This window comes from Drosophila sechellia, chromosome 2R (assembly GCF_004382195.2).
Source record: "Drosophila sechellia strain sech25 chromosome 2R, ASM438219v1, whole genome shotgun sequence".
NCBI lineage: Eukaryota > Metazoa > Arthropoda > Insecta > Diptera > Drosophilidae > Drosophila > Drosophila sechellia.
Genome location: NC_045950.1, coordinates 15,611,396 through 15,884,394, shown reverse-complemented (window position 1 = coordinate 15,884,394; position 272,999 = coordinate 15,611,396). Strand labels below are relative to the sequence as shown.

The window sequence follows — 272,999 nt, the reverse complement described above, 5'->3', positions numbered from 1 at the left end:
GCTGTCATGACAACGCCCCAAAGTCCAGGTCCCAACTACGACCCCAACTCCGTTTCTTAGTTCTAAACTCCTTCGCCATCTCCAACTACGACCTTTCAATTCAAACAAGAAGCAGGGATTCTTTTTCAAATTGTCATTGCTGGGCTGGGTCCTTCAAAGAATTCTTGGCTTTCTTTTTCAGTTTCTGTTGTCTCATGTCGCTGCTGACTTGTCAACCTGCCGGTCCCGTGGTTCCTCACTCTCACACCCAGTATGGCCAAGTATCTCCCCATCTCTGATGCGCAGGAATCGAATCCACTCCGCTCCACCGGCGGACAAGTGCAACGAACCGCGTTTGTCTTCCTCCATTGCAGGCTGCTGCGGCGTTGATTTATGTAACATCTTCTATGGTTACATTGGCTCTCGATCCCATACAATCCCCGTTCGCCCCGATTTTCGCCATTAAGCGCAGCTCATATGTTACCCGAAAGGTACGTACATATGGGTATACATATATAAATGGAGGCAGAGGCGGGAGAGTCTCACACGTGAAATGATTTATTAGCGGTAATTGGTGTCACAGTGTTCCAAAGAAAAGGAAAGGATTCTCATCCCCACATCCCGCATTCCATCCGCCGTCTTCTCGGTTGCCTGGCACCCCCTTGTTTCGAAGTTCTCTTTTAATTATCTTGATTTTAAACTTATTAAAATTGACAAATGATTTTCGTAGACAACATTGCGTTGGCTCGAAGGAAACAGGTTGTCAATGACGGCTTCCCAGAATCTCGAGAGTTGATAAATCACGGAATGTGGCAGCCAAGTCAACTCTTTAACTCTACCTTTTCCTTATTTCTGGTAGTTGTTAGCTTATCATTCTGGGCTCCCCAATCGATTTCTTTTGAACTGGGTTTTGTGCTCAATGTGACGCACCTAGTCAATTATCGATTGGTATGCCGATTAGATTATGATAGGTAATGTCTTGAAATAAAGAAAACTCCTGTATGATTGTATTATTTAGCTGAATGCCTCATAAACGGCTTTAATAGGATTTTGAAATTTTAATTATGTCTAAATCGGCTTTGATAGTTATTCCTGGTATTATCCCTGCAAATAATCTTTGATTTGGTAAAACTTGAACAAGTTTATTTTACAAAATGCAACTAAGACAAAAACGATCGGGCATTAGTGATGTCCTGGAATGGCCTTGTGCTCCTTCAGGCACATGGTAACCTTGAAGGCCGTGTCGCAATCGTTGGTGCCCTTGATGTCCTTGCAGGCATTCACTCCCGAGGAAATCTCGTCCATTTTGTCCTTGAACTGGGGCACATTCTTGAGGGTGTCGAGCATAGCCTGAGCATTGAACTGGCCATTGGTGAGATGACCCTGCTTCTCCATCAGGCACTTGGTGTAGCATTTGAGGTTCTCCTTGGCAGTGCTCTGCATCCCGCTGGCCATGAACTCCTTGAGATCAGCCTCGGTCACTTGGTTGGTCTCCATGCACTGTTGCATTATTTGGCGAAAGTCCGGATTACACTACGAAAAGCAATTTATGGTTACAAACTAAATCTTGTGGACAGTGGGTGCATATTTCACCTGTCCCATGGACAAAAGAGCAGCTAGAGCAATACAGAATATGGTGAACTTCATTTTGAGGTATATATTTGTTAAAGTTGTTTCGGATTTACTCAAACACCCCGACTGTTGGTCATTTGCGTGAAACTTGCGGCTTTTATACCAGATCAGTGTGAATCAGAATCAGGGGGAATGCAATTAAGGCAATTAAACTTTTTGCGAGATGAATCCAAATTTGATTACGCACAATACGGACAATTACTGCACAACAAATTTCCCTTTTTCGATTGTAATTATATTCCATTATCAGTCCATTTGCCATATTCGATGGCGAGTCGGGCCAGAAACTTGCTACACAAATCAGCAAAGTTAGTCGCAATTAGTTGCCGGCCCCCACAACAAATCAATTATTCATTTATTGTATTTAGATGCGGTCAGAGTTTGACAATTTTTGGCCTTTGTTTGAGCCATTCACACTCGCCCAATTGATTTGCATACCATTTGTTCTGGCCATTCTGCCCATTGCCGGCCGAATCCCCAATTGATATTTCAGAAGGCATTTAATCTCACATAATCACAGCAATATATCAGAGGATTCTGCCATCGGACGAAGGTTGGCGCTGAATAATTTACCAAATTAGCACAGCTCTAGCAAACAATTTGTAGCAAAGCGGTAATCATGAACTCCACCATTTGTGATTCATTAAAGTTATTAAAAATTCAGTTACATTAGTGCTGTGCTTAAAATGTTCCCTTATCAGATAAGGTTGTCATTGTGAAATGCGTTTAACTTTCTTTGCTCTACTTCAATCGATTAAATTTACAATTATTTAAAGTGCTCGCTAGGTAAGGCTTAATGGCAATTTACGTGCAACAGATCTGTAATTATAAAGTCTCATTAGTCCAAAACGTGAATTTAGTTACACCATAAATTTAAAAAAACAACTTATGAAGTTAGTAGCGTGTTTCACTAAGTGTAATACTTTGTATAGCATTTTTTGTAGTGCCAGAAGCAATTTATTTCAATCTGACAGCTATCAATATCTAAAAAGGTGATCCCATATATCTACCTATTCATCTGCAGACGTTTTTAATCGAAGTTACAGATTGCTTAAGTCTACTGTGCATATCCATAACAATTAAACATCCATCAGTCCCCTACTCCGGGTATGATACAACAAACATTTGTTGCCCCCGAGTGGGAGCGTTGGGTATATATAGAGATATAAAATAACTTGCATAATTCCTGGGGAAATTCAAATCAATAGACAAACAATAAGCTCGAGTTCGCAGGCCAACTGCCATTTACAGGAGGGCTGTGGAAGCCATGTTGACAGCACAAATAATTTATGCCTTTGTTATGGAGAGAAGAGCACCTGCCCAAGTCGAAAAAGGAGCCTGTTCAGTTCCGTTCTATGCCTGGTCACGCCCACTTTGTCCCTGTGCTCCTCCATGTAAGTTGGATTTTTGTTTTTCGCCAAGAAACAAAAAGAGGAGACCATGGCCGAAAGGACGACGCTACCAAGTCGAAGCAAAGTGGTTGACAAAAGCCCGAGCGGTTGGAAAAGCGGAGAGGATTCGGCTACCACTGTTTGTCATTAGTCAGGCAGGATAAGCAAAAGGACATGGCCATAAAAAGGGCAATGCGATGGCGCCCGAGCAGGGACACTTGCTCAGACACAAGGTGTGTCTCTGTGTTCTCTGAATGAATTGCTGAGTAACCAGTAATGAAGTAAAACTGTTCAAGTCCTGAATGTGTCATTGTGGCACGGGCCAAGCTGGGGGAGACGACAACCGAACACAATTCACTGTCAGTTGCATTGTTTTGACCTGATTTACATGCCCCAGCCATCCAGCCAGCCAGCTCAACTGATATTAGGAATAGCCGAAGACCGTTCGGTGGACTTTTATAAATTACAAAGGCCACAGCACAAAAGGCGATAGATGCAGGATGCCAGGATGGCTCGGTTCCAGCTGTCTGTCTCCTTCCCACTATATATCCTTTCCCACTTTTCCTGGCTTTCCTCCTGTCTTTCCGGCCAGCAGACGACAACGATGACAGGACGAAACAAAGGCCAACGTTAATGAGCCAAGAGAATGGCGCTAGCCGTAGCAAACGTGGCTAAATAAAGAGCGGGGCAAATTGTAAGAAAGCAGAACTGTGTCACAATGTTTTGACAGGAGTTGGGGAAGAAGTCCAGAGGTTCTGCCCGAGCAGCTAGAGAAATGGAACAGGACAACACAGGACAACTCAGCTAGTTAACCGGCCAAAGACAAAGTTGATAAAATTAGATTTGTATGGTAAATAGTTTGTGGGATGGCTGCCGGACTGACGAGTGGCGACTGGCGGGGCAAAGTTTAATAAATGTATAAAATTAATTAGCCAGTTGAATGCTCATTAACAGACTGGAGCTCTGACAACTCTGTTTCTGGTAGTCTCCCGCTGGTTTACCGGGCTTTAAGGCCAGGCTTTAAGCCAGGTTGGGTGGAATTGGAGGGGTCTCTTTTTGGGACCGGTTAGAGGCCAGGGCAGCTGTCAAGCTGCCTCAATTAATTCCCAGCAGCAGTCAGTCAATGAAATGTGCCGCTTCTATGTCCATCTGTTTTGGCATTTTCACACCTCCCGCCCGGAAATTTCCCTTCCAGCCTCGAATTCGATCTCCCACTGAGCCGAATAATGGGGCAAAAGGAAAAGTGAAATTCCCCCAAAAATGAATGAATGTTGACCTTTCACAATTGCAAGCCGCATGAGTTCTTTGTTTGTTGCAACTTGCGTTTTACGGTTTTCGGGTTTTCGAATGCTGCACCAGCGGTTGTGCGTTGACCACAAAAGCCAAGGGCCCGAAACTGGGATGGGAATACGAAATCAAAATATATTTCGGACATTGTGGTAAAGTAATTGGATTTCGAGGCATTTATTATAATATTGGAAATTCGTAAAGGGGGAATTTTCGAGGCATGAGCATGGGTGAATGCATATAACCAGAGAGAAACCAAAGGAAATTTGGAAATAAATCCGGTAACGCGTCTGTATGCAATAACTGGAACAAAAAGACATACATCGAAATCGTAATGAAATTGTGAGCTGGGCTATGAGCTCTCTAAAATCCGGATTTATTTTAGGATAACCCTATTATATTATAAGAAAGAAATAGGATTTAATAACAAGTTTAGCTACTGATTCAGATTCTAATGTTATTCTCTTTAAACTTCTATATTCCACAAAATTTAATATAATTTCAAAAGAGAAGACTTTCGATGTGACTGCTCTATTGTATATAAAATTTGTGTAATTTGCACTCGTCTTTATTTTGGACAGCTATAATTGGAATCGGGACTCATGGCCCTTCAGTTCCATGGCCAATCAACTCCCCACACACACATACACACACTCGCATTCCAAAAGCAGATGAAGGGAAAAAATTCAAAATGCGAGAGCACTGAGTTATTGAAATTAAACATCAAATGTCACAGGCAGGCACCATCGCAGGCCAATTCGCTGTCTTCGTGAAAAGAGGACGCGACGCGACGCACAAAAGCACAAAGGTCCTTCCACATGCACCAGAATACCATCAGCAGGAGGTTTCTTTTTTCATTTTTGGAAAATATCGCTGCCTGACAAGTTGCCAAAGAGCGAGGCATTCGAATTTGTGTGGAAGTTTTAGGCAAAAATAAAGTCGAGGCAGACGCCGCCGAAGACAATTGCCCGAGCAAATGAAATCAAGCACAAGCAGCTCAAGGATGTTAGGCAAAAAGGACGCGTGTTACGGGCAAGAGGGCTTCTAAATGCGAGTGTGTCTCCCCCCACTTGCACACACACACACACAAATACAATTTACATGCGTACGTGAGCCAGAGGCGGTTGGAAGGGGGCATCACTAAGGGACAGCGGGCTGCACAGTGCGTCTCTGTGACATGTCCTTAGGATATTTGTATGCAAACAGAGGCACAATGCGCTGAAATCGATATGCGGGCGCGCGGCTCCTTTACCTCCACATCCCTCCACCACAATTTCGAAGGACTCAGTCGGAGCGGAGGAGGAGGCTGCAGCTGAACTGGCGGGCGGCTTAGACTCCGCTTCCATCTCCATCTCCATCTGCGTCTTTGCCTGGCAGTTGACAGCCATGTGCAGCGGCGCAATGAAATGAAAAATGGTGAGAAGGAGACGTCGGTGGCAACAACGCCTGCAGCTTCAAACTCGAACTGCCAAAGGAACACTGAGAAAAAGCAGGACTTCTTTAAAAACATATTTGCTCAAACATACAGCATGCAGCTTATTCCAACTAACACGCTATTTTTCCCAGTGCAGTCCTCTGTCTGAGCCCGCGGCGACAAAGATGGCCCGCTGACAAGCCCTTCGTCGCACTTATGTACATATATATGCGTGTGTTCGTCTGAATATGGACTCGGGATGGGTGAGACTGATATGTGATATTAGTTTGATCTATTGTGATTTCATGCAGGGATGCAACGTTCTCTGGAAAATGAATAAGCCCGCAAAAGGCACCAGAAAAGTGCTAAATTGAAGATTACTTAATGCAGTTTAGACCACCGTGCTCGAGAAGTCTAGAGCACACTCGAGTACTTGTGCAGCACATATTCAAAGAGTGATTTCCTTCAAGTGACCAACTATATCAATCATTTTTCCAATAAGTGAGTTAATAACAGCTGTGCAGGTTGAACCACCTAATAATGGATTTTCACCCCGAATTCCAGACGCCTGCCATCAATTTTAATAAGGAACATGAATTTGCCATTTTCCGTTGCAACACTGGGGAATTCCGGGACAGAGTCGGCAGAGTACTTGACGCATCCCTGGTTTATTCGCTGCCTGATTACATCACAGGTCCTGTTGCTTGATTTGTTTCGCACACATTACCGTCTGATTGTCTACGCCACGTACTGCTGTTCTTTTCTCCAGCACCCATAACCGAAAATCAGAGGCCCAAACCCTCCCGCATTTGTATCTCCATCGACTACTTGGTATACTGCGAGTATCTCGTTATGCTGGTGCGTCACCACAGGCTTCTTTCTCGATTGTGCAACATTGATAAGCAATGTTGAACGCCGTCTTTGTCCTCAGCCCCGGAAATTTTGGTGCGTGTGTCGCCAACACGCAGATGCCAATGCCAATTGCGTAGCCTTCCTCCCCAGCGATAGCCATCAAATTAAGGCCGCCCAAATCAATGCAGATACGGCAACAGATAGCAGATACCAGATACTGGTTCTCAAAGGGAGACTGGGCCTTCGCTTCTGCCGGTCCCATCTCATTGTTTTAAGAGCCTAATTGCCAGGCTGTTGTTTCGGGCCTCCTACTTCTTCTTCTCCATCTTCTTGGCCCCGGACAGGTGCAAATGGTTATGAAAGGTGGTCTGTATTTAACCCTTGCTACGAGTACGAAATGCAAATGAAAACTTTAAAATATGCCCAGCACACAGCGCCGTAGTTGGAGTTCAGTTACATGGCTGTAAAATATGTTTTCTTTTCGACCTGGTCCTGGTCCTTGTTTTATTGTATTTTTGGCCGTACAGTAGCAAATTGGTTACAAACACAGCTGTCGACCCTTACGTGGCCATAAAGTACAAGACAAAGGGTTTTTTCATTCGGGGCTCCAAAAGAAAATCGTTAGAAAGGGGCAGGGCCAGCACACGTGACCACCGACGAATAAAGCCAGGTCAATAATGCGGTAGCCAAAACGTAAGGAATTTCGGGTCCGCATATGTGTGGTCAAATTAGAAGGGTCCAAAGAATATCTTTCCTCATTTATCTGCATATGTATGTGAGGAGTGAACGAAAACGTTTAGCTTGGAAAAGCCGAACTATTCACATTTGCTATTCCAACTATGCTTAAACTTTTGGCTGCGCCACAAGCATCCATTCCATATCACCTTATTTGTTTTCATTAGGCGGTTATCGATTGGCGGAACAGAGCCGAATATAAATATGCAACAATAGTTGTTGAAATGCAACAGACAACTCTATTGAGAACCGCTTCAAAGGGGATCCCCCGAACATCTGTTTTGCGGCATACATATGCAGTTTTACATTCATCAACATTTCCTGAGGCCCCCAGTCTGTTCTCCAGGTCTCTGGAGCTGATTCCGATTGCGAATTGCAAATCGATATATGGGTACGGGAATGGGTCTGGCAAAACGTAAAAACCGCACGGTAGGAAATTTGAATAAAATGCAATAAGACAAACACATGTATGATAATTCAAGCCCGGCCAGCATCAACAACAATGCATTCCCCTACATCTCGACTGTCGGCACTTTGGGTCGCATGCCCTTCCCGCATCCGTGTGTATTTATCCCTACCTATATATGTTAATTTATAGGTGTGTGTATATATGGAGTGTATGCAAAAATAACCAACGCAGCTCGTGCGTGTAAGCTCCGTGATGATGATACACTAAAAACTACGCTGCTAAACAACTAAACCACAAAATACATCAAAATGATGCGGTTGCAAACTGATGCAAAAACAAGTTCTCAAGTGCCCCCAAACCCCCGCCACCGCTCTTCAAGCCCAGTAAATCAGGACAAAGGGAAGGCTCACTGAGGGGGGGGGGTTGGCTGAAAAGGGAAGGACTCATGCACGGTACAATGAACCACTGTCGAAGTGGTTGACTGTTCAAGTGGCCACCAGTGCGCTGCAAAAAGTTAGACAAATGTATCTGAGAATAGTTTGCGATAACAGGCTAAGTTGGCCCATCTATTAAGCTGAATCACCTGGCCAGGGAATGGTTTTAAAATTTTAAAAAATATAAATTTGTAAAAATACTATGCCATTTGATTAATTCTAAACACAATAAGCAATCTCTGTGAAATGACATAGAAGCATTAAGCAATCCTCGCAATATAATCTTTAATCTGCACATCCTAAAATCCTTTTTATACTTTGATATCTACAAAATCATGGGCACCTTGAGCTGCCTGGGGCTCAGATCCCCTTGTGAAATGTTTTCCGGCCACTTACGCAATTCTGGGAGTTCGAAAACCTTGGGGGGCTGGCACTGAACTGGCAAATGCAACTGTCTGACCTTACTGGCTGTAAATTATGCATAGATGCATAATTTATAACTTATGCGTGGCTCGGCCAACCCCCGAAACATTTTGCCGGGGCAAAGGAGATGCAGACGGAGACATAGACAGATGCACAGACATTGATTAGGGCCACACACAAACCTATTATTAACGTTGCCGTCCCTGTTCACCATCCACTGTCCACTGTCCACTCGGGTGGACAATTGCAATTGCTTGGCAGTAATTTTCAATTTAATTATAGTAATACACCCACACACTCACACCCACTCAGGCACTCATACACACACTCACACTCGAGGGTTGGCTAAGTGCAGATTTGAGCGCATTTGCACTTGAGCCAAGTTTTATGGCCTGACTTTGCCGAGAGCCATGGAGTTGTGAGGGATCTGCTCGCCGGGGCGTAAATCAAATGCAAATGTGCCGGGCCATAGTGCAGCGACAGAGTACTGTCCTGTCCGCTTGTCTGCGGCTTGTATTTCACCGAATTAATTATGAGAGGGGCGCGGGGATCAGCGCACTTAAGCCAATGTCTCCAGAAGCCCACTCCCCATCTACGTCCAGGAATACACCATGACTTTGGCACCAGTTTCGTGGCTGCCGCCCAACTTTTAGTTCTCGTTTTTGCACGTAGAATGCGATGGACGAACATATCGAAATCTGCAATCAAGGTGAGCAGGGTGCAAAATTATGCTCACGTAGGTAGTACGTGCTGTTGATTTGATGGTCAGTTAATTATTATTTTTTGTGTTCATAGAGTTGCGGCAAAACACGAACACCACAACATAAATGGTTATTTTAGGATAGTGTCTGATCTGGTGTGTTACCAAGTAACTGATTAAAATATATATATAATTTGATCCACTCTGTAATGTGAAATATATAGTAGGGTAGTAGGATCTTCTTAAGATCCATAATTCAAACATCCCACCCATACATAAATATGTATATGCCAAAACATGCACTCCAAATTACTGAGCATTACATCATGCTGAAACAATTTCCGTATATGATGAAGAAAGTTTTTACCACACCGTTCCAATGTTAATTATTGCTGGGCAGAACCTAATCCATTCCAGAGCCTGCGCCAATGCTATTCCCATTGAGCCGCAGATTGATGCCGCCAAATTAGTTTGATGGTCGAGGAGGCTGACTGTGGGTACTAAGGCCAATACGTCCTGCTCCAATGTCGTGTCGTAATCAGAGAGCGATGAAGTCGGCCAAATCGCTGGCGAATATCCGATGGCCACGGCCAATATTAATCAATTCTATGTGGAGCGCAATGGTCGTCCGCCGCCACTGGAGCCAGCCCAATTCCTAACTGGTTATCCTCCACGGCAACAGCAAGTCGAAACTCATTTCGTGTTGCGACTTTTGATTATGATGATTATTACGCGTAATCGCCGCTACATGTGCTACATGCAGCGCCAATGCCCCGCCCCCCCATCACCCAACCACCATCTTTTGTAACCCATCCACATCCACGTTCGCGGACCTTATTGATGAGGTACGAAGCTGGCATAGCCCCCTGGCCGAAAGTGCCCGGGACACCTGTGTGTATATTATTATTACACATCGGGCCATGGGCGGCGGAGGGGGCCAAAAAGGGGATAAAAAACAAGGGGGAAAGGGGAAAGGGCACGAGCAAGGGCAATGGGAATTGGAATTGGACTGGGAATGAGTTCGAGCCAAAGTACGGCAATGGCCAGACGAGTATAAGCGAGATACACATGATGACGCTGTAAGTGAACACTAATGTGGGTCCAGGGCTTTCTACAATCGCGGTCAAGTGAATAAAAAGTATGAGTTTATTAACTAATATAAAGTTAAGAACAAAATAATAATAATAAATCTCCATTTTATACTGTTTTCAAATTCGCACACAAAATGATTTAGAAAGAAAGAGTTCTGTAAATACCGAGCCCCAAGTTGCATTACATCTAAATAATGTTATTTCGCCTTTTGCAGCAAAGCTATTCTATAAGATTCCATCCGATGGATCGCTACTGTCCTCCTTCCTAGCTGCGACTGCTTACATGCAAGCTCGCGGGCCGGCTGACGTAACAACAAGTTAACAAGATAATGACAGTAGCGGCGGCTCACCGGACGAATCGACCGGCCTGGCCCCAGTCCGTGGAACGAAGTCATCGTCTTCGTGGTCTTGGTCTTGGCCCCCGTCGTCACCACCCTTTTTTCGGCCATGGAACGGCCGTCCCGCTCTGTTATTTAGTGGAGGTAGGTGTGGACCGACTCTGCAAGTGTGTGTGTGAGCCGGCTTTGAGTGACGGGCCGTGAGCATAAGTGACTGATGGCCGGCGACGTCCAGGGACCAGCCCCCTTCTGTCTTTCCTTCTTTCTTTCTGCCGGCCAAAGACCATAATCAAGTATGCTAAAAAGACGCGCTAACCAAAAAGGAAATTGAAATGAAATATCTGCGTACAAGCCAGTACACAAGGAAAAATGATTTGCACTTGAAATTCCATTGCAATCGATCTTAAACTTCATTAGCTATGATAATTCAGTTGTTATAGATTACACTTGTCGTGACTTTAGTGTGCAAAGCACTTGTTTTACATCGAAATTTCTTCCTGTGCACTTGTGAGTGTGTTTAATTGTATGGGTGACCGCGTTGAATCGTTCGCGCTCACTCTTTTGTGGTATTTCGCACCTGGAGCGGCGCTCGGCATGTTGAGCACACCGTCGTTAACACTTGAAACATTTTCCCCACATCCCCTGCTATAGTCGCTACTCAAACAGCGCCCACCTGCCTCCCCGCCCCCTACTGCCAACCCTTCTGCCATACCTTCGAGTTGGCCAAGTTGAACGGCTGCTGCCTGTTTTGTGCTTCTTGTTCTTGTTGCCGACGCTGTTGCATTGCCAACAAGCTCATTAGTTTCATAATTAGCTTTCGTTATGCTCTTCGTGTATTAATTAGAAGTTATTGCTGCGGCCAGGCGCCGGACACGGAACCCACTCGGCACTCAGCCCTCGGAAATGCGGGGGGGAGTGGGAGGTCAACTGCAAAAAAAGGAAAACCCTTTCCATCAAACGCTGCACCACAACGCCTCATTTTCCAGCTGCTGCGTTGCATTTTAAATCGCTTATCAAGCGGGGTTTCCTCTCGTCAGCCTGCTTTTAAAGTTCTTTTTTTGCGCGTCCTTGTTCTTCGAGCACTATTTCGCTTTTTTTTCTGCTTCTGCGGCTAATGCAGAGATAATGATGCTGTGGCTTTGATCGATTTGATAACAATTTAATTTCGAGTGCACGCTCAAGGTTTTTTCCCCATTATTAAATCTTTTTTACTGCGGGCATTAAGCGGCATTGCGATGTGTTGTGCAAGGCACGTAGGCAGATTAGTCGATTTACGATGCGGGCAGGGGGTGATTGCACTCGCGAATGCATTACATATTTGGTTAGATAATGGATAAAGGCTCACTGTGATGACACTCCGCACAATAGGAAAGTGTCCATAAAAGGCTGGCGCATAAGCCCAAGAATTATAAGTACCTGGCCGGGAAAGCGTGAGTGTGAATCAAATGAACTCGTTCGGGCCAAATATGGACTTTGTTCATCGGAACGCTTATCACACTCTTGATTTATCTGTTTTGTGTAGAAATAATAATGGAGTCATTTAGACATCACTCAAAGGAGTCAATCACCTTCGCACGACTGATATTCTTTGCTTTTTGTATTAAACTTTTTTTTAAGTTTAAAAAATCTTTAAAATATGTTCTCCAAACAGGCAACAGTAAATAGCAATTAGCTACAGAGCTTTCTGAGCCTCACCATTATTAATCTTACCGTTGATTGATGCTTGAGCCCAGGGTCGTAGCCCGTTCAATTTCTCGCAAATCTCGCATAATAAACACAACATATCTGCAATGAAAGCGGAGTGAGAGCCTGACAAACAAACAATGAAAAACGAAGCAAAAGCGGCAAAAAATGCTGAGTAAACCTTATTAAAAAGGGATAACGGCGCACGAGCAGCGCTAATGACAACGCTCATGGACACGAAGGGAGGTTGGGTATTCGGATGGGGTTGGGTTGAATAAACGGATGGATGGATGGTTGGTTGGTTGGCTGGATGGCTAGATGGGATGGGTGTGTGGGCACCATGGTTGGTGCAAACACACACGTCACTCAGCCACGACATCCTTCCGGCGCGGTCTGGTCCTGGGCTTAACGCTGTTAATGACCAAGGGCAACAACTGGGGTATAGCCCTCAACCTCGGCCGAGAAATATTGCCACCTTGCCCGACCCTGCTTCTTTCACCACGCCATCCATCCGCCCAATCTCCATCCTCAAGCGTTTTCATTGCGTGTGCTCATGAGCAATTGATGCTGCAATGTCATACGTCAGCAGAAGGTGAGCCAAATCAGTATTGTGACTACGAAAGGGTTGCGGTGATAAAAACACTGAAAGAAATTGACGTTCTTGGAAAGAACCAATGAAATGCAAAATCTAAAATTTGACATAAGGCAAACACATCAAAGTTATAGTTTCTAAAGATGATTTAAATCTTTGGTTAATGATTTGCTTTAATATGTAATTTGTTTAAAATTCTAAAAATGATTTGATGTATTTAGATTGTAATTACTTTGTCCCTGTGTACCTATCAGAGGGGCTTAAAATTTGATAAAATATTTTGCCGAACGGCAAATCATGTAATCGGAATGGATTTCCACCGTTTGACCTTTGTAAAACAGCTCATGACCCTGCGGGACGTTGTTCTTTTCAATAACGTGTAAAAACTGCTGCATAATGTTTATTTGCCCGAGCCGAGAAAATTTATGTGTTCCTGGACGTCGGCTGTCGGGGGTATTAAAAACTTTTACTCAAGAAAATCGCGTCCAAAGGGTTGAAGGCAGGACATGGGACAAGGAACTGAGTGTTCGGGATAGCATCCCTGCTGCGGATAAATCTGCGTGGCCAATGCAACTTAATTAAATTCCCAAATACTTTCGCTTCCCGGGAATTATGATGGAAAATGTTTTGCCGTTAATTACAAAATTCTAAAGCGCAAAGTTCAAACTGCAATTTGTATTCATTTGTAAACCTTCGCTGCCGTTGCCACTGCCATTGCCATTAAAATGGGTAAGCCCCCCTGGCGAAATTATAAATTAATGCGGGCAGGCGGCTGGCAGCTGTCTCTTGTCCCTCCATCACGGCGGACACCTCGCCGGAGAGCCCCGCCCACTTTGCCCACTTCCACTCCCATTCCCATTACCGCAGAGCAGTCACCCACATAATTTAAATGCATTTCCTTCTGCGCATTAATTTCCTAAGCTTTTTGCATTCGAAAATCCCACACAAAACTGCGTTCAATGTAATCCCATGAGCTTTAAAGTCACGTGTTTGCCCGCCGCCTCTGCCTTTGGCAACTCTGTCCCCTTTTCCTGTGCGAGGAGGCGTGGCACGCACAATAAAAGCTGGCTGGGATTTGTTGCTGTATTCGCATGTAATAAATGTATTTGTTTATCCCACTCTAATTTTTACTGCAAGCTGAAAATATTTCATGGTCCATGCGAAAAAAAATTATAGGAAGAGTGTAGGGGATTGCAGTAGCTTCTCTATTTGCTTTTCAGCCCGCTTTGTGTGAAGTTTTTTGTTAAATTCATAAATTGTCCTGCGGCTGGTTGAAAAGCGCCAGTTGCGAAAGGGTCCTCCATTTTAGGGCACTTTTTCAATTTTTCACACACGTTTCAATAGCTTCGGATTTATGCATGCCCGCGCTTTTGCGCTACTTCAACAATGGATTTCACTTGCAACCATCCCACAAATATTTGTCAGCCAAATCAATTTAAAAATAATTAAAAAATGGTTCAAATAATAAATTTAATATGTGCCTGTAGCTTGTTTTGATGGACGACAACCCATGTGGCAAATGTATTTTACAAAAAGATTTTCTTTGATTTGGTAAGGAACAAAAAATTAACAAAAAAGTTGTTTCGCCCAACGTGGGGCTCGAACCCACGACCCTGAGATTAAGAGTCTCATGCTCTACCGACTGAGCTAGCCGGGCACATGGCGGGTTGCCGCAATTGGCGCATAAGACCCGAGGGGCTCTGTGGTAGGGATGACTTAATAGTAGCTGTGCCCGACGTTTACATTTCTCGGCCCTACATATGTACATAAATACATATTACTATTAATTGTCATAAAAATTTTATTTCACTGAGGTCCGAAAAGTGTAAAGTCTTGTGGTATCGAAAAATAGAGATAGTTCCAGAATAATTTTTGCAATAATGAGCTATAAAATTGGATGTTAAAGTTCAGTCATAAAAAACTAACGCACATAATGTCTGTGTTTGTGTTTGATTTATATCTAATTACAAAAAACCACTTTGAATTTTAAAAAGGCCATGATAACAACACATGATAAAAAACTCGTTCTTAAAATAAATATCCACGAGGTAATATATCTTTGTTGGTAGAATATTAGACTCTTAGTCCCAAGGTCATGTGTTCGAGCCCCACTTAGGTCATTTATTATTATTAATAATATAACGAACCATAGTTTTTTTCACATCGGAAACATTTTTATCAATTTTTCCAAATAATAACTTATTCGATATGAATTCAGCGTGGTATAATATGAATGGAAATATATTCCATTCTAGAGTTATTCATACAAATATGGTTTCAGTTGCACATTCTAGCCAAAGACACTAGAATAATATAGAATAATATATTCTAGTGTCTTTGTTCTAGCAATATTGATTTCCTCAGCCAGACATTCTGTCTACTCATTTACAAGGCTATAGTATTTTCAAATTCCTGCGTTTCATTCATCAGCACAACTCGCCGGCCGGCCAAGCCCCCCGTCAAAAATATCATTAGATTTTTGTTCCGTTTCTCACAGAAGAACATACATGGCATTCCGTGCGTAGAAAAAAGGTTATTCATAATCATTTGTTACGCTTAATTGTTGTCTTTGCGGTTTACCTCATGGCTGTTTTTGTGAGCTGACCGCAAATTGATTTTAAATTCATTTCTCAGTCTCCGCGGCCTGTGGGGCGGCAAATAACAAAAGCCGGAACGGGTACTCTGGTCTGAGAATTTTTGATTATTGTCATTATTGAGGCACTTAAAATGGAAACATTTCTAAACGGATTGTGTGGAATAAGAATATTTTTCCCACCATGCGGCTCAACTCTGGCCTACAGCTTCCCCACTGTTTATTTTTGTGAAATTTAAATCTGCACGCGTTCTCTCCTTCAGCCTGGCTGGTTTATTATCCTTTTGCCGGCACTTTTTTATGAGTTAAGCCAGACGCGGCTTATCTATGTGACAATGCGGTAGGCACCGCAAGCGAAATGGTAATGGTTTTCGGGGAGTGTGTGGCAACGCCTTTAATGCCAGGCCTACCAACCCAACCACCCGGGACATACCGTCGCCCTTCGCTTCATTCATAAATAAATTAAATAAAAATATTTTTCAAGCCCGCAAGCCATGCAACAATAACAAATAAGCGGAGCGGGGATAAAGAACTCGACGAAACTCAACCGGCGGCAAGAAATCTGCATAATGAAGCGTAATACGCAAATGGTGTGGAGTTGTGATTGGACCGGATTCAGCAAATTGAGGTAGGCGGAAGGTGAAGGAGCGCAGAGTTTAATAACGCTTACGAGGCCTTTAAGGAGTCCAAATCCGCGAATCCGAGGTAGTTGATGTAAAGGAACTTAAAGACCACGGAAAACAATGCTTAAGTAAATTTAATTTGTGATCTTGCTGACTTAGTTTCTCAAGCTGATTTTTATATGCTGCCCTTAAGCTTAACTCTTTTAATAATAAGACTTTATATTTCTTTTTATATATCCGCATCGAGCGCATGTTTCAATAATGGCCACTCAAAATCTCGTCCTTAGAATCGAGCACCCCTGAAGTTATTAAAAGATTTGTGGCGCTCTGGGTAGTGGTCAAGGAGAACCACCCCATATGAATGAATCAACTCCGGAACTCCCCCGTTTGAAATCCATTGGCGTTATTGGCCAGTCGGATTCGGCACGCCTCTTTGGCAGCATTTTGTTTGGGCGTGTTAAAAGTTAAAATAAATCAAACAGCCATAAATTTGCCGCTTTTGGCAATATGTGGGGAATTCGATACGTTCATCAAATGTAAAAGGGTTCAAGCGATGCGTTTGCTATCTATCAATAAATGTCTCTATATATGTGCGGACCAGACGCCCCCTCACATATTTTATCGTCGGCAGGACAGAGCCAGGACCCAAACGATACGCATCCTTTTACCATCCTATAGATTCCAAACTCTGTCTGTCTGTCTGGGCCGGAAAAAATGGGAATCACCCAAAGTGGAGCAGCTTATGAAAAATATGGCGCAAAGGGGTTAAATGACGTATGCATTGCAACCATTTCTCTTATTCTTCGAGCAACTGACTCTTCATTTGCCTGCCGATGTCTTAGTTACCCAAAGCGGAAGCTCCAAATTTATCATTGCCCCGACAGGACTCTGTTTGCATTTTATGAGTGGCCAAAGGGTTTCGAAAATATGTATTTTTGGACACACAAAAAATGTGATCAATAACGCTTGAGGTGGAATAGGACTCTCTGTGGGAAAACAAATGTGCAGTCATTTTCGGTATTCGGGTGTGGGAAAGTTTGATCTGGCCCAAAGTGAAATAGAATGATGGGTTAAGTGGAAAGGGAATGGATAGTAAACTGTGCCTGCAAAAGCTCTGATTAAGTCTGGCTTTCACTGGGACTGAGAATGCCGAATCCCTGGACTAAACGAAAGTAATTTGCTTCACCTCTCAACTGCGAGTTATTTTCGGTTTGATAAATGCCGGCCATTGGCAGAGATATTTCATTTAAATTATACATGAACAGTAAACAGAAATACTCCCTTCGAGATAGCCTAGACAATCCCCAGAGCACTGGGAAGTCACTCCAATAGAATATATTGTACGATTGTCTGATTATCAGCACAACCGCAAAACAATTTAATACTAAAACCCAAGCCACATGTCCAGGCACGCGTTCCAGTTCCAATTTCCCAGTTCCATCCAAAACTTTTGGGGGTTGGAGGGCCACACTCATGATAAATGCGCTAAATCTGCAACAAACTGTTGAAAACACGCGCTACATCAGATCAGAGATCGGAGTCAGGGGGTAGAAACATGGTTTTATGCGGCATATAGAATTACAATCTGAATGTACGATTTACATTCTTCCCTTTGACAAATCGTCGGGAAGAGTCGAGTTACCCGCTCCGAAGATCTATATTCCCTGATTCCGATTAGCATTGTTGTAGGGCCCTGCCCACAAATTTGTGCATTTGCCCGGCCAGGTGAAAGTCAAGCAACCCCAACCAGTCGAAAACCTCAATAACAATAACTGACAATGGAAAGGCACACACATAAATCTCCCTGGCCAACAATGCGGGAAAAGGATAATGTCGAAAAACCATTAATGGGCCGCGCACATTAACATTCTGTTTTGACAGGCGGCAGTCAAATGAGCGCAGGACACATGGACACAGGATCCCTGCAGGAAATGCAAGCTGCAGGCCGAAAACCTCAGACAGAACCTCCTGCAACTGACATTTACATGAAATAAATAACCGAGATCGATACCGTGTTCCAAGAAATCGCTGTCACCAACCAGGAAGCATTTATCATTGCTCGTAACTCAAATAGGAAGTGTGGAAGGTTTGGTGGTTGAAGGTCAAGAGGGTAGTTAACTATTTCTATAAAAAAAAAAAAACATTTTAATATGCTACAAAATTTATTTTCCATCATTATTATATGATACCTTGAATATTTTTGTGCTATCGATTCGATCTCTTGTCTCAATTTTACTCCCCTTTCGAAAATGTCAAAAACAAGTGGGTTGCGTTTCCAATATTTATTTACAGGACAGAAGCTTAGCAACCTTAAACAAAACGTCTAATCAAATCAGACTCTACCAGCATCCGGGAAAACTTAATCGCTTGATGGGCTTAGGGTTGCCATCGGGCGAAATGCGCAACGCGCCTCCATGAAAATTGTCGACATCAAAGGCATTTTCCAGTTAATAAATGGGCAATAGGAAATGTTATTTATGGCATTATGCCAATAAGACGCTGCCTAATTTAGGAAGCGCGTGGCCAGAAAAAAAACCAACGGAATACAACGAAATACAGACACAGATACGCGATTGTAAAATGCGATTCATTTTTAATCCAATTTGCATATGAAATGACACAAAGCCCGCTAAATGCAACCCTTAATAAGTCACCAAGGGACCTTTTGGGCGGTGGTCGCTTGGCGAGCACTTGAAAATATTGTGTAAATCCCCTCGCAACCCACCAACTTCCACTACCGCCACCCTTCGCATTCACAATTGTCAAGGTTGGGCTTTATTTTATTTCCGGGCATTTCCTACCCAACTATAAATATGTCAAAGTTTCTGGTTACCATGGGCCATTGGTTCAACTTCCACCCCGCTTCTGGTGGCCAAAAATTTTTAAGTATTGTCAATATTAGTAAATATTAAAATGTGTAAGGGTTGCTCAGGGCTGCCAGCCACCCAACCACCATGCTTAAAATGCCAAATTTCTGTAAGCCGCAAGTATTACAGGCATTGGCATTACCCTACTGCCAATTTTTCACTTGCCTATGCAATTTGTGTAATTTTTTATTAAAGACATTAGTCAAATAAGTGCATACACACGGGGCCGATCGCTTCTCATATGACGCCGCCGGGCATTAATCTGAAATGGCAAACGCCCATTCGCCAGGGAAACCGGAGCAGGAGCAGGACCGTACAGCATCCATCCATGGAGGACAACCCAAACCACCCACCCAAAAGCCATTCATTTTCGGGCGACCCACCGTGTGCGTCATTTGTTACATTTATTATACATTTTATATTTTTTTTTTGTACTGTTGCTCTCAGTGTTTTCGATCTAAACGGATTTGGTTACCCGGCACTCACACTTTGCCCATCGCCTGGGAGAAAATTAAACTTTTCGCTTCGCTTTTGTGCGGGGCACAAAAACATTTCATGCACTTATGACACCCACCCAGCCAACCACCCCCATGAAAACCAGCCAAACTTCCCCCTTTTTGGGCAATGACTTTTCCGGACTCGGACCGAGCCCAGTTTTTATTGCGGCCCTGCTTTATATTGGCTTCATTTTTAGTTACTCAGCTGTTTCGGTTTCCTTTCTTTTTTTCATTCAATATATATTTTTCGTGGAGGGGGAGGAAGAGTTGCAGCAAAATGTTGCAGGGGTTAATGTTGCCATTGGGCTCGGTGTTATTGTTGTCACGATTTTCACATATTTCATAAATCCGACCAGATTGCTAATTTGTGCTCTAAATTTGCACAAATGCGGAAATATTTGGTTAGGGCTTTTGGTTTGGATTTTTGCCCATCCATCCGACCATCCGACTCTGTCATTATAAAATTTATTGGTTTCTATTTATCAAATTGGATTTTCGAATCGCATTTTTTGCAGCGGCTTAAAAGATTGAAAGTTGGTCAAACAAACGGCGAAATGACAATTATTTGGCAGCTGTCGAAGCTTAATTCGATTTATGCTTTCCATCAGGCGTCTATTTATTTATGTGATTACTCTGTTCCAAGCTACTGCCTCTAACTTATTAGGCTAATATCAACTCATTCTTGTCACTTTTTCTTAGTCGATTTTGATTGAGCGTCTTCGTGACTCCTACCTTGTGTGATTAACTTAATTTAACAGTTGCACGTATCACATTTATTGGTTCTGTGGACACTCACTCATGTGTGTACCTATAAAATAACGCCATAACTATATCAACAAATGCTGTCCCTTCGAGTATTCGAGTATTTACTTTTGCCTTCGACATCAAGTTGGACTATTAAACTAATTTCCAGTTGTCATTGACGAGCACGCACAAGGCAACTTGCTCCTCGTTTCCCATCATATAGGTGTGTTTTTCAGATCCAATTGAAACACGCATGGCAAATGGGTAAACTTAAATTCCCCCGAAGCCTCGAGATGTCGAGTAGTTCCGATTCCTGCTGCTAGGCTGCTGCATCCTGCTTCCCTTTCGACTTTTATGCAAATCAAGTTGACTGGTTGCAGGATGTGTCAGGTAGCTAGCTACCTCTACACCTGCCTCGTAGGCATTTCTGTGCAAATTCCATATTTACTGCCAATGTTAATTGCTCCGAATTGCACTAAAGTGTTGACTTTTGTACCGCACAGGAAACTGAAAGCTCGCTCTGAAAAGCCAGATGATGTGATTCCATCGGACACTAGACCAAGGAGTAATTGGGCTGCACATTCAATTATGCATTGGCAGGCCAGAGCTGTTGGGTAAGAAGAGTTTAAAAATTAAACTTGTTGGGAAAACGTGGCCTTCAGGGGCTTAAAAACTTGTTTTTCACACTCACACAACGCTTCTTAAAGAAAATACATAGGTTTCTATTCTGACAAACATTTTTCCAGTGAATCATTTACTGCCCCTGGCAACAACATATGCCGGATTAAGAATATCCTTCGAACTCATCTTGGGACACATGGCACACATATCCCTCCCTTTCCATTTCATTGTCATTGTCAAATGCCGCCTTAGTCTCGTCTTACGTGCTGTGTTAATTATACTAATTGCACTAAATCACTTGAAAATTTCCGAAAAAAGAGCTGGCAGAGATCCGTAAAAAATGGAAACTGAAATTAGGGCGTAGCACATTTCACCTATCTTCCATAAGGGGACTTTAAAGAATGTCAACGCAGCCTGTGGGAAATGCCTTTTGGAAGTGCTGGTGTGTAATCCTAGCCATCCTGGCATGTGGTATTCGAGAATAAATTGGAGAATCACTGCCTATGGGCGGGTTAATACTGGCAAAATACCATAATATAATAAGCCCAGTCCTTTTCATGTAAACGTAATTAATGGTTAAAGACGCTCTAATTTGGGAGTGATGTTACATAGATGTATACCAGATGAAGCCCACGATGTGAGGGAACTCAAGAAGATCTTTGCCAGATTCATTTACTTCATGATGACAGTTCTATAGCAACATGAGGACCTTTAAGAGATTGCCACCCATAATTTTACCCCTTGGAGAGGACACAATTATGCAGTACATATATAATGTTTATATTGTCTTTGAGATACTTTATCTAAAAACTAAAAATCAGCTTAAGCTTTTAAAATTCTGACAGCTATCTAACATCATTAAAGGCATTTAAAATTAAACAACTCACTCATATCATCATAGTCATTTTTCGGAAATAAGTAATCCATAAACTAAAACACATCCATTAATAAACGAAACAAACCCAAACATTTGAGAACAGTTTAATTGCACTTTAAAATTGCAATTCAATTTTTTACATCAGTGATTATTATTCTCTGTGTGCAGCGGCCATTGCAACGGCCTCCCAGTTGCATTTTTGCACCATTCAAATCTCAAACCAATTTGTGCCCAACGTTAATAACAGCACATGGACTATAACAATAACCCACATCAATATGGAGGCACGTAGCCGCTGCACGTGGTAAAGGACATGTAGGAGTTGGATGCGTGGCAGGATGAGGAGTCCTCCTCAGGATTGTGGGGGGTGGAGTAGGAGCATTTCCATGGGCAGGAGCCCATGCTGTGCGACAAACAAGGTGAGTGGGCAAGGCCGAGCAGCGGGGAATGCAATCAGCAAAGATGTGCATGCCAGAGAAACGCACTCCACCCACCTCCACATGCCAACCCCACTCGGTGCGGTACATCACTCACCCAGATCGCGCACAACCCCTTTCGTCAGTGTGCTCCCACCAAGGACGCCACCCCCTTTTTGTTGCACGCGTGTCCATAACACACGCGCGGCATCTTTGAGCGCTGTGGAAACTGGGCCTGCGCTCCCCCTGCCAAAGTCCAAAATCGCAAAGCCCTGAGTACCCCAACTCTCCTCTCTCATTATATTTGTGCATTGACTTTGCACATGCCCAAAAACTGGAGTCGTCTTTCCTATTTGCACAAGTGTTCCGTGCGCTTTGAACAACAATAAAAGAGATTAATAGACATGCGGGAAAGGGGCGAATGGGATCGGAGCGGGCGGGGTTCTATATACCGGGCTCTCGGGATCGGGAAGGGGTAAGCTGCCAAGCCACATACAATAATTGGTGCCTAAAAGGCTTGCATATTTGTCTGCGGGAGCGAAGGATGGTCTGTTCCAGCAGGACCAAAGCACACAAAGGACCTCGACTTCTGCCCGCCAGAATGATCGATCTGTAAAATATTTCAATTTAATGAATTGCGTGCGGAGTGCGTGCTGACAAAGGGTTGAGCGGCGGTGGATGCTGGCCACAATGCACAGTGGGTGGAGAGCCCATTTTGAAGTGCAACGAAATAGTTTTCAAAAACTAAAAGGCTAAAAAATTAACTGGATGTATAATTTCATATTTTCTACTATTATATATTATATACAATTAAATATATCTGTAATACAGTGGTAATGGTAATCACTATAGGTATGATTGCTACTTCAAACCACTGTGCATTTGGATTGGACGCTTAGATATCTTTCTGGTGCGCATTAACGGTAACTTTAACGCGCTTATCGCTATTAATGAGCAAATATGCAACTCAAATACAGACGACGGACTGAATGATGAGAGCGATTCGAAGGACGATGTGATGGTGATGTGGCAGCCTTTGGTGGTTGCTGCGGTCTGTCAATCAAATTGCTCCACTAAAGGGTTGCCATAAGCCAGGACCTCAAGTGGCACTCTGCAGATAAGAAATTTGAAGACGCACCAGATACCAATGAAAGGCAATATCTTCGAGCCCCCCAAATCGCACTTTTATTTCCAATACGAAAACCGAAAAGCCCGTGCCCTTCGGTTGTCAGTTATGACAGTTAAATGTTGACGCTCGAGTGGCTGCACAAAATGTGTCCCCTTCTACCTGGGAAACGCATTTTTAATTTTACAAATTTGCCGCTTTTCCACTTTCCAGTTCCCACTTTCCACCACTTTGCACATAATTTAGTCATTTCATTTGAAACGCCCCTTCGTCCCCAGTATGCGCGATCTGTCAAATGTCAAATGCATGTCAAAGGCAACATGTCAGAGCCATTTCCAACGCTTTTCTTTCGTCATTTTATTTTTTTTTTTTTTTTTTGCTCGTCGTATTATTTGGGTGCCCGCTCCAGAGTTTTCCTTTTTTCATAGTTGGGCCAGGCGTTAAATGTATTGGACAGCAGTCTGGGACTCGGAGTCACTGGCACTTTGTCTGGGCTTTGGTCCTGGCTCTAGATCCTGGTCCTGTGTTCCCGTCTCAGGGAACTGCGAACTGGGATCTGCGCTCTGGAATATGGTATCTGGCATCCTGGGGGTGGTTGATTGTCATTTTTTGCGTTGCGGCAATTTGCGGCTTTTGATTAAAAAATACACACACCAAAAATACGCCAAGGGAATAATGCGAGTCGTGTTGTTGCCATTGTTGTTATTTTCGTTGTACTCGCAAATGGGTTTTGCATTTTTGGGGTTCTGGCTTTTCAATGCTCCGCTCAGTGTTTTCATTTTCCCTCTACTTTTCCGCCCTGTGCAGCATGAATATTGGCGTAGTTTAATTTTTCCAAAGTGTCAGTTGTGGATGATGGCGTAGGGAATTGCAGCATCTCTTGTCTGGCGTCTCCTAGCACTTGAAATTTTCATTAATTATACATAGCACTAAAAATCATTTCAAACTATTATACTTTTAGTTAATTGAATTGTATTGCAAATATCAAAGCAATGTCCTCTGACTTTTTATATAATCCTCATCTTGAATTAAAATTATTGAGCAAAAATTTAATTAACTACCAACTGCATTTCTCGTTACCATCTTGCACTATAGCCCTAATAAATTTGATTTCCGAATCATGTGATCATATTTTACATACCATTTACTCCCATTTGACACACCATCGCCTGTCGGCACAGATGTTAGCATTTTCGATCCCCTTTCAGAGGAGAGCTTGTAAAGATATTTGGAGGGCTTGTCAGTGCTCTAATTGCTCCTACCACAAAGCATCCACAACATTAATCACGGGACGCGCTCAACTAGGCTCAAATGCGGCAGAAAAAATTGGAAATCACAGTCATTTGCTAAGCGATGGGTCCATCTGCAGGACGCAGGAACCAGGACTCCTGGACCCGGGGTTTGGGAATCCAACCCCCTTGGCATTTGAGTTATTGTCACTGGGCTACGAGATGCATTCGAGTGTGACGCGAACTTTTGCGCCCGGCCTTTTAGTGACGGGCGGGAAATGGATAGTGTATATGGGTGTGGGTCGTTGGGTATGGATCTGAGGGGTCTACGAGGAAATAGACAGAGGTTGGCAAGGAAAGTTGTCGCGTGCACGGCCGGAACTGACACAGGATGTGCCGTACATCAGGCGAACGCGTTGACAATGCAACTGGGTGGGTAGGTGGTTGTGGGGAATCGGAATCGAAATCGCGACAGGACATACGCAGTACATTGCCGAGGAACCCTTGCAGCTATTGCCGCATTATTAGCTGTCGGTAAACGGAATTGTCGCGTCGCGACGCGACTCAACTTTGTTCGAAACTCTCGTTTTTCTACCCGGCAACATTTTAACATAATTGGCCTTTATGTCATAAAGGCCGCTCGTCGAATCGTCGGATGGATGGCCCGCCGCCAATCACTTTTTACCACTCGCTAACCAATTTTGTATCTGCAACTTTGCGCTTGAATGCATGCAACAACTTCTGAAGACCCATTTGCCATCTCAATCCCAGTACCCCAATGCGAATCATCGCAGCCCCCACCTATCCGATCCATTTCGACCACCAGAAGCCCAGAACACAGCACCCAGAACAGGCCTGTTCGCTTGAGTTGTGTGTGCGTGGCTGCACTTCGGCAAGTTAATTTCGCAAAGGCACTAAAAAAAATAATATTAAGCGGATGTCTTAGAAATAGTCTTTTCAGTGATATCCTGGAAAATATTATTTCAATTTAGACAAATTCTTCGAGTAACCAACATTTATATTAGATGCACATGAAGTTTTTACTTCAAAATGTATGCTGAAAGCACCAAAGAATTTTGTATAATATTATGCAGTAATATACATATATCATATTTCCGCGAACATCAACTTTGTGCTCTATTTATCCCCTAGGAGTCCGCAACTACCCCTCCTGAAAACAGGGTAGCTTCGATGGTAAAACGTAAACTCGTTTGCCTTTTCTTTGGCGCACAAAATGGCTTGGAAAATATTTTTCAATCACTTTAATTGTAGCCAAGCCCAAAGGATGGGTTCCGTGGGGCTGCGAGCCAGACATCAAATTGCATTTGTATATATAGAAAGTATGCGGGGTATTGGTTGCCCTGCCATATGTTGGCTGATTCCCGCCCCCTCTCCCTCCCTCTTTTTCCATAAACAAACTCCGGCAAGAGCAATGCAAATTTAATGTTGTCAAGCTGTCGTATCATGTTGAAATATGCGCAAGTGGGGGGGTTGGGTATCCCTTCAGACAGCCCCAAAGGCTGAAGGCAAATGGAAAGGCAAAGTCGAATATAGTCACATGTCCACCGGGCCAAGACGTAATACGAAACGCTACCCGTTCCACGGGTACCACCCGATATGCATACTTATATAGCTTACTTATTTTAAGATAATGCCGCCGAGCCTCAAAGAAAAAGGGTACAAATTTCCTGTGCTTCCGCTTTCGCCTGTCACTCCGTGGGTAGGGTGGGGTGGGGTTGGTGCTGGGGTCGGATTGGGCTGGTGGGGTGTTTCCAGGATGCATGTGAAACGTGGTTATTATCGCCTGCAATGTCGCCCCATCCAGGAGCTTATTTAACTGCCGGGCATTTGTAATAAAACTCAAGCGCATAATTGTTTGCCATATTTCTGAAACCCGAAATGGCAAAAAGGAGGCACAGCCAAATCCCCAACCCCATCTATTCCCTTCCGAGTTCGTGTCCTTTCTCCCCACTGCATATCCGTTTTCTTTGGGGGGTGCAACGCCAATTTATGAGCAGGTGGAATTTTTAAGTAGTGTGTGCTGCCTCCGGGAAGTTTGTAGGTTGGCGTTGAGGTGATTTCTGAGCTGATTGCTTTCGAATTTTTGATGAGGCTGCGGCGTTCTGGGCAGCGAGATGTGCATATCACACCGAACTATGCCCAACCCAACCTTCAACTCATTCGGTTTTATTGGATAGCAAAGTGAGTATGGGGGTCACGGCACTTTGTGGGCCAATTTGATTATGGAAATTACGGTCATTGCGGATGGGCAAATCTCTCTAAAATGATAAAACTTTATTTATGATTGGCTTAGTTGAAATCAAAAATGATCCTAACCAGTTGCTTACCTTTTGGGCCTGCTCTAAAATTCACCTTGGAAACATTTCTTCGATATGAATACATAAGTAAAACATTTAAATGATAGAATTTTCTTTGCTCAGCTTATCTGCTGCTTATGCAGCGCTCATCGCGCAGCTTAATCCCTGAAAATCGCGCTTACTTACAATTATAAGCATATTTGATGCATCCCTAACTCCACCCGTATACGTAAGCAATTCCTTATCTCATTGCCGACAAACTTCAATCCACGGCCAATCAATGTCGTTACGCATACGCCGCGTAAGCCGCAACTACATCCTGCCTCCGAGCACAACAAGTGCTCGGTTCGCAAGGACTGCGTCTTGTCTACGTTTTCCTCACAAAGGCGTCGCCAAGTCTCGCCTCCAGGGCCACGCACCCCACCAGCAGGGAACACGCCCACGATGGCGACACTTTCGCGCCCTTTTGTCAAGCTCTCAGGACTGAAAGCTGCTTTATATGCACACGGCGTATTCATCAAAGTGGTTTTTATATTACGTGATATTTTCTGCTGCCTTTTCCGCTTAATTTTTTCGACGCTTCCACTTTTTTCTTAGCAAACAACAAAAATTTTGTTGACAATATTTTTCGCCTTTTTTTTCGGTATCCGTTCTTCCTGTTTTGTCTTGGCAAACTTTTGCACTGTTTTTTGTGGGTGTGGCTGGAAAATGTTTTTTAGGTTTCCTAACGAATTCATAAATATTCAAAACACATTGAAAATTCTTTCTTTTTTGCCGTATAATTAGGTTTTAATCATCATCAGCTCCTCATTTTATGGGACAGCCTGTCAATAAGGCTGAGAAAGTTGCCACTAGGATTACACCAATCAATTCTGACAAATCAGGCCAAATTGGCGGGCCCATAAGCCTGACAGAAAAGTGAGCATATACTTACATATTGCGGAATCCCCATTTCGGGCTGACTAATAAAATGCTCTGTCGCAGTGGAAGTATTCTCAAAATTGATGTTCCTCCTTGCCCCTCCGCACAGGGAAATGCAGCAGCAATGACAATCCGAAGGACCAAAAAGGAGCGCAGGAGTTCAATCCGCCTTTTCATCGACTGCTCGACGGCTTATCAACCTGGCTGGTGTGTCAGCAGCCGGCTGATGCATCGCATCAAAGGTTCCGCTCCACTCAGTTCCGCTGCGCAATGTATCAACCTTTATATTGACTTTCATTCCGAAGCAGCTTTGGGGTCTTCGCATCAGAGGCACCTGCAACTATGCACTGAGAGAAGTTAAATAGAGCATCTTTCTCTCAGAACATTACAATCGTAATGTCATGGATAGCCCTTATTCTAGCCAAAGTTCAAATCTTACAGCCAGATCCACCGGCTTCTTAAGATCTGCATTTTATTAGCTATACCTAATCTTTTTCCTGTGCACCTCCATCTGAAACTGCATCTGCAACTGAGGGCGTTTGAATCCGCCACCCGGCGGTTTTTTGATTGAAATTGGAGATTGCAATTGCCCCGGCTCTTTGCCCCTGGCTTTCCACGTGAGTGTTCGTGGGTTTTTGGGAGTGTTTGGCTGTACGGCGGAAATTTGACTACGCCGCGATATGCGACCAGACAATTTAATACCCTCCGAAACGCCCGACGGCGGCTCAAATGCGGTTGGCAGCTTTCAGCCATCGGTTTCGTCTGGGGACAAGGACATCGGAAAGTGTGTAAGGTGCCAGGCTCCATGGGCAACACGAAATTAGTTTCTGATGGTTGCTAGCCTTCTTTCTGTTGGCCCTGCCATAACACTGAAAGATGGAGATTGAATTTGGGAAAACCAGGTGGAACGCAAATGAAATTGCAGCTAAAGAAAATGTAGAGATCAACGCTAAAAATTAGGAAATAAATTATTACAGACCATAGGACATCGGGGAATATGTATATCAAAGGCGTATATAAATTTGCCAAAATCTAGATTCTAGAAATCTGGAACACAAGATGGCACTTTGCCAGATTTCATCTAGGTCGGCCACCCATAGCCAAAACCATCCTCCATTAGGCCTCAATTCTCTTTACTTTTCATTAGCCACTCCAATGCGAACACACCGTGCATTTTGTAATTTAATAACTCACGCAAGTAAATTAATTTAAAATCATATTTATAGCATTTTAGTTAATTAAATGCGCAAAACTGCGCCCCTCCCCTTTTCTGCTAGGTGAAAGTGTCAAATGCATGAATGTGGTTACTAATGTTGCTTTTGTTGTTGTAGTGTCTGTCTCACCAACACACAGATACACACGCACACACACACACACTGGCACTTGCTCACGCACACACACCTCTTTTTGCGAACCGCCTGCTTGCCGCGACATTTATGAACTTTATGAAGTCTGCTCCATAAATCATCTCTCCCATACTCTTTTCTATGGCAGGGCTAGCATTTGCTTAGGCGAATTTAATGAAAAAATTAATTTCGTATTCCCAGTGGGCTAAACAACGAGGCTAGGATACTCTAGATGAAGAACACTATTCAAAATTGTTTCTTGCCTAACCATAATATATCTTATAAAGGTGTCTAAAAATATGCTACAATATATTTTGCAAGAAAGTTAAAAGTAATCCAGGTAAATTGAGCAACACAACTACTATTATTAGATATGAAAACTCAACTGAACTAAAACCACTATTAGAATTCACTTCCCCTTTACAATAGGGTATTTCCACATTCCCCGGTCCGTGGATTCCTCGCGAAAGTTGTCTGCACGAAAGCGAAAGATGAAATCATGCGGTCTGCCGGGTGCCTCCAAAGGTGGAGCACGGATTTGGGACTGGTATGGGTGGTTCGGGTGGCATGGGTGACTCGGTGCCTGAGTGGTGGTTGAGTGGTGCAGCATGTGTGCCACATGGCGCATTGCCGTATCCACGGCTACGACGACTGTTTGTTTGTCTCCTCGTTCGGGTTTTGTTTCTCTTTTCTTTTTTTTTAGCAATTTATATTATTTTTGAGACTTTGGCGCGCTGAATGGTTTATTATTTTGCGCTTATTTCTAATTTTTTCCGCATCATCTTGGATTTTATTCATCTCCTGCCGAGATTTATACCCAATACACTACATAGTGTGAGAGCTCCTGAGGGCTGCAAGTTAATGTGGCGCATTGTGTTGCCACATAGTTTCAGTTTCGCTGGGATTATGCAAAGTTATGCGGCCCCCAGACTCCCCGTCAATCTGGACCTGGCCAATAAACTGCAGAGCAGCCAACTCGTATACTCGTATAAAACAATTTGCCTACAAAGGAGCAAAAGCAGCCTCATTTTCGGGGGCCGGCAATTTAAAATTGTTTATAAAACACAGGGCGCAGCACACACATGAGCATAAAACATGCACGGCAAGATGGCGAGGATGGGGAGCATCACTCCTGTTGCTGGGCCATTGGTCCTGGCCTGGCCGCAATAGCTCCCAGAGGTCGGCATTAAATTCTGCTGCTGGCCTATATAAGCCGGGACCGGGGTTTCGGAGTTTCGGGCCACGGGCCTAACTACACCATGGGGACAGCAATTGATGATGGTCTAAGACCCAAGATATGTAGCCGTGGCTGAGGCTGGAGCTGGATAGATGAAAACTGAGGCTGAGCCGAAAGCCTAAGCGAATGCTCCGGGATATAAAAGGACTTAGTCGCATGTTAACGCTACGCCTACGCAAATCCATAGCCGGAGCAGCGGCGGATTCAGGATCAGAAGCAGGAGCAACCACCCCGCAATGCTCCGCATATCCTTGGGGTGAGATGATGCTCCTTGCTCCCTGCTTCCTGCTCCTGCTCTAGCTGATCCCCATTTCTGGCCATTATGAAGTCATAAACGCACATGCAGTCAGGCCAAAAATTGGAAGAGCCCATTGGGGATGGGCCTGAGGGCAGCTCCATCTTCCTATGAAGATGGCCCCCCGACTTTAGTCCGTTTCTCTGTTTTTTTAGCACATGTAAAAATACTTGTTATCAAGAAGAGGAACAGAGGGTGGGTCGACGAAAAAAAAAAAATTAAACAACGAGATGTGGACAATTTTTGGACAGAGCCCCGAGCATAAACTGTTATTACCAGCGAGGAGTGGGCCGTCTGCTGTTTATGAGTTGTAAAGCCGTAGTCAGACAATAGCCCGAATAGCTGGCCATACACCAACACATGGCCGCTAAGCCGGAGGACATATTACGGGCCTGGTCTAGTTTGCTTTTTTAAACAGCAGGACAAATCGGGAAAACACCCCGACTGCCGCACCAAATTTTTCGCCCACTCTGGCTGTCAATGGTCTGTGCTGGCTTCCTTTGCCTGGCTGCATTTCATATTTATCCTGTGCCAGAATTTGTGGCTTTGGTTCAGGAGAAGCTAAGTTGGTCCTGCCAGGTGAATTATGTTATTTCGATTGCGCACTTTTTGCGTAGGCTCCTGAAATGGACGCACCAACCCTCCAGGGGAATAGAATTTTCAAGTAGAGCGAGGACAAATCTAACAAAACATGTTTTTGGGGCCCAATTTTTACACTTTCATTAAATTCATTTCAATTGTAGGTTTAACTTATATATAATTCATATATTAAAGTTGGTTGGTTCATTCTTTACTCACATTTGAACCTGTTGTTTCATATAGCACGGGATATTTTTTTGACTAATTCGAGATTTCAATTGGCTCACCATTTTTGCTGTAAGATGATTGCTAATGCCCTTGGGGCGTTAAACTAATTGAATCGCTTGCCTGCCCGCGGAGCACTTTTTTTTTTCGATGAGCCTTCGATCTCAAATTTCCTCGACTATATCACAAAGGCCACGCGTCAATTATACTGAAGTAGATGTAAAATGTATTTTAAAAGCTTGGCCAATATTATTTTACCATGCGCACTGGATTTCACCGGGGCCAATCGCGTTAGCGTTTCGTAGTCCGGACTTGGGCGCGTGTTCCTTCCGGTTTGGCAGCACGTGCCTGGAGTCCGGAGTCCGGAGAAGTGGCCCAACATTCCGTCCGGGGGCTTAAAGGGCAACTTTAAGCCGGGTTGGCCGAACTACTCGCTCGGGCGGAGGAAAATGGAAAAACGGGTCGAGTCGAGCGCTTCCAACACATTTTTGGCATACTTCACACAATCTACTGATGAAGTCAACTGGAAAACTCGCATAGCTTTGATGTTTCGACAGCAATTGCAATGTGTACACACGGATACACACCTACAAACACTCAAAGGATGCCATTTGTTCGAATGTTCTTTGGCGCAATTCAAAGCCCGCAACTTCAAAGCCCAAAAACTACGTTTTGTGGACCGCAGATGTTGTGGCCAAGTGGCCCATGCGAAAGGGGCCACTAAATAGTAATTTACTAAATTAGTTTGTTCTTCTAATTACCAACTGTGAGATGGAAAGCCGACAACTAAAGCCGGCTCCTTGCCCGCTGAGAGCTATTACATTTTTTGCAATTACTCTAAAAGGATTTCAATTAGAGTTTGAAAACGCATTAAAGTAAATGAAAATGTCCGCACCACGCGAATATTATATGAAATATATAATAATATTCATAGTGCTAATAGGTATTATAGCAACATTAGCCGCACTGCTTGTGCAAAAAAGCCAATTACCATAAAACCGTACAAATGCAATTACGAAATATCCGAGTTATCTAACAGCCATTGGGACAGTGAATCCCTTTCGTTCCAATTAAAATATGCACTAGGGTGAGCGTGAAAATTAATCAAGGTATTTTCAACGAAAATTGCAGTGCAGTAAATTGGCAAATTGTTCAGTTGACCCATACGTTAATAGCCTTTGAGCATTCTAAACAAATGCATGCCGATAATAATCACCCGAAAATGAACAATAAATTATGCATAATTAAGCAGATATCAGCCGTAATTATTAAATATCTGAACGTGTTTTGTTACCTGATATTCTAATGCCCTGCCAAGCTTGGAACCTTAACTTAATTATCTTAATTTGAATATATTAAAATGTAGGAGAAGTGAAATAATTAAGCAATACAATGTAAACAATTATTTCTTGAACACAAAACTTTCGCAGATATTTATAAAATAAGCTTGGGAACTTCTAATGATCGCAGAAACAATATTTTAAAAATCGAGGGAATGCAAATTGTAATACTTATGGTTTCTTTTCAAAATTTCCTATTTAGAATAAGCCGTGCACTTTTCAGACTCACTGTATGGATTCTTCAGAATGCATTGCTATTTAAAGCAAAAATAAAGAGTCTTTCCTAATAGTAATTATTTTGACCTTTAGGTTAGACACCTTGACAGTGGCATTAACTTTTGGAGTTAATCAGTCTGCGTGACCAATGCGTCTCTACTTTTAGTGATAATCAATATGCGGCACAATAAGAATTGACAAATTCTAAGCGTCACGCAAAGTGCTAACCGAACTATAAAAACCGATGTAATTTTAGCTAGCGATTAGTAAACGAAAAAGTGAACTAAAATGAGGGCTGCATTCGCATTGACTCTGTTGCTCGGCTGCCTTTCGGGAATTTTGGCGGTAAGTTGGGTATTTCAATGTACCAGTGAAAAAAAAATGAATATGAATACCAATTATGACGCACAGGAGCAAGCCAACATAGACAGCTCGGTGTCCAAGGAACTGGTGACGGGTTGCCTCAAGGAGAACGGCGTCACTCCCCAGGACCTGGCTGACTTGCAATCGGGCAAGGTGAAGGCCGAGGATGCCAAGGACAATGTGAAGTGCTCTTCACAGTGCATTCTGGTCAAGAGCGGGTTCATGGACTCCACAGGCAAACTGCTGACCGACAAGGTTAAGTCTTACTATGCGAACTCGAACTTTAAGGAAGTCATCGAAAGGGATTTGGACAGGTGCAGCGCGATCAAGGGGGCTAACGCATGTGACACGGCCTTCCAGATACTATCCTGCTTCCAGACAGCCAATTAGGGCCTTAACGATCCCACCAATCGGTAGAAAAGTAGAGTTTAATCCTTCCAAGAGCAATAAAGGCTTGCAGTAGAAATTAATATATCAAACACATTAATTCCAAAAGGAACAAAAGTGCATTTTATTCAACAGGCATATTTAAATGGGTTAGACCAACAATTTCATCAGATAGAACTAGTTCTGTTAATTTAAAACAGAATAGCGCCTAAAACAATTTATATGGAAGAATCTTACACTGCCTACCCCTATCATTTATATTTCCTTTTCCTAAAACTTTACCATTTCAGTTCCCGTACTTATTTATTTCCCTTTTGACCCTCTTAGCCTTTTTGGTGGCTAATTTGTGAAATATTCCCGAAGCATCTGTGAAATGCCAGCAATTTAATTATTACGAACCGCTTTGGCAAAAAGGCAAACAGAGCACTCATAAAATCATAGCCATCGGCAACAATTTCAATCGAATTGTCAGGGTCGGGACACTGTGCTATTCCCCAACTCGGCAACCCCATGTTTTTGTTATCGAAGACAAACTAAGTTTTCATATATAAATAGACGCTGCCGGCTGGATTCTCAGCGATTTTTGGGGGCAGGCTACATATTGTATTCCGAGGAATTTTTAATTTCTTCATTGTGAAAATATTTATTGAACATCGCCAAAGGCACCGAAAAGTTGACGGAGTCCTCGCACCAGGCGGCTATAAGGGGGCCAAAAGAAAAACAAGAGCCCGAAAATTTCGCAACGCGATAAGTTCAATGGTATCGGTATATCTCCAGATGGAAAGCTAAAAAGGAGAAGTTGGCTGCCCGGGTTACTGGCTTTAATGAAGCTCAGTTGCAGCTTAAAGGAAAGTTCGGGTTCGGGCCAAGGGGTTTCCTGGACAGCTCCGGTAATAGCCACTGAAAACTGGGCAAACAAATTGAATGAAATCAACTCGTTAAAAAGTAAATAACTCTGATGAATGCTGAAATGCACAAAGAGCCGGGCGAGCTGCTTCCAGGTGGGTCGGTAGGAGCAAAAGGGCTGCCAGTCAATTGAAAATGAAATACAAATAAAAATGCAAAGAACTGGGCAACGCATCGGCCACATACAAATGTTGGCTAAGCAGCAGGCTTCAGGATTTGCAGCCGAAGGATGTCTGTGTCTGGACTGTTCTGGAATGGCCGAGGAAATTAGTAGAGCCGTGCACAAAAGGAGCTAGAAATGTTGAAAATAGCAGAAGGAAATGGGCTGTAAGCCGCCGCAAGTCTTCCAGCCAACAAGCCAGGACATCGCCTGCTGCGGGGAAAAAGGAGTAGGCGATGGAACTGGAGGTAGATGTTTTCCTTTCACATTCATCGATGAACTTTCAATAACAGAACTTTAGTTTGCCGATTTTTTCTGGCCACCGGGCTTCCTTCGCTTTTTATGCACCCCTTTTTTCAAGGATGTGACATTGAATTGCACTGGTTGCCAGCTGGAAAGTTTGAGCCCTGAAATGGTTTTGGCCCGGGCCTGGAAAAGTTGTTGCTAAAAAGTTACTTTGCGGGGGATAAGAGCTCTCGAACCCAGTTGCAAACTCATCGGTTTAAGAAGAGATCTGGAAACTAAGCGTATATATCTTTCATCGCATAAAATATTTATGTATTAAGTAATATACACATTTGACTTCTTACTGGGGTTTCAAAAGGCTGAAAATTAGTGCACACAGCGCAAATTTGAACGTCATGGAACAATTATATAAACTAAATAATTATAGGTCTAATACTTAGGACACACATTTTAGAAATGGAAGCATGAATCAATTTTTCTCAGCGTATACAGCTTCCTACTTATAATCCGTCAGTTTCACACCCAAAGTCATGAGCTTAATTACATACCAAGAGGAGTTCAGTGAGCAGGATCGCTGATTTGGACGTTGCCAAGGCAACATGCCCTTCACTAGCTTCCTTGCCGCTGCTGTTGACAATTTCCAGGAAACTGCTTGGCATTCAGATTTCGCATCGACTTCACCTTCCGACCGCAGTTTATTAAAAGCTAAACAGCCAAGCTGCTGATGCTGCTGCCAATGGCAAAAGCAGGAAATATGCACAAACCGTGATAGACTAAGGGAAATGCAGAAATACCCCGAAAAACCCAACTCCACTCGAATCCAATCCCAGCTCGGCATCAGCCAAGTCAAAACCCATTCAACAACAGTTTCGCATAATTGTAAATTCAAGTGGAAATGAATGAATTTACGCTGAACTCGACAGAAAATACCAGCAAACGAATGTTGCTTTTGCTATCGCTTTTGCTGGGCTGTTGCTTTTGCTGTTGCCGAGCAGGTACCAAATGCACTGAGAGAAAATGTATGTTGAAAGGAAATTATTTTAAGATATCCATTAAATTGCTCGACAAAATAATCAGTCTAGGTCGTTCAACAACGAATTAAATTTGAATATAGTTATATTTTAGAGAAAAATTAGGGATTACAGAATAGTACCAAATTTTTAGCAATTACGTCTACAAAGCATGCTACAAACTCATTTCTTTCATTTAGCCATTCTTCGGGTGTAACAGGTAACTGCGAAGAAGGTAACGGATGCTGATGGCGATGGCTAACGGTAACGTTTCCCAATGGCGCGCAAACAATATGGCGTCCTCGTCGAGGTCGAGGTTGCAAAATGGGCGATGGGTGTTGGAAGGGCGCTGGAAGTGGGAGTGGCGCATTTGAGGGCTGGGCGCCCCGTTAGCTGTGGCGGAATCACGTTGCCTGCATATTTTCATTCATTCGGTTCAGCGTCAACGTCTGCCGACGACTGCAAAGTTATGGAATGCATAACGGGATGGCTGTGTACTCCGTGTTCTGGCGGCGCTCCCCCCTCTGTATTTGCACTTTTGTGTATCTGGCGGATCCAGCAGCGCCTGGATGTGCACACTTCTTGTTGCCCTGTTGGCTTACCCTTCAAGTATTTACGCCTTTATTTATTTAACATTTCAATTGCATATTTTCGCACAAAAGCGCGTGCCGTGTCATGCCGAAAGGATGATGGTCCGATCCAATCCCCTAGCTCTGCCATGTCAATGCCCACCTCAAAGGGTTAATTCGAATGCTTGTGGGGGCTTAGCTCACACAAATATCTGAAGGTCCTGCACGTTTTTATGGGCGTGACCCATGCTAAATTGTCCAGAGCCAGTGTCATTCACTTCGGGTTCAAAAGTTTTCAAGAGCGGCTTGAGTTCCGCAGTAAATGAGATGCAAATATTATGGTCCACAAATCTCTTTGAGCATCCGATTTGAGCACATTTTCTATATATACTTTCAATTAAATTAAAGATATTGTATTTCACTGGGAAATAGCTTAAATAGTAAACGAAATTTTGAAAATAAATTGGAAAGCATGTAACTACTTTATGAGTCGAAACACTCGATTATTGCTCGATAAAAACTACTATAAAATTTGTTTGCAACTGACAGATTGATGGGCATGTCGAACATCACACCTTGCAACAAAAGTGTTTACACAACACTTTCATTTTTCTTTAAACTGTCAACCCTTATACCATTTCGTCATCATGATTTCTATCATGAGCGATGATGCTGTTTCCATAGCGATTTCCACCGGCGCCCAAGAGTATGCAATACAATAGAGGGATTTTTCTCAAGTGTTGCCGCATTCAACTTAGTTTTTGGGGCTCTTTTGGGCTGTTTCTCGACTGCTTCTGCTGGTGACATCGATTGTTATTGTTGGGCAAACAATGGCAAACATTGCCAAATTCATTTGCCAGTGCCGCCAGCGAATATCTATGCGTACGTCTGCACTTCGCTCGAGATAAAGTCGGATTCGGAGTCGGAGAATGATGCCAAGATTGATGGTTCCTCCTAAATGATACCTGATTGAGTGTGTGGGTGTTTTTGCCTCTGCATATTCAATATTGTCAGGGGCTCAGGACTCGTACCGCTTAAGTGTCATTTTGTGTTCTCGACACGCAGTTTATGCCAGACTGGCAAAGTTTTCCACGGCCCAAAAACACGCGCGATGAAATAGGAATAAGTTTGCGTATGGGATATGGTATATGGTGTGTAGGATCTCTCCAACGTCCCAAGATGCCGCTGACACTGAGTCAGATAAATGGAGACAAGTTTGTAGGCCAATTTGCGCACTAAACCGTCTAAAAGGCGCCACACACACAGGCTCATGGGGCATAACCAATTTCATCCGTCGTCGATGGCTCACACAATTAAGTTTGCGGGGCACCAAAATAAAATGCAGCATGCTGCAATTTCGCCTGCGAGTTGCATTTCACAGATGAGTGGATCTTGGTTGGGGGGGATCTGGGATCTGGAGCTATATAGCTGCTATAGCCTACTAACGGTTGTTCTCGCTGCCTGGGCTTCTTGCTAACTTTGGCTCACAGCGCTTGTCGTAATTTTCGCGCCATCAATTTGAAATTACTTGTAGCGCTAGTTCTGGGCGAATTACATGCTTCATTGGGCCTTTGCCGCCTTTGTCGATTGAAGACGATGGCGAACTCCAGCCAGTCAGCCAACCAGCCAGGTGCTCCATGACTGCTGGCCATGGCCATGGAATGCAGCTGCGATTTTAGCATAAGTAGCGCAAATTGTATGCATTTCGAGCTAAGAGCGAACGATGGAACGCCCCGACAATCGCAGCGAACGACGCAATTACCGATAAATGGGAAGCTGGCTTTCATCCACTTAATGCTTGTTATGGCAGCTTTACAAAGTGTTGATTCTCCGGCACTGCAAATTAGACAACTGGCAGAGTGTGGAAAGGCAACTTATTATGTAAGCTGATTATCCAAAGGAAATATCTTCAGATTGCACACCAAATAGTATCGATAGCCAATGATACGGATTATGGCCTAGGGTAATCTAATTTAATCAATTGGTCAATAAGATTTTGAATTTTACGTAATGCACAGATTGGCTTATATCTCTAGAGTAAGAGGTATCAGAGAATTTATTTGTTTCTGTTTTCATAATGACCTAATCGTTAATAATACTAATAATTAATTTACGTACGTTAATAAACTTGGTTTAAAACTGATTTCTCACGATTTCGCCCTTAACCGGTAAACTGGCTTATGAAAGTTGTAAGATTTCGCAACTGACCAGTTTACCCCAACGATTAATCCACCCTTAGCCAGTATGCACAGAGTCACCAGGACCCACCTTTCAAATGAAAAATAAAAAACACCAAGCAGTACAGGCTACCAAGAAGAAACAAGCAATCCTCACGCTCATTTCTGGCCACAATTTATGCCTCGGAAGGCTCCTTAAAGCGGGACACGCAACCCAGCCCTCGCATTCCGAGCCCTTGGGCACGGTGAAATAAAACCAAAAGGATAAAAACTGAAGCAGCAAACTGCATTCATCTGCTCACAATACTCGCTACCTACACAAGTACAAACAAGCGATGGCGTGCCTCTCGGGATTCCAAATGGTGGGGTAATGGAACGGGGCCGGGATACTTGGCGTATACTTTGTGCCACGACTACTTTTTACTTTTCTTTAACATTATTTTGCACTTTTCAATTAAAAAAGTGCGCACCCCACGCAGCCAGGGATCCAGAGCACCAGTATACCCGTCAGACACAAGCCAACAAACTACGGCAAAGGGCAAAAGTAACCCCAAAAGCGGTCGAAACACACCGTTCTCCAAAGGGACGGAGAGGTGGCGACGAGGAGGTGGGGCGTGCCAGCTGCCATAATTATAATTTCTTAATGCAAATAAAAACTCGCTGTGCTGATTTCTCGCTTTTGTAGAGAGCCACAATTTAAACATTATGGACTTTTACTTGGAGGCTACGTGTTGGCTCTTTCACTTGTGGAAATGCCCTATATATTCGATAGTGGACCTTTCTCAGCATTTTATTTAATATTCCCAAAACCGATATTTATTTTAAAGTTCATCTGTAAAAATATTTTTAAAAAATTTATTTTAACGCGAAGAAATATCTAGGGTTTCCATATAGCTAACGAAAGTGTTTGAAAGTATGTATCATTATATTTTATTTGATTCCTTACTTTTGAACACCTTTTAAAGTATTTTCAATATCTGATTGATAGAGCTCTTCACTATAAATTTATCTCAACCTACGTATATACAGTATTATTTAATTCGAGTATGTACATTTTTAAAGGTAATTCGCCAGAGATCACATCAAAAATTTCCAATAACAATGGTAGCTCCAACAAAGGGTGTACCGCTTTCAACTTATCGCTCAAATATACTGCAATCTCGCGGTTGTTTTTCTTTTCCCTGCGCATTACTAAAGAAAAAGTGAAAAGGAAGGGTTAATGGGAATTTCTGCTGTTCCTGTTTCAGAATCCTGTCCCCTTCTCGTGCTCCTCGTTCTGTCCGTGCTCCTGGTTTTCCCGCCCTGGTCGCCCACCGATGTTGACCATTGTGGCCATTGCAGTGCCAACAAACGTGCATAGTTAATGAGCGAAATAAAAACCTGTGGCCCTTTTGCCGCAAACACACACATCGCACACACACACACACAACGCATATACCCATTCGCACACATTTAAGGACATGGCTTTTCAGCGCCGTGCGCAATGAGCTTACGTGGCGTATAATTAATATTAAATGTTATACTTATAAATTAAATAAAATGGCGCAACTGAAGCTGCCTGCCCGGCTGCTCCTTCTTTCAACCACACGATTGATGACCTGGCCGTCAAGCAGTCAGACCAAATATATACCCCACATATGTATGTGTATATGTTGTGGGAATATACTTATGTACTTGGGGATTTCTGTGTTTGTGGGTCCCATTACTATATCCTCGCGTTATAAATGTGTGTTTGCCAAGTTTGACTTGCTACTTGCGCCACTTCCGCTGTGCGGAAAAATGCTTTTGATTTGATTTTCACCAAATGTCAACTTGACGTCACGTCGTTCGTCTGTGAAGGGAAAGCGGGAAAGCGGACGTCGTCGTTGTCGCCGCCTTTGTTGTGCCGATTCAACTGCATGATTTATTGTTTTGATGAAATTGCGTGTAAACAATTTAGTGGCTGGTTGGCGCCAAAAACCCAAGTAAAGTCCTCCCACTCTTAAAGTCTATGGACTTTTAAAAGACTTTATTTAAGGTTAAATGTGGCTATAATTCATGGCCAACAAAGTTGCATAGTTTTAGAATTCTTCGCAAAAGATTTCATCGAAGTTTACTTAGTTGATGGATTACAATGCCAAAACGAGATGTTATTTTAGAGATGCTTTAGATGCTATGTTGGGAAAATAATAATTTTACGATACTCTAGTTCAGTCAGTGGCAAGCTTAAATGACAATTGCTGAACTTTTATCCTTGAAAATGAACCGCAATCGTTGTATATACGAAACTTCCATTCCGATATTGCAGACGCAGAACACGCAAAGATGTCAAAAGGAATAGAGTCAGACCACACGAGCTCTCCTCGATGGGAAAAGCCCTTAGTTATGGGGCAGTTAAAGCTGAAAGTTAACCACAAAACTGAACGCAGCATCGTGTGCAATTCCGACTACCAATAAATATGCCATAACAATAAGCAAGGCGGGCTAATATCCGATTACTCTGCCCCGGCAAATGTGGCGTGAAAAGCGCCAAGCCAAACCGAGTCAAGTCGGGCCAATGCAGATAGATACTCCACCGAATCCTTTCGATTTCCCATTCCATTTGGCAGCAGAGAATGAAACAAACGCATAAGTAAATACCAGAAACGAGTGACTTTCAATATCCTCACAGGCTTATTGCTTACAGCAAATTTCACGCCAGCAGACAGACAAATACGACCGAGCTGCGAATGCATTTACACATTTGCAAACACAAACATCAGAGAGACAGTTGCAAACATGCAACATACAAATATGCGTGCATTGAGTTTTCCCCCACAATAACACACATCCCATTTTCACCGAAGCTCAGAGCTTGTGGAGCATTTCCATGCTGGATTCGGGCTCGAATTGCGAGATGGACTGGGATCGGTTCGCACCCAGCCATGTCTGAGTGCGTTTCCTCCAAACGCATTTACGTTTATTGCATTTGTAAATTATTCACACAAGGATATTAAATGCAAATTGTGAAATAGACGACACACTCGTGCCGCACATGCTTCGCTCCACAGATACAATATCCGTTGATGCCCCATGTATATATTGGCGAATTACTCAGCTCCTGCATATGATTGTCACATGCAAAAACGATTCGAGATTCTCGTTTTCCGACTCTGAGTCTGAGTTGACGCCTCGGGCTCTCGGATTCTCGGATTTCTCGGCCCTCGCATTCCATCTTCCTTGAATGCCATTTGCCGGAAGGACCTTTGGTCCCATGTGAGGTTACTTGGTTCGGGTCGATAGTTGGCTACGCAATCTGACCACTTGATTGACTCTGGCCCCGCATTTGGTTCGTGCACCTGCAATTCGACCCAAAGAGGAGCAGAGATCCAAAATTAAGCACTGCACTCACATCTTATTTATTCGTTTTCCATTACCTGATTACACTCTGGCCCAGGCCGTTGGAAAAGGGACACTCTCGAAAAGTGGCCAGAACAAGTTGGGAAAAAGTTTAATTTCACTAGCAAATTTCACCCACTCGCATGCAACGCTGCCTAAACACGTTTGACATTGCCCCCGAATGTGGACAAAGTTTTGGGCGTCGCACAGTGTAACATGCAAATCGAATTTAAACTTGCCAACAAATAATTGAAGGCCATCTGGCTGGAGGGCTTACACCTAGCACATTACCAAATCGTCTATGCAGAACTGCAGCACCTGTCGGTAAGGCAGTAAACACAGACAATTATTGGACAATTATTGGCACTTAACGGGGCCCCTTGCTAATCAAACCACTTAGCACCTCAAAAAAAGTCGCTGTGAAATCCTATAAAAGACCCTTGAATATGGACAATGCTAAACAGTTACCATGTTTAAAGTTAAGGATCTGCTGCTTTCGCCGACAACTTTCGATGATCCAATTTTTGGAACCCACCTGCGATGCTTCCAATGGTACGGATATGTGGCGTCCAAGGATCAGAATAGTCCTTTTTTAAGTCTTATACGTTGCACCATTTTGACGGCATCGATTTGGCTTAGCTGTGCTTTAATGCTGGCAAGAGTGTTTCGTGGTTACGAAAACCTCAATGATGGGGCCACAAGTTACGCCACCGCAGTCCAGTATTTCGCGGTATCTATTGCCACCTTTAATGCCTACGTGCAAAGAGGCAGTAAGTTTAAATTATAAATTTAATATATTCATTAATAAAAGCAAAAAGGAAATCACATGTTCTGCATGCAAAGAGTCGTAATATTAGGCGTAGGATATTTTATTTTTTATATTTTATTTTATTTCAGAAGTAATATCCCTTTTGCGAGTTGCCCACTCGGATATCCAGAACTTGATGCTCGAAGCAGATAATCGAGAGATGGAACTTTTGGTTGCCACTCAGGCTTATACACGAACCATTACCCTGTTGATCTGGGTGCCATCGGTTTTTGCTGGCCTAATGGCCTATTCAGACTGCATCTACAGGACTCTATTTCTGCCAAAATCGGTTTTCAATGTGCCAGCGGTGCGACGTGGTGAGGAGCACCCCATTCTGCTATTTCAGCTATTTCCCTTCGGAGAACTTTGCGATAACTTCGTTGTTGGATACTTGGGACCATGGTATGCTCTGGGCCTGGGAATCACGACTATCCCATTGTGGCACACATTTATCACGTGCCTCATGAAGTACGTAAATCTCAAGCTGCAGATACTCAACAAGCGAGTGGAGGAGATGGATGTAATAATCATTTCTAACTTTGTATACTCAATATTAAAATATATAAATATTCTCGTTTGAGTAGATTACACGACTTAATTCCAAATTGGTAATTGGTCGCCTAACTGCCAGTGAGTTAACCTTCTGGCAAATGCAGCTCTTTAAGGAATTTGTAAAGGAACAGCTGAGGATTCGAAAATTTGTCCAGGAACTACAGTATCTGATTTGCATTCCCGTGATGGCAGATTTTATTATCTTCTCTGTTCTCATGTGCTTTCTCTTTTTTGCCTTGACAGTTGGCGTAAGTTTCAATGTCCACATATTTATAGTTTTTAAACTACTATTTTATGTGGTTAATATTTTATTAGGTTCCAAGCAAAATGGATTACTTCTTCATGTTCATTTACCTTTTTGTGATGGCTGGTATATTGTGGATTTATCATTGGCATGCCACGTTGATTGTTGAGTGTGTGAGTATAATGACAAGAATATCATGATATATTTTTGACAAATTTTCAGAAGATTCGTCTAAAGAAGTTAATTTATTCTCGCATTTTTTCAATTGAAATTCATTCATATTGGTTTCACATATCGAATGAAGCTCTATTATTTCGGAGAAAAAAGTCCATACCAATCAGACAATATCTCCGCATGATTTTTGTTTACTTCCTTTTAGTAGCCTTCGAAAATGTCCTTTTTTCAGCACGATGAACTGAGCCTTGCTTACTTTTCATGCGGATGGTACAACTTCGAGATGCCTTTGCAGAGAATGCTGGTTTTTATGATGATGCATGCCCAAAGGCCGATGAAGATGCGCGCCCTGCTGGTCGATTTGAATCTGAGGACCTTCATAGACGTAAGGCTGCTGGCTCGATATTGGATTCATCGAATTCAAGCCTTTCCTTTGCAGATTGGCCGAGGAGCCTACAGCTACTTCAATTTGCTGCGTAGCTCTCACTTGTATTAGAGGAAAAGCCTTTTCTTCAGGGCTAATCAAATGCCGTTGCGCCTGTCAACTCGTTTGGCTAACATGACAGTAAACAAGCCATGCAATTCATTTTGCCCGGCGCACACACTCACAAAAACCGAGGAAACGGTAGAAAGCACATATGTAGAAGCTGAAATGCTAAAACCATTTTACAGTGCAAATAAACGTGGCTCAAACTGAAGAGACGCCTGTTACTCAAAAAGGCAATGCAAGTAACGGGCGACATCATTTATCACTTGAGAAACGTCGCATGTCACTGGCGTTGTATGTGTTTTGTTATATTGTCTTTCTCAATGGATATAAAACGATTTTTGCACTTCTTACCAACCTACCCGCCCTTGGCATTATTTCCCTGCCGTGCCTCTAATTGTCTTGGGGGTTTAGACAAAGGAAATTTATGCGTCTGCCCCAGACAAAACGGTCAGATACATCAACCCACCACCGCCAGCCACCACAACCATCAGCGAAACTAAACAAACAAACCGAATCGTTGTCCCCCTGGGTGTATTTTTTAATATTATTAAGAGTATAGACAAAAAAGTAAGGAAACAAAAATAAAACCAAACCGGCACCCACACCCAAATAAACACGCATTTTGTTGCGGTTGTTGTGCTCCCTGGGATTACACAAAGTGGCTAAATGGCTGATAAAGGCACACGCCGAACCTCGGCTACTAATGAGTATTAATGGCGGGGTTACAAACGCGGCAGGTATGCCAGAACCCAGAACTCAGAAGCCCAGAACCATTCCAAAAAACTGGGCATCCACGTATGCTATTCCTCGGAGGGTGACAAAAGCGAGGGTCACAGATAGTTGGGTAACAGCGTGAAAAGGGTTGTTGGCAAACCACTCGATTGAAATCTCTCCGAGGAGAATGTTACCCTTTCGAAAAAATAGAAGAATGCGCTGAAATATGTATGTGATAGAACTCCTTTTATATTTCCGCGACATCTGTAGTTCATATTTGTTCAAACAAACAAACCACAATGAAAGGGTTAAGTATCGTTTTGAAGGACTAAACTCTTACTGAATAGGTAAATATTGTTTAAGTAAGGATCGATTTTAGAGCCTAATTGTAGAAGATGAGTTTCGATACCAAATATTTGATTTATTTTGTTTGAAAAGTTCGGATGACAAATGAAACTCAAAAATCTTTTAAAAAATACGCATTTTAAACTATTATTATAAATATGTTAATTACAATAACATTTGGAGAATGTCACATATCGAGCTCTTATTTAAACTAAAAAAAATGTTGTACTATAAGTACACAACAAAAAAAAATAATTTGGCAAAAATAGAAGCCACATGGCATTGCGGCATATTAAATTTTAGGCATCTGTTGCCGGTATTTTGAGCAATATTGGCAAATTTTTTATGGTTTTCGCTGCGCACGTTTTTTGTTGATTATTTATGACATTACATACATAATGCAAGCGTAATGGATGCGAGTGTTCATTAAGCACAATGAATGTCGTGCACTCAGAGTGCCAACCCTCGTCCCTTAAGGGGAAAATGCGTTGGGAGCACGAGTATATTGTACGGTGCTGTATGGTAAGTGTGTGAGCCACCCTCTTTGGGTTTTGCAGTTTTGCGAAAAAATTAAAATTTGCTGCACACATGTAATGAATATTTACAATACACTGCTGCCCTATCGCCACAAAAGAAATGAATTCAAAGGGAAAGCAATTCTCGGAACGGGCCCACAAAGAAAAACTCCCTTCAAGGAAGCAAAACCACCTTATAAGGGTGGTACATACGTAAGGTGAAGCCAAAGAATTGTAAGTTACCATTATGCGTAGTCATATCTTTGCAGCTGAAATTAACTTCTGTGGATATATATTTATATCTATAGTATGATAAAAGAGTTATGATTTCAGAACCACAGTTACACCCTTGATTTCGTTCGCACTTTAAAGTGTACAGTTTACAAGAAAATATATTTTTCTAGGAAAGAGGAAACCCATTCGGAAGAAACATTTTTATTCGCTTAAATAAGTGGGCTTAACGTTTGTTGCGCTACCAAACCTCTCCACTTCGGCCAACTAAGTGTTTTCCCATTAAACATTTACGATGGCACAGTTAAGGCAACACACACGCGTGACTTGGCCAGCTGTTAGGTGAAATAAATATGGTTATTAAAATTAATTAACGCACGCCGATTTGTTAGCCGGAGCCATAAAGTGAAATGAAGTAGTAGTTAAATTTTGAATGCATTAAATTAATCATAAGAAAGTCCTTTGCCCATCTGTTGGCCGGATATGAGCACTCGAGCTTGGCCAAGAGGACTGCAGTTGTCACCAGTGTACGAGCCCCGCCCAGGATATCATGCACATTTAAATGCAACTGATTAATCATGGATAAAGTTGTTTTCGCTCCTGCTACTGCTGATGCCTCAGCTGTTGGTCACGTGACTGCAAACAATTTGACTTTAAACACATTAACAGTTACGGTTGGGCATTGGAGGAGGCCAGAGCCGGATAACTCCCGGGGAGCAAATACGGGTCCTGCACGCAGAGGGTTTGTCACCAGCAACAACTTAACTTGGCTAACTAAAACTTTTCATGCATTGCCGTTGACAGTGCAATAAACATGCCAAAACAAATGCAACAAAGACAACAACTTATGAAAACAACAGCGTCAACTGGCCCGCCTCCACCACGCCCATCCCACATGACATCCTCGGGGTTTTGGGAGGGTTTTGAACTAATGGGTGGGTGGTTTCGGAATCTACCCCTTTGAAAATAGACACGTAAGTCGTAGAAAAATTAAAGAGAGGGGGAGTCGTGAATAGTTCGACGCCTTTTTTCATAGAATTTCAAAAGAAGCAAAGCTATTCGACTGATTTATGTAGTTTGCATTGGCAGTGGTATTTTTACAAGGCCTTTACGTTAACTACCGTAGAGCAGAAGCGGAAAATTAAAGTATATAAAGTAAAAGAAAATCTTCTTCGAAAATAAAAAATTTAATTTAAAGTCAGAGACTATGTTTCTAGAATCTGTATGCTTAATCTCAACCTTCAAGCTTTTATAGTTTCCGAGATCTCGACATACGTACCGACATACGGACAGGGCCAGATCGAATCCTGATATATATACTTTATATGGTCGGAAGCGCTTCCTCCTAGTATATAGTAATATAGTATATCGTATATTACTATACGAGTAAGGGGTATAAACAAACTTGAACAGTAACTTAAAACTATACATCGGTTCTCGTCCGATCACCGAAATTAAGCAGCGTCGGGCGCGGTTAGTACTTAGATGGGGGACCGCTTGGGAACACCGCGTGTTGTTGGCCTCGTCCACAACTTTTTGCTGCCTGCTGCCTTCTTAGTTTTTATTCTAGCATTATTGGCTATTGGCTACAAATCAGAATGAAAACTTTGTTCACCTAATTTCAAATTTTGTCTTCCACTCATTAATCTTTTATATCTTTATTACGATATCTAAAACCCAATGGTACAAAAACAGTCTATTTCAGTCTATGGGCATAACTGAATATCAGAGTATAAGGACACTGTTTAGCCCAGCGACTTTCGCCAACGACCATACCACGCTGAATACATCGGTTCTCGTCCGATCACCGAAATTAAGCAGCGTCGGGCGCGGTTAGTACTTAGATGGGGGACCGCTTGGGAACACCGCGTGTTGTTGGCCTCGTCCACAACTTTTTGCTGCCTGCTGCCTGCTGCCTGCTGCCTTCTTAGTTTTTATTCTAGCATTATTGGCTATTGGCTACAAATCAGAATGAAAACTTTGTTCACCTAATTTCAAATTTTGTCTTCCACTCATTAATCTTTTATATCTTTATTACGATATCTAAAACCCAATGGTACAAAAACAGTCTATTTCAGTCTATGGGCATAACTGAATATCAGAGTATAAGGACACTGTTTAGCCCAGCGACTTTCGCCAACGACCATACCACGCTGAATACATCGGTTCTCGTCCGATCACCGAAATTAAGCAGCGTCGGGCGCGGTTAGTACTTAGATGGGGGACCGCTTGGGAACACCGCGTGTTGTTGGCCTCGTCCACAACTTTTTGCTGCCTGCTGCCTGCTGCCTGCTGCCTTCTTAGTTTTTATTCTAGCATTATTGGCTATTGGCTACAAATCAGAATGAAAACTTTGTTCACCTAATTTCAAATTTTGTCTTCCACTCATTAATCTTTTATATCTTTATTACGATATCTAAAACCCAATGGTACAAAAACAGTCTATTTCAGTCTATGGGCATAACTGAATATCAGAGTATAAGGACACTGTTTAGCCCAGCGACTTTCGCCAACGACCATACCACGCTGAATACATCGGTTCGGTTAGTACTTAGATGGGGGACCGCTTGGGAACACCGCGTGTTGTTGGCCTCGTCCACAACTTTTTGCTGCCTGCTGCCTGCTGCCTGCTGCCTTCTTAGTTTTTATTCTAGCATTATTGGCTATTGGCTACAAATCAGAATGAAAACTTTGTTCACCTAATTTCAAATTTTGTCTTCCACTCATTAATCTTTTATATCTTTATTACGATATCTAAAACCCAATGGTACAAAAACAGTCTATTTCAGTCTATGGGCATAACTGAATATCAGAGTATAAGGACACTGTTTAGCCCAGCGACTTTCGCCAACGACCATACCACGCTGAATACATCGGTTCTCGTCCGATCACCGAAATTAAGCAGCGTCGGGCGCGGTTAGTACTTAGATGGGGGACCGCTTGGGAACACCGCGTGTTGTTGGCCTCGTCCACAACTTTTTGCTGCCTGCTGCCTGCTGCCTTCTTAGTTTTTATTCTAGCATTATTGGCTATTGGCTACAAATCAGAAAGAAAACTTTGTTCACCTAATTTCAAATTTTGTCTTCCACTCATTAATCTTTTATATCTTTATTACGATATCTAAAACCCAATGGTACAAAAACAGTCTATTTCAGTCTATGGGCATAACTGAATATCAGAGTATAAGGACACTGTTTAGCCCAGCGACTTTCGCCAACGACCATACCACGCTGAATACATCGGTTCTCGTCCGATCACCGAAATTAAGCAGCGTCGGGCGCGGTTAGTACTTAGATGGGGGACCGCTTGGGAACACCGCGTGTTGTTGGCCTCGTCCACAACTTTTTGCTGCCTGCTGCCTGCTGCCTTCTTAGTTTTTATTCTAGCATTATTGGCTATTGGCTACAAATCAGAAAGAAAACTTTGTTCACCTAATTTCAAATTTTGTCTTCCACTCATTAATCTTTTATATCTTTATTACGATATCTAAAACCCAATGGTACAAAAACAGTCTATTTCAGTCTATGGGCATAACTGAATATCAGAGTATAAGGACACTGTTTAGCCCAGCGACTTTCGCCAACGACCATACCACGCTGAATACATCGGTTCTCGTCCGATCACCGAAATTAAGCAGCGTCGGGCGCGGTTAGTACTTAGATGGGGGACCGCTTGGGAACACCGCGTGTTGTTGGCCTCGTCCACAACTTTTTGCTGCCTGCTGCCTGCTGCCTTCTTAGTTTTTATTCTAGCATTATTGGCTATTGGCTACAAATCAGAATGAAAACTTTGTTCACCTAATTTCAAATTTTGTCTTCCACTCATTAATCTTTTATATCTTTATTACGATATCTAAAACCCAATGGTACAAAAACAGTCTATTTCAGTCTATGGGCATAACTGAATATCAGAGTATAAGGACACTGTTTAGCCCAGCGACTTTCGCCAACGACCATACCACGCTGAATACATCGGTTCTCGTCCGATCACCGAAATTAAGCAGCGTCGGGCGCGGTTAGTACTTAGATGAGGGACCGCTTGGGAACACCGCGTGTTGTTGGCCTCGTCCACAACTTTTTGCTGCCTGCTGCCTGCTGCCTTCTTAGTTTTTATTCTAGCATTATTGGCTATTGGCTACAAATCAGAATGAAAACTTTGTTCACCTAATTTCAAATTTTGTCTTCCACTCATTAATCTTTTATATCTTTATTACGATATCTAAAACCCAATGGTACAAAAACAGTCTATTTCAGTCTATGGGCATAACTGAATATCAGAGTATAAGGACACTGTTTAGCCCAGCGACTTTCGCCAACGACCATACCACGCTGAATACATCGGTTCTCGTCCGATCACCGAAATTAAGCAGCGTCGGGCGCGGTTAGTACTTAGATGGGGGACCGCTTGGGAACACCGCGTGTTGTTGGCCTCGTCCACAACTTTTTGCTGCCTGCTGCCTGCTGCCTGCTGCCTTCTTAGTTTTTATTCTAGCATTATTGGCTATTGGCTACAAATCAGAATGAAAACTTTGTTCACCTAATTTCAAATTTTGTCTTCCACTCATTAATCTTTTATATCTTTATTACGATATCTAAAACCCAATGGTACAAAAACAGTCTATTTCAGTCTATGGGCATAACTGAATATCAGAGTATAAGGACACTGTTTAGCCCAGCGACTTTCGCCAACGACCATACCACGCTGAATACATCGGTTCTCATCCGATCACCGAAATTAAGCAGCGTCGGGCGCGGTTAGTACTTAGATGGGGGACCGCTTGGGAACACCGCGTGTTGTTGGCCTCGTCCACAACTTTTTGCTGCCTGCTGCCTGCTGCCTGCTGCCTTCTTAGTTTTTATTCTAGCATTATTGGCTATTGGCTACAAATCAGAATGAAAACTTTGTTCACCTAATTTCAAATTTTGTCTTCCACTCATTAATCTTTTATATCTTTATTACGATATCTAAAACCCAATGGTACAAAAACAGTCTATTTCAGTCTATGGGCATAACTGAATATCAGAGTATAAGGACACTGTTTAGCCCAGCGACTTTCGCCAACGACCATACCACGCTGAATACATCGGTTCTCGTCCGATCACCGAAATTAAGCAGCGTCGGGCGCGGTTAGTACTTAGATGGGGGACCGCTTGGGAACACCGCGTGTTGTTGGCCTCGTCCACAACTTTTTGCTGCCTGCTGCCTGCTGCCTTCTTAGTTTTTATTCTAGCATTATTGGCTATTGGCTACAAATCAGAATGAAAACTTTGTTCACCTAATTTCAAATTTTGTCTTCCACTCATTAATCTTTTATATCTTTATTACGATATCTAAAACCCAATGGTACAAAAACAGTCTATTTCAGTCTATGGGCATAACTGAATATCAGAGTATAAGGACACTGTTTAGCCCAGCGACTTTCGCCAACGACCATACCACGCTGAATACATCGGTTCTCGTCCGATCACCGAAATTAAGCACCGTCGGGCGCGGTTAGTGCTTAGATGGGGGACCGCTTGGGAACACCGCGTGTTGTTGGCCTCGTCCACAACTTTTTGCTGCCTGCTGCCTTCTTAGTTTTTATTCTAGCATTATTGGCTATTGGCTACAAATCAGAAAGAAAACTTTGTTCACCTAATTTCAAATTTTGTCTTCCACTCATTAATCTTTTATATCTTTATTACGATATCTAAAACCCAATGGTACAAAAACAGTCTATTTCAGTCTATGGGCATAACTGAATATCAGAGTATAAGGACACTGTTTAGCCCAGCGACTTTCGCCAACGACCATACCACGCTGAATACATCGGTTCTCGTCCGATCACCGAAATTAAGCAGCGTCGGGCGCGGTTAGTACTTAGATGAGGGACCGCTTGGGAACACCGCGTGTTGTTGGCCTCGTCCACAACTTTTTGCTGCCTGCTGCCTGCTGCCTTCTTAGTTTTTATTCTAGCATTATTGGCTATTGGCTACAAATCAGAAAGAAAACTTTGTTCACCTAATTTCAAATTTTGTCTTCCACTCATTAATCTTTTATATCTTTATTACGATATCTAAAACCCAATGGTACAAAAACAGTCTATTTCAGTCTATGGGCATAACTGAATATCAGAGTATAAGGACACTGTTTAGACCAGCGACTTTCGCCAACGACCATACCACGCTGAATACATCGGTTCTCGTCCGATCACCGAAATTAAGCGGCGTCGGGCGCGGTTAGTACTTAGATGGGGGACCGCTTGGGAACACCGCGTGTTGTTGGCCTCGTCCACAACTTTTTGCTGCCTGCTGCCTTCTTAGTTTTTATTCTAGCATTATTGGCTATTGGCTACAAATCAGAATGAAAACTTTGTTCACCTAATTTCAAATTTTGTCTTCCACTCATTAATCTTTTATATCTTTATTACGATATCTAAAACCCAATGGTACAAAAACAGTCTATTTCAGTCTATGGGCATAACTGAATATCAGAGTATAAGGACACTGTTTAGCCCAGCGACTTTCGCCAACGACCATACCACGCTGAATACATCGGTTCTCGTCCGATCACCGAAATTAAGCAGCGTCGGGCGCGGTTAGTACTTAGATGGGGACCGCTTGGGAACACCGCGTGTTGTTGGCCTCGTCCACAACTTTTTGCTGCCTGCTGCCTGCTGCCTGCTGCCTGCTGCCTTCTTAGTTTTTATTCTAGCATTATTGGCTATTGGCTACAAATCAGAATGAAAACTTTGTTCACCTAATTTCAAATTTTGTCTTCCACTCATTAATCTTTTATATCTTTATTACGATATCTAAAACCCAATGGTACAAAAACAGTCTATTTCAGTCTATGGGCATAACTGAATATCAGAGTATAAGGACACTGTTTAGCCCAGCGACTTTCGCCAACGACCATACCACGCTGAATACATCGGTTCTCGTCCGATCACCGAAATTAAGCAGCGTCGGGCGCGGTTAGTACTTAGATGGGGGACCGCTTGGGAACACCGCGTGTTGTTGGCCTCGTCCACAACTTTTTGCTGCCTGCTGCCTGCTGCCTTCTTAGTTTTTATTCTAGCATTATTGGCTATTGGCTACAAATCAGAAAGAAAACTTTGTTCACCTAATTTCAAATTTTGTCTTCCACTCATTAATCTTTTATATCTTTATTACGATATCTAAAACCCAATGGTACAAAAACAGTCTATTTCAGTCTATGGGCATAACTGAATATCAGAGTATAAGGACACTGTTTAGACCAGCGACTTTCGCCAACGACCATACCACGCTGAATACATCGGTTCTCGTCCGATCACCGAAATTAAGCAGCGTCGGGCGCGGTTAGTACTTAGATGGGGGACCGCTTGGGAACACCGCGTGTTGTTGGCCTCGTCCACAACTTTTTGCTGCCTGCTGCCTTCTTAGTTTTTATTCTAGCATTATTGGCTATTGGCTACAAATCAGAATGAAAACTTTGTTCACCTAATTTCAAATTTTGTCTTCCACTCATTAATCTTTTATATCTTTATTACGATATCTAAAACCCAATGGTACAAAAACAGTCTATTTCAGTCTATGGGCATAACTGAATATCAGAGTATAAGGACACTGTTTAGCCCAGCGACTTTCGCCAACGACCATACCACGCTGAATACATCGGTTCTCGTCCGATCACCGAAATTAAGCAGCGTCGGGCGCGGTTAGTACTTAGATGGGGGACCGCTTGGGAACACCGCGTGTTGTTGGCCTCGTCCACAACTTTTTGCTGCCTGCTGCCTGCTGCCTGCTGCCTTCTTAGTTTTTATTCTAGCATTATTGGCTATTGGCTACAAATCAGAATGAAAACTTTGTTCACCTAATTTCAAATTTTGTCTTCCACTCATTAATCTTTTATATCTTTATTACGATATCTAAAACCCAATGGTACAAAAACAGTCTATTTCAGTCTATGGGCATAACTGAATATCAGAGTATAAGGACACTGTTTAGCCCAGCAACTTTCGCCAACGACCATACCACGCTGAATACATCGGTTCTCGTCCGATCACCGAAATTAAGCAGCGTCGGGCGCGGTTAGTACTTAGATGGGGGGACCGCTTGGGAACACCGCGTGTTGTTGGCCTCGTCCACAACTTTTTGCTGCCTGCTGCCTGCTGCCTGCTGCCTTCTTAGTTTTTATTCTAGCATTATTGGCTATTGGCTACAAATCAGAATGAAAACTTTGTTCACCTAATTTCAAATTTTGTCTTCCACTCATTAATCTTTTATATCTTTATTACGATATCTAAAACCCAATGGTACAAAAACAGTCTATTTCAGTCTATGGGCATAACTGAATATCAGAGTATAAGGACACTGTTTAGCCCAGCGACTTTCGCCAACGACCATACCACGCTGAATACATCGGTTCTCGTCCGATCACCGAAATTAAGCAGCGTCGGGCGCGGTTAGTACTTAGATGGGGGACCGCTTGGGAACACCGCGTGTTGTTGGCCTCGTCCACAACTTTTTGCTGCCTGCTGCCTGCTGCCTGCTGCCTTCTTAGTTTTTATTCTAGCATTATTGGCTATTGGCTACAAATCAGAATGAAAACTTTGTTCACCTAATTTCAAATTTTGTCTTCCACTCATTAATCTTTTATATCTTTATTACGATATCTAAAACCCAATGGTACAAAAACAGTCTATTTCAGTCTATGGGCATAACTGAATATCAGAGTATAAGGACACTGTTTAGCCCAGCGACTTTCGCCAACGACCATACCACGCTGAATACATCGGTTCTCGTCCGATCACCGAAATTAAGCAGCGTCGGGCGCGGTTAGTACTTAGATGGGGGACCGCTTGGGAACACCGCGTGTTGTTGGCCTCGTCCACAACTTTTTGCTGCCTGCTGCCTGCTGCCTTCTTAGTTTTTATTCTAGCATTATTGGCTATTGGCTACAAATCAGAAAGAAAACTTTGTTCACCTAATTTCAAATTTTGTCTTCCACTCATTAATCTTTTATATCTTTATTACGATATCTAAAACCCAATGGTACAAAAACAGTCTATTTCAGTCTATGGGCATAACTGAATATCAGAGTATAAGGACACTGTTTAGACCAGCGACTTTCGCCAACGACCATACCACGCTGAATACATCGGTTCTCGTCCGATCACCGAAATTAAGCAGCGTCGGGCGCGGTTAGTACTTAGATGGGGGACCGCTTGGGAACACCGCGTGTTGTTGGCCTCGTCCACAACTTTTTGCTGCCTGCTGCCTGCTGCCTGCTGCCTTCTTAGTTTTTATTCTAGCATTATTGGCTATTGGCTACAAATCAGAATGAAAACTTTGTTCACCTAATTTCAAATTTTGTCTTCCACTCATTAATCTTTTATATCTTTATTACGATATCTAAAACCCAATGGTACAAAAACAGTCTATTTCAGTCTATGGGCATAACTGAATATCAGAGTATAAGGACACTGTTTAGCCCAGCGACTTTCGCCAACGACCATACCACGCTGAATACATCGGTTCTCGTCCGATCACCGAAATTAAGCAGCGTCGGGCGCGGTTAGTACTTAGATGGGGGACCGCTTGGGAACACCGCGTGTTGTTGGCCTCGTCCACAACTTTTTGCTGCCTGCTGCCTGCTGCCTGCTGCCTTCTTAGTTTTTATTCTAGCATTATTGGCTATTGGCTACAAATCAGAATGAAAACTTTGTTCACCTAATTTCAAATTTTGTCTTCCACTCATTAATCTTTTATATCTTTATTACGATATCTAAAACCCAATGGTACAAAAACAGTCTATTTCAGTCTATGGGCATAACTGAATATCAGAGTATAAGGACACTGTTTAGCCCAGCGACTTTCGCCAACGACCATACCACGCTGAATACATCGGTTCTCGTCCGATCACCGAAATTAAGCAGCGTCGGGCGCGGTTAGTACTTAGATGGGGGACCGCTTGGGAACACCGCGTGTTGTTGGCCTCGTCCACAACTTTTTGCTGCCTGCTGCCTGCTGCCTGCTGCCTTCTTAGTTTTTATTCTAGCATTATTGGCTATTGGCTACAAATCAGAATGAAAACTTTGTTCACCTAATTTCAAATTTTGTCTTCCACTCATTAATCTTTTATATCTTTATTACGATATCTAAAACCCAATGGTACAAAAACAGTCTATTTCAGTCTATGGGCATAACTGAATATCAGAGTATAAGGACACTGTTTAGCCCAGCAACTTTCGCCAACGACCATACCACGCTGAATACATCGGTTCTCGTCCGATCACCGAAATTAAGCAGCGTCGGGCGCGGTTAGTACTTAGATGGGGGACCGCTTGGGAACACCGCGTGTTGTTGGCCTCGTCCACAACTTTTTGCTGCCTGCTGCCTGCTGCCTGCTGCCTTCTTAGTTTTTATTCTAGCATTATTGGCTATTGGCTACAAATCAGAATGAAAACTTTGTTCACCTAATTTCAAATTTTGTCTTCCACTCATTAATCTTTTATATCTTTATTACGATATCTAAAACCCAATGGTACAAAAACAGTCTATTTCAGTCTACGGGCATAACTGAATATCAGAGTATAAGGACACTGTTTAGCCCAGCGACTTTCGCCAACGACCATACCACGCTGAATACATCGGTTCTCGTCCGATCACCGAAATTAAGCAGCGTCGGGCGCGGTTAGTACTTAGATGGGGGACCGCTTGGGAACACCGCGTGTTGTTGGCCTCGTCCACAACTTTTTGCTGCCTGCTGCCTTCTTAGTTTTTATTCTAGCATTATTGGCTATTGGCTACAAATCAGAATGAAAACTTTGTTCACCTAATTTCAAATTTTGCCTTCCACTCATTAATCTTTTATATCTTTATTACGATATCTAAAACCCAATGGTACAAAAACAGTCTATTTCAGTCTATGGGCATAACTGAATATCAGAGTATAAGGACACTGTTTAGCCCAGCGACTTTCGCCAACGATCATACCACGCTGAATACATCGGTTCTCGTCCGATCACCGAAATTAAGCAGCGTCGGGCGCGGTTAGTACTTAGATGAGGGACCGCTTGGGAACACCGCGTGTTGTTTGGCCTCGTCCACAACTTTTTGCTGCCTGCTGCCTGCTGCCTTCTTAGTTTTTATTCCAGCATTATTGGCTATTGGCTACAAATCAGAATGAAAACTTTGTTCACCTAATTTCAAATTTTGTCTTCCACTTATTAATCTTTTATATCTTTATTACGATATCTAAAACCCAATGGTACAAAAACAGTCTATTTCAGTCTATGGGCATAACTGAATATCAGAGTATAAGGACACTGTTTAGCCCAGCGACTTTCGCCAACGACCATACCACGCTGAATACATCGGTTCTCGTCCGATCACCGAAATTAAGCAGCGTCGGGCGCGGTTAGTACTTAGATGAGGGACCGCTTGGGAACACCGCGTGTTGTTGGCCTCGTCCACAACTTTTTGCTGCCTGCTGCCTGCTGCCTGCTGCCTTCTTAGTTTTTATTCTAGCATTATTGGCTATTGGCTACAAATCAGAATGAAAACTTTGTTCACCTAATTTCAAATTTTGTCTTCCACTCATTAATCTTTTATATCTTTATTACGATATCTAAAACCCAATGGTACAAAAACAGTCTATTTCAGTCTATGGGCATAACTGAATATCAGAGTATAAGGACACTGTTTAGCCCAGCGACTTTCGCCAACGACCATACCACGCTGAATACATCGGTTCTCGTCCGATCACCGAAATTAAGCAGCGTCGGGCGCGGTTAGTACTTAGATGGTGGACCGCTTGGGAACACCGCGTGTTGTTGGCCTCGTCCACAACTTTTTGCTGCCTGCTGCCTGCTGCCTTCTTAGTTTTTATTCTAGCATTATTGGCTATTGGCTACAAATCAGAAAGAAAACTTTGTTCACCTAATTTCAAATTTTGTCTTCCACTCATTAATCTTTTATATCTTTATTACGATATCTAAAACACAATGGTACAAAAACAGTCTATTTTAGTCTATGGGCATAACTGAATATCAGAGTATAAGGACACTGTTTAGCCCAGCGACTTTCGCCAACGACCATACCACGCTGAATACATCGGTTCTCGTCCGATCACCGAAATTAAGCAGCGTCGGGCGCGGTTAGTACTTAGATGGGGGACCGCTTGGGAACACCGCGTGTTGTTGGCCTCGTCCACAACTTTTTGCTGCCTGCTGCCTGCTGCCTTCTTAGTTTTTATTCTAGCATTATTGGCTATTGGCTACAAATCAGAAAGAAAACTTTGTTCACCTAATTTCAAATTTTGTCTTCCACTCATTAATCTTTTATATCTTTATTACGATATCTAAAACCCAATGGTACAAAAACAGTCTATTTCAGTCTATGGGCATAACTGAATATCAGAGTATAAGGACACTGTTTAGACCAGCGACTTTCGCCAACGACCATACCACGCTGAATACATCGGTTCTCGTCCGATCACCGAAATTAAGCAGCGTCGGGCGCGGTTAGTACTTAGATGGGGGGACCGCTTGGGAACACCGCGTGTTGTTGGCCTCGTCCACAACTTTTTGCTGCCTGCTGCCTGCTGCCTGCTGCCTTCTTAGTTTTTATTCTAGCATTATTGGCTATTGGCTACAAATCAGAATGAAAACTTTGTTCACCTAATTTCAAATTTTGTCTTCCACTCATTAATCTTTTATATCTTTATTACGATATCTAAAACCCAATGGTACAAAAACAGTCTATTTCAGTCTATGGGCATAACTGAATATCAGAGTATAAGGACACTGTTTAGCCCAGCAACTTTCGCCAACGACCATACCACGCTGAATACATCGGTTCTCGTCCGATCACCGAAATTAAGCAGCGTCGGGCGCGGTTAGTACTTAGATGGGGGACCGCTTGGGAACACCGCGTGTTGTTGGCCTCGTCCACAACTTTTTGCTGCCTGCTGCCTGCTGCCTGCTGCCTTCTTAGTTTTTATTCTAGCATTATTGGCTATTGGCTACAAATCAGAATGAAAACTTTGTTCACCTAATTTCAAATTTTGTCTTCCACTCATTAATCTTTTATATCTTTATTACGATATCTAAAACCCAATGGTACAAAAACAGTCTATTTCAGTCTATGGGCATAACTGAATATCAGAGTATAAGGACACTGTTTAGCCCAGCGACTTTCGCCAACGACCATACCACGCTGAATACATCGGTTCTCGTCCGATCACCGAAATTAAGCAGCGTCGGGCGCGGTTAGTACTTAGATGGTGGACCGCTTGGGAACACCGCGTGTTGTTGGCCTCGTCCACAACTTTTTGCTGCCTGCTGCCTGCTGCCTTCTTAGTTTTTATTCTAGCATTATTGGCTATTGGCTACAAATCAGAAAGAAAACTTTGTTCACCTAATTTCAAATTTTGTCTTCCACTCATTAATCTTTTATATCTTTATTACGATATCTAAAACACAATGGTACAAAAACAGTCTATTTTAGTCTATGGGCATAACTGAATATCAGAGTATAAGGACACTGTTTAGCCCAGCGACTTTCGCCAACGACCATACCACGCTGAATACATCGGTTCTCGTCCGATCACCGAAATTAAGCAGCGTCGGGCGCGGTTAGTACTTAGATGAGGGACCGCTTGGGAACACCGCGTGTTGTTTGGCCTCGTCCACAACTTTTTGCTGCCTGCTGCCTGCTGCCTTCTTAGTTTTTATTCCAGCATTATTGGCTATTGGCTACAAATCAGAATGAAAACTTTGTTCACCTAATTTCAAATTTTGTCTTCCACTCATTAATCTTTTATATCTTTATTACGATATCTAAAACCCAATGGTACAAAAACAGTCTATTTCAGTCTATGGGCATAACTGAATATCAGAGTATAAGGACACTGTTTAGCCCAGCGACTTTCGCCAACGACCATACCACGCTGAATACATCGGTTCTCGTCCGATCACCGAAATTAAGCAGCGTCGGGCGCGGTTAGTACTTAGATGGGGGACCGCTTGGGAACACCGCGTGTTGTTGGCCTCGTCCACAACTTTTTGCTGCCTGCTGCCTTCTTAGTTTTTATTCTAGCATTATTGGCTATTGGCTACAAATCAGAAAGAAAACTTTGTTCACCTAATTTCAAATTTTGTCTTCCACTCATTAATCTTTTATATCTTTATTACGATATCTAAAACCCAATGGTACAAAAACAGTCTATTTCAGTCTATGGGCATAACTGAATATCAGAGTATAAGGACACTGTTTAGCCCAGCGACTTTCGCCAACGACCATACCACGCTGAATACATCGGTTCTCGTCCGATCACCGAAATTAAGCAGCGTCGGGCGCGGTTAGTACTTAGATGGGGGACCGCTTGGGAACACCGCGTGTTGTTGGCCTCGTCCACAACTTTTTGCTGCCTGCTGCCTGCTGCCTGCTGCCTTCTTAGTTTTTATTCTAGCATTATTGGCTATTGGCTACAAATCAGAATGAAAACTTTGTTCACCTAATTTCAAATTTTGTCTTCCACTCATTAATCTTTTATATCTTTATTACGATATCTAAAACCCAATGGTACAAAAACAGTCTATTTCAGTCTATGGGCATAACTGAATATCAGAGTATAAGGACACTGTTTAGCCCAGCGACTTTCGCCAACGACCATACCACGCTGAATACATCGGTTCTCGTCCGATCACCGAAATTAAGCAGCGTCGGGCGCGGTTAGTACTTAGATGGGGGACCGCTTGGGAACACCGCGTGTTGTTGGCCTCGTCCACAACTTTTTGCTGCCTGCTGCCTGCTGCCTGCTGCCTTCTTAGTTTTTATTCTAGCATTATTGGCTATTGGCTACAAATCAGAATGAAAACTTTGTTCACCTAATTTCAAATTTTGTCTTCCACTCATTAATCTTTTATATCTTTATTACGATATCTAAAACCCAATGGTACAAAAACAGTCTATTTCAGTCTATGGGCATAACTGAATATCAGAGTATAAGGACACTGTTTAGCCCAGCGACTTTCGCCAACGACCATACCACGCTGAATACATCGGTTCTCGTCCGATCACCGAAATTAAGCAGCGTCGGGCGCGGTTAGTACTTAGATGGGGGACCGCTTGGGAACACCGCGTGTTGTTGGCCTCGTCCACAACTTTTTGCTGCCTGCTGCCTGCTGCCTTCTTAGTTTTTATTCTAGCATTATTGGCTATTGGCTACAAATCAGAATGAAAACTTTGTTCACCTAATTTCAAATTTTGTCTTCCACTCATTAATCTTTTATATCTTTATTACGATATCTAAAACCCAATGGTACAAAAACAGTCTATTTCAGTCTATGGGCATAACTGAATATCAGAGTATAAGGACACTGTTTAGCCCAGCGACTTTCGCCAACGACCATACCACGCTGAATACATCGGTTCTCATCCGATCACCGAAATTAAGCAGCGTCGGGCGCGGTTAGTACTTAGATGAGGGACCGCTTGGGAACACCGCGTGTTGTTGGCCTCGTCCACAACTTTTTGCTGCCTGCTGCCTGCTGCCTGCTGCCTTCTTAGTTTTTATTCTAGCATTATTGGCTATTGGCTACAAATCAGAATGAAAACTTTGTTCACCTAATTTCAAATTTTGTCTTCCACTCATTAATCTTTTATATCTTTATTACGATATCTAAAACCCAATGGTACAAAAACAGTCTATTTCAGTCTATGGGCATAACTGAATATCAGAGTATAAGGACACTGTTTAGCCCAGCGACTTTCGCCAACGACCATACCACGCTGAATACATCGGTTCTCGTCCGATCACCGAAATTAAGCACCGTCGGGCGCGGTTAGTACTTAGATGGGGGACCGCTTGGGAACACCGCGTGTTGTTGGCCTCGTCCACAACTTTTTGCTGCCTGCTGCCTGCTGCCTTCTTAGTTTTTATTCTAGCATTATTGGCTATTGGCTACAAATCAGAATGAAAACTTTGTTCACCTAATTTCAAATTTTGTCTTCCACTCATTAATCTTTTATATCTTTATTACGATATCTAAAACCCAATGGTACAAAAACAGTCTATTTCAGTCTATGGGCATAACTGAATATCAGAGTATAAGGACACTGTTTAGCCCAGCGACTTTCGCCAACGACCATACCACGCTGAATACATCGGTTCTCGTCCGATCACCGAAATTAAGCAGCGTCGGGCGCGGTTAGTACTTAGATGGGGGACCGCTTGGGAACACCGCGTGTTGTTGGCCTCGTCCACAACTTTTTGCTGCCTGCTGCCTGCTGCCTGCTGCCTTCTTAGTTTTTATTCTAGCATTATTGGCTATTGGCTACAAATCAGAATGAAAACTTTGTTCACCTAATTTCAAATTTTGTCTTCCACTCATTAATCTTTTATATCTTTATTACGATATCTAAAACCCAATGGTACAAAAACAGTCTATTTCAGTCTATGGGCATAACTGAATATCAGAGTATAAGGACACTGTTTAGCCCAGCGACTTTCGCCAACGACCATACCACGCTGAATACATCGGTTCTCGTCCGATCACCGAAATTAAGCACCGTCGGGCGCGGTTAGTACTTAGATGAGGGACCGCTTGGGAACACCGCGTGTTGTTGGCCTCGTCCACAACTTTTTGCTGCCTGCTGCCTTCTTAGTTTTTATTCTAGCATTATTGGCTATTGGCTACAAATCAGAAAGAAAACTTTGTTCACCTAATTTCAAATTTTGTCTTCCACTCATTAATCTTTTATATCTTTATTACGATATCTAAAACCCAATGGTACAAAAACAGTCTATTTCAGTCTATGGGCATAACTGAATATCAGAGTATAAGGACACTGTTTAGCCCAGCGACTTTCGCCAACGACCATACCACGCTGAATACATCGGTTCTCGTCCGATCACCGAAATTAAGCAGCGTCGGGCGCGGTTAGTACTTAGATGGGGGACCGCTTGGGAACACCGCGTGTTGTTGGCCTCGTCCACAACTTTTTGCTGCCTGCTGCCTTCTTAGTTTTTATTCTAGCATTATTGGCTATTGGCTACAAATCAGAATGAAAACTTTGTTCACCTAATTTCAAATTTTGTCTTCCACTCATTAATCTTTTATATCTTTATTACGATATCTAAAACCCAATGGTACAAAAACAGTCTATTTCAGTCTATGGGCATAACTGAATATCAGAGTATAAGGACACTGTTTAGCCCAGCGACTTTCGCCAACGACCATACCACGCTGAATACATCGGTTCTCGTCCGATCACCGAAATTAAGCAGCGTCGGGCGCGGTTAGTACTTAGATGGGGGACCGCTTGGGAACACCGCGTGTTGTTGGCCTCGTCCACAACTTTTTGCTGCCTGCTGCCTTCTTAGTTTTTATTCTAGCATTATTGGCTATTGGCTACAAATCAGAATGAAAACTTTGTTCACTTAATTTCAAATTTTGTCTTCCACTCATTAATCTTTTATATCTTTATTACGATATCTAAAACCCAATGGTACAAAAACAGTCTATTTCAGTCTATGGGCATAACTGAATATCAGAGTATAAGGACACTGTTTAGCCCAGCGACTTTCGCCAACGACCATACCACGCTGAATACATCGGTTCTCGTCCGATCACCGAAATTAAGCAGCGTCGGGCGCGGTTAGTACTTAGATGGGGGACCGCTTGGGAACACCGCGTGTTGTTGGCCTCGTCCACAACTTTTTGCTGCCTGCTGCCTGCTGCCTGCTGCCTTCTTAGTTTTTATTCTAGCATTATTGGCTATTGGCTACAAATCAGAATGAAAACTTTGTTCACCTAATTTCAAATTTTGTCTTCCACTCATTAATCTTTTATATCTTTATTACGATATCTAAAACCCAATGGTACAAAAACAGTCTATTTCAGTCTATGGGCATAACTGAATATCAGAGTATAAGGACACTGTTTAGCCCAGCGACTTTCGCCAACGACCATACCACGCTGAATACATCGGTTCTCGTCCGATCACCGAAATTAAGCAGCGTCGGGCGCGGTTAGTACTTAGATGGGGGACCGCTTGGGAACACCGCGTGTTGTTGGCCTCGTCCACAACTTTTTGCTGCCTGCTGCCTTCTTAGTTTTTATTCTAGCATTATTGGCTATTGGCTACAAATCAGAAAGAAAACTTTGTTCACCTAATTTCAAATTTTGTCTTCCACTCATTAATCTTTTATATCTTTATTACGATATCTAAAACCCAATGGTACAAAAACAGTCTATTTCAGTCTATGGGCATAACTGAATATCAGAGTATAAGGACACTGTTTAGCCCAGCGACTTTCGCCAACGACCATACCACGCTGAATACATCGGTTCTCGTCCGATCACCGAAATTAAGCAGCGTCGGGCGCGGTTAGTACTTAGATGAGGGACCGCTTGGGAACACCGCGTGTTGTTGGCCTCGTCCGCAACTTTTTGCTGCCTGCTGCCTTCTTAGTTTTTATTCTAGCATTATTGGCTATTGGCTACAAATCAGAATGAAAACTTTGTTCACCTAATTTCAAATTTTGTCTTCCACTCATTAATCTTTTATATCTTTATTACGATATCTAAAACCCAATGGTACAAAAACAGTCTATTTCAGTCTATGGGCATAACTGAATATCAGAGTATAAGGACACTGTTTAGCCCAGCGACTTTCGCCAACGACCATACCACGCTGAATACATCGGTTCTCGTCCGATCACCGAAATTAAGCAGCGTCGGGCGCGGTTAGTACTTAGATGAGGGACCGCTTGGGAACACCGCGTGTTGTTGGCCTCGTCCACAACTTTTTGCTGCCTGCTGCCTGCTGCCTTCTTAGTTTTTATTCTAGCATTATTGGCTATTGGCTACAAATCAGAATGAAAACTTTGTTCACCTAATTTCAAATTTTGTCTTCCACTCATTAATCTTTTATATCTTTATTACGATATCTAAAACCCAATGGTACAAAAACAGTCTATTTCAGTCTATGGGCATAACTGAATATCAGAGTATAAGGACACTGTTTAGCCCAGCGACTTTCGCCAACGACCATACCACGCTGAATACATCGGTTCTCGTCCGATCACCGAAATTAAGCAGCGTCGGGCGCGGTTAGTACTTAGATGGGGGACCGCTTGGGAACACCGCGTGTTGTTGGCCTCGTCCACAACTTTTTGCTGCCTGCTGCCTGCTGCCTTCTTAGTTTTTATTCTAGCATTATTGGCTATTGGCTACAAATCAGAATGAAAACTTTGTTCACCTAATTTCAAATTTTGTCTTCCACTCATTAATCTTTTATATCTTTATTACGATATCTAAAACCCAATGGTACAAAAACAGTCTATTTCAGTCTATGGGCATAACTGAATATCAGAGTATAAGGACACTGTTTAGCCCAGCGACTTTCGCCAACGACCATACCACGCTGAATACATCGGTTCTCGTCCGATCACCGAAATTAAGCAGCGTCGGGCGCGGTTAGTACTTAGATGGGGGACCGCTTGGGAACACCGCGTGTTGTTGGCCTCGTCCACAACTTTTTGCTGCCTGCTGCCTTCTTAGTTTTTATTCTAGCATTATTGGCTATTGGCTACAAATCAGAATGAAAACTTTGTTCACTTAATTTCAAATTTTGTCTTCCACTCATTAATCTTTTATATCTTTATTACGATATCTAAAACCCAATGGTACAAAAACAGTCTATTTCAGTCTATGGGCATAACTGAATATCAGAGTATAAGGACACTGTTTAGCCCAGCGACTTTCGCCAACGACCATACCACGCTGAATACATCGGTTCTCGTCCGATCACCGAAATTAAGCAGCGTCGGGCGCGGTTAGTACTTAGATGGGGGACCGCTTGGGAACACCGCGTGTTGTTGGCCTCGTCCACAACTTTTTGCTGCCTGCTGCCTGCTGCCTGCTGCCTTCTTAGTTTTTATTCTAGCATTATTGGCTATTGGCTACAAATCAGAATGAAAACTTTGTTCACCTAATTTCAAATTTTGTCTTCCACTCATTAATCTTTTATATCTTTATTACGATATCTAAAACCCAATGGTACAAAAACAGTCTATTTCAGTCTATGGGCATAACTGAATATCAGAGTATAAGGACACTGTTTAGCCCAGCGACTTTCGCCAACGACCATACCACGCTGAATACATCGGTTCTCGTCCGATCACCGAAATTAAGCAGCGTCGGGCGCGGTTAGTACTTAGATGGGGGACCGCTTGGGAACACCGCGTGTTGTTGGCCTCGTCCACAACTTTTTGCTGCCTGCTGCCTTCTTAGTTTTTATTCTAGCATTATTGGCTATTGGCTACAAATCAGAAAGAAAACTTTGTTCACCTAATTTCAAATTTTGTCTTCCACTCATTAATCTTTTATATCTTTATTACGATATCTAAAACCCAATGGTACAAAAACAGTCTATTTCAGTCTATGGGCATAACTGAATATCAGAGTATAAGGACACTGTTTAGCCCAGCGACTTTCGCCAACGACCATACCACGCTGAATACATCGGTTCTCGTCCGATCACCGAAATTAAGCAGCGTCGGGCGCGGTTAGTACTTAGATGAGGGACCGCTTGGGAACACCGCGTGTTGTTGGCCTCGTCCGCAACTTTTTGCTGCCTGCTGCCTTCTTAGTTTTTATTCTAGCATTATTGGCTATTGGCTACAAATCAGAATGAAAACTTTGTTCACCTAATTTCAAATTTTGTCTTCCACTCATTAATCTTTTATATCTTTATTACGATATCTAAAACCCAATGGTACAAAAACAGTCTATTTCAGTCTATGGGCATAACTGAATATCAGAGTATAAGGACACTGTTTAGCCCAGCGACTTTCGCCAACGACCATACCACGCTGAATACATCGGTTCTCGTCCGATCACCGAAATTAAGCAGCGTCGGGCGCGGTTAGTACTTAGATGAGGGACCGCTTGGGAACACCGCGTGTTGTTGGCCTCGTCCACAACTTTTTGCTGCCTGCTGCCTGCTGCCTTCTTAGTTTTTATTCTAGCATTATTGGCTATTGGCTACAAATCAGAATGAAAACTTTGTTCACCTAATTTCAAATTTTGTCTTCCACTCATTAATCTTTTATATCTTTATTACGATATCTAAAACCCAATGGTACAAAAACAGTCTATTTCAGTCTATGGGCATAACTGAATATCAGAGTATAAGGACACTGTTTAGCCCAGCGACTTTCGCCAACGACCATACCACGCTGAATACATCGGTTCTCGTCCGATCACCGAAATTAAGCAGCGTCGGGCGCGGTTAGTACTTAGATGAGGGACCGCTTGGGAACACCGCGTGTTGTTGGCCTCGTCCGCAACTTTTTGCTGCCTGCTGCCTTCTTAGTTTTTATTCTAGCATTATTGGCTATTGGCTACAAATCAGAATGAAAACTTTGTTCACCTAATTTCAAATTTTGTCTTCCACTCATTAATCTTTTATATCTTTATTACGATATCTAAAACCCAATGGTACAAAAACAGTCTATTTCAGTCTATGGGCATAACTGAATATCAGAGTATAAGGACACTGTTTAGCCCAGCGACTTTCGCCAACGACCATACCACGCTGAATACATCGGTTCTCGTCCGATCACCGAAATTAAGCAGCGTCGGGCGCGGTTAGTACTTAGATGGGGGACCGCTTGGGAACACCGCGTGTTGTTGGCCTCGTCCACAACTTTTTGCTGCCTGCTGCCTGCTGCCTGCTGCCTTCTTAGTTTTTATTCTAGCATTATTGGCTATTGGCTACAAATCAGAATGAAAACTTTGTTCACCTAATTTCAAATTTTGTCTTCCACTCATTAATCTTTTATATCTTTATTACGATATCTAAAACCCAATGGTACAAAAACAGTCTATTTCAGTCTATGGGCATAACTGAATATCAGAGTATAAGGACACTGTTTAGCCCAGCGACTTTCGCCAACGACCATACCACGCTGAATACATCGGTTCTCGTCCGATCACCGAAATTAAGCACCGTCGGGCGCGGTTAGTACTTAGATGAGGGACCGCTTGGGAACACCGCGTGTTGTTGGCCTCGTCCACAACTTTTTGCTGCCTGCTGCCTGCTGCCTTCTTAGTTTTTATTCTAGCATTATTGGCTATTGGCTACAAATCAGAAAGAAAACTTTGTTCACCTAATTTCAAATTTTGTCTTCCACTCATTAATCTTTTATATCTTTATTACGATATCTAAAACCCAATGGTACAAAAACAGTCTATTTCAGTCTATGGGCATAACTGAATATCAGAGTATAAGGACACTGTTTAGCCCAGCGACTTTCGCCAACGACCATACCACGCTGAATACATCGGTTCTCGTCCGATCACCGAAATTAAGCAGCGTCGGGCGCGGTTAGTACTTAGATGGGGGACCGCTTGGGAACACCGCGTGTTGTTGGCCTCGTCCACAACTTTTTGCTGCCTGCTGCCTTCTTAGTTTTTATTCTAGCATTATTGGCTATTGGCTACAAATCAGAATGAAAACTTTGTTCACCTAATTTCAAATTTTGTCTTCCACTCATTAATCTTTTATATCTTTATTACGATATCTAAAACCCAATGGTACAAAAACAGTCTATTTCAGTCTATGGGCATAACTGAATATCAGAGTATAAGGACACTGTTTAGCCCAGCGACTTTCGCCAACGACCATACCACGCTGAATACATCGGTTCTCGTCCGATCACCGAAATTAAGCAGCGTCGGGCGCGGTTAGTACTTAGATGGGGGACCGCTTGGGAACACCGCGTGTTGTTGGCCTCGTCCACAACTTTTTGCTGCCTGCTGCCTTCTTAGTTTTTATTCTAGCATTATTGGCTATTGGCTACAAATCAGAATGAAAACTTTGTTCACTTAATTTCAAATTTTGTCTTCCACTCATTAATCTTTTATATCTTTATTACGATATCTAAAACCCAATGGTACAAAAACAGTCTATTTCAGTCTATGGGCATAACTGAATATCAGAGTATAAGGACACTGTTTAGCCCAGCGACTTTCGCCAACGACCATACCACGCTGAATACATCGGTTCTCGTCCGATCACCGAAATTAAGCAGCGTCGGGCGCGGTTAGTACTTAGATGGGGGACCGCTTGGGAACACCGCGTGTTGTTGGCCTCGTCCACAACTTTTTGCTGCCTGCTGCCTGCTGCCTGCTGCCTTCTTAGTTTTTATTCTAGCATTATTGGCTATTGGCTACAAATCAGAATGAAAACTTTGTTCACCTAATTTCAAATTTTGTCTTCCACTCATTAATCTTTTATATCTTTATTACGATATCTAAAACCCAATGGTACAAAAACAGTCTATTTCAGTCTATGGGCATAACTGAATATCAGAGTATAAGGACACTGTTTAGCCCAGCGACTTTCGCCAACGACCATACCACGCTGAATACATCGGTTCTCGTCCGATCACCGAAATTAAGCAGCGTCGGGCGCGGTTAGTACTTAGATGGGGGACCGCTTGGGAACACCGCGTGTTGTTGGCCTCGTCCACAACTTTTTGCTGCCTGCTGCCTTCTTAGTTTTTATTCTAGCATTATTGGCTATTGGCTACAAATCAGAAAGAAAACTTTGTTCACCTAATTTCAAATTTTGTCTTCCACTCATTAATCTTTTATATCTTTATTACGATATCTAAAACCCAATGGTACAAAAACAGTCTATTTCAGTCTATGGGCATAACTGAATATCAGAGTATAAGGACACTGTTTAGCCCAGCGACTTTCGCCAACGACCATACCACGCTGAATACATCGGTTCTCGTCCGATCACCGAAATTAAGCAGCGTCGGGCGCGGTTAGTACTTAGATGGGGGACCGCTTGGGAACACCGCGTGTTGTTGGCCTCGTCCACAACTTTTTGCTGCCTGCTGCCTGCTGCCTTCTTAGTTTTTATTCTAGCATTATTGGCTATTGGCTACAAATCAGAATGAAAACTTTGTTCACCTAATTTCAAATTTTGTCTTCCACTCATTAATCTTTTATATCTTTATTACGATATCTAAAACCCAATGGTACAAAAACAGTCTATTTCAGTCTATGGGCATAACTGAATATCAGAGTATAAGGACACTGTTTAGCCCAGCGACTTTCGCCAACGACCATACCACGCTGAATACATCGGTTCTCGTCCGATCACCGAAATTAAGCAGCGTCGGGCGCGGTTAGTACTTAGATGAGGGACCGCTTGGGAACACCGCGTGTTGTTGGCCTCGTCCGCAACTTTTTGCTGCCTGCTGCCTTCTTAGTTTTTATTCTAGCATTATTGGCTATTGGCTACAAATCAGAATGAAAACTTTGTTCACCTAATTTCAAATTTTGTCTTCCACTCATTAATCTTTTATATCTTTATTACGATATCTAAAACCCAATGGTACAAAAACAGTCTATTTCAGTCTATGGGCATAACTGAATATCAGAGTATAAGGACACTGTTTAGCCCAGCGACTTTCGCCAACGACCATACCACGCTGAATACATCGGTTCTCGTCCGATCACCGAAATTAAGCAGCGTCGGGCGCGGTTAGTACTTAGATGGGGACCGCTTGGGAACACCGCGTGTTGTTGGCCTCGTCCACAACTTTTTGCTGCCTGCTGCCTGCTGCCTGCTGCCTTCTTAGTTTTTATTCTAGCATTATTGGCTATTGGCTACAAATCAGAATGAAAACTTTGTTCACCTAATTTCAAATTTTGTCTTCCACTCATTAATCTTTTATATCTTTATTACGATATCTAAAACCCAATGGTACAAAAACAGTCTATTTCAGTCTATGGGCATAACTGAATATCAGAGTATAAGGACACTGTTTAGCCCAGCGACTTTCGCCAACGACCATACCACGCTGAATACATCGGTTCTCGTCCGATCACCGAAATTAAGCAGCGTCGGGCGCGGTTAGTACTTAGATGGGGGACCGCTTGGGAACACCGCGTGTTGTTGGCCTCGTCCACAACTTTTTGCTGCCTGCTGCCTTCTTAGTTTTTATTCTAGCATTATTGGCTATTGGCTACAAATCAGAATGAAAACTTTGTTCACCTAATTTCAAATTTTGTCTTCCACTCATTAATCTTTTATATCTTTATTACGATATCTAAAACCCAATGGTACAAAAACAGTCTATTTCAGTCTATGGGCATAACTGAATATCAGAGTATAAGGACACTGTTTAGCCCAGCGACTTTCGCCAACGACCATACCACGCTGAATACATCGGTTCTCGTCCGATCACCGAAATTAAGCAGCGTCGGGCGCGGTTAGTACTTAGATGGGGGACCGCTTGGGAACACCGCGTGTTGTTGGCCTCGTCCACAACTTTTTGCTGCCTGCTGCCTGCTGCCTGCTGCCTTCTTAGTTTTTATTCTAGCATTATTGGCTATTGGCTACAAATCAGAATGAAAACTTTGTTCACCTAATTTCAAATTTTGTCTTCCACTCATTAATCTTTTATATCTTTATTACGATATCTAAAACCCAATGGTACAAAAACAGTCTATTTCAGTCTATGGGCATAACTGAATATCAGAGTATAAGGACACTGTTTAGCCCAGCGACTTTCGCCAACGACCATACCACGCTGAATACATCGGTTCTCGTCCGATCACCGAAATTAAGCAGCGTCGGGCGCGGTTAGTACTTAGATGGGGGACCGCTTGGGAACACCGCGTGTTGTTGGCCTCGTCCACAACTTTTTGCTGCCTGCTGCCTTCTTAGTTTTTATTCTAGCATTATTGGCTATTGGCTACAAATCAGAAAGAAAACTTTGTTCACCTAATTTCAAATTTTGTCTTCCACTCATTAATCTTTTATATCTTTATTACGATATCTAAAACCCAATGGTACAAAAACAGTCTATTTCAGTCTATGGGCATAACTGAATATCAGAGTATAAGGACACTGTTTAGCCCAGCGACTTTCGCCAACGACCATACCACGCTGAATACATCGGTTCTCGTCCGATCACCGAAATTAAGCAGCGTCGGGCGCGGTTAGTACTTAGATGGGGGACCGCTTGGGAACACCGCGTGTTGTTGGCCTCGTCCACAACTTTTTGCTGCCTGCTGCCTGCTGCCTGCTGCCTTCTTAGTTTTTATTCTAGCATTATTGGCTATTGGCTACAAATCAGAATGAAAACTTTGTTCACCTAATTTCAAATTTTGTCTTCCACTCATTAATCTTTTATATCTTTATTACGATATCTAAAACCCAATGGTACAAAAACAGTCTATTTCAGTCTATGGGCATAACTGAATATCAGAGTATAAGGACACTGTTTAGCCCAGCGACTTTCGCCAACGACCATACCACGCTGAATACATCGGTTCTCGTCCGATCACCGAAATTAAGCAGCGTCGGGCGCGGTTAGTACTTAGATGAGGGACCGCTTGGGAACACCGCGTGTTGTTGGCCTCGTCCGCAACTTTTTGCTGCCTGCTGCCTTCTTAGTTTTTATTCTAGCATTATTGGCTATTGGCTACAAATCAGAATGAAAACTTTGTTCACCTAATTTCAAATTTTGTCTTCCACTCATTAATCTTTTATATCTTTATTACGATATCTAAAACCCAATGGTACAAAAACAGTCTATTTCAGTCTATGGGCATAACTGAATATCAGAGTATAAGGACACTGTTTAGCCCAGCGACTTTCGCCAACGACCATACCACGCTGAATACATCGGTTCTCGTCCGATCACCGAAATTAAGCAGCGTCGGGCGCGGTTAGTACTTAGATGGGGACCGCTTGGGAACACCGCGTGTTGTTGGCCTCGTCCACAACTTTTTGCTGCCTGCTGCCTGCTGCCTGCTGCCTTCTTAGTTTTTATTCTAGCATTATTGGCTATTGGCTACAAATCAGAATGAAAACTTTGTTCACCTAATTTCAAATTTTGTCTTCCACTCATTAATCTTTTATATCTTTATTACGATATCTAAAACCCAATGGTACAAAAACAGTCTATTTCAGTCTATGGGCATAACTGAATATCAGAGTATAAGGACACTGTTTAGCCCAGCGACTTTCGCCAACGACCATACCACGCTGAATACATCGGTTCTCGTCCGATCACCGAAATTAAGCACCGTCGGGCGCGGTTAGTACTTAGATGAGGGACCGCTTGGGAACACCGCGTGTTGTTGGCCTCGTCCACAACTTTTTGCTGCCTGCTGCCTTCTTAGTTTTTATTCTAGCATTATTGGCTATTGGCTACAAATCAGAAAGAAAACTTTGTTCACCTAATTTCAAATTTTGTCTTCCACTCATTAATCTTTTATATCTTTATTACGATATCTAAAACCCAATGGTACAAAAACAGTCTATTTCAGTCTATGGGCATAACTGAATATCAGAGTATAAGGACACTGTTTAGCCCAGCGACTTTCGCCAACGACCATACCACGCTGAATACATCGGTTCTCGTCCGATCACCGAAATTAAGCAGCGTCGGGCGCGGTTAGTACTTAGATGGGGGACCGCTTGGGAACACCGCGTGTTGTTGGCCTCGTCCACAACTTTTTGCTGCCTGCTGCCTGCTGCCTTCTTAGTTTTTATTCTAGCATTATTGGCTATTGGCTACAAATCAGAATGAAAACTTTGTTCACCTAATTTCAAATTTTGTCTTCCACTCATTAATCTTTTATATCTTTATTACGATATCTAAAACCCAATGGTACAAAAACAGTCTATTTCAGTCTATGGGCATAACTGAATATCAGAGTATAAGGACACTGTTTAGCCCAGCGACTTTCGCCAACGACCATACCACGCTGAATACATCGGTTCTCGTCCGATCACCGAAATTAAGCAGCGTCGGGCGCGGTTAGTACTTAGATGAGGGACCGCTTGGGAACACCGCGTGTTGTTGGCCTCGTCCACAACTTTTTGCTGCCTGCTGCCTTCTTAGTTTTTATTCTAGCATTATTGGCTATTGGCTACAAATCAGAAAGAAAACTTTGTTCACCTAATTTCAAATTTTGTCTTCCACTCATTAATCTTTTATATCTTTATTACGATATCTAAAACCCAATGGTACAAAAACAGTCTATTTCAGTCTATGGGCATAACTGAATATCAGAGTATAAGGACACTGTTTAGCCCAGCCACTTTCGCCAACGACCATACCACGCTGAATACATCGGTTCTCGTCCGATCACCGAAATTAAGCAGCGTCGGGCGCGGTTAGTACTTAGATGGGGGACCGCTTGGGAACACCGCGTGTTGTTGGCCTCGTCCACAACTTTTTGCTGCCTGCTGCCTTCTTAGTTTTTATTCTAGCATTATTGGCTATTGGCTACAAATCAGAATGAAAACTTTGTTCACCTAATTTCAAATTTTGTCTTCCACTCATTAATCTTTTATATCTTTATTACGATATCTAAAACCCAATGGTACAAAAACAGTCTATTTCAGTCTATGGGCATAACTGAATATCAGAGTATAAGGACACTGTTTAGCCCAGCGACTTTCGCCAACGACCATACCACGCTGAATACATCGGTTCTCATCCGATCACCGAAATTAAGCAGCGTCGGGCGCGGTTAGTACTTAGATGAGGGACCGCTTGGGAACACCGCGTGTTGTTGGCCTCGTCCACAACTTTTTGCTGCCTGCTGCCTGCTGCCTGCTGCCTTCTTAGTTTTTATTCTAGCATTATTGGCTATTGGCTACAAATCAGAATGAAAACTTTGTTCACCTAATTTCAAATTTTGTCTTCCACTCATTAATCTTTTATATCTTTATTACGATATCTAAAACCCAATGGTACAAAAACAGTCTATTTCAGTCTATGGGCATAACTGAATATCAGAGTATAAGGACACTGTTTAGCCCAGCGACTTTCGCCAACGACCATACCACGCTGAATACATCGGTTCTCGTCCGATCACCGAAATTAAGCAGCGTCGGGCGCGGTTAGTACTTAGATGGGGGACCGCTTGGGAACACCGCGTGTTGTTGGCCTCGTCCACAACTTTTTGCTGCCTGCTGCCTGCTGCCTTCTTAGTTTTTATTCTAGCATTATTGGCTATTGGCTACAAATCAGAATGAAAACTTTGTTCACCTAATTTCAAATTTTGTCTTCCACTCATTAATCTTTTATATCTTTATTACGATATCTAAAACCCAATGGTACAAAAACAGTCTATTTCAGTCTATGGGCATAACTGAATATCAGAGTATAAGGACACTGTTTAGCCCAGCGACTTTCGCCAACGACCATACCACGCTGAATACATCGGTTCTCGTCCGATCACCGAAATTAAGCAGCGTCGGGCGCGGTTAGTACTTAGATGAGGGACCGCTTGGGAACACCGCGTGTTGTTGGCCTCGTCCACAACTTTTTGCTGCATGCTGCCTGCTGCCTTCTTAGTTTTTATTCTAGCATTATTGGCTATTGGCTACAAATCAGAATGAAAACTTTGTTCACCTAATTTCAAATTTTGTCTTCCACTCATTAATCTTTTATATCTTTATTACGATATCTAAAACCCAATGGTACAAAAACAGTCTATTTCAGTCTATGGGCATAACTGAATATCAGAGTATAAGGACACTGTTTAGCCCAGCGACTTTCGCCAACGACCATACCACGCTGAATACATCGGTTCTCGTCCGATCACCGAAATTAAGCAGCGTCGGGCGCGGTTAGTACTTAGATGGGGGACCGCTTGGGAACACCGCGTGTTGTTGGCCTCGTCCACAACTTTTTGCTGCCTGCTGCCTGCTGCCTGCTGCCTTCTTAGTTTTTATTCTAGCATTATTGGCTATTGGCTACAAATCAGAATGAAAACTTTGTTCACCTAATTTCAAATTTTGTCTTCCACTCATTAATCTTTTATATCTTTATTACGATATCTAAAACCCAATGGTACAAAAACAGTCTATTTCAGTCTATGGGCATAACTGAATATCAGAGTATAAGGACACTGTTTAGCCCAGCGACTTTCGCCAACGACCATACCACGCTGAATACATCGGTTCTCGTCCGATCACCGAAATTAAGCAGCGTCGGGCGCGGTTAGTACTTAGATGAGGAACCGCTTGGGAACACCGCGTGTTGTTGGCCTCGTCCACAACTTTTTGCTGCCTGCTGCCTTCTTAGTTTTTATTCTAGCATTATTGGCTATTGGCTACAAATCAGAATGAAAACTTTGTTCACCTAATTTCAAATTTTGTCTTCCACTCATTAATCTTTTATATCTTTATTACGATATCTAAAACCCAATGGTACAAAAACAGTCTATTTCAGTCTATGGGCATAACTGAATATCAGAGTATAAGGACACTGTTTAGCCCAGCGACTTTCGCCAACGACCATACCACGCTGAATACATCGGTTCTCGTCCGATCACCGAAATTAAGCAGCGTCGGGCGCGGTTAGTAACTTAGATGGGGGACCGCTTGGGAACACCGCGTGTTGTTGGCCTCGTCCACAACTTTTTGCTGCCTGCTGCCTTCTTAGTTTTTATTCTAGCATTATTGGCTATTGGCTACAAATCAGAATGAAAACTTTGTTCACCTAATTTCAAATTTTGTCTTCCACTCATTAATCTTTTATATCTTTATTACGATATCTAAAACCCAATGGTACAAAAACAGTCTATTTCAGTCTATGGGCATAACTGAATATCAGAGTATAAGGACACTGTTTAGCCCAGCGACTTTCGCCAACGACCATACCACGCTGAATACATCGGTTCTCGTCCGATCACCGAAATTAAGCACCGTCGGGCGCGGTTAGTACTTAGATGAGGGACCGCTTGGGAACACCGCGTGTTGTTGGCCTCGTCCACAACTTTTTGCTGCCTGCTGCCTTCTTAGTTTTTATTCTAGCATTATTGGCTATTGGCTACAAATCAGAAAGAAAACTTTGTTCACCTAATTTCAAATTTTGTCTTCCACTCATTAATCTTTTATATCTTTATTACGATATCTAAAACCCAATGGTACAAAAACAGTCTATTTCAGTCTATGGGCATAACTGAATATCAGAGTATAAGGACACTGTTTAGCCCAGCGACTTTCGCCAACGACCATACCACGCTGAATACATCGGTTCTCGTCCGATCACCGAAATTAAGCAGCGTCGGGCGCGGTTAGTACTTAGATGGGGGACCGCTTGGGAACACCGCGTGTTGTTGGCCTCGTCCACAACTTTTTGCTGCCTGCTGCCTGCTGCCTTCTTAGTTTTTATTCTAGCATTATTGGCTATTGGCTACAAATCAGAATGAAAACTTTGTTCACCTAATTTCAAATTTTGTCTTCCACTCATTAATCTTTTATATCTTTATTACGATATCTAAAACCCAATGGTACAAAAACAGTCTATTTCAGTCTATGGGCATAACTGAATATCAGAGTATAAGGACACTGTTTAGCCCAGCGACTTTCGCCAACGACCATACCACGCTGAATACATCGGTTCTCGTCCGATCACCGAAATTAAGCACCGTCGGGCGCGGTTAGTACTTAGATGAGGGACCGCTTGGGAACACCGCGTGTTGTTGGCCTCGTCCACAACTTTTTGCTGCCTGCTGCCTTCTTAGTTTTTATTCTAGCATTATTGGCTATTGGCTACAAATCAGAAAGAAAACTTTGTTCACCTAATTTCAAATTTTGTCTTCCACTCATTAATCTTTTATATCTTTATTACGATATCTAAAACCCAATGGTACAAAAACAGTCTATTTCAGTCTATGGGCATAACTGAATATCAGAGTATAAGGACACTGTTTAGCCCAGCGACTTTCGCCAACGACCATACCACGCTGAATACATCGGTTCTCGTCCGATCACCGAAATTAAGCAGCGTCGGGCGCGGTTAGTACTTAGATGGGGGACCGCTTGGGAACACCGCGTGTTGTTGGCCTCGTCCACAACTTTTTGCTGCCTGCTGCCTTCTTAGTTTTTATTCTAGCATTATTGGCTATTGGCTACAAATCAGAAAGAAAACTTTGTTCACCTAATTTCAAATTTTGTCTTCCACTCATTAATCTTTTATATCTTTATTACGATATCTAAAACCCAATGGTACAAAAACAGTCTATTTCAGTCTATGGGCATAACTGAATATCAGAGTATAAGGACACTGTTTAGCCCAGCCACTTTCGCCAACGACCATACCACGCTGAATACATCGGTTCTCGTCCGATCACCGAAATTAAGCAGCGTCGGGCGCGGTTAGTACTTAGATGAGGGACCGCTTGGGAACACCGCGTGTTGTTGGCCTCGTCCACAACTTTTTGCTGCCTGCTGCCTGCTGCCTTCTTAGTTTTTATTCTAGCATTATTGGCTATTGGCTACAAATCAGAATGAAAACTTTGTTCACCTAATTTCAAATTTTGTCTTCCACTCATTAATCTTTTATATCTTTATTACGATATCTAAAACCCAATGGTACAAAAACAGTCTATTTCAGTCTATGGGCATAACTGAATATCAGAGTATAAGGACACTGTTTAGCCCAGCGACTTTCGCCAACGACCATACCACGCTGAATACATCGGTTCTCGTCCGATCACCGAAATTAAGCAGCGTCGGGCGCGGTTAGTACTTAGATGAGGGACCGCTTGGGAACACCGCGTGTTGTTGGCCTCGTCCACAACTTTTTGCTGCCTGCTGCCTGCTGCCTTCTTAGTTTTTATTCTAGCATTATTGGCTATTGGCTACAAATCAGAATGAAAACTTTGTTCACCTAATTTCAAATTTTGTCTTCCACTCATTAATCTTTTATATCTTTATTACGATATCTAAAACCCAATGGTACAAAAACAGTCTATTTCAGTCTATGGGCATAACTGAATATCAGAGTATAAGGACACTGTTTAGCCCAGCGACTTTCGCCAACGACCATACCACGCTGAATACATCGGTTCTCGTCCGATCACCGAAATTAAGCAGCGTCGGGCGCGGTTAGTACTTAGATGAGGGACCGCTTGGGAACACCGCGTGTTGTTGGCCTCGTCCACAACTGTTTGCTGCCTGCTGCCTGCTGCCTGCTGCCTTCTTAGTTTTTATTCTAGCATTATTGGCTATTGGCTACAAATCAGAATGAAAACTTTGTTCACCTAATTTCAAATTTTGTCTTCCACTCATTAATCTTTTATATCTTTATTACGATATCTAAAACCCAATGGTACAAAAACAGTCTATTTCAGTCTATGGGCATAACTGAATATCAGAGTATAAGGACACTGTTTAGCCCAGCGACTTTCGCCAACGACCATACCACGCTGAATACATCGGTTCTCGTCCGATCACCGAAATTAAGCAGCGTCGGGCGCGGTTAGTATTTAGATGAGGGACCGCTTGGGAACACCGCGTGTTGTTGGCCTCGTCCACAACTTTTTGCTGCCTGCTGCCTGCTGCCTTCTTAGTTTTTATTCTAGCATTATTGGCTATTGGCTACAAATCAGAATGAAAACTTTGTTCACCTAATTTCAAATTTTGCCTTCCACTCATTAATCTTTTATATCTTTATTACGATATCTAAAACCCAATGGTACAAAAACAGTCTATTTCAGTCTATGGGCATAACTGAATATCAGAGTATAAGGACACTGTTTAGCCCAGCGACTTTCGCCAACGACCATACCACGCTGAATACATCGGTTCTCGTCCGATCACCGAAATTAAGCAGCGTCGGGCGCGGTTAGTACTTAGATGGGGGACCGCTTGGGAACACCGCGTGTTGTTGGCCTCGTCCACAACTTTTTGCTGCCTGCTGCCTTCTTAGTTTTTATTCTAGCATTATTGGCTATTGGCTACAAATCAGAATGAAAACTTTGTTCACCTAATTTCAAATTTTGTCTTCCACTCATTAATCTTTTATATCTTTATTACGATATCTAAAACCTAATGGTACAAAAACAGTCTATTTCAGTCTATGGGCATAACTGAATATCAGAGTATAAGGACACTGTTTAGCCCAGCGACTTTCGCCAACGACCATACCACGCTGAATACATCGGTTCTCGTCCGATCACCGAAATTAAGCAGCGTCGGGCGCGGTTAGTACTTAGATGAGGGACCGCTTGGGAACACCGCGTGTTGTTTGGCCTCGTCCACAACTTTTTGCTGCCTGCTGCCTTCTTAGTTTTTATTCCAGCATTATTGGCTATTGGCTACAAATCAGAATGAAAACTTTGTTCACCTAATTTCAAATTTTGTCTTCCACTTATTAATCTTTTATATCTTTATTACGATATCTAAAACCCAATGGTACAAAAACAGTCTATTTCAGTCTATGGGCATAACTGAATATCAGAGTATAAGGACACTGTTTAGCCCAGCGACTTTCGCCAACGACCATACCACGCTGAATACATCGGTTCTCGTCCGATCACCGAAATTAAGCAGCGTCGGGCGCGGTTAGTACTTAGATGGGGGACCGCTTGGGAACACCGCGTGTTGTTGGCCTCGTCCACAACTTTTTGCTGCCTGCTGCCTGCTGCCTTCTTAGTTTTTATTCTAGCATTATTGGCTATTGGCTACAAATCAGAAAGAAAACTTTGTTCACCTAATTTCAAATTTTGTCTTCCACTTATTAATCTTTTATATCTTTATTACGATATCTAAAACCCAATGGTACAAAAACAGTCTATTTCAGTCTATGGGCATAACTGAATATCAGAGTATAAGGACACTGTTTAGCCCAGCGACTTTCGCCAACGACCATACCACGCTGAATACATCGGTTCTCGTCCGATCACCGAAATTAAGCAGCGTCGGGCGCGGTTAGTACTTAGATGAGGGACCGCTTGGGAACACCGCGTGTTGTTGGCCTCGTCCACAACTTTTTGCTGCCTGCTGCCTGCTGCCTTCTTAGTTTTTATTCTAGCATTATTGGCTATTGGCTACAAATCAGAATGAAAACTTTGTTCACCTAATTTCAAATTTTGTCTTCCACTCATTAATCTTTTATATCTTTATTACGATATCTAAAACCCAATGGTACAAAAACAGTCTATTTCAGTCTATGGGCATAACTGAATATCAGAGTATAAGGACACTGTTTAGCCCAGCGACTTTCGCCAACGACCATACCACGCTGAATACATCGGTTCTCGTCCGATCACCGAAATTAAGCAGCGTCGGGCGCGGTTAGTACTTAGATGGTGGACCGCTTGGGAACACCGCGTGTTGTTGGCCTCGTCCACAACTTTTTGCTGCCTGCTGCCTGCTGCCTTCTTAGTTTTTATTCTAGCATTATTGGCTATTGGCTACAAATCAGAAAGAAAACTTTGTTCACCTAATTTCAAATTTTGTCTTCCACTCATTAATCTTTTATATCTTTATTACGATATCTAAAACACAATGGTACAAAAACAGTCTATTTTAGTCTATGGGCATAACTGAATATCAGAGTATAAGGACACTGTTTAGCCCAGCGACTTTCGCCAACGACCATACCACGCTGAATACATCGGTTCTCGTCCGATCACCGAAATTAAGTAGGGTTGCACTTAAGCAGCTTTTGGTGCGTAGTAATGAAGTTATTCGAATTTTTAATTCTTGATATTATTTCTTGCAAACTAAAATAATGGTTATAAAAAATGTACTTGCATCATTTCCCATACCGGGAATTGAACCCGGGCCTCCCGGGTGAGAGCCGGGTATCCTAACCACTAGACAATATGGGATATGTTATCTGATCTCACAAAATGAAACTTTTGATACCATTAATATAAAATTAAGCAAAGACAATATCATTTTTTAGAGTCAGTGAATTAAGGTATAGTGCAAAGAATCTAATCAGGTGGAAAAAGAGGATATTTAACAGTTTATACAGTCGCTACATTTTTTTCTACCATAATGCAAATCTGCATATGTATATTGGAGTTATATGCTAACAAAAAACATATATATCGCGGTCGATTTAAATAATTAAATTTAATATATGTCCAAAAATACTTCTTATTTCTTCTTGATTTTGTCATCAAAGATGAAAATTAAGTTTTTTCTGTAAAAAAGAAAAAAAATAGAAGCAAGCTTTGAAAGCTTACTAGTCGTCATATTAATTCCCATACCGGGAATTGAACCCGGGCCTCCCGGGTGAGAGCCGGGTATCCTAACCACTAGACAATATGGGAGATACCTCTTGCATTGCCAATAAACATATTAGGTTGCAAAGTTGGCACTAAAAGCGAAACATTGCTATGGTAAGCTAAAGCTATGATTAACAAGTGCTTCGATGCGATAAAAGAAGTAGTTAGCAAGCAAATATCGGGATAAGTTTGGACCAAGTCACACATCTTGTTGGAGCAGGACCTTATCATATCACATTGACTTTCTCACTAAAATGTCTCATAAAGTTTAATATACATGTATCTTATGAACCACAACCGTTTTATAGTTTCTATGAATACGTACTTTGCTTGTAAAAAAGTGTATATTTGCATATGAGTTTTCATATTGCATATGAAGAATGACATTGAGGTAATTTAAAGCAACTCTATAAGGTTTTCGTCTAAATATGTTATCTCACCCGGGAGGCCCGGGTTCAATTCCCGGTATGGGAAATAGCAACTGTAATTTTATTTTATTTTTTGTTGTGACGCGTCATGTTTAGGAAAAATTTCACAGGTGGTAACATTTACACCTGGTAGCAAAGATTTTGGAACTAAAACTAACATTGGGTTTTGACTAACATTGGGTTTCGATTAAATGTATCCCATATGGTCTAGTGGCTAGGATATCTGGCTTTCACCCAGAAGGCCCGGGTTCGATTCCCGGTATGGGAAGAAAATAACTTTTTGACATAAAATGTAATTCAATTTATGTATATATTAATACTTTATTGCAATTTTTATGATTAAGCTATTAATATTTTCTAATTCATTTATAGGGTATATATAGGCATTGTTATATACATATATTATATGTATAATTATAATAATTATTAATAATATAATATAATTTCATTGGAATTTGTATGATTATATAATGTATATGGTCAAAAGCGCGTTTTGACACACTTCTCTTGGTGTCCCATATGGTCTAGTGGCTAGGATATCTGGCTTTCACCCAGAAGGCCCGGGTTCGATTCCCGGTATGGGAATTATTAATTTTTTGCTCAGAAAAACAAAGATCACTTTATATTCATCTATGGCATTTTCGTTTTAAGCGACATCTATTGGGTTATTCGTTGCTAAGTTCTAGAGCGCCCTCTTTTAGATATTTTGTGTAAGACATTATCAGTTGTTTTTTTGTATTGTGGTCTCCAAAAATTCCCAAGCTGTTCTAGTTCTTCGTCGAATTACAGGTCGCTGTTTTCAACGGAACGATTGTCATTAGTAGTGGTAGACTGACGTTCTACCCAAATACTAAAAGGCCACTTGATGTTACGAAATTATGACTCCTGAGTGATTATAATTTAGTACCACGATTCTGACGGGGTTGCTCCTGCCTAGAGTTGTCGGTTTAACTGATGGTCTTTCAACTAATGAACTTTTTTAACGGATATATATAAAGCAAAATTTATACTTAAGAGATAGGAAGACGTATTTTCGTTACTTTAGTTCGTCGTACGGGATGGTATTGGCACTTGTCGTCTGTCTGTCCATTTTCAGGATTCGTGTGGATGGGAGTTTGAATGGGTTGTGGGTGTGACCAGTCATTTGTTGCTGTTTGTCTCGCTGTAAAGCTGGCCGTGACCGTGGCAACGAACATCGACGAACTGTTGGCTCCTCTGCCCTGCCCGTGTGCAAACATGTTTGGCTATTTTTTTCGCCAAAAATTTACATAAAAATCGCATTACACTTAACATCCACTTTGCTAAACGAAGCGCATGAAAGCGGGCGCCACGTGGTTTGGGCTCTCGACTGTGCTTTTGTAAGCCGAAGCGCCATGGTGGGGTGGGTGTTGTTCGCTTGGCTCGGTTAGTGGGCGATGGGAGTTGAGAGTTCGTTATTCATGTGCGGGCTTGTGCCAGCGGCTTGAAGTGCATGGCGGGCCTACGAAAATTAAATTAAAAAGCACACGCCGAAGGACCGAACACTTTGCGTTGTAAAAAAAATGCTAAATTGCAAATGGTCGGCGTGATCTATTTTTGGTGTGTGGATATATTTTGCCATTTTAAAGTAAGAAGTTGGACATGTGAGCTATTGCATGGTCTTCAAATAAATTTTCAACATAGTACATATCTGTATCCGCTTAGATTTTAAGAAGGTAACTAAATTATTAATTTGTATATTATCCGCTTTTTGTAAGGCAGAGATATTTAAATTTAGCAATTTATTCATAGTTCTTTGAATATCGTTGTAAAATAAAACAACCAACCAAATGCACTTTAAAGCTGATTTTTTTTTGCTTGGACTTAAAATACAGACGTAAATCAAACGGCGATAGAGTGTCCCATATGGTCTAGTGGCTAGGATATCTGGCTTTCACCCAGAAGGCCCGGGTTCGATTCCCGGTATGGGAATATTTTTTCTATGACTTCAAAAGGTTTGTAGTTTTTTGCACATATTTAACTCAAACCACCCAAACACCAAAAAGTCAATATTATACATATATAACTTTCATTAATATAAGATATAGTAAAGCAACTTATATACATAGTTCTGATTAAATAGTATATAAATATATTTTTGCAAAAGTCAAATTAAAATAATTCGCACTTGCGTAATACTCCATAGCAGAGCAAGGTTTCGATCCTCGGACCTCTGGGTTATGGGCCCAGCACGCTTCCACTGCGCCACTCTGCTTTTAATTGATAGAGCGCTATGTTGAATATGAGTAAGCGGCGTTGACTGGATGGGATGACTGGCATTATTTACTGTCTTAAGAAATTCATTTTTTTGCAATATGTTAATGGTTATGTAATAAAAATAAGACCATTCATTCGTAGTACAATATGAAAATATGAAAATCATTCTTAGCTGAGTAAATGTCTTAAAACCCAGATCAATAATCTAAATTCATATAAGAAATTCAGTGGTGCTTAAATGTTGCACGTTATCTCATATTGAACATTGTGCTCAGCATTTTACAAGCAGAGTGGCGCAGTGGAAGCGTGCTGGGCCCATAACCCAGAGGTCCGAGGATCGAAACCTTGCTCTGCTAAATAGTAGATTCTGGTGGAAGAATTTATTTTTTTACATTTTGTGATCGATCGTATTTGTAATAATGTATTTCTCTTCTAGGAAAGAAATGTCAGGCAATTTATTAATAATCTGCATTAATACCATATCGAATCCATTATTTTAAAGAGTTTGATTGTTGAAATTTATTTTTGCTCATACCTCAATGCGTGTCACCGGCTCCAGCTCACGTGGATTATGTGTTTACTTGGTACCGTGGTGGCCACGTCTCTTATCGCGCACTTGCAGCACGCTCCCACACATCTGCTGAAGCTCTGCATCACATTGAGGCATGTATTTTGCCCAGTGGCACAGATACGGCTTTAATAACCACTCGCCGAGTGCGACTCTGATGGTTTTTGCCGCTTCTGTTTGCATTGCTAAGAGATGCGATACGGCTACGAGGCAGGAGTTCGGGATTCGCGCTATAAATTTGCGGGACCTTTCCTTTAAAGGTGCTTAAATATTTTTGAAAATTAAAAAAAAAAACAGGGATGCCGACCAATTTACTATTTATGCTCAGACTCGCAGGGAGCTACCAACCCTGTATGCCAATCAAATTGACATATTTGTCAATAAATGGCAAAAATTTTAATTAATTTTCGCACCACTTAAAAGCGCGCCATGAAATTGCACAAAACCATCCAGAATTGGTGGGGCGAGGTTTGCGGGCCAATGGAAACCAACCGCAAGCACTAAATTGCAAATAAATTTGTTTAAATATGCAATGGCAGAGCGCGTCAAGTTTGGCACAGCCCCCATGGACGGCGAATGGCCAAAAGGTGCTCTACACTGCGACAGTTTCACCTGGGAAAGTGGGGAGGGGAAAATTTGGTTGGTTTGGGATGATGGTGGGTGGTTACCGGTGGTTTGTTCGTCGCCTGCTGCACGTGCAGCTGCGACAACGAGACAACATCCAACATGCATATCAAATTTTAATAGCAAAACCCCCAAAAAGTTTCAAGCCACAAAGTCCATTTCCATTGGACTGAAGGGGTTAGGTTGTTCTCCTTGCGGGTTGTTGGCTCTCTGTCGTTTTCGTTGGGTGACATGCTTGATGTACGCTTTTGGTTTTCCCCACGAAGATGTTGCAATGACATTGAATATTGATGAAAATAAATCGAATTTCCGTCAGCCTGGCATCCGGCGTATTCGATAGACGGTAAAAGAAAATACAAAAAAAAAAAAAAAAAAATGAACTGGACACATTTTCGCCTGGACGTAGAGTCCCCGGCTTTTCTATTGAGACAGAAAAAGGGTTCCGCCTGAATTGAGCTCAACGCAGTCAGTTGGCGAGTGTTAAAATCCCACGTTGTCAGTGTTTTGGAGGGTATTTGTGGTTTCCATGAGTTCCGATTCTTAGCAATTAAAGGGGAGTCATTGAAAACTAAATGTTTAAATATTTTGGATATATAACAGTCTTAAATTTACCTTTTCATTTAAAATTGGAACATTCCTAAACATTAGTTTACGTAAAAAAAAACCCGTGTTTGTTAAAATTCAACAAAAACCACAAAATCAAATTAACTTGTATTTTTTCTTTTTTTTTACATTTTCTCAAATAAAAACGGTGCACGAAGTGGGCGTGCTTTTTATTGCCTGATCGGTGGCCAACCCACAATTAAGCCCCCAGTTAACACTTGATTTGTATTTAAAAATTATTGACCAATCCATGGGTACTGATTAAGTTTGTGTTTGTGCTTGTCAAACGACGGACGACTGCTGTTCGTGGGAGGGGCAACGATTGATTTTTGCCGCCACAAGGCAACGGTGGGCAACGGAAATTGCATAAGCTCCATCCGAAAGCGATGCGGATGAATGGTGAGGCAGGCTGAGAGAGAGAGGGAGAGATAGAGTGCAGCACATATGAAAATCCAATTTTCCAGTGATTGATCAGGGCGATGAGGGGCAGTGAAAAGCTGAGCGCCACACACGTGAAGTGGGTAAAGTTTGTTTGCCGGGCGTATACGCAAAAATAATGTAATTAAAGCAATGTTTGCATAATAAAAATGAATATATGTTGCAGTTTGTGTCGCCATTTCCACGCACTGTGAAACTAAGGGGTGAAGTGTCCAGGAGGTAGTGCATTTAGCTGGCCCATTCTACAAGTGTTTACCTAGGCAGCGAGGACCGTGGTCCTTTGCTCGCTTTATGCGGGCTGTCAAAATCAGACAGTGTGCACACATGCACCCACACCTCGTCGACATCCCGGAGATTTTATGTCCTGGTGTTGTCCACGCTGAAGAGCATCCTTTCGCCATCCCCTCGAATCTCGACTGTGTTTGTCCAAGTTTCGTTTCACCAAATTATGCTCGAGCATATGAGGGATTTATATACGCACGAGGACTCAACTGGACTGCATACCACTCGACTCGACTCAACTCGATTCAACTCTCACCAGTCTGCTGGCTGTCTGCTGTATTTATGCAAATATTGAAATAAGTCTTAATTGAATACAAATACTCAATTACATTGCGGCAAATCTATTTTGTGGATCCGGCAGTCCGGCACAAACAAAATTTACTGCGGACTGTACATACCCAAGACTTTTACTGAACAATTTTAATTGCGGCATGTGATTTCGTTTGGAAACTGATATATTTATTATAATAGACAATATAAAAAAAAATCATGGCCCATGAGGGGATCGAACCCGCGACCTTCGCGTTATTAGCACGACGCTCTAACCAACTGAGCTAATGGGCCTTGGTGACGATGGGGCTTTTCAGATTCGTGAGGTTCGTTTTCTAGCTCTTGAAATCGGTGTTTATTTAAAGATCAGCTTGTGATAACTTCTATTTACAATATGTATGCTTATTCATTTTGATTAATACTATATTAATAATTAGATATTTATAATTAGATACTATAATATTTAGATTTTAAAGTCTGTGGAATCGTTTATATCTTTTTTTCCTCATGTAGCCATGTTGTTTTGCGTCTATAATTAATTTACCACCGCCAGTAGACGGCATTAATTGTGTTTCTTTTGGGTTCCTGAGGGAGCTAAATGCTGCTCGACACCACATGCATCATCGCAAGCAGCACATTTGTGACACTTCATTAAAAAGCAACATTACCAAAATCAATTAGACATTCCCCCATGCATTCACATCGCCTAGACAGCAGGGATATACACAACAAAAGTATACAGACACATGGAGAGCGAGTAAGCTTGTTGTTTTTGGCAAACAAATATACAAACAATTGATATACGTTTTGTATTTGTTCCTGCCAGTGTGCTTCTCCTCCCATCACCGATCCGCAAATTGTTTGAACACGAGACGAGACTTTGTTTGCATTTTGAATTGCCGCCACTGGGCGCCCAGAGCTGAAGCTATTTGAACAGTAGTACACTGAGCGGAATTCCCAAAAAGGCACTTGGGTATCTAAGTATTTATTCTTTTAACAATTTTAAAGCTTTACTTTTTTATATATTCGAAATTTAAATAGTGCTAGTTATTCACAACATTTGGTGGGTAGTTATAATCCACATAGTTGGTTCTTTATTTCTTCGAGTGCAAACACCTAAGGAACTTGTTAAATCGAAAATTAATTAAAAACGTTTTGCTGAGAACGTGGTTTAATAAAACTGAAAGCTAGCCTACAATGAACGTGTTATCACTCCCTAGTGACATGCTGATTTAGTTTTCCGTATCCTCAGGTGGTGGGTGTGGCACCGCCTTAAGGAGCCACTTGCGTAGGTATTCGCTGGTCTGCAGGCCAACCATTCGATTTACCACCTTGCCGTTGCTGATGACCACCAATGAAGGAACGGACCCCACGTTGTAGTCAAGGGCCAGTTCCCCATGCTCATCAATATCGACCCGGGCCAATCTCACTCGACCTTCCTGCTCGGACACAACGTTTTCCAGTCGAGGGGCCAGAGCCTTGCATGGACAGCACCAGCTGTTCAGGATGGTCGGAACAATGTCTTTACATGGTTCCATTTAACTGAAAGCTAAGCTCACCTGGCATGAAAGTCCACAACCACCGGCCGATCGCTGTTGATCACACGTTGCTCAAAGTCTTTTCTAGTCTCCACATCGAAAATCGGTTGCTTGCCAGTACTGGTCATTCCGCGATTAGCCTTCATCAAATTCATTAGGCGCTTTGCCCGAAATAATCTTCTATAGCTGGACATAATAAAGCTTACGGATAAAATTTTAGCCTAGATAAATAGCGAGAAAATTTTGATCCAAAAATTGTTGGGACTACAGTGTGATGCCGACTAGAGCCTTTATTCTACTGAAAGTTCTACGGTAAAATCCCATTTGGCATAGAGTTCCATAAATTCAAAGGCTGCTTGATCCAGAAATTATATTCTTTAGTTTTTCGTTTTACACTTTATTATGTACGCGTGTGAAGTTTCTCAAAAATTAATGTTAAAAAGTGTCATGCAAATTAATTGTTTAGTAGTCTAATGCTTGGTAATGGACTGGTAGCATTTAAAGATTTTGTACCCCAATTCACATTTTCCGGTAGCCTTGACGGCGGAATGGCACTTTTCTTCAGCTTTTTCCAATTCATCTGTGTCAGTAATACCATACTTTTTTACAAGTTCTTTCCTCGGTTGCTCGGAACTGATCGCATCATTTGCAATAACACCTTTCACTTCCAGTAAGCAGTGATAAAAACACTTGCTTTGAAGAGAGTCTTCTTTATCATCTAATTTGTTATTTGCTGTAATTGTATTATACCCCAGCTGCCGTTTCAAGCAGGCTTTTACTTTTTCATAAGGTTTCTAAAACTTGTACATTTTAGAGTAAGGAATTTCCACATTATTTCGATTGCTTACCATAGAAAATGCTTGGAGCCAGATAGCAGAGAGGAAAATGAACAACAGGAATACTTTCATATTGATAATTTGTGCGCAAGAACATGAATTAGCTATCTTCCCCGGCTTTTATAGTTCGTATATTAGCCATGCTTATTTACACATTATCCTCAACTCGAAAAAATCAATCATATTATCAACGGTTGGTTTCGCTTTTCAGGGACTGTTACCCACTTGTTATTTAACCTGGCAGAATACCGTTCAATTGTACTTATTTTTTAAGATGGCTGCATTTTTAAGTAAAACATTAGTATATAGTAAGCATTTAGTTTCGTATGCTATTATTACAACTACAAATATTTTTTAAAGCAGCACTCAATTCGTTTAAAGCCCTCCTCGCATTTATCGTCACTTGCGATCGAACTGCAGTCATCTGTTGCGTTTTCTTTATTCAATTCTTGAAGGGCATAATTCATCGCGGGCGATAAAGCACACATCATTTTGTGTTCTATAGTATTTCGGTTTAGTAATTATTCTTTTGTAGATCAAAATAGTTTTTCTTAGATTTGGGCGCGGTTTTCGTAGTAGCACTTGTACAGCAGGTAGCTAGTGTCGCACTTGTCGGCTCCCTTGGTCGAGTCACACTTGGCCTGCACCTCCTTGACATTGGCTTCGCCGGCGATGGGACCCAGTTTGGCCAAAACCACGTCAGGTTTTATCTGTCCATTGGCCACCAGGCCGCTCTGCTCCAGGAAACAGTTGGCGAAGCACTTTACCTTTGGATCGGAGTCCGCAAAGTTTCCAGAACGCAGGCTTGCTCCTTCGTGATTCCCTCCTGTTTGGCGCAGGCCTTGGCTCTCTGCTTAGCCTCAGCCTTTTGGGAATCAGTTAGGCCCTGTTGAGAGAAAAAAATCTTTAAAAGACTCCTGGAGATCAAGCAAAAGGACCTACCGCGGCAGATGCCACAGATAGAGCTGCAAGGGCGGCAAACACAATGAATACTTTCATGATGCTGATCGTGAGCTGTTTAGAATCTTTTAGAACTGAAACTGTTGGCTAAATGTCTCGGTGAGTCAGCATTTATACAATTTGCGATGATGGACTTTGGACTTCGTTTAGTGATTCCCTTTCAATCTACTTGGTTGCGCTGAGAAACAACCTAGCCATGCTGACTTGCTGGTTCTTTCTTGGTGTCAGGTTTTTACATATATGTACATATATAACTTCAGCTTTCATTTGGATAAAACTAAGCTTCAGTTGGCATTAAAGTCTATTTTTAATAAGCGTAAGCTGTCATAGTTTTAAAGGAATAACTAGGATCTGCGAATTTATTGGCCTCTGATAAAAGTTCTTAGATACGTTTAAAAAACTCTGAAGTTCGAACTACAGCTCGCCATCTGATTATCAAATAAAACTTTTCATAAACATCGAATTCTGACTTGCACTTTATAATTCATAGTTACAAAGTAGGTAGTTTGTATAAAGTAGTGTGAGAAGAGTAGGAGCATTCCATGGCGTGTGGTTTCAATTGGCCAAGATTAATTTTCCGAACGCTGTGCAGTTTGTTAATAATTTTCGTTGTGCTTTAAACTTTCCTAAGTCAGCAGGGATTTTGATATCCGAGCTTCTGGCTATGACCCACCACACATTTGGGTCACAGCAGATTCCAAAATACTGATAACATTCACTCGTTCGTTGGCCAGGCCATATTTACTTGGGCCAAATGAATGATGACCCGCCCAGCCTCAGTTTGTTGTCTAAACATTTTTATGATTCAGGGTTAGAGATAGGATTCTTCTTTCCTGCCAGTGTCTTTACATAATCCCCACTGCTTACACAGGCATCAAGGCGTTTTAGCAATTAGTTTCAGTTTCTGCGAGCATTCAATGTGAAGATAAGTAGCCCCGAGTTTCATACTCCCGATGGGGTTTTGTGTGGCTTTGATGGATGATTGACAAGCAAGTGACAAGAGGACGAGCGTGTGAGTGGGTCGAGAATGTGAGGCTAATGCTGAATATGGGTTAATGATTATGTAAGAAAAACGTTCTGCATGTCATCAGTTAATGATCATAGCGAAATATAAAAACAGAGACCCTAAGTTTCAGTAATTAATACAATTTCGCACATGCTAATTACAATGTTCAGTCTTGCAGTCTTGTTAGCCAAAGCTAACTTCCTTTTTCTTTTTCTACCATTATCATAAACACAATTACATAAACGACGCTCCTTAAATTGTGACTAAAAACCACACTCCATTAGTGTCAAAATAGGTGCCAAAACAAGTGTAGAAGAGGAGGAATATCGTTTCTAAACACAAAAGCAACTTCTCTCTTGTGTGTGTTATCGTTTCTAATTTGTTTCAAATTAAATGAGTTTTAAACATTTTCCCCACACAAAATACAATCATAAAGCGTTAAATATACCGAATGAGTGACGCGAGTGTGGATGTGTTTTTGGGATGGGTGGACGAAAGGATCTGGCTGTTGTCGTCGTTTTTTTGGTGGGTGGATCGGGGTCCCCTGCAAATGTAATTAAAAAACTTTTAAACCGCATCAACATAAATGTATGGCGCTTGAAATTCAGTGCATTTGACAATTTTCGGTTGGCAAAAAGTTGACATTTTGTGCTCCTGTGTTTGTGGGCAAAAAAGAGCCGCCAAAACATGTCAGACTCGCCCCACCATGCATCCCACCATCTAGCTTTGGTGGTGGCCATTTGTATTTGAGTTAAATGAAAAGCTTTAAAAGTTATTAGCATTCATAAATAAATGTCTGCGATAGGCATTTATTGATGACGGCCTGTATCCATTTAATGCGTTAATCATTTTTACGAGCCACTCTTCTCGGCAATTTCATTTATTTTAATTGAAGCCCATGCCTACCTTTTTTTGCAGCCATTAAGAATTGAAAGACTGTCCATTTAATTGCATTTAAATCGCCGGCCCAACACCTTAATAGACCATTACGTTTTGGCATTGAACCCAAAATATTTCTCTAAAAAGGTTTAGTTTTTAGTAATATGTTCAGGTAATAGGAATTTACAGCCGTAATGTCATTCCGGGCATTCCAAGTGATAACGCTAAATGGCTGTGCCATAAATTTCACACTTCAAATAACATTCTGGTGTGAAATTTAATGATTTCGATGTTGATGAGTCAAAATAATCAAATCGCAACCCATTAATTTTTCGTTGTTTTATATTTATGCTTGTGCTATTATATATGTTTCACCCTAAAAATAAACTTTTTCGATGCTAGCCCCCAGGCCCCATTATTTTCCATTAGCTTTATTATATACTCATTTTCGGCAATGTCTTATATCATTGTTATTAGTAAATCTTATGTCCCAGTTTATTGCAAGCCCCATGATATGTGGGTGGACTCGATACAGAATCATCAGTGAGACAATTCCTTGGGGTCTCGCGCCTCTGGGAGCAAGTTCGTTGAACTCTCCCCAAAATGTTTGGGGATAGTTTTTTTGGGGTAAGAATAATACATTCGGAAACATTGGGAAGAACTAAGGGTTGTTCTTAACTTTGGATAACCATTTAAGATTATTTTTACGCCTGTAATAATTGGCCAAAGGGCAAGATTCTATATATTTCTAAGTTCTCCATATATATTGCTGATTTTCATTGAATGGTAATTATCATGTTGGCTTGCAGGTTCATTGCTATCTGGTTTTCTAATTCAGATAATATCAATGTAGAATGTTTGCTTTCTCGTTGTCTTAACAATATTTTGACTGGAAGTGCATTAATCACGCATAAAGTGTTTAAATTTAATGGCAGCTGCTGAAATTGTTCAGAAAACACCTGAACAAAATGCTGTGCTCATCGGAGCCAGTTGCAAATGAAAGTTTTTGCACAGTCATTTCACGGAAAGAGCTCTTTTTAATTAATTTAATGACTGGCTGATGTATTTGCATATGGAAGTGCACGTGAGGAAAACTTTGTGCACGTGGGTAAATAATCAACTCTTTTGTTGCAGTTCCAAATTTGGTAGAGTCGCTCTTGGCCAAGCTAACTGGGGATTGTGGGTGGTGGTGCCTGCTGTTTCCCACTAATTATTTTAACAGCATGCTAGTGGTATCCGTTATCTGACTGCTAAAATATTTTCTGCCCCCCCCCAAAAGAAACCCACCCAGCCACCTTGACAGGCAAGTTCCGGAAAAGAAAGCTCAGTTTCCTTGGTATTTTCAGTCCGTAATCCGCATAGCTTATCACAAATTCCGGGCATAACTCAAAACAGAAACGCTGCCCAACCAGTTGGGAAGCAAATTAATGGCTCGATGCGAATTGTTTTGGCCCATCTGCCCCAAGGCGTTGCAACACTTTCTGATTGCATTAGATGCTTACAATAATTTTCGGGGCAGCTCCACTCGGAATGGGAACGTAAATGGAATATTTTATGCAATTTATTTTGATCAATTTGCACGTCGCAATGTCAGTTTCCTCTTAGGGCGCCTAAATATTCTCCGGATATTCTGGATGCAATCGTGCGTGCCATGGAATGGAAATTTCGCAAAAGAAGCCACAGGCTCCACTCTATTATTCGAATATTTTTTGGCCAACGAAAATTAAAAACAATTATTGTGCGAAACATTTCATGGCTTTGTTTTCAGTTGGCAGAATATGCAAAATGTAGTTGCACAAATAAGAATTTTATATTGTAAATTCTGATTTTTCCATCTGAATAATAATTATATGTATAAAATAAACTAAACATAATATAGTTCTATTTTCCATCTTTTTTTGTTATAAAACTCATTAAAAGGCAAAAAACTAAACGTTGAAATGGAAAAGGGACCAACCATGCGTGGGATAAGTTTTTTTTCAACTCTGTCTTCTGGCGCCAGCTGAATGTGTGTATTAAACCCATTTGTAGCCCACCTCATTACACACTAAAAAAAGCAATCGAGCATCAAATTACAAAGAAAATAAAATGCAAATAGGTTTTGTCCTTTATATTTAGGTTGTTCCTTTTTTTCCCAGAACAGAGTCTCCTTTTTTTCCATCAAGTTTATCCCTCGGACGAAGTTCCAATTTCATGCAGCTGACCACGGACCCTGTAATTGTAATTGCCGGGCTGGATTGGAGTGGATTAAACAATTTCCACATTTAACATGGCGCCCGTCTTTAACCTTTGCCACAATAAATTTTTCCGGTCTTTTCCTCGCCGTTTTTCGGTATTCTGGCTACCCGGTTTGGAGCTTAATTTTGGTGCCAGCGATAAGAATTTTTAGCGACGCTGTCATTTGGGGGCTTTGGCTTTTACGAGGCGGCACAAAGGACGCATGTCCTTGTTGTGCGTCTAATTAGATGCTTTGCCTAATTAGTTGGTTTTATGTGAGACTCTTTATGCCCCTGGATTACCTTTTCGGCTGAAGTTCGCCAAGTTAAGAAGTCTTGCTTTTCGCCAGCTGCAGGATAAGCCGACTCGTCGATATGTGGCATAAAGATTACACAGAGGTGCGATACCAAGCTGAGAATGTTATAAACTTAAACGTTTATTAAAAATTCCGAGCGCACAGGAAAATATCCACAGCATCATGACAATAATGCGAACGAAAGCAGCGCGTTTGCTGCTGATTTTCGCAGCTTGAGATTTTCCATTTTTCCCATCATCGGGCTGGGTGCTTCGACGGCTTTCCCCCCGTTTGGGTTTTTCAATTTCTTACAGAACGAGCACTGCATTCCTTCACCTGGCCCGTCTTTGATGCGTTATATGACAGGGTGATAGGGGGAGAATTGGAGGTTTCGACGTCTCGAGGAGCAGCAGCAACAGTTCGGGCGGAGTTCCATATGAACTCCGCATCCCAGCCACTGACTGGCCCCTCAACCGAATTGAACTTGTCACAAAAGAATTCATTTTGCAGAGCTCGGAATTTTCCGGCAGTTTCGGGATGCGGCGACGGGTTCGGAAAATGTGCGTTGAAAAGCTTTGTAAGCTTTGCTTGACTGTTGGCCCGTCCCTATGCTTTTCCCCCTTCCTTTTGTGTTTCGCACATTGTCCCTTATCCAACGCTCCATCGGTTCTGGGTTCGTTAACTGGAATTCAATAAATATTACTAAAACACTCGCATACGCATTCGCAATCGCCTTTTTCTTTGCGTTTTTATTGGGATGTCGAAGGGAGACAAGAGCGGATTCCAAGAAAAAAGGCCAGTGCAGACATTTTCACATAATTTCCCCCACTTGTGATCCATTTTTAGGGCCTCCACTCGTATTCCCGCCGGCCGAGTACATTTTGGCTTATTTTATGACGCGTTTTGTTACCAAAACGAAAATTTTTGGTAATACCAAGACATTTAATTGCCTAATTGTTTTGTTTTTGGCATTTTATTGCAGACGGGTCGCTTTTTATGGAGCAAACACAGCACGCCACTTTTTTATGACTTAATTACTTAAATGCGTTTTATTTTGCATGCGGCCATAATCGTAAACAAATTAAAGAAGTGGAAATTATGATATCTTTCCCCGTTTTAATGCGTGCCTTGGGAAAAAAAGATTATCCATCGGATTGTAGCATACTTTTTATACAAATACAGCAATTAAAAAAAGAGACATTATAAAATGTAAACCCAACGTAAATAGTTTAAAACCTACCCATCTTTACCAAATAGGCCACTATATTTGCACAAGTTTTTAGCTTACGTTTCATCTTTTCATCAGCAAATAGTATTCTATGTTTCGCTGGTGCTGGGCCCTCATTATAATTTAAATTAACTGAATTTGCTTTATTTGATTTAACTGGCTTAGTGTTCCACTGCCTTTTTGGTCCATTGAGGATGTTCTCCTCCAGTTGTGGAAGAGCCAAGAACGCTGGAAGGGGCCTTTCCGTATTTATTAGCCACGCTGGGTTTTGACCCTAAAGGGTGCCTATCTTATCCCATCTGGTGGTGGCTCTGGTTTCCTTTCGGCCATCTCTTTTTATTTTCTGAAATTAATGCGGCAAACACTAATTAATTGCGCAGGTGTTGCAGCTGTTCCGTAGCTCTCTTGTTGTTGCTTCCGGTGTTGTTATTGCATGGGATAAGCCTAATTGAATTTCTGTAGCTTTTTGCTAGGCTTGCGGAATCGGGAGCTGGAGGTCCTATCTCGCCATTTGTTATAATTAATTACACATCTGCCATTATAGGATACCGCCTGCATTTATTAACTTTAAATTATTGATTTTTAACGGATGTGTAGAAGAACTGCCACAATTACCGATTTCCAGTTATTAACTTTTAGTGAGAGCTGAAAATATTTTATTATAAACTTTAACCTTGCATTCAATTACTAATCTGTTGGTCCAAATAAAACTTCTGATTCTAGTCCAAATGATTTATGAAAATTGAAACTTTAGTAGCTCGCATAAGCGCTGACCGTAATCAAATTCACGCTTTGCACTTATTTAATTGTTTTTCTTTTTAATTTCCCATAGCTAATAAATTGACTTTTATGAGCGGTCATGAGAAGCTCGTAAAATTTGCATATGACTCCTAGCCGAGCTTTTGGCTTTAAGTCGGGGTCCTTCAACGCTTGACAGCATTATTATTATGTCAACGTAATGTTGTCGTCAAATAGTTTTTCGCGTGACATTTGCATTTCAGTTCAGCTGAGCTGAGTTGAGTTGAGCCCTCGGGTCCGATGACATTTCATTAGCCGTTACCAGTTCTTCGGGCACACATATTTAATAACGTGTGCCATTGTTTTTCATTGTCGTTTTATGTGCTGTTTATATTTTTATGGCATGCCATATAGTATTTAATATTTATATTATATATGAGTCGCATGCGACATTCCCTCCCGTTCTATCATGTCTGCGATAAAATAGTTTTATTCCTTTCCACTAAAGGAAACTTTTGGGCACAGCGAACTTCTTCACCAGGTGGAAAAGCTGGAAAAGCTGAATAGGCGCCCCATCCACCTCCTTGAACTGAAATCAAACTACTTGAGGAGTCAGCCACCGCTTCGTGTTTGCAGTTATTATTGTCTATAAATCGTTGGAAGGTCTCCGGTAGGAGCTGTGGGGCATTATACACGATGACATTATGAATTTATTACTATTTAAATATTTTACTTTTGTTATGGCCCTGGCAGGCGACGATGCGCCGCAATAATCGTTCTGACATTTGTTTTCCCTGGCGTGCGTAACTATTTACGAGTTTGCTCCGGTAACTTCGTCTCCGAAAGTAGAGGGGGTGGTGACCCAGGCACCGGGATATAGTTTGAGTAGGTCATGAATTATCGATGCTGTCAGCAGTAAATATTGATAAAATATATGAGGAAAAGTTCTGGCACGTAGGCATCAACTTTGTCTACTGCGCCTCTATTACCATAATTAAATAATTCGGGCAGTTAGCCGACTTAAACGGTTCCGCTCAAAACTCATGCATAAATGTACATACATCAGCAAATCACCCGAATGTCACTTTAATTGTTAATCAGCTAGACATATCTGTGCCACAAATTAATTAGCAAACCAGTTTAGGTTGATCGCACGGACTTGAGAATTTGAGAGTCATCTGAATATTTGGACTTTGATACCGGCACTTGACTTCAAACTTTGGACAAAACCAACAAAACAATAAAAATAGGTAGGAGAACAACTGGCAAACTTAAAACGGGTCAGGCGATCGTCATTAATTTTATCATGTAATAGCAGACTTATTTCAGAGTTAATTTTAAAAATCCGGCCTATTAACAAAATTATTTAATTATTATTAATGGCAATAGAATGACCAGGAAATAATTTGTTGCTGTACCTTATTACCTTATAAATATGAGAAAAATGTAATAATAACGAGAAATTATCTATATTAGAATTAGAATTATATTTATATTTTTTTAGGGCTTACAAATAATTCAAGCATCTCATGGCCCCCGTTGACTTATATCAAATTTAAAGTGTCACTAAAAATTTTTCTAAGTAAAATAAAATGTTGCTTTTATATTCTATTCTTTGAAAATCCGCTATCATGCTTTGCATGCACTTTGGTTTAACACCTCCATAAAAATCAACGTTAGATTGTTTTTCAAGTTTAAGGTTTGGGAGTTACGAGTATTGTTAAATCAAATTAGTTGACGTTGACGCTTCGCTGGGCACTCTGACCCTTGGGAAGTACAACACACTTTTAATCGGTGGAAAATCTGAAACTACAATTAGCACTTACATTATGGCTTTGAAATGATTTTAGCCTTATAATAAGCTCGAGTCTGGGGCATTAAGGCCAATTATAGGTACAATGGGAGCCGCAGTGAACTTGCTTCATTAACTGATTCGAGTATCGGTTGAACTTTAAACCGAAATGGCAAACAAAAAGTGAGTCAGTTTCGGGTTATCAGATAAATCGAAGAGGGCTTGAAGCAGACAAAACAAAACATCGAGAATCATTAAAACGGCGATTTAAATAAACTAACCGGTGTATTGCTGTGTGTATGTGTAATAATACAGTGTGATCAGCGGAGTAGAGCGAAAACAAAAAGCTATAATCAAAACAAAACTCTAGCGAAGCTGCATTCAAAATCGTATAAAAGCCAGATGCTAACCGAATAAAGTCAACAGTTTCGATACCGAAGGGTTTTCAACAACATCTCTACCGAAAATGAAGTTCCTGATTGTCCTCTCCGCCATTTTGGCCATTTCGGCTGCCGTGAGTTATATATTTTCTGATCAAAAGTGGTAGTATTGCTAAGGTTATCTTTTGAATGTATCTTATAGGAACTGCAGCTATCCGAAGAGCAGAAGGCAGTGGCCCATGCCAATGGCGCCCTTTGTGCCCAGCAGGAGGGAATCACCAAGGATCAGGCGATCGCCTTGCGAAACGGCAATTTCGATGACACAGATCCCAAGGTGAAATGCTTCGCCAATTGTTTCCTGGAGAAGACCGGATTCCTGATCAATGGTGAGATCCAGCCCGATGTCGTTCTGGCCAAGTTGGGACCCCTGGCCGGCGAGGATGCCGTGAAGGCCGTTCAGGCCAAGTGTGATGCCACCAAGGGAGCGGATAAGTGCGATACTGCCTATCAGCTATTCGAGTGCTACTACAAGAATCGTGCCCACATCTAAGCGCCCAAGCTCCGATATTGTATTGTGTGATAATCTAACTGTGACTTGTTACTTATATTGTTTTAATTCAGTATATCAATTCGTAAACAAAAAAATTAGATATATAAATGTTTTGAATAAAAAATTCAATAATATATTTCCCTCTTAACAAAAACTTGACCAGAAACCTTTGTTTCAAATAGAAGATTATGGTGAAACCTTTTACATAACGCTAATAGAATTTCACTTGGCATTTGTTAATATATTAAATATTAATGTTAAACTTTTGATAAAATAACTTTTTAAGTGTCCAACAAAAATTTCAACCTTTCAGGGAAATAACCCCTCACAGAGCACGACTTTTATTGTGTCTCAAAGGAAATTAAGGCGAAATTCTTATACATAATTACTTATGCATATTCGACTAGTCAATGGATGCTCCACTGTATGACCCATTTGCGTTTTGGCCACGCACCCATTTGCATAACAGTGGGCCGTCATTAAGGACCAACCACTGTCAGACCGTCGTCAGGGGCTTAAGTCCCTGGTACAGAGCGGCGATCCCAGAGGCATTTGGCCGCTCATGTTTGGCATAAATATTGATGAGCGACGGCAAACTTATTGGCACAAAGACCTGGGATCCCCGGGATACAGGATGCGTTTGGGGGTCGAGCAAATGAATTGGACACGGGGAGCCGTGTTTTTAAAAGCCCAAATCCAATTAACAAATCATTAAACATTCATTGAGCACGTGTCGCAATTGCATTTACTGGGTGAACATGGATCAGGTGGCATAGGAGGGAACAATTGCTCCGACTTTGGCTTTGACTTTGGCTTTTGGGGAGTTTGGATCGCAGCCAGGGTCCATAATTCATTTTGTCACTTCCTGGGGTCGGTCTGGCTGTCATGTCACTTCCATTTAGCATCCGTTTCAGTTGCAGTTGTCTGCACAAGAGCTGATGGCCGATGGCCTTCCCGGCCAACCGAACAAACAATCACTGATGCGTTTACTAATGTCTATTAAAAAGGCAGCCCAATCGAAGGATTCCACCCCCCGAGCTAATGCATATAAGTAGACAGCCATGGCGGCTTGTCAAAGGAGCCAACACGCGTGAGATGGTAGCACATTGATGCTCGACATCAGCCTTTGTCTTGGCCGCCTTGTTTGACTTGTCTTGCTCCCGTTAGTTGGCTTTCAATGGCCAAGGACCAAGGATATCGCTGGAGTTGGGGCTGGGGTTGAGTGCTGATGTTTTGAGGGGGAGGCCTTCCCTGCGGTTCTCACATTAATGTAATTTAATTTTATAAAAACTTCGCTGCAGGGTGGCTGCCACTGTCTTGTTTCATGCTCCGATGTCTCTCGCTTTTTGTCCGTCCATGTGGAGTTTCTTTGATCTTAAAGACCAATATGTGATGTGGCTGGGGATGCTGCGGTTGTGTTTCCGATTATCAGCAGGAGTCTGTTATTAAGTCCGTCAATTAGAGTGGTCCATAGAAAGAAGGAGTTCAAGAAAACCAGTTGCTGTGGCTTGAACTAATGTGATTGAATTTGTTTGCAATACAACTAGACTAGTAAGGAATATAATAACTCTATCTAAGACGGGTTCCTGTTCCTTGTACTATCATTATTCCGCATCCAGCTTGTAACCATTTCCATAATCTAATTTAAACTTCAGGTTGTATTTTTTTATGTTTCCACACTTATGAAAAGAAGAACTCACTTTGCTTGCAAAAACAAATTAGTCAATAATTACTATGATTATTTTAATTGAAATTGCAAATATTGGTTGTACCGTTTTTAAAACACCTTTATAGTGCAGTACTTAAATGTTTTGTAGATTCATCTACCAAATTGAACCCACAACTTTTTGCAAACCATTTTGTATTTGTGCAATTATAGAGGCCATTAAATAAGTCAGATGAGTGTTTTTGGCGAATGCTAATTTGAGTTCTCACCCAAAAATGCTATTGGCAATCCACTGATGCATGACACATTATATGCGATGTATCTGAATATGATTACCTGATGGGCCTAGCAAGTGAGGCATGAATATGATTTGGTAATCGATTTGAACAATAATTAAATAGCAATTCAAAACGATTTCTGATCCATAAAGACGACTCTATAAAAGGCTTTTGTTAAGTCGCGACAGGCTAGTTGAAAAGTTTTTATAGTAAATCGTCAACAAAATTGGAAAAAAATATTTCTTAGATGTATTTTCGAGCCAGTTTGATGGCATTGCTTTGCCTCACTCTTAGTGAATTCGTTCCTAAAGCATGGGTAATGTTTTTCATATTTTATATATCTTTTGTAAATTCTTTTTTTTTGTAATTCAACTTATGTAGAACTTGGAATTATATGTTTTATATTTACAAGGTAAATATTAAAATAAGGGAAGTGAATCAAAATTTCTAAAAACTAAAAGAATCTCCAAATGACATATTGGAATACAAGGAGACAATATTAAATTTTCATAAAAATACATTTCATCCACAGACCCGATCGCTTACCGTCTCGCTGAACATGTCCATGACCCGAACCCTGGTTCCAGATCCGCCAAATGGAACAGAAACCAAGCTCAGCCAGGAGATTCTTAGGGCTTGTATGCGTAGGACCGAGATCTCAATGTCGCAACTGAAACTCTTTCACATGAGCCTGATGAACAGCGACTACAAAAATGACAACGATATAGCCCCTACTCCAGTTCAATCCATTGGCGATGTGAATAACCTGGGTGATCTGGACTTCAATGGCAACTCGCAGATGCCCTATCTCGATCTGAAGCATAATGAGCCGCTGCAGTGCTTTGTGAGCTGTCTGTATGAGACCCTGTATTTGGATAGGTACAATGTCCTGCTGGAGGAGGCCTTCATGAATCAGGTGCAAACAATCATACAGCATGAGAAGGCGGAGATCAAGGAGTGCAGTGATCTTCAGGGCAAAACACGATGCGAGGCAGCCTACAAGCTGCACCTGTGCTACAATCACCTGAAAACTCTGGAGGCGGAGCAGCGTATCCGTGAGATACTCGAGCGGACCGAGGCGGAGAACGAGTTATTCGGTCCGGAGGGCAGCGACTTTATCTACGGCATCAAGCATTCCGGAGAAGCAATGACCACCACTAAGTCGGAATAGATAGCTGTGTACTTGTGGGTCTTATTTCTTATCGATGTTTGCTATATAGAAAATCCACTTATTATTTAAATGTATGCATGAATAAGTACTTAAAGTACTTATTTAACTTTTGAGAGTTTTAAAGCTATAAAATAAAAACAAGAGTTTGCATTTCAGCGTAATTAGTTTAAAGAATTCTAACTACATCATAAGTTGCTTATTAATTAAAATCTTTAATATTTTCCTGATGTGTTTGAAAAACTGAATACCATATAATAAGGCTCAACTTTGGGCTCAACTTTTTTCTAAAGGTTTTTAACGGTTGTATAGTATAGTTTTGGGCTGATTGTTAAGTAAACTAATCGATTTGAATGTAAAAAGAGAAAAGGAATGTACGCAATTTTATAATACATAAAATAAGTAAATAACCATTTCCCAATCATTAATACACTAATAAGAAGACCCATATTATGTTGTTATCGCATAAAGAATTTTTTGTAGAAATTTAGATAGACAAAAACCATTTCACTTAAAACATTAGAATCTATTTTAAAACAAGAAAATCTATTCCACGCACAATAAGTAAATAAATCCAAAGTCCAAACAAAGCTCACTGACCCGAATGATCATTTAGGCAGCGATGATTTAACGCCTACTGGGTGAAATGGGAAAATTGGTTCTGAATTAAAAATAACCCAGTTTAAAATTATTCAATTTAATTAATTGAATTTTAATAATATAATAACTTGATTGTCGAAATTATGTCTGCACCTTATACATGTTACGAGTATTTAAGCCATATTATTGTGAACGAAATTCAGTTCGACTGTGAATTTAGCTTTGTAAAGATGAAACTTATCTACTTGTTGGTTGTATTCCTAATTTTCGCTCTAAGCGAATTAGTAGTGGTAAGTTGGATGAAACGCTGCTTTAGGTATATCCTTTGCATCCATTTATTCACATTTTTTAATCAGGGCCAGTCATCTGCGGAATTAGCAGCCTACAAGCAAATTCAACAGGCCTGCATCAAGGAGCTGAATATTGCTGCCAGTGATGCTAATTTGCTGACCACCGACAAGGAGGTGGCGAATCCCTCGGAATCGGTGAAGTGCTATCACAGCTGCGTCTACAAGAAGCTGGGTCTCCTGGGTGACGATGGAAAGCCCAATACCGATAAGATCGTCAAGTTTGCCCAGATCCGTTTCAGCAGTCTGCCGGTCGATAAGCTAAAGAGTTTGCTTACCAGCTGCGGAGCCACAAAGTCAGCCACCACCTGTGACTTTGTCTATAACTATGAAAAGTGTGTAGTTAAGGGTATTAGTGCCTAAAATTAAATCAATAAAGCAGTTTAAGTGTTCAATGCACTCATACATTTAATTATGCAAATTGAAAACGCCGAATGACCTGACTTACACACGAATATGGATTATAATCAGCTTACGCGAAACAGGGCTTGAGAGCCTCAATTAAGCTGTAACAAATTCGCCACTCACCCCTCTGTTGCAGAATGCTGCACTTGTTCCATGATTGCATTGAATAACATTAAACAGGCTGATTTAATAATAACAAGGATTTAGTGTATTGTTGCGTTTCTATTAACCCAAACTCAAACAAACATAGAAGGCATATTACCATCTAATATAGAAAACAAAGCAAAGTTTCATTTGACAAAGAATTTATTTAAATTTTGTTACAATTTTTCCCGAATCACAATTTGCCAAGCATTAAGTTCCTAACTTCTTTAGGCCTTAGCCTCGGGGGCGGGCTTGAAGCTCTCGAAGCATTCGTGCAACTTGGAGGCGGTATCACACTTGTTCTCGCCCTTGATATACCTGCACTTCTCCAGAGCCGCCTTGGTCTTCTCCTCGCCAATGAGAGCGCCGAGCTTCTCCAGGACCACGGACTCCTGCAGCTCACCGTCCTTCAGGGTTCCGACCTTCTCGAAGAAGCAGTTGGCAAAGCACTTGATGTTCTCGGTGGGGTTCTTGAAGTCCTTGGCATTGACCTTGGCCCTTTCCTCCTCGGTAAGGTTCACTTCGTCGGAGCACTGCTCACGATGCTGCTTGGCCAGCTCCTTCTGCTCATCGCTCAGATTAAGGGACTAAGAAAATGATAATTAAAGGTTTTAATAACAAAAACTTTTAGCAAAGTCTTTTACTTTATATATCTTGAACGCACACCAAAGGATCGAAGATTCAGTCAGGATCTTCGTCGTTGATATATGCTTATAAATATTAAATCTTATAGGGTCTAATAAAATATTCCCCTATAATTCTAGTGTTTAGTTTTCTTAACTTAAATTCAAACTCACCGATCCGACAGCCAGAGCCACAAACAGAGCACTCAAAGCGATCACGAAGTAGGAGTTCATGTTGAGAAATACTTTGACTTGGTAGAACGTTGGGGAAGTTCTGATTCCGATATAGGATGGGATCGCGGCTTTTATACCCGGCTTGGTTGCCAATAAAAGCCGGTTTCTCTTTATGGCCGCGGGCAGTGATCCAACTAAGCCCAGCTGATGTCTTTGCTTTTTGATTTTTGTTTTGGTTTTAGATTTCTGTTTGCTATCTCTCCCATTTCCTTTGGTCTAGCTGAGTTCTTTTTTTTGCAATCTTGGCCAGTACTTTCGTCTATTTGTGGCCCGCGGCCAGGTAGACAATCTGAAGTTATGGTCGCTACGAAAGCATGGTTCATTAAACCGCCTTCTACCTCGCCAACCTGGTGAATCGAATCAATTATACAGATAGAACGCAGACGTGGTACAGACAGGGACGCCTCAAGTGGTCTCCAGATCGTAGGTAGCTCAAGTTACTCCGTCTGGAGTTGGAGCTGAAATTGTGGCTGCTCACTCATTATCGCTGCACTCTATCAAAAACTTTCCACTGCTGCCCCATACCAGGTTTCAGATCCCAAGCTAAAGGCACAATAACCATCCGACAACGCCCCGGTCGGATTCTGATTCAGATATATATCTATGTATCTGGGCGGAGAGGTGTGGCCAGGCGCGTATTGAAAGTTGAGAAGCAAGCGCAAGGAGACAGACGACGACGGCAAAGTTTTTTCATTTGAATCCTATTATTTCAGCGTAGTTGTAATCTTATTATCCACGAGATGACAGCAAAATGACATTTAGAAAATTTCACGCTGTGTGAAATGTACAAAAAGAAAATGCGGGAATGCAGGAAAGTCAGTGCGTGTGGGTGGTAATGCTGATGCTGAGACTCAGACCGAGGCTGATGGAATCGAGCCGGAGTCGGAGTCGGATCCAAAGTCGTGGCCGGGATCCGGAGTTTCTGATTGGGACTGCGTACTGTGGCCAAGCCACCCATCCCTTCTCCCTCGCAAAAACCTTCGTCTACTTCTTTGAGTCGGGCGTGTTTTTCACAAGTTTTCCACTGACTTCTTCTGCTGTCGCTGCCTTCCTTTTAATTTCAATTCTGACATTTGTTTGTCTGCTGTCAAAATAAAGTAGCTTTGGCGCTAAAGAAATAAACCATAAGATTGCGATTGAAAATTTTCCAACGCACACGCAGACACCACACCCCCTCCACCGCCCAACCACCACCCCCTGACTAACCAGTGGCTGAAAACTTTTCGCTCTGACGCAATAATAATAATAATAAACTAAAGCTTGTTTGACTTCTCCGCAAATGCTTTGAAATCCTTGTGTGGTAATCTTAATTCAATTTGCTTGTGGTGGGGACAGTCGACTTGAGTGATAAACTCTGGCGTTACACATGCAAAGATTGCTTGTTGGAAGTAAGAAAAAACCTGGCAATTTAATCTGAAAACTTTATAAAAATAATGATTTCGCAGGAGAGTAAAAGCATTTTAGGAATGTTAACAGGTGGGAATTAGTATTTTGTTGACTTTCTTTTGGACGTAAGCTTTGTATTAAGTTAGGAATATTATAAAGGTTCGTTGAATATCAGTCAGATGGTTAGTTAAAAGAAATTACATTCGAACGAATTAATTAAAATGCAAATAAAAGTCATGATTTTCTGAAAAAGGTTAAAGGTGCTTCCTTATGTGACCATTTAAATATCTAGACAAACAAGATTAATTCCTCAAAATTTGTACATTCTTTTTCAACTTTCGAATCATTAACAAGGCAAAAATTTAATATTTGTTCAAGCTTTTTTCTAATGAACCAGAGCTGAGCTAGGGATGGCTATCCCTATAGAGCACAAGGCAAAACCATGAAGAGCATAATCAGTCTACAAGCCCCCCGTCCAATGCCGCCAAACTTCAGCTAGAAATTAAGTACAATTTTCATTTTAAATTAAGCTGCCACGGCATCCCCGCAGAGCAGATCCTGCTCAGCTTTCGACGTCATTAATCACTACAGAACACAGACGCAAAAACAACATGCTGGCCAAGGAGCATTTGTCAGAGACTTTTGGGTTACTTTCTTCGGTGGGGTGAAGCATTTTCTAATCGCCCCCATGCAAAGTAAAAAAAGAAAGAGAGTTGGGAAAAGTTACGCCCAAGAATCAGCCCGTGTACACATGTCAGGGGGTTGGCTTAATACCCCCAACTATGAAAACTCCGGCCTGACGACGACCCACCTGTCTGAGTTCTATTTCTGTGAGAAAAATGGTCGCTAAATTTGCGTGAAAAGGCAAATAATTTGAAATTCCCAGGGGTTCTAAATAAGTAAATTTAAATTGCATTTGTATGCGTTCAAAAATTTTTTGCCTTTCCCTTCTTTATTTTTGAGGGTCTGGGCGCTTGTGTGTTTTGGCCATAGCAAGTTTTTGTTTGCCACTGTTGCCGTTATAAATTTGCGTGTCAAAAGCGACGAGGTGAAGGTTTTCCGCTTAATTTTTTTTTTTGATGTTTCGCATATGCGGAAGGAAGTTTTCCCCCCAAAACCCCCATGCCAGGCTTTCCGCCATGTCTATGTGTTTGGCCAAATGTTAATGTCCTTATCAGCGCTTCAGCATTTTTACATGTGTCCGCATTTGAAATATGCGGCAATGGTAAATGTTTTTCTGGCACTTTGCATGCACCCATATGAAGGAAATGCAGAACGGGGTGGGGATTTTCTTTTTGCCGCTCCTGTTGCCGCTTCCGCTGCAGCTGATGTCAAGTGTCAAGTGTCGGACAGTTGAAGTTATTTATTATAACGACAATTACACCAAAACCTACCAACAGCTGGCCAACAGCTCACGTCAGAGGGTTCTGCGGGTTCTTCTATGGCCATAATTACATTTCCCACGACTCTGGTGCGAATGGAAATTAGAAAATGCCGAAAAACGGAAACGGAAGTGAGCGAACTTCGCGTTCGTGTGTGCCAAGTGTGCTTTCTTATTGCCCCTGCCACGCCCGTCCCGCCTCTCACGCACACACACATATGAACACAAGACCTTTTATCGAGTTTCCGCATCCATCGTCTCAATCGAAGCCATCCTATACCCCGAAATCGGTGAAATTTGCTAATGTAATGATGCTTAAAAGTGTTTCGAAGTATTCCTTTGCCTTGTTTATTTTTATTTAAATGCCAGCCAGCATGTGTGGGGGCGTTTGATTGAATTGAAAATGCTTTGCCAAAAAATTTCCATTCAACTTCGATGGCTGTCTGCTCTCGTCTCAGCTCCGCAGCTTTCCTTCTCTTCTAGTCTTGCATTCAAGGGTTGAGGCACGTTGCGAATAATTTCCTAAATTGCTTAAAGCAAGTAACGGGACGAATTGAAATGCTCAAAAGCCGCAAGAACATTAATAGCCATCACACTGGACGTGGAGTTTGATGTTGCCAAAATCTCTGTCTAGAGCTACTGGGGAAGTTTAGCCGCTTTTATTGTGTATCAATAAAATTAAACTTAAATTAACAACACAAATGAGTAAGACGCTTTCGGATGGGAATCGCAATTTAAATTGATTGGGTTGTCGTGACAAACAAATTTATCTATATATGGTACTCGATGCCCTCAATTATGGGTTATTATAATTGCCTCAAGTACAAGTTCAACCTAATATTTGGAAAAACCCCTTGTTAATTGTATAGCTGATAAAGTTTAAGCGAAATTAGCAAACACTAACAAGGTAAAAATATCTTATCGCAATGGAAATATGTACATACATATACAGTTAAGGTGAAAGTTCTTATAAACTTAGTAAAAGAATACTTTTCTTACATATTTCTATTAAAATTTTCGACTGTTTTAAGAGATGCCAGCGTTATTAAAGGTCTCTGGAATTCTATGACACCACAATTAGTTAGTTGAAATTATCACTATAAAATGCCATCTGCAGCCAGCGGCATTTCAGCAGCTTTAGCACCAACCACTCCAACCATTCATTTTGAGCCACTCGAGCATGTCGATACACACACTTGTGGCCAAGAATCTCTGCTCCCAAGGACCCTTTCCTTTGGCTAAGTTCAATGCCATAAGTCGCCGTCGCTGACGGTGGTTCCTTTTTTTACGTAGCTTTTTTGGCTCTAATTCCATGTGTTCTGTGGGCATATTTAACGAGCGCCTGCTGTGCCACTCCAGCCACTATAATATGCCAAATTAAAACTTTAACTAGCGCGCCGAGAGTCCTACAGAGTCAGCATAAAGAGCAAGTGCAGCACAGCCAGCGACAGACTGTCATCATTATCATTAAGAGACACAAACACACACCCGACTCGTTTTCGCACCTTATCCGGCGCTTATGACACTGGGAAAAATGCATTAAGCTAAAAATTGTTAAAATCAAAGTTTTAATGATATAATAATAAATCACACAGACGCAGAAAAGCCCTTTACTATCGAATCAAAGATTAAAGTAAAATTACCATATGTACACACTTAAACGAGACTTTATTTTGGGTCATTTTAATTATGAAATTAAAAAATCAAATTAAAAGTTTTCAGAAGTGGAATGTTTTTTTGTGAATGACCGCACTATTTCTTTCAGTGTTTTAGTGCTGCTTTGGCCGTATTATTGTCGCTGTAGTTGGCACTGAAGTGGCCGCATGAAACAGTCGCCCAAAACAGACACAGTCGTTGGAAAGTTGGGGGGAAAGCTGCGACGATGAGGTGCAGCTTCCGTTGCAGTTTGTTTTTCCTGCTCCTCGCAGACGGCTTAGTGGCATAAGCATCAGCATAAGGACGAGTGGGTGTGGCATCCGATATGAGTGCCATGCCGCATTAAAAACAAAACGAAGGCGTTAATCTTTCGAGCAAACCTAGTCCGTCTACATAACTCTGCTTGCACTTTGGCCTAACATAATTTATGCACTGCAACTAGACAGAAACTATGCGAATGGGCGTGGCAGTTGTCCACCGCCCACCAGCATACGTAATTACACACTTCGGGATAATGCCAGAGCGTTAGTGGCAGCCACTTTGCATCATTGTGAATGTGAAGCACAGGTAATGAAGCAGGAAAGGCAAAAAACAATCAAGAATGCTGAATAAATAAAGTCAGGAAATTGTATACAAGAGCCAGCAAGAGGCATTAAATCGCATTGTCTCCATGGAAAATAATTCAGGTGTTGAGAAATAAAAGCCCCTTAAATGATTACTAAGACATGTCTAAAATATAACTAACGCTTATCGAGATAAAAATGTGGTGAAAAATACAATGAAATATTAAAAAAGTTACAATTTTGTAATCTTCATGTCATTTGAAGTCCTTGCGGTGGGATATTTTTGAAACTATTTAAATGGCATATACTTCCAAGAAATTTCCATATATAAATTTCTGGTTTAGTAGCACCTGAGATTGTGTTTTGATTGACAACCTTTATAAGTGGAGATAAAATGGTTCGAATTCCTAATCAGCACTTAACAAAACTGCTTTTGGCCATTGCAGGCAATCGAAACAGTAAAATTTAGCAGGGTCTTAAATTTTATGTCAATCGGTGGAGAACAATCCAAATGTTCCACAATAGACATCCAAACCCTTGAGCTTTGTTCGAAGCACTAACTAAACCTGAGATTTGGCTCTCCGATTTTTCCAATTTCACTCAATATAGCGACGCATGCGTGTCGTAGTACCACTTGGAAACACTATGATGAAATATGGCGCCACTGTGCCAGGAAAATCTCAATTTATTGGTACTCTCAGTTTTCAGCTATAACTTGGATTTTTGTCTCTTTAGAGCTCTCTTTTTTCACCAGCTGATGGCCCGAAGTTATGGCTAACATCGCGCCTCCGTCGCCCAAAAGCGTGCTTCGGTTTTTCCTTTTAGGTTTTCCCTTGGCTGTTTTCCGCTGCCTTTCGTGAAAATGCCTTGGGTTGAGTTGAGTTTTTGGGTTCGAGGTTTAAGGTTGGGGGTTTTTCGGGGTTGGGTGACCGGGAGCAGCGACTCTTTGTTGCTTTTGTTGGCACTCTGCTGCCGCTCCTGCTCCTTCTACTGCTTTCAATTCAATTTTTCGCCAGCTGTTGTGCTTAATTTGAACTTTAAGCATTTTCCTTGTTGTTGTTTGGGAATTTCCGGCTTTAATGCGGCATTTCTGCGGCTGGGCGACGAAAACAGCTCAATGTGAATCGAAAAATGGAGAGTAGGGACCCGATTTCGCAGCGTTAAGAAGTCCTTTGTGGGTCAACCAGTCAGCCTTTTAACCGCTAATGAAGACTTATTTCGCAGCAAAGCAAAGGCAATGCACTTATTTATGGTTAGGCCGTAGTATTTCCCATCCGAAATATGGACCAGTTGACAGTATAAATAATGTGTTCCTTTGCCAGAATTTATGGCACTTGTATGTCTTCTGGTCTTTGGCATCCACTTGGCTGCTATAAATTAGAGCCACCGACCAGTTCGACCTTAAGTGCGAAGTGCGTGTGTGTATGGCTACTGGATCTCCACCTCCAACCACATCCATCCACTCCCCCTCAAATACGTACACAGACACACACACACATTCCCGACACGCAACAAAACACACAGATGCCATTGGTACACTTGTATTATGGCAGCGGCTTTTGAGGTTTTAAAGCGTTTTGAGGTGACACATAATGATTAGCCAGCCATTAATTGCTTAGCACTCGAGGCACTCGATTACACTAATTAGGCGTCTTATTAACCTTAAACACATACACAGTTACAGAACTCCTTCGGGGCATTCGTATTTATTCCGTGAGTGTCCTTAAAACTACAATCTTTAATAAATTCCCTTATAAATTCTTATGAAATTGTGCAGAAACAGCAGCGCGGACGAGGAGGTCCATGGTGATGATGGGGCGGTCCATGGTGATGTGGCGGTCCATGGTGGCCTCCATGATGCGGGGGTCCGCCATGATGTGGGGGTCCTCCATGACCATGTCCATGTCCTCCAGGTCCTCCGTGTGGTGGAGGCATTATTCAGATATTTTCGAAAACTTTGAAAAGCGTGCGGATGGGTCCAACTCTAAATCCATATTGTCAGGGCAAGTCTAATCAAGACCTGCCTCATAAAGATAAGGACTATCTAATCTGTATAGTATTGCTTGCTAATCGATAGAAGTGTTTGTTAGCACAAACATTGGGATATTATGATGACCATGGCGATGAGTAAGGCCTTGTAAATGCCTGAGGCTGAATTAGTCATGACAAATAAAATGAGGAAAACCCCTCTAAAGTCTCCTCCTGAGATAGCCATATGTACAATTTTATTTGAAAACTAATCTTTTAAAATGTGCGTCTAGTTTTTTCTAGCGATAAGATTATGCTCCAAAAATTATAAAAAGTACACTTCCACTGGGACTTTGTGAAATGTGCCAAAGCATTTTATCTATTATACCTTTAAAATTACGATATTTCCAAAGTAACATAAACAGCTTTAGGATTCCTTAGTATAAAACTAGAGATAACAAATGTAACTTTCAATGGTAATCTATTCCAAGGTATTTCCGATTTTATAAAAGGTTTGTTGGTAAATCGATAAGATAATGGCTTTCAAATTTTGAGGAAGTTTATAAGTCCCCCCAAACGATCAACATTATTCTATGGAAATCCAAAAAAGAATTCAAATGTTCCTGGAATACACGACTATTGACTTTCCTCTGAAGCCATAACTCCATTTGTAATTTATTTACTGCCCTTACCAATAAGGCCAATTGTACTTAATAATTGTAGAATACGAACTTTCAACCAATTTAATTTTGTCAATTTGCCATTGAGTTTGCCATAGTGCACATATAGTTCATGCGAGTGGAGCAACTTGATTTTAATTCCTGATAAAGAAAAGCCAGTCGTGGCCATGTAACTATTTTCTTTACCCATGACATGACCCAGAAAAGTATGGCGAAAATTCGCCAAGCCAAGTGCAGGCACATTCGGCAAGAAAACGGATGGAGCAAGACCAATGGCTTGGCTTTTTGAATTCAATTAATTTTATCTGCATCAGTTTTCCCTTATAATCGCATCACAGGGCGGCTCACATGCGAAACGGAAAACGGCTAAAGGACTGAAGGACGAAGGGACGCTCTCTCGAAAAAGGACCGCAACTCGTAAAATATATAAAGTCATTGCAAAAGCCAATTTGTATATCAGCGTTGGCGGCTGAGGCCCGGCGATTATCAAACTGCGAAACTTACTTAAAATGCCCTCAAAAGGGGGTTTTCCTTGCCAAATGGAACGGTGAAAGGGGAGTTGGCCCTGCTTTCATGGTAACAATTACATTTCACAGATTTTCGTTTGGGGTCGCGTGTGCCGTTGCATGTTGTTGGTGCGGTCGCATTCGCGTCCGCTTTTCGCGTCCTTTATTTCGGGCTTAAAGGAGCTTACATTATCGCCGGGTTGGCAAAAGGCAAAACCCACACACCGGCAGGCGAATTTCCACTGGCTGATGGGCGACGTCTAAATATGAGAATGTTGTGTGAAAATGTTTCAAATCCACGCGAGCCTCTCCGAGCGCAAATGCTTAGCACGCCATAAGTGTCAGCCAGCCATGATTGCCTGCGGTTTTCCCAGTGTATTTTTCTGGCTGTTCTGTATGTGGATACAGTTGCGGTCATATAAATAGTGCTGGATCAACATAATATGCTTTATTAACAAATTAGTACGGTTTGTATCTTATGGTATTTATCAGTTTTGTTTTGTTAGTTAGTTTTGGCTAAAATACATTATAATTTCATAATAATTAATAACTTTTTATATATTATTTATATTATATTATTATATTTACGTTACACTTTTTTTGTGTTTTTTTATAAACTACTATTAAACTACTATAAAACTGATCGCAGCTGTATATGTGTGGGTTTTATTCCTTTGGCCAAGGAGTGGCCACTTTTGCATACCTCCCCCTGAAAATGGCGTGGCGGGCGCTAAGAAAGGAAGTAAATAGTGGAAAAGGCATAAATAATAGCAAATAATACGGCGACAATGCGCACAAATTTGCCGCTAAAGTGTAGTCATTGTCGTGGAAAAAAAAGAAGAAAAAAAATTAGAAAAGCAGTCCTGTGCGTGTGCTAAGCCACAGGACCTGCCTTTGCTTTTTGCATGATTTCGCTATTTAAATTTATTACACATTAGATTTATGATCGCGTTGAGTTGCCCCTACTTCCCCAACACTCCACCGCTTATCACTGCCCTTTGTGGTGGCTTTAATTTCATTGTTACAACTTCTATTTGAACTGGGTGTGAAGCATAATTTATAGGTGGTCGTGTGGCGAGTTTGTGCGAGTTTTTAAGTGATTTCTTTTGCTCGGGTGCCACTGGGCATGCACAATTATTGGGTGGCCTGTGCCACTTCTGTCACTCGCCTTGCGGTCAAATTTCCACAGCGGTTTACCCCCGGCTTCCCCCTAGTTTTCCCATTTAATCACAGGTTTTGGATAGCCTTGCGTGGCTTTTAAGCGCTTATTAGAAGTGTGACAGAATTCGAAGTTGAAGAGGAAACGGAGACGCCCCCTCACTTGCCACTTCCATTTGACACACACGAAGGCCCACACTAATAATATGGGGCAAGCATTAGTTGTGCCTCGGAGTACAAACAGTTGTGTATAAATTAAAACTTAGATCAAAATAGGAGAAAAGAATTAAACAAAACGTTTTACGGCTGATTCAATTCTATTCAGGGAACTAGGAAAAACCAGAACTAATAACCAAAATAAAGGAAAACCTAATAAATCATAGGAAGCGTTGAATTTACTTTCTTTTAAAATACTGATGTTAAGCAGCACATATCACAACAGATCACACTCCTTTCAACCCACATGTGTTTTAATCTTTATTAAATTTATAGTAAAATTAACATCCAAGTTTTAATAACACTTTAACACTTTACCAAGTTGTACACAATACTCATTTTAAGAGCGTGAAAACGATACCCAAGAGAATTTTGGCAAAACTAGTGAATACAAGAAGCCAAAATGACGTCGATTGTGGAGATGCCAAGGGCCAATTTGGAGGAGGCCTTGCCACCATGGATGAAGATAGACTGGTCGGACGAGGTGCTCCACGACATTTACAGGGACTGGGGAACGTACTATTCCCGCCGCCGTCGGGAGAACTTCGCATTGCACTATCTAAACAAGGCACTCGCCTTGGAGCCAACGGATCACATGACCCTCTACAAACGATGCCAGAGCAAGAGGAAGGCTGCCCAGATGCTGGGTGCGCTGGATGACAGCCGGGCAGCTGCCAGTGAGTAGTTCAAGGATTTGGAAAGGACTTTTTAATAATTAGTTAATTTAATTTTAATTGTATTTAACAGAGCTCGCACGCAGTGTGGATGGCGAGGAAAAGGCCATAATCAATCTCGATATTTGTGATGTACTCTACGAACTAAACCAGTTCGAAAACAGCAAGGCTGAGATGCATAATAATATGAGAGTTTTTATTGGTAATAAAAGAAAGAGCTTTGAGCAGCGTCAGTTAGTGGTAAGATTCAACGTTAAAAAATATTTTAAATATATTTATATAAGAAATATATAAAACAAATGAAAATTATTATGGAATCAATTCTTACACATAGGTGGATGGCGTGATCAAAGATGTGACTGGTGAGGCCATGTCAGCCTTCTTTACAAAGAATTTAAAGACTGTCAGCATTGTTCACGATTTGATCAAGGAAAGGGAAAGGGTCGATAATCGACCCTTGTGGAAGATACTGAAGGAGCAGGGCAAGTGCGATGTGCAGAGTATTCCGGAGGTTCCGGAGGAGATGCTCTCACCCATGGAGATTGCCCGCAGGAAGCGCGCCTTTAACATCTTCCACCAGAGTTACATCAACGACTCCTGGATCGATGTGCTCTTCATGAAGATGCTGTGCAAGAATCCGAACCTTTTGCTACCGCAGTGCAAGGAGTCCTCTTACTTCCTTCAGCAGCTTTCTAGCAAGCAATACGAGATTGTTCGCAAGTTTATGGTGAGCTGGATTATAATGGGAATTTTTAGCCGTCGGTCCTAAGCCGGGTTTTTCCCCTGTCCGCAGAAAATGCTGCAGTCCCGCTCCCCACTTTACCTGGTCAATTATCTGAAATACGGCAATAAAGCCATGTCGGATAAATACCGTGAGGCCTACCTGTTCCGCGTACAATATCAGACACATCGTAACATGAACCAGGCTCTGAAGGAGATTAGGGCACTCCGCAAGGCCAAGAAGGTTCAGGTGAGTGATTTTAAAATTGACCTACTAGTTATAGATAGTATTGCATTATTTACTTCTTCATAGCAATTGTCGAAATTCGTGGAGGAGCTAATGGGCACATATGTGGTCCTGAAGACGGCCCGTGTGATGTGCTGGAAATTTGAGTTCCTTAACGAGGTGTACAACACAATGGCTTTGACTTTGGCCGAACAGCTTCGAGTGCCCAAAGGCTTCACGCCCCATGGTAGTAATGCTATACTAAGGCTGCTCCGTCTGCCAGTGGAAAGGATCAAGGATTTTGTTCCTGTGACATTTGGGGACCGAGCACCAGAGCCTGAGGGCAACGATCCAGCAACTACAAGGGCCAAGTACGAGAGAAATACTCATCATCCTAATATAGACTTCTTTAATATGCCTTATATTTCAGGAGGTTAACTGCGCGTCTGGAACATCGAATGGTCTTTGCCAAGTATTCAATCGAAAAGTGTTATTTGTTGCACCAGATTTCGCAATCTTATTTGGACCAAGGACGTCATTCAGAGTGTACTTACAATGCTCGCAAGGCAATTAAAGGTAAAATTATTCTTTGTATTGATCAATTCCTATGTCGTATTGTAACACCTTTTAATATTTTTTTTATATATATTTTAGAGAGCAAAAACTGCAATAGTAATCTGTGGAAGTTCCTCAGTGTGGTTCAGATAGTGAAGGCCAATGCCATTCTGCACAAGCTGGAACAGACCAAGGAAGCCCTAGAAGATGCCCTTCCCATCGCCCATTTTCTGAAATCTTCAGAGTTGATTCTCTTCATAGAGAACTGCATGGCGTGCAACACGGAGGATTCGATCAACAAGCGGGCCACCCTAATGCAGTCGCGCCGGGTGAGCAAGTCGGAATCTGTGGCCACCCACTCGCTGGTCAGCGGCCAGGATGACTCCCAAGGAGGTTAATATTATATACTTGACTATTTTCCATTTGTTTTACTATTTTACGGTTACACCAAACAAGTAAATGTAAATTTTAAATATTTTTGTTTTAATTTAACTTGTTACTAAATGGAAACTCAATTTTTAAAGAGCTTAAGGAAATGTGCTCGTAAAACGTAAGTGATTTCGTTCATTAACATTTCTATTTAAACTAAAGTTTATCCCACGTAAAGTTCGTAATGCATTTGCTATCTTCATGACCAGCAATAAAACGGCGACGTGTGATTAAAACTTTTACTTTGTCCCACATTTTAAGCAAAGGCTCTGAAAGAAACACACACTAACTTACATACACATATACGCATACCTGGAGAAAAGAGTCGTAAAAATTCTATCAACTCGATTAAATTATAACAAGTGGATTTTCATGTTTTTGTGCCGCATTTATGTGTTTTTATTGTGCTAATTTTATGACAGTCCTGCTGGCGCGGCGAACACCTCAAGAAGCAGCTCCTTTTGCTCCTCGTGATCCTTGGGCAATTTCGGCAGAGAGCTGGCACACACACGCGTGTGTGTGTGTGTGTATGGATGTGTGTGTGTGCAGATAGGCACCTGGCGGCACCTGCAATAATACTTGGCACACATTTAGTGGCAGCATTTAGTGGCACACTGCGGTCGCAGGATCCAACGACGAAGTTCATTCTTGCGACATTTCCACTCTGGCTTTCCCGCTGCCGTCGTTCTTGGCAAAGTTCTTGGCCTTCATCCTGCCGCATGCCACTTTTTTAACAACCACCCACATGGCACGCCTGCCCACCTGCCAGCTATTGCCTACCTGGTTCGGTAGCCTCGGCTCGGCTTTTGTCTTATCAAAGTTTTTGGCGCGCATGTGTTTATGCCACAAATGGCACTTTTGCGGCAGCGCATTTTATTTTTTACTGCCACTTTTCGCCATTTTGCTTTGTCATTTTTATACGTTAGTGTATATATAATCTATGTGTCTATACAGAAACAGTGCCAATAGGCTTGGTTCTGACCAAAGGTAACCTACCTTTGTTGCGTTTGGACAACACTGCGTATACTCTATTTAAGAACCAGATCAGTGGATTTAAAATATTTTCATGGCTGATAATAAGGAAACTTATTTGCCTGATTTGTAATATTTTTAATGGATTCTTTGCTTTACTGCAGTTCTTAACTGTTGCTTTCATTGGTTAAAACAACAGAGCTCCCACCTCCCCTTTCCGGTTTTAAAAATGCCTCCCAATAATAAATCTGCGTGAACCCCATGTTCTTCGAGTCGGAGGAAAGTAACGACTCTATTAGTAGCGGAATTTAAATTGCCGCCTAGTTCGTTTTTATTATCCTCGAGGAGGGAATGGAACCTCTGGAGAAAGGTGCGCAAGCCAACTAATGACCCTGTATTTATATGACAGAGGAAAGTTTATAAATATTTATGGGGTGCTGTGCTGTTGCTTACTGTTCTTGCTGGCTTTCATCAAGCTAAAACTCATTTGCTTATTTTAAAATTCCGAGCAGGCGTAGTTTCATTTTTGACACCCGGCATTCGTCGCCGGTCCCCCAAAACCGATGTTCCCCATCCGTTCCTTTTTTAGGGATCTGCCGCACGTTGTTGCCATTGTCACGCACACACGTACTATATTTTTTACGCGCATATCATATTACACCCTTCAAACACACAGGGACATTCCCTTGGCTTAAAGGACCCTCCGACCAACCGACCAGCCACCCAGCCAACCAACCCCTTTCCCAACTGGGGATGCTACGGGGATCAATTGAGGTTTGGTGGCCCAGTCGAAGTAAATAGAATCACGTACACTAATTATCATCGCCATTGCACGAAGGGCGCTCAAAAATATATATTTTTATTAATTTTAGCAAGGTAACGCCCCTCCAAAATCCAACCAACCACCTCACACATACCCCATCTGCGGTGTTGGGTGAAAATTTTAATTGAGATCTCCGCTATTTGATAGCAACGAGGAACTATTCGCCCGAAATTGATGTGGCCGCTGATGCTGATGGGGCCACTCGAATGGTTGGTTTTGAATGCAAAATGCGTCGTCGGATATAGGTTTGAGTGCTCAGATAAGGTGGCATATATAATTAGCTGCCCCATTTGGCATTATGCGACATTTGTGTGTTTCAAGTTTCCCCTGATAGTTTGTGTAATGTGAGTCATTCATTTGATAAACTCATAGGAGAATGGGAGTGCCAAACACGAGTTTAATTAAAGTGCAAATCTGACTACAAGTAAAAGAAAATAACTAAGAATGTAGTATAAAATATATAATATAAATAACCAAATATATAGATATCTTAGGGCTTGGAAAATTACAATAATCACATTCAAAGTAAAATACGTAAAAGTGCTTTATTATATGTTTGTTGAATTGCAAGAAAAATAAACAGCAGATAATACCGTATAAAGCAAACCCGATAAAAATTATCAGTATTTTATCAGATTTTGCATAACTTGTAAGCTACAAGAAAGAGTTTTGTTTATTTGAACAACAACGCTTGAATGCAACGAATTCGAAAATAAAATCATGTAATAAATAACCAATCGATTTTGTAGTTTTCTATCATAAAGCTGGTTAGACAACCAAGGTGAGACACCAACGAACGAACCGCTAGGTACTTCACACAAATCGCTGGCCACTGATAAGAGTTCCAGTTGCTTTTATCTATAGATAAGACCCATAGCAGAGATTGCCCAGAGCGCGGCTATAATAGCACAATCCCACCAATATGACCAGTGCCGAACTAAACGCGTGCGGTGCAACAAGTATAGTTTATAATTAAAAACAACCGGATTACACACAATCGCAATGGACCACAGAACTCGCGTTGTGGAGGTGGTGCAAGTGCCACCCCAACCCTCGACGACGGTGATCGTGCAACCTCCTCCGCCGCCGCCTCCTCCCAAGGATAACAGCTGCTGTTGTTGTCCTTGCTGCCCCTGTTGCTGTCAGTGTGGCGAATGCTGTTGCTGCTGCACCATCATGTGAAAGACGAAGGGCAAAGGACCTCAGATCCCCTAATTCGTTACGTTAAATTAACTTTCTATGTGTATGGAGGCCGCAAACAATTCACAGTTTTTTCGTGCAATAAAATTTTACGATTCGTTATAAATAACGCTGTGTAGGGCTCACACTCTGGTTGCCATTTTTTTTTTGGCGAAGGGAACACGCTTGGTAACATATTGTCTTACATAAATCCCAATGCGAAAGTACCACAATATAATAAAAAGCCAAATTTAATAACATGCCACAAAAATTTGTAGTTTTATGGCGCCCGAGCAGGGGGACAATCCTTTTTGGCTGCTGGAAATGCTCACCACATCATTTCAAAGTTAGTTCACATTCCGAGTTATTATTTATATGTTTCTCAATTTGCCAATAAAAGCGGAAAATGTGTCAAGAGTGCTGCCAACTCCGGTTCCAGGCCCATGCTGCTCTCATTTGATAAAGGATTTTATGACTCTTGGCTCTTGAATTGCACCGCAGCGTCGGAGTTCTCGCCCCAAATATTTTGACGAGGGTCCCCAAAGTGGGACATTATGTGGGCGGGAGTCCGACAACGAATGCGAGTGCCTTTTTCCAAAGTTTGTAGTCTGCTCATTTAACATAATTTCTGACTCGCAATGCTTCTTTGCCAAACGTTTATCTAAAGCCCAAACCTTATTACTCATACGCACTGTGATAATTCAGACGGAAAACCGTGGTATTGATATCTAAGTGAACAGGCTGGAAAAAACAAATAGTAGGAAACATTTTTAACCTGTTTTTTCCAAGTTTGATTTAAATTATTTGAGATGCTTGACCTAACAAGTAAACTTAATAAAAATGGAAATACCAGTACTGGCTTTTTTTAGAAAGCGGTTTGGGGCAAAGTTTGGAGACAACAAGTGGGGTAAATCGTTCGAATGAATTTTTAAAATCTAGCGATCGATTTTTTTGCATTGGTTAATGCAGGCTATGATTGACCTCTTTTTATTGATTTTTAACAATTTGGATATTTAGATTGAAAGAAACTGATGAAGGAGAATGAATTTTTAAATAATTGTGTGTTTTTCTATGAATATTCAAATGTGTCCCACTATACCTGTACTTTTTCTATGTTTTTGGCGTGTACACAAATTCGTAATCAGGGCAGGGCATTGATCAAATGCCTACCGGCTTTAGATAATAATGAGTAAGATATTTCCACCAAACCGCCAACCATTTGCGTTCGATGTTTCAGTTAAAGGCCCGTTACCGAACGGGGTTCACTTAGTCGAGCAGTTTAGGCCAGTTACTAGTTACCAACTAGGAGTATTCGTCATTAAATTAGTAAAAAAAATAAAGCAAGGAGAATGTACAACGCTGGCTACCAGGTGGACGTGATCGATCCCTACTATCAGCCGCCCGTGGAGGTGGTGAATGTGATTGGACCCCCGCCCCCTGTGGAAGTGATAATGCCCTCGCCCGTTTACAACCAGCCGGTGGTTGTGGTGGAGCAACCCAGCTACAATCAGCCAGGACCCCCCCAAGGACCCAGTGACGCCGAGTGCTGCATGCTGCTAGGAGCCTGTTGTGTCATGGAGGAGTGTGGCCTGTGTGTCATCATGTAGAATGTGCTGTTGTTAAATGATTGCTATAAAAACTATGTAAACTAAACGCTAAATATAGACTGAAACTAAGGATGACTAATCGGAGTGATGATTCAAAGTTTGCATTTAAAGCGGTTTTAAAGGCCTATCAATTAATATACGTTGCATTAATGGAAATTCGAATAAGTGGTTTTAAGTGCTTAACCTTTTTTGGATACTTGTGTATCTCGTGTTAACAAAAAATGTTTTATTTCAATTTAGCATTTGAACACATTACTTCAACAATACAATTTTGATATCACACAGATAGATAGTTTCGATAAATCACAAACATCATAAAATCCATTGTCTGCTGATAACAGCCCTTTGATTTTACGAACTACCGACCTTGTAGCGCCTTTTTCTGATAAAACTGGTTGGTGAAATGTTTTCTTGCTAATACTCAAACATAAATATCAATAAGCATAGATTTTAATTTCAACAAGGAAACGGATAGATAGGCTTTTAAGCAAGCGAGGTAGCTTTTCCAGCCAACCACATTTTTTGTTGCCAGCTGTCAAAGAAAATTCAGTGTCTACGTGTGGACACATTCATCCCCCTCTTCAGAGGGACACGCCCAGGCCCATTTTCTTGGGTTTCCTTTTAATAAATATAAAGCGTTAATTTGCTGCATAATTGCGCCATGCCACACCCAGGACTCCGTAGATGGGACCGAGAAAGGACGGACCCTTCCTGGCAGTTAAGTAGCGCAGCCTCGTGCTCCATCAGAACACAACTCATCAGAAAACTTGGGCCAACATGGTCTATACCCCATCGTGGCTCCCTTTTTCATGTCTTCAATGACAGTTATTTCATTTTTCTTGTTGATGTCTCTCCCTGCACTCATTAAATCAAGTTAAAAAGGCATATAGCACGCAGTTGCTGCCGATGTTGCCGTTGCCATTGCCGTTTCCGTTGTAAGCCAAGCTGTTGAGTTGTTCTGGCCACAACACTCTGTTGTTCTTGTGGCTGTCTTGGCGCAGTAAACAACAAACAGCAAACGACAAACGACGGCAACAAACAGCCAGGAATCGACGACAACGAATTTTCAAATAACATCTCACAGAACTCCAGAAAGGAAACAATAAAGCCGATGCGAAGAAAGCAAAACTCCTCCAGTCATTTGTGACTCGACTCGACTCGACTCTACTTTAATTATAATAACTTGGCAGCAGCATCGTCGTGTTTTTTGACATCGTGGCTGACTTTAATGGCTCCACCGCAAATGGGGAAAACCGAAAAACACCTGACAAACAGCTACTTTCGGTATCCTGAAAATGGAGTTACGGCTTACATTCACCTCGAATATTGTTAAATGGTTCAAAAAATAGCTGCAGCTACTAAAAGTAATTTGGTGTCTGGAAAGATGGCTTTTTGTAAATGTTTCCCTCGGGAAACGGCTGAGTCACCTGTCTGATATGAACTCTTTATAAACTTACATGGCTGAGATAACAGAGAAAGCTTGAAGAACGGGGTTGTTACTCTGCCAAATTTCGGTAAATGTATCTTGAAAATGTGAAAGATTTATTGTACCCATGATACACACTTGTAATATCTTTGGTTAATAGATTACATGTTTTTGAGTAAAAAACGTAGATTTGTTTTTACTTTTCTGGTCAAGGTTTTTTAATGAAGTCATGCACTTACAGCTTATATAGAAACTATTTTGATTGATTGCCCCCAACCGATTCCACATATATTTGCCCGACTTTTCAAAGCCTCTTAGAGTCAACCCTCGAGATGTGTTGCAAAAAAGCATTGTAATCATAGAGTACAACTGGCCAACTAATGCATAATTCGTGTTTGCTGGGCACTGAGCAGCAAACCCACCCACCCGGAATTACATCCACCCACGGCGCCAATTTCCTAGCCAACCAAAATGAGGGTAGGTAAAGTATATCTTCTACTTATAGTTGAGCTTGTTGCATTTCTTGCAAGTAATTTTGTTATGAGTTTTTACTGCTGCGGGGCGGTAATCCTTATAAATGAAGCAGCAAATTTGATGCTGCATGCAACGTGCCCTCGAAGGATCGCCATCTAGTTGATTCCCCTCTATTTACCACAGTTAGTTGACTTAATGCATTCGCCTTCGTCTCGCGCTAATACACGTTAATATCCTCTGAGCTATGAAATTTCGCTCATTTGTCAGGATTTAGGGCACGGAGGCTGGACACGGGAAATTGCAATTGTATTTCATTGTGCTCTTGTTGCCGTTGGCTTTTGGCAATGATGATTTATTGGGGAGGCACGTGAGACCGCAGCCGGGGGAGCGGACGAAGGAAGAGTGGGCGTTTTGTTGGCCTCTGCCTCATTAATTTTTGCCTAACTGGCTCATTAAAAATTAATCCGTCATGGGACCCCGCCGTATCGATGGCTCAGTGGGAGCCCGTCTTCTAAGCGTCAGATCGGCTTAAAAAGCCTGGGAATAGGCTAACTGATTTCAGCTAAGCTCTCCTTTAAAAACAATCTGCAAGTGATGGGCGGTAGCACTTGTCATTCGAAGGATTAAAGGTTTCAACAGCGACTTACACATATGGTGCTTAATCAGACACTTTTAATTACCCAACATACTTAAGTGGATTTAGAAACGGAACGCGTTGATAAACATAACTTCGTTGTATTTTCTATAAATATACGTTTTATATGTTTAGATAATAATAATCAAAAATTATTTTATACCTTTGGTTTGACAGCTCTGATTTTTTTTTACCAGTTCCATATTTCTAATTTCATTTAAATTTATATAGAGAACTCAATCTGCATAAGCGTGCTCTCCTCCTGCTTTTCTGAATATATTCCAAATGTTTATTAAAACAAAATAATACACGTTAATATCCTCTGATCTATGAAATTTCGCTCATTTGTCAGGATTTAGGGCACGGAGGCTGGACACGGGAAATTGCAATTGTATTTCATTGTCATGGCTGGGTGATTTAAGGGCTTGCTATGATATATTGTCAACAAAACAAGCCACTGTACCATTTGCGAAATGCACATAGAAGGTCAGAGGGTGCACCTTTCACATCTGGTGCCAACCGAAAAACCATTTCATCTAAAATGAATACTTTGTAAAATGGAAAGCTGCTGAATGTCGGCATTTAGCCACGCATTAAGACACTCAACCCAGTTGCATTTTAGCTGTTTGTTTCCCGGGTCCTTTGTGCCGGATGGGCGGCAGTGGTGGGAGGTAGAGCTGGGCACACTGACCCGCCAAGTACCGTTCGACTCCTGACTGCCAGGCCGTCTCGTTCGCTCTCGTTCGTTTTGCATCGTGTCAAGTGCAAAATGTGCAATGCAGGAGACAAAGCAACCGCATGCTACTGCACTCCACCGCTCGCACGCTCACAGTTCGGCGCTCTGAAATAACGGCACTCGCATTGTGTCAGGCGAAATAACGGTAAAGGAGCAAGGGAAAAGCACAACACGAACAATAACTTCTGTGTGACACATTTGGCAATGCGTTTTTAAACTGGAGAAAACAAAACGAATGTGGCAGCCGCAAAACAGAATAGAACACAGTGGAAAAGTCAGCGGCAAGTGGGAAAAAGTTTTTAGCATTTTCCAACGTTCTTTTTTTCTTCTTTTTTTTTTTAGTTTTTGAGGTTTTCTTGTCCTCGGCACTGAATTGCACTTAAAGTCAGCGCCAGCTAAAAAACTTTCCGTGAAAAGTAAAATAAGAAGAGGATGCCAGAGGAAACTATTGCATAGAGTGCGAAAGAAACAATTGAAAACTTTATTGCTTTTGCCTTTTTCACTTTTCCACTTTGTGTTCGCAAGTATGTTGCGTCACACGGAAAAGTCGTTGACAAAAACTAGAATGTGATCAGCTGTTTAGGCGAAAGGGGGACGGCGCTATAGTTTTTAGGAACTGGCCAGAAAGGGAAGAAGCAATCTGGAAAGTTTGGGTGCTTTTTATTAATTTTATAACTGTGCCGGCCGGAAGCGGAAGAAGAGGAAAAGAACTTGGGCTGCTGCAGAGGAAAATGGGCGGGAAAACTCTCAGCAGCTGCGGTCAACTGGGGGCTGCCCACTAATTGGCCTTGTGAAAATATTTGCTACGCTTATGAAAACAGTTGACCCCCGGCTGCCCACGACCCTTGAAACTGAAATGACACCCACAAAGGACGAGGGCCCAAAAGCAGTTACACTCACACATGTGCATAAATATGAGGCTAACACACACCAACATAAGCATTGGGTTTATGCAGGGAAATTTCGTGAACGAGAAAAAATATAGATAAATTCCATAATATGAATTAAAAACTAAGATCGTTGGGATAATTATCGCTGCATAAGTATATACAATTTTACAAAATATCCTTGTAATATCGATAGCTTGTTCATTGTTTTCTCATATAGTTCAAAATAATTTTTTTATGGCCTAGTTTTTAACACTTTCTCTGACACGAATTCACTCTTTCTAACAGTGTTAGTCCAGCAAGTGAGTTGACAGTAAAAACTACCTACTCCTTTGGATTTCCCCTCATGCAAAAATCCCTGCATGTCCTTTCACATTTCGAGTTGCGCATGAACATAATTAGAGTCCCGTCCATTTGGCCACCCGCAAACACACACTCACGCAAAAGAGCTCCTGGGTAAGCCAGTCCAATCACAGACACATGCCGGGCCAGCCGCAGGACCCTGCCACGCCCCAACCCGACGCAACCCGTCGACCTCCGCCCACCGGGCAACACCGCAATTTTTGTCAACTGAACTAATTAATTAATTGTGGGCGGCCAGCGTGGCCTTCCTCCAGTCGAGACCGAAGCGAAACGGACCGCCCACACCACCCACTTGCTAACTGACCGGCAACTAATTTTTATATTTATGAGGCCGGGGACTTTGGCCTACTGCGTCATAAACTGCGGCGCTTTGTTTACTATTGTTGCTGTTTGGTATGCATGTGTGTGTGTGTGTCTGTGTTCTACGTGCGTCCCGCAACAACCGCCGGCAGCACCCACTTCCAACCATTTGGAGGACATTTTATCCTTGCCGCAGACTCCATGCCGTTTGCCCAACATAAACTTGCATGTTCAAATTTTTAGTATCTTTGTGTGATTTCATGCGTTAAAGCAGAATTTTTATTTGCTACCCGTAAAGACAAACAATTCCAGGACATATAGGACATTCAGGATATGGGATATGGTAGAGGGGATAGGACTGGGCCATTTCGTTTAATTTTCATGTCGCGTTGAAAGTTTTATACAAGTATTTATGGCATATAAATGAAATATTTGCGACAAGGGTCGAAATTGGGCAATGTTTGCTTATGAAGGGGAGTTCGATTCGCTTTTAAATGGTTAATTGGTCTGAGGTTTTCTTGATGAAGGAGGGATTTTCCCTCGTCGGACGCACAGATGCGATGTTGAATACTAAATCTTTCTCTTAAGAACCATTATCAGATTGGTTCCAAATGGGACTGTGTAATTAAAAAGATCGGGGGTGTATTCGTCATAAAGTTTACTACTTTTAAGCACATTGTTTATCTTCTGATTATATATTCAATTCATATATATATCTATAGGTTTTATTTATTTCATTAAATTTTGTTGTAATATAATGCTTGTGGAAATAGGATATTGTGCAGATTATCTACTCATTTATTTCCTGCATTTATGTATACAATACAAATAATTTTGCCCTTCGGCGCTGACAAAATGTCACGTCTTTTGTTTTGTACCAATTTTAATATTTCATTACACACATTCGATTTTGGATGCTGATGAGGTCGTGTTGCTATTAATGCATATTAAATGCAATTTTTTAAGAGGGCCATTCGATGAAGTTATTCGGCTTGCTGCCTTTAATGGCAAATATAAACATGGAAAGCTCGCGAAAAACGCATGCGACAGGAATTTTAAATCATTGAATGCGAAATGACAAAACATTTTCATTTTCATACAAATTGCGGAATTTGGCCGGATGTCTTTCCTATTCCCATCGCCAATCCGATTCCCAGCATTGTTTCGCATTCTGTGGGTGGGATGGTGTGATATCGTCAATATAAAGCTGTTCATAAATTTGCGGCGCCTGCAAATATGCAGCGGAAATTGCCAAAGCCACACGACTCTTCAATAACACACAATTCTACCCTCGGAAAACTCCAGATGGCGCTTGGATGTTTTTTATAGGCAACTCGGAGCGGGGGCATTTCGCTGCGGGGGAGGATTAGCTGGGCGATGTTCATCGCTCGTCGTCCTTGTCAATGCATTTCGTCTTTTGATAAAAGATAATATCAAAAACTCATTTGCCCTGGCCACTTTTAGGAGCAATCACCAAACGTGCACCCAAAAAAAAAATGGGGCATCTATTTTTCATCGGAGTTTTAAGATAAAACTTTAAGCACATGCAAGTAACACACGAGATGATACTGATTTCAAACTTACTTAGCTATCATAATAGATAGGTAGAATTTTTCTCGGTGCATTAACAGAGACCGCTTGGCAGGGGTCCAGATGATTTATTATAGTATATTTCCATCCTCGCCCGCTGCATGCGTCATCAATTTTTAGAGATAGATTTGCATGGCAATCGCCAAGGGCCATTAGGCGAAGCTTGCAGATACTTTGTACGCATCCGCTGGGCTTTGCTTTTGTTGCAGATGCAACATGCAACCGCAAACATTTAATAAAAACACGAGCTGACCATAAATAATTTGCTCTTTGCACACATTTATATCCTAAACAACCAAAATATTGCGCGCAAATATTAATTAAAAGTCACCAGATAGGAAAAGTTTATTCATGGATACACAACCACTGCAACAACCACTTAATAAGCGCGCTTAACATAAATTAAAATGTATCCAACTATTTTCCCCGTCCAGGCTGAAAACAATGAATTATATGTGGAAAAAGGAGTGCAACAATTGAATAGAATAGTTTTGGTTCACTGTTTTTGTATACTCTCATGTTGCAGCTGGAATAATGAAATGAAAAATGTGCGGCCGCATGGAAAATTAATTGTAATTGTACATTAAAAGCGCAATAGCAAAATATTTCAGCAGAGATCCAAATTGCTCTGCTAACAAAGCAATTCCATTTGTACAAATTACTAGAAAGAGTAATGGAAAATGTCTAGCTTTACATATGCTCTAAATTGCGAATAAGTACCGACCAACTTATCACATTTTGGTTAAAAGTGTCTGTAAATATTACTCATACGCCGTGGTGAACTCAAAGGAGCTTGAGTCATGCGTATCAATTTGCTATAAGCACAAAGAATCCCCCAATTTTGAGAACTACTGGTTAACTGTTGGCTTAAGAATAAACACAAAATAACTTTTGGCTAGACGAGAACGACTGTCATCAAACAATGTAATCTTATGAACTATATAAAAAGTTACACCTTACACCTTAGTACCGACATAATCTGGAAAAAAAGAAACATTAATTCTTTTGTTTTGTATCAAAAACTAATTGATTTATTTGCATCTTGTTAAAACTATGCAAATTTGAATATTTGGTTTACAAAATAATACTTTGAGTTCAAGTTGATGGTTTAACAACCTGGGATTACAACGCACTGAAATCACCACAAGTACGATCGCTTATAAACTGATGGGATGTTTCTGTGGGATGTAGTATGTGACATTTTCTAAATGTAGTGCGAGATTCGGCTGAAGATGAGCTAGCAAACTAGATGAATAGAGTTATTATTGTTTAACCTAATACAATTGTAGGATGAAGGCCTGGCTAGATCTAGTTACAATTTATATTTATGTATATATGTATATGTATAAAATGCAATTCGTACTGATCGGTAAGCGTTTGTAGAGTGCAGCCGCGTGCTCTTGGCGAAGCGATTGCATCTTTGGCTTTGTGCAGATTACTTTCATGGTTTTTGGCTACAAAAATACTCTTTACATACGGGCACATACACAATGTATAATTAGAGCTCCAAAATGGACCAAGCTACAGCCATGCACTTCGGGTGTGTGTATGTATATGTATAAATATAATTTGGTTAATCTCATAGTAAAGCCACTTAGCGGCATCTTTCACCAGCGGTTCGTGTAGAACTGATTGATGCCAAGCACATGCTTCTCCTCATGGTACTTTTGCAGGATATGTGTGATGACCGAGGTTGTGTCGTTGTCGCCACGCCACACGCGTATCGCATGTTCGTTTTCCAGGATGCCAAGAAATGCTGTAAACGTATATGCAATTAGTTTCGATTTCAACTGTTTCTATCTAAATCAGATGGACCTACCCAAAAAAGTCTTTGGATTGCTTAGGGTCATCTGGACTTGTGGCATTTCCAGGATCACCTTTAGGATGGGCGAATCGGGCGCCAAGCCTTCACGCAATTCAATAACGCTACCCGATCGATTGTCGCACAACCATTCGCACGCGGATGCCTTGTTGTTGCCAGTTTTCTTCAGCGCCGCGAGCACTGCCGTCTCCTCGAAGCCCATTTCTGTAAGCGATTCCACAATCTCATCGCTGGGAGGTGAATCCCGGTGGCTGTAGATTCGTACAATCTCAATCAAGGCAGCAGTGTTTTCAATGGTTTCCTTTAAAAGAATACGGCTGTCATTTAATCAAAAGCGATGATTTAATTACTACTTACATTATTGGTGACAATCGTGGAGGGTGAGATGGAAGATAGACTGTGCTGCATGTTCATGCCCGGCGGCTCCTGTGGGTTTTCCTCGTTTTGGTTCTGTATTAGCCACTCCATCGTGGTCGAGTAAATGCCATTGTGTGCTTTCAAGGCAAATGCGGCTAGCTCCCGCTTGAAGCCCATGTCCACGAGGCATTGCAGCGTATCCGCTTGCTGATTTCGGCGATTGATCAAACGTTGCTTTAGCATAGCTATCAGGCGTGGAGCATAGGGCCCAGCTCCTATAACCGCCGCAGAAGCTTGAGCCAAAGAGATCAACACCTTTCGCACATCGTATTGGATCTAGAAAAGGAATAGTATTAGAATAATCAAATAACTAGCCAGAATTGTACTCACATTCGACTGCTGAAAGATTTCATTAATATCGATGGTGGGCAGCTGGTTGCAATTGACGGGCACGTATCGGGTGGCGCTCTCCACCAGCTGCTCATTTGGGCCAGGAACCTCACGAATCCGGGAAACAGTCTGCGGCAGAGTATTGCGTCGAGGGGAGAGTATAAATGTCTCATTGTTGCGAACTTTTAGCTGGGCCAGCGTGTCGCCCTCGTTAAGCTCGCCGCCGAAATATTCCGCCCGGTAGAGACGGTATCGCGGATTAAGATGCCGCACATCTGGAGCAAATAGCTGGATGGAGTCGGGATCGTCGCTCAGTTCCAGAATCACCTCACTCTTCAGCTCGTTTAGGCGTTTATTAACGTCCGTTTTGAAGATAAGAACCCGAGAGCTGGGGCAGATCACCCGCACCAGGATAGATTCACCGGGCCTGCTGGCATCGTCTGCCTCCCCAGAAGTAGAGCTACCTGGTCGATTTGTATGGGCTGATTTTCTAAGTGGTTTCCAAAAAGAATGGGTTTAATTAAAAGGTAGCATAATATCTATAGCATTACTAACCTGAGAAACAAACTGCGCAGTTTTTGCATAGTTTGTTTTAGTTGGATGGGTAGTGATAAACCAACGGAGAATTTCGAAAGACAAATATTTGATTCGTGTGAGCACTTTGAAAAACTTAAGCATGTTCATTCGGTTTGATAACTTACGCATTAGCCTGCTGTTGGTGAGTGGGCGTTGGCGAGTCCTGTGGCACCGCCTTCTGATGCTCTGCACGTTCCTCTCGTCGCTGCAGTTGCAGCTCCAGGTGAATGCGACGCCGGCGAGCGGGCGATGGAGTCCTTAGGACGCAACTGCCCCCGCCCACAAGAGGCCGTGAATTGGAAGCGGATATCCCGCCATCCGTCTGCGTTTCAGACTCCGCCGTGTGGACATTCAAGGAGGATCCGCTCAGGCTCTCCGCATCGCTGGCGTCTGTCCGTTGGCTGTGGCTATGACTGCTGCTCCGAGGGCTTTCGTCAGACGGAGAACCCCCGCTGCGCTTGCTACGCGCCAACCACTTGGCCCGTTTCTCGTTGAACTTCTCCCGCATCCAGGGTATCATCTTGGGTCTGCAGCTAGGTGTTTGTTACATTTTGTAGCACTTTTCGATGGCTATTTTGCATATTTCTCGCAAGTAAACAGAATCGATGCGTTATTGCAAAAAAACGATTTATATTTTTGTAAAGTCGATAGCAAACAGCTGTTTGATGGAGCTGCCAGATAGGCAATATCCACGGGGAATACCCATAATGTTTATAACGGTTATTTTAACACGAAATACTATTTTAAAATATGTTGTGGATGAACTTTATAATTAAAACACGATATGTCCATATATAAAGAAAAATATGTATTTCTTTTTGTTAGCCAATAGCTATAACAGAAAAGCATTTCATTCTTTTTTTACTTTACTGTATTTAATATTAATTACAAGAATATAGTAATAGAAACCCAGCATTGATTTACTAAATATTATTAGTGATACAATCTAAATGTCTTAATGGTAAATTGGTACCTGGTTAGACCCGTCATATAAAACCCAAACTTACTTGAAATACCGAAAAAGAAAATTGGGTTTTGAATTTACCTACACTAAAGGTGCAAAAATGTGACATCTGCCGCAGATTTCAAATAAGCAGATGGTCAGATTAGGACCCAACTGTAAAAGAACCGATCGTAAATCCTATTGCCCTCACATTATTTTACTTAAGGCGGTTCGCGTGCAGATGGTTCTCACATAATTTAGTTGCAAAACTAATCTGCATGATATTGATGAAATAAAATGGTTTTCATACACGGTATACTTAAAACCAATTTGCTATAAATCATGTTTTAAGATTCTTAAAAATGCCCAATCACAATAGGCATACGTAAGCAGAGTAATGAAAATGTTCCCATCCCTAGCAACTCCCATTGGCACATCTCTATGCGCCGCAAGAAACGATAACGATTGCCACAAGCATTCAATCGATTGCCACACATTTTAATTATTGCTAGAACGCGCAGGGGCTTAAAAGTTAGTAAAATATGTTTGCCGCCCACTAAACGCCACAGCGTCGATCCCGTCGTGTTATCAGTTTGCCCCCGTCGCCTCCGGAACGAAGCAAAAGAGGGCGGAAAGTGTTTGTGTTTGCTTTTTGGCAAGTACTGGCATTTGTATATCGGTGTGTGCGTGTGCGTCACGTAGCATAAAACGCGAGAGTTTCTGTCCGTTAAGCAGAAGTGGAAGGAGGTGGAACGGGAACGGAAAAAGAAACGAAAAAAAGATACGTGAAGAGTGTGGCAAAAAAGCGAAGAAGACGAACGTGCGAAAAGAGTAAAAGCCGGAGCGACAACAGCACATGAATGGAATACACTCTCCTGCCAAAAGTTCTAACAAACATACATACATATGCACCGCTCACGAATGCAGCGGACAAACAGCACGACACGCCACATACATACACCCTCAGATATTGTTTGAAGCGGCGGCACAGGAACAACAAAAACAGGCCAAGAATCTGAAGAATAAGCGCAGGTAAGCAAAAACAAGCAGAGAAAACGTTTCCCCTCGTGTGTGTATGTATACGGCGCGTGCCTGTGTGTGGATGTGCGTGAGTGCGTGCGTGAGAGTACCGTTTACCTGTGTGGGAGGATTGTCGTTTGTCGAGAGGGGGGTGTGCAGGCGCATAAATATTCACTTTCTTGTTTATGTTTGTCATTGTCACAATTGTTCAGCTACAAGCAACAACTACGGCAACCCACTCCTTCCGCGATTTTATCTGCCAATTTCTTTTACGCATTTGTTTTTATGCCCGAAAGGCTATCCAGCGAACCAGTGTGCCCAGCTGCTGTGCGAAATTCATTGTTATGTTTTTTGTATATAACGGCGCTATCAGAAATATCTTATCGCACATTACAATTTGCATTTACTCAGCGCGAAAGTAAATTGTAATTGTCAATCAACTGTTTTGCTACACAGTAAGAAAAAGGTAATTTCAATTTTGAAGTAACTGCTGTATATATGTAGCCCTTATCACGTGATGAATGTGTATCCCACAAATATTTAGTTCAAATATTAGGTGATTCACTTTTTAAAAAACCGCGTCGTCATCAGTTTTGGAAATGCCGAACTTAAATTCTCACTTTAAGAAACCCAAATATTCGCAATCTTTGAGATTATCATAATCCGAACCAAATAACCTATTCAATTTCAATACGAAATTTTGAAACCAAACCTTAATGTAATGCTCTAGATTTTATACTAAATGTATTCTTTTCTTTTCCAGCATTTTATTAAGCGCAGTTTCTTAAACAGAGCCACAAGAGGAGGTGTCGCATATATATGATTCCATTTTGTCTTCTTGGAGAGTAAACTTAAATATAATACCACATATTTTAAGCCTAGATAGGTGAGTAAATCGAATATAGCGATTCCGAAAGGATAAGCTAATATCCGTTTAATTTCCAATTTACAGGACATAACTTTAAGCTGAGACGAAGGCAGACAGACAGCATGTGGAATTCCGAACCAACACATCGCCAGCACCATCAGCACAATGGAAATTCTACCTCGGGCGGACCGCCCGCCAAGCAACTGGGCATGACCTCGGCTATCAGTCTGGCCGAGCCGCGGCCTGAGGATCTCCAGCGCACTGATGAGCTCCGTGGCTCACTGGAGCCGTACAACGTCTTTGAGAGCCAGGACGAGCTGAACCACCGTATGGAGATCCTGGCCAAGCTCAACACACTGGTCAAGCAGTGGGTCAAGGAGATCTCTGTCAGCAAGAATATGCCAGAGTCAGCCGCCGAGAAGCTTGGCGGCAAGATCTACACATTCGGCTCGTATCGATTGGGTGTCCATCACAAGGGTGCCGATATAGATGCCTTATGTGTTGCTCCGCGAAATATTGAGCGCACCGACTACTTTCAGAGCTTTTTTGAGGTGCTCAAGAAGCAGCCAGAGGTCACAGAGTGCCGCTCGGTGGAAGAGGCCTTTGTGCCCGTCATCAAAATGAACTTTGATGGCATCGAAATCGATTTGCTGTTTGCCCGTCTGTCCCTAAAAGAAATACCCGATGACTTTGATCTACGGGATGATAACTTACTGCGGAATCTGGATCACCGTTCGGTGCGCAGTCTCAACGGCTGTCGTGTGACGGATGAGATCCTGGCCCTGGTGCCCAATATTGAAAATTTCCGCCTGGCGCTGCGCACTATCAAATTGTGGGCAAAGAGTAAGTGTTAAGATATAAAGTTCCTGTAAATTCAATTCTAATTGTTCTCATTTACTCTCTTAGAGCACGGAATCTACTCTAATTCATTGGGTTATTTCGGTGGTGTGACCTGGGCCATGTTGGTGGCCAGAACCTGCCAGCTGTATCCCAACGCTGCAGCTGCCACACTGGTGCATAAGTTTTTCTTGGTCTTTTCGCGCTGGAAGTGGCCTAACCCAGTGCTGCTCAAGCACCCGGACAACGTTAATCTAAGATTTCAAGTAAGTCACTAAAACTTATCCAAATAGTCCGGTTCCCTAATAGATTTTCCTATTCTAGGTCTGGGATCCGCGAGTCAATGCCTCGGATCGGTATCATCTGATGCCCATTATTACGCCCGCATACCCACAACAGAATTCCACATTTAATGTGTCCGAATCCACCAAGAAGGTCATATTGACCGAGTTCAATCGCGGCATGAACATCACGGATGAAATCATGCTCGGTCGCATTCCGTGGGAGCGTTTGTTTGAGGCGCCTAGCTTTTTCTACAGATACCGCCACTTTATCGTGTTGTTAGTCAACTCGCAGACGGCTGACGATCATTTAGAGTGGTGCGGCCTTGTTGAGTCAAAGGTGCGTCTGCTAATTGGCAACTTGGAGCGAAATCCCCATATTGCACTGGCCCATGTCAATCCGAAGTGTTTTGAGTTTAAGAAGGGCCAAAGTGCCAACAACTCACAAAACAACAGTGGAAATGAAGACGACCTGAAGCAGTCGCAGGGTAACCAGTCTGCTGTGACATCGGCACCCTTCTGCTCCATGTGGTTTATAGGCTTGGAATTCGAGCGATCGGAGAACCTTAACGTGGACCTTACCGAGAGCATACAAAACTTTACGGAGCATGTGATGATGCACGGCGTAAGTAAAAAACATAAACTAATGTATATTCAGTTGCTTATTATTTATTTAATCTTGCAGGTTAACATCAAAATGCTTAAAGAAGGTATGACCATTGATGCCCGCCATGTAAAGCGCAAGCAGCTGTCGCTTTATTTAGACTCTGACTTCCTAAAACGTGAGCGCAAGTCAATGGAAAGTCACAATAATTTTAATAACACGCTATTGGCCAACCGCAAACGACTTTCTACGGAACTGGCCCAATCGCAGGATCCACTGCCCCCAGGCCAGCAGCCATCAAGTGGAAATCGCGGTCGGGATAGCGGAGCCAAGATACAGAGACTCAGCGATTCGGTTAGTGGAATAAAAAGATATAAATGTAGAACGTATTAATTAGTCGAATCTTTGTATGTTTAGCTGACAGAGGAGAACTCGAATGCCTCCAGCGATATGGGGGCAGGGACGCCCACCACGCCCACAACGGCGCAATTAAGTGCGCCAAGCTTTAAGACCTCTGGCAAGAACGGCTCCGAGTTGGACGTTGTGGAGCAGGAACCGTCACAGCCTCACAACAATGGCAATGCCAACAGCAACACAACCACAACGGAGGTGGCATGTTCGTGACAACCGCCAACGCTACATCCGCATCCGCCACATCAGCAGCCACCGCCAGCGCCGCCACAGCCACCAGCTCACCATCATCATCATCAGAAGTTCCGAAAGAACAACAACGCGGCTGCGGCAGCCGCCTCTAACAGCATTTTCAACCAACGCTCGATTCTGCATGCCGCTTCCAGTCTATCGGCTGCTCTAAGCATTACCGGACATAAGCGCAAGCAGCAAACGGCAACATCAACAACCATGATCAGTAGCAGCAACATTGCTCACAGCAACTACACCCAGCATAGCACCCACAACAACGGCGGTGGCGGCGGCAGCCACTACAACAAAACGTACTACATTGATGATGATGACGAGGACAACAATCAACCACTTTTGACACCTAACAACCAAACACAACAGCAACAAAAAGCGGTCAGAATAACAGCTACATCGGCGTCACCAGCAACATCGGTTCCAGTAGCTGCGAGTGCCGCACCACCGGCACCGACAATTTCTTGTAAGTTGCCTAAATGTTTATCCTCGTTATCGTACTCTCATTCATTTTCCCCAACTTCCTTTGACACGAGACTGTTTCTGTACTCTTAAGTTGCCTATCTACTTACTATTACGTATTCTATAACCAGTATTCCGCCAATGTGGAAACAATCTAACAAAAACATGCCTCTAATGTTTTAAGGTTTAAAAATTCAATTTACCTAGCCCGAGACTAAGCTCAATAAACGATGATGAAAATAAACTTTTTAAAAAAGAAAAAACAGAACATTTTTCGTATTTTTATTTTCCAAATTATTTACAGTGAAATTCGTTTGGTCAAACATTTTAGGCTATAGGAATCTGCAAAAAAATTTTGAGAAACAAACCTTGCTTGGTTCAATATCCAAGAAGCAATTTCTGAAAAAATAAATGTAAAACATTTATGTACATTTGATTTTATTTCGGTTATTTATTTATATTTCGGTTTGGAAAAATGAGACTAGGCTATCTAGCTTTCCTCAGTTTACTGAATTAAATTTAAGAAATCTTTGCTGAGGTTTGTATTGGGTTTTAATACAAAGAGATATAGATGAAATTAATTTTTAATAGACAAGCGGAGAAAAGTGTTTTAGGACAGATATTTCGGTTCTACTGATTTTACACATGTTCTCATCTGAAATTAAGTGTAAAGTAAAGTTGAAGGTATTGTTATAAAGATTTCTTCCTGATTTGATTTTAATTCTTTCCACTTTGGTTGTATAAAACAATGTTTTGTTTTCATTCTTTTGTTATTTACTTGTAGATTTTTATATTAATGTAAACTACGATTATATATATATTCCAATAACCGCTTTGATACTTTTATAATGTCTTTGCAGTGTAAAAAGTTATTAAACATACCATTTAAGGATTAGTTATCATAGTTATTTTTTCCCTATTGATTTCCTCGGCATTGATGCCTGAACATACATGAAGCCCACAATATTTTATACAAAACGGTGAGACTAATATTGAATTAATGGCCACTGAAAGTTTTTAATTCGGTTTTCCATTCATTGCAGGTTTCTATCATACACCTTATACAAACATGTGTTAAACATTATTAGTTCAACCAACTAACATCGCCCTATCGCCAAATTGAAATTGGCATTCGGAGATCAACAAACGTCGTTAAGACAAGAAAACATCATGACTTGAGGCGATTTTTTAGCGGCAGAGAAAGCATTTCTCTAACATTTGTCTTAATAATATTGTTGTACATCTTTTTTACTTCCCCACAGCTGGTTTGAGGAGTGCGTAGAAGAGAGAAGTGTGGAGAGGAGGATGTGGATAAAGATGGATAGATGATTGACAGCATCGGACTGACAAGATCCTGGAGAAGATTCGCTTTGAAAACTACTTAGAAACTAAGAAGATTCTTTTTAATTTTTCATCTTGTTTTCAATATTTGTTTTCTTCTTCTTCTAGTACAACGCTGAAAATTTGAAACAATTATGTTCGTTTTTCTAAGAAATGATATCTGAAAAAAGGTAATAACAAAAACATATAAATGAAATGAAGATATTGATTTAATTTTACCAAATAAACCAGAAAAATGAAAGCGAAAGCTAAAAATACCAAATTATCAGTGTTTAAATTATTTATTGGAAATGGGTGATTGATAATATATTTGGAATACAAAATATAAGCAATGAGAAGTTTGTGAACTATTGCTTATTATTAAGTTACTATTTTATATGAACTGCACTAAAAGAATTATGGAAAATTTACTTTTTTGCTAATGATGAATGAAGGGTGAGTATTGTTTGTTCCGAAAAAGCTTAAATTCATCGACGTTGTGTATTAAGAAAATAAAATATATTTGTATCGGCAACCATTAATCAATAAAATTTTTGAATTTACATATTAATGAAAAGGAAGATCACTTGATATCGTATGAAGATTGATCATGAATTTAACTGGAATTTAAACAGATTGAGTGAGTCCAAGACAGATGTGGATGCCTTTAGTTAATGGCAAGTTGGTGTTGCGGATACTTGGGGATAAAGTACTCCATGCGCTGGTTGCGTCTAATGGCGCACTCCTGGTACTCCAACCAGTCAGTGTAGGACTCATTGTGGCACTGCTCCGAATCCCCTTTCTCGTAGAGCTGCTGGCGCAGGGAGAAAAAGAAGGGGCGCACTTTCTTCTTTATGCTGTAGACGTGGCGCATCAGCCACTTTTCGACCTTAATCTCGTTGTAGATGGTCGATCTGTTCAAGCAGACTGTGGTCAGATTCTCCATTTTTGGATAGTAATTACGGGGCGGTTTCGGATTCACAGTCATCCGAGGCATTTCATGCCTAGCTGCGACGAAACGGGTGTCAAAGAAATGTTTACCAAAAGTGACGCCCCAAGCATTGTACTCCTTCTCCCCATATTGGTTCGTAACGAATGGTTGAACACTGACGGTCAGTTCTTTGGGTGGTTCACCACCTTTTCCTCCGCCGGCACCTCCTCCAGCTCCTCCTGCCGCTGCTGGAGCTCCATCAGCTGGCGCCGCAGCTTCAGACGGAGGTGGATCTTGTGGAGAAGCAAATAGTCGTATACCACTTTTATGGATTTTCTTAGGAGCAGTAGAGCTTCCTCTGGTCACAGTAATTGGTGGCGCATTAGTTTCATTGTAGCCAGTTCTACGGTGATAATCGTCCTGTAGTTTCATTCCGAACACTCTAAAGCCGTCGGATTTCTGCTGCATTTGGTTATTGGAGCTTTGATCCTCCTTGAAAATATCAAACGTCGACGGATCTGGTTTGACTTGCCTTGGAGCTCTCTCCACCGGAACATCCTCTGCCATGACGATCGGAAGTGACTCCAGATCGGGTGTAGCCAGTGGCAAGCCAACGACTCCTTGTACCCATAAAATCTAATGGATAATAATATACAAAGGTGATGCAGTTGGTGGCTCGACGAACTCACGAATATCGATGTTATTGCCAGGAGGAATCCTTGGAGGATTCCATACCAATGCATAGTTTTATTTGTGGTCTTATATTGTTTATCCTTTTATAGTGTGATTCAACTATACGAATGTAGAAAATAAGTGTTTTTAACACTAGCCCATAATGACTTTAATTACAATGAAACTTCGACACTTACGGTGTATAAATATATATTTTAGCATACAAAAGTTCTTAATATATATATGGGTGTCATTCCTTTGAATTTGTACAGTAAAGGAGTTACTACAATTTTAACAGGTGGTTTGTTCAAGAGCCATCAATATCTCAAGGATTTTAAATATATCGTGTACAGTCGCCACCTATACAGTTTAAGGTAGTGAAAATATCTTGACTGATCCTGCGTGATACCTAGGATTTCGTGGGACGACACGGGGAACACACTTCACGGTAACTACCAAAAGTAACCCGACGGTGATCTGCCATCCCGTCCTGTCCATGTCCTTTCTGGGCCTAACCTAATTGAAGTTCTGGGAAAATTATGCGCGACACAGCTGCGCGTTTTTCCCCGAAACCGAGTAGCATTAATCCGTTTATGGCCACGGATTAAGTTGCAAAATTTTCACTAAGGTCGTCGCGATCCGGGACGCGAATTCGCGGAACAGCCCCGACCCTTCCAGGTAACAACGCCCGCCACCCACAGGTAGGTGTTTATAGGCCAAGAAAGCGGGTATAAAAGATCTAACCACCGGCAAGGAAGTCATCAGTTACCAACGCATCTTCAAAGTGTGAGCATCCAGCAGTGAAAAGCAATGTCTTAAAGTTTGGAACAGCAATTATACGACAAACCTTGTTCGGTTTTGCCAATTTCCAAGCCAGCACTGGGTAAAGTTTGTCCTATAATCCCGAAACGACGACCAGCTAATTGTGAATCACCAAAGGTCCCGATCCTGGGATGCATCTTGTGCAGTTATGTTTCAATCTCACATCACTGGGCAAAGTGTGTCTCAAGATCCTGGCCACATCGTCGCAACTACAAATCAACAATCAAAAAATCAAGAGTAAGTTATATTGGGCACTCCAGTTTTAAAATTGAATGGCGAATGTCGGTATGGTCTCTTTTTCCAATAAAGGTTTCGATCAAGCGAAGTGACTAGACCGAACACTCGTGCTATAATTTTAAAATATTCAACATGCTCAGTGAAGTTGCAAGTGAAACTTCAAATATTCTGTGGCGGTTGCAATTAGTTTCTTTGGTCGTCCAGCCTTAGGTGACTTTTCCGATCATAAAGCTAGACAACCATTGAAGTTCGTTGTGGCATTAGCAGCACCACAAGTCAGGAAATCAAGTTAAGTGATCCCCAAATTCATCGGGCCATTCGCTAAAAGGAACGATCGTTGTGATATGAGTTGTTCCCGAACATATCACAGTGATTTTCCTTTATAACGCATGTTTAAAGTCCACAATTCATCAAGGAAAATTAAGCCAAGTTGGCAGCTTACTAAACTTAATCACAGCCTTTAAAGTAGAGGGAATAGTTGCTGTGCTGTAAGTTAATATACCATATCTATATCACAGTGGCTGTTCTTTTTGTACCTAAAGGCATTTTACATCATTATTTAATTTACTTTTTTTTGCACACGAATAACCATGCCGTTTTTAACCCCAGGGAACTTCTGCTGCTGATATATTATTGAAAAACTCCTATATCACAGTGGCTGTTCTTTTTGGTTGCACGGCCAATTCCAACGATTTGTCATTTGTGGCACGCATTTGTGTCACCTCAGTGCGAAAATTGAAAATTGTACAAAAAGAAGGGAACGGTTGCTGATGATGTAGTTCGAAACTCTCACAATTTATATCACAGTGGCTGTTCTTTTTTGTTTGGCAATCGATCTACGTTCAGTGGTTTGCCAGGACATGAAACAGAAATATTTTCCTTCAACAGACTTTCTGATTGCACAAATTCCTCAAGCTTTGAACATTTGGGAAAAACTGATGAGACTATGGTTTTCTAGTTTGTGCATCAATTCGTCATTTGTCTGCAGTTTTGTCAATATTTAATTGCACTTTACAATTCATCGCTTTTTGTTCAATCATTTTTAGGTGGTGGTGGTGAAACTAGAACATATTTTATTTCTAGTGAATAAATAAAAACTGTATCTAGGTGTGTTGAATTTATAAGTCTTGAAGATTAATCCTAAGATTTGAATTTATCTTCAGTTGCTGATGAAATTCTAATGGAGTTGAAAAAGAACAAAGAAAAAGAAAAGATAAAAAAACATCTATTTTCTTCACTCTACTCTAAGCCAAGTACGTATTTGTCAGTATACATTTCAATTTAAAGAACCGTCTTAAGTTTGCACATGCATTTTAAATAGATGCTGATGATATGTGTCCGAAATCGTAAGCCAGGAAGTGTCATGGTAATGTGGGAGTACCACGTGCAAAACTTTCTATCCGGTAACAGCCTGCTGCTCAACCCTTTCCAGGTGATAGAGCACCTGACTCGCATTTGGAATTTAACGCGTGTGCGGAATGGCCAAAAGTTGGCCAAAACCAACTCTTGGCCCGAGGCGTGGCCAGTTTGCTGCTGGCCAAATGCAAAACAAGCAAACGGCGCAATCCCATTCTGCATTGACATGGCGGCCATGCCATAATGTTCGTTATGGCTGCCAATGGGCAGCAGCCATTGTTGCATTGTGGCCAAGGACGTTGCCGTCTGTGCCACCGTTCCTGTTTCGACTTATGTGGGTTGCTAAATCCTCCAGCTCGACCGGAAGTGGGAATACACAGAGGAGGATGGAGGAAACCGAGTGGCGGAAATGCGATTAAAATGTTCCGTATAGCCACAGCAGGCATCCGCTGTGAGGAAAACAAAGAATAATATTCGTAGAATTAGTGCGCTAAACAAAGATAAAACTTGTCTATAGTTTCCTACGGTGTTATTGTAAATGTATTGCCTTAATTGAATTCGAGCTGAAAACCCAAAAAAAACACATTCATTTCAATTGTAATATATACGCTTTTTATTAATTAATATAATATATATTAAAGCAATAAACATGGGTAGTTAGTTCTACTCTATCTTTGCATTCAGCCGATATAAGTAATTTTCCACGCGTATCTTTTGGCGCAACACTTTCCGCGAATCCCGTTCAATTGTGGCCGTAGTTTGGTTGTGATCGTGGAAGAATCCGCAGTATCTGGCCGGAACGAATTGCTTGATTTTCTGCTGCCGACTGTACCGCTCCGTCACCTGGAGATTGCACTTCTTGATCGCCGCCATCTCGACATGCATGCATTGTCGGCACATGTCCGCGTCATTGCTAAAGTTGTGAAAATAGTCACCCACTGGCTTTTCGCCACATGTCGAGCATTTGACAATGTTTTGGGGACTGCAAAATACGGCCACCGATGGCCAGATGATGCGCTTGGATCCGAAAGCTGTCTCCACGTCCCAGTCCGGATATTTGAGGTGGTGCGTATAGGTTGACGGGCTGGAAAATACAATTGAAAAACGCCCCCAAATGAAAGAGCATTCTTTAAAACCGCTGCAGGATTCTTACCCCGGTGTCACCCATTTTTGTTCCCGCACAGTTTGCTTGTTGAAAGTGAAGTAGTATTGAGTTCCTGGAAAATCGGTAGCGTAGGATCCAATTGGGGGATATCCCAGTTCTCGAAAGACTGGTAGTCGTGGCATCTTGTTGGCCAAGGCAGAAAATCCTGCCTTTGACGGGTACTGTAATAATACAATATTTTGTTTGCTGCGCTTAAAATTATTTCTAACTATTAAATAAATTATATTTTAAATATATCCTACCTTAAATCCCATTGGTCTGGGTACATCATATGTATTAGGAGCGACCGACGGAATATTTTTGGTATAGCTGTCCCTACAGAAGTCTCCGCTCGAGTCCCGATGGATTTTCCTGAGAAATCCGACCGTCGGCCACACTGGAGGATTTACCACATACTCAAATCCTGCAAAAGGGACGTATTGCGATATTAGTGACTTGAATTTTAAAAACGGAAAATCTAGAACCTAGATCATTGCAACCGGCGACAACGAGCCTAGTTTCGGATCGCTGGCGACGCAGTTTTTCGCGCTCCTGGGCATTTGGTCTTTGGGCACGCATATTGGAGGAAAGTCGGAGAAAGACTGAATGTTGTGCCGAAAATACTAAAATTGGCGGACTGTCGAACCGTGACAGCCACCGCAGCACACGCATCGTAGCACGCACCGAGTGCCTTAATGGAATTCGAATATATCCCCCCCATCGATGATGATATAAAATCAATATGTCTAAACCGTCGACGGTTCGCCGCGGAATCGGTGTGCGATGTTTGATTTCATTTAGCACATGTCTAGACGACTTTCCGTATTTCGTATTTTTTCAATGTTTCAATCTTTTCATTCTATTTCGCTGTTATTCGGCCTGCCTTACTGACTGACTGCCCCCCGAACTTTGACCCAGTTGGGGGATTTTTGTGCGGGTCTAATAGCTTCAATGGGCAAAAGAGGAAATGGGGCATAAAGTGGTTTGTCATTGGTGTCGATAACAGAGGTAGGTAAAAATTGTTTTGCAGTGCGTGATGGCTTTCGGAAAACATTTAAGGAGTCTAGCCCTGTAGAATTAAAGGCTGAAAACAGCACAATTTGCACCATAATGTTTTTGCTTTCCTGTCACTTAGCAAGCAGACATAAATTAATCACAATCTACATAGAAATCAAACCTTTGAAATTATACAATAAAAAATCCTGTTGCATTGGATTTCCACTTACCCTCCATTGAGAAAACGTTTAAGGGTACAAACTTAGCTATCAACGTATAGCTATTCTAATTTGGTAACAAACAGACTCTGCAACAAACTCAATTTAATGGACGGAAATGTCGTTCACAACTGATCGCAGTTCAAATCAAGTTGTAGATATGACGTATTTTTGCTCGCCATAGTTTTAAAAAATTTTACAAATACCTGACCAAACATAATAGGAAAATGTAGATGAATGTGGCATATCCACACGCAAGGCCTCGAAGTCAGACCATCGCTATTTAACAATTTCGCAAGCGGTTTATCGGCGGCTTTCCGAGATGGCTGAAACGACAGAATGGCTGTATGCCATTATTGCCAGTTAACCACGACGTTGTCATCAGTTCGGGCCATAGCCACCGCTTGGCTCGGTGCTTTTTTTTTGGGTCGGGACCTTAAGTCTTCACCGACTTTTCCAATTTCCCACTTTTGCACCTGCCGGATGGCACACACGCACATGAATGCTAATGCATGCAGCGGCAGCACGCACAAATGCACAACCGCATCGCAACCACACGAGAAACCCAGGCAGACATCCTACTGGATGGAGACAGTGGGTAAAATTAATTCGTCGAGGAATGGAAGCACTTTTCAAACCAAACTCGAAGACCACAGAAATGCGTATATTAAGCTGATGTTCTTTGGAATTTTTGGAACTCAGTCTACCAAAATTTTCAATATCTATACCAAGGAAATTTGTTCGTCTTATTTGTATGAAAACGTTGATGTGCTCCTTAATTAGGGAAGACAATACTAAAATATTTCGATTCCAAGAATGTGTAATTTTTTCTAAAAAGCAAAACAGCACACAATTACAAATTCTCAATTGGTATTACACTTGGTCATCAAGTCACTGGAATTTCTTATTTTTTATCTGGCGATTTTTATTTCCAGTCACTGTGCGCAATTCACGACAAGAGTCGCTTAATTCGTGCAAATAAAATGATTGTGCAACATATGTTAGTGGGTATGGTAGTGGGTCCATTATAACGCAGATAGACTGATGGTGGTTGGTGGATGGGATGAAGTGCTGCTCAAGTGCGCCAGCATTTCCGGACGGAGTCCTCGGGAGCATGCCACATTGTTGCCGCAAACTTGCAACGCAATTACACTGAAATCGCACATTATTTACGTGCTTGGGCTGCTCTCGAAATTCGAAAGGCGATGTGCGAAATGTTAATGAAAGGAGCAATACACAGCAGATGCTGCACCACATAGACTGCTCCGATGGGCAGGTTAATTATGTCAACAATTAGACTGTTTTATGCACTCGGTGCCGGCAGCTGCCGAATGGAGGTGAATTCAGTTAACAACCCACAATTCTGGGACAGTTGTTGCTCTCGACAAACAAACAAACGCACTGCTGCCGGAGGCGTGTTCCTTTCATTTTGGCTAGCCAAGTGCCATGTCCTACACAGGCAATTACAGCAACAATGACTCCTTGCAGCCATCGAGTAAAATGCAAATAAAAATTCAGCTCCAGCTTTTGGTTCCTCCATTTTGCATGGCACTCAGGGGGCTATAAAGAACTGGCCCACAAAAATGCCATTCAGATGCAAAGCCCAGAAACCACTGAGAACGAAAACGATAGTTTAAAACTGAACATATCAAAACACAATGTTCTTATCATACTTCTTTTGACCGATTGCGGCTTGACTTATATATAGAAACCAACTGATATAAAATTTAAATAATTAAACATTACTAATATGGCGATAGCTTTTTCTGTATGTGCCTATTGAAGGAGGGCGGAAGTGAAAGCATCCTGGTGATGCTCAAGCTCCTGTCTTCTGCCTAGAACCAAAAATTTGACTCACAATAAAAACAGGATCTACAGGACCAACAATGGTAGCGCAGAAAACAAAACAGTTCAAGACCATTCCGAAGCGGAAGTGCCGCTTATTACGCCGGTTGTGGTTAACCGGAAATGAAACGAAACAACCCAAGTGTGACAAGCCTTTTGGCTTTTTGTTTTCAGCCCGAATGCATGACTCCCTGTGTCGCTCCTTCTCTCTATCTCTGTCTCTCTCTATTTGTTAAGTGCATCGAGAAATCTAATTAGGCTCGAGGCTTTAACATTTGAGGTATACATTTCTTTGAGCCACTCAAATTGGTGCTCCACTGGCCATCCTTTGTTGGCCATTGCAATCAGGAAAATGTCAGGCCAATAACCAATAGCCCACTCACAAACAGCCAACAAACAGCGTCGCCGATTGCCAGGATGACGGCGAAATCAAATTACAAGATGCTCTGACATTTTCCACCGCCCATCGCCCATCAGCGCCGCCAACACGCCCCCAATCCGATGTCGACCCCCCTCATTATCCGCCCGCTGACCTAAATTCAATGCGTTCGCCATTTGTGCGGCAATGCGGCGGGGTTAATCATGCTAATAAACACCAACGTTGCACTTGCAGTTGCCGCTGCTGCTGCTGCTGCTGCTGTTGCTTGTTGCTCCTGTTTCCATTTCACAACGACCAAGCAACTTTATGGTCGAGTGCCTGATCCTGGAATACCCAGTAATCCATAGAGTACACTGTTAGCCAAACAAACAAATAGCAAATAAGTATTATTTTAGACGTTGCCGATAACAGGTTGTGCATAGAAGTTACCAGAACTACTAGTAAAAATGGCCATAATAGAACTTTTTCATATGTGCATGGAATAAAGAACCAACTGCAGGAGACTGTAATGGGTATCAGAATATAGGATTTAACTCTGCCAATATAGTTGCACGTTTTTCAAGTTTATGAAGGCATTTGAAAAGAGATTTCAAATATGATATAGGCCCGATTTGGTCGAGTGCTGGGTACGAAAAGCATTGCATACTTACAGGCAGACCAGTAAGGATTTTGGTCCCGGCAAAAGCCAGTGTCGATACAGGACGTAAGTACGTCCGTTGCTTTTTGCGGTCGCCGCGTGGCATTTGCCATTCGAGTGCGACGATTGAGTCGCGGGTGCGGTGCGGTCGAATGAGGCAGGGCAGGGCAGGGCATGGAAATCATACAAAATTGCAATGATTATGTGCGCGTCTAGTTGGCAGTCAATTGTGGTCGGGCTCTCATTTGGATGTGGCCCATTATTGGTGCTAGATGGTGGGCATTGGCTGCCAGTTTATGGTAATCCAAATGGTGCAAAAGCAGCTGCTGACTGGCCAGAGCATTTTTATAATTTCTAAGCGATTTCAATTAAATTTAGAAGTTTTCTAAACTAAAAAGCCACTACACAAATGTATTTATAGTTTTCTAAAGGAATATTTCAACTGCCTTTCTGGACTAGTTTTCTTGCCGAAAAATATGTATGATCCATCCAATATATCATGCATGATGTGCTGAGCCCACGCAAATCCCCGGCACATTATCTAATGATTTACTGGAATTGTCGGTTTTGTTGACCTCAGTGAAACGAGAGTGAAACTTTCTTGACACTGCAAAATGCATAAGCCATGGGGTCAAATGGTGCGGTATACTGGGGCAGGTGAATGTACATTGTACAAGTCCACACACACGCTGTCAGCAGAAAGAAGCGGAGGGCGGAATTGGAAACCTAGGCTGCCGTCTCATCATTTCAGCTGTCACATTAAAAATGCATAAATGTTGCTTAAATGCAATCCAAGAAATGCAACTGGCCGTAATACGTGCAAGAACAAGGGAAGGGGCCAAGACGCCTACAACCAATCAAAGTGCCCCAAGGATGTGGGGCGGTTGGGTTTCAAAGAGGAAAAGGCAGCGACGAGATGGAGCATACAATTTGTAACCTGCCTGCCATTTTGTGGAGGAGTATGGTGAGCACACTAAGAAAAATGCGAAAAAGCCTATGCATTTCTTGAATATCAAAGAAGAGATCGCACATTTCAATAAGTTCAAACTTGTTTTAAAATAAAGAATAATTATAAGTATTGATGTTTAGAAATGTGTGCAGTACACAAATCTTTTTCCATCTAAATAAACGATTTCAAACAATTGAACTAATCTTTAGGACCTCTTTTTAATTCATTTACGAGGTCAAGCTGTTTGTCTACCACACCTAAATTCAATTGTATTCCTACAATTTAGTTTGGGAGATCTGGGTTTTCCCCGGTGCAGATGCCTTGGGGCTTTCGGCCTTGTCTTTGCCTTTGCCTTCTCTGATGTTGCCTACGTTGCAGGTGAGAGTTTTGGGATTGGAAACGGAGTGAATGTGGATGTGGCGGTGGCAGTGGAAGTGGGAATGGGAATACGTTCCTGACTGCGGATGTGCGTCTGTGGGGTCTGGGCCTGTTTCACTGCTGATTGTCGTACTGTTGATCTGTGTTTTCACTTAGATATTGGCCCGGGGGCTGGGCGATAAAGGTACGTGAGTGTTACCATCGATACAGGAAGTTTGTTTGTGGCCAACTTGCTGAGTGGGCAGGAACCGTGGGCTGGGATTGGGTGCGCTTGGTTTTCGGGGGAATCCGACAGGATGGGAATGAGGACGAGCAGCGTATGCTATGTGGATTGTCTGTGGAAAGTTCTGCTGAAGGCTGGCCCAAAAGTGTATAGCCGACAGAGTGGCAGGCAGTCAGGCAGGCTTTCGTTATCTAGTAAGCAATCGTTTCAAATTGAATTTTCTATTTACCCAGTCGTCGATATGTTTTCAATTGCCAATCGACTCTCCATTGCCTCCTTTCGATTTACTTCGAGAAGTTCTCCAGACAAAAGTTAAGCCAAATGAGTTACGCTCAAATATGGATGCTCCATCCCTGAGGCTGAGTGAAGTTTTTCAGGATATCCTCAATAAATGCAAGTACCATTAGGTCCTTATTCTCACAACGAGTTACAAGCTATGTTCATTTCGCCACAATAATCTAAACACGTATATATGTATAGTCCTTCGCATCCAGTGACCAACATATTCAAAGTGCAGATTATAAATTAGTAGAAGTCGTGGGCGGTGCATCCGTCGATGCTGCATCATTGGCACCTGCCAGTGCCTCGCGATGATGCAGTAGGCGTAACCGCTATTCAAACTATTCAAGTGCTCCACCAGCGAACTCTTTTTGACCACCAGGAGGCGTGGCTTCAGCGCTGAAGGCAGCAGTCCGGCGGTGAAATACATTTCCACTTCCGTTTCCTCCAGCATGAGCCTTAATGGTGTGGCTAGGAAATCCGCTGCGGATTGTATCTCTGACCCGGACATCTAAGATTTATTAAATGCTAAAATCAAATTGCCAAGCAAGAAAATTCATTGAAATGAGTAGACATTTAATGATGTAAAAAAAGCGAACCAATTGAATAGAATTATTAAGAATTTACCTGATTTATAAATACGCAACAGTATGAGAATTGGATTCGTAAGAATAGAACAGCTGCCAGATCTCTCTATCATGACACTAAAAAACAGGTGTTGGTTGGGCACATCGGAAAGCTGCTGGCGGTCAGCGAGGAGTTCCTGAATATGGATGCAACCCCATCTGGATCTCGCCGTGGGCAGCTCCCAGCATCAGGTGCTCCTGGTAGTTGTACGTGTCCATAGGGCCATGGGCTCCAGGCGAAGAGCACCACTTCTATGGCTCACGTACGCGGAAAACAGAAGGCCACCGGTTCGGGAAAGCTCACCGTTCGGGGGCTTTACAAAATAAATTATAAAAAGCTGCATTTTCATATTAAACGAAAAGTATATAGGGATATATAAAGAATTAATAAATATACAGGACAGAGTTGAAGAGTTGACTTTTACCTAAGGCTATACAGGTCAGTATACAGTGAGCATAACATTTATGAGAATGAGAAATACTGAAATCAAAGTGAAACACTTGCATTTGCTTAGTAACACTTTAAACAATTATGTCATCTAAATAGAATTTCCGCTGTTGACACCTAGCAATCCTGGCAGCCATCTCGACGGCATTCGTCACTCACCTTCTGCTGGCGGAACTTCGAGATGATTGATGCTTAAGTTGATTGATGTCTCTTTGCGGCGGGATGAACCTTACTTCAGGCAAGTCTGCTGAAAGTTTGGGCAAAGACACAGGGATCATGGCCCGAATATATCAAATGACAGTGTCGCTCAATTTAAAATATTACTAGCAAACACATTCCATGAACTTGAGTAATTTTGAACAAACAACTTTTGGAATTACTTAATCGCAAAGTTCTGACAGAGAAATGTTTGCTAAAAGGAACGAAAAGGTAAGCGGCACATAAATTGTCTTTATTATGAAGGCTCGAGCATACTTTTGTGCGCAATTTAAAGTGCAAATAAGAAGAGCAAGCGGGGAATCCCCTCAAACCCGCCGTCAACCCGCCGTTTTCTTTTACGTATTTCATTAAAGCGCAATGAAGACATTTTCCGAGGCAAAGTGTGTATACAAGTGTCGGGGGAAAGCTGTTAAAAAATATTTGAAACACTTGAATGTTTCCCAACTGACACTAGGCCGTGGGGTTGGCATCTTCGCGGCCCTTTGAGCTGCCCCATAAAGAACAATAAATATTATTTATGTGCTGTGTGATAAGGATACACACACATTTCTTTGTGGCTGCAGTCCGCGTTTATTTGACTGTCGTATGAATTTCCCGTATCTAATCGTTGGCATTCCTGGCATGTTCACAGTAAAAGTTTATTACTAAAATTATTTCGAAAAGATGAAGTTAAAAAAAATATATACAACAATTTAATATTTGAAAACAATTTAAATTGAGGATTTCATGATCTCCTAAATGATTATTGAATAAATAAATTTTTCTCCGTGCAGGAGGCCTTTTTGGAGTACATCAAGTGCCCGCTAGGTGGCTTCGCGAATAGTTGGCCCAAAGAGCGCACACACACGGAGAGGGCTTAAATGAGCCTTTAAGCCCACCATTTCAAGCACCTGTGTCACTTGATATGTATGTGCGTATGTGCTCTTGTGTGTTTCCCTGATAAATACGAACGCAAAAACAGCAGAGAGACAGGCGTGTTTATTTTAATATTGTTAACCTAATTAAGTGATTAATATGCAAAATGTGCGCAGAGATTAAAACGATGAGCGCACTGTGTTTAATTATCGAATTAATTTTTTTTCATTTTCCCACCTTAATGCGTTGAATCGCATGGCGACATTTTAAGGCCAATGTGCATATACACAAGCTCGTTGACAACATTGGATAGACCCATGTTTTGCTTGCCTTCATAATTCAGTTTAGATAAATATATCACCATTGTTTAGTCAAAATCCCAAGCTGATGACATTAAATTTTTCGACTTTGACATTGATATTTATTTGAGAGTGGATTTAAACTAATGTTGAAAGAATATATTTTATGCACTGTTTTTACACTCGGACGTTATTTAAACGCCATTTGCATATCCATATTTACAAAAACCAACAGCGAATAAGAAGCTCTCTTGAAGTAAGCCATAAAAACCAATTTTCTGAAATTGGGTAATTTATTTGCTAAGATAGCAGATAAAATATGAATGTATAAAATCCTGATTTATATCAATGTGTCCTTTTACCATTGAGGAAAATGAAAACCTACAGGTAAGTTTGCCAATATTCTCTTGACTAGATTCGAACCAATAATTTAAATGATATGCGGGTTGCTTAGTTGCTTTTGGTATGGTTTATATACTAAAAGTGATAATAAATCAACAAATGTCCCCTATAAAGTGAGCTTAGTCATACAGTGAAACCTCATGTTAAAATGCTTTCTATTGAAGAAATATTATTGAATTTGTTGAGGTTTAATAAACTGTCCAAAGCAGTTTGGGATGCAGGTCAATTACTTAAATTTGTATTTTCATTGCTCATTCAGAAAAGTGTGAAAAAATGAACATCTGGTTCTTTCGCACTTTACAGTCAATTTCACTCATTTTCATCCACTTGAAAATGCGATTTACCAAACTGTGCCTGAAGATTAGTTTCGCAAGCACGGCTTCCAAAAAAGAAGGCAGCATTTTTTTGGGATAAGCCTTCTCCTGACAGTCTTACGACACTAAAAGCTACTCAACGCTTGCCACCTTTTTTCTGCTTTCAAGGAGCTAATTGATGAAAGCTCCAAATGGTTGTGTAACTACTGAAAATAGAGCAAAAAAAAAAGGTAGAAATCAGACGAAAAATTCCCTTCAGTCTGCCGTAAAGTGCAAAATTAAAGGTGCTGCTAAGCGGCGAGCATTTCTAAAGGAGGAGACGAAAGTCCTTGGTCTGGGATGGCTTTGGAAATTAGAATTAATATTTTTCTGCTGAGTTTACACAATTTCAAGTTTCCTGGCGCGAAAAATGCATGCCCTGGTCAACATCCCACAAGCGCTGTTGTTGCCACGCTGCGTGTTTAGCACCCCTTTTTATAACCTTTCTAGGGGTATTACTGATATTTCCCATTTTATAACACTAAAACAAGCATAAAAACTCGAAGACGAATATAAGTCAAGGTGTTTTTTCTTACCACGTTACCAAAGCTGTCTGAATTTTTAATAAAAGTTTATTTTGTGGGTCACACGAATCGGATTCCCTTGTAAAGGTGCTTAGAATTATAGAACGATATATTTAAAATGCTTAGTAAGTATTATGGTAGTTAGTATTAACCGTGATGAAATTGTCTGCATTGCATACTTTTAAACTTATTTATTTACTATTTCTTTTGGTTACATATAAGGGTATACATGCTTTCGGTGCAAAAAATCCGTTTTCTTCCTGTTGTGGCTGTCCTTGTGTGCAGGTGAGAACGGAAGGAGCACATCTTGTGCTGAGCCAGCGTGCTGCAGTGGTGCATTCGTGGCAGCTCCAGATGCAGCTGCTGCAGCACTGATAATAAATTCATGATGAAGTGTAATTTATACACTTCATATGCGGCCAGCTTCCTTCTACCCTTTTGCGTCCTTTAATTTTATTTTTTTCCTTCTGGCTGTGCATGACAGGGGTCTGACCCGAAAGACGAAAAAGTTTTCTCAAGGCTGGCCAGCCATGCATTAAACCTTGAAATGTTTGCGGCCCAGAATTCGCTAAAAACTAATTACGAATGCCGCCCAGAACCGAAGAAACGTGGAAACCGCGGGCAGTTGGATGAAATTTCATTTCAAATTAATCTAATTTTTTGAGGATATACTTTTTTTGCTTGGCTTTGGGTCTGAGGATTCCATCTAATGAGAAATGCTGATTTTGCACTCTACACGGCGCTGCATACAAATGAGGATACACGGCGGTTGAGAAGCGGTCTTGGCATATGATTTTCCAGAAACTGGCTAGCATAATTAGTGGTTAGGTGTTATGTAAATGGAGGTGCTACGTTGATTGGCAGCGCCAGCAACTGACCTCCTAATTACTCAATAGCTGATAATTGAAGGCCGAAAACTCTCTGGACTCGATACCTGGATTAATTAATGACTTTTCGATAAACTGCGCCTATTTAGCCGCAAATTATGATTTGTACTTCGGCAACGGATGGTATATAAATCTTCATCTTGACCATTAATCTGCAATGGGGATTACTCTCTAATGAATGTAGGTGGGAAGCATTTAACACCCATTTAAATGCTAAACGTTCTTGAACCATTTCCATATCACTCACCCACATCAACAGTCCTCAAATGAACTCAACTGGACTGCGTCACTATTTGCTCGGATGTCTATCTGTTTACACTTATGATTATATGCATTTGGTATTAGCCAAACTGTTGGTCACTTAGTTCCCAGCTCTTCTAAACAGCTTGTTAGCACCTCAAAGGTGGCGTTTGTGTTTGCCTAGTAACAGGTAAATATTCGAAATATATATTTATGTATATATGTACATACATTGGACTTCATATCGTCCAGTTTAAATGTGCATTGGCACACCATATTTGAATGCAGTTCAATCGATTCCCAGTAGATGAAGATATAAATGCATGTTATTTGCATAGAGCATTGCCATAATTGAGGTATGTCGGTTTTGCCATCTCTTTAAAATACAAAATGGGCTTTAAGAAAAATGAATATGAAAGAGGGTTTCAAGTTGAGAGGTGTACACTGAGAGTATCATTTTCAACAAAATATAAAAAAAACAAGTTCAGGAAGCGTACCATTGCATGGGATGCAGTTTTGTTTTCATAATTTTCCCATAATGTGTGGATACCTACACAACATTGTAATAATGAGTCAATTTGTAAAACCGGTCTAATCAAGATCACTTTATTAGCCATCGTTCTAAATACCCCTTGTACTTTTTTGCAGTGTTGCCTACTTTGTTAGGCCTTTAAGTAGGGCTATCATAGCCAGCGACCAAATCAGTTGTGATCGCGCCTTCAAGAAGAACACACGTTCTTTCAGCAGAGTTTCTTTACGTGCGCCCTTAGAACTGGTTTCAATTTGAAAATGCTGCTGATATCACTTACGCTGATGGCTTTTGGCCTGGCCCAAACGCTGCCCATCGAGGAGGCCGAAACGCCGACCACCAGCGAAGTGCCGGATTCAGGGCGAGTGGTTTTCGATCAGCGACAGACTGGCAGATTCAACATCCACGTTAGCATCAAGGATGTGGCCATCATCGAGGTGGGCCAGAATGGACTGGCCGAGGTGAGTGGGGGCCCGAAAACCAGTTAACCGATATGCAGCTAACGAGTTGCTGGCGAGCTAAAAATAACATCTGCGATCTCTCAATTAGGAGACGTATAACGACGAGGAGGATTACTACTATGATGACAGTGCGTTGACCGTCAAACCAATCAAGCTAACCACAGGGACCAGTAGCACCACCACAACGAGCACCACATCGGCCACCCTGCCAGAGAGCCCTGTATCTACAGTGGCCCCTACCACCGAAGCCACGCAGCTGAATACCAGCTTTAGCTCAAATCTGCTGGCTGACATTGCAGCCAGTGGTATAACGAAGCCCAAGTCCAGGCTGAATAATCTGATGATTGTAGAGACACCAATCGGAGGACTAACTAAGCCCCTGCACCACCCACTTCATGCTCGATCCAAGGATATACCCATTATGGCTGCAGCGGCGGCACAAACTGCTTTAATTACGCCACCCACTTTGCGCGAGAACATTGAGTACACGCCGCCCAAAGGTCACAACTCGCCCATTTTCAAGTTGAAAGTTCAACGATCTTCGATGCCGGCTACCAAGAAACCCGCCCGCTGCCGAAATCATCAGGTGCGAGATGCCCAGGGCAAGTGCACCGACTCGATCTAGTAAGTGTGAATGTTTACAAAATGACCACTAAGCCGCTTATCAATCGTCTAACTTTTTCCTATCTGTATCTCTCATTCTCTTCGATAGCAGAAAGCTGTACAGCATGCTGATGGGGATGAATTTCCCTTTTTTGGCAGCCGCAAATGCCGCAGAAAGTGCTTGATGACTCAACAGTTTTAACTACCATATAGTTAACTCAGACATAGAGTTTAAGTGCCACTAATTGGATCTTAGCCATTGGCGTGAAATACATTGACTGAAAGCCAGTAAATTAAAGAGTTTACTCACTTTTGTTTGAACTTAACAATGCAAGAATATTAATTGAAGTAATACATGTGATTTTCGTTGAGAATTTGGCAAGAAAAGGAAAGTTAAGAAGCTTATGGTGTTTTAAATGAATAGTCTTAGCATACATTTGTTTAAAGTCTGTATATTACCGCAGAAGGTATTTATTTTCATGCGTTCAACAAGTTAGTGTTTCCCAGGGAAATACAATTTAAATCAACTCTTAATTGAAAACAAATTTCCGTTTGACTTAAAAACCCTTTCAGTGTTGACTGTCAGTGGAAATTTAAATTTGTAAAAGTTTTTACACACATCCCTTATTAATAGTTTTGTTATTTCTTTCTTTTTTTTTGCAAATTGGGAACGTCAGTTGATGAATTGCGTTTAATTGGTTAATGGAGAAATGAATTGCATTCCGATTTCATATGTGCTGGCCCTCGGATTTCTTTGGCAATGCTGGAGTCCCAGGCGTAAGCCAATTTTTCACCTTATATAACCAGGTTTTTATTACTGCCATATGCCATATGCCAGGGCCACACATGTGCACAGGTTTTGCTTTATCAATTTGAGTTTGTAATTTCCGCATGCGCTTAAAATGCAATTGCAGCTGAAACAGCATTGTTTTACGTTCATATGTGCATCTGTGAGTGGGGGTGTGCATTACTGTAACTGCGCTTGTATTTGTGTGGGGACATCTGTGTGCGAAGGCTGCTTAATTGCAACTGTTGCGTGTGCGGCAAATCTTTGGGGTCGCACTGTGCACTCGCCGTGCTCTAATTAAATTAATTGCTTAATTTAAAGTTAATTTGCCACATGTGGCAACATCTCCACGTTGTCCTCTCTGGCCAGACAAAGCACGCGCACGTGTCCTGGACCGCTTGGTCCTGCCTGCAGACGCTCGAAATCTCTCGGATTGCCCATAAACTGGTCAGCTATATTCCCAAAACAACTGCATTATTCCGATGTCGTTGTGCGTGGCTTTAATCGAGTTTAAGCCGAATGCACAGCAAGGCCTATACATGCTATTTCAGTTAGCCTAGAGTGAATATCTCTGTACGGGTTTTAATGTGCTCCACCTGAAAGTCATTCCATGTATATTCAGCAGATACCACAAAGCACTAAATCATATTTCTAAGGACAATAATGTGCTAAAATGTGAACCACTTTGCCGTTTCACACTAATCAGCATGAGTAAAATAATAATATAGTCAATATGTAACATAAATTCAAGCGGTGCCTTTACCTCCCAGTAAATTAAACTAAGACTAAAATCATTCCCAATTAAGGTGCTTTTAATTTGAATTTCGCTTGCTAAATATAATTCATTGTTATCCAATCTCATACATATATTTTCCGGACACGACGGCAACTTACGCAATTGACAAAAGCCCATCCTGGGCAACTTTCTGCCGGAATCTTTTTGGCAAAGTTGGCTCACACTAATTACCAACATTAGGCCACCTGCACAGACTCGGCACACTCAATTAACAACTGTAAACTGCAATTTCTATGCTGGCCAAGTGAGTTCTGGCTAGAAACAGCAGCAACAGCAGCCGGTTAGCCAAAGTCTTTGGCAACTTTGTCGTTTTCGTTGTTCGCTGCATTATTTATGCCACCTCCTTGACCTTTCGCCTTGATGTCGCTGCCTGTTCGAGGAGCGTAAACTACGCCGGGCCGTTAAATGCGATGGTTTGTCAAATTAAAGTGGTGCCAAGTAAGCTAGAGTAGCTGGGAGAGCTGGGAAAGGGGAAGTGGAACCTCCACGAAAACGAACACAATGCAACAACTTTTCCAACCGGAAGTGTAGCAGACGCCCAGCAACTGAGGCAGCGAAAGTGAGCGCAGAATTGGATGTTCGGCTATAACAGATGCGGGGCGCCATCTTGCTGTTGTTCGCAAACATGGCGGCAAAAGCCCAGAGCCAAAAAGCCACTCCCCCTCTGACCAACGCACTGCCATCTATGTAGCTTTTCTGACGCAACAATTGCATTTTGTTTATTGCATAACTAGCGGCGTTTATGCGTCGGAGAGTGGATAGCAACAAGAGGGAAAAAGAATGGGAAACAAGTAAGAGTGGCCAGGACCTGAAATATAACCATTTTGCCTCTCGGAAAAGCGAATCCTCTTGCATACATACATACATACATACCCGCAGTCCAGCATAATAATTACAATCGCTATCAGCGCCGACATTTCACGATGAAAAACTGCACTGGCACGCAACCTGTTGTTGGCTTCCTGCTCCGGTTCCCAGCTCACTGAGCACTCAGAGAAAATATTAGTAACTTGCCAGCAAATGGTATGAAAAATACTACTTAAACGCGACTCGTCTCTCAAGATTATTCGATATAGACTTTGAAACTCTTGGTACATTTTATGTGATCTTTTAAAGTCTTTTAACTTTTTTTGCGGTGCAGCTACAGATTCAACTCCCCAGGTCCAGCTAAGCGCTGGCTAAAAGAGGAGATGCATGAGCACACTGTCCAGGACCAGGTCCCTCCTTTAACAGGTCCTAACTATGCAAAGCCATAAAACGCAAGTGTCGCAGGGATTATTCATGGACGGGGAATGAAGATGAAGCGGCCAGCGGGCTGGCAGTGACAGGTAAACGGAGAAAAGGGAAACGGAAGGACATGAAGCAGGAAAAGTCGAGGGGTAAAACAAGATTCCTAGGGATAGGATTTAAGAGAGGAGCAGATTACTTAAGGCTAATTTCATTGCTGGAAATTCAACTATTCAATCTCATTTTGAACGCATCAGAGAGAGTGGTGTAATAAAACAGTTTGTATTTGCTTTCGCGATATATATTTATTCTTTAGAATAGTGCGATAATCAGTGCAAATGAGTGAAACATGTTAAGTTTAAAAACAGTCCGAATTAAACGGTGTTTTTGAAGACTTCGCCGGTGGAATGGATTTCGCCTGTCTTTTTCTGCTTCTGAGTTTTATGCCAATCCATGATAAAGTCTATGTTGATCTGGGCGACCCTCTCCAAATAGGCGACACTGCCCATGTCGCTGTCCAAAGCCAGGATTTCGCAATAAAGCGAGCTCAGCTTTATGTTGCAACGTTCCACGGCGTCAGACAATTCGACTTCTCTGATTTCCGTCTCGTCTAGGAAATGCAATTTAACTTTCTCCTGGTTGGTCACAAAACGAGTCCCTGCACCGGGCTTTTTGATCTCCGAATGCAAATCCAGCAGATACTTCTTAAGCTCTTGCATCGTTGCCATTTTCAGAACAAGTCTTTCCTTTATGACTTTAAGTACCTTGCGACATTGCTCTGCAGACACTTCCTGACGTTGGATTAATTCAGCAATAGAGGCATTGGCGTTTTTAGGCTCGGACATGAAAACCTTCATACTGTGAATGGGATGTATATTTTGCAGAGTTATGTTCGGTAAGTCCTTGCAGCTGATTAACTGTGTAAAGTCGGGCAAATCGTCCTTATCCATTATAATTGATATCAAATTTAAAGTTATTTTTCTAGCACTTTAGTCTAATAATTTAAATTTGTACGGAGTTTCTCAGAAAGCAATATATGCAATGACTACTTTCCAAAAATTAAAGTAAAAATGCTAATTTTGTATATATAACCAATTTTATTTTTTAGTTTCCCTTTTTCGTTCTTCTCCATCAGCAAACGATGAATTTCTATGGATTCAGTTTCAAACTTTTTGTTCATCGCAATTTTATTTCATTTTTATGTGCGCTTTTTGCGATTTTTATATGCACTAAAAGTCTATTTATTCACTTGACTTAATTTGATTTCAACCTTCAAATAATCCAATAGATTTTTTGTGCAGTCGCCCCTCACGGTTGCACCTTGAAAAAGGAGTTATTTCTGTTCGCTGAAAGGATTGTTAACTTAAATGATTGTCAATTTATAAAAAAATAGGGATCATGGTAAAATAAATAATTCGACTACAATTGTTTAAATTTATACCTCATACATGTTTTGATTGCTTTCTGTGAACACAAAATTGTCCCGAAAAGCTAAATTAAATTACGTTAAAACCTGTTAATCCTTGTATAATATTACTCATACGCCCGGGCCATTGATTTAAATTCAAGAAACTCACGAGCAACAGAAGTTCGGGAGAAGCTGCCGCAATCTCAACTGCCTCATTGTTAACCCGCACTCAATTTCGATTCCCAATATGCTCCACATAACCGAGAGCAGGGCTCGATTCTCTATGCCGGTAATCGTACGTGTGGAAAAGACGTCAGCACTGATTGCTGCATAAATGATTGAGCATGTGTGGTTGTGTGCGCCTGTCTTTCAATCCACATCGATGTGTGCGCTTGTGTAGGGCTGGAATGACTTGCCACAGACGAATCCCACTCACTATCAGCATTCCTCCATGCAACAGGACCTGCATCCCAGCGAAAAGGATGGGGCTGCATTATATGAAAATTGATGGGAAATGCCAAAATATTTAAATCTAATTTTGTGCCAGGCTGACAGGCAGCCAGCAGTCGCAGAAGCCGCAGGCATTGCATTTGATTTTGATTCTCGTCCAGTTTTGCCAGCGTATTTGGCGACTTTTGCCCTGGCGAGCATTTAAATATTCAATACGATTATATTTTTAAACACCTAGCCTGGGGGAAATGAAAAAAAGAGCTCTGACTGAATGACGGTGAAGAGTCAAATGGAAAAGGAAACTTTATTCAAAAGAAAAAATAAGAGAATATTCCTTAATGAAATAGGATTTTTTCTTTTAGCGTCGATTTTCCTTTAACCCGATCAGGTTTATTTTCATTTTAAATTGCAGTGAATATAATACTTTATGGTGCTAAAAACACTTTTTAATACACGCTCAAAGTCCTTTGTGAAAAATGTTAATCTCAAGCAAATGAAAACTGAAATGAGTTTAAAATTACTTGTCACTTTTGTTACATTGTGAGACAAATAGTGTTACTAAAATAATTATAATATTTTATATTTTAAATAATATGTATCATATATATAAAAGGAAGCCTTAAGCTTTCCAGCCATATTAGTGGGAAATGTGTCCGCCATTCACGGTCAACCATTTCCCTGCGTTTGCTTCCTGACGCGCTTGAACAGAACTTAAAATAGAATTTAAATACCGGCAAATTGTCTGCCTTGGCACCTGTCTGCCCATCCTGCCCAGGACACCCATTGTCATCCGAAGACCCCCGCCCAACACTATTTTTCGGCCATCCAGCCAGCCAACCGTCCAACGATCCAGCGTCATTCGCATTTGCTATTTCCGTTTTGCACGGCCGTGTTGCTGTGTTGGCATTTCATTTAGCGCACAACTTCACATTTGCCTCAGCCGTTGTCTTTCTGCTGCCTTTTCCCATCGCTTGCAATTGCCATTTCCGCTTCCTGAAATTTGCCATTCGTTACACACAGAAGGACACGCCGACACACACACAAAGACAGGCACACACACACGTGCGAAAAGGGAAGCACTGAAACCGAAACTTAAACAGAAACAGAAGCAGAAAGCCGCTCCCCGCATGCACCGACATTTTCATTTCCATGCTTGGGCGCATCGCAGCGAATCAATTATTCATCATCATCGATTAAGTGGGGGGAGCTTTCTGGCCCCCAAACAGCCCATCGCCCATCCGCCAACCGCCTCTGTCCTTCCGCCCCGTCACACTTTTATTGTTATGATTTCTGCCGTCTGTAATGGGCACACTTAAAGGACTCCAGCGACCAGGAGGAGCAGCAGAGAGCAGAAAAGCGCTAGGATAAAGACAATGGACGGGCTCTCACGTTCGCTGGCTGCTCCATTTCGCGTGAATTTTACCCTCATTTCGCCGGCTTTATATACGCTGTAATCGGCGGGCATAAGGGGTATCTAAAATTTTGGATCTTTTATAAGGATTTTCGGAAATAAAAGTTCAATTACTTTTTTAGGAATTACTACTAATTGGAAAATAAAATAAGCTGTCTAAGACACACTATAATGAATGGCATTTAATTAATTATTCCAACTAATATTTTAAGTTTAAAAATTATAAAGCACAGTAAATGAATACAATTACAAAAATTTTGGAATGATGATTAAAAATATTAATATTGAACAAAAGTCTAAACTATATATATTATTTTCAACTTTTAAGCAATTATTTTAAGCCAATTAATTACAAGGTAAGCAAAACAGTCGATATCACTCCTCCAGCTTCCTTTTTCGTTTTATTTGTGTTGTAATTTTAATGAGAATCACTGGGCCTTGGGCCGAAACTAAAAGCTGAGATTGGCGAACACACACTCGGGGAAATGCCCACATATGGTATGCTGACATATCAATACGGTGGGTTGGTGGGCGAAGTTCCTGTATGAGAGGGGGCACATATATCTACACAAACAAAACAATACATCGAGAACGGAGATGGTGCGGAAAATGGGAGTGGGAATGGGGAGAAGCAGACGGACGGCCATTTCCCTGCCCTCTCATCATGCCGATGTGTCTTGCTCCTTGCGCTTATTTTCGCCATTATCCATTAAATATTTATGAAAATTGCTTTTGCTGCAGTTTTATTCACTTTCCTGCTTCACTTTGCATGCGTCGCGTCGAGCACACAGAGATCCCCAGCTGAATGGCAAAGACGAGGGGCCAGTAAAACAATAGAGCTTAAGATTTCAATTTCCTTACGGCTTAAAGCTGACTCTTGGCTTTGGTTTTGGCCACCCCTCCGGCAGCTCCGTCGCTCTCAACCTCTTGTGTGCTATTCCTGGCTCATAAATCCTGGCAGGACATGTGCCTAGATAATCCAACATTATGAAAAAGCCAGGCCACAATAAATATTCGCATCAATGACGCCGTTTTTAATAGCCAAATCTTAAACGAGCTGCAGGGCTCTCTATAATGAAATATGGCCTCAGAAATGCCAGATAATTCCTCCATACATACTTGTTGGTGAAACGAAATCATCTTGATATTGTAATTACTTCAATAACACAAATATAAGCTACCAAGCTAAACGATAGTTTTTCCTTAAAAACAAGCACATTAAACTCATATTTGCGGGACTCTCAAAAGAGAAACAATTCTAACATTTCGAAAATAGGTTGTTATTAGGATGCATTGTACCTTTAATTTCTTTAAAGTTCAATAATGACTGTTTTTAAAGACATTTAATAAATTTCAGACCTTTTGTCTAAATTGCATTCCTTCTCCAGCCCAGCGTTTTGACCTGAAAATTCTTTTGGCGTCGACACTTGATCCTTTGGCATTCCGGGGCCAATTTCCGCACGCATTTCGCCATTCCGGCTGTTTAACTCATCACCTACCGTGACACCTGGCGATGATTTTCCGGCTGGCACACGTAGCAGCTATCTAAATTTCAATTAGAGTTTAAACCACCCGCACCGGAGAAGCTGAGCTCCCGTGGCGTGTTCCAGAAACCGGGTAACTGCTGCCCCACCAACCCCACTGGAAATAACTCAGCTCATTAGTTGCATGTTCATGTGCGGCAGCATTTTTTGCCGAGCTTAAATCACTGGGTGGCTGCCCGTTGAAGAAGGTAAGTAACGTTTCACCCCCGCTTTTACATCTCGAGTATATTTACAATATACATTTTTCTACATTTTTTTTTTAGGGGGTACAGGTACTTTTTGAAAACGGCGCATCATAAATTTGTTGAGAGGGATTTGGTTCGGGGTATCTAGGCAGGGTTTCCTCTTGAGTAACGATACTTAATAAACCCGCATCATTTTCCCATTTGGTGCTCGCACTTCGCACGATCCCCTGCCCCAGAACCATCGAGATGCCACTTCCACTTCCTGTTCCTTTTGCTGCTCCCAAATTACCTGTCATTTCGAAATTATGATACCAAGGAATCGCTGGTGGCTATGGATGTTCTGCCCCCTGGAGAGACAGCTTCCTGAGGATGCAGGAACAATTTTTATGTTTATAGCAAAAAGCGACGCCTAATTTTATTTTCGTTGCCGCGGGGCAGGATGCCTTCCCGGCACACATATCTCAAACTAATGCCAAAAACGGGCAGAATGTAAAACCTTATGCGCATTTTCCGATTGTAATCTGTAAGTAGGATGAGCGTATGTATCATTTTGTGGAATCATCCGGCTCCAACTTGCCTGTCAACAGGCCTCACACATGCTTTTTTACTCAAAGTAACAACATGACAGCTCGATGATATTCCTCCCCAAAGTGGACATTTTCAGCAAGGTGCCGGAGTAAACATGGCATCCGGAAAATGGCTAATATGAGATTTACTTTTTGCCAAAAGCTGACAAGGACTTGAGTTGTGTCATAAACCCAATGAAAGTCACAAAGGCCACTAAGGATGAGCTAAAACCTATGAAAACTGATTATGTTGGGCAATCGAAGGCTTGTTTATTATAGAAAATAAACATCATTTGTTTTTGGCCTAAAAATAATTTCAAATTTTTTCCAAAATCTATAAACTTGTGAACTTAATTTTTGTTATTTTATTAAAGTCAACAAGTAAATGAATATACCAGCTAAATTTAAAGCGTTTGAGTCATCCCGATTTCTTTGGCTCCTTCGTCGACGACAATTTGGTTGGATGACTGGCAATATGATCCTATATTCAATTAGTTATAGGTCTAAATTTCGGAACTTTAGCTGCTGTCCGGCAACTTTCCATCGAGGCTTCGGACCAGGAGCACACCGGCACAGAATGCCAGGGAACACTTGACGAATGACCAGGAATCACAGTCCCTGTAGACGGCCTTACACCACTCCATCGGTTTCAGCTGTGACCACCGTGACATATTAGAGCCTGAAAAATTTGCAAGGGAACGAACCTAATGGATCGGGAGAGTGGTGGTGGTGGGAATGGCAATGAATTTCGATTTAATCTGGCTGGATTACTTACCAATTTGCGGCGTTGACGTGATGTGTACACCCCCGTCGGTTGGTATACTTGGAAAATATTTGTTTTATCTGCTGCCCAGGTATATAGAGCAGAAACGAATGGCAATTTCATGACACACTTGCTCAAAAGAATTTCTGATTTTGGTTTTTGCGTATACATTTTTCAGAAATGCAAACAAGCAAGTGGGTCAAGACAGCCAGCCAGCGGGCAGATGTGTTGATTTGGCAAGCTTGTTAATTAGCCAAGAAATTTATTTGCGAACCATACACACTAACTTATATACGATAAACAGATTAACTTATGCCCCATGTGCATATTCACTTCACGGAGCTGCTAAAGTTCTTCTCATTACTCAGGCATTGATTGCAAATGGTGCAGAAGATTTGCTGGAATGATACAAATGATGCCTTTTAATGAGAAACAAATAAAATTATAAAATGAAATAACTAGTTGGGCTAGACCACATTAGGGATTCCATTTGCAAGTAAGATGAACCAAATGTTCCATTCTTTTTGACATGCTGAATAATGACGAACTATATCCACCACGTCCTTAAAGTTCTTATAGATTTATCAGAGAATCTTTAATTAATAATCCGAATCATTTACATTTAATGAGCTCCATTGAACTGCATGTATATTCGGAATTGCACTCAATATTTATAGAATTTTGACGGCCTAAAACTAAATAAAAAATGTATTGCCTACAACTTTATACTTCTGCAGCTCATCTCTACTACCCTTACTGGGGGTGAAGACTCCACTTACAGGCAGCGAGGATCGTGCATATCCTCCACAACCTCCTTGCGAGGACCCTGTGCTCTCGAAGTGCCTCAGCCAGGACTTGATGACATTCGTCGGCGGCGTTTGGTAAATGCTGAACTGCTTCTTGAAGAGTCGCTGGGCGGTGCTGATGGAGTCGTTGCTCTTGTAGTAGGCGCGTATGACAAACGCCCGGTGCACACCCGTCCACTGATCCATTCCGAATGCAACTGGCGCCGCCGAGGGAGATCGAAAATGCCATGTGCCCACTGGCACGGCCAGTTTCGCTGGTGCGACAGTTTTCGCTAGCACTTCCGGCTCATGGTCGTCGTAAAAAAGCGACGCTCGTTGCCCCAATGCTACATACAAATATTGTGTACAAAAAATATTCCAACATTCATAATTATTTGAACGAAATTAATTGGTCGTGTCGAGAGGGGGGAGTGCGCCGAAGGTGGGGGTGCTATATGTGGTGCATCGTTGATGGTCTAAAATTATACATACACCGCACGACGGCTGACGCGGCGTATGAGCAATCTGAATTTCTTCTTGTTAGGAATTCATTTGCGGCCGGCCGTGCGCTTAAGTTTCAAGTGCAAATTGAGGGGGCACCATCCCAGCGCTCGCGACCAATCCTTCAGCTATCAATCAATCAATCAGGCAAAGCCATCATCATTATGCTTCATCAGCGCCAGAAGTACAGTCATCAATTGGGAGCGGGGGCGTAACTGGAAAAGGGGGCGATGTTGGAGCTCGATGGGCGCTCAAAATCTGCTTGAACTCATTTAAAGTTTGGCTACAAGCTAAATCCGCTTTGCGAATTTGGCAAGTAAGTAAGCAGTTGGCACAGCCAAAGTCTTTAAGCTGTTTTGCTGGCTCTATTCTATCGGAGATACTCTAGCTTTTAGCTGATTGGTGTGCTCACTTTTTACACAAATGCTTTTAGATAAATTTAGATTTATTATACAATAATGTGGGTTTTGGAAATCATTATATAAAAACAAATAGCTTTGGCTAAACACAATTATAAATAAATACTATCCTAAAATTACAAAAATTTTATTTTTAAATCTTTTACTTAAGCAGATATTCCTACTGTTTTCATCAATGCCAGCTATATAAATATAAATTTGTACATATCTATGTAAAAACATATGTAAAATTTAAAAGAAAGATAAGTGCTTCTTAAATGTTTATACGAAAAGTGTATTCAAGACTTTTCAAACGAGAAGACCCCTGCTGTTCTTGGTGCTTCTTTGTTGATTTTGTTTCAGAGATTTTTTTCGCCTCGCCATTTTGCTGGACCATCGAGCACGTAACTGCAATACAATGCACGGCCATCGCTTAGATAGATATAGATATAGATACATTTATGTAGTTTTTGTTGGGGCTGTGCTTTGGCCTTTGTTGCTGCTGCAGCAAAGTTAGCAAATGCTGCTGTCGCTTTGCCATTTACACAGTTAGCCGGGCTAACAGGCGGAAGGGGCGGCTCCAAAAGGGGGCGGCAAGGAGGGCGGACATCCATCCATCGCACGTCCTGCCCACTCCTCTTGGATTCCAGTGTATGTCTATGTGTGTGTGTGTATGTGTGTGCATCCTTCGTTTCCCTTTTTTTTTAGCTGTCTCTGCTTGTCATTTTGACACCTTCATTTGCTCTGAACATTCAGCTCCAGTCAGGGGGCAGTGATTCTGTTTGCGTTCGTAACTTTTTTTCTCCCTTCAAGCAAAATTCCTGTGTGTGAGTGTGATGGTGTATCTGTGTGGGCCGTTTCGAGAGCGTCATTTCGGCTGAAAATGCTTTAAAATGGGAGATCTGGTGGAAATGCAGCACCCTACGGCCAGATTACAAAGGAGTTAACGAATGCATTGTCTGCTAATTGGCAACAAAAAAGTGATAAAACTCTAAATGATATGATTTAATTTCATATTTTTATTACCGTTGCTTTAATGTTTGGTGAACGGAAACAATGGTTTGGTTTAAACAAAAACGGTTAATTATAAATAATACAAATTGATTTTGATACATGTGTATAATTTGTTAGTTCCAGGGTATGATTTAAAACATTTTAATGGTTATGCCCATTTTTTAAAACTTTAAAGACTTTTTTAAATGACAGCACAATTGGTTTATTTATAAACACACTTTGCACCCTAAAAATGTATATATTGAACATTGTACGAGCTATAGACATTCAAATGCAACTGAATAAGCATGATATTGCATCATACAACGAAAATGCAAAATTATTTGGAAATTAAGCAGCTGCTTGTGTACAAGTTTCGATACTATTATATTACTAAAAATATTACAATGTCGAATCCTTTCTCTAATCTGAACTGAAATGCCTGAAGAAAGACCCGCAGCTTGATATAAAAACGAACGCCCAAAAAGAAATGTAGAGGAAAAAGCAACAATGCCAAGACAAATGATCCAATGACTGTCTGACTGCACTTTGCCCTATATCAAGCAGCCCAAAAAAAGAAAAAGCAAAAAATGTAAAGAAAATGTATCGTGTTAGCTCGTACCACCACGTAACCCCGGTAGCTGTCTCAATTTTGGTAAGCGTCCGTTTTTGTATGTAAAGATGGTGGATTTGGCACCACCCACACCACATAGATGATGATGACAGCGGGCAGCGCAAAAAGCAACTCCGAACTGGGTCAAGACTTCATTGTTTATCTTTTTTTTGGAACACAAGAATCTGTAAGGGCTAAGAGCCGGAAAAGAGGATATCCACACATACTTTTCAGCCCGCATCCCTGCGACTTCCTTTTCGAGCATACTTCAGCTGGCAAATTAGCAGGAATCCAAGCTCACTTACGGTTATATATTAAATTTTGCATGGCAAATGCGCCAAAGAAGGTCAAATAGCTGGGTGGCTGGGGCAGCCGGACGCTTTCATAAGCTTTTCACTTTCCGGCGGGGCCGCAGCTTAGCACACACTCTCACATACACCTTGAAAAAAATGCGAAGTTGTGGCCAATACTTAAGCCAAAAGATGTTATAATTAGAAATATTGATGATACCTTTTAAAAAAACTATAAATAAATCTTTAATTCCTACATTTGCTTATAAAATTTGCTTTGGCATAACGATTTTATCTCCGTGCAGCAACGGAATTTGCGAAGTTCGCTTGGTTGTAAATCTGGCTAAAACAGGATAGCAAGCTCCGGCAGATGCAGCGGAAGCGGATGCAGGATGCTGGAAGCGGGTGTAGCTAAGGATGCGCGATGCGGTGGGCAGGGGTAAACCCATTGCCCAGACACGCGCGGATGTAAGGCGTTGATAGCGTCGGCTTATCGGCCTTCCGAGAAGCGGGAGCTGGCGCTCCCAGAATGCATCCTGCTGGGGGACACATTGCGTGCGCGGGCATTAAAGGAGTCTTAAAGAGGGGGAGGTATGCTGCGATCCGGAAACAAGTGAAAGTTGGCAGCCAGAAAAGACCACTTACTTAGTGACCCTTAACCAGATTTAACTAACTTATGACTTGTAAAATGGTCAAAATTTATTTGGCCAATAAAAGCCGCGAAAAGTATTGAATTAACATCGTATTGCCAATTCGAACGTCCGAATGCGATCCCGTTAGCCGTCATCAAGTATACTTGATGGTGCACCAAGTACATCGAGCTTCCATTCTAAGAAGTTGCTAAAGTAATACACGGTTCGATTGACTGTCAATATATAACAATATATTTACAGAGAATAAATTTACTATAGAATTAATAAATTAACACCGAACAATAACTAAACTATTGCATAATTTCGGGCTGAAAAAAGTAGTTAGAAAGGTGCAGCCATAAAGTGTGCTACGAGTTTTTGATTAGCAACAGGTGGCGCCTTAGTGGAAATTATTTTTTAAAATAATTTTTTAAGTATATTTAGTTATCCACTTAGCCAATGACTTATTTTTAATTCCATTTTCTACAGATGGTTGGAAGGTTACCATATGGGGATAATCTCGAAATCACTTGAATACTGCAACAAGTGCTGCACAGTGCGATAAGTTGGAGCACACAACGATAGTCATGCCCATATACAGTTTAATCCATACTTTATGACGCAAACATTACTGAACAGTGTGGTTTTGGTCTTGGGACCTTCGACTACTACGGTGCGTACCCATTATGCAGACCTATCCCACCCTAGCAGACTCCAAACATATAGCCACCCACCCATAGACTAAATAGTTTATGTTGTTTACCTTTCATCTGACTGTTGTTGCCGCTCTGGCCGGTGCACTTTGGCATTAGAGGAACATGGAGCATGTCCTGGACACTCAAAGTCATGTGTGGGGTTTTCGAAGTGGGCGGGTTTCCGAAAGAGGAGAAGAAATTCTCGGAGAAAGTTGGACGTAGATTATCAGAAAGAATTAAGACTTCTAAGGATCTACGTTTTGTTAAGATTCCGCTAAAAAATTAAAACTATATCGTCAAAGCACAATCTTTATCCGCCTTAATGTTTAAAAGAACGATATCGACAAATTTGTTGGTTGCGCATTTTGCTCTCTTTGACTCTCTTAAAAGTCAACAGGAAATCTTATATGTGCCAATTAACTAAAAAAAAATTGTAAATATCATAAAAATATTAAATGCCATTTTTAAAGCTAAAAAAATAAATTATTAGTAGTAAAAATTAATATGTACGTAATTTCCGTAACATTTCAATGTTAGTTCATTGTTGACCCACTGTACGCTGCTAAATTTCGCAACTGCCCATTACATGTATTTGTGAGATGTGCGCGAGAAAGCAAAAGAGAAACCTCTCTTCGAATGTAACTCTTTTACAAGCAGTTTCTGTGCAGAGCAGCATTACAAGCGCGAAACTTGCGCCGCACTGCTCGCACACATTGCGCAGCATGTGCGACTGTATCGCTCTCACAAAGGCACTACAAAAATAATACCGCTCTCATTTTCTCATTACGACGTGCGGCAGCGCACTGTGGGCAAAGGAAGCAATGTGGGCACCCCAAGTCAAAATTATATTGAAAGGGATTTTAAATTTGTTATTTTATATACGTATATAGTTTTAAAATGTGAACCTTATTATAAATCTATTATTTTTCGTCGTCGCTTTTCTTTCAGCTACTTATGCCATCCCTTTCATTGTTTTTCCACTATTTATTATTTGCATCGCCATTGCATTTCCGTCCTTAAGATTTTGACAGATCAGTTAGGACTTTTAATTTATTTGAAATAGTATTTAAACAACATTTAATAAAATGTTCAATTTAAAATATATACATTTTTCTGACAACAAATTTTGCTCTCACAAAGCAAATGTTTGACCACAGTACGCTGCCTCTGCCGACGTCGCTGCCGCAGAGGGAGAAAAACGTATCTGAGTTTTTGCTTGGGTTGCGTTTGCTTTTCGCGTCAGTTTCGAGGTTTCGAGGTTCGAGCTAAAACTTTGTGCACGGAGCAAATTAAAAAGAATAAAATAAAAAATAAAATAATAACAGGCATAAGTAGCTGAAAGAAAAGCGACGACAACAACAAAAGCTGATGAATACGTGCGTTCGTGTGGGTGCCGTGCATTCTGCGTACACATTTACAAGCATTCGTACGCTTAAATTAAATACTTTGGCTTAATTAAATACTTCCGCGGCGTCGTTGTTGTAGTTGTTGATATTTTGCCTCTTCACGCGTTGTCTACGGTTATCGATTGTCGTCGTCTCGCTCCCTCGTACGCATACGCATCGAGTTGTTGTTTGTTGTTTGTGTCTATGTCCTCGCGTTTTGTTTGTGTACTGACAAAATAACAACAAAATAAAAGCCGAAAGACTGTGCATAAGCATAAATAATAAACAACGAGACAAGTGCAAAAAGCGCAGCGAAAAGGCCAGGTAATAAAAAGAAAAGCTGGCGCTAACGGTGAAAGTTGCGATTGTGTGTGCAAATGAAAATTCAGTGTGTGCGTGTGTGTGAGTGTGTGCAAGGCAGAAACAGAAACCACATTTGTTGAATAAGAACAACCGGAAGATTTTTCCTTTGCCACCCACGAAAATTCAGCACAAAAGGGCCAGGCAATAAGGTAGTTCTCGCGAGAGCGGGAGAGAGTGAGGCTGAGAGAATTAGAGTTGCAACACTCTCGGCGCTCTCTTTTTCGGACACCTTGCAACCCTTAGAGAAATGCTCTCTCTGCGCCGACCGTTAGTGGACTGCTTTCTCTCTCGATCGCGCCGTCTCTTTCTGGCCTTCCCTCTCTTTGCTCGCAGGTTTCCACTTCTTGCATTTGACTGACATTCGCCAGCTCGGCGTCGAAGTGGAAAAACTGGGAAAATCCGAGTCGGAAAAGCTCCTTGCGAACGTTAGAAATTTTCACTTAGTCCCACCATCTCGTGTTTATTCATTCACATTGCGTGCGTGTGTGTTGCCAAGTGTTTCGGAGTTTTTTGGTAGTAAGTGAAGTAGAGTTGTCAGCCAGTCGATGAACTGTCATCCAGACTACCGTTTGACAGGTGCACAGTCGCACATATTCACAGTCTGTTCCCAATCGGCTCTTTCGCAACACGCTCTTCCTGAAAATAAAATTATGTGATTGTAAAATTCCAAAAAACAAAAAAAAAAACGAAAAAAAAAAAAATAATAAAATCAGTTTAAAAAGGGAAATTTCCAATTTCCAAATTTAAATTCTGAAATTTACTGTGTGTGCGGACTCAAAATTTTCATTATTTCGCCTGGTTGTTGCCGCGTTCCACCATTTTGTAAGCGAAAATCCAAACGAATGGAGAAATAACAATTGCCGCCGCATATGAAAACAAAATAGAAAAGCGCACGTCACAAAGTTCAGCGTTCAGCTTGCCGTTCAGTTCCATTAATGAAAAATCCACCCCCACAAACAAAACAAAGTCAGCCGTCTGTCCGTGTGTCGCTCTTTTCCCTCTGCATCTCTGTGAGTGTGTGTGTGTGTGTATGAGTCTGTGAGTGTGCAGGGCATTTTCCATTTTCCATAAGGGTTGTGCTTGAAACGGGCCGAAAAAGTTTTTCAAGTTTACTTTTACGCGTTTTTCACAGCACTCTTTTTTTCACATTTTTGACAGTGCCTTTTGCACCCCTCATTCGTCCTGCATAGCTTTTCCCTGCTTCCCCTTTTTGCCTTGCTTCGTTCGGACATTTCGGCCATATTCCTTTCCTTGGCTTTCTTACCGTTCCTTTTTCGCTTTGTTATTTGCCGGCGATTTTCTCTGCTTTTCCATCTGTTTTTGACAACTTTCCGAGGGTTGTTTCAGAATTTTCATTCGTATTGTCCTTTGATTAATGCCCTTGGCTTACCTTTCCAATTAGAAAGAATTATGCATTGTCATTCATATTGCTTTTCCGTTGTGTTTCCACTAAAGCGATTATTTTCGAAAAATATATAATTGATCCATTTCGTAATTCTCTGAAGCCGAACAATTAACCCAGATTGATTTTGATAAGACAGTTCCGCGACTATTTCTTAAACCGCGGGTCATTCCAATATATGTTCCTTTTGGAATCCCATTCCACTTTTATATTTGATCCAATAGAACGGTCTTTAAAAATTATAATAATTCTAGCGATAAAACAGTTCAGATACTGCAATCGTTATAAGCTAAGGCTTAGAAGAGGTTTTGATTGCAGTACCATTAAGATAAAAATCGTTAAGTATTTTCAACAATTGGGACTTTTAGTAAATAAAATTCCTCTTGATTTACTCAAAACATTTAAATTAATTTTATGACACATTCAAGCCGCGAATCGTGCCTAAGTGGCATCCAGGGAATTGCAGGAAATCGGAAATGCAATTTAATGGCAAAGTTTCTCCTGCGGATTTAATGACCAACAAAATTATTTTTCTCCACTTGGAATCGTATTTTTTTGTTTTGTACTAATAAAGTGTTCACCGCTTATTCTCTCTCTTTTACACGGCCTGCAGCTGGTAAATCCAACTCAAAGGAACATCCAGAGGAACCCGGAAAATTTATCACTCCAATCACAAGTGCAATAAAAAGTTGAAAGTGTTTTACGCAACGCCCAAGAAGGAAGTTGAAGCGAGGCGAATAGTAAATAAATGAGAAGAGCCCACAACAGCTACACCATCATATAAACAACAACCCAAACATCCCACATTCAACACCAATTACAAAGTAAACATTTACAACTCATTTCTCGCCCAGGAGATTCGAGTGTGATCCATAGAAAAGAAAAATCGCGCGCGCGTTTTTTAAAATCGATCTACGCGCGGCTTCGTCGCACGTCACTTGAATATATCTTTCGCGCAACCATTGGGCTTAGGCCTCAAAAATCCGCCAAAATTCTACACCAACAAACTTTAATCAGCCCCGAGATTTCGCTCCAGTTCGCAACGGCGACCACAATGCCCTACAACGGCGCTAGTAATGGCAGTGGCGCCAGTGGCGCCGGCGGAGGAGGGGCCACCATTGTCGTCACCGAGGGGCCGCAAAACAAAAAGATCCGCACCGGAGTCCAGCAGCCCGGGGAGAACGATGTGCACATGCATGCTAGGGTGAGTAACATTACCTGTTTAGTATTTCGAATCGCATGTTGAGGGTCCTTCGATTTTACACTTGCAGAATAGGTTTAGCACATATGTAAGAATATAGGGTATTTGAAAAGCGATTGAAAGCTGATTATTTTTCTTGATCGTATATTTCTCGTGTTCTTTCACTTTTGGTATGAAGTTATCTCAGTACTTTCAAGATACGATCTTCTGGATTAGAATATCCCATTTCGAAAATGTTCCACTCTACAAAGTTAGTTATAGTATACTAAATATTTATATGCATAATTTGATCTTTTTCATTTATTCATCTGCAATTTTTTGAAACGGGTTTGGAATAGTTTCTACAAATCGTTTAATCCTCCGGTTCTATAACTGAATAAAATAAAACTTCAAATCTGCATAGTATGTTATAAACTAGATTCTGTGTCCGTAGAAGAAATTTGCAGTGCAGATCCCACCTTTCCATCGGCCAACAAAGCTTGGTTGGGTGGGTGATCCACCGTAGCCACCCTTATCAGATGCGATTCCTGTATTAATGGGTATTTTCGGGCACCCGCTCAATCAGCCCTCACCACCTTTTCCCGCTTCCTGATCCCTTGTGTGTATTCTTTTGATGGGTGGCCATGGGCGTCAGGGGCGGCTAGCACTGCTGATAAATCCGCTGTAGTGATGGTGGTAGTTGCTGCGCTGATTGTGATAAAGTTTTTCGAATTGGGGGTTGAAGCGCCCGAAATGCATGGAGCTTATCGGGGAGTCGCGATTGCGAGTCTGTCCACGATATCGTACAGTTTTATCGGCGATAGCGCCTTTTTTATATTCAATATATCTGGAAATAGTAATGAAAATCAAGACAGATAGCTCTTAATATAAAGGTTCGAGATTGGTTTTACTTTACGAACAAAAAGTTTTTGCTTGTACTTCATTAAATCAAAAAATGCTATCGCAAAATGGGAAAAACCCTATTGTTTATATTCTGCTCACGTTTTGTAAAAGTTTTCTTTACGGTGGCATTAATACTTCATAATGGGGATTTAGGTTCTAGTGCCGAGTGAAAGTACCTACTATTCAGGATGATTTTATTTCAAAATGCTTAAGATTTTCGAAATCAATCGTGAAATTCTAAACTAGGTATATCTCAAAAATATGGTTTATTGAAGGGTTTACAAATGCATACTCGATTATATTGCAATATGCCGAGTAAATTTGTGTTTACAGCTACGTTGGAGCTTGCGTTGCAATTAGCTTGCAGCTTTTCCTGGCCGCCGGCAACCATTGTAATTTTCCACAGCCCGAACTTGTGTTCTCACCCACGAAGCCTGCAGCAACAGCAATTCCAAATGCAGCAGCAGCAACATCAAGAGCAGAGCATCAGCAGCAGCAATTGTTGCTGCTCTTGTTGCGTTAAGGGCTGGAAAAATCGATTTTCCCCAGCGGCGGTGGCTGGCTGGCTGTGAAAACTCTCGTTAGCCGGCGCTTATCTGCGCTCGTTTCGATAAAAATGTTGAAGCCTGGCAAAGGCAGGCGGGCGTTAATAAAGTTCGGAGCACATGATAAACAGGCAGCGCGTTCGATGGTTTATCGATTCTGATCGAATTGGTCGCATCGCTAGCTCAGGAATATTACTTAATTTCGGCGGGCGTTTTTCCTTGCGGAAAATTCTTGTTGTGTTGCCGGCGGATAATGAGAAAATGCCAAAAGAGTGAGTGGAGAGAGAGCGAAAGCGAGTTGTATGCTCTTCTTGCGGCCGCGCAAAGTATGCAACAATTTTTCTCTTAGCCTGCGCTCAAACAACGCCTAATGGCTTGCTCATCTGGCTATATATGATATATCTTATATATATATATATAAATGTATATGCGTATATATTTTGAGCTGTTGCTTCCGTGTGACGCAGCTAGTACCGATGTTGCTGCTGCACGTCGCACACACTTGACTTGACAGCGCAATTAGCACATGAAGCAGCATCTTCTCGTCGTTTGAAGAGTTGCGCTCGTCGCCTGTCCTTTTTTCGCAAAAATTCGCTGGAGCTGGACTGGATGGAGCCGTTTGTCGCTTGCCACTTGGCATCGTTTACGCTTCGGCTCCACCGCTAGCTGTGGATACCTGTGGACCCATGCCCCAAACCAAGCCATCTCATACCATCCCATTCCATCCCGAACTGCGTACGTGCCCAAAAGGCGGAGGAGCAGCAGGCCGCCAGTTGGTTGCTCTTCCATGTGATTAAGTGCACTCGTAGGCGGATGCGATGCGCTAAATCCCATGAACGAGGCAAAGCCAGAGAACTTTGGCCCACTCATCGTGTGGCAGGTTAAACGATTTAGTTCTTGCCCTTTCGCCAAAGTGGGATGGAAGATCAGGCAACGTGTCAGCCCTGAAGAGGGCGGCTTTGCTTCTTGGCCAGGGGGTCGCGGCTCATAGAGCTCTGACCCACTAATGACGGGGTAAGCCGCCCCTAAGCAGCGAAAGGGAAATCTAATAGAATTTGAACAAGTATCTGCGAAGGAATTTTCTGCGACGCAAAGCAAGCTTTAGGCTCTCTTTAAAATTAGTACTGCATTTGGTAATTGTAATGTTTTGCTTTGTGAAATAAAACTTGTATTTATATCTGTTGAAAATGAAAGAACAATAGTTGAATTCAGCTAAGTAAACACGGCTTGATAAAAATTTGCCTATACAAACATGTTTTAAAATAGTTTAACTTTGAGACTTTGTTTTTATCTGAGCAATTTGATAGTTTGCCTACCTCTTCTGTTCTTTAAAAATTACAAAATGGAATGCGAGTAAAGAATTTGAATGCCAAATAAAATTTAAGCAATTTTCCGAGCTTTGGAATATTCACTTTTATGATTGTTTGTGCTTTCGGGTCTGTATCTCATGTCCGATGCCATACGCCAGCCACCGAAATTCGTCTGGCATCTGATAAAATCGTCAGCATCAGCATACACGTCTGTCATTTGCACTTTTCCCCCAGACGCACGTTTCCCATTTTTTTCCATTTAAACTGAAAGGGTCAGCGGGCAATGCGTTTGGTGGCAGCTACATCGTCACCAAAAACGCGACTTTCACAGCCGCCGATGCGTCTGGCAGCATGACGCATGCTGCAGCATCGAAAATCCACATCCACACGCTTCGTACTCCGACATGGTCATGGCAAATAAATTCTGCATCCAGACCCCGCCCAGCCAGACCAACATCCCATCATCCTACTGCATCCTCCACCATCCCATCCACCCAGCCATCCAGTCATCCATCTATCCATCCAGACAGTTATAAATAGAGCAGGCGAGCTGGCAGGCAGACTGCAGTCTGACCAGCGGACGATGCATCCTTGGCAGCCACTCCACTGTACTCCACTCCAGTTGCCAATGATGTATTCGGGAAAAAATCACAAGCCATTTTTGGTGGTGCGTGTCTCGAGGCCGCACAAGCCCGCATGCAACCCCAAAATGGTAACCCATACTCTGGACTAGATTTTTAACCTGCACGTAAAAAAGGGGTTCATCTAATGGAACGGATGCAATGGTCAAAGTGCACTGCCACACATGCCCTTTTCCCCGAATCCAGTTCCTAATTAAATGCAATGGAAATTCGGGGTTGCTCCTATATACATCTTTAATTTTTTGGCTTTTCCGCGATTCTCGTTTTACCTTTTTGGTAAGCCTGAGTGACCAGCTGCTGCGGCTGCTGGGTCGCTGTCCGTTTATTAAAGATAATTGATTTTTATTGTCTTTCACGTTTCAAGTTTTAATTGCAAAAGTTGCCATCGATGTGCCATCAGGGGTGGAGGTGGCATCAAAGGCAAAAAGGGTTGCTGCTGCCGTTGGCCTTCGTTGGCTGCGGTGCATTACACCCTTGACTTGGGCTCCTGTTGCAGTTGTGTAATTGAACTAATTGAAATTGCTGTTTGCCAGGGACTTTAAGGCGCAGTGGCGAGTGTCCTTGGCATCCTCTCTTTAACCTTTTTAACGAAAAATGCATGACACTGGCTAACTAATTGGCTTCCTGACAGTAACTAAGCTCTCTTGTCTTAGTCACAGCTTTGATGTTTCACTTAAATTCTGCCGTTGAAAGCCTCGAAGATCAGGCAATTTATCTTTGATGTACATGTTGGAACCTGAGGACCACATTTCGAGCTTCATCATGGGGCAGTGCGGCAAAGCTACGCTCCCAGAAATGGTCAATTGTTGCAACGTCGTCGATTGTGGGTTCTTTCGTATCGATGGTCAATTGATTTTCTCTCTTTTACCCAATTTTCGGTCATAGGAAATGAAATTCCTTCTCTGATTCGCATATTAAATTAGGCAGACAACTGTGTCCATTGTGAATAATAATTTTCCATGTTCATATTTCGGTCAAAGCCATCATAAATTCAAATCCGAAACGAAAGTCTAGTCCCGTACTAGAAAACAAACCAACTGAGTTTATGAATTCTTAAAGAGATCAGCAGTATGAAGACTTTTTCGTGAGTGAAAAGTTGAGATTTTCATTCAGACAACGGCATGAATTATTTAATTATTTGTTGCGTTCCTTGAGTTTAACACAATGGCATTGTGTTCATTAGAAGTATTTTCAAGTGAAAATTGTAAGAGTTGTAAGGGTTGTTAGACAAAGGGCTGCTTTAAATGTTTTATAATATTTTAAATGTATATATTTTATATTTCATTTAATCATGCCAAATTAGACTAAGCTTCTTGGTAAAAATTTCCGACTTCCATTTGATGAATTGAGCAATCAACAATCGTTCCGAAAAGAAGACATCACCATGATGACATGATGACGATGCGGGCTGGGAGTGATGGCCTGTTAGTAGCGCTTCAAATTAACACCTTGTCATTATATTTTGTTGGATTTTCTTTGGAGCGTAATAAGGCGATTTTATGGCATTAAAAATACATAATCTAAGACAGCACAAAAACGATTCTAAAAATAAATTGTAAAGTTTGTCGGTTCGTTATTTTGTTGTTGGTCTTGGTCGATGAGTTTGTCGACTTAAACTCCAATTACAACAAATTATGAATCGTGTAGAAACAAAGGAGCAAGTATTTCTTTGCGACAAGTTCAAGCAAAAAGTTCAATTTCGACGCGCTGTTATGTTGCTGCTTCGTTATTCTCCCCGTGGCCAAGATACATTTGGTTCCCCTGCTGCTATTACCGCTGCTTTCTTTATGTTTCGTTCTTTTCTCTCTTTTTTTTTATTTTTGTCATTTACTTACATTGCCTGGTGGATATATAATATATTGGACAAGGGAAGGGGTGGGGCCTCCGGGGGGGCAGTCGTGTATTTGCCGGATGTCATGCTGGGTCTCTCTCGAAGGTCGGAAGTGTAGTTTTTTAAGTACACGTTTATGTATAATTTGATATATGGCGCATTGTCATTTGCCATCTTATATGACCAACTATATATGTGAGTGTGCATATTGTCTTTGGGGGAATCGGATTCTGCAACTGTATCTGGAAGATATGAAATTGGGCAGAAGTAGTAAGTGCAGCGTGGGTGTTTCTGGTTCTCTTTTTTCTGAACCAGAAAATGGAACACAGTTGAACGAGGTCATCTAGGAATGTTTCAATGGCTAACGAGAATGAGATGAGGCAAGAAGTGCTTTAAAAGTGTTAAGAACTTATGTGCTGAAAATATATTGTTTTGTATACTTAATAATGTGTTCAACTGAGAATTCTTGTATGTCGAACTATTTTTAAACATGATAATCGTACCATTAAATATAATCGACTGTTAAGCTGCCAAAGTAATGAACAGAAATAGGCAGTAATCCGGTTAATCTTGAGAATCTGCATATTATCAATTTAGTATTTTTCCAACAATGTTTAACCTTCACAACAACCCCATGGAACTAAGCATTTAACCACCCTTCCTGAGACTCGTGTCAGCTGCAAGTAGACACACTTACTTATTCATAAACGCACTTGCGTATCCAGTAAAGGTTCTTTCAATTTTAAATTATTTTGGGACCCCTTATTTACGCTTTCCATCGGCTGAAGAATCAATGGATCATCGACTGCTTTTGTCGCTGACATGCGACATACTTTTAAATGCCAATTACGAGCGCCTGCTAACGGTTCTCGAATCCGCCGCTCTTCTTCATTAACTACTACCTACCATGGTGTATTGTTTTTTATTCGTCGCTACTGCTTTTCAATATGCCACGCACAAGCTGTCACTATCTATCTGAACCCAAACCCAAACAGAGACCCATGTAATGCAGCACTTTGGAAACTTGCGTCAGGTACACAGAGAAAAATAGTTTCTGGAAGCACTACAGGTTTTACAAAAAACAGATTTTTGATTGACTAAGCTTGCTTCAATTGTACAAGTTACCACAAAACCGTGTTAGTAATCGCTATTCGACGAACCAAGCAATTAAAAGCAGCTGTGTTGCATTTCACGTCTATAACCAGTTGGGAATTATAAGCTCAAGAAAATGCCTTACAAATCTATAGGAGGATTCTTCCAGTGCACTTATGCGTGCGTGTGTGGAAGCGAAGTGGGGGCGGTGGGTTTTTTGGGGGAGGATGAGAAGGTAACGCCGTGACTTGCATAGAAATGTACTTTTTTTCCGTTCATTTCGTCGCCTTCGTCGCCGCTGTAGTTCTCCAAATTCCTTTTCCCCAACTTTGGGTCTTGCCTAATTCGCTACGCTACAATTTGTTTTCATTTGCCCGTGCCGCCTTTGCTCGTCGTACCGCCTGCCACGCCCCTCGCACTCCAGCCTCCAACCACCCGCCGGCAGCAGCAGAGTTCCTTCGCTTTTGCCATCTCTCGGAGCCCGTTTATTTTCACTTTGAGTCATTACAACATTTTGCCATGTTCTTTCTGCTGTATTATTGCCATTATGATTATTGCGTGCCACGCTCTTGGGCTGCTCCGCTCCCTTTTTTTGTTTTATTCTCCAGAAGAATTCTAATATCTTTTGGCCGTAATTTTTCTGTTTTTCTTTTTTGGTTTTTGTACTTTTTTTTTCTTCGCCTATGTCGAAATGAAATTCGTGAGTGAAATACCGTGATGCAAGTAAACAAAAGGCGCCATAATCAACGAAGAAAACTTTTCCCCAGGGCGCATTATGAGCTTTTGGTTGGAGGAGTTGCGCCAAAGTATCTTACGATTAACCAAGAACGTACTGTTAGCCATGCGGACTGCAAAAATGTGTGTGCTTGGCAATTTGATTTGCTGCCGAAATTTTTAATTATGATTTTTGCCGCTTCCTTAGGTTTAAAAGTTTTTTTTTTGTTCTAACCGCTGAGTAATGAAATTTTAGGGCATGTGCAGCAAGCATGTGCAGTGGATAATTGTTTATGACTTTACATGGTTTTACCTCAATTTTAGTATGCACTCAAAATGTTGAAAGCCTCAAAGTTTGTCTTAATGAAAGTCACTTTCAGAAAAATATAGTTAGTCCAGAGTTGCATAGAATATTATCTCAACTTTCATATTACCACGGGCAAGTAATCTGAAATCATTCTTAATGTAAACAAATAGCATAAAGGGAAAGTTTTTTCCATATTTTCAATTTTTCCAGCTGAGGAAAGTTAAGCACTTGGTTTTATTTTATAAACTTTTGCATATATGCAGTACATTTTCAAAACAAAGATACTTTTTTTACACTTGGAATTCATTTTAATTTGATCATAGAATGACTTAGAAATGGAGCTCTAAATAAATCATAAACATATTGTGATACTTATCTTTTCGGCATGTATCTTCTTCAGTGCCGTTTTCATGAACAGATACATTTTGCACTTGGCTTGCACTTAACGACCTAACTAATTGATTTAAATATGTGCACGTCATACAGATTGTTATTAAGCCATTTGCTGGTGTTTAGCATCTATTTGGCACGCTCCCTTTTATTTTTTGACCCTATAATTACTACGAAATCCATTTACGCCCGGGCATTTCACAACTTTTAAATGCAAACAAAAAGCACAAAAAAAAGAGAAGTGTGGTGCAAAGAAAATAATAAAAACAACAGGCGGAAGAGTAGCTGGATATGTATCTTTATATGCAGGCGAACCAGCTGTATCTGTACGATTGTATCTGTATCTGTATCTGCGTTCGCCTCAATCGAAGTACACTTTTGGGTTTTGTTTTATTTTTCGCTTTTTTTGGGACTTTGGCTTTGCCCCCTTTTGAGTGTAATTCGTTTTGCTCTTTTTTGGAAATGATTGGTTTTTTTGTTGTTATTGTTTGTCATTATTTGTGCTTACTTCTTCCCGATTTCTCGCTTTTTTGGATTTGCCCGCTTTGCTTTGCTTTACTTTACTTTACCGCTGCTTAAACATTATTTGCTGTTATGTAAGCAGGCCTCAACGCATATTTTGTTTCAATTTTATTTTTTTCTCGTACTTTTCGATATTTCTTTACTCAGTTTCAGTTTTTATTTCATTTCGGCTCTTTTTTTTTTTGAGCTGCTGCCACTGCCGGCGTTTTTGGTTCATGTGCATGTGGATGTGGCCACATTATTTGGTAATTGTCGTGGTGTGTGTGGGGCATAACTGTGTGTTGGCCAGGTTATTGAACTTGAACGTCAAGTGACGTGTGGCCTGCTCTCTGGCCCTCTGTCTCTGTAACTTTTTATTTTTTGGTTCACTTTTCTGGGCTGGGCTGGGTTTTGTTTTTCAGTTTTTCAGTATTTCAATGCTTGCTTTGCTGCCGCCGTTAGAGTTGGTAGACAATTGTATCCGATGGATACAATTCGAGGCGGACTGAAAAGAGAAAGAGAGAAGCGCTAATGATTGCAGTCCGAACAGCCGAAATTTTAACTGCAATTTGGGCAGGAAATAAAGTTTCAACAGCCGAGAATGTGTGTATCGACACATCTACAAAAAAAAAAAAAACAAAATAATGTGGATCTAGGTACATGTAATGTCAAATGGAAAATCTACTTTATTTACTATTGAATTCTAGGAAACTGAATGCATTATTTACCAAACTGCACCCTAAGCCTGGTTAATGTAATTAAGCCATTTCACCTCATTTCGCCTTTTCCAATTTAAATTGTAAACAAGTGGTTTCGTTTCGCAAAAAACAAACATAAAATTAATTAAAACCTATTGATTATAATTACAAATAATGATAAAGACTAGGCAGAAATAAATGGCTTTCAGTAGCATAAACACGAAAAACGTCAATGTCAACAAATTATTTTGTTTAATAATTTAGTAGAATGATAACAATAACAAGCTGACAATATGCTGCCGGGGGGGAAAAGAATATTTATGCACTTCGGGTCCGCAGAACTTGTCTCATTTGAATTTATTTTATTGGCCAGCGGAAAAGTGAAAGACAAAACTGAAATAAAAAATAGAGGCGAACGCGCGCCTGTCGACGAATTGGGGGCGTCTCAATGGAGACAGTTTATATGGAATATATGTATATAGATACAAATACATACATCTTACGTTGGACCGGTAGACTAATTAGATACAATTCCAGTTGGGCTGGCATGCCGTTCTCAAAGCACGTTTCCCTCAGATACATTGCGATAAATAACAACGAACAACGTTTGCAGCTGAAAACACGTTTCCACTTTATCGTTTTCCCGCCCAAGTACCACCTCCCCTCCTCCAGATATTTTTCCCGATCTCCACAATCTGTCGCACATTGTCGCAAGTGAACGTGTTGTTCTAGTTGGCAATTGCACATGTTTGTCTGGGCAGCAGCTAACAGGTATCCCCCAGATACAGATACGATAGCCATTACCATGAGCCAGTGCAGCAAGAAAAGTTATTATACACAAACGCAGACGAATTCGGGGAAACAGTTTATAGTGTATGTGGTGTTTCCAGTTATGAGGAAAGTGTAGTTGTTGTCGTCAGCCAGAAACTACAGAAATATATTATTGTATAATAAGTTGACTGGAAACCTAAACTTAAAATGGCAAAATGTATTGAATAAGACATGGTAACTGAAGATAGCAACCTAACTACACTAATTCAGAGATGTAATCTTCTATCATTGTGTTGGTAATCCAATTACAAACCCAGCATGCTTGCCAAATTAATCACCAATACGAGGAAGATCGTCTTTGGGGCAAAAACCCTTTTTGAATTGTCATTCAGTTCTTCTGGCTCTTTTGGCGCGCAATTTTATTTTGGCTGCTTTTGACTCATCGACTTGCCGCAGTCAAGTCATGCAGGCAAAATTAAAAAAAAAAAATTAGAAAACAAAAAACCAAGAAAAGAGGCAAACACCGTATTTGCTTTCTTCTGGCTGCGGGCGTTCTCCCGCTCCGCTGGCTTTCTTCAGCACATTTCTTTCCTCTCTGTGGTTCCCAAAAAAAAGAGGAATTGTTTATGATAGCATTTAATTGCTCTCAAAACTCTTTGAAAGCGCTTGGTATTTGTTGATGTTTCCATTTGATTTTTTGTTTTTTTTTTTTGGTAGCACTTCTAACGTGGCCCACTATGTCGATTGTAATTACTCAATTGCTCATACGCCACCGACAAACGTAGAATTGCTGTCTCTTCTTCTTCTGTCTATGTTTCAGTTAAGTACATAGATAAAAAACAAAATTAAATGGAATTGTTGTTGCTTTGGGTTTTCTTGGTCGCTTTTTTCGGCAGGTTCTTGAACTCTCTCCCTTAGATATTCTCTTTCTTTCTCTGTCGCTTCTTACGCTCTCTGCACAGATAAAACAATTAGAGCACCTTAAGTTATGCATTCGAAATTCAATATAAACGCTATTATATCTTAATTCTTATTATCGGAACTAGAAGAAAATATACTTTTGCCCTCAGTCGAGCGCAAGTACAGTGTATCACTGAAAACTTATATTGAACATATTGTGCATTTTTAAATTATTATGCATTTCCAATCCTATCTGCTAACTACTTAATCGTTAAGATAACTACTTAATCGTTAAGATTTCGCAGTCTTGTCTAGATTTTACAAACAGGTTAAATCGATTTTACCCAATACAAAATCGGTGCTCCCTGTCGAAATGTTTCACCTTTTATGGAAATTTTTGCACTGCAGCGTTGAAGTTTTTTTTTTTCATTTTTTGTAAACGTGTTTTGTGCAACAAATAACCGAATCAATGCAGTTTTGGAGTCTGTATGGTGAACTTTTTGTTTTGCTTTTCTTTATTTTTATGCGCCGGTTTACCTTCACTGCAAATGTTCTCCATGTTGCTGCTGATTTTGCTGCTGCTGCTTTTGAAATCCAGTTTTGCGCAGCTGCAGCAGTTGCAGTGGCTGAGAATCGAAAAGCGCAGCCGCAGAACAGTTACGAGGCAAACAACGCCGCCAGCACAGCAACAATAGCAACAATATTAACAATAAAAACAATAACAAAAGCGCAGCCGACAGCAGCAACAACAACAAGAGCATAATTTCGCTGACCCACTAAGTTAGCAACAACATAGCGCGAAATATAATTAAATGTGCGTGTCAGTCAATGTCTGTCTGTATGAGTGACGATCGCGCGACGTTTCAGATACAGTTTGAACAGTATAAATTGAGATGCAAAAAATAATAATATAATTTAATGAAATAAAATATTATATTTAGAAAAGAAAGGTAAAAGAAGTAAGCTTAAGAAATATATTTTTAAAACGAAAAAAGAGTAAATACAAATATAACTAATAAATAATAAATAGAAAGTATCTTTAAATGTATCTTCAAGAGTATCTTGTATCTTAAATTGACTACAAGTGCAGTGAATTTGACCAAAACCTGTTTTCTGTCAGGAAAAAAGAATTAGCCTGCCTGTATCTTTGAGTAGATAAAGATATCAAAATGATTATCAGAACGACAGTAGTTTGAGATACAGAAGCTTGACTGCGGCGAACGGTAGGGGAACAGCGTTAGCCACTGGAAGCTAAGTGCAGCGGTTGCAATTTAAGCTCGGTTCCATCGGCAAACAGCGAATCGGCCGGAAAGCCTGGAGCGTTAAAAATGAACGTTAAGGAATGAAAAAGTTCGGAGACGGACGCGTGAGAGCGTATGAAAACGCGAGCGGGGGAATCGGTCAGTCATGTGCACCGCTCGTCTGCATTGCGAAACCGATGAATTTGCCTCTTGCCAGTTTTTTTTTCGCATTTTTTTTATTTATTTATTTGTTGTTTTTTTTTCTTCTCTTTTTTTTGGTGCTGCCAACGATTCTTTGTAGGCCTTTCTTTGCCTGCGTCCGTTTATTCGCTGGCGTTTATTTTTATTTCTTTATGTGTTGCTAACGGTGCTTGGCCTTATTTATATATAATTGTGTGTCTTTCGCCGATTCGTATTTGTGTGTAAACACGTTTTTTTTTTTTTTTTTTGGAGCTGCGCTTTGCAAAATCGAACGAGTGCAATGCGAAATGTGCTGGCCCTTAACCCATTGATGCCCCACCAGTTTGCATGCGTGCTATTGAATCGATTGAAAAATAGTTAAAAAGTAAATACTTTACATAAAATGTTTTTAATTCGTAGAAGTGCACTTATTGCAAATTATTTAAAAGGAATGAAATATTTATATTTGTATCTTTGAGGTTATTCTGCACGTAAAAGTCTGTTTTTCTTTTCGTGCCCTTTTCATTCGTTTTTCGAATTTTTTAAGCAAACTTTTTATGGTGCTGACTGTAAATGCTTTTATATACTACATATAGGTGGGTACATATATGGATATATACCCAACAATCCCGATCTTTTTGTACGTTTGCATTTCCTTTTGCGTGCTTTAAATGTATTGACCCAATTCTCTGGCCTGAGTGTTGGAATTTCGTTTGCATTTCGTTGAAACGATTTATACACAGACACCGATTTTTATCGCATTTAAAAGGCTGGGGCTTCGATGAATTTAAGCCCAATTGCATTTGCATGATTATGAGGCTGTCAATTAGGAGCCTATATAAAGTCCCCTTACATATTTATTACACATTTTAATTGCTTTGCACATCTGCGTTTTGCCGCTGTGCCTCATAAATCTTTGATGTGTGACACTTAATTTTAAAGACATCTCAATTGTATAACTGCTCTGTCTAAAATCATTTCATTTAAATTGTTTTGGTAATAAGGTTGCGACAAATCAAAAACTAATTGCTTTGTGATTGAATCATTCTATTCTGCTTTTGATATGCTATCAATCGACTAATGAAAAGTCAATAAACTGCATATTTTGGTATAACACTATGTACTCACACTGAGGGAAAAACTGAAGGCACGTGTAGAATGTGATTCAATTATTTGTTGTTTGTTTTATGTGCGGTTTTTGTTTTCCTCGTGGTTTCAAACACGGAGCCACATTTTTGCTGCTCCCTCACATTTAATAATATATGCTGCAAATGCAGAAAAACTTGGCAATTCGATGGTTAAAGAAAAAATGTTATTTATGCGCAGGTTTTTTCCAGACCCCTTTGCTGCGGGTGCCCATACTTTTTATATTTCGCCACCATTTCCATTTTATTACTGAAACGATTTCATTAAAAACGTAATAAAGTTATTAATGCCCATACGAATCGAAAGTTCCGTCTGTCTTACATACGTGTGCGTCATCAATATTAATATCTCGCTCTAAATGGCTTTAAATGAATTGTTAATCAAAATATCTCAGTGATTAACTAGTGCATCGGTTGACAAGGACCGTTTAATTTTTAATTAATTTTCCGTATTTATAAATATGCCATATGTATGCCGTTTATCAAAGGCAACGGGTCAATAGTAAATATTAAAATGTACTAATTGCATTATGTTCTCTCTTTATCTCTCTTTGGAGGTAAGTTTACTGATAGCTCTATAATTTATGGTATTTGGCTTTAAAACAAATTACTCGATTGACTTGCTCTGCTTTAATGCGCTTTGATTGGCTTCCCAATCAATGGTTATCATAGATTAGAAAGTGCAATCGTGAATTTAGTGTCGAATGTATCGTTTGCAACTACTGCTGCAGCTGAAAGTTAATAACAGACGGAAACAATCGCTGCCGTTGATAATCAAATCACAGTTGACCAACTGGACATAATGGGCTATATCGTTGGCCCCGTTTTATTGTATATGGGATATATATCGCGTTATTGATAGCAACGCTCGGCCAGCCATGGCGAACTCGTCGAGTGGCTCTGCTCCATATAAGCCAGATAAAAAGATACAATACTTCAATTTCATTTATTTATGTAGCGCACTTTGCATTGTTGGAATAACAGCGCATCAGAATGAGCGACAGTTCGTTCACACCAAACACGCATTGAAAGACAACAAAAAATTCCACTTTCCTCGCTGCCTCGCGCTTTTTTTTTATCGTGAAATATTTAAATGGTTCCCTGGCACATTTCGCTACTGATAGCACATTTCAACAGCAAGCCGGCTAAAAAAAACAGAGCAAACACCTAAGAAAACAATGGGAATGGGAATGGGAGTGGGGCTGGCAAACAGAACGGATCACCTACCTCTTGACGCTACAGGAAAAACATCTCAAAAATACACAAAAATAAGCTAAGCGAGTGCAAGGTGACAAAAAAAAAGTCGATTAAATTCATTTTACATTTGACTGCATTTAAATGAACACTTTTTCTGGCAAAGATCAGATACTGGAGAGTGTTGAGGCGTAAAGTATCTTAAAGTAGTTTCCAATTGAATTGGTTGAAGTTGTTTGTAAATGAACAGTTTACAGTTTTCAGAATAGAAAGTATGCAAATCAGTTATTAGATAAGGACAAAAATTTCGCTAAACTTTAAACACTGAACATGTATCTTTAGTTGGGGAACTCAGACATAAATCTATCTTATTCATACAACATGTGTATGGTGCAGTGGGAAAAATTATGCGCCCAGGCGAAACTGAAAACGGCGAAGAAAACCAACAACAATAAAGTGAAATGTGTTTAAATATTGATAAAAACAATAAGAATAACAGCGACACAAGCTGGAAAAACGTTGTTGCACACAAAGCAAACGGAGTGAAAACAACAACAATTCGGCTGGCCACATGTGTTAATTTGCGCTCACAGGTGAAAATGGGTGGGTCTGGGTGGTTGCCTTTCAGTGGGTGTTGCGGGTGGTTTTTCGTATGGGGCGATGTGTTTTGTCAGCCAGGCAGACAGACAGTCAGACAGACAGGCGGACGGACAGAGACCTAGGGGCAAACTTTGGCAAGCTGCTGACAAATATTTAATGCCTGTCGAGTTGAGCGCACGGTGTTCGGTTTGCTTAGATCCGCTCGATTCAGTTTCAGTGGGTCAGGTGCAAAGTGGTGCAGTGGGTGGATGGATAGTGTGATTCAGCGGGGCACCGTGTTGTGTATGCACAAACAGCACCCGTTTCGCTTTTATTTCCCTATTTGATGATTAACACATTTGCAGTCGCCGTTGTCGTTCGCATTAGCTAGGGTTTATGAGGAAATTAGCTACTTTAGAGTTGCGAGTTTAGAGATGTGATTATCTTGCTGCAAGATAGTTAATAATCTTCCATTATAAATTAGACAATATTTTTGATAAAATTAGAAATCAGCAACATTGTAAATAGTTTTCCACTTTTAGAAATATTTATATTTAAAGCTAGTTTGTTTTGTGAAAGTTTCTCTATGTGCAACTCTAAACATTTGTTGACAGGAAATATAGATACCTTTACTTTCAGCTTTCAGTTTTATTTTCGGTCGAAGGGAAATGGGTAATGAGGTGGCTCCTTGGACGAACGATGCGACTCGTTAATTTAGTGGCCGCCAACGAAGATAAAGATTCCGCGGCCAACGTAAAAATTTGAATAGAGCCAGCAAATTGCTCCATCTCCCTTTTTTGGGCATCCCCCAGCACCCGCACACTCCCACACCCACACCCACATTCATGTTGGAATTAGGGGGCGTGGCCGCCCTCCTGGCGAGTGGAGTTCACGCCGCTTTGTTTGCCTAGTCGTCGTCGCAGGTGGTGTTCACAATGATTATGACCGTGGTGTTTGCTCGGAAAAAGTTTGGTAAATGAAATTTTTATCGCACTGAAATTGCTGGGAGCTCTCTTTGGCCATAAATTCGGTCGAGAACTACATGAAGTTATTTTGGGGATTATTCGGGAAGTGTGCATAAAGTGTGGGGCTTACCACTTCAAGTGGGGAGCTAAAGAAAACACAGTAATTCGTCTAAAATCCGCTTGAAGTGCAAATAAATGGGTGTATATTGTTAAGCAGACAGATCAGTAGGAGATTGGATAACTTGGGACATGTCTGGTATAGTTTAAAATTGGAATAATTATAAATTGAATGCCCAATCGAATGGAAATGATTGAGTTATTTTCAGTTCCCAATTAGCTGCGGTCCATATAAATGCGAATTTTCCGAAGAGCTTATTAACTGCTCATTAAGTAAATGATAAATGCTCGTGTTAAATCGGCCAGACACTTATTTCGCCAAATGGCAGCGAATATAGATTTTTGGCATTTGGCCTAGAACTGATATTATACGGCTCCCCGTCATGCACGCTGTAAAATAGATCAAAAGGCGAAATCGTTGCAAAAACTAAATTTGCACTGGAAAATTATAAAAATAATTGAAGAATATTGTTATTATATGTATATATGCCCAAGGTCTATACCGAAATGTATGTAGGTAGGCACGTGCCCGTGTTTTATGTAAGTTTCACTTTTTTTCGTTGAGAAAAATACGTTTTTCACCCACTCGAGGTGGATTCGATTACGCATCAAGATGATTAGTTTTGCTTTGTCGGCGCTTCCCGGCCGGCCAATTGTCAAGTTAGAAAAATAGCGCAAATATTTTAGTCATTGACGTAGCAATGGTCCAAATGAAACCGGCAAAACAAAAAAAAAATGAAAGCGAGAAAAATGAACCGAAAATGCCGTTGAAATCTGTCGAATGCCGCAGACACTCTTGCAGGAATCGAAACACCTCGTCGCACAATGAGGAAAATTTCAATTGTGCACGCCCAGCGTTGAGGAATGTCTACCCAATTTCACAGCACCACCCAAACCACCCGCACCACCATAGCCACTCGATGATGCTCTTTTGTCCATCCACATCATTCCACATGACAGTCGGAGATTGGTTGAAAATCTCAGAGATTTGTTGACATTTCTGCTTACATTTAATTCAATTGCCTGGTTGTGTGTGGTGTCCCAAAAATAAATATAAATTAATCTTATGCTCATGCATGTACGATTTACTGTGTGTTTCTACGCAATTGAAATTAGTTTTACTAAATTTAATTTAATTAAAAGCCCAGCCCGAAAAAGGTTGGCCGCATTCTCAGCCTATTTCCTGAATTGTGCTACATACACATATACATGTGCTCTTTGGCAATCAATTTCTGCCGCAATAGAAATTTATTTTCCTGCCACGTACCCCCAGCCCGTTACCTTGCAAGTATTTTTATGCGCATTTAAAAGCATTTTCCATAAATAAAAAATTATGAAAAAAAGAAGGGCAACCGACAAATGTATAGACGAAACGAAACCCCAAACAGACGAATTAGTGAAGATTTTCACATGAAAAGCGGCGCGTAAATTGCGCGCAGACCGCAAGAAGACGCAAGAAGAGGCAGTCGAAAGGGGGAAATGAAAATGAAAATTGTTTTATGTTTGAAGCGCCCGAAAGATTTTTCCACATAAATTACATGCACACGGCCGAAGAGGCAGCAGTAGCAGACTGTTGTCATAAGTGATCAACGCGGTCAGACCTCAGGCCCAAGTCAGTCAGCCCAGCCAGCCAGCCACCCATCCATCTATACATCTGTCCTACAGTCCCTCCGTCCATATGAGTATCTCTAGTTTGTTGCTATATCCACTGGCACGTCAAGTGAACTGACATTAAAATGACGAAAACGCAAATCAACAGCAAACAACAAACAGCGGCAGCAAGAACTTTCCGCTTTCGGCAGAGTTTGTTGAAAAGATGGATGGATTTATGGCTCATTTTGTTGTATTTCCTTCGTTCCTTCAGTTTGCGTCTTCTTTTTTTTGCAGGTTGGGTGTCTTGACCGTCAATAGTTTGTCTTCGGGAAAATGCCCGAGATGTTTGAAGAGGTTAGGTCTTTTCCATGTCGTAATTAAGTCAATTTTCGGTTGGGTAAACATTGAATAGAAAAATAAATGGGAAAATTAGATAAGAAATCGATTAGAGGCTTGTTTCGCAATCATATACGCGTATATTTACGCCATAATATTTTTTAGGGAATTAATAGCGGACGATTGCTTTCAATTTTTAAAATTTGTTGTATAGAAAGTTACCACCAGAAAAGTGACTTTTTAGACCAGGTGTTTGGATCTGGCTTAATGTACATAGTTCATAAATTATTTTCTTAATAGGCCACACTTTTCCACATTGGCCTTAATCTCTTCATGTGGCCTAGTGCTCGCACTGTTTCTAATTGAAAATCATTAGAAAGCTAAGTACATGCAATTTACTTTTCTCTTATTGTTCGATGTACACGTCAGCTGAAAAAAAAGTGGCAAGGGGAAAGGAAAAGTACAAGCACAACAGCACGGAAAACTCAAACGCCGAACTAATGACAATTTTCAATGCTCCACGTGCTCCTCACCCACACCCAACCACAACGCCCCAATCCCCAACTACCACACGCTGTGACTAATGAGCGTTGCTAACTGAGATAAGAGATCTGGCCAAATGGCCAAATGCCTGAATACACAGAGAACTGAGAACCGAACTGAACTGAACTGAACTGAACGGAATAGAGCAATTGGCATTTGTTACCAAGAGATTTTCGAAACAAATCAGATACAGATACGAAACATAGAAATCTGTTTACCGAGTACTTATGTCATTCATGAGAATGTATCTCTGACGTTTGCGACCGCAGAATTTCGAGATGCTGCCGCCTCTGCTGATGATGGTGATGATGATGAAGACGCCGATGAGCAATGCCAATAGCATGCGATACACGGTATATATTATATAGTTTAAAAGGTTTGTCTTTGCCAAAATGATTGATTGCCGCCCAAGTAGCGGAGGTCGTTCAGAAATGTATCTCGCAGATACAAATGCAGTGCGGTGACCAGACTGTTTATAATTTACACATTGTTTCATTTTCGTTTCGTTTGGCATTTTCTGTAAATCCATTTCACTTGAGCTGCGCTGTGTACAATTTCCTTCTCTCGATCATTTTTGATGTTGGACCACTTGACTTGGACTTTTGATGTTTTTACTTTTGGCCTGGTCTAAAACAAAAACCGAGGATCTCTGGCACTCGCTCTTGTCGCTCACTGATCTGCAGCATTTAATTTCATTGTGGTTGTTGTGGCTGCTGTTTTAATTAAATTTCGCAACGCAAACGTTAAAGAAAACATTTTGTAAATTGCATTTTATGTGCAATTTTCGTTCGACATTTGCAGCGGGTCTTCGTCGCGGCGTTTGTTACCAAAAAAAAAGAAAAAGAAAGAAAACTTTAAGAGGTGGGTCTTCAGGGGGTTGGAAAACCGCCGGGAGTGCGCCCGTCTGCTGGCAGAATACAGTGCATCTAATTGCGAGTAACAAATGCCGCCTCATGTTGCTGTCGCCAGACATTTTCCTTCGCTTTTCCTTTTTCCTCTCCACTTTTTTTTTTTTTTGGCACCAAGGCAGGGACGGCGATGCACAGACGATGAAGCTGCCTCAGTCTCCCAGAAATGAAGGACACCAGCATATGGATGCCGGCTAGAGAGATGAGATGGACAGTTTTGGGGCTGTTTGGGGAGGAAGTTTATTAGCTACCTGGGACATTGGACAGCAGCAAATCAGCTGAGCAAATGCTGCAAATGGATCATCTTGTCCAATTTCGAATGAGAGGGAATCATGAGGATTTTGTTGTAAAAATATGTTTTTATGTGTTTTTAATATCATACAAACCAATACTTTCTCAGAGATAATTATTATAAAATAAAGAAAATATTGTGGTTTCGTTTGATGGATTTCGATACGGTTTAATTTTAATCAGTTGCGGTTTCACTTATGTTTTTAGTTTCCCTTCCTGCTTAGATAATATTTTATCGTTAACTAAAAGAAGTAAACTAAATAAATTATAAGCTGTCCCAGCAGGATTAATCGACTCCTCTTAGTCTCCGTTTCACTTCCGGTGCGAAATGTATCTTGATCAATTTGCAGCACTTGTTCTGCAAGCTTTGCTAATTTTAATTTGAGCAATCCTTGTGAGGACAGTTTGGCAAACGACAACAGTGCATACTCGTACTTCAATTGTTTGTCTCCCGGATTGTCATTCTCCTTTTGATGGTGTGTCTGCCCGAATCGGGCTATATTTCTATCTATTTTTACTACCTCGATTCTTTATCTGAGATTCTGCAGTTCATTGCGATTGCGACTCAACCCAGCGGCAATTTCTTCATCTTCATCTTCATGACGGCGACACATCGTTTTCCTTCTCCCTCTCTGATTTAAGCTTTTTTTTTGCATTTGGGTTTTCTTTTTCGTGGATTTCTTGGCAAACGCATTTATATTGTGCACTTGTATCTGTATCTATGTATCTGGTTGGATATCTGTTGGCTGTTGGATGGGTGAGGCTGCACTTTATAGCGACAGCGACCGCTTGATCGACTGAGTGCAAATTTCTCGAAGCAAAATTTATTTGTGATTTGCAATTCGCAATTTGCATGGACCGGCCGACGTAGTGAAATTTTGTGGGTAATTCATCTTCATTTCGTTGCGGTTCGAGCTGAAATGCTTTGCGGTATGCAGCCACGACACTGCCTCGCCTGCCGGCTATTTTCAATTCGTCCGCTGCTGCGCTAAAAATGTTTCAAATGTTTTTAACCAAAAATAAACCGAATTTAAGAAATAACACAAAAAAAGCCTCAGTCGAGAGGCCCATGCGAATTGTGCAGAGTTTCTAAAGTTGGTTTTATGCAATTAAAACCAATTTCCCATAAACAGACCATCAGACCATCATCTATCTATTTGTCTAACTATCCATCGATCTGACTATCTATCTACTATCTATCTATCTGTCTATCTATATATCTATCTATCTATCTGTCTATCTACCTATCTTGCTATCTATCTACCTATCTAGCTATCTATCTCTCTATATTGCTAGCCATCCAGGCATCCGTCAATCAATCATTTTAGTATCAGTTTTTGTTGTTTTTATGAAATTTAATCAACAGTTTCGAATTCTGTTGTTCCCAGTCTGTCGGCGATAGAAACTAAAAAAAATTCTAAGAATATTGGGGTAGCTATGGAGAGAGAGGGGTGGAAGGTAAAGAAAAATGTTGATGGTGTATTATTATTAAAGGGAAATTTGACAGAAAACAAATGTTTCCTCCTGTGCTGGCATGCCGCTCAGCTCTTTGTTTTCTTTACTTTTCCTCGGATTTTCACACAATTCGCTTTGTATGCGTCAAAGTTGTTGAAATTTGAATTAACCCTTAGCCGAGGCAAGGACGTTGTGGCAGGAAGCTGTCTGTTGGTATTTGGTATTGGATTACACACTCCGCATAATGAAGCCGCCAATGATCAATTGATGCTGCTGGAAATCATTAATATTTCTATGAATTTATGTATTTATTTAAATGGCATATGAAAAGAAACCAAGTGTTCTTTTGTAAACGCATGAATTCATTATTCTACTCAATTGCAAATATTAACCTTAGGTCAGCAGTTATCTTTGAGTTCAGCATTTGACTTAATGCCTACATATTTGTGTTTAAAATACGTATACACAACTTGCATAAGCATCTAAAAATACGTCACAAAGGCGAGCCATTAACCTAATTGCAAAAGTCAGGCAATGGAAACAAAAGCCTCAGGTAGCAACAGGCGGCACTGCAGTATAAATAAAAATAGGGTTAAGTGCGAGAATCCACTCCTTTAATTTCCCGCAAAATGCATTGGCGAAACGTTTAAAGTGCGCCAAGCAAGCGGGAAAATGAAATAATTGCAGACACTGAATCGGAACTACGGTAAAAGTTAATTAACTTTAATAGTAATTAGTAACTGCTGGCTGGCCGACAACGACACACTGGCATGTTCTCAACTTTTCTGGGCGAGCAGGAGGAAAGGCAAGAAAATGAGAAAATGTTGTAGAAGTTGGGATAACGTCAAGGTGTTGCTGCCAAGATTGTAGATGAAAAACCCATGTAATGATTTGAAATTAAGCAAGTTTTACCAGCAACTAAGTACCGAGTTAATTAGTGCGGGCATAAACGGCATTTTTTGGTGTCAAGACCAAGTGGCCCACCAACACCTGTCCGTCCGCTAGGCGAAAATATTCGAAATATTTAAATTCACGGCAGTTGTCGTCGTGGCTGATTGACAGTCGAACGTGACATGAACATGGTTCACCTAAATTCCGTAATTTATTTAGAAGCAAGTCAGCAAACCGAAAACAAAACGGATATTATGTTAGCAATGACTGCAAATCCTGTTGCTGTTGCCTTTTCCTCAATTTTGAACACTGAGCATTCAACATATCCCCATGACAGCGTCAATTAACGCGAAAAAGCAAACTTTTCGTTGACTTCAATTTTTGCACTCAGCCAAATGAAAATATGTTTTTGCATTGGCTTAAATTATGCCATTAGTGCAGAAAGTAATTTCGGTTCGGTTTTAAAAAAGGGATTGTTTTGGAGATAATGGATTTAATACATTCTTTAATTACTCTAAAGGTATTTGAATATATAACGATAGAAAATTTAACTGGTTTCACTCAATCCATGAAAGAGTTAATAGTGGGGTTCTGTAATTGTGCCTATAATTGTTTTCATATTGTCAGCACCTGATTGGTATTTCGCATTATTGGGCAAAGTTTATTGCTTTACTAGTTTATAAATCATAGAAACCATTTGAAACATTGCGGATAGGATATTTCTTATTTAATGTAAGCTGGGTTTCAACGGATTTCGTTACAATTTGAAACTAACTAAAACACCAGTTCAGACCACAAAATAAGGCCAGGCGTATTTACTATATATTGATAAATCGTTTGTTATACTCTTCGTCACCACAAAGCGCGATACTTACTTACTTATGTGTACATATTTTTACAGTCCACACCACAACAGAACCAGCAGCAAGCACTTATGAACAAGTCAAATGACGACCTACGGAGAAAGCGTCCCGAGACTACACGGCCAAATCACATTCTTCTCTTCACCATCATAAATCCCTTCTATCCCATCACAGTTGTAAGTACACACAGCAATATATATCTGTATTTTACTATTTCTTCCTCTGCAGCCTCTACTCCCAAAACATACATTATATTATATGACGATATTATCCTTACATATCCTCAAGCTACTTAGTATGGCGAAGGGAGATCTTCTGTGCTTCACATATATATTTCATTTATTTTTATTTATCTCCTTTTTTTGGCAAGAAATCGCAGCAAATAAAATGAAATCCATTGCAATTTGTTGTGTAGCAGTTGGAAAACTTGTCACACACTCGAGTGGAGTTTTCAGGCATGTGTGGTGGGGATAGAAAAGCAGTTATTTGCCATACGGTCGCCTCTGGCCCTGAATGTTATTGTAACCTAGGCTTCACACGAGTGTTGATTGCATCTGGCTTTGTGGCATGTCTGGTGTGTTCGGTCCTATCGCCACATTTTATACATTTTAGCTACAAAATGGACAGAAAGTGAGTGTCCTTAAACGGGGCAACAACAAGTGGAAGGAGAAGATAGGTCGGGATTTGGATGAGTCTTTAGACCAAGTGCATTGTTAGACGAACAACAACCTGCAACGTCAACAGCAACAATTATAAGAGGAGAGAAAAACAACACAATGCCCCAACAAAAAGCTAAAAAAAATCATAAAGTACTTAAGTGTGCGAAACATGCTCACATCCACAAAGCAAACGCATGGACAAGACACAAAACTAGGACTCGAGATTTCTTTACTCTGGTAGGGCTTGGAATTCAAGCTTAGAAAATCTCTCACGAAAGTAGTTTTTTGGTGTCAAAATTTTGTATGCAGCCTGTTCACAGTATAATAATAATATATTTTGATAAAGGAAATAAAGTGAAAATTGTAGTTTATCGAGTATATGTATTTAGTATATGCCAACATAACTGGGATCCAAAAAGTGATTTTCATTAGAAATCTCCTTTTCGTAAGTGAAAATCAGTTGCAGAAAGCAAAGTCACTGCATTTGAATGTGGATCAAGAGGGTTTTAGCTTAGGCCCGTTTTCCAGCCCCGTGGTGTCCTATATCCTGGCTATATAGGGTAGCCACTACTACATCCAAACAATATCTAAACACGCACACTGGCACAGTTTATTGTCTTTTTAGCAACGGCAACAACATTTGGCGGCGCTGTAGTACAACAAAAGTCAGAGAAAACAAAAATGCGGAAATGCTCCACTCCTTTCGTCCTGCAAAGTGGGAAAGCCGTGTGCGAGTGTGAGTGTGTGCCCAGGCAATTGTATTTTCCAACACTTGAGCCAAGTGCGAGTGTAGTGGAACATAAAATCCTGTGAAGTGGAAAACATGCAGCATAAAAACTGCAAAACTGAAAATTATTTTGGGCCAGCAGAGTTGCATGATGTTACGCACACACGTGTGTGTGTGCGTGTGGAAAAAGCCAGAAAGCCCAGACATGTTAATTCGCATCCGACAAAATGGCTGCCTCTGTTGCCTGGTGCAGCAGGATTTTCCGACCGTCCGACCGTCTGTGCGTCCGACTGAATGACTTTTCGCAGGTCCCATTGTCGTAAAGTCCGACTGACTGGATTTATATTCACATTCGCATTCAGCACTGCGCAGCTTTTTTCCAACGGATATAAATCTTTCCGTTGACTTAAGTCATCGCCATTGAGAGGAGAGTGTTTGTTCGGGAATTAAGCAATTCTCTTTACAATTCTCCGTCTTTCTCCCGCGTTATGCGACACAAATTAAAAGCTTCTGGCTGTTCGTATAGTATCTTTTACATGCAGTCGCTTATTGAGCCGCATTCCGGTATTAATGAAGCTGCAAATCGGATTAAAAGCATCTCCTGTGTCATAAGAAGTATGATTTAAGCATATCAATAAACAGAATGGCTTTCAGGCGCCAAGATCACGTGATAAATTGGTATTGCGGCATAGTTGGTATTGATATAACGAATGTAAAATACTATAAGGCAATTAAAAATAGTACAGTTTGTGACTTAAATCATTTTTGAAGCAATCTTTCACTGCAGATCATAAAGCACTTTTCTAGACAATTTAAAAATGAATTTATATGTGCGCCTCTGCCGAATGCAATTTCCCCCCGCCCATGGCAACACTCAAAAGAAGGATGGCGAAAAAGAAAACTGTTTCCGGCAACTTTTCGGGAAAACTTGGACTGGGCACGTTCGTCGGCGAGGAACGCTCCATCACACGCTCCAACTAGCTTTGGCTTAACTAATCGCAAACTAAACGACCTCTAATAGCATCCGGAACTTCTGTCAACAATGCAGACTCCCACTGCCACTCCCATATTTTCCTCCGTCCGCCCTCCTTCATTTCCACACATGCCGAAACGAAACGAAAAGTAAAGTGAGCTACGAGTCAAAAGTTTTCCAGAGCTATGCCGCCTGGCTCGTTTCCGCAGCAAAGGGAGAAGTTCGGGAAGGGTATGCCGCTTACTCGCATGGAACAAAAAGCTTTCGGGATAAGATTAAAAACTTTTTAATAAGAAGACACTAAAAGCATCAAAGGAAATTTGCTTCTGCACACGCACACACACACATACAGGAACCATATTTGTATGTGCAGGCAAAGTGGCCAACAAGAATTGCAGAGTTGGGGCAAAAACCAGATGATAGATGGATGATGATAAAGTTGTGCAGCACCAAACACTCGGCAACAAAAGTCGGCTAGATGTTAAAGTTGAAGAGTTGCTGGGAAAGAAAAAAAGATGGTCGGAAAAAACTGAAAAACTGCAATAAAAGTTGCAACGGCGACGGGTATTAGCTGACACCATCGCAGGGCCAACAATGTTCAATAATGTATTAGCATCGAGGGCAGAAGGCGTTGCAGCCACAATGCAAATGCAACCGACCCCAGGAGAGCAGGAGCAGCAGGCATATGTAAAACCCTCTTTTGAAGCGGCTTATCAGAACGCTGTTCGACTTTGTTGGCAAGGAAAAAAAATAGGAAAAAATCATGGAAAAAATAAGGCAAAATGCAGCAGCAGTCAGCCATAAGCTAAAGCCCAGGAATGTGTAACGGCAGCTGCAGCTTTTGCAATATGTGACACATGCAGGAGGAGCAGGAGGTGCCGGCGGAACGCCAGCATCCAGCAGACCATAATGCGTAGCCTGGCAAAAGCCAACGAGTTAGGTGGGCGGAACGGGTGTTCCATTGCACCGAAGGACATGCGGTGACGGCAAAAGCCGAAGCTGTAGCCCAACTTAAAGCTAAAGCCATAGACCTAAACCAAACCAAACCCAACACAACCTAACCAAACCAGAGCCAATCCAAACCCTGGAAAGCCAAGCCCTGCGCGTCCTTACGAGGCTCACCAGGAGGAGGGCACGGCGAGATGGATAAGAATGAAAAAGGGGAAAAGTCTAGGAAAAGTCGGGGAAAGCGAAAACGGAAGGGGTGGGGCTCGTGGCAACTGAGGTTTTCAATAATGCACGTTATACGGCTCCCATGCCGCGTATTGTATTGCATTTTGTTTATGCATGCGCCCATCAAAGATGGCAAAGATGCTTGCTTCCAAATGGAACTACAGTGAAAACGAGAAGAAAATGCACTGATGTCTCATGTCATTTCGACATTGTGCATACGAGAACATTTTAGAGCATCATAGTTATTCAGGAGATTTTTAGTAATAACAGATTTTTTAAGTGTTTTGCTGCACTTCATTTTTCTTAGTGTCGAAAGGAAGATAGATAGGGCTCTGCGGTATTTTTTCTGCGCTGTCGTACAAGTTTGACAAATCGATGAGGTGGTCCTTTTTACTTGCCAACCATTTCCATATTCAGCACCCACTGCCATTTTTTTATGTGTTTCTTTTATGTTCGCCGCTGCTTGCGACAGAAAATTTCTCATAAAGTTGTTTTTATGGAAATATGCAAAACAATAGATTACGATGTGTGAGGCCTATTGAACTTTGATTACTTCCCCCTCTCTGAAAATCGAAAAATCAGTTTCTTTGAGTGAGATGTCATTTTTAATTTCAACAACTACAAATTGGCATTATAAAACATAGCTTCCAAAGACTAATCACTGACCGAAAACACACACAGTATGCCCAAAAATCCAGAGTATAACATTGATCTATCGAGAACTCGCTTCCTCGCAATCATTATTAAGTATTTGATAAAGTAGATCCGGGAAGCACTTGATATCGTTCTTGGTTAGGTGACCGTTTTCGTACATTTTTGAGAATATCTTTAGGTGATCGGTTCAAAATTATTATTAACTTCAAATTTTTACTTTTTTACTTACCAATTCCCTGAGCCTTGTTTCATTTAACTGACTGGCCCTTTCCTTTCGCCAGCTGAGAAGTTGGTCAGTTTCCGCTTCGTTGATGGTGCCGGCTGTCCAATTTGCAAATGCTCGAGCCTTGGTGCCAGGTGTTAGCTCCACCTTTGACTTTGTCATCTGGCAGTGGTTGCTTTCCCGAAGGGTTTCCTTACTCAGATCGGGTTTTCCCTTTGGCCTCACCTTTTTCTTCAAGCTAGTCTTGCTTTTCATTGTGATCTTGCTCGTTAAGTCTGGGGATTCACTTTTACCCACAACCCTGCCACCCTCGAGGCGTTGTTTTTGAGCGTGTTGCTCCAGGAATTTGGCATCCCGCATTGCTTCCATTTCGAGCATCCGCTGTTGACGAGCCCGCTGGCTACGATTTCGTTGCTGTTTGCGACGATAACCTTTGGTGATACTGCTGCCGCGTTTGGGTGAAAATTGGCTGCGCTTTTCCCTGCGCACACTCTGCCAAATGCCCAATCGCTCCTTGGCGCAAGTGGGCGCCAGCAGTTGCTCTTTTTGGCGCTGAATTTCGCGCGCTATCAAGGCTCGATGCTTTTTCGCATAAGCCTCGGCCTCCTCGCGGCGTCGTCGTGACTGCAGGATCACAGGATTTACCTCTGCACCTTGCACCAGATCACCTGGCCAACGCACATGCTTGCCGATGCGATTCTGTGCCTGCGTTTGGTTCTGCTGCTGTTGAACCAGATCCTGCTGGCGCTCCCGTTGTTGCTTTTGCATTGCCTAAAGAATAAACATTGATATTTTTACATATATTCATGACGAATCCGTTTACCTGGAGATTCAGCTGCTCACGTCTCCTACTTGCAACTGTATCTGCGAACATGGGTTGCTTATTCTGTTCGTAGAACTTGCAATAGTAGTTGACCTTTGAGGAATCTCGTGGTGGCATTATACGTCGATAGTTGCCAAGGTGGCTCTCCTCCCAGGCAATCTGTTGGGTTAACGCTCCAATGGAGCAGGCTTGGCGCACATCGTGGCCACCAACTTCCCGGATTGGTGACGAATAGCCCGGCATTTGGGCAGCAGCCTTCTTATTGTAGATATTCCTAAGCAGCCTAGCTCTGTGCTCTGTTCGGTCATCCCGAATAATCTGTTCTTTATCTACCAAGGCTGTGCTGAGCATATTCAGAGTATCTCGAATTAATGGCCGCTTCACTTCCATGTCCACCGACTCATCTGCACTCAAACTAGGCGTGTGATTGACTTCCAGTATGTAGGGCTTCAGTTTCCAGTCCACAAGGATATCAAATCCGAGCAGCTGAAAGCTGGCCTGTATCTTATCGTGCTTTGGAAAGCAGACATTGTAATTATGCTTTAGTGTGGGCCAAGCACTAATCAGCGTCTTTATAATCGCATCATCCACACTCGCCCAGAACTCGGCGACATCGTAGTTGTGATCCACTAGCCACTTATTAAAGGCACTTAGCTTGCGTTTGGAACCCGCTTCCGGTCCATTGCCCACCATGTACTGTGAGTTCCGGCGATTCAGGCAATAGTTGGTCAGGTGCATGAACACATTGTGGCTATTTCCCGTTGTTGGTGGCACATATTTCTGGGTGGCAAAGCGTGCCAGACCCTCATTGTACACAAAAATGCGCAGTGGATCCACCGAGGTGACAAGTGTATAGACGCGCAGATCAAACTTGTAGCCATCTATAAGTAGGGGCTGAAAATGGGAAAATTTTTAATCATATAGATCGTTAGAACCATCCTCCAGACCTACCCGTTCTATGTAAGTTTGGCAGATGAGTTTCTCCCGTTTGCCCACAGTGCGAAGATCGGTGGTTATCCAGATGCCACGTCCTTGACCCGCCGAATAAGGCTTTAGGATAAAAGTGCGCTTGTGTTTGTTCGCATAAATGGCTACATCGTAGGCACTGACAGAAAAAAATGGTTATTATATTATACTCTTAGCTGAATTTATAAGAAATTTTCCAAAAAGAAAACTCACTCGGTTGGCATTAGCCAGGTTTTGGGAAATATGCGATAGTCGCCGGGAAACATTTTGAGCATGCGATTCAGGTTCCTTGACAGCAGATCCTTGCGGCATATCTCCACCATGCCTGGAAAATGGTTAATCTGCTGAAAGCGTTTCATGTTACGCAGCAGGTCATGATGGGGTGTGGAGTCCGACCATTGGATGTTCCACAACCTATGCTCGGGCACATGCTGAAATCCCATGTTCCTGGTAACCTTGGCCACCAGCTGGAATCGCGTGTGCTCCACGCAGACACTTAGTCTGAGGCCGCGAATACTGGGCACTATGTCGGTGCCATTCACGTGAAACTGCATCGGTGGCTCTTTAATGACGTCATAGCAAATGGAATCCAATTGGGAGGCGGTCAGCAATGGCTTATCCCTCTGCTGTTGCGTGTTATCCTGCGTAACAACCATGATGTGGTCCTCGTTACCACCGCGCCGTCGCCAAGTTGGCAGGTTATTTTCCCGTCCCGATCGCCGTTTGCCACGTGACTTATTCGACAGGACATACACACTTTCCCGATTGTAGACTCCTTGCTTTTGACCGTTTTTATCCGGGGGCAGAGATTTATGGGCATTAAAGAATCGCGTGTACGGATTGGGCTCGGAGTAAGTGGGCCTGGGCGATTTCTTGGAAGGCATCTGGTGATGGTGGTGGTGATAGCGCCGCTTCCACTGGTTTTTTGGACTTTTAGCAGTGCTCTGCTCTTCAATTTGTCATCAAAAAATCCAAATATGATAGGGTACATTGAATTTTGACAGAATAATGTTCGTACGACGTGTTTAACTAGGGTGGGAGGTTGAAAAACATTTCATAAAATGCCCATCTCATCTTGCAACCTTAGAACGCCCACCACACGGCAAGGTCAAGTGCTCGGCGGTTGACACTTGAGATGTGAGCCACTCAATTACCAAAGTCAGTGCCGCGAGTGAAACTTGTGCCATGTGGTTGGCCAAAACACCTTGCGACAACCGAATCGAATCAGTGCGCACACCTGGCTGGCCCACCTCCCATCTCCCATTTCCATCGCTTTTCGTATTAATTTCCATGTGAGGAGGAACTTTGGGGTGGGGCTCATTAACCGCAGTTTTATCTGGCTTTAGGCTCATGTGGTTATTAGTTCAGGCAGTCAATGTCACGAGGAAAAGTACATGAGAAAAAATATGGAAAGCCATCAGCAATAGCAGTTACATAGCGACAGATGTAATTGTCAGCTCGTCATTCGCTTGGTTAACTTCGGGGGCACAAGAGCAAGAGGGCGTGATTGTGTGGATGGGGTCACCTACGGTGTGGTAACCTATGCACTGTAATCCCTCGTACTACAGTAAAGTGAAAACAAGCATTAATATTTTTGATTATTTAATTTTTAAACAAATAGTTAAGCCAGGATAGAAATAGGTGTACAATTTCAGAACTTCAAACTGGAAAATCACATTTTTAAAAAGAGTATTACAATGTTTATTTATAAGTTTTCTGGATAAACAGAATCTGCAGTCTACATAATTGCCTTAGTTCAATGTTTGCTTAAATCCCATTGAGTGAAAAACCATTATAGGTTTCAGTTAACAATTGCTCAACCCCAAAGTTTAATCGGAGTGTTTTTGTTTAGTTTTTTTTTTCTTTTGTTTTCGAATTAAGTGACACAAACAATTGTGGATGACTGTGCCTTATTTTGCACATGTTTTGTTTTGGGTTTCGGCAACGACCCGTGTAATTTGTCAAGTTTATTTGGTTGAGCAACGCTTTTGGGCCGGCTCCTATCTATCTGCCAGCTTTTCCTCTAATTGGCTGTCCAAGTTGTTTGGCTGGTGCTTTATTTGTTTTTGTTGCATTGCTAATTATGCGCCCGCTTTGTCGCTCGAGATTGTAAACAAAAAAAACAAGCGGGAAAAGCGCGTTGGCAACTTTTCTGCATTTCAAATATTAATGATAGTGCACGTACCACCAACAACGGGCGAGGAATGATAACATGGGGTGCACTTTTTGTTGACAGAACAGGAGCGTTGATAAGCGAGAGAGAAATGAGCGGAAAATGGCGATTAATGTTGTTTTCATTTACGGAATAGCGGAAAACGAAAGAGTTGATTTATAAAAAATGAGTGCACCTGTTATTTTTGACTTTCCCCGTTAAACTGCCTGCAAAGGTATTTACTGTGAATTATTACACATCAATAAATCTCACTTATGTGTTTTTTTCACATTTCATGCACAAAATGCAATAAATTATTGCTCCTGATTGAATATTTCACACTTTTATATTTGACAGAGGATATAACAATACAAAATTTTATTTATTTTTCTTCCCTGTTCAATTATTAATTGACATCCTTTCACTCGTTGTCCGCTGTTTTTTTAATCAGCTGCAGGAAGGACGCGAACGAAAAGCCACGCGAAATGAGTGTAAAATCAGGGGACGACAAACTATATTTAAAATTTAAAGGTGTTCTCACACACACATTTCATTTGCAGAGCTGCAAGCGCGGCAAGAATAAAAAAAAAAAAAGAAAAAGTTGGCATAAAAACAGCAGCCCGAGAGCATGATAATAAAAAATTAAACAAAAGGAAAATAAGGAAACCAAGCCAGGGGAAATTTACGGAGTTGGGAGCAGTGAAAATGGTTCATAAACTCGCCAGGCAGATGATGATGAAACCCGAAAGCCGGGGTATAAATTACAATGTGTGAGAATGTTTATATGGGGGCGTATGTATGTGTATGTGCACGTACTACTTTTAACAAATCCCTTTATTTTTATGGTGCCACACACAGTTGCACTTCGCCTAAGCGCGCATTAAAAATTAATCTTTTAATTACTGCCTGGTTGGTTGGCGGGCTCATCCTCATCTGCTCTGCAACAATGAGTTGCGGACTATTAATTTGAAGTTCAGCGGATATATTTTATATTCGGATTTGCATTTACAGTCTTGATTCCTCGAATAAAAAAAATGGTCTTTTCATGGCGTAGAATTGTCAGCTTTACTAATGTGAGTCACGCTTTAATTCTCCTTGGCACTTTTCATTGTTTAAATCTCTGGCAGCTGAGGAAAAAGTTCAAGAGCTCTAAAACTCAAGCATATTTTCCAGCTTAGCAACTTTTCCTATTGCCAAACTGCGAATTTTAATTGCTTTAATTGACCCCAGGAAAGAAATGCCACAACTTGCCACATAAAGGCAATGGCTAGAGAAGCGACCCCAGGACTCAAATATCTTTCTCGCACACTTGAATTCAATTTACACTTTGTGGCATTAACATTTTTGGGGATTTTAATGCCTAAACTTTTGCAGGGACTAAAATTTGTGTTAGAAGCTTCTACAGTGCCAAAGTTTTAAATGTGGAAATGAACGTTTATTGCGAGAACTAAATCCGTTTTAATAGTATCAAAAAAAATTCGGGGTACTAAGCAACTAAGCCATGATTTAGTAATTTAAATTTAAGAGTCACAAAAGTGCCCCAAATCACATTTATCATTTTAGTCTGTGCGCATTTGGGAATCCCTAGGATTAGATAGAGCAAACGTGATTAACATCGCATAGAGTGATACAAATATTCCGTTATCATTCGGAATTCCACGTTTGATTTATATATTCAGGTCATACAGAATGTCTATGCATACTATGCTTTATTTTTGTGAGCTCCGAATCCTCGTAATTATGCATGAATCGTGAAATCAACTGCATTGGGGGCGTTGCCTGGGTTTTCGGCTAGTACCGAATGTGGAACTATGGAACTGAGTGCTGGAAACGCATGAATGAATGCTCCCAACAATGTATGCGCATAAATTTGAGCACTTCACCCTGCAAGAAGACGCAATGAAAATGTTGAAATGTTAAAATGCTCGCACGTACTGCAAAAAAGTTATTTGTAATGCAAAACAAAACGAAATCAACGGCACAACAAAAAGCAAAAAGGAACGCGGACAGTGAAACAACAAACTAAATACAAACAAAAAACGAAAAGCAGCGGCAATAAGAACAACTGTGAAAATAGTCGAGAAGTGGTAAGACTTTTCGGTTTGGTTGCCTTGCTTTTAGTTCAGTTACAGTTGCTGCATAGAGTGCATAAACAACAAACGCATTTGTAATGAATATAAAATTTAACGGCACAAACACCAAGGACATGCCCAAGTGGAAGACGCTGCAAAGTATGCAACAGTTTCTGTGCTACTGCTTTTCTGTTTCGCTTCCTAAGCCTAGTGCACTTACGCCACTTGGCCAAAAGAGCGAAAACTGTGCAATCTGTGGGCAGAAAAAGACATTTGCCGTCGTATCCAATATTTCTAGGAGGCTTCTCACTCACTGCCTACTGAAAAATAAAAAATTTAAACGCACAAATTGGTTTCTGGCTTAAAAAGACATGGCATATCTAGTATCTTAAGTTATTTAAAATGAATCCTTTTAGATTTAAAAATAACTATAATATAAAAAATCTGCAAATACAGAGCTATCTACCTGGTTAAAGCCTTTTTTCGTCCCAGTGTGAGGATGTGTGGCTGATGTATGACATGCCAGCAACAAATTGCTGCAAAAAGGAAAATGGCGACCAAGCAATGTGACACCTCCTGGCCACTTGTCAATGTCATAATTTGCCATAATGTTGGGGCAGGAGCAGGAAAAGAGGGGCAGGACTAGTGGCAGGCAGATGAGAAATGGAGATGAACTAGCGAGCGGGACAGGCATCAAAAGTTGTGTGGATGATGATGTCGATGGGGCGATGTCGAGGCTGATGCCTTTTGGCCCGAGGCCGTGGTCGAAAGGGTCCTTCTGCTGCTGGCCTGGCCCGGCATGGCTTGGTTCGGATACTCGCAGGGACTAAATAGTGAGATGTTCCGTTGGGTGGGTGTGTGTTTTCCAACTCCTGTCATGTCCTTGGCTCCCCGACGAGCACTGTCAACATTAACACAGCCCAGAGGCATAAAAGGCATATCCAATTGCAAAAAGACGCATGTCGATAACAAAGGCTCGGCAAACATTCAACTAACATTAGTGCCACGCCCCTCGTCGTCCTACCAGCAAGCACACACACACTCGCACACGCACACATGGAGCACATATGTACATGGAGCATAGACATAGACATGTGTGGAGCCTGGTTGTCGTATCCTGGTGCTCTCGTATGCTGTCTATTTTACTTGGTCATTAAATTTGGATTTTGTGCTGTGCACATCGCCATCGCTTGACTCTGTGCTGTTAAAATATCTACCCAAACACACAGAGGCATCCTACATGTACGTCTCTTTAGTGGCCTTTTGTGCTGCCCCCTAACCTCCCACATCCCACCTCCCACCTCTCGCCTTGGCCCACGATTTGGCTTTAACTTGCCGCCATTGTTGGCCAGGCTCTTTGCATACAGACATATGGATATGCATACATAGCATGGGCAAAAGGGAAGGATGGAAGGAAGGAAGGCTGGGCAGAAAGGTGGAAAATCCCCCATCTCTCGCTTTGCTTAACATCGGTTTTACCGTTCCCTCGATGTTTTGTTTTGCTTTCGGTTTTGAGTCCTTTGTGGTTGATGATTTTTCCAACATTGCCTAGCAATTGCAACAAGCAAAAAATGGTCTTAAGGGCTTAATGCTCTGCATCCGACAGTGGGTTGGGTTTCCAAACAGCTGAAAACGGCTCGTTTTAGAATAAGCTGCATTGCCAAAAGCATATCCATTGACCGGATTTGCGGCAATTGATGTTTTGAGCCTAACTCTTTGCAAAACTCAGTTTCCATTTGTGTTAGACCTTCAAAAATATAGAAATTTAGAATAAACTTTAGAAAGACTTCCATTTTACTAATTATCTAATTTTGCCTTTTTCTTTTTAGGTAAGTGTTTAATTCCATTCTAAATCTTCGGTTTGTGAGTAGTAGACTTAAGAGAGAATATCAAATTTAAATTTTCGAATTGGGTTACAAAAGCATTCGATTCCAGAGCAAATCAGTAAATCAATAAGCCCACATAGACACATTAAACCAGATATCTGTTAAAGATATCAAAATCTATGCATTCTCATTATTCTCATTCTGCTGCTCAAAAAAAAAGTGAAAATGCTATTGCTGGCCCAATAAATCTTTGGAAAATTCAACAAAGACCCAGAAATCACAAAAGTTTGTTGGGAATGGGCTCTCCAAAGTTGCACCGTAATTCCCACGATAATAATCATAATAAAAATCAAGCAAGCGATAAAGCATAAAACCAAATTACATACAACTCGGGCCGTTTCAAAAGCGTGAGGACTTCGGAAGCAAACACTTGAGGTTCTACCTCATTTTCTACGCTACTTCCGCCGCTTTCAGTTGTGGCATAACATGAAAATAAAAAGTTTTTCTTCAGCCCGTAAACTCGCACATTGTCAAAAAAGGGAGAAATATGCCACTAAAATATATATATATATATATATATGTAGATGTTCTAGGTTCGACTGGTCAGAGCAGCCAGACATTTTATGGAGCACGTAAGGGACATTTTGTGCGGGTTATATTCGTTTGAAAAGTTTTCTGATAATGCTTTCGCATAAGCTTATGTAACATCGTACCGACTGCACCCGAATATCAGCACGTATTGGGGGTAAGATAATGCCCTCGAACGATCTGAGCGGTGGATAGACATATTTTATATGTGCCAAGTGAAAGAGCTAAATTCATTAAGTTGTCAAATGCAAGTCAACACAATAAGAAATTCTGACATGGTCATGTCATGTTCAGTGCGCCGCAAAAATCGCGAAAAGACGAGACGAACGACTAGAAAGGCAATAGGAAATGGAAAATGCCTCTTGAGCAGCCCAAGAAAATTAAAAGAAAATGAAAAATAGGAATGCAAATCATTGTTATTGTCGTCAGAGTTTCTTCTGCTCGCATTTACACATTTAAAATGTTAGAAAAGGGCAGCAAACAGGCATTAGTTCAGTTTTTCGTATGGAAATCTATTACTCTATGATATATCGCGTGCACTGCTTGCGCGTTATACATCTTCCTTGGTTATGTTTAAGTCGCAACCAACCCTTTGGACAGGCGCACCCTCGCTCACATTTTTTGGGGATGCACCTTTGTCTATAGAGAAAGTCCGAGCAGATCCTGGGACAAACTGGTATACATTTTACCATCATATCGCCGTGCGTACAATCTAGAGTTTTTAGAAAATTCAAAACAAAATATATGGAAAAATGAAACCTTACGGTTGGGCCGATGTAACTTAGCTCTAGTATAACCTAATAAACACAGGACAGCCAAACTAAACACTCTGCACTGCATGATATCGCTTTTATTTACTATTCCATATGATTTATTCGAAACTCAAGGGTACTCTACTGTTGAAAATCAATTCTGTTACACCTGATTAGTTGCAATCCAATGAGTTGCAACATTCCAAACAAATGATATAGTTTACTGACAAAAGCCACTCCTCACCTCAACGATAAATTAATGAGCCTTTAAAGCACGCCCACGTCACCACTAAGCCTCTTACTCTGACAAAATTAACTGGAAAAATCCGCAGCTGATGAAGAAATGCCGCAAACCCGCAACAAATGAAAAATGCAGAGAGCCACAGATGCGGCAGCCTATGGGTAAACATTTCAATTCTACTAATTGACGCAGTGAAATCTATTGCCCGAACAAAATCAAATGGAAATCCAAAACTAATAAACGGTTTAACGGGGCGTATGCGCGTTATGCGCCATGTTGATTTTGCATATATCAGTTTTTTGTTGTGCAGTGTAATTAACCGGCCAGCAGCAAACAGGCGCAGAATTACAATTTTGAAATTGTATGCCCTGGATATGGGCCATAAGTGTGTGCGGAAGAAAGGTGCATTGTGTTTTCCGACTATGGCTCACATGTCAGCAGAGGATTTTCGGTTAGGACAGCGAATATGGGAGTGAGCGAGGAATATGGCAGTGGTCATCTGATATGGATGGCGCTGGATGGCCCCCAGACAATGGATAATAGATGCTGGTCATCGTTTGTTGGCTCGCTCGGCTGCTGCTGCGACCAGCGGTCATTGCTGGCGCTATTTGCGGTTTTAATTATGTCCAGCTCGTGGAACGCATCACGGCAAAACAATGCGAATGTGGGGCTTAAATGGAAAATGGGAGGGGCGAGGGGCGAGTGGTGAGGGGGTTGCATTGTTGCAACGATTGAAATAAATGATGCGAGATGGGACAACTACTGAATATGCAGGACCAAAAGAATGAGCCCTAATTTGGGACAACAGTTTCGGGACGCTGGCCGTAAGAAAATCAATATATGCAAAGCGTACAAGGGCATGGGAACATGGGAGCTATGAGCGCCATGATTAATGGATGATGTGCCGCGGAAGCTGTGCATATGCCGTGCACATATATGGAAAATGTTTTGCTGATTGATAAACCAAATGCCAAGCAGAGCGTATAAATCGTTGCATCAGAATGAATGTGCGGCACATACAGCAAACATATATCTACAATACAGTACAATATCAGCCACAATATCAGCTCTTTGTGTGCCTCCGAAAATTGCCATACCCAAAACTCCGTTGATGGGACGGCAGTCAATCAACGTTGAGGGCTTAAAGTGTCACCCACAACTCACCTTCAACCAACTAACAAAACCCAAAAGGCACACCACGTGCAGACCGAGGAGAAAACTTAATGCTAATGCTAAGCCCGGTCCCTGAAAAATTAATGCCTACTAATAATTCAAGGGGGCCGCAAGGGTCCTTACGTCGAGCATGCTTAAATAATCTAACGTACAATTAATTGAAGGTGCCATAAATATTGCGTATACGCAACGTAAATCAGCCAAGATGGCAGCCAGGCGGCAATAAAACCCCTTTTGCAAAAGCCTGATTATGCAAACAATTAATCCTGGAAGCGTTTATTGCAGGGCTTCTTTCCTGTGAGAGAGGGTGTTCTAGTTCGTTTGACCAGGATGATCTAGCAAATTTGGTCCTTGTTCGTCTTCATTACGCTTGAATCTCGACTAGAAAAGCCTTTGTTATAATCAATTTGGAAATGACTTTGCCTGGAGCCGGAAGCACGTCATCCTGCAATCACATTAGCCAGGATTCGTTTGCTGCCGCTCACCGAAAATAAAGGCTAAAAGGCAGGAGGTCAGAACTTCATTGTTGGACATTCAGTCAACTGACCAGACCGCAGCATTAAAGCAACATTTGTTTTAACATCTCGGCAGAGAGAGATTGAGGGAAAAAGAACCAAAAAACCCACCGCAAAGCCGAAGGAAGCTCAACTATCAGCTGCTCCCAGAATGCAGCCGAAAATTTCAAACAATGCAACACAAATTGCCGACAACCGCAGCAGCAAGCGCGGTTTACTCTGTGCAACCATCGAGGTGCAGGGTCAGAAGTTCCCGGTTCACAGCGTCCAGTCCTCCAGTCTCATCCTGCAGAAGCCCAGCCTCTGAAGAAGTGGTCCGTCGACCGCAGTTCACAATAGTTGACCAGTGCAATATTTTGACTTGGTCAGCGGGAAATGCTCGAGCAGCTCAAAGAAAAGAAAAAAATATCCTTCGCCAAAGACAAAGTTGCTGCAGTTTGTTCTTGAAGTGAAAAAAGCGAAAGTAGGTATAGGATACAGCAATTAAACAGATCTTCAAGTATTTAATTAAGGCAACGGACGGTTTAAAGGATTACAGTTTAGACTTAGTGCGGAAAATAGCAATACTCGTAAATTAAGTACAGCACATAATATTTAAATATAGTCGTCCGCTTAAATAGAATTTCACACTCAATTTACAAAACCTTTTGTCATTAATATTCCGAAAAAATAGCAGGTATTCATTTAAGCTATATTTCTCTCTATCTCTTTACGTGAAAATCAGAAATGGCTTTTCTATCAAGGCCATAAAATACGTTGATATTTACTATATTCCCCAATGTATTCAACGTTTGCAACCAGCCCCGAATCATTTCTTTCTCATCCTTTACGAATTTGTGGCTTTATTGCAATCAGTATTCGGAATCCCATTTACCACCGCACCACTCCTGGACAGGCCAGTAATCAGTTTTAGCCATGACTGTAAGCCCCACGGAGATAGACAACCCAAAAGCAACAACACCACCAGCGATTCTCTGCCTGGCTCTTCATGTGCAAAAGACTAGGTAGTAGTAGTCAGTTTTAAATGCTTGAGCATTGTATAAAATTTGCATAAATTTCTTGCATAGTTTATTTAGCGTTTGGCCATGGTTGCCATTGCTTTTGTTGTCCATTTTGCCATTTGCCCACCGCCACCGCCCACTGGCAAACACACAAATGATGCAAACGCCCCGAAATGTATGCTATACATGCACAAAAAGCGACGAGAATGACAACGCAGTGGAGCTTCCCCTTTTCGTCCACCCATTTTTTCCTGGCCATATTATAACTCAATTTCTGCGTGAGGCTTTTTCCAACCGCACCGCTCCAGTAAAAACAAAAACAAGGCGCTGATGGTGATGCAGCATTTATATTCATATATGCGGCGTGGAAATGAATCGTGGACCTGGCAGCTCTCACCGCAGGATGTCCATTGGTATCATCTCGTCTCAGTGGGCGCCAGCAAGAGTGGAGATGGGATAAAAAAAAAAAAAAATTGTTGGAGCCTGTGAACATGTGAACCAATTCAATCGCCGCCCCCTTTAATTTTCCCCAGATTTATTCGCCTTGCCAGGGAAATTTGCATGCTTTTTACGCACATTAGCATAAGCACACAAAGGGAAGCTTTGAAAAGGGGGGGTAGTTATTGGGCAAATAAGGATCTGCCGTTTCGAAATCGGCTTTCGTTTGCAGGAATGCAATATGTCAGATTTGAAGCGCGCTCCACAACAATTTTTCCGATTTTTCCAGGCTGTCAAATGTCAAGTGTCAAGGCGTTTCGATTCGCCGAGATCTCTTTTTTCGGCCCAACCAAGTAGGCTGCCAGCCATCCGGACAACATGCACTCATTCGTCATCGATGGCTGCTTTTCTCATTTGTCCAAGCTGCGCTGTTTGACATGTTTGCTTAGCCAACTGTCCAACTGCTCCAGCCACCCATCTATGCACATACCACGCCTTTATCCTGATGTGCTTCAATAGCCAACTGTTGTCCGTATTGGTTCATTCAATTAATGTCAATAGAGTGCTGCATTTATGCACGAGTATTGGCATTCATTTATCCTTGAGCTAGTTGGCAAGTCAATGGTGGCGCTTCAGGCTCTCCTAATTGCGCCAAATGAAACTAATACCCAGTGGCTAATGAGACGAACTGTAATTATTGCCCTTTACGCACTCGGATTGAAAATGGAAATTTACATTGTCGACGGATCGATGGCAAACTCAGTTAGCAATTCTCATCAGCAGTCTGGTTATTGAAATCAAAGTACCGATTAATTATTGGAACAATGTGTGCTCAAGGATTTGTATTCTTGATATTGACGATTCATATTTGTGATATATTTTTACTCGAATATTGAATAATTACTTACGTCAAGATTTGTAGTGATTAGCTAATCTGAAACCATTGAGATCGTATAGACAAAGGTGTATTTTTCGAAAATTACAAAACCCTGCTAAGGATTTAAGATGTGGTTTCAATACATTGAAACTCTTGTTAAAATAAACCATTATCCTCGGGCTGCTTGAAATGCAAATAGGAACCTGGGGATTCGCGTAATTCCGATTGCATATCCACTGAGAGTTCTCATCCGTTTGCCGTGCACCCGCATGTTTCATTAGCCCATCCGTCTTTCCTTTTTGTAATTTGTGGGCTTTCAGCAATTAAAGGCGAATTGTAATGCCGTCCATATACATACATACATACAGAAAGGAGCGCCTCAGGCACATTCATTACACCTTTACGCTGGCGGAAAGGCCGGGTTAAATTCGCTCTCGGCTTTTCTTGGCTGCTGAAAATTGTTGCATACTTCTGCGGCTTTTGCCACTTGATGCCGTCGTTGAAAGCAAAAGGCTGCCACTTTAGCGCGCCCACTCAGCCACGCCTCCCGTCCACAGCCCCCAGCCACGCCCACATGCGCGGCCCACTCAATTAACGCAACTCTCGTCGGATGCGTGTGTGTGTGTGTGTGTATTTGTCTTAACAACTCTTGCATACAACCTAAATGGCCCGGGTCTTGGATCCTGAATCGCGCGTCCGGAATCCAGGATCCTGGCTTCACATCGCTCCTTTTGCTTCCTTCTCCCTTTTTTTCCCGCAGCATAATTACTTTGACTCGACTTTTACGACCTTTCTATGAATTACTCAAGAAGTGTTGGGAGCACGTCGCTCCTGTGGCTGCCATTCCACCAGGATTCCACCCACAATCCACGAGCAGTTTATCCTTTTTTAGTGCCAGCCAACCAACCCCTTTTGCCTTCGTGTTTGCCTGTCGTTCGTTTTATTTATTTCTTTTACTCGTGTTTGCTTGCTAATTTCTCCTTCGCTGCCTCCTATACAGTAATCCAGGTGGAGAGTGGGAGGTGGGTTGCAGAAGTTACTGCCACAATTGCATAAGGTGCACGTGAAAAGAGAAGAAGTACAAGTAGGGTTGCCGAGCTGCCAAGTTGCCGAATAAGTGTAAATCGATACAAAGGAAGCTTGAGATAGTACACTTATGATAACAAAGCCATTCTCAAAAATTTAAATTGTCACTTACATTGTATTTAATGTTAATTGATATAATTACCTTAGGTTATGGTTATGGCTACTTTAATCTCAAGTATCTATTATGTCAGCAATGTCCGCTTAATGCCCCCTTTTTTTTTCAATTTACACTCTTATATGAAGATAGGGCAATACAATCTCAGCATTTTCAATTTCTTCTAAGCACTTGGCTCTTGCCTAACTTTTCCCCATTTCCCTTCGAGTCTGTGCCTTTTCCCCAAAACATCTTTTTCAATCCCCTTTTTTAATTTCCTCTGCAATCCTTTGCAACCCTGACACAGTTCCAGCACAGCCCCCACCACTTTCATTTCTTCTAATGCAACATTTTTCTCTGTATACCTCGGTAGATAGAGAGGGGTGTATATAACGGGGAAAAGAGATAGACAGTGAGGGAGACAGGACTATAGCTGGACGAACATTATCTGCGTTAGCTTTTTAGCCTAACGACCAACACCTACGCCATGTTCGCAGCGTCTTACCAGTTTTTCCTGGGTCTGGTTTTTTCTTTCCCCACCGGTTTTCCACCCCCACTTGACATTGTTAAACGGAATTTATGCGTTCAGCTGCTGCTCACTAACGATACTTTTTCCATTCACTGTGCCGTTGTTGGTCCTCGGCTTTGGCTAACTGTTGTTGCCATTACGTTTATAATTGTCTTGTGCAACTTCTGTCGGGGCCCACGTGGATTTGACCCACCAAAAAGGATACCAGGTGGTGCCACCTGCTGCCACCCAAGTCGTTACACATCTCCCTCTCTCTCTCCCTCTTCCCCTGATGGTTTTCCACCTTGCCGAACGAACGATCCATGTTAACGGGTTGTTGTTTTCTCCTTTTCCATCCTGTCTGCCACTTTCAGGCTCATTGGCTAACTGTTGATTTCGTTGCCGCTGGTTTTCATCCGCCCCGTTGTACACCTCGAAGCGAACCGTACACTTTATACCAATTGCGACACACATTTTCGCCTGCCTTCTCCTGGATTTTGCCTCTCGCCTTTTTTCCTTTGCCTTGTTTACATTTTCATGCTCGAATTGGCTCTTGTGCTTTGGTAATTTCCCAGCATTGTCTTCGTCCTACGGCTTCCTGCACTGCCCACCTGCCACTCCCCCTTTTCCTTGCTGGGCGTCAGCCTGTTGGCCAACTTCAAACACACACATTAAGCGGGCTGCGTCTTTGGACTTTTGTTTGCCACTGACAGAAGCTCTGGCCCCCGGTAACCTTACCTCGAATCTCCTGGATCCCCCGGCTTCCGCTTCCTGCTGCTTTTCAGCGCTGCCTTTGTGCCACATAAATTTGGTTTAAAATGTATCTCATGCTGCCTCCCTGATGGTTCCCCCCATTTTTCGTGTCCCCTGGAGCTCGTTCTTCTGGCCTGCTCCTTTCATGCTACGCTTTCGCTGCTTTGTGTATCGTATTTTGTTTTCTGCTTATTTTCAATTTGAACATTTTAATGTTTGTGGTCATAAAAATCTTTTTATTGGTTGTAAAACTGAAACTGAAGAGCTAAAATGACAGGGGCTTGGGGGGAGGTGGGGCTGTGCTTCAAAAAAATTAGCAGCCTCTTTTCTGCCTCTGCAATGGCCACTTAAGCACCGCGTTAAGGTGCGATAAGAGTAAGCACCGAATTTGTCAAGAGATATCGAGTTCCGAGTTGTTTGCCAGCCTTTAGGAACCTTAATCAAAAACATTTTTGGCTGTAACCCGGTAATTGAAACACAAAAATTACGTTAACTACTAAATTACTTTCCTTTTTACAACAGGGAATCATTTTTCTTTACGTTCGAGTCCAAATTTCAGACAATTTGGTGATTTAATGCATATAAATCGTTCAGCGGAAACCTTAAACAATTTGCCGTCTGAAAACCTTTAAACTTCCTTTCCTTTCTTCAAATAAAGTAGAAGTCAAGAAGCATTTGAGTTATGCGATTTGGTCTCTAATAAATGTGACTTTAGCCTTGCAAATTTGCGTTTTTGATTTACAGCGTAGCATTTAAATCAGGCATCTATTGGCTACTCAATGGCCCTCCCAAACAACTTCACAGCTGGCCGAGTTTTCCGAGTTTCCCTTTTCTGGACAAGGCCTCAATTAAATGTTAATGGCAATATTTTATGGCTGACATTCAGCTTCCCAAACATCGCCTCTTGCTTTGCTGCCCCTGTGTTTAGTATCTTCATCTTTTACTCATTTACATTTCGCTCACATTTTCAGCGGCCGGAAGAGTCTGCATCTCGGTTTTACCTATCTACCTCAAATTTTCACGACCAATGTGTTGTTGCATGCTCCATTCGGTCACTTTCACACAATAAAAAAATTTCCATTTCCAATTTGCTTTTCGCTTTTTTCTATTTCCATTTTCCTACCACCCCAGTTTCACTCGCTCACGTCAGCTTTTCCAACCCAACGTATGCATATTTTATGCCTCTGCGATTTTTCAATTTTGATAATTTGTATTATGCTAATTTTGCCATGCTTTTGATGAGGAGAACGGTGGGTTTTGTGAGCACGCGATGGAAATGAGATGAAATGGAAATGAAAATGAAAATCGAAATGATAGCAAAATATTTGCAAACAGTTTTGCTGATGTGTGACACACCATTTTGTTTATACCAAATGCTAAAAGAGGTAGATTGCTTTCAGCATAAATTTATGTTTTTTTTTTTCTATTTGTCAAGTTATTGAAAATACACAACACCTTTGTTGACACACGACTGCAGTATGTTAATTTGTTTTAACACGGCTATGAAAAAAAGCGTAGCGCTCGATTTCAGCAAATATTTACCGTGAAATATGTTAACCAAATCAGTGCAAATCCGAGTTGGTATTTATTTGCTTTTGCCAGGATTTAATTTCCTTTGTTTCCTTCTTCTGCTTTACTTTCGGCTCTAACAAATCCGCAAAGTCTTGCCTTCAAAGAAAATGCAGCCAAAAAAATAGGCAATTCGAAAAGAAACCCGTATTTCCAGTTGTTGAAAGTTACTCGCCTCCCAAGGGCCGCGATTCTTCTTTTTTATTATTTTCTTTCTTGCTTCCTTTGGCTAACAACTAACGGCACTTGCAAAAGGGGCAGGAGATCTAGCAGTTGTTGGCCAAGAGGCACACCCTCCGCCCCCGCGCAACGACCTTCCCCTGGCTGCAGCTGCAGTCGCCAGAAAGTGTTGCAAATGATTCGAAACCGGTTTAAATGGTCTTTGGACGGGTTCGCTCGCATTCGGATTGGGGCTACAGTTCTCGGGTTCTTTTTCGCCTTGTGTTTTGGCCCGAAGAAATGGGTCAATAAGAAATTCAAATGCTAAAAAAACAACGGCAAGCGAAAAACTTGTTGAATTTTTTGCGGTTATCCGGAGAGAAGGGGAAAAAAGAACCATACCAAAACAGGGAATTGCAAGGCGAATGAACTCCAATTTGCGTTTGTTATTTCTTCTCCTTGCGTTTGGTTCAATGACTTCCAGTTTCTGAGCAAAGCATAACAATTGATCAAATCGCCCTGCAGAAACAAGTTCTGAAGACTAATCAGGGATTATGTATATATATATAGGGTTTGCCAAAAGTCCGAAAATGCAATCTCTGACGTACATAATATTCTGTTTATAAAGTCTATAAAATCAAAGTTAGCAAATTAGTAAACATTATCTATAACTGTTCTTATCTTTTTTTATTGTTTTGCTTATTTTGGAAAATATTTCATTACTGTATTCTTGTGTTCGAAAACGACCATAAAAGTAAATGAAAAGACAATAGCTGGCTGACCACAAACGTTTCGATATCGCAACTAAGCACACATAATTATTAAAATTTAATGTGATTTTCCCGCCATCTTTCCTTCCTGTGCATTATTGTGTCCTTTTGTGGTTCCAAGTGATATAGATGGCGAAGTACGTTGAATGGATCTGCGGAAAGCGGCTTAAAATGTTTTCCCCGGTATATTGCCGCCATTTTCCCCTCCTACCATCGGTGTTGTTGTTATTATTGTGGTCCAGGCATTGCGCTGATTTAATATTTAGCACGCCTGGACAATCACCCTCCCCGTGAAAGAGCCCTCCGTTTTCATATCAACCCCTCCGGCACGACGCCTTAGTAAAATTTTAATGCGCTTTTGATGATGGCCATAAAATGGCAAAACAAAATGCATGCCAGTCGGCGGCGAAGGCGGAGTAGTGGGTGGTTGTGGGCGTGGTCAGTCCAGTGCATGCGAATCTCTGCTCTAGATAAAATATTAATTTATTTTTCCCGCTTCTGCTGGCTGGATGTCCTTTTTTTCTTTTTTCTTTGCTTTTTTGGGGGGCTCGCGCCAGTCGAACAAGTTATATACGTAAAATTTTACGTATGTATCGCCGCGCAAGCTGCACGCTTATTTTTTAAATAACAGTTTCATGCCACGCCCCCGATGCCCAGTATTTCCAGCTATATAGTAGTATATATTCCCCGCACACACCCCCCTTTCTCCGCTAGAATCGCCCACTGGTTTATTAATACTTTCATTTCGAGGCGGTTTATTTGTTTTTTCCATTTTCCCGCGCTGCCTTCGCTGCTTGCAATTTTATTTCTCGCCTTCTTGTGGATTAGTTTTTTAATTTCAACAGCTCGTGAAATGCTGAACTTTTTTATTTGCCGGCCCCTAGTTTTCTCCAGAAGCTTCAGAGAGTTCTAAAAAAGTTGATGCATTTTCCTGTTTTATGGAAATCTTTTGGCTCAGATGCAGATTAGAAAGATTTTGTGTCGTAATTAAAAGTTGAACATTTTTTAAGGAGTTAGCAGCGTAAATACAAGAATTCCGAAATAATGAAAATAACACATACATATATTGGTTTTATGGTATTTTCTATACCAATTTGCGAACTTATCTGTTGATACACCTTAATTACTAAAAGAATGTAAAAATATTCGAAATATATTTCGTGTGTTTGGCGTAGAATATGAGAGAATTTAATTTGTATTTCTTTCTCGGTTTCCTTGATAAATCTATAATTAAATTAGTTTTTTCTTGAATAATTGATTAAAAATGAGGCATAGGTTAAACAAATTTTAAAGCAATGATTTTTAAATCAATATTTTAGTAAATACACGTTTTAAGAACCATACATATTTTTGTTGGTTTTTAGAAGACACATCCTATTTCCGCATTATACAAACCGCAAACTCTGGAGATCCAAACATGACTTACTTACATCGCTTTGTACAATTTATCAATCGAGGACCCTGGAGAGTTGACACTTTCCATGAACGTTGACGATTCCTCGGGGAGCTGCTCTAATCAGCTTCCATCATTCAACTGGCCTCCGTCTCTGGAGCTCCATTGCCATTCACCTAATGGACTCAAATTACCGGCAAACAATGAGTGGGCAGCTCCGTCCAATATCCTTTCCTTTCACATGTCGAATGGCCAGCAGGCTGAAGGGAAACGTAGGGAAAAGCTGTGGAAAAGTGCTGGAGCACGCGCCTCATTTATTCAATAAGCTGATCTTATAAACCGGAGTAATTTTTCCTGACCCTCCTGCCCTTTTCCGGCTTTTCTTCGAGGATGCGACGCTCTTGACTTGCTCGATGATTGCGCTATTTACAATAATTGCAGACATTTTGTGCGCCATCGAGCGACAGTCTCCCAGTTTCGCAGTTTTTCCAGCCCCCCATCTCTATTCCTTCGTTGACTTTTCCCTTTACAACGCTTGTCCTGCTGCAGGACCTCTGGCAAATCGCATTAAATGCAGCTCTCCCAATGCCGGCAACGAATTGTAAAATGTCAGTCCAGATGAAAATGAGGAAGAAAGGACGAAAAAATAAACGTATTTTTTTCCAACTTCCCACTCCATTTCCTCTTGGAGCAGCTCACACTTTCCGTCCACTTCCTCTGGCTGGCACTTCTGTTTTCCTGCATTTCCATGGACAGAATGCAGAACTATAAAGCGCACTGAGCACACAAAAACTAATTAGAAAACTTTTGCGGTCGAAAGTGACAGTCGGCAGAGGGGGGAAGGAAAAGTGTTAAGTGTGTGCGAAGTGGGGTGAAAAAATAAACAAAAAACTAAAAATGAGTGGAGAAGCTGGCAGCTGCATTAATAATTAAGTAATGAACGCATACAATGACTATCAGTTACATGGCTTGTAAGGATATGTAATACAAAAAATAAAAAAAAAAAAAAATAGAGCTTTTAAATTAATAGTTTTAATGGTTCTACATAAGAACGCAGCTCGTTTCCTCTGATTTTGCTACTTTATAGTTTGACAGTTTTTATTCTTAATTTTTCTGCGTGCAAGCTTTCAGTATAATCGATTAATTAGATGTAAATGTTTTCCGTGTAAGACATTAATAAGCCCATTATCGAATAATGGTCGCGCTCTTGCAGCACTTAAGAATCTTAACGATATCCAACGCAAGCACATTCAACCACCATATAAAAGTTGCCCCAAACAATTTGCCACTGCGAATTTGCATAGACCAAAAGAATTCGATGAAAATTCATCTAATCAAATAGCTACCCTCGACATGCCTCTCTGTCTTTCGCTCATGTCTAATGCAAATCAATGTTGAAAGTTTTCAACGAGATTCAAAATTTCATGAGCCAGAGGACTTATCGATGAATTTCATGAATAACAAAATATTGCTGCTGCCCGGAAAATAGGCGAAGACAAAAGCCGCTTTCCCACTTTTCCTCTTACCCAATTTTTCCAGGCTTGATGGGAGTAACAACAAATTGAACATTTAACCCATTATGGCCCCTAAGCAACCCAAAAACACCACCCGGCCAACAGAAGACTTGCGAACATTTTGCTTGTAAAATGAATAAATAGAAGTCGCTGGCGGATTTCAAAAGAGGGAGGGCGTGTTTTCGTAGGGGGGGCGTGTCGAGGGAAAATTTGGCGGCTTAAATTTTCCATAAATTTCCATGCCAACGGCCAATGCTCATTATAATTTGCCATCAATTCCCAGACGCTGCCACCGACCGAAGTATTCTTATTCCATTCTTCTTGGCCTAGACTTGACACGCCCTGGCTCTTGCTGCTGGCAGGCTCGCTTTAGCACACTCGAAACTCATTAACGTAATTTCCGAAAATTTATGAATGTTAATTGGGAAATTTCTTTGGCATAGTACAGCGGAAAGTGCTTATTAAATTATGCTAATGAGTTCTTGAGCTTCACACAGAAGCTGCTGATACGAAACAAATTTCAACGTTGCCTATTTATTTGGTCCACCAAATGCGGAATTCCAATTATGCCAAACTAAATAAAAACATCCCAATAAAATTGCGACTCATCAAAGTGAAATTGGCCGCATTGGTCACTTGGTCAACGATTGATGGCCAAATGAAAAGAAAATCATTCACTTCGAATTAACCATTCCACCTGGCGTTGATAAGTTTAAGCAATCAAGGTTTATTTGTGCATTTTACACACAGATAAATAATCAAATTATTTTTATGTTTGAATGACATCTTGTAGTCACTAATTATTACCTGTCTATTGCATTCGTTTCTAATTTTTCGCTTGATTCCAATTAATTTCAGGATGTCTTGCACAAAATCTGTCATCCACATGGCCCAGTCCTGCGCATTGTCATATTCAAAAAGAATGGGGTCCAGGCCATGGTCGAGTTCGATAATCTGGATGCGGCCACTAGGGCTCGCGAGAATCTGAATGGAGCCGACATTTATGCCGGATGCTGCACTCTGAAAATCGATTATGCCAAGGTAAGATCAATCAAACGATCAACGCTGACAATTGGGCTTAATTTCAATGGCATATCGATGCTCATTTAATTGCAGCCGGAGAAATTGAACGTGTACAAGAATGAGCCCGATACCAGCTGGGACTATACGCTGAGCACAGGTGAGATTCTACCAAGTGCGTTCACATTTTTTACTACCTTTTCTAAACTAGTCGTTAAGCGATGCACCGATACATCTACACTCGAGCACCCACACTCTTGCCCACCAAACAGCCACACACACACGCATTTATACCACCCACAAACCACATACACGCACACACAGAGAAACCAAGAATAACCGGAGAGTTAATTGCTTTTTGTGTCCAAAAAAAAAACTTGGAAAATCCTGAAAATCCTGGAGCATGCCTACATGCGCCCTACTTTTTAGAACTCTTTGGCTTTGTAACTGTGTTTGCTAAATGTATATTTTAGTTAGCGTTGTAACGAGGCGGCTGAACGTGGCGTATGCGTGATATCCTAGGCTGTGCATCATCTTTAGTTGTTTTCCTAGCGGTCTCCTAATCCCCCGAAAGCCCCTCTCCATTAACCAACTTTTCCGATCCCAAGAAATACACACACACACTCATTCACACACAACCACCGCGGCCAGAACTCATTAAATCAAGCATTTAACGACACTCTAGAGATGCTCAAACAAACATTATGGCCCAAAACACAGCCCACCCAAACCCACACACTCAAGTATATAGCCACCTGTTCGTGCCACGCCCACTCCATAGCACCGGCTGTGCCGCCCCCCGGCCATTTCCCACTGCACCATTTGGCGCATTTCACATGTCTCAGTGCTCATGACGGGCGACAAAGTTGCGCATTAAATGCCATTTTTAATTTGAGTATTTCACTTTGAATAAAAATGAAATTAAATGCTTTGCCATGCTGTTTTCACGCCAGACAAACAGGCGGCACTGTCAACATTTTTTTTGCCTTCGTTGTCTGTGCCGCCTGGCCAATTTGTACTGGAGAAAAGGCAGACGAGCGAGAAGAGGTCGACAGACGGGGACGGGCCACATCAAAAGGCCGACAAACTGAGCCACCAGCTGATCCTGTCCAGGCCAACGCACTATTAACGCTGCTGCCAAGTGTCAACGTTGCCGCAGCAGCAACAGCGACACAAGTTGCAGCAACATCAGCTGCAACTGCAACTTCAGACAGCTGGCGGGGTGGAGCGTTGGCAGCCCAGCCAAAAGCGGTAGTGGTACAAAGCCACAAAAACTCAGACAGCCAGTTGGGGCAGAGTTTCAATGGTTTTTCCTACTTTTTTTTGTTGCCATGCTGCCCTGCACACAGTCAGAAACTTTGGCTGATCCTCCACAGCATTCATCCGCCCTGTTGTATTGCCATTTCCATTTGGAGGCCAAAAGTCTGCCACAACCCAGCCGATGCTGCCGCCTATGTTTGTTTTTGCCACAGAGGCACCAAGTTTCAGCCATTTACTGCCCGCCTGCCATCAATGAATGGGAAAACTGAATGAACTTGGCGCCGCCTCCATGAGTTGCGAGAATAAGTGGGCGGAGATCTGTGTAGTAGTAGTGTACAGTCTCATTGTCGACACATTAGGGGGGCGTGGGTGGCGCTGCTACTCTGTCAGCTTGCAAATTAGGCCCGGCACTATCTTTGTGTCCGATATAATGAACATGCCACTGTGTGCCAACGATTCCATTGGAAGAGGATATTCGAGTCGAAGGTGGCTCTTTCATCTCCTTTGTGGATGCTGATGGTGCTCCTGTGATGGATTGGAGTAGCAAAGCGATTTGTTAAAAGGATTGCTTTTGCAAATGCAAAGACATGCGATTCTGTTTGATACAGACGATTGTTTAACTTATCCAATAAATATCTACCATTGTATAAAAGCAAATCATTAATAATAAGTAATTTAGAATACCTTCTTAAAATATTCATTACTTATGATCCTAGCCAGTTTAGTAAATTTATTAGACCTTCGTGGCTACCATTTTACTCGATCTAAAAATATAGCAACCTTAATATTTAACAGCTAAACGTCTTGATAGATATGCAGTATTCAAATGACCACCGATTATTTTCACCCAACTTGTGGAAAAACGAACTTCTGACATGAACGTACTTTCGCTTGACCTGCTGCCAAGCAAAATCAATAGAATTCATTAAAATCGTAGCAAGTGACAATCCATGGCCACAACTTAGTTTCCACGTCAATTTCGACCCGACTTCTTTATTGTCTTAACAACAATAACAAATAACAAGCGGCTAAGAACAACGACGAAGTGAAAGAAAACAAAAAGTGAAGTGAGGCAAGTTAAATATAAAGTGGAAAATGCAAACATAATATTTGCATAAGATTTTGCGCTCAACCTGGGCAGCTCACTCCTCACTCTCCACTCCTTGCAGTTATTCCCGTGTCCATGGCTTTTCCTAACCTTTTCCTTTTAACCAACGAAAGGAGTCCACCGAGGCAATCGATACATAATGCCAGCACGTGAACGAGGACGAGAACGAGGACACACCGCCTTGGGTAAACAAGAGTCTCCAAAAAAGCATTCGAAATGACTAGCTGGCTGGTTGGCTGGTCGTGGTCGTTCTGGTCCTCTAAAAGTAGCAAGAAAGAAGTTTTTAGCAAGTTGACTTGAGTGCTCACCCACCAATTCAGCCAACCCATCATCCCCTCCAGCTGTCGTGGAAGCTTTGGCTCCTGTAGCTCCTGCTGCTCCTGCAGCTCAAAACTTCATCAAGTGCACACCGAAAATTTGTATTTGCATTTGCATTTGACAACCGCCATGGTTGTGCATATTTTTACCGAGTAAATTTTCCAAATCCTTCCCCTACTTCTGCATTTTATCTCCTCGCGTTTTGTTAATTTTCTACTCATTTCGCTGTCATCCGGCGCGGCTGCTCCATCTTCCGTCCGTCCATCCGTCCGGGGGTTATCCTTTCGCCTCCAGAAGGATACCTCCTGCTCATCAGTAGTCTGCAGACTATATTTGCCTTCGTGTTGTCACGCGATGTTCTCTTTCTGGTTCTTCATTTGGCCGCAAATTGTTTTTGCTTTCTGGGTGGTTTAGCAGCGCACTTTTGGCTCAAGGACGTTCGATTTTTCTTTTTTTTTACTGCAACTCAGCAAAGCTACGTGTGCATTTTCAAGCGATTTTTCCACAGCCTGATGTCAAGTGACAGTTACGTTTTGCCGGATAGTTTGTCTCCGAGTTAATTTGGTTTTGCGGCTGAAAAATAGTTGCCTGCTAAAATTGATTAGAAGTACTTGTGTCGTCTGCCGTTTGAAATGGTGCAGGAAATTGGGTTTAGTTCCTCAAAATATATAGTGGTGGTGCACCACCTATCCAACCCCTGGCTGCCGTAATAGAATCCGGTTTTTTCGGGCCTTGATTGCGTAGTCAGTTAACCACAAAAAATTTAGCCCATAATTAACCGCAGAAATGTCTGTAGGCAGCCCATGAAAAACTTTTCCCCCGGGACTGCTGCTACTGCTTTTCCACATTCACATTTCCACCACAAAACGTGCACCGTAATGGCGGTCATTATTTATTTTATTTCCGAATGCACGGAAACAGCAGCGAAATAACAATCATAGAAAGTGGAACAGGGATAAGTCAGGGAACTTTGCTACCTTGGTAGCTGCTACTACTACTACTACTGGCTACCACAAAAAAGAAAATTTCAATAAAAGGCGGGACACAAATAAAAGCCCAGACAAAGGAAAGGGGAAGGGAAATGTCAAATGTCATAAAAAGAAAGCCACAACAAGGGATGTGGTTGATGGGGAGTCACCTCCGCCGCCGCCGCCATCGCATTGGAGGCCATTAAAAAAGGGCTCTCTGCTATCCCTGGAAGTTGAATAATAAAACATGACAAAACTATTTCATGTTTATGATTAAATTATGTCGTTTGCTTCCCAGGCAGGCGGGCAGGTGACACCACCCCCTCATCCGGCGCAACTTCCTTGCGCTGTGTGATCCTTGTGATTCTGCCACAACAATCGAATTAAATGCGCATAAATTATTCATACACACTCGCACTAACACGCATGCAAATCACGTTGGCAACTCGGTTTCCCAGTGATTTCAATTATGCCCAGATATTCGAAGGCTCGTTCTTATTTATTTAAATTGCTATCGAAGAACTCTCGTTTTGCTGCTTACTCTATCCTAAATCAACATGGGCCCAAATGCGCCGCATCCCTCGCTTGTCTTTGGGTTATTTATTTTTATGACACTACAACTCCGGCAAGTGTCTATATGAGTGTGTGTGTGTGCGAGTCCTTCGGCGTGACTGCCTACTGATTATTTTCGTTTTATCTAGAGGCCCGTGCTATTTTGGACCACCAATTTGTTTTTAGTGCCCTCCATATGCCGCCTGCAAATGTGCTTGTTATATAGATTACGGCGTATACATACATACAGAAGTCTGTACTTCTGGGTGGTTGGGCGATTGTCATTTGCTGCGCCCATCTAATACATCGTAATTATAACGGTTTACTTTTGCAGAATGGTTTATTTTATGCCAAGCGGAGCAAAGACTTCATGTAATCAGTGTGAATAATTTGCCCTTTGTCCCTGCGATCTGATATGGACGTTTATTTGCAGAGAAACCCCTTCTGGCCACCCACATTTATGTGCGGCATTAAGTCTTGTCTGCGCAATTGCGTGGACCTCACTCATTTAGAACCAATTAAAATGACTTTTATTGCTGGCCACATAATGGAAACGAGCCACTTTTTGGCTAAGCCACGCATTCAGAGTGCCCATCAGCCATTGAAACGAATGGTTTCTGGGGTTCCTAGGGTTGTAGCGTTTGGTAACACTATCTATCATGATTGAGTCTCTGTTTTGAGTGGTGGCTAATTATAAGAAAATAGTTGTATTGCAAACGCTTGATTGCAGTCGCTGACTTTTTGCCTGATCTTTTGAGTTCTCGTCCCACACTAAAATAAGACATAATCACAGCACGAAATCATCCATATATATATATCATCTACTCTACTAGCATACGATTATACACGGCTCGTTGAGGGTCTAGATACTATATAATATGGCCTAGCTTAAGTCTAGCTAAGCATAACATACGAATACCACTCCTGAACCACATATTTTTGACAGCTAAAGGGGTATATTTAAAAATCTATATAAATCCATGCTCTCCAGAGCTGTTTACTCCTTCTTTTCGTTTTTTTTTTATACAAATTTTTAATGTGCCAGTGAATGAAAAGTGACAACGAAACAAGCAACGCTTAGTTCTCAGTTCAGATCAGATCAATTTTATCCTGTCGACAACAATCGCAAGCATATATCAAGATACCAGCAGCAACAACCACACCAGCAATAAGCAAGCAACACAACAACAACAAAAACTACAACTACAACAACACATCAAATGCGTCTTACTAAAACTTAAAACAAAAACTGCCAAGAATACAATTAACCAAACAAGAAACGTCTATGCTAAAACTACTAAAATCAACTATGAACCACACTTGTATAATATGTCAACGAATCCCACCCAAAAAAAAAAACAACAAACCACAAAAACAGTGTATTATAAGACAAGAAATCAACACAACACAAAAACAACAACAGCCACATCAAGCAACCGAAAATAAGAATTAAGACCGAAAAAGAAGTCTTGAATCCCGAGTCTTCTACAAACTATTTTGTAACCAGTAATACGAAGTAAGCGGAATCAAGAATGCAAAATAAATACGAAACAAAAGAAACAACAAACATCGATATGCAAGAAACTAAATCAAGAAAACGCAAACATTAATTAATTATAAACAACAAAGCTTCACTCTTGCACTCTTTACCGAAGAATCGAAGTTATCAAGCTGAAGAAATGGAAAACTTGGTCGGAGAAGATCATCAACTAACCCTCCACTAACTATTATTACTTTTTGATTTCATTTGCCATTTTGTTCATCCAATGCTAATGATTTGCTTTTATTTTTGCCACAGTTTTCGGTTTTGATTAACAATAACAACCACCACTACAGCCACACGGATAAGGCTTAGAATCGTATGAGTAGCATACCTAGCATTCACTGCGTGGGTCCCAACTACTTACTGCTATATAATACCATTCTAGTACTACCCGCCCGTCCACCAGCCACCACCCACCTGCCTGCCTTGCCTGCCAAGCTATCCACAACTAATCAATACTAAACTAGCTAATCCCCAACTAACCAGAGGTTACTACTGCCAGATCCTATCGAATGATAACCAATGAGAGAAGCGGGAGAAAACGACTTTTCGAAACCGCACTATTTGCTACCCAGCTAACCCACTTTTTGTTGTGTATGTGTGCGTCTCTGTGTGCGTAAATAATGGGCTGACCAGAAACGAATCTATATAGAAATAACTATATATTCTACCCCAAGTAAAAGACAAGTATTCCAACCAGAACAACTACAGAAAACTATAACTACAACAACAACAGCTACAACAACAACAGAATGCAACCAACAAAAAAATATCTAAAATCTAAGCCAGAATGCACCAAATTCAAGAAATTCAAATTCTTTTGAAATAACATTCAATTTTATGCAATCTATACAAGCAAATCAAGTAAGAAAATAAAAAAAAATATACTGAAATTCAAAAACCACGAAAATGCAAAAATAAATATATATAAAGTATAGATATATGTATTTAAAAATAACTCTTTGGGCAGGACCAAGCATCACAACAAAAACGAAACTCGCAGAAACAAACTAAAAATTTGCAAGAATTCTCACTGTCTCTCTCTCACTATCAAAAATCAAAATAAATCACAACCAACACTATCTACTATCTATCTCTATCTCGCTTGTGTTTGTCTGTGTGCAGGAGAGATGCAAAGCACTGTTGTTGTTGCACTTGATGATGCAGCCGAGGAGCGAGCGGAAAAGTGGGAAAATTCGACGGAAAAGCGGATACTACGGATGCTACGGATGATACAACGGCCAGAAATGGAACTGGACCATCCCAGCGCCGCAACGAGAGTGGAGCTAAGAAGCTCCAAGATTCAAAAGATACCTGCATCACAGATACTACCGGCACTAATACTACTGCTAATGCTATTAGTACAACTGCCCATACAGCCCCAGCAATTAGTTGTCGTTATAAAGCGAAGTCGTATTTGAACAGATCCTTGAAATGTTGTTTGAGTGCCGCACAAGACTGAGTTGCAAGTGGCATGCAAAACGAAAGTTTTTGAATTGAATTGCATAAAACTGAAACATACATATATCGGAATATATATATCCGGAGCTATACATTCGAGCGAGTATGTTGCCAATTGTGGTTGTTGCTGTGCCTGATGTGTTACATAACCCAAGAAAATCCGACGAAACGCGATTGAAAACCGAAAGAGAACGAAACACATAGAACTGCTTGTTTGGATCTCATGTATAATATGTGCATATACTTTTTGTTCGATTTACCATACCATGAACCACAGCTTTCAATTCCAAATTGAAGTTTATTTAATTTACAGTTTTATATTAATGGAACATGATATAAAAATGAACTAAACAAACGCCGTCTAGCTAAACATTTACCATTGGGATCTGTTCAAAGTTGTAGTCATTATTATCGCCACTGATTTTGGGGCCTGTAGAGAGAATTGTATGAACGCTGATGGTATTAGACGGTCGGTATCGCTTTCGGTATCGGAATCAGTATGGGTATCCGTATCCGTATCGGTACCATATTGAATGTAGTTCCCACCGCCGGGCACCGAAACATCGTTTTTTTTTTTGGTGCCCGGCCGGTCTCAGGGAAGTGGTGGTATATTGGACATGAGAGGCGATTCGTCGACTACACAGCGACTGTGCCGGAGGTGAGTCAGTTGAAGCACTCTAATCTAACCCTATGTCTAAGTACAAACCATTTCATAGTTTTAAGTGCAAAGTCAGATTGTAAAATGTCTAAGCCCAGCACGCTTTAAGAAATATTTTCGCATTTTATACCGGCTAAGTCTACGGACAGCTGTAATTAGAACTAATTCATAAGAATGACTCCCTCAAAAAAAATATATATACTTATACTTAGAACATAAGAAGAATAATAAATTGTGTTGTATGGATTTTGGTCATGCAAACCAATTAGTCGAGAACATTATTCTCTCGAATAGTTCAGCATCCACTTGATATAATTTCACAAGGCCGTTAAAACAAACTTCGCCACCCCGGCAATCGATGTAAATCATTAGTCCATTTAACCATAAAAAGTCAATAAAACAAACGCAAAATGCTGCACATAAAAATTAATTGCACCGAGCTGGGCGAATCATTTAGGGGTAAAATAGTGGGGCAAACGAAAACAAATAAATAAATAAATTAAACAGGTTCTGAACAACTCGTTGCTGGGCCATTAGAGGTGGTCTGTGCAGTTATTGGGGTCGCCATTGAGTGATTGCTGTTTTTTGGTCAGGTCGGTTAGTAGAAGTTGGCCCTGAAACTGAAACTTTGGCGGACCGTGTGAACAACCCAACCAGCCGGCTAAAATTCGCAATGTACAACTACTCGAGTTCTCAAATGATGGATTTTCTGTGCGGTTAGATGGCTTTCCTTGTCATATACATAATACCTAATTCCCGATAATCTTGCTTAGAAAGCTCTTGATTTATAGGACTGTCGTCTTTTATCTTCCCCCGTGACGTATGGCTCATTTGTGTCCACTTCGTTTCGCTAAAAGTGTGTGTGGTTGTCATAAATTAATCCACTTTATGTGTATTATATAAGCTGGGTGGCGTGAGTTTCTGAATGGCGTTTCTTTGTTTTATTTGTGATAGCTTGCTGTTGCCTGACCTGCCCCAACGTGGCCCCCGTTTCTTTTTGTTCATCCCACTATATTATATAAATACTGATTCATTGGCATGCAAGGCAATGAATTACGCGGCAGCAGCTGCACATCCCCTAATATTAGCGTGAATATTATTTATTTTCTTAGTGTGATGACTCTTCTGGGTCTTTTCTGCTGCGATGTTGAAAAGTGAGTGAAAAACATAGTATGGAAATGGGAATTGCCAATTGTGGCTCCCATATGGTCTAGTGGCTAGGATATCTGGCTTTCACCCAGAAGGCCCGGGTTCGATTCCCGGTATGGGAAAAGAATTTTTTTTTGCTGCAACCTTCTTCAATTCTCAACTTTTTTTCTTTCGCAATTCTTGGAGGTTAACCGGATATCACATGGGTAGTTTTTTCTAGTTAGCTTTAAAAGGAAAGAAAATAAAGTGAAAAACAGAAACTCAAGAAGCAACGCCACTGATACACACACCACAACTACAACAACAAATGCCAAACAACCAACCAACCAATCAACAACATCAACAACAACTACAACAACAGCTACAACAAAAAGCTACCAACCAACCAATACCAAACCAAACCAAACAGAAATTCAACAAATTTGTGGATACATTTATCACGCGCAAACTGTTTGCCATTTGCTCTTATCTCATTTCAGTTAAGGAGATTGGAAATGGCCGCTCGCCATTACTACAGGAGCCTCTATACGGTACACGACCTCAGCCCTACAGTGAGTAGAAGGCGCCTATTCATTTGTAGTTTCTGTTTAGCTGACAAATGTTGTGTCCCCTGACCTCTGACCCTTGATTCTCCCTGCCCCAACAACCGCCCCCAACCTCTCATTAATTTTGCGTTCCTTATTTCCGAACCAAAAGAAAAAAACACAAAAAAGAAAAAACCCAAACTATGTTGGATTCGTGTGATTGTTGATTGTTTGGTTGCGTTGAAATATTTGAATTTTTTTTATTGATTATCGTTATTCATGTGGTCACTTTAGCTAAGACTTATAGGAGCCACATGAATTTCGTTTTCTTAACGATGGAAAGATGAGAAAAGACACACAGACACTGACTCACACCTAGTTGGGAAAAGTTCTCCTAATTGCAGGCTCTAAATGCAATCATTACAATTTTCTCGCCGACATATGCGCAATTAAATGCAAAATTATGAGCCAAATGCCGAGAGTGTAATCCTAATTAACTCGGTTATGAGAGCGACAAACACTCGACCCAATTTCCTTCGCTCGAGATTCTATTAAGACAAATGGGCGGCAAGGACGCAAACTTTTGAGTCAACAAATAATCGAATGCCAGACTTGTTTGGACTCTAAAACGTGACTCGACGATGGGTTCCTACCGAGCGAAAGTCAGCATCCTGGGGAAAAAAAGGAAAGAACCAGAATTGTGTCACCGCCAACAGAAGAACTGCAAAAGGAAATGAGAGCTGTACAAAGTGGGTGCTACGTAGGATTGGTTGTCGGTTGATGGTGGTTCAATATTATTGTACGAACATGTGTCTTCATTTCGTTGTCGACTTTGTGGCCTGCCAAGACCATCAACACTTGCTCCACTCCACATCTCCCACAAATCGATTCCGCTTCTAGCGTTCTCTGTGTGTGCGTGCAAAGTGCAAAATTAATTGATTTTTTATAGCATTTTCGAGCATTGCCCAACGTTTCTATTTCAATTGCGAGCAACGAAGTGTGAAATTTCCACCGAAAGCCAAGAGAATTGGGTCGAAGAGTTGCTTTCCGCTTGGCAATAAAATGATAAATGTGGCCTGGCCGCAAATCAAGGGGAAAAGTATTTCCAAAAAGCAAAAAAAAAAACTTGAAGCGAAACTAATCCCTTAATTAAGGCAATTCTTTAGCCTCCGAATAAGAATCGTTTGCTTAATTTGCTGGCATATTTACTTTGTTGCTTATCGATCGTTGGGAAACTTTCCCCAGCTAAAGGAGAGGAAACTCGACGCCTTGGGGCCGCACCTAGTTACAACTTTTGCATTATCTAAAGGCCGCAAACTATAAACTAAAAACCTCTGCCGCAGAACTCAGCCTCCTGCTGCTGCTTGGTTATCAAAACTTATGTAACCTGCCCTAAGGATATGCCGGCTCGTTTATAATTTTTGCCAGACAGAATCTACAGCCAGCCTCCCTGTGGATGTTCTAATTTGTTGTGCGTAAATAACATTTCGAATTGGCCTGCCTTTTTGCATTAGGTTAGGCCTGGCCTCAAAGTTTCCTTGGCAAACAACAATTGCTGGAGGAAGTTCTCCGCATGGATGTTTTGTGGGAGGGGGATGGGTTTTTCGGGCTGTGGGCCTTGGGCCCTGGGATTTGGGGACAGACAAACTGATGCAGAAGATTAAGTAAAAATCCGTCTCAAACTGATGCTTGGCTGCTGCTCTTAATTGCATTTTACGCAAAAGTTTAAGTTCTCGTCGTTGCCTAGGTTTCAATTAGAGGCTTGGGGTTTGGTCCTCCATCTCCATCTAGATTCACCATTGCTATCTGTAAGTGCTTATGCTTTGGTCCATGCCAGCCCCCATGCGAAGTTTCTTTATATCAAATACTGTGGGGAGTTGGGAAAACTTTTGGCCACTGCTCTCTGTGTTCAGCTCCTCTTTGTTGTATTCCTCGGGAGTTATTTCGTTGATTTTCGATTGTAAACGGTAGCCTCTGACCCCCAGCCCATTCCAAATCCCCGATTTACCACCACCCGTTCAAAAGCTGGGAAAGTTTTGCAAGCAAATTTTCTTATCCTTGCTGCTATTTGTTTGATAATTGGCCATGGCCACGGCATTTGGCATTGTATACTCATGCCACCTCGTCCCTGTTTTCTTTTTTTTTATTTTTTCATTTGTGTGTTGGGATAAAGTTTTAGTTTGCTTCCAGCTGAAAAGTCGAAATTCAATTGATTTGAAAGGGCGCGCAGAGGCAGGGAAGAGTTCAAAGTGTAATGGATTCATTCGGAGTCTGTTGTGCTCGTTTTTTTTTTTTTATTTTTATTTGATTCTCCACTCTACTTCTGTTTGCTTTTGACCCCTCACATTTCTTCCCGCTTGGTTGCATGTTTGCTCGTGGATTTTGGCATGCTCGGGGCTAAATAGATGTGGTTAAAGAGCTCAGCTAAAATTCGTGTTGGCAAATATTTTTCCATGATTGGACCATTTGTTGCCTTTTCCTATTAGATGATTTCTACTTTGCTGAGTTAATTTACAACTGGTATAGCAGTTGATTCAACTAGTTTGGCACTGTAGTGAGCTTATTTTCTATTATTTTTCTGAATCAATTAAATAATTGAATGTGCCAATTTTCATGAAAGCGCAATCGAGTTGTGCTGCCAATGAATATATTTATGTATGTGTTTCCCTTATATTCCGAATCAGCAGAACTCACCTCTTCATTTCCGCCAACATGCCAGATGAGTTTATGCATAGCTGATCACTTTTCCCTCCGTTGTTTTTCCTTTGTCAATTTCCCTTTGGGTTATGTATGGGTGTGTGGAGCCCTCTTTTCCTGGCCTAATCAGAAAATAACAGGGAACCCTGAGTCTCAGTTGCACTTATGACAACCCCGAGTAAGAAAATTCCGACATTCAAAGGCGGACGAGCGAGATGTGTAGTGAATTCTTTGGGGGACTCTGCCGGAGTAGCCGGCTTTCTTCTTTGGCTGCCTAATAAGCATCCTTGGGGAAATTATGATGAGCAGAATTCAATTTCGTGTTTAATTTGCATTGAATCCGTTTCTTTCACTTAGTCGGACTCACTTTTAGTGCCGATTTGCCTGGCACAACAGGAGTAATAAAATACACAGAACAGGAAAGTAACGGAAGCAATCTTTGCTCACCCCCTCAAAAAAATCTTAAAGGCAACTTTTTTGGCTTTGTTTAGGCAGTGGGAAAAGTTTTTATTTTCCTCCAACAATTTTCGTTAAGTTTCCAACCCGAACCGCTGCTAAAATGCAAATTTGTAGCCCCCTTTGTTTTCACTCTGCTTCCCCTTACATTATACAAATAAATTTCTATGTATTATCTTTCTCGAATGCATTCGCGGCTCTTTGGCCGTTTCTCCATTTCGAACTTTTTTTTTGGCTTTTAACCGCAATGAGCGCTTTTCATTATTTACTGTGGAACAACAATATCCCTTTTCTTTTCATTATTTTATTTTTATTTTATGCTGGCACTTTTGTGGTTCTTGCTGCTGCATAAATAGGTATTTTTAATTTTGCCACAAAGTTTTTTTTTTCGGGGGTTCTTCATTTTCAGAAAGCAAATGAAATGCTAAAGTGATTTTTATTAAAAAGTTTACTTTTTAATCTGATGTGCTCGTCACATTCCTCTTATTCCCCACCGCTCTTTTTTCTTATATTTATTTAATTTTTACGTCTGCTCTTTTCTTTTGCATAATTTTGCTCTGCGGTTTGCTGGCCGTCATGTGGCAGTGAGGTTAATTAAAATAAAAATTAAAATTTTTTGTGTTGTCTTCTCTTAATGTTAAAGCGCACCGAGGAAGCCAAGTCTGCAGTTATGCATTAACAGAGAACTTTAAGAAAGCCAGTTTTGTTAATTAGCATGTCATAAGGCCATAATCCCCCGAAGCCCCGAAAAGTATACTAAGCAAGAGAAATGATTCCAGGGCTCTCTGGCTCATCCCAGTGCAATTTCAATTGCAATTCATTACGATTAACATATTTAAGGTCTCGGCGTGGCCTTTGTCATGTGCGTGGGGACATGAATCACTGATCATTCTCGGCAATCGTTCACACCTCTAAGCCCAGCAAATTCCCACAGGCAGTCTGTATATTGCCAGTCTGAGCTGTTCCCCTGGGTGGCCAGTGAAATGCGTGAAAGCCGTCGGTCCCCAAAGGATAAGACGCCACTCTACTGGGCCGCAAAACCATTCGACAGCCACGAAAGTGCGCCTGTAAAAACAAAATGGCCAACAACCCGGCCGGAAGTTGTGCGTTGCCTCGAGCGCTTGGCTGGAACAACTGTAAATGGGAGCGTGACTACAGCAGCTTGGTCCGCCATTGCGGCTCACTTTGCTGCCGTTTCCGGTGCGGCAGGAAGTGTTTTTAATTTTAATGCAAGTACTCTTCTGACTACACTTTGTAGATGGGCATACAGATGAAAAAAAAAACAAACATATCTATTTGAAAACTAGGTAACATAACTTTCATTTATACCAAAATTATTTGTTACAAAAATGATATTAGGTAGAAATCTTCACAATTAAAGTGACTATAAATATTTAGGTGGATTTATATTTCTACGATTTTAATATAGATTGCAAGTTCATTGTAATTTTTGTCTCTTAAGAAGCTTGAGCATCTTTCAGCTGATGGCATCATCAATTCCTTCCGCAATTCGAGCTTTTTATCAAAAATTCAGCAACATGCAATGCAATTCCCAAGTTTGAATTGTGTGTCATATATTTTGCTCCCTCGTCAGCTTGTCCTACCTCCTGGATCCTGCGGATACTGGTGCCTCTTGTTCATTGGTGTTGCTTCAGCTGCCATGGGGAAACTTTTATGAGAAATTGAACGTCAGAATTTGCCGTCTCCACGGCAGTCTTGTGTTTTGCATTATTGCCATGCCATAACAGCCTGCGGCATTGCATTTGAAAGTTATCAGCGAAAAAACTGAGCAACTGGGGAGGCGAGAAAAAATAGGTGAAGAGAAGCCATTACAGCCAAGATGGGTAGTTGGCTAGATGGGCAGCATCTGCTGCAGTCGGAATTGTGACGGAAAGTTACTTACTTGAGCTCGATTTCAGTTGTCGAGTGTTTTTCAATTGTTATACTGCGCCGGAGCACTCGAACCGTATCTGCCATCAACACATCATCTCGTGTACCTATTTTTTTGTGTGTGTTTCAGTGAGGGTGTCGTTTATTGCGAAATATTGGCAACAGTCTGCCGCAAATTGAGGAAGCCAAACATTTACCCCAATCCCCCCCTGCCAATCTCCCCAGTTATCTTGGCCATCTCTGGGCTGCCATTGTTGTCGGAGAGCTGAGCGCCCTGTCACAATGTCTTTTCTGGGGGCCCCAACTGTCTGTTGTTATTGAAACATTTCTGGCCAGATAATAATTTTGCTTTATTATTTTCTGGCTTCTGTCGTTCGGCCATGCTGTCCCATCGAGTGCGAGTGGCCTTTGTTGATGGTGCTGCTACTGCACTCTGAGCATCGATAATTGGCGAATTTTGGCACTTGCAGCCGCTCTTCACCTCCCGCCCGATCCAAATCTGAATCTGACAAGCCATTGGCCATTTTGGGAAAGGGAAGGAGCCTGTCGTTTTCCGATTGTTTAACTGTTGTCAGCCCAGCCGCAGCAGACCCAGCACTGGCGGGAAAATATTGCCAGCAATTTGGCCATCATCGTTGGCATCTCGTCATCGTCATTGTGCGTAATTGAGTGTAGCTTTCGGTGATGCCTCCTCAAAATGTCGATTGCGTTGGAGAGCAGGACAATAAGAGGCGCATTCATTGTTCAGCCGGATAAGCGGACGGAATCAAAGAGGCCAAAAAGCAGTTGTCAGATTGAATATTGAATATTGGCTAAAAGGGGGGTACTCAGTAATGCAGACAACTACTTACCACTTAGTATAACCCACGTTAGTGCGGGCAGGCAATCGCTTTTGATGGTTTCTTGGTAAGCTTCGTTGCTAGGATGATTTCCTAATTAATAGGCACCATTGCTAAGACCGAATTCTGAATTAAACATCAATTTAAATTGGATCAATGAGCACATAGTACTTTTGAGTAAGATAAATTTTAAAGAATCCTTTATAACATAATATAAAATCTGACATTCATTAATCTGAGATACTACTATTTTCCAAACCAAGTGTAAAAGTCTCGTGCAACATTGCGTATGAGTAATAACTCAGAGTCCACTCCCATGGAAATATTGCCAGCTCATTGGGGTGCACTGAGGAGAAGCGATGGGTTGAGGGTTCCAATATCACATGTCAAGAGTCTCGAGTGCCTTGGACCTTGGGCCCTTTAGCCCGCCGTTGTGGTTGTTGTTGTCAGTGCTCGAAGTTGTATGCAACGCAAATTGGCGGCATCGCATCTCCAGCCACTCAGTTCAGTTACAGTGGTGGCACACAGTGGTGGCGCACTGGGACAGATTACATGCATGGAAACAAAAGACTGACTGGGACATTGTGCAACTGTCATCGGCGGTTGTCGTCCAACTAAGCATTTAATTTTAGCGCAGCCAGCGACAATTTTAGTGGTCGGAAAAGTCGGAAAAGCGCTCGCAGGCCCTGCGGCCACTTTGCTGTTGCTGCTATTGCCGCAGTTGCACAATATCTACGTATGTATGCAAACGGCTGTTAACTGTTGACGTTGGGAAATTGTAACTGTAACAAAAGACAAGGCAACGTGTCCCCCGAACACAATGAATGCGAACCGCGAATTGCGAATGCGAATGGCAAACGTCGCTGATGGCCGGGAAATTGAATTAGCAAAATGCCTGCAACTTGTAGCAATAGCTGGTAGGGAAAACTGATGAGGAGGGCAATGGAAATGGCAACTGACTCGAGAAAAACATCTTAGGAGGTCGGTCGCCTGAATTATGCACTACTCAAGTTAATTGCAGCATTTGGTGGAGGGGATTGTGGGGATAGGATATAACCAACTACCTCTCATGGCTAACATCTGAAAAGCTGGCTAAAAACGCAAAAAGAAACAAAAAAGCAAAGGAAACTTATTCAATTAAACTTTGCCAGCCATGTAATGGAAAATGTGCTCCTAATGGAGGGCAACCTTGGGCGGCAGCACCACTAGTAACCACCGACTGTGGGCCTGAATAAATTCAGTTTTAAATGAAATTTCGTTAAAATATAATATTTGCCAAGCTCCATTTGCTGGGCAGGAAGGCGTGTTCCACATGTCACATGCGTTGAAATTTTTCATTTGATCATCCTGCTGCTGCGGCAGCATCTGCAGCTGCACATGCAAATTAGAGTGTTATTATATGGGCCAACTCTGAACTAAGAGGCTCTGATGAATGGGAATTGTGCGGAACGCTGAACGCAGAAAGCAAAACTCAGAGCTCAACCCTCGAGCGAGCTTTTGACTTTTTGGCCAGCTCACGACAAAATCTCTGGGGACGTTGTTTCATTCACAACACACACACAGAGAGACACACTATTTCCCAGGGAAAACTGGCTCTGATTTATGCATGTCCTGTTGCCACATGAGTCCTTAGCTCCCCCCCCCCCCCCCCCCCCCCCCCCCCCCATCCATCCGTTCACATTGTTTGATTAATTTCATAAGCTTTGGCCCCGGGTCGCCAAAAAGGACAACACATGTCGCCCGTACAGTTTGTTTTAATTGTTGCAGCACTTCGTTGGCTTAAAGAGCTTGAGTAGTCGAGGAATTATACTCAACGGGATCTGATGGGGCATTAAATATTCCATTTATGGTCTTTAAATATTTATTCATTGCTGATGAGCGAAGGAAAGTGGAATTGTGCGAAAGAAAACTAATTTAAATAAAATTATGCTGCTCCATTGTTAGGTGTTTTTTTTTTTCCATATTTTTCAGTTTGTGTTTTCTCTAAGCCAGCTGACCGAAAACCCAATCTGCAAATGTTGACAGCTCTGCTTAAGGAACCACCATCCATCTAATCCCTTGCAACAATACTGGTCGTTCTGTAACTCAACAGCTGTGTATGTGCAACAGTTTTGCTCTTCTATTGTGCAATTTCTTGTAAATTTAATTTCCTGCTTCACATTTCTGCTCATTTGGCTGTGCGCATTGCTCTCTTGTTGGATTTGCATTTGGCAGGCGATGTCTTTATTGCTCATCAGCTATGCAGAATTCATTTCCCTATTCGTTCAATTACACAGTCATAGGTTTGGTTGATTTACGAATCAAATATTTGTCAGGTGTCACAGCAAATTCAACGCATTTCATAAGTTAATTAGTTTTGTGTTGTAGGTCTCTCAAGAAGTTTCCAATAACTTTACCAATTTAAATTTGAAGTATGTTGGTTGTGGCTTTCTGTGGGCAAAGTAATTGCCAATTAGTGCACGACATATGTAAAGAATATTTTCCAAAGTTTATTGTTATAGGCCGTACAATAAAAAAAAAAGCAAATTGTGGGGTATCAATTTTGGGGAAAATTTCTGGGCTTTGCCAACCAATCGAACAAAAACAAATGTCAAATATTTGCCAAATTACTCAGCACGAAATCCCCAAAGCCAAAAGTTATGTGCAAAAATGTTTTTGCCTGCCAATGAGACGTGAACTTTTATGGCGCAACCCCCAAAAAAAAATCATCCCCAAGCCCCTGGCCCATTATTTTCAACCTGCACTCTCACGTCAAGGCAAACTAATTGATTTTAAAATAAATAATGACTAATCACCACCTGCAAGAGCGAGATCGAAAGGGAAATGTGTGCCCACCCACTAGTTCTCCCTCTTCTCGCTTTTCAACGTGGAAATTTCGTGGCATCCACATCCACCTCGTGCTCTTCATTTACTTGGCTTTCTGGGTCGAATCCGGTTGCTGTGTAGACACGGGTTAACCCGTCTAGAGGGATCCTTTCCGCCGCTTGATTAATTGAAATTTCACTCACTGTCAAGGTGTATAGTTTGTATGTGTGTGTGTGGGGGGGTGTGTTTGAACACGGACACGTCCGTGGGCGTTAAAAAGAGTGGGCGGGGCGTGCACCTGCAACTTGTCTCCACTAGGATATTTTCCCATTGCTGGTTGAAGGGGAGCGGCGGAATAGCGTTTTCAAATTAATTGAGTGCGCTAATTTTGGCAAAAAGGTTTTTTAATTGATGGCCCGAGTTTCGGGATTGTTGGGAAACTTGTTTACTTGGTAACTAGTTTGCTTCAAGGGAAATTTCCAGTATATATGGTAGTTGTTAAGTAGATTCAATAGGAGCTATACAACGTCCAAGTCTTAATTGACCCTCTAATAATCATGCAATTCAATGGAAGTAATTGTTTATGCCTCAAGCTAATGATTCGATTACCAATGGAGGGTCAATTTAACATAATTACAGATTGTCGTCTTGAAATTTAATCAGGGTTGAAACTGCACTTTGATTGTGCTGTAATCCGATTTTAAAAGCTTCTTTGATTAGGATCTGGTAAGCCTAGGAAAGTTAACTATTACCTTTTCGCATTTTCGATTTGCGTTCGCTCATTACAATTTGGCCACGCGCAATTTGCATAGCATATGTGCATGCATATGCTTTTAGCCTATTCTTCTGCATTAAGGCCTTTCAGCATTTTGGGGCTCTCAACTAACATGATTTCGGAAAATGTTTTTCACCGCGTTGCGTGGGCATTATGTGGCTTACGGTGGTGTTGATGCGATAAATGTGTACCAAATGGCCTTTGATCCAATGAATGGTTCAACACGGCATCTGCATAAATGCAGTGCGGGATTAGCAAACATTAGATGTACCATCAGCAAACGGTCTGACTTTTCAATCGATAGCCGGGAGAAATGTGCAAAGCTATATAACGAAGTGAAATGGGCGGGAATTACACGGGTATCTGCCGGCAGTGAGTTTTCTTTGGCAAAGTAATGACCCAAAAATCTAAATATCTCCTACTACATTTGCTGCTGGCTGCATGCAGGCAGGCATGTGGACTTACAGAGATATGCGAACCCACCCGTCGTGGAGCTGGAACATTTTTGCGCATACATTTACCCTAATGCCATGCCCGGGGGTTTCTCCCACATTTTTGCTGGCCGTGTGCCAGGACGAAGTGCTCTGCCAGGACGACGAGAGCGTAGCGAGTGGGAATACGCAGACACACATATGTACGCACAGGCAGCAACAGTCTGCCTGTTTGCTCTTCGCCAATATTCAAAAACTGATTTTCATATGTCTTTTAAGTTTATTTGCGAGTGGAAAGATTGTGGGTAGACACAGACCGCCCTCCGTTCCCTTCTTTACTTGTTACCATTTCTGTATCTGTTTTGGCATCGTCTTGTGGCCCTTATCGTATCCGGCACACGCATAAAAGTTGGCCGAGTGTTTGCAAATTTTTTTTGCTCCTCGCTTCGCTCTCTTTAAACTTTTTTATTGGGCCCGAATTTAATTCACAGAGAAAACAGCAGAGCTCCTGTGCGCAAGTTTTTTGAAAAGCGATTTCAAATGCAAATTTTATTGAAACAGGGGAGTCGTCCTGTGTGCGTACCAAGATGGCAAGCTGGAGATTAAAATCAATTCAATTTGCTGCAAACCCAGCACAAGTGGTAATAATTTTTGTTCTTTGTTTTGCCAAGGCACACACACACACACACATTTCTTTTTACTTAACATAATGAGATTTTGAGCGAGTGCGTTTATTGTTACGGAATTTACAATGGCTTAGCCTATGGGAATTTCGTTTTGTCAGCGAAATGAAATTGAGCAGAGGGATGTTAGGCACAGTCGGTTGGTCATTAATTGACCCATTTCTTAGCGGACTTCGGTTGCCTGCCAGGCACACTGTTGCCTGCCAATATATCACACGATATGCACCATTAAGTGCTCGCCTAATGGGCGACCATTTATCAAACACTTCGATGTGCTGCCAAGTGCTAAGGAACAGAGCCAGGATGAGCTTCGATATTTGGAGAAAATCAAGAGTAAAGCAAGGCGTCAGATGCCAAAGCGTTTGTCATAATAAAAGTTACTTAAAAGTTGAGCGAAAAATATCTGGACAAGCATATAAATCAATGCCTGGCCAGTTACAACATGGCGCATGGTTGATTTATATGCTGCCACTAGGCTGGGTTTCTCCACTTTTTCTCCATAGCAACTTTTCTGGGTCAACAAAGGCGATAATTACCCAGCCTACGAGGCGTATGCGTAATTTCGTCCTATCTGTGGTGATTGCGTATACGCCGAGTGGTTTACATAGCAGTTTTTGCAAGTGCGTATCTCGTGTACTATTTTGTAGTTTGCTTAGGCAAAGTGCAATGCGGCACCAGGTGATGCTGTGCAACACTCCCAGCAGGCTGCCACAATTTATTGCACTGGCTTCGACAGCCTCTGGGCAATCAAATACCAAAATGGCAGCGCTGCGCTTTGACATTTAATTGCGCCGTTGGTGGCAAGCTTATGAAATATTTTTGTGACACGGCTTCAATGCTCCAGAGAAGAACCTCTTTTATCACCCCCTTGCTCTCTGCACATTTCTCCATTCCAATTCCATGTGCTGCCGATTTTAATAAACGCAGAACTTGTCCTCTGTTGTTTTCGACCCGCAGCTTGTGGTTCCCATTTGGTTTCGAGGAAAACAATCCAGCCACCACATTGCACATTTTCATTTGCTGAGTGCACCAGCGAAACGAGACGGGTTCTTTTTTAAAAATGTTTGCTTGTAATTTGCACAAAACGATTACCTAAAATCTAAAACCAATATAAATTTATTTATAATTTGAATTGATTCAAGTAATTTTCAAAGAATCACGGATAAATTCAATTCATCGCCACTCCACAGAGATGTCTCCTTCCTCCTTTTCCTTGTATGTATAGCACTTTTCTTTGCCCAACTCCCACAAGCATAAGAATGCTGTGCGAACTGCAGCTGGTGTTTTATTTTCTTCTGCCAGCGGTTTGTTCAGGCGGCATCCCACATAGAGCAGCCGAAGGATGAACTTTACGCTCTTACCGGTCAGGATGTACTTAGAAACTATAGTCGTAATGTGAACCATCAGGTTTGAAGAGATCGGCCGATCCTCGTTGAAGCTCTCAACCTGACGGATGAGAATCTTTATGGCGGCCAACACGGCTATGTCGAATAGGTCTCTCCTGTTTAATTGTGGTTGGCACATTTCGGTCAATTCACCTTCAGATCCCAAGGCAGCGGCAAAAAGCAGAATAAAAGTTAAGACGAACAGATGATTCTGTTGGGAAGAGGGATTAAAATGTGGTTAAAATTTTCAATGATGCTACCATTCTTTCGAAGTTTATTCTACACTCATAAAAGATTGTGTTACAAATGAATAAACCGAAAAGTTACAAGCCAAATGTATTCGTAATCGACCGGAAAATCTTAATTAGAATGCTTCAAATCAAGTATCAAGCGTTTCTGCTGCACAAAGGGTTATGTAAGAAAGTATACCGCTCTTCACTTGAATTTTCAGATTTTAATATATCTTATTAGCTAGAGTGTACTAATATCTGTGCCGCCGGCATTGACCTTGCTTGGTCAAAATGGGTATTTATCAACAACGCCGCCAATGGCAAACAAATAGAACAGAGGCACGCGAGAAATGCAATGCGAATGGGAAGCGATTAATGAAAACAGATTCTGTGTGATTCTGCACTGCGTTAAAATTGAATCGGATTTACCTCATAAATGAGACGCCAAAATCAAATTTCCACTGAGCCCCATGGAGTGCGGAAAAATTGCTATTTTCCTTTAGCCGTCTGCAGTGTTTACAATTTCCCCGAGCTTTTATATATGACGCTCAGTTGTTGATAGTTTCTGCGTGCGCCTGTTTTCAATGAAATTTTTCAATTCGGATTTCCATTCGGTGTGGGAAAATAAATTTTCCGAATTATGCAAGAGGCGTAGGGGGACCGCCCCCCACTGGTCTCTTCATCAGAATGTCCGCTTGTTTATTCGCGTATTTGTTTGCTTCAGGCGCTTGAAAAATACTCGGGCACTTAAAACCATGTGATCTATGCAACAATCCAAATATACACAGGAAGAAAATTATTTTATTAAATAAAGGGAAAAATGTTCCAATTCTACAATGTGTAAAATATATACGTAGAAAATACTTTTTTTACATAGCGATTATTATTTGTTTTTTCCCCATGAGAATTTGACACAGCGATCTTGTTTTTTTTTGCGTTTTCATTCAGCGCTGAAATCTGTAACATCCCACTGGTATATATATTTTGTGAATATATTTCACATTTTAGCCTGTGCTCAGCAATTAATCCATTAATTTGAAGTGACAGATGGATGCCGGCCAGAATATTTATGCACGGATTAATGTTCGCTGCTTATTAGATTAAGCACGTACATTTATTTGCAAATTAGTTCAGATACAGTGCGGTATTTAAATTTGATTAAATTGTTTCACTGTTTTTGTTAGCTTTGTTGCGCAGAACGGAAGATCTTGTTTTGAATTTCCTGGTTTTGCGGCCACGGAGTGCTCGGCAAATTGAATTTCCATCTTTTGTTCAAGCTCCACTTGTGTCCGCAATATACCATTTCCCATTTCACCAATTTCGTTTCACCGCGTTATTTACTTCCCTTGCAGCAAAACACATCCTTCCATTTCAACTTCCACTTCCATCGCCTCAATCGCTCCAGTTTTTTATGGCATCGAGAGCAGCGTTTATGGCCAAGAGCCATCAAACGGTCAACTTTCGCTGCAACAATGTATCCCCACTTACGCATATTTCTATTTGCGCTATTTGCTATTTTGCAATAGAAAACAAACAAATAAACGTCGCAGTGCATCGAATCCCTGAACGGGTTTCCCAGCTTACATAACTGCCACTATGACGACCATGATGATGGCGATGGCGATGGAGATGGGGAATGGCCAATGGCTCCTGATGAGCTCGGTTCAATGGCTCCCTGGTAACGCACATTCCCAAAGTGATTTTGATTTCGATTTCGTTCGATTCCGTTCGAGCGAACCATCAGTTCAGCAAAGATACAACGAACGAGCTCAATTGGTGAAAACCACTTTTGGCCGCCGGTTTGGAGCTTTATTTCCTGGCTATGGCCAAGCACTACACACTGCGCCACACCAGTGGCGAGATGGGAAAACTTGATTTTCCAGCTGGAAGCCATGGCAAGCGGAAAACGCATTCCCAGCCGGAGCGCGAGTTTCCCAGAGCTGTCTTCGTCCATGTCGTCGCATGTTGCTCTAATTGCATGACAAACTCTTTGCCAACTTTCACACACTTTTGGCGTTATCTGCTGAGGTAAAACTGCAGCTTTGGCTTAAAACTGCCTGGCCATAAGTGTCACATATCAAAAGGAAAGTGAAATTTTGTTGTTACGACCGTGGCAGCCGGCGGAAATTGTTTAACTGATGGGAGAGCACTGGGGAAATTCAAAACGATTGCGTTCTTAAAATTGATTGTCATATAAAAAGTTATTGGTGTTGAACTTGTAACTGGTTTTAAAATAAAATACAGCTTTGCATTATATTACCAAAATGAAATATCTGTTGTATATCGCATTTTGTAATAGCTTAAAAATAATATTATGTCGAAAAGAATTCGCAAAAATCAAATTGAATACTTGCGAAAGTAATTATGTATTAATTGCTTAGTAACAAATATTAAAGAATGTTTATATGTGTATTAAATTATATTTAAATCTTGTCCTATGCACATAAGAAGCTCTTTGCCAACTTCGGACATAGTCCAACTGCCTTCTGACTTGGAATTTAGCAATTACGAAATACTTGAATGACAACCGAGCGTATTTGAAATAGAACAGAGACACGAAACCGAAATTGTTGAAGACATTTTAATGTAATTAAATTTAAACGCAGCCTCTAATGATTTCGTCTGCCTTGTTTGCGTTTCGCATCCTATGATTGTGCCAGAATTTAACAATAGAGACAGGCAAATCTAATAAGCATAATGAATGAACCCCGAAACTCGGGAAATTCAGCAGCTGAGTTGCTGTTTTCACTCAACACGTTGAACTTGTGCTGTCACCTGTGAAGGCAATGATGAACAGCCGCCCCCTTCCGTCCCACGGTTTTCCACAATTTTTCTTCCTTTTTGTTTTGTATTTTTTTTTTTGAGATCCCATGGGGTGACCATGGCCGCTGGCATGTGGCAAATGTCTTGCAATCCACACCCGAGCCATGTAAATACGCCTGCTCTGCTCCGCTGTCGTTTGCTGTTTTGTTTAATTAATTTCTATATTAGATACACTTCATTAAAAATGCCTCGGTTGTGTGGTCGTGCCATTGTTGTGGGTTATTTTTGGCAATCGAAAGGAATTCGGTGATTGAGCAGCACAAATGTAGCTCGGCTGAGATCTGGACCAGGAGATACGTTTACGTTTACAGATTCATTCGTACAGCCTAATGGCTCGTATAAGATCTATGGCCGGTCTGCATAATTCAGTAAGCCGGTCGGTATATGTGTGTGCCCGGAACCCAAAACACTTTAGTTCCAAGCCTTTTTGGTGCTTCTGCCCTTGCAGGACTCTCCGGTCCTTTTGAAAGCTCCTGTCCTGTCCCGTCCACCTGTCGTCAGCCATGGCATCCATCTAGCTGTGCCAGAGCAATTAACGCACTCTGTACGTCCAGGGCCAGAAGGTGAAAATCGGGTCAAGAGGGGCTAAAGTAGGGGCTGAAAGGCTAAGGCTAAGCAAAGTGCCGCTCTGAAGTTCGGGGCCATGCATTTGTCGTCGCCGGCATAATGAAATGCATTTCAGTTCTCATTAGGCATGCCATTTTGAGATTCTGATTTTGCCTGACAGGATTTCAGCCCTCCACCCTGATGGAGTGGCTCCAATTGAAGTGCACAGGGACTGACTTTAATTGGCCAAACCGTGGCAATAATTGAGCCGAATAGAAATCAGCACCGAACACCCCAAAATCTCATAAGATGCTAAGAAAAAAACTTTCAAATCACCTAGCAAGTGACAAATTTTTGCTGAGTAAATATTACTAATATGCAAATATTGTTTTCAGAGTACCATGTTGATTTAATGGCATGCTGCTATTCCCTGAATAAATAGAGTTAATAAATGCAACTGAAAATGTATTCAACAAATTTTAGTCCGCACTTAAAGTGAATTCATTTCTTATTTCGTTTCGCATTGTTTCCAGTTTATTTTCGCATACAATTAAAGGGTTTTTTGGGCTAGTAGTAGAAGCGTTGCAACCACTTAATGTAACTTTGATGTTTTTCTGGCTACGCACCAAAGAAGTAGTTTCACCTGCTGCGGATATTCAGGCAGCAAGGAAACGAGTAAATAAAATAAAAACTTTTGCGGTTAAAGTTTTTCCGCCTTTGTTTTGGTGGTGCAAATGCTTGCAGCAAATGCAGTAGTAGTAACCCCCTTAAAAATTTTCCTACTCCCGCCCCTGTTCCGAAAATGGACTTCTCATTCGTGTGGCATTTTTTGGCACTTGCCACAATGGCCACGTTCCGCACTCACACTCGCAGAAAAAAAGGCGCATTCCGTGGCTCGTGGCACGTCGTTCTGCCAGTCGACTCCTCCATTCTACGAGCTTATGGGTGTGGCTAGGGGCGGTAGGGCAATGGGGGCGTGGCTGCCACGGCTTTTTGGCAGCGGCACTTTTGCTTTGTCATGTGCCATATTTCTTTCTCGCCCGGCAACAGTGCTGCGGTGACAAAGTACCTTTTGTTTAAAAACTGCAAATGTGGCTCTTTTCTTGAAAACTTGATTCGATTTCGTCAACTGCTCATCCCATTAGATTCTTTTGTTCCCTGAAATGAAATCCATCAATTTTCCAAAACCTTTTCGAATGCTTTTGGTGGCAAATTAAAATAAACTTAATTAATCAGTAAGCAGCGGGCTTTGCGATGATAAGCTTATAAACTACTATCCTTTTTAGTTGAATAATTAAATTTTATATGAGCACATATGTACGTATTTCAAAAATAGTAATGGATTTTAGACAAACATATATAAAAAAAACGGTGTTCGTTTTTTAAAAACTAACGTCTTTTTAATATATTTAATTTTGGCGCATTGGCTTTCAATTTTAAATTTTTAGAGAATTATCATAAAAAGCATCGATGACTTTAATTTTTTGTGTTGCCACTTAAATTTAAAGCATTGAAAAAAGTATTGCCCAATGCGATAGATTTAGCTTCGAAAAACTCACATATCGATATATTTGGGCAACCCTACATCTTACCTAAAAAATCCAGAGCCGTAGTAGGCCTTTGAGTTAACAATTGTCAAATTCCAGACACTTCTAGTCATTCGTCTGTGAGACGTCTTACCGTAAAGTACACCTAGGAATACTCAATCCACAAATATATAAAAAAAAAAAAATCACAAAAAAAACTGAACATAAAATTTGTGTTGTGTGTTACATTAAACAGTGTTAACTTTTATCGTGTTACCGACAATTGCTTCATTGCTTCGTGTTCACAAGTTGATTTTCGGCTGCCCAGTGTTAACCCTTAAAGAATCTTTCTACAAATTTTCACTGCCGATCGAGTTGTTCTGATTTGTGGCCTTAAAACCCAATAAAATCAAATTGCTGCAGCATGAATAACCTGAACGCCAATGCCAGTGCCTTTTTGTGGCAGGTACCGCCGCCGCAGCAGTTGCCGCCTCAATCGGTGCAGCAGCAGACTGTGCAGTCGGTGCAGTCCATGCAGTCCGTGCAACATAGCCAGCTGCTCCAATCCGCGGTAGTCTCGCAGCCGCGCAAGTTTGGTGGGAACAAGAGCAACTATAACTACATGCAGAACCATGCCATTATGGGTCCGGGCGGCGGTCCCATGGGCGGGCTCGGTGGTAATCCTAACATCTACCGCAAGCGCCATTCAATCAACACCTACAATACCGGCTTATATCAAACCAATGGTAAGCAACGTGGGTCATCAGATGTTTGCAGAAATAAATATCTTTGATAAAAATATCCTACGAACATACAAATATTGCATTTGTAGTTGTAGTCATAGTGACTAAGCAAAAAAATTGTGACTTTGCAAAAATTAATCAAATGACTTTCGTCTTTTTTTTTCTTAATGTTGAAAAACTTTGACGTTGCCAAGCAAGTAATTCTTATGAATCCCTTTCCCTACCCTTACAACATTTGTCGCTAAACGCTGTTTAACACAGATGAATTATTCAAATTGAATTCTTGTACTACTCACTCACTGTTTGAATTATAAAATATACCATATATATTTTGTGCCATTTTCAACGATTGCATAAATCATTAACCAATTTATTTTCTTTTGTCTTTTCAGGTAAGTCGCTGTTTTCTATACCCGAAAATGTTGTTATGCTTGAGAGCCGTAAGTACATTTGAAACTAGAACACATTTCAAACACACACACGCACATACCACACGCACACACGCAACACATCCCAAACAAATACACACGTACATCAACATTTGCAGATCGAATCAATCAATCAATCGTCCGGGGGCCAAAAGTTGAAAAGCTACGGTAGGGGGCGATAGATTTCGCGATGAAATGTAAACGGCGAAATTAATTTCCAATTGATATAGAAAGAAGGGGCTTGGGTAAAAGTTCAAATACAAAATAAAACAATGCATTTGGGCAGGGAAATATAAAGATCAAAAGATGCTAGCGCCGAATTTGCATCTCAATGCGAAATTTATTTTTTGCCATTAATCAATTTCGCTTCTGTTCCGTTCGGATCGGATCGTTTTGGTTTTTCTTCCAGCTTCCTGCTGGCCAGAAAGATGCAATTTGCATATTTTGTCTTGCATGAATTTTCAATTGCATTTTCTCGGTGCTTTTCTTCTGTTTATAGCGAGCTCCATTAACATTTCTATAATGTGATGACGTTGCTGTTCGCCCAGCGTCGTTTAAGATTTTTCCCGATTTTTCCTGAAGGTCGTTTATTTATTCTAATTTCTGGCATTGTTTTGGCCATTTGCATAATTTTCAATGCAGAAGCAATGCTCATTCATAGCTGCTGAAGGGATAGCTTGGTTTTAAGATGGGAAAGGTGAAAGTCAATTATTATTATGGCTCATTTTCTTAATCGCTACCAAGAAAACCACCCAACCACCCAAACCATGGGATGGTGTCATAAAAATATGAAATTGCCGGACACGACACAGCGAAAGACCAAGAAGGCGAAACAAATTTGCACCATAATTAAAATAAATGCTTTCAATGGCCAATAATTGCCAAATAAATTAATTTTAATTGCAAGCAACCGTCGGCGGTTGCGGGTGGCAAAGCACAGCCTGGCTAAAAATATATTTCAAAGTGGCTAAAATAAAATGTGCGCTTTACATTCGCAAGAGGTCGGTGTCTCTCCGCCTTCTTATTTTCGTGCTCTCGTCGTTCGTTTATATATTTATTTATAAATGTTCCGCTTTCGAGAGTCCGTCCAATACGAGCGGTGCAACGCCCACTGTTCGCACCACCACCATCGCAATTTGTGCGGCAGATGTCGCTTTTTCTCTGTGCAGGTGGGAAACGGCCGAAAAACACTTAAAAATACATAAAAATACCAATGGGAAGTGTGTGTGCTCCTCCGCCTGACATGTTTATGGTGGTTGCCTTCTGAAGATTTCCCCCTTGGAATGTTTTCCATGGGCTTAGCAGCGACCGAGTCACTCGAAGATTTATGTGGGCGTTCATTAAACGCACATCCGTCCCGTCCGCCAATCATTTAGTTAATATGACACCGAGTATTTGCATACTCATTCAAAATGGCACCAGAAAAATTCGCATATTCGCGGGATTTTTCCCCCAGCCAGGGTTGCCGCGGCTGCCGGGGTTGCCAGGGCCAACGAAGGCAAACTTGACTTGTTTGTTTATCTTTCTACCCTGGCCAAAAACGTCGGCATCTGTTGTCTCTGCATAAAAATAATGTACAATCGTCGTATGTGTATTTGTAGTGGCTTAATTTGCTGACATTATTGCCATGAAGTGGGTGGCATTGTATTTGCCTTTTGGGCCTGATTGTTGTGGCTTACTTCTGCTGATTGACAGCGCATTTCGTTGCCTTTTTGTTTGGTTTCCTTTCGTTGTGGCCCAATATTTGCTTTCGCCTAATGCAGTTCTCCTCGAAACTTTGGCTTAGTAATTGTGTTTTGCGGCAGATAAAATTAATTAAATTAACTTTCTGTTGTTTTCCCTTTAACGCCACGCACAAACCTTCGCCTGACAGTCCGTAAATCTTGTGGTTTCTCCACCCACCCGCGGTGAGAAAAAAAAAGCGGACATCTTCCCACAATAAATTCATAGGGTAATCCAATAATTTCGCTGGTAGGCAGGAAAGATCATTCGGAAAAACAGCAGCAAACATATACAACAATAACCGACAACCGCAGCCCGCATATCCGAAAAATATAAATTGTGTCGCTCGCATTTTATGGTAATTCAATAAATTGAAAATGACAAATTGTGTCATGTTGCGGTCAGTGAATTGGCAGTCCAGAGATCTCAGAAAAAACCGTTTGCGGCCGCTGGAGCGATGGGCATAATTAAATCTATGTTGGGCATCAATAAAAGTTGCAAATGGATTTTTAAAGTGGCCGGTACTGTGGATGCTGCTGCTGCTGCTGTTGCTGTTGCTGTTGCTGCTGCTGTTGCTGTTGCTGCTGCTGCTGCTGAAGCAGTCGCCTTAGCACAGGCACATCCACATCGATCAATCAAATTGTTGTCAACATCGGCGCACGCAGCTAGCGATGAGTTGGATGTTGCCGCTAGCTGTCGCTAGGTGGCGTGTCGAACAAGGACAATGTCGCTGTCGTCGCCTGGCTGAACTTTCGTTAGCACCACACAGTCCCTTCCCTGTTCCTCCTGCACCATCTGGCCCACTAACGAGCGCTAATGGACAGACCAGTCCTTTCGCAAGGAAACTATTGAGCCAAAATTGTCGGTGGGGTGGGTGGCTTGGCAGTGAGGATATGGTAACTTTGCCACTCCACGCAATATTGCGTCGATTATCTTCAATCAAAAGCCAGTGATTGATGACTGCGACGACGACGACTGGCCGATATGGTATGGAGAAATATATCCGGAAGAGCTCGAAGTTTTAAATTTCCCTTCAGCAGTTCGGTTGGCAATCCTTAATGCCGTAATGCCATAATGCCGGCCATTCATCAGCGTCCTGCGGTATTATTGAAGGCTTTATTGTTTGCCGTTTTGATTACTTTTGCAATTGATTTGTTTGTGAGACGACAGGTTGTGGGTCCTTATTATTGCTACTACTAAATATTTGCATTTAAATTGTGCTTCCCAAAGGGGACGACTCGAATATTGCCACTTAATATGCCTAATGATTTTCTTTAATACGGACACTTTGCAGTTTCATGAACCAAAAAGTCCACCATTTTGCTGCCTAATTTATGCAGGACACGGCTGCTACATCTCACTTTTTGTTTCTTTTCTCTGCTTTTTGTAATTAATTTAGCATCTGGCCAGTGGGCATGAGAAAAAAAGCTGGAATAAAAAAACGCTGGCAGCTTTTTGTCAGCCGTGCTCGTATACTTTTGGTGTAATTTTCTAAAGCAATTAATTGGACATTTTGCTAATGCGTTTGCCACTTGCAGTTTTTGCTCCCTATCCATCTTCCGCTTAGAGAAACGTGCAATTTTCCAAATTACAATATCCAAATTGTCCTCCCAGCTGCACATCGCAAATCGCACTTTGCCATAGTTGCCTGGCTCTTTTTTTCCTTATTGTTTGTTATATTTTTATGGCATTATCGATTTTCGCTTTTCGCCCGTCTGATAAAGGCGGGAAAAACAGCGTGGAAAAACTTTATCAAAGCGAAAACTAAGTTTGTTATAAGAGCGTGTCTGCGCAATTCAAAGAGAATTTTTTCTCAGACTTCGATAGTTTGGCGAATATATATTATATATGAATAGCATAAATGCGCTGAGTATATTTACACACGGAGCTCCATTAACTAGGAAAACGCTTCAAAATGTCGCATGCAACGGAGTTTGATTGAAAGTGGGAGGGCTATCGCCTTTATGCCACCACCCCACAAAGTCAATACATCAACCACAACAAACAAGCGCCTTTGCAACGAGGGTGGCCACTAAAGTTGTAGTGCCCCTCTCGAGCCGGCTTATATCGCATTGAGAACCCTGAGCTCTCGAAATGTCACCCACTCAACATTTATTTTTGCACTCTTGACCAAACTGCATCGTCCGTCCACCGAATTGAGTAATTCGAGAGGAGGGCTAAAAACTCAAGAGCTTGTAGTCAAGAACTCTCCAGCCGATAAGTGGGCGTTTGGCTGGCAAAGGCGTGGGCGTGGCTGTGCGGGTACTGATTGCATATGTGTTTGCATGCCATTAAGGCATCGGGGGTGGTCGAATGTTTACCAATGCGATAATTAGGCGAAGCCATCGGAGGAGGTCGTCCCTCTGCCCCTCATCCTGGCCAAATCCGAAGGCAAAGGCCAAGCGGTGCCAATTTGCTAAGCAAACACACCCACATATGGCGACTCGCCCGTACACTCGTGTGATTACGAATTATATTATAAATCCTTATAAGCAGGATGCCATTGCTCAGCTGCTTCTAATTATGTTGTATTTGGCCGCGTTGTCTGTTGTTTGTCTGTTTGTTAGAAGAGTGGAGGAGAAAGTACATAAGCAAATAATGGCAATTACATGCGTTTATATTATTCAAATCCACCGTAAACGTAATTAAGCTCACGAGCACGAGAGTTGAGCACAAATTTATTTTCCCGCTCCAAGGCTGTCGTAAAAAGTACGCAATCCTTTTGCTCCCACCACTTCGTGGGTTTCGGCTTGCTTATCGGACTAATTTCCACGAAGGAATGGTGTTCGCGTATCGCATATAAAGTGGTTCATTGCCGTGGGTCGTTGTCTCCGTGCCATTTGATTTCTTTTTGATAAGCATTGGCATTTCCGCTGACTTTTATATTCAGTTAAAGGCTTAAGCACTGCGCTTTTCCAGCTGGCGCGAGCGGTGAAAAGTGGAGCAAAAGTTTTTCGGAACATTAAAAACCAATCAGGGGCATTGTCACATAATCAGCTAGCTTACATGTGGCAGTAGTTGATGTAGTTGGTTGTAGTAGTAGTAGCGTTTTCCCGCTATCTCTGCTCCATTACGATTATTTTTTATAAGCTCTCCGCTGGGGTTCATCGCTTCTGCTCTGCTATCATGTCACACACAGGACCAACTCTTTGCCAACATAATAGTTTTGCTTATGAAAACAAATTCAATTTTGAAGCTGCTTATGGAAATGTTTATGCAAGATGTGAGCGCAAGTCGAGGGGCGTTGGGGGAAAATTAATGTCACACGAGCGAGCGAGTCGGAAAAACAGGGTAGAAATTGCGAACAGGGGGGGTTGCTTGTGGGGCGTTTGGACTGGGCGTGGCACTCTGTGCATGCTGCACGATAAACGGGTGACTCTTGGCATATTTTGCAGTACAGTTCCGCATCGAGCTCTCCTAAAGTTGACTCTAACAAATTGGAAATCATTGAACGCGCCGGGCAGATAAGGTGGGTTGGAAAAAGGGCTGGAACTGCAGCTGAAATATATTGTAGCATACATTTAAGCAAATTGCAATTAAGGGGAACCGGGGGCGGGTGGGGAATGTTGTTTGTTTGCCAGCCATTACCCTGTGCATTGGACCGGCTGTATCTATTGCTCCCAATCCCCAGTTTTCCCAGTCTGCCTGCTGACAAAGTGTGCCAATATGCCACACAAAGTATGCAACAATTTGCAGCATAAATACTTTGTGAACCACCCGTCACCGCCCACAGAACTGTGGCAGCATGCGTACTTTTTTATTTACCTAGCTTTCGGTACGACCCCCACCCACTTTCACCCACACATTGAGGCTGGGTTTTAATGGATTTCTGTGCAGCTTGCTTTGTGGTTTTGGAGGAAGAAATGCGTTCTTTGTTGTGCCCCATCTATTTTGTTTTGTTGTCAAGGCATTGTTGCATGGCTTACTTAAATAGTTGCGCTAAACCAACAAAATGTTGAATTGCTAGCCGCGCGCGTGTATTTATATTAGTGGACAACGAAGGTTGTCTAATTGCGAACCAACAAAGCACTTAATCGCGACACACGTGTCGTATACGTAATCCACATGGCAACGTTTCTGTATGCAAATGACTGCGGTTAGTTGGCGCGCACACTCACACTAAATACTTGGTAAAAACGAAACTAAACTCCAACTTCCGCCTGCTCGACGAACACACATAATCTAAAATAATTTGTGCGCGGTGAAAATTTACACCTGCTCAGTTCTACACCAGCGCGCTCCACCTTTTCGACGCCTTGCGTGTGAAACATTTTCCAGCAATTGCATGCAACAATTCCCCAAATGCTTAAACATTTTAGGCACGCTTCCGACTACGTCGTAGTGTTGGTCCTCCTCTTCTTCGTCCAGCCGGGGGCGTGATTTTCTTTTCTTGGCTGGCCCACTGCCCCCCACAAGAAACTGGATTTTCGGCGTGCGGAGGGGGCAAAACAACGGAAGCTGGGGCTGGCAATTTCGCTTGGCTGGCGTCACGCATACGCCCCGTGTTGCAGCAAATCAGCCAAGGCGGTGAATTTCAATTAAAGCCCAACCAGCGGGCGCTCCCGCACTTGAAATGAATAACTATGTTTTTGGCCGGGCCTTGGTTTATTCGGAATTGTTATTGACTTGGGGGCGCGTCATCGATAGAAAAGGGGGCCGAAACCCAAACATTTTCTTTAACCAAACCGCCCGAGGCGCCATTGGCATAGGATTATTTACTTATGGCCAAGTTTTTGTGTATTGAAACGTGCCTAGGCCGAGTTTTCCTTGGGGGAAACGCTTTAAAATTCGCACGTAAATTCAAACGGATTAAGGGCTTGTGAAAAATTGCATCAATTTGTGTTGTTTGCATTGGACTCGCTCCTCCGCTCATTCGCGAAAAAAAACAGTGGACAGCCAACATAAAAGTGGCAGAATTTTTGCAGAAACACCAACTGGTTCTCGCTTCTTCTTCTTTTTTTTTTTTTTTGGCCTAACTTTTCACCAACCGTGTGTGTGTGTATGGATTTTTATGCAAATATTTTGTCAGGTAGCCCCAAAGTCCAAAATAAACCAGCCGTGACGAGAGGACGAATACTACTACTCGACGACTGACTCCCCATTGCGAAGCCACAGAGTTTGCTGGCTTTGCTGGCAGGACGACGTGGTGCAACTAAATCAAATCAAAACAAAAACAGCTCCGAAATGGCAACTCGGGCAGCCATTTTGGCATAACAAGCGCCATGCAAATTGAGTTTCCAACGCGATTCTCTAGCTGCGTCTCTCACTTTTTCCCTCAACTTTGCGAGTGTGATTAGGTTAAAGTGTTTGGTTTAAACAAGGCCAAAAAGTAGCAGCATGTGTGTGTGTCTGCCTGGCGACACTTTTAAACTTAATTAAACGCCTGCCTGCCAACTAGCGAGCTGTCTCAGCCATATTTGCCGCGACATTTTGGCAGTTGGTCGTAGTTTCTCGTAGTTTTCGCTTTAATTACAAGACGTCGGCAGATTTGCGATGCTTGTGGTTCAACCCGAACTTTGTTATTGCCTGCGTCGTTTTTATTGCCTTGGCTGGAATGGGATAATACCAATACACCGAGTGGTTCCATTTTGATGCCACTCTTTGGTTGGCCGGCCAGCAAAGCAAAACACAAAACGGAATCCCGTAGACCAACTAGCTGGGCTGTATATTCTGCACATTTTTTCTACGCCTGCCAAAAATTCAATTAACTTACATGTCAAACCGCAGCCGGCATAAAAGGGGCCACCATTTTCCCAAACCGCAGCCAAAAATTTCCAGCTCCAGCAGCGCAACTACTCAATCCCCCGTGGAAATCCACCCCTGGTCTACAAGTTATGTCTATAAGCCGAGCTTCGTGGTTTTCCTTTCCGGCTTGGGATTTTGATATTAGGGGTGAGAAGAGGAACTCTTCAACTTTTGGTAACCTCGGAGCAAAGCCTACACTCATGCAACAATAATTATTTAGCTAGCTTTAAGTTTTAGTTTATGTACAATTGGCACTACTAACCAAAACTGTTTTTTTTTTTTTTGTTTCGTTTCATTTTTAATTTGTTATCGCTCATTGTTGTTGCATGCATTGAATAACCAAAAAACACAAAATTGTACAAAAACGCAGTAGCAACACTGCCGACACCACAACAACATGTTCCCCATCAACACCACCTCCGCCAACAACAACATCAACAACAAGCACCACAACAACCACATCCACAACACCTTCACCACCACCAACAACTAGTTGCCCCAGCTCAATCGCACAATCTTTATCAATTTAAAGAGCCACCGCTATTGGGACCCGGAGCCGCTTTCCCACCATTCGGTGCCCCCGAATATCACACCACCACACCGGAGAACTGGAAGGGGGCCGCCATCCATCCCACTGGCCTGATGAAGGAGCCCGCCGGTGTTGTGCCCGGACGCAATGCTCCCGTGGCCTTCACACCGCAAGGACAGGCTCAGGTGAGTATTCCATTTGCCACGTTCCAGATTCCAGAGGTGGTGCGCAAAAATACAATTGTTATTTGTCCACAATTTCTGATCTTGACATCCGCCCACGTCCCAAGACCGAATTTTAATTAACTCTTGTTTTCGTTGCCATCTTCCTGCTCCGAATCTTCAGGGCGCCGTCATGATGGTCTACGGCCTGGACCACGACACTTCCAACACGGATAAGCTCTTCAATTTGGTTTGCCTGTACGGCAACGTGGCACGGGTAAGTGGAAACCTTTTGTATTTACTTTTCCGGGATTTTGTAATACTTTTAAGGAGCTAAAAAAATATATACACAAGCCTTTTAAAAATATGGGAAGAGAGCGCTCTTATTGACATCCAAATAACCACCACTTAAGGGACACACACCACTTTCTCCCCTTAAACCCTTTTGCTTATGACTTTTTGGTGAGAGAAAGCAATGCTGGAAATATCCTCAACTTGCACTTAGCCAGAAAGCTGACAAAAAGAAGGCGGAAATACGCATTTCATTGCCGCCGTTTTGCTTGGCTGTCAGCACTTTGCTGCGAAATATCGGCCGTTGGGGAAAAAAAGGTGTTTTTGAGTGGGAAATCCAACCGCAAGACCACTTTGTGTCTGTGTGCCATTTGTAAAAGTGCAAATAAAACGAAAGGCAATAAAAGGACCGAGGCCAGTTGGAACCTTTGGCTGTATACGATGGGCCAGTTGGATTGGCAAAACACATTTAGATAAAGCGTTTTAGATTAATATCCCCGCCATGTGTGGGCATTTCGGTTCTCCTCCTATGTACATATGTGTGTGTGCTGGAGGGAACCGCCTCGGGACAGCAATCAGTGCAGCGTCATCAGCTTTATCTGTGGGGGTACAAAGAAAGAACCTAACCCTTACTTCTCGAGAAATGGACAAACGATTGGCAAGCCTTGGCTTGTAAATCAAAACACGATGACGACCGAAAAAGAATCCATTAAAAAGCTTTGGCGAATGGCAATTCAGAATGTGCTCATTGTTAGTCGAAAAGTCGGGCGAAAAGGAAAACTCGCTTGGGGAGCATTTAGTGCAGCTATCTATGCCACCCAACCACGCAACCACCCACCGAACAATGAGCTTGTAGGGAGTGCCACCGACATCAAAGTCAAATGCTAAAAACTTCTTTGGTGTGTTGTGCCATAGCTTTCACTTTATTGCTACTATGAATCCGCCCCCTCAAGCTAGTGTGCGTGTGTGTCCTTTGACAATTGCGCTCGCCAAGGACAACGGGGCAGAATGGTTCCCTTACTTGGCTTCTGGTGGCTCCCTGACATGTTTTGTTTAGTTTATGTCTGTGATAAAGCGAGTCAAGGCGACTGTAGGAGACCACAGGAACCACATTCACTGCACACACTGAAGTAGCTGGGAGCTGTAAGTTTTTTCAATCCTTCAAAGGATTTATACCGTTAAGGGGAGTTCTCACTGCTTCGTACAATATCACTTACCACAGGGCTTCAGTTGTTTTTCCATGTTTGGGTTGCCTTTAATTAGGAAAGTGAATTTCATACAGTATTTTACAGAGATTTACTGCAATGGATTAGCTAATGAGAACCAAAAATAAAAAGCACGATTGTAAATCGATTTGCATCACTTCCCCTCTATTTGTTTTTCTTTTTTTTTCGTGCATATACCAACTGACCTCCATTAGCGAATAATTTAACTGACCTTTGCTTTCATTTTTTACTCAAACCAATGCAGCCACAATGTTCGCAAAAGAACTCATTTGGTCATTACTTTAGTGGGTGGGAGCGATAATTCAAGGCGCGGCCATTTAGTTCAGTTTCTTTTCCTGACACTTGCACACCGGCTTAAAAGGAAAGAGGATGAGGAGAAAGTGAATGCCCATAGGGTCAGATTTATTGCCAACTTCCTGTCCGAGACGGAAACTACTCATTAGCCATTAAAAATGATTATGCGCAAACATTATTCACTGGTCGGTCGGACGGTCGGTGGGCTAAGCCAAAAGCAAACATTCTGCTCCTTGTGCCACCCACCCACTCGCTTTTGCTTTTTGGCCCAACTCTCGTTTTTTGCCCAGGCTTTTCCCCCATCGGAAAATGCTCGGTTCGCTGCGCCTGTCGCTATGCAACTGAGTTCACACAGAGTGAAAAGCCAGGGCTGTTGCCTCATTATAAAGTCGATGGGCACGGATGGTACATATGTATATTGACGTATATTGACGTGCTGCGAGTGTGTGGGTATGTTTGGATGTATCTGTGAGTTTATGGGCCGACATGTTTGAATTGCGAATGAGAAATTGATGGCCACTCAATCAAAGTGCCGTTGCATGAGTTTCCTTCCCACCCACCCAGCATCTCATCACACCATGTGTTAGTGCTAATGGGATTCCCAAGGAAAAACATTCCGGATCGTGTCTTCCCTAAAATATGCTGAACGAACTCCGAATGCCCTAATAATAACCAACTGGATTGGAGGGAACGGAAATACATAGTATATGATTTCAATAGGTTGATCTAATAGAGTTTGGCATAGTCATTTTACTCTAAGAAATTTGATTAACCTCCCGAAAAATATGTGTCGATATGGGCTGCCAAATGTGTCAAATATGAAACACGAGGGACCCAGGGGAATTCCCTGAATTGTGTTTGCATTTTGCGATTTGTAATTTCCACAATTTTCCCAGCCCATGAAAATATTGCCGAGACCGTTTCCTTCCGCCCCAGCGAAGCAATCTGGTTAATTATTTCTGGGTCCGGGCGATGAAGTCATCATCAAATTGATTTTCAGGTTAAATGGCATGACAAAAATAGGACAGGAAGAGAACTTCATCGACAAGCTGCTGGCAGGTTCAAAGGTTTTGGGGAGCCCTCAAATATAGGGAGTTGGGGTTGGGGTGGGTCCTTTAAAGGCCAAAGCGAAATACACGCACTCAATTAAATACACATTAAAATAACATTTAGATACAATGTGGGGGGTGTGTTTTGGGCACCCAGTTCGACTGGTGGACGGTGGGGGGCAGCATAGGTCAGTCAGTCAGCCAATGCTGTTGCTTTTAAGTTGCGCGTGAGCAATTAAATCAAATGGCAGAGCAGACACCATGCCACATTGCACAACAAAGCGATCTCGGGCGAAAGAGGGTCGCAGTTTAATTAACGCAGTGGCGTCGCATTAGGGCTCGTGAAAAAGGGGGTGCAAAGTGGTCGGGGCGGGGCTGTGGGGAAAAGTCTAGGGGGTGACTGAGCAGCGTAGCACAGCACAGCTCATTAGACACGCACCGAATGTTTGCCGCTGCTGCGGCTGCGGCTGTTGACCATCCAGCAGTGACCATCCAGCCATGAAGCGCTCTTTGATTTGGCCAAAAGAATCCTGCTGGCTAGCGCTTATACACACTGAAAAAAATAGCAAGGAATTGGGAAACCCACTCAGTACTAGAAAAATACTAGGATAAAATTTGCAGTGTATGTATGGTGGCCTTATGTTTGCATGTTCGTAATTTCATTATCCTTTTGTTTCTGGGGGATTCAGCAGGGCTTTCTGCTTGACTGATTTATGGTCTATATTTATTTTTATACATTTCTTTATTTTTATGATTCCGTTTCGTGTCTCGCTTTTGGGTTTCGGTTTCAGTTTCACTTCTGTATTCGTATTTGTATTCGAATTCGATAAGCCTCATTTAGTTTTTATTTGGTTTTTCCAGCCAGCCAACCAGCCAGCTTTTCCCTCTTACCATTTGTACTCCATTCAGGCGTATTCATTTTGATTGCGGCCCACTTTAGTTGGAATAGTTGCATGCGGATGTGTCAGGGGGTTTGGTTTAATTATAAGCAAATTGTTTGCCCCATTTACATACGGACCGCCATTCCCCGTCCGCAGTTGCCTTTGTTTGCTTTGAAATGTTTGCAGTTCATTTTATTGTAATTGGGTATGCCAAGGACATGGGTGATATTTAATAATTGAATAATTTATTAAACGAGCTCATAATTTGTGCAGCAAAGCGTATTGAATTTATCGCCCCGAGGAGCCTATCTTGACGTTTTTACAATTGTTTACTGCCTGCGCAGTGGGGCTCAAACTGGCAATTAACTTGACCAAGTGCCTGCCTGCAGTCATAATTAAATTCGGTTGACCCCAAACCGAGTGGAAAATATATCAAATTGGCGAAAAATTTACTAAATGCCAAACTCAATTCTCAGTGCGTGCAAAAAGATAGCAACAAAAAAACTGAAAACCCCGACATCAATACGCCAAATTGAGGCATTTGAAAAACAAAATTGCAGCGGCCGTCGTCCAATTTGGACAGGTGCTCTATGTCCACTTCTCCCCATTTTGCTGACCAACAGCCGAGTCAATTGCGAAAACTCGTTTCAGCTTTTGGCCAAAAGGCAGCTCCACACTGAGTTCAATGCCTGCCGGCGGCCAGAAAATTGATTTGCCAATGCAGTCAGTCAACCAACCAACGAAGCGAGTGAATGAACGGGCGAATTATCCAAGCCGAGCCGCCAGCATTTCCATTGATTTTCACTTTCTCCCGGCTCTTTTGTAATTACTCTCTGGCTAAATTATTATGGTCAATTACTTTTATAACGCAACGCTGGCAGCGAGGTGTGAAGGATTACGAGCGAAAGCCAATGGTTATACAAGTCTTCTCCTTGGTATCTAAGCATCTTATATTTCTTAGAAAGCTTCCAATCCAATTAAACTCAGCTGCAAGTTCTGCGTATTCAGCATTCTCAATTTCCTATACAAGAAAGTGTCAAACGATATTTCGAATATTTGTCAAGTGAAAATCACAGGCAATGATAATATTTTACAGCTATTTTTGGCTATTGGGCACGTACACGACTGACTTTGATGACCCAATATGAGGCAGGGCACGGCTAAAACCATTGTGGGTGTGGCTGCGATGGGCGTATACACTCATATGACACACACACACATGTGCTTACACACAATGAATGGAGAATTAAGGACGCCATTCTGTTATATAATTGCGTTTGAAGGAAATTTTAAATTGAATTGAATGAAAATGTAGAACTCCGCTTCCCTCCCCCCGCACTCCATTGAAATATTGGGTTAAGTGCGAGAGATGACAGCGACAAGAGAATTCAATCAGCCCGAGTCACCCTTGGGCAGGGCGATATACACATAGTGTGGGAATCGGGTATAAACTTCATAGTGCCGGCCAGCTGGGGCACGTAATTAAATTGTGCTGAGGTGAACGTGGCAGGTGACCAGCGTCACTTGTGGGTTGCAACAATTATGGCGAAAATATGATATGAGATTTAACTACGATTTTTCCACCTCCATCCCTTCCTTGCAGATCAAGTTCTTGAAGACCAAAGAGGGCACCGCCATGGTGCAAATGGGCGACGCTGTGGCCGTTGAGCGTTGCGTGCAGCACTTGAACAACATTCCCGTGGGCACTGGTGGCAAGATACAGATCGCTTTCTCCAAGCAGAACTTCCTATCCGAGGTGATCAACCCGTTCTTGCTGCCCGATCATTCGCCCAGCTTCAAGGAGTACACCGGCTCCAAGAACAATCGTTTCCTATCGCCGGCCCAGGCCAGCAAGAATCGCATTCAACCACCGAGCAAGGTAGGATTTGGCCGAGTCATCGCCTTATATGATCATAATTGACTATAATTCTCGTTTAGATTTTGCACTTTTTCAACACACCGCCCGGCTTGACCGAGGACCAACTGATTGGAATCTTCAACATCAAGGATGTGCCCGCCACATCGGTGCGCCTGTTCCCCTTGAAGACCGAGCGCTCATCGTCCGGACTGATCGAATTTTCCAATATCTCGCAGGCAGTACTGGCTATCATGAAGTGCAACCATCTGCCTATTGAGGGTAAAGGTGAGATAGTGTTGTGTTTAAGTGTTATTAAAAAGAAAGTCAAATCTATGTGGCCACCCTTCCGAAAACCAAAAAAAAAAAAGTTACACAAAATTCTCACTCTCTCTCTCTCTCATTCTCATTAAAAACCTTGGCATCTCACGCCCCAATAAGTAGGCGATATAACATTTTCGCCCACCCAAAAACTTGCAGTCAAAAGTTTCGGCAGCTATTTTGCATGGCCTTTCGAGTTGTGCTGTTGTGCAGCAGCCGCACGTCAATATCACACCCCCAATGCCACCGGAAAGCAACACCCAGCACCCAGAACGGGAAAACCAACACCATTCACCATCCACCAATGCAAACTTTAACCTTTCGTGTTTCTTTGCGTTGTTTTTTGGGCAACAAACTTTTTAGTAACGTCGCTGCCTGCGATGAAAATTTTAATTTGGTAATTAAGATAAACAATTTCAGTTTGCAGTTATTCATAAATGGGTCGCAGCAACCAGCCACCCAACCCGCTGGCAGGATTTCTCTAACAATTAGTCTCAGGACTCGCGGCTCGGTTACAAATGGGTTGACGACCGATATAAAGTTTTTGCATAAATATTTCACCAACAGCAGGTCGCCCAAAAACAAATTACTATTCCGCAAACTCTAGCGTTTTATGAGCATGTTTACATGGGCAATATTCATTTGACATCCCGAATATTTAGCATTGCACTTGCTCAGGCAGAAAAAACAGCTTACACACACACAAAGGCTGGTGAAATCGATTAGGAAAGTGGCAAACAGGACTGTTCAATGCTCATGCATAAATTGTCGATATCCTCGATTTGATTATTTGTCGTTGGCGCATTTGTGATGCTGCTGCGCGAGGGTTGCTCGAGTGCATGGTAAATAGTAATTAAAAGTGTAAGGAACGCAAACACAATCGCACGAATGCATAGACCTAGACCATCATGCCCCATGCCCCTTTCGCAACGCAAATGGAAATGGCAATGGAAATGCAAATGCAAGTGCATGCCGATTGCAAACACAGAGGCCACATTGCGTACTTTCAGCCGGTAGAATTATGCTAAAAGCAAATATATGGCTCTTTTCACCCTCTATCGAACATATACACGCACACATACCGAGTGCCACAATGCTGTTTTCGCATTTAAGGGATTTTGATTGCTAGGACTAGGCTAGGCATAGAATAGGCAGCAACAGGACCCAGGATCCATTCAGCCAGCGGTCCCTAATTGGCAAAAGGCCCTATTCATTTACAACCCATCGCTCAACCCCCCTCCACAATACCTTCGCACAATCGAAGATTGCGCTTGCAAAATCAATAAAACTAAATTCAAGAATATACAACACTTATACACTATACTACACCATAACTTAATGAATAAATGTGCCAGCGCATAACCATTGTTTTCGCCAAGGAACCACACCACCTTATACATCTTTTATGCGTGCTCTCTCCCCCTTCTCCCCACACAGGCACCAAGTTCCCATTCATCATGAAGCTGTGCTTTTCCTCATCCAAGAGCATGAACGGCGCCTGGAACAATGCGGCCAGCGAGGGCATGATCGAGAAGGAGAACGAGGTGGATTCCAAGGTGGACATCTACAATTGAGATTTGATTACGATTGTGTAAGCAAGCAAACAACAACCGGCTTAACTAGAACACAATACAGAACAACACTGTGGATATTGGTCGCAAACAACATGCAAAAGACAACAGCAACAGGAAAATCAGCAACAAATGCGCCACAAACTGCACCAATAGCTGAAACTTCAACTACAGATCGATCCACCAACTTGATGGCTTACACATTCGACATGAAATGCGGGAATTTCAAACAAACTGATTGCTAAATCAACTAAAGAAACCAACAAACATGAAATGATAAATGAAAAACATTCAAGAAAAAGGAATTACAATTAGGCGCAAACGCATGTAATTTTTATACGAGCCATTTGCATAGATTTACTGAATTCCACCATATATCAATTCAGCTAATTAGTATGACAGCCTATGTACGATATGGCCTCGTTTAAAAGCCACACCAAATTAAAACACACTTGATGCACATTACATTACATTACATGCGTTTGCGTTGCAACAAGAAAACAAACAAAATAATACAAAAAACTAATTGTTATTATTGTTACAATGAAGCATTAGGACTTTCTCACACAACAGCAAAACAAAAAATGGAAACACTCCAACCAATTGTAAACTATGTATTGTTTAATTGATAAAAAACGACAAACTAAACCAAAAATAAATAATTGTAATTCAAAACTCAAAAGCATGTGAAAATAACTCCAAATTCCCCCTTCCTTCACCCACCCGCTCTTTCCACTAAAATGCACTTTGACCCTTGGACCCTTGACCCAACTTCCCACACCCCAAACCCACGGCAGACTTCTGTATAGATAATGTAATATGATTTTCATGTCGATACGAATATATTATTAGTGCAACAAAAGGAAACATTTCTTTGGACAATATTTCGACAAGTATTCGGGCGTGAGAAAAAGTCTTAACAAAAATATTTATTGAAAAAGGAATATTTGTGTAAATTAAAACCAAAAATTTAGCAATTTTAAATAAAATTTATTAGTTTTAGTTATGCAAAATCGAGCACTGCAGCACGTTTATGGCAGTTGATTTAACAGTTTTTTATTTTAACGAATTTAAAACGAGCAGAGGAATGAATTAAAAACTTGCACAAGCCAATGTTTTTATTATTAACAAAACAAGAAAAAGACAAGATGGTAAACATAATTTTTGTGCTTAATTTACAAAGTTGAAAAAGGCATAAATTTATATGTATGAGATGTATTTGTATTTATATTAAAATTAATTTTAATTTACACTAAATGTAAAAAGGAAAATAACTAAAACAAAACAAAATATTAAAAAAATAACAAGCTAAGATAAAAGATGAAAACCTACAATATAATTTAGTTAAGTGCAAATCGAAAAGAGCATCTAGCTTAGTTAAGAAATAGCATCGTTCAGACATGCAGACAGAAAACATACAACAAACAACATATTTTTGAGGCGTTTTAAAATTGGAAGACAGAGCCAAACATTTCAAAACTCCAAGTGAAGTTAGCAAAGCAAAGCTACTACTAAAGATGGGTGAGGGCGTATTGCAAATGCGAATAAAAGTAGACGAAAACAAAAGAATTAAAGATATCAGCAATAAAGCAACAGCAACAACACCATATCAAAGGCGTATGTTAGATTACCTATAATATAAACATAAATCGGGATGAAAGATGCAAGATAATAATGTAACACCATAATCTATGAGTTCACTTGAGTTGTATCGTGTTTTATTTTTAAGCTCAATCTGTCGGCAGCTCGAGACCCAAAGAGATCCGAGCTCGAAACTGCCCGTCAGAAGGCGTTGTTCTACACTACATTTGTTTTTAATGCAAATCAACGAATACACAATACATAATGCTAGGGCCGCTAAACGAATTTTCTTCACACTTTGCGAAGTTTATAGCTCGACGAGATTGTTGGGACTTCGCGTAGATCATTTCATTCATTTAACTATCGGTAATACTATGTGCAATTTGGGCTTTAATCGAATCTTCGCTTGTTCTATTTAATTTATTGCAATTTTCTCATTTCGCTCACTAGTTTGTGTAATTATTTCAAGTGTCTTAGTTATTATGTAAATTGTTTTGTAATCCTTAATTGTAAAATATTTTTCTAAAAGTTAAGTATTATTGTACTTAATTTGTATAATTAACATGATTTAATGACAAACGAGACGTAATTATAAAGATGAAAATAATCTCGTTACAAATTTAATGATAAATAATAATTTTTAAGAACGTAAAGCAACAACGATCTTAAAGCTCCTAATTAGATCATAATCAGATCAATAAACAAACTACTATAATACAGTAATATATAATATAACATAAATAACAAACTCGGTAGCTATTTAATTTACGAAAATACAAATTGTAATCTGAATTTTATATTGTTAATAGTTTTATTTTACATTGAACACAATTTATTTTGTGTTTATTTTTCTTATGTTTAATTTTGTATGAGTAAAAATAGAAACAAATAAATATATATATATATTTAGCTGGTGAAATCGTTTGGTACTTGCCTAAAAGGAGGCACAGCAATGTCAGTTAAATATATAAAATCATAAATATATTTATGCGTGTATTTATATGATTTGTTTTATTTAATATTTAAATTTTGTTGTTATTTTTTAAAAGCGTATTTTTTAAGCCCAGAGTTTGTAACATGCGCGCTCATATTTTGATATAAATATATATATATGTAAAAGAATCTGGCAGTGTATTTTTATTTTATCACCATCAGCTTTTTGTATGTTCTAATAGGAATTGAAACATGACAAATAATTTGCTTTTAAACTATAGAAAACTCGCAAAGCATTTAAAGCAAAGTATAGTTACATAGCATCCTTCAACGCACATCCTTTTCACTTCTTATTTTCGGGCAATGAGAACAGCGACTATGGAGAAATAAACCTAAACTAAATTATATGCCAAATAATCTCTAGTGTTATCCTGAATTTTGAACATATCAAAATTTTGAAGCATTCAAATTTAAGGCCCTAAGTTTTGAAATTATACAATTTAGGCATTACTTATGTAAATGTAAAAAAGAAATATTAAAACCCGGAGCACTTTTCAATAAGCAGCAAAACTGCGAACAGACATAATCCTTACAACCCTCTACGAAAACGCCAATAAGAATTGTATGTAAGCATATAGAGCAAACAAAGATGAAAAATCGAAAAATATATATGTAAGGTATAATTTATAAGAAGTAATTACTTTAAAGTATTATTTGAGAACACAATTTTAAAAAATTTGAAAACTAGGACAATTTTTTTATGTTTTTGCGCTTACGTTCCCAAAACTAAATTTAGCAAGAAACTAATCTCCTAGTAGCAATTATTTAAATATAATTTAAACGCATTCGAAATTAAATAAAAGAAAATTAGTCAAATTTCGTTACAAAATTTTGTTGAATTGAAACAAGATCATTTAAAGGTTGTCAACGACAAGAACTTGTTATGAAGGCCTTCCCAAACCGCTGGCTTTTGCTAATTGCATGTCATTTTGTGTAGCGATTTCTTTATTATGAGTTCATTTAAATTACGTTTGCAATTGCCTCGTAGTTTTCAACTCCAGAAAAGAATAATGCTCATGGGGTAAAAGGTAGGTGCTGTTTTTAAAGTAACAACTCACAATTTTCTTGAACTTGTCCACCCAAACAAACATTGGTTCGTTCGGAGTGCCATTTTCCCATTGGCAAGTCCATATATTTTGAGTGTATTTTCAATGAATTGAGTTTAGTTCGTTAGTTAATTCGCCTAATGACACCAACTACACAAATGGACCAGTTTATTCAATACTGAATTGACAACCACCAAGAATCAAATCTAAACAAAATGAAATTATTAAAATTTGTGAAACCGTCCAATTATGAAACAGCAACACTGACACCACACACGAGTTGAAAACTGGGTACATTACTACTTTAAAGTGGGAGAAACAGCGGAGCAATGCTCTCCAGTTTCTGAAGTGTCTTTCACTGAGCTTTAGCCTTATATTGCAAACTTTTTGAAGCAAGGATTTTTAGCGACACCAGCGAGTTTCCGTCTTCGGTTTGCGCTTTTCGACCTATTTTAATTCCGTGCCGCTTGAACACGCTTACCAGTTACGAGCCGCATTCAGATTGCTAAACATCTACGATCCTGTGAGAGCTTTTGTTTGCTACTATCGTTTTCTGTTTTTTAGTTGGATACCCCGAGAGGCAAATGAGAAACACTAAACAAAACAAGAACTTTGTACACCGAAACGAATTCATAATAATCTAGAATGCATGTGCATAATGAGAACAAAGGAAGAAATAACTAAAGGATAAAGAAACCTATGAAAAGAAATGAATAAAAGATGAATAACTAAAACTATATTCTTATAGGCTTATAGTTTATACTTACATACACACATACAAATACTTATATACATAAATATTTATATATAAATATATATATATTTCAGAGATCATAACATACATAGTAATACGACACTACATCCACATATATACATTCAAATATAGTTTTAAATAAGTGAGGAGGTAGCGCGAGTCAATTTTAAAAGCAAGAAAATCTTAAACCATGCAAATCTTAAGCAAGAAGCGCAAATATTAACAAAGAAGTTACTTTGGCGTTATTAGTAATGCAATTACATGTATGAGAAGCGAATACTTACATAATTACACCACAAATTACACCCACTACACAACAGACACAGACAAACAACCAGGAGACACAGACACAGACATAGACAGACAAAGGACGAAGGAATGTTTTTAGGGGCAAACGGACAACTGCATAGTGTAGTCGTATGCGTAATTACTGGTGATAATTTTGAAAAAAAAAACTAATACAAATCAAATAATATGAGTAATTTTAACATAAGCAAATGCTAGCACGTTTGAATTTCCAATAGATGTCTATTATGTATTAGAAACCTATATAAATATATATTGACGATTCCTTATTGAACACACCACACAACCAAACACACATACCTTAATGTCCTAGTGTGCAAGTATGTAAAAAAAAACCAAAACAACATGCCACAACGCAACGTAAACGAAATTGCAAGAAACGAAATTCGATTCGAAATCATTTTCCCCACGAACGAGACGAGTATTAGTGTGTTAGGCCTGGTATTTAGCTGATATTATTTAGTTACCCGTCATGC

The 272,999-nt window shown here is 41.5% G+C and overlaps 25 protein-coding genes, 2 long non-coding RNA genes, 93 other non-coding genes and 8 pseudogenes across 145 annotated transcripts; 107 read left to right on the top strand and 21 right to left on the bottom strand.

Annotated features, from left to right (window-relative positions):
• Positions 1-984: 984 nt before the first annotated feature.
• LOC6610009 (general odorant-binding protein 56h) lies at positions 985-1,681 on the bottom strand. Its single transcript, XM_002034593.2, has 2 exons — positions 1,573-1,681; positions 985-1,512 (listed from the first exon to the last, which is right to left on the bottom strand). The coding sequence occupies exons 1-2, from the start codon at positions 1,624-1,626 to the stop codon at positions 1,162-1,164; spliced, it is 405 nt and encodes a 134-aa protein (XP_002034629.1). The 5' UTR covers positions 1,627-1,681; the 3' UTR covers positions 985-1,161.
• A 12,863-nt stretch (positions 1,682-14,544) lies between these two features.
• On the bottom strand, positions 14,545-14,617 carry Trnak-cuu. Its single transcript has one exon. It is a non-coding gene; the product is annotated as a tRNA-Lys (tRNA).
• Positions 14,618-33,280: 18,663 nt separating this feature from the next.
• Positions 33,281-33,880, top strand: LOC6610007 (general odorant-binding protein 56h). The gene is made up of 2 exons (XM_002034592.2): positions 33,281-33,375; positions 33,442-33,880. The coding sequence occupies exons 1-2, from the start codon at positions 33,319-33,321 to the stop codon at positions 33,781-33,783; spliced, it is 399 nt and encodes a 132-aa protein (XP_002034628.1). The 5' UTR covers positions 33,281-33,318; the 3' UTR covers positions 33,784-33,880.
• Positions 33,881-41,754: 7,874 nt separating this feature from the next.
• On the bottom strand, positions 41,755-42,427 carry LOC116800583. The gene is made up of 2 exons (XR_004361486.1): positions 42,244-42,427; positions 41,755-42,165 (listed from the first exon to the last, which is right to left on the bottom strand). It is a non-coding gene; the product is annotated as an uncharacterized LOC116800583 (long non-coding RNA).
• Positions 42,428-42,667: 240 nt separating this feature from the next.
• LOC6610006 (odorant receptor 56a) lies at positions 42,668-44,712 on the top strand. Of its 3 annotated transcripts, XM_032716411.1 has the most exons (7): positions 42,670-42,757; positions 42,845-42,975; positions 43,103-43,533; positions 43,598-43,813; positions 43,881-43,982; positions 44,216-44,368; positions 44,423-44,712. In XM_032716411.1, the coding sequence occupies exons 1-7, from the start codon at positions 42,675-42,677 to the stop codon at positions 44,477-44,479; spliced, it is 1,173 nt and encodes a 390-aa protein (XP_032572302.1). In that variant the 5' UTR covers positions 42,670-42,674; the 3' UTR covers positions 44,480-44,712. The 3 variants fall into 3 exon arrangements, with proteins under 3 accessions (XP_032572301.1, XP_032572302.1, XP_032572303.1); XM_032716410.1 differs by having other exon boundaries at positions 42,668-42,975; XM_032716412.1 differs by lacking the exon at positions 42,845-42,975 and having other exon boundaries at positions 42,684-42,757.
• A 3,328-nt stretch (positions 44,713-48,040) lies between these two features.
• Positions 48,041-48,159, top strand: LOC6610004. Its single transcript, XR_048459.1, has one exon. It is a non-coding gene; the product is annotated as a 5S ribosomal RNA (ribosomal RNA).
• Positions 48,160-48,413: 254 nt separating this feature from the next.
• LOC6610003 lies at positions 48,414-48,532 on the top strand. The gene has a single exon (XR_048458.2). It is a non-coding gene; the product is annotated as a 5S ribosomal RNA (ribosomal RNA).
• Positions 48,533-49,124: 592 nt separating this feature from the next.
• LOC116800784 lies at positions 49,125-49,243 on the top strand. Its single transcript, XR_004361640.1, has one exon. It is a non-coding gene; the product is annotated as a 5S ribosomal RNA (ribosomal RNA).
• A 247-nt stretch (positions 49,244-49,490) lies between these two features.
• Positions 49,491-49,609, top strand: LOC116800783. Its single transcript, XR_004361639.1, has one exon. It is a non-coding gene; the product is annotated as a 5S ribosomal RNA (ribosomal RNA).
• Positions 49,610-49,856: 247 nt separating this feature from the next.
• On the top strand, positions 49,857-49,975 carry LOC116800782. Its single transcript, XR_004361638.1, has one exon. It is a non-coding gene; the product is annotated as a 5S ribosomal RNA (ribosomal RNA).
• Positions 49,976-50,222: 247 nt separating this feature from the next.
• LOC116800729 lies at positions 50,223-50,341 on the top strand. The gene has a single exon (XR_004361591.1). It is a non-coding gene; the product is annotated as a 5S ribosomal RNA (ribosomal RNA).
• Positions 50,342-50,588: 247 nt separating this feature from the next.
• LOC116800781 lies at positions 50,589-50,707 on the top strand. The gene has a single exon (XR_004361637.1). It is a non-coding gene; the product is annotated as a 5S ribosomal RNA (ribosomal RNA).
• Positions 50,708-50,961: 254 nt separating this feature from the next.
• LOC116800712 lies at positions 50,962-51,080 on the top strand. Its single transcript, XR_004361574.1, has one exon. It is a non-coding gene; the product is annotated as a 5S ribosomal RNA (ribosomal RNA).
• Positions 51,081-51,334: 254 nt separating this feature from the next.
• LOC116800779 lies at positions 51,335-51,453 on the top strand. The gene has a single exon (XR_004361635.1). It is a non-coding gene; the product is annotated as a 5S ribosomal RNA (ribosomal RNA).
• Positions 51,454-51,700: 247 nt separating this feature from the next.
• Positions 51,701-51,819, top strand: LOC116800738. The gene has a single exon (XR_004361600.1). It is a non-coding gene; the product is annotated as a 5S ribosomal RNA (ribosomal RNA).
• A 240-nt stretch (positions 51,820-52,059) lies between these two features.
• On the top strand, positions 52,060-52,178 carry LOC116800728. Its single transcript, XR_004361590.1, has one exon. It is a non-coding gene; the product is annotated as a 5S ribosomal RNA (ribosomal RNA).
• A 247-nt stretch (positions 52,179-52,425) lies between these two features.
• On the top strand, positions 52,426-52,544 carry LOC116800713. The gene has a single exon (XR_004361575.1). It is a non-coding gene; the product is annotated as a 5S ribosomal RNA (ribosomal RNA).
• Positions 52,545-52,784: 240 nt separating this feature from the next.
• LOC116800733 lies at positions 52,785-52,902 on the top strand. The gene has a single exon (XR_004361595.1). It is a non-coding gene; the product is annotated as a 5S ribosomal RNA (ribosomal RNA).
• Positions 52,903-53,163: 261 nt separating this feature from the next.
• On the top strand, positions 53,164-53,282 carry LOC116800778. The gene has a single exon (XR_004361634.1). It is a non-coding gene; the product is annotated as a 5S ribosomal RNA (ribosomal RNA).
• Positions 53,283-53,529: 247 nt separating this feature from the next.
• On the top strand, positions 53,530-53,648 carry LOC116800777. Its single transcript, XR_004361633.1, has one exon. It is a non-coding gene; the product is annotated as a 5S ribosomal RNA (ribosomal RNA).
• A 240-nt stretch (positions 53,649-53,888) lies between these two features.
• LOC6621114 lies at positions 53,889-54,007 on the top strand. The gene has a single exon (XR_048758.1). It is a non-coding gene; the product is annotated as a 5S ribosomal RNA (ribosomal RNA).
• A 254-nt stretch (positions 54,008-54,261) lies between these two features.
• LOC116800735 lies at positions 54,262-54,381 on the top strand. The gene has a single exon (XR_004361597.1). It is a non-coding gene; the product is annotated as a 5S ribosomal RNA (ribosomal RNA).
• A 254-nt stretch (positions 54,382-54,635) lies between these two features.
• On the top strand, positions 54,636-54,754 carry LOC6621112. The gene has a single exon (XR_048756.2). It is a non-coding gene; the product is annotated as a 5S ribosomal RNA (ribosomal RNA).
• Positions 54,755-55,008: 254 nt separating this feature from the next.
• LOC116800776 lies at positions 55,009-55,127 on the top strand. The gene has a single exon (XR_004361632.1). It is a non-coding gene; the product is annotated as a 5S ribosomal RNA (ribosomal RNA).
• A 247-nt stretch (positions 55,128-55,374) lies between these two features.
• LOC116800775 lies at positions 55,375-55,493 on the top strand. The gene has a single exon (XR_004361631.1). It is a non-coding gene; the product is annotated as a 5S ribosomal RNA (ribosomal RNA).
• A 254-nt stretch (positions 55,494-55,747) lies between these two features.
• Positions 55,748-55,866, top strand: LOC116800774. The gene has a single exon (XR_004361630.1). It is a non-coding gene; the product is annotated as a 5S ribosomal RNA (ribosomal RNA).
• Positions 55,867-56,120: 254 nt separating this feature from the next.
• LOC6621972 lies at positions 56,121-56,239 on the top strand. The gene has a single exon (XR_048873.1). It is a non-coding gene; the product is annotated as a 5S ribosomal RNA (ribosomal RNA).
• Positions 56,240-56,493: 254 nt separating this feature from the next.
• Positions 56,494-56,612, top strand: LOC116800773. The gene has a single exon (XR_004361629.1). It is a non-coding gene; the product is annotated as a 5S ribosomal RNA (ribosomal RNA).
• A 254-nt stretch (positions 56,613-56,866) lies between these two features.
• LOC116800771 lies at positions 56,867-56,985 on the top strand. The gene has a single exon (XR_004361627.1). It is a non-coding gene; the product is annotated as a 5S ribosomal RNA (ribosomal RNA).
• A 240-nt stretch (positions 56,986-57,225) lies between these two features.
• LOC6609996 lies at positions 57,226-57,344 on the top strand (annotated as a pseudogene).
• Positions 57,345-57,592: 248 nt separating this feature from the next.
• Positions 57,593-57,711, top strand: LOC6609995. The gene has a single exon (XR_048450.2). It is a non-coding gene; the product is annotated as a 5S ribosomal RNA (ribosomal RNA).
• Positions 57,712-57,965: 254 nt separating this feature from the next.
• On the top strand, positions 57,966-58,084 carry LOC6609999. The gene has a single exon (XR_048454.2). It is a non-coding gene; the product is annotated as a 5S ribosomal RNA (ribosomal RNA).
• Positions 58,085-58,331: 247 nt separating this feature from the next.
• Positions 58,332-58,450, top strand: LOC116800770. Its single transcript, XR_004361626.1, has one exon. It is a non-coding gene; the product is annotated as a 5S ribosomal RNA (ribosomal RNA).
• A 247-nt stretch (positions 58,451-58,697) lies between these two features.
• Positions 58,698-58,817, top strand: LOC116800734. The gene has a single exon (XR_004361596.1). It is a non-coding gene; the product is annotated as a 5S ribosomal RNA (ribosomal RNA).
• A 254-nt stretch (positions 58,818-59,071) lies between these two features.
• On the top strand, positions 59,072-59,190 carry LOC116800769. Its single transcript, XR_004361625.1, has one exon. It is a non-coding gene; the product is annotated as a 5S ribosomal RNA (ribosomal RNA).
• Positions 59,191-59,444: 254 nt separating this feature from the next.
• On the top strand, positions 59,445-59,563 carry LOC116800714. Its single transcript, XR_004361576.1, has one exon. It is a non-coding gene; the product is annotated as a 5S ribosomal RNA (ribosomal RNA).
• A 247-nt stretch (positions 59,564-59,810) lies between these two features.
• LOC6610002 lies at positions 59,811-59,929 on the top strand (annotated as a pseudogene).
• A 248-nt stretch (positions 59,930-60,177) lies between these two features.
• LOC6610001 lies at positions 60,178-60,296 on the top strand. Its single transcript, XR_048456.2, has one exon. It is a non-coding gene; the product is annotated as a 5S ribosomal RNA (ribosomal RNA).
• A 240-nt stretch (positions 60,297-60,536) lies between these two features.
• Positions 60,537-60,655, top strand: LOC6610000. The gene has a single exon (XR_048455.1). It is a non-coding gene; the product is annotated as a 5S ribosomal RNA (ribosomal RNA).
• A 254-nt stretch (positions 60,656-60,909) lies between these two features.
• On the top strand, positions 60,910-61,028 carry LOC116800768. The gene has a single exon (XR_004361624.1). It is a non-coding gene; the product is annotated as a 5S ribosomal RNA (ribosomal RNA).
• Positions 61,029-61,282: 254 nt separating this feature from the next.
• On the top strand, positions 61,283-61,401 carry LOC6609998. The gene has a single exon (XR_048453.1). It is a non-coding gene; the product is annotated as a 5S ribosomal RNA (ribosomal RNA).
• Positions 61,402-61,648: 247 nt separating this feature from the next.
• LOC6609997 lies at positions 61,649-61,767 on the top strand. The gene has a single exon (XR_048452.2). It is a non-coding gene; the product is annotated as a 5S ribosomal RNA (ribosomal RNA).
• A 254-nt stretch (positions 61,768-62,021) lies between these two features.
• Positions 62,022-62,140, top strand: LOC6621869. The gene has a single exon (XR_048857.2). It is a non-coding gene; the product is annotated as a 5S ribosomal RNA (ribosomal RNA).
• Positions 62,141-62,387: 247 nt separating this feature from the next.
• On the top strand, positions 62,388-62,506 carry LOC6621868. The gene has a single exon (XR_048858.1). It is a non-coding gene; the product is annotated as a 5S ribosomal RNA (ribosomal RNA).
• Positions 62,507-62,760: 254 nt separating this feature from the next.
• On the top strand, positions 62,761-62,879 carry LOC116800744 (annotated as a pseudogene).
• A 240-nt stretch (positions 62,880-63,119) lies between these two features.
• On the top strand, positions 63,120-63,238 carry LOC116800767. Its single transcript, XR_004361623.1, has one exon. It is a non-coding gene; the product is annotated as a 5S ribosomal RNA (ribosomal RNA).
• A 240-nt stretch (positions 63,239-63,478) lies between these two features.
• On the top strand, positions 63,479-63,597 carry LOC116800766. Its single transcript, XR_004361622.1, has one exon. It is a non-coding gene; the product is annotated as a 5S ribosomal RNA (ribosomal RNA).
• A 240-nt stretch (positions 63,598-63,837) lies between these two features.
• Positions 63,838-63,956, top strand: LOC116800764. The gene has a single exon (XR_004361620.1). It is a non-coding gene; the product is annotated as a 5S ribosomal RNA (ribosomal RNA).
• A 254-nt stretch (positions 63,957-64,210) lies between these two features.
• On the top strand, positions 64,211-64,329 carry LOC116800763. The gene has a single exon (XR_004361619.1). It is a non-coding gene; the product is annotated as a 5S ribosomal RNA (ribosomal RNA).
• Positions 64,330-64,569: 240 nt separating this feature from the next.
• On the top strand, positions 64,570-64,688 carry LOC116800727. The gene has a single exon (XR_004361589.1). It is a non-coding gene; the product is annotated as a 5S ribosomal RNA (ribosomal RNA).
• A 240-nt stretch (positions 64,689-64,928) lies between these two features.
• Positions 64,929-65,047, top strand: LOC116800726. Its single transcript, XR_004361588.1, has one exon. It is a non-coding gene; the product is annotated as a 5S ribosomal RNA (ribosomal RNA).
• Positions 65,048-65,294: 247 nt separating this feature from the next.
• Positions 65,295-65,413, top strand: LOC116800762. The gene has a single exon (XR_004361618.1). It is a non-coding gene; the product is annotated as a 5S ribosomal RNA (ribosomal RNA).
• Positions 65,414-65,660: 247 nt separating this feature from the next.
• On the top strand, positions 65,661-65,779 carry LOC116800761. Its single transcript, XR_004361617.1, has one exon. It is a non-coding gene; the product is annotated as a 5S ribosomal RNA (ribosomal RNA).
• Positions 65,780-66,019: 240 nt separating this feature from the next.
• On the top strand, positions 66,020-66,138 carry LOC116800760. The gene has a single exon (XR_004361616.1). It is a non-coding gene; the product is annotated as a 5S ribosomal RNA (ribosomal RNA).
• A 254-nt stretch (positions 66,139-66,392) lies between these two features.
• LOC116800759 lies at positions 66,393-66,511 on the top strand. The gene has a single exon (XR_004361615.1). It is a non-coding gene; the product is annotated as a 5S ribosomal RNA (ribosomal RNA).
• A 240-nt stretch (positions 66,512-66,751) lies between these two features.
• Positions 66,752-66,870, top strand: LOC116800725. Its single transcript, XR_004361587.1, has one exon. It is a non-coding gene; the product is annotated as a 5S ribosomal RNA (ribosomal RNA).
• Positions 66,871-67,110: 240 nt separating this feature from the next.
• LOC116800724 lies at positions 67,111-67,229 on the top strand. The gene has a single exon (XR_004361586.1). It is a non-coding gene; the product is annotated as a 5S ribosomal RNA (ribosomal RNA).
• A 247-nt stretch (positions 67,230-67,476) lies between these two features.
• On the top strand, positions 67,477-67,595 carry LOC116800723. Its single transcript, XR_004361585.1, has one exon. It is a non-coding gene; the product is annotated as a 5S ribosomal RNA (ribosomal RNA).
• A 240-nt stretch (positions 67,596-67,835) lies between these two features.
• Positions 67,836-67,954, top strand: LOC116800758. The gene has a single exon (XR_004361614.1). It is a non-coding gene; the product is annotated as a 5S ribosomal RNA (ribosomal RNA).
• Positions 67,955-68,208: 254 nt separating this feature from the next.
• LOC116800743 lies at positions 68,209-68,327 on the top strand (annotated as a pseudogene).
• Positions 68,328-68,574: 247 nt separating this feature from the next.
• LOC116800757 lies at positions 68,575-68,693 on the top strand. Its single transcript, XR_004361613.1, has one exon. It is a non-coding gene; the product is annotated as a 5S ribosomal RNA (ribosomal RNA).
• A 240-nt stretch (positions 68,694-68,933) lies between these two features.
• LOC116800756 lies at positions 68,934-69,052 on the top strand. Its single transcript, XR_004361612.1, has one exon. It is a non-coding gene; the product is annotated as a 5S ribosomal RNA (ribosomal RNA).
• Positions 69,053-69,292: 240 nt separating this feature from the next.
• On the top strand, positions 69,293-69,411 carry LOC116800755. The gene has a single exon (XR_004361611.1). It is a non-coding gene; the product is annotated as a 5S ribosomal RNA (ribosomal RNA).
• A 254-nt stretch (positions 69,412-69,665) lies between these two features.
• Positions 69,666-69,784, top strand: LOC116800754. Its single transcript, XR_004361610.1, has one exon. It is a non-coding gene; the product is annotated as a 5S ribosomal RNA (ribosomal RNA).
• Positions 69,785-70,024: 240 nt separating this feature from the next.
• Positions 70,025-70,143, top strand: LOC116800753. Its single transcript, XR_004361609.1, has one exon. It is a non-coding gene; the product is annotated as a 5S ribosomal RNA (ribosomal RNA).
• A 247-nt stretch (positions 70,144-70,390) lies between these two features.
• On the top strand, positions 70,391-70,509 carry LOC116800722. Its single transcript, XR_004361584.1, has one exon. It is a non-coding gene; the product is annotated as a 5S ribosomal RNA (ribosomal RNA).
• A 240-nt stretch (positions 70,510-70,749) lies between these two features.
• On the top strand, positions 70,750-70,867 carry LOC116800732. The gene has a single exon (XR_004361594.1). It is a non-coding gene; the product is annotated as a 5S ribosomal RNA (ribosomal RNA).
• A 254-nt stretch (positions 70,868-71,121) lies between these two features.
• LOC116800752 lies at positions 71,122-71,240 on the top strand. The gene has a single exon (XR_004361608.1). It is a non-coding gene; the product is annotated as a 5S ribosomal RNA (ribosomal RNA).
• Positions 71,241-71,480: 240 nt separating this feature from the next.
• LOC116800748 lies at positions 71,481-71,599 on the top strand. Its single transcript, XR_004361604.1, has one exon. It is a non-coding gene; the product is annotated as a 5S ribosomal RNA (ribosomal RNA).
• A 254-nt stretch (positions 71,600-71,853) lies between these two features.
• Positions 71,854-71,972, top strand: LOC116800747. Its single transcript, XR_004361603.1, has one exon. It is a non-coding gene; the product is annotated as a 5S ribosomal RNA (ribosomal RNA).
• A 240-nt stretch (positions 71,973-72,212) lies between these two features.
• Positions 72,213-72,331, top strand: LOC116800746. Its single transcript, XR_004361602.1, has one exon. It is a non-coding gene; the product is annotated as a 5S ribosomal RNA (ribosomal RNA).
• A 254-nt stretch (positions 72,332-72,585) lies between these two features.
• Positions 72,586-72,704, top strand: LOC116800720. The gene has a single exon (XR_004361582.1). It is a non-coding gene; the product is annotated as a 5S ribosomal RNA (ribosomal RNA).
• Positions 72,705-72,944: 240 nt separating this feature from the next.
• Positions 72,945-73,062, top strand: LOC116800730. Its single transcript, XR_004361592.1, has one exon. It is a non-coding gene; the product is annotated as a 5S ribosomal RNA (ribosomal RNA).
• Positions 73,063-73,316: 254 nt separating this feature from the next.
• Positions 73,317-73,435, top strand: LOC116800742 (annotated as a pseudogene).
• A 240-nt stretch (positions 73,436-73,675) lies between these two features.
• Positions 73,676-73,794, top strand: LOC116800741. Its single transcript, XR_004361601.1, has one exon. It is a non-coding gene; the product is annotated as a 5S ribosomal RNA (ribosomal RNA).
• Positions 73,795-74,041: 247 nt separating this feature from the next.
• Positions 74,042-74,160, top strand: LOC116800719. The gene has a single exon (XR_004361581.1). It is a non-coding gene; the product is annotated as a 5S ribosomal RNA (ribosomal RNA).
• Positions 74,161-74,400: 240 nt separating this feature from the next.
• On the top strand, positions 74,401-74,519 carry LOC116800731. Its single transcript, XR_004361593.1, has one exon. It is a non-coding gene; the product is annotated as a 5S ribosomal RNA (ribosomal RNA).
• Positions 74,520-74,759: 240 nt separating this feature from the next.
• LOC116800716 lies at positions 74,760-74,878 on the top strand. The gene has a single exon (XR_004361578.1). It is a non-coding gene; the product is annotated as a 5S ribosomal RNA (ribosomal RNA).
• Positions 74,879-75,132: 254 nt separating this feature from the next.
• LOC116800721 lies at positions 75,133-75,251 on the top strand. Its single transcript, XR_004361583.1, has one exon. It is a non-coding gene; the product is annotated as a 5S ribosomal RNA (ribosomal RNA).
• A 247-nt stretch (positions 75,252-75,498) lies between these two features.
• Positions 75,499-75,617, top strand: LOC116800718. The gene has a single exon (XR_004361580.1). It is a non-coding gene; the product is annotated as a 5S ribosomal RNA (ribosomal RNA).
• A 247-nt stretch (positions 75,618-75,864) lies between these two features.
• Positions 75,865-75,983, top strand: LOC116800715. Its single transcript, XR_004361577.1, has one exon. It is a non-coding gene; the product is annotated as a 5S ribosomal RNA (ribosomal RNA).
• Positions 75,984-76,237: 254 nt separating this feature from the next.
• Positions 76,238-76,356, top strand: LOC116800736. The gene has a single exon (XR_004361598.1). It is a non-coding gene; the product is annotated as a 5S ribosomal RNA (ribosomal RNA).
• A 240-nt stretch (positions 76,357-76,596) lies between these two features.
• On the top strand, positions 76,597-76,716 carry LOC116800737. The gene has a single exon (XR_004361599.1). It is a non-coding gene; the product is annotated as a 5S ribosomal RNA (ribosomal RNA).
• Positions 76,717-76,956: 240 nt separating this feature from the next.
• Positions 76,957-77,075, top strand: LOC116800740 (annotated as a pseudogene).
• Positions 77,076-77,315: 240 nt separating this feature from the next.
• Positions 77,316-77,434, top strand: LOC116800780. The gene has a single exon (XR_004361636.1). It is a non-coding gene; the product is annotated as a 5S ribosomal RNA (ribosomal RNA).
• Positions 77,435-77,681: 247 nt separating this feature from the next.
• On the top strand, positions 77,682-77,800 carry LOC116800739 (annotated as a pseudogene).
• Positions 77,801-78,040: 240 nt separating this feature from the next.
• On the top strand, positions 78,041-78,159 carry LOC116800772. The gene has a single exon (XR_004361628.1). It is a non-coding gene; the product is annotated as a 5S ribosomal RNA (ribosomal RNA).
• Positions 78,160-78,399: 240 nt separating this feature from the next.
• LOC116800717 lies at positions 78,400-78,518 on the top strand. The gene has a single exon (XR_004361579.1). It is a non-coding gene; the product is annotated as a 5S ribosomal RNA (ribosomal RNA).
• A 247-nt stretch (positions 78,519-78,765) lies between these two features.
• Positions 78,766-78,884, top strand: LOC6621879. Its single transcript, XR_048859.2, has one exon. It is a non-coding gene; the product is annotated as a 5S ribosomal RNA (ribosomal RNA).
• A 247-nt stretch (positions 78,885-79,131) lies between these two features.
• Positions 79,132-79,250, top strand: LOC6621111. The gene has a single exon (XR_048755.2). It is a non-coding gene; the product is annotated as a 5S ribosomal RNA (ribosomal RNA).
• A 254-nt stretch (positions 79,251-79,504) lies between these two features.
• LOC6621115 lies at positions 79,505-79,623 on the top strand. Its single transcript, XR_048754.2, has one exon. It is a non-coding gene; the product is annotated as a 5S ribosomal RNA (ribosomal RNA).
• A 247-nt stretch (positions 79,624-79,870) lies between these two features.
• On the top strand, positions 79,871-79,989 carry LOC116800765. Its single transcript, XR_004361621.1, has one exon. It is a non-coding gene; the product is annotated as a 5S ribosomal RNA (ribosomal RNA).
• A 240-nt stretch (positions 79,990-80,229) lies between these two features.
• LOC116800745 lies at positions 80,230-80,348 on the top strand (annotated as a pseudogene).
• Positions 80,349-80,589: 241 nt separating this feature from the next.
• On the top strand, positions 80,590-80,708 carry LOC6621559. The gene has a single exon (XR_048801.2). It is a non-coding gene; the product is annotated as a 5S ribosomal RNA (ribosomal RNA).
• Positions 80,709-80,955: 247 nt separating this feature from the next.
• LOC6621560 lies at positions 80,956-81,074 on the top strand. Its single transcript, XR_048802.1, has one exon. It is a non-coding gene; the product is annotated as a 5S ribosomal RNA (ribosomal RNA).
• Positions 81,075-81,321: 247 nt separating this feature from the next.
• LOC6621561 lies at positions 81,322-81,440 on the top strand. The gene has a single exon (XR_048803.1). It is a non-coding gene; the product is annotated as a 5S ribosomal RNA (ribosomal RNA).
• A 419-nt stretch (positions 81,441-81,859) lies between these two features.
• On the bottom strand, positions 81,860-81,931 carry Trnae-cuc. Its single transcript has one exon. It is a non-coding gene; the product is annotated as a tRNA-Glu (tRNA).
• Positions 81,932-82,309: 378 nt separating this feature from the next.
• Positions 82,310-82,381, bottom strand: Trnae-cuc. Its single transcript has one exon. It is a non-coding gene; the product is annotated as a tRNA-Glu (tRNA).
• Positions 82,382-82,960: 579 nt separating this feature from the next.
• On the top strand, positions 82,961-83,032 carry Trnae-uuc. The gene has a single exon. It is a non-coding gene; the product is annotated as a tRNA-Glu (tRNA).
• Positions 83,033-83,277: 245 nt separating this feature from the next.
• Trnae-uuc lies at positions 83,278-83,349 on the top strand. Its single transcript has one exon. It is a non-coding gene; the product is annotated as a tRNA-Glu (tRNA).
• Positions 83,350-84,642: 1,293 nt separating this feature from the next.
• Positions 84,643-84,714, top strand: Trnae-uuc. Its single transcript has one exon. It is a non-coding gene; the product is annotated as a tRNA-Glu (tRNA).
• Positions 84,715-84,925: 211 nt separating this feature from the next.
• Trnam-cau lies at positions 84,926-84,997 on the bottom strand. Its single transcript has one exon. It is a non-coding gene; the product is annotated as a tRNA-Met (tRNA).
• Positions 84,998-85,283: 286 nt separating this feature from the next.
• Trnam-cau lies at positions 85,284-85,355 on the top strand. Its single transcript has one exon. It is a non-coding gene; the product is annotated as a tRNA-Met (tRNA).
• A 2,649-nt stretch (positions 85,356-88,004) lies between these two features.
• Trnai-aau lies at positions 88,005-88,078 on the bottom strand. Its single transcript has one exon. It is a non-coding gene; the product is annotated as a tRNA-Ile (tRNA).
• Positions 88,079-88,852: 774 nt separating this feature from the next.
• LOC6620817 (thioredoxin, mitochondrial) lies at positions 88,853-89,631 on the bottom strand. The gene is made up of 2 exons (XM_002044981.2): positions 89,344-89,631; positions 88,853-89,281 (listed from the first exon to the last, which is right to left on the bottom strand). The coding sequence occupies exons 1-2, from the start codon at positions 89,514-89,516 to the stop codon at positions 89,017-89,019; spliced, it is 438 nt and encodes a 145-aa protein (XP_002045017.1). The 5' UTR covers positions 89,517-89,631; the 3' UTR covers positions 88,853-89,016.
• A 51-nt stretch (positions 89,632-89,682) lies between these two features.
• Positions 89,683-90,262, bottom strand: LOC6620818. Its single transcript, XM_002044980.2, has 2 exons — positions 90,171-90,262; positions 89,683-90,116 (listed from the first exon to the last, which is right to left on the bottom strand). Exons 1-2 carry the CDS (start codon positions 90,228-90,230, stop codon positions 89,793-89,795), a joined length of 384 nt encoding a protein of 127 aa, XP_002045016.1. The 5' UTR covers positions 90,231-90,262; the 3' UTR covers positions 89,683-89,792.
• Positions 90,263-90,277: 15 nt separating this feature from the next.
• LOC6620815 (general odorant-binding protein 56d) lies at positions 90,278-91,199 on the bottom strand. Its single transcript, XM_032715887.1, is given in 3 exon segments — positions 90,278-90,963; positions 90,966-91,044; positions 91,101-91,199. Coding segments are annotated over 3 exon segments (390 nt in total). The 5' UTR covers positions 91,158-91,199; the 3' UTR covers positions 90,278-90,709.
• Positions 91,200-99,676: 8,477 nt separating this feature from the next.
• LOC6620816 (general odorant-binding protein 56d) lies at positions 99,677-100,303 on the top strand. The gene is made up of 2 exons (XM_002044978.2): positions 99,677-99,787; positions 99,856-100,303. Exons 1-2 carry the CDS (start codon positions 99,740-99,742, stop codon positions 100,201-100,203), a joined length of 396 nt encoding a protein of 131 aa, XP_002045014.1. The 5' UTR covers positions 99,677-99,739; the 3' UTR covers positions 100,204-100,303.
• A 2,050-nt stretch (positions 100,304-102,353) lies between these two features.
• On the top strand, positions 102,354-103,479 carry LOC6609989. The gene is made up of 2 exons (XM_032715138.1): positions 102,354-102,463; positions 102,680-103,479. Exons 1-2 carry the CDS (start codon positions 102,395-102,397, stop codon positions 103,316-103,318), a joined length of 708 nt encoding a protein of 235 aa, XP_032571029.1. The 5' UTR covers positions 102,354-102,394; the 3' UTR covers positions 103,319-103,479.
• Positions 103,480-104,125: 646 nt separating this feature from the next.
• Positions 104,126-104,866, top strand: LOC6609988 (general odorant-binding protein 56a). The gene is made up of 2 exons (XM_002034588.2): positions 104,126-104,205; positions 104,272-104,866. Exons 1-2 carry the CDS (start codon positions 104,146-104,148, stop codon positions 104,623-104,625), a joined length of 414 nt encoding a protein of 137 aa, XP_002034624.1. The 5' UTR covers positions 104,126-104,145; the 3' UTR covers positions 104,626-104,866.
• An 89-nt stretch (positions 104,867-104,955) lies between these two features.
• LOC6609987 (general odorant-binding protein 56a) lies at positions 104,956-105,718 on the bottom strand. The gene is made up of 2 exons (XM_002034587.2): positions 105,609-105,718; positions 104,956-105,398 (listed from the first exon to the last, which is right to left on the bottom strand). Exons 1-2 carry the CDS (start codon positions 105,666-105,668, stop codon positions 105,039-105,041), a joined length of 420 nt encoding a protein of 139 aa, XP_002034623.1. The 5' UTR covers positions 105,669-105,718; the 3' UTR covers positions 104,956-105,038.
• Positions 105,719-115,385: 9,667 nt separating this feature from the next.
• LOC6609985 lies at positions 115,386-117,830 on the top strand. The gene is made up of 7 exons (XM_032716438.1): positions 115,386-115,859; positions 115,930-116,096; positions 116,191-116,583; positions 116,650-116,826; positions 116,890-117,173; positions 117,233-117,378; positions 117,457-117,830. The coding sequence occupies exons 1-7, from the start codon at positions 115,586-115,588 to the stop codon at positions 117,753-117,755; spliced, it is 1,740 nt and encodes a 579-aa protein (XP_032572329.1). The 5' UTR covers positions 115,386-115,585; the 3' UTR covers positions 117,756-117,830.
• Positions 117,831-121,994: 4,164 nt separating this feature from the next.
• LOC6609984 lies at positions 121,995-122,451 on the top strand. The gene has a single exon (XM_002034584.2). The coding sequence runs from the start codon at positions 122,110-122,112 to the stop codon at positions 122,365-122,367; it is 258 nt and encodes an 85-aa protein (XP_002034620.1). The 5' UTR covers positions 121,995-122,109; the 3' UTR covers positions 122,368-122,451.
• A 7,326-nt stretch (positions 122,452-129,777) lies between these two features.
• On the bottom strand, positions 129,778-132,442 carry LOC6609983 (ubiquitin-associated domain-containing protein 1). Of its 2 annotated transcripts, XM_032714818.1 has the most exons (6): positions 132,048-132,442; positions 131,902-131,913; positions 131,347-131,836; positions 130,957-131,292; positions 130,597-130,900; positions 129,778-130,533 (listed from the first exon to the last, which is right to left on the bottom strand). In XM_032714818.1, the coding sequence occupies exons 1-6, from the start codon at positions 132,440-132,442 to the stop codon at positions 130,385-130,387; spliced, it is 1,686 nt and encodes a 561-aa protein (XP_032570709.1). In that variant the 3' UTR covers positions 129,778-130,384. The 2 variants fall into 2 exon arrangements, with proteins under 2 accessions (XP_032570709.1, XP_002034619.1); XM_002034583.1 differs by lacking the exon at positions 131,902-131,913 and having other exon boundaries at positions 130,385-130,533.
• Positions 132,443-133,332: 890 nt separating this feature from the next.
• Positions 133,333-138,893, top strand: LOC6609982 (poly(A) polymerase beta). The gene is given in 9 exon segments (XM_032714817.1): positions 133,333-133,897; positions 134,649-134,771; positions 134,838-135,596; positions 135,660-135,856; positions 135,915-136,496; positions 136,557-136,829; positions 136,893-137,595; positions 138,452-138,571; positions 138,635-138,893. Coding segments are annotated over 6 exon segments (2,481 nt in total). The 5' UTR covers positions 133,333-133,897; positions 134,649-134,771; positions 134,838-134,875; the 3' UTR covers positions 138,457-138,571; positions 138,635-138,893.
• A 429-nt stretch (positions 138,894-139,322) lies between these two features.
• LOC6609981 lies at positions 139,323-140,699 on the bottom strand. Of its 2 annotated transcripts, none has more exons than XM_002034581.2 (2): positions 140,532-140,699; positions 139,323-140,478 (listed from the first exon to the last, which is right to left on the bottom strand). In XM_002034581.2, the coding sequence occupies exons 1-2, from the start codon at positions 140,583-140,585 to the stop codon at positions 139,579-139,581; spliced, it is 954 nt and encodes a 317-aa protein (XP_002034617.1). In that variant the 5' UTR covers positions 140,586-140,699; the 3' UTR covers positions 139,323-139,578. The 2 variants fall into 2 exon arrangements, with proteins under 2 accessions (XP_002034617.1, XP_032571262.1); XM_032715371.1 differs by having other exon boundaries at positions 139,323-140,462; positions 140,532-140,591.
• Positions 140,700-142,713: 2,014 nt separating this feature from the next.
• LOC116800615 lies at positions 142,714-143,515 on the top strand. Its single transcript, XR_004361508.1, has 3 exons — positions 142,714-142,826; positions 142,895-142,939; positions 143,006-143,515. It is a non-coding gene; the product is annotated as an uncharacterized LOC116800615 (long non-coding RNA).
• A 33-nt stretch (positions 143,516-143,548) lies between these two features.
• On the bottom strand, positions 143,549-145,448 carry LOC6609972. 2 transcript variants are annotated; one of them, XM_032716530.1, is made up of 4 exons: positions 144,559-144,658; positions 144,337-144,497; positions 144,083-144,255; positions 143,549-144,013 (listed from the first exon to the last, which is right to left on the bottom strand). In XM_032716530.1, the coding sequence occupies exons 1-4, from the start codon at positions 144,650-144,652 to the stop codon at positions 143,593-143,595; spliced, it is 849 nt and encodes a 282-aa protein (XP_032572421.1). In that variant the 5' UTR covers positions 144,653-144,658; the 3' UTR covers positions 143,549-143,592. The 2 variants fall into 2 exon arrangements, with proteins under 2 accessions (XP_032572421.1, XP_002034616.1); XM_002034580.2 differs by lacking the exon at positions 144,559-144,658 and adding an exon at positions 145,300-145,448 and having other exon boundaries at positions 143,550-144,013.
• Positions 145,449-155,545: 10,097 nt separating this feature from the next.
• On the top strand, positions 155,546-156,749 carry LOC6609971. 2 transcript variants are annotated; one of them, XM_032715415.1, is made up of 3 exons: positions 155,546-155,820; positions 155,909-156,444; positions 156,533-156,749. In XM_032715415.1, the coding sequence occupies exons 1-3, from the start codon at positions 155,620-155,622 to the stop codon at positions 156,606-156,608; spliced, it is 813 nt and encodes a 270-aa protein (XP_032571306.1). In that variant the 5' UTR covers positions 155,546-155,619; the 3' UTR covers positions 156,609-156,749. The 2 variants fall into 2 exon arrangements, with proteins under 2 accessions (XP_032571306.1, XP_032571305.1); XM_032715414.1 differs by having other exon boundaries at positions 155,547-155,820; positions 156,536-156,614.
• A 2,781-nt stretch (positions 156,750-159,530) lies between these two features.
• LOC6609970 lies at positions 159,531-160,270 on the bottom strand. Its single transcript, XM_002034578.2, has one exon. It carries the CDS (start codon positions 160,181-160,183, stop codon positions 159,608-159,610), a length of 576 nt encoding a protein of 191 aa, XP_002034614.1. The 5' UTR covers positions 160,184-160,270; the 3' UTR covers positions 159,531-159,607.
• Positions 160,271-165,147: 4,877 nt separating this feature from the next.
• On the bottom strand, positions 165,148-165,756 carry LOC6609969. The gene is made up of 2 exons (XM_032715345.1): positions 165,573-165,756; positions 165,148-165,501 (listed from the first exon to the last, which is right to left on the bottom strand). The coding sequence occupies exons 1-2, from the start codon at positions 165,729-165,731 to the stop codon at positions 165,316-165,318; spliced, it is 345 nt and encodes a 114-aa protein (XP_032571236.1). The 5' UTR covers positions 165,732-165,756; the 3' UTR covers positions 165,148-165,315.
• Positions 165,757-165,788: 32 nt separating this feature from the next.
• On the bottom strand, positions 165,789-166,587 carry LOC6609968. The gene is made up of 2 exons (XM_002034576.2): positions 166,340-166,587; positions 165,789-165,958 (listed from the first exon to the last, which is right to left on the bottom strand). The coding sequence occupies exons 1-2, from the start codon at positions 166,550-166,552 to the stop codon at positions 165,890-165,892; spliced, it is 282 nt and encodes a 93-aa protein (XP_002034612.1). The 5' UTR covers positions 166,553-166,587; the 3' UTR covers positions 165,789-165,889.
• Positions 166,588-167,603: 1,016 nt separating this feature from the next.
• Positions 167,604-167,858, bottom strand: LOC116800688. The gene has a single exon (XM_032717073.1). The coding sequence runs from the start codon at positions 167,856-167,858 to the stop codon at positions 167,604-167,606; it is 255 nt and encodes an 84-aa protein (XP_032572964.1).
• A 6,543-nt stretch (positions 167,859-174,401) lies between these two features.
• On the top strand, positions 174,402-272,197 carry LOC6609964 (heterogeneous nuclear ribonucleoprotein L). 19 transcript variants are annotated; one of them, XM_032716551.1, is made up of 11 exons: positions 174,574-174,821; positions 197,740-197,877; positions 224,239-224,421; positions 224,497-224,575; positions 233,897-233,968; positions 252,163-252,210; positions 260,198-260,379; positions 260,540-260,632; positions 265,700-265,975; positions 266,035-266,233; positions 267,710-272,197. In XM_032716551.1, the coding sequence occupies exons 1-11, from the start codon at positions 174,672-174,674 to the stop codon at positions 267,844-267,846; spliced, it is 1,557 nt and encodes a 518-aa protein (XP_032572442.1). In that variant the 5' UTR covers positions 174,574-174,671; the 3' UTR covers positions 267,847-272,197. The 19 variants fall into 19 exon arrangements, 17 of the variants coding, with proteins under 17 accessions (XP_032572454.1, XP_032572442.1, XP_032572443.1 ...); XM_032716552.1 differs by having other exon boundaries at positions 174,575-174,821; positions 233,897-233,947; positions 266,035-266,239; XM_032716550.1 differs by having other exon boundaries at positions 174,575-174,821; positions 266,035-266,239.
• LOC6609967 (tubulin polyglutamylase ttll6) lies at positions 201,831-204,783 on the bottom strand. The gene is made up of 5 exons (XM_002034575.2): positions 204,113-204,783; positions 203,885-204,038; positions 202,934-203,827; positions 202,117-202,881; positions 201,831-202,059 (listed from the first exon to the last, which is right to left on the bottom strand). The coding sequence occupies exons 1-5, from the start codon at positions 204,781-204,783 to the stop codon at positions 201,946-201,948; spliced, it is 2,598 nt and encodes an 865-aa protein (XP_002034611.1). The 3' UTR covers positions 201,831-201,945.
• Positions 210,936-211,377, bottom strand: LOC116800623 (von Willebrand factor). The gene is made up of 2 exons (XM_032716567.1): positions 211,302-211,377; positions 210,936-211,249 (listed from the first exon to the last, which is right to left on the bottom strand). The coding sequence occupies exons 1-2, from the start codon at positions 211,375-211,377 to the stop codon at positions 211,053-211,055; spliced, it is 273 nt and encodes a 90-aa protein (XP_032572458.1). The 3' UTR covers positions 210,936-211,052.
• On the top strand, positions 233,468-233,539 carry Trnae-uuc. Its single transcript has one exon. It is a non-coding gene; the product is annotated as a tRNA-Glu (tRNA).
• On the bottom strand, positions 245,565-246,799 carry LOC116800622. 2 transcript variants are annotated; one of them, XM_032716566.1, is made up of 2 exons: positions 246,562-246,799; positions 245,565-246,113 (listed from the first exon to the last, which is right to left on the bottom strand). In XM_032716566.1, exon 2 carries the CDS (start codon positions 246,039-246,041, stop codon positions 245,691-245,693), a length of 351 nt encoding a protein of 116 aa, XP_032572457.1. In that variant the 5' UTR covers positions 246,042-246,113; positions 246,562-246,799; the 3' UTR covers positions 245,565-245,690. The 2 variants fall into 2 exon arrangements, with proteins under 2 accessions (XP_032572457.1, XP_032572456.1); XM_032716565.1 differs by lacking the exon at positions 246,562-246,799 and adding an exon at positions 246,163-246,194.
• Positions 272,198-272,999: the final 802 nt, after the last annotated feature.

Coding starts and splice junctions, on each gene's coding strand:
- LOC6620817 (XM_002044981.2), bottom strand. CDS start 89,516: ATGTCCAGCTATAGAAGATTATTTCGGGCAAAGCGCCTAATGAATTTG. Junction 89,282..89,343: donor GTTGTGGACTTTCATGCCAG/GTGAGCTTAGCT, acceptor CATCCTGAACAG/CTGGTGCTGTCCATGCAAGG.
- LOC6609984 (XM_002034584.2), top strand. CDS start 122,110: ATGTACAACGCTGGCTACCAGGTGGACGTGATCGATCCCTACTATCAG.
- LOC6609971 (XM_032715415.1), top strand. CDS start 155,620: ATGCTGCTGATATCACTTACGCTGATGGCTTTTGGCCTGGCCCAAACG. Junction 155,821..155,908: donor GCCAGAATGGACTGGCCGAG/GTGAGTGGGGGC, acceptor TCTCTCAATTAG/GAGACGTATAACGACGAGGA. Junction 156,445..156,532: donor AAGTGCACCGACTCGATCTA/GTAAGTGTGAAT, acceptor TCTCTTCGATAG/CAGAAAGCTGTACAGCATGC.
- LOC6609968 (XM_002034576.2), bottom strand. CDS start 166,552: ATGGATCAGTGGACGGGTGTGCACCGGGCGTTTGTCATACGCGCCTAC. Junction 165,959..166,339: donor ATGCACGATCCTCGCTGCCT/GTAAGTGGAGTC, acceptor GTATCATTCCAG/CAAATCTTCTGCACCATTTG.
- LOC6610009 (XM_002034593.2), bottom strand. CDS start 1,626: ATGAAGTTCACCATATTCTGTATTGCTCTAGCTGCTCTTTTGTCCATG. Junction 1,513..1,572: donor CTCTTTTGTCCATGGGACAG/GTGAAATATGCA, acceptor TGCTTTTCGTAG/TGTAATCCGGACTTTCGCCA.
- LOC6609981 (XM_002034581.2), bottom strand. CDS start 140,585: ATGCATTGGTATGGAATCCTCCAAGGATTCCTCCTGGCAATAACATCG. Junction 140,479..140,531: donor TGGCAATAACATCGATATTC/GTGAGTTCGTCG, acceptor ATTATCCATTAG/ATTTTATGGGTACAAGGAGT.
- LOC6609987 (XM_002034587.2), bottom strand. CDS start 105,668: ATGAACTCCTACTTCGTGATCGCTTTGAGTGCTCTGTTTGTGGCTCTG. Junction 105,399..105,608: donor TGGCTCTGGCTGTCGGATCG/GTGAGTTTGAAT, acceptor TCATTTTCTTAG/TCCCTTAATCTGAGCGATGA.
- LOC116800623 (XM_032716567.1), bottom strand. CDS start 211,377: ATGCAGTGCAGAGTGTTTAGTTTGGCTGTCCTGTGTTTATTAGGTTAT. Junction 211,250..211,301: donor TAAGTTACATCGGCCCAACC/GTAAGGTTTCAT, acceptor TAAAAACTCTAG/ATTGTACGCACGGCGATATG.
- LOC6609970 (XM_002034578.2), bottom strand. CDS start 160,183: ATGGATAAGGACGATTTGCCCGACTTTACACAGTTAATCAGCTGCAAG.
- LOC6609972 (XM_032716530.1), bottom strand. CDS start 144,652: ATGCGTGCCCAAAGACCAAATGCCCAGGAGCGCGAAAAACTGCGTCGC. Junction 144,498..144,558: donor CGCCGGTTGCAATGATCTAG/GTTCTAGATTTT, acceptor TCCCTTTTGCAG/GATTTGAGTATGTGGTAAAT. Junction 144,256..144,336: donor CCAGACCAATGGGATTTAAG/GTAGGATATATT, acceptor GTATTATTACAG/TACCCGTCAAAGGCAGGATT.
- LOC6610007 (XM_002034592.2), top strand. CDS start 33,319: ATGAGGGCTGCATTCGCATTGACTCTGTTGCTCGGCTGCCTTTCGGGA. Junction 33,376..33,441: donor GCCTTTCGGGAATTTTGGCG/GTAAGTTGGGTA, acceptor TATGACGCACAG/GAGCAAGCCAACATAGACAG.
- LOC6610006 (XM_032716410.1), top strand. CDS start 42,675: ATGTTTAAAGTTAAGGATCTGCTGCTTTCGCCGACAACTTTCGATGAT. Junction 43,534..43,597: donor AGCGAGTGGAGGAGATGGAT/GTAATAATCATT, acceptor TCGTTTGAGTAG/ATTACACGACTTAATTCCAA. Junction 43,814..43,880: donor TTTTTGCCTTGACAGTTGGC/GTAAGTTTCAAT, acceptor ATATTTTATTAG/GTTCCAAGCAAAATGGATTA.
- LOC6609985 (XM_032716438.1), top strand. CDS start 115,586: ATGACGTCGATTGTGGAGATGCCAAGGGCCAATTTGGAGGAGGCCTTG. Junction 116,584..116,649: donor AGATTGTTCGCAAGTTTATG/GTGAGCTGGATT, acceptor CCCTGTCCGCAG/AAAATGCTGCAGTCCCGCTC. Junction 116,827..116,889: donor GCAAGGCCAAGAAGGTTCAG/GTGAGTGATTTT, acceptor ACTTCTTCATAG/CAATTGTCGAAATTCGTGGA.
- LOC6609964 (XM_032716563.1), top strand. CDS start 174,672: ATGCCCTACAACGGCGCTAGTAATGGCAGTGGCGCCAGTGGCGCCGGC. Junction 260,633..265,699: donor TGTACGGCAACGTGGCACGG/GTAAGTGGAAAC, acceptor CCTTCCTTGCAG/ATCAAGTTCTTGAAGACCAA. Junction 265,976..266,034: donor GCATTCAACCACCGAGCAAG/GTAGGATTTGGC, acceptor ATTCTCGTTTAG/ATTTTGCACTTTTTCAACAC.
- LOC6620818 (XM_002044980.2), bottom strand. CDS start 90,230: ATGAAAGTATTCCTGTTGTTCATTTTCCTCTCTGCTATCTGGCTCCAA. Junction 90,117..90,170: donor GGCTCCAAGCATTTTCTATG/GTAAGCAATCGA, acceptor TACAAGTTTTAG/AAACCTTATGAAAAAGTAAA.
- LOC6609989 (XM_032715138.1), top strand. CDS start 102,395: ATGTATTTTCGAGCCAGTTTGATGGCATTGCTTTGCCTCACTCTTAGT. Junction 102,464..102,679: donor AATTCGTTCCTAAAGCATGG/GTAATGTTTTTC, acceptor TTTCATCCACAG/ACCCGATCGCTTACCGTCTC.
- LOC6609969 (XM_032715345.1), bottom strand. CDS start 165,731: ATGTATACGCAAAAACCAAAATCAGAAATTCTTTTGAGCAAGTGTGTC. Junction 165,502..165,572: donor CACGTCAACGCCGCAAATTG/GTAAGTAATCCA, acceptor CCGATCCATTAG/GTTCGTTCCCTTGCAAATTT.
- LOC116800688 (XM_032717073.1), bottom strand. CDS start 167,858: ATGGATGTCCGCCCTCCTTGCCGCCCCCTTTTGGAGCCGCCCCTTCCG.
- LOC6609967 (XM_002034575.2), bottom strand. CDS start 204,783: ATGCCTTCCAAGAAATCGCCCAGGCCCACTTACTCCGAGCCCAATCCG. Junction 202,882..202,933: donor GTGAGCAGCTGAATCTCCAG/GTAAACGGATTC, acceptor TTTATTCTTTAG/GCAATGCAAAAGCAACAACG. Junction 202,060..202,116: donor AAACAAGGCTCAGGGAATTG/GTAAGTAAAAAA, acceptor GATCACCTAAAG/ATATTCTCAAAAATGTACGA.
- LOC6609983 (XM_032714818.1), bottom strand. CDS start 132,442: ATGATACCCTGGATGCGGGAGAAGTTCAACGAGAAACGGGCCAAGTGG. Junction 131,293..131,346: donor AAATCTTTCAGCAGTCGAAT/GTGAGTACAATT, acceptor TTCCTTTTCTAG/ATCCAATACGATGTGCGAAA. Junction 130,901..130,956: donor CCACGATTGTCACCAATAAT/GTAAGTAGTAAT, acceptor ATTCTTTTAAAG/GAAACCATTGAAAACACTGC.
- LOC6609988 (XM_002034588.2), top strand. CDS start 104,146: ATGAAACTTATCTACTTGTTGGTTGTATTCCTAATTTTCGCTCTAAGC. Junction 104,206..104,271: donor CTCTAAGCGAATTAGTAGTG/GTAAGTTGGATG, acceptor TTTTTTAATCAG/GGCCAGTCATCTGCGGAATT.
- LOC6620816 (XM_002044978.2), top strand. CDS start 99,740: ATGAAGTTCCTGATTGTCCTCTCCGCCATTTTGGCCATTTCGGCTGCC. Junction 99,788..99,855: donor TTTTGGCCATTTCGGCTGCC/GTGAGTTATATA, acceptor TGTATCTTATAG/GAACTGCAGCTATCCGAAGA.